The sequence below is a fragment of the Uloborus diversus genome, chromosome 1 (genome assembly GCF_026930045.1).
Source record: "Uloborus diversus isolate 005 chromosome 1, Udiv.v.3.1, whole genome shotgun sequence".
NCBI lineage: Eukaryota > Metazoa > Arthropoda > Arachnida > Araneae > Uloboridae > Uloborus > Uloborus diversus.
In genome coordinates this window covers 476,951-716,841 of record NC_072731.1, presented here as the reverse complement: position 1 = coordinate 716,841, position 239,891 = coordinate 476,951, and the positions used below count along the sequence as shown (strand labels likewise).

At 33.8% G+C, this 239,891-nt stretch overlaps 1 protein-coding gene across 1 annotated transcript; it reads left to right on the top strand.

The window, feature by feature from the left end:
• Positions 1-41,105: 41,105 nt before the first annotated feature.
• LOC129227616 (uncharacterized) lies at positions 41,106-157,115 on the top strand. The gene is made up of 26 exons (XM_054862207.1): positions 41,106-43,553; positions 43,596-43,910; positions 46,707-46,791; positions 63,103-65,075; positions 69,031-69,209; positions 75,271-75,433; positions 85,325-85,427; positions 88,193-88,383; positions 91,231-92,596; positions 95,672-95,951; positions 99,576-99,710; positions 105,628-105,830; positions 108,923-109,187; positions 112,499-112,824; positions 117,804-117,919; positions 121,925-122,015; positions 123,648-123,773; positions 127,845-127,953; positions 131,081-131,412; positions 135,479-135,645; positions 138,860-138,898; positions 141,834-141,952; positions 144,291-144,431; positions 145,541-145,697; positions 149,215-149,409; positions 156,728-157,115. The coding sequence occupies exons 1-25, from the start codon at positions 41,106-41,108 to the stop codon at positions 149,377-149,379; spliced, it is 9,594 nt and encodes a 3,197-aa protein (XP_054718182.1). The 3' UTR covers positions 149,380-149,409; positions 156,728-157,115.
• The last annotated feature ends 82,776 nt before the right edge of the window (positions 157,116-239,891 follow it).

Below are 239,891 nucleotides of genomic sequence, written 5' to 3'. Positions count from 1 at the left end.
CTATGTCACATCGCTTGTTCCGGAAGCCACGTGACGTTCGTTGTCAAGGTGAATCTGGCATGATGCCAATATGCTTCATTTCTGCAGCCAATATTTTCGTCTTACTCTAGGTTAAATTACTTTGGAATGAAGTAAAACATCCATTATCGAATTGTTAAGCCCCGAATACTCATTTTTCTTATATTTCTCCGCTCTCCTATAATATTGTGCATAATATAGTATCTCCAAACTTTTCCGCAAATGGTGAAAAATGTGAGGAAATGCTTTCGACGTGTTTCAATGAACTACTACTGCGTCGAGTGTACTGCGCCAAGATAATATCATTTAGGGTAGTTTAAGACGTGAAAGATGTTATTTGTAGCCCTTTTTACTACCTTGTACTATAGTAGAGGTACTTTCACTCACATTTCAACCTATGTTTTCATTTTAGCTTTCTCTAAATCATTATTTGTATCACCTTTCTCGATTAGTAACATTAAGGCATGCAAAACAGTTTCATGGGAGCGTTAAACTGAAACTCTGCGCAACTGCTTTTTAGTCTGAAATTAGACTATCGCATTTATAGAAAATATTGCAAATCCAGAAACCATCAGGATGCTGAAACAGCAATCACACACATACAAATCTTACTTAACCCGGGTGTAGTCACGTCTCTTTATATTACGCTAGTAATCGGGTTTCGGTCTTTTCCCCACCTTAGCGATCCGTATGACAAAAAATGATTTTGAATGATTTCTTTTACAGTTTGATTCAGCTAACAGAATAGATACTATGTGCTACGCAAATGTATGTTATGAAGAAATAAACTTATAGCTTATTTTGGAAACAAGTAACTGACGGAAATGGCCGGCATACATTTCCAAAAGCTACGGATTTTCAGAAATCTGTGTTTTTAACCTTTTTCCATTCTCAATTTGTACTTTATATACGTTGTCATATTTTATTCACTATGCAGTACAAAGTTTTCGACTACTTTTTATGTATCCGTGTGAGCGTTCGGAAGTTACTCCAGGTCAGCTACACAGATAGACTCCATTATCAATGTAACGGTTGGTGGGTAGAGTAAACTGTATGACGATGGTCAGGAAATAGACCAATATGCAAAAGGGTTAAAAACAGTAGGGAATCCTTGATTTATCAAAAACACCAACAGCTTTATATTTTCTTGAAATGCAGTAACATTGAGAATGTCAATACTTGAATACCTAGCATTTGGGGTTTAAACGTTGACGTTCAGTCTTCATTAAATCATTATTTTTTAAGGAAAGAAATAAATAGTTTAAATATTAATTGAAACAATGTCATTGTGATTGTGAATAAAGGAAAATAAGATAACGTAATAAGACGCAAAATGTGCAGGAAACTGCATACACGTGTTTCAGAGGTGACAAAGAACAATGTTTTTCAATGCAAAAAAGTAAGTTTTGGATGAACAGACAATCGGTATAACATTTCGGCATACGCGTATGCAGTTTCCTGCAAATTTTGTTCTGTATTGAGTTCATTTACTTTCTGTTATTTGTAACATGTTTTTAAAGTAAACAAATATTTACACATGTTGTAAACTAATTAGTGAAGGCACTAAGCGCTGAATACATCCCATGAATGCTTAATTGATTCACAAATAATGTAAAACGGATTTGAAATTTTCCGACGTTGTAACATTAGCTTTTGAGTTTTCTCGTAGACATGATGAAGAAAACTAATGCAGTAATTGATTAAAGAAAACACTCTGAGATCCAATTATTAACAACAAAGCTGACAAACCACTTTGGTGATCAAAAATCTAATTATTTAGTCCATTTCAGCAGATCTTGGAGCAGCAGCCTCGCTGGGCTGAAATAGAGGCATGATTGGAATTGCACGTACGCACATGCAGCATGAAATTCGATTTCATGCTTATCAGATCTCATTTGAAGTCGTTTATTGTTATCCGAGAAAACACAAGGGATCTGAGGATATAGAACTATGATTAGGCATTCAGAGTCGTTAGGAGTTGAAAGGGGTATTATTGCTGATTAGATGAGCTTAACTGAGGGGTTTAATCATTAGTGAGGAGAAGGATCGACCTTCTAGATTAACATCTGTTTTGATTGGGCGAAGGAATAAAGGGCGGTCATCATCCACCGAGTTATTGAGAGTTGGATGGATTTGTTCTAAATATGGGAGAAAATTGTAGTTCATTGCATCGTTCAGAAAGATTTCCCTTTTTAGAAAAAAAACTTAAACGTTTAGTTTTTCTCAAAAATATTGACGAAAATGTTAAAGTAAAAAAAAAAAAAGATAGATTATTAAGATTTTGATGAAATATTTAGCTGAAAGATTCGTAAGGAAATTCATAAACTTTACAGATTATTGATTGGACAATGGAAATATGGGGCGGTTATCGTCCACAAGCTATTGAGAGTTGAATGGTTTTGGTTCAAATATTGAGGAAACTATTAAAGAAAATGCTAAGGCAACTATCTAAAAACTAAATTAACTTTATTTGGATTCTACATACGAAAGGGCTTCCAAATTGCCCTTGCTATTCGAACTGCCACGAGACGACCAACATCAACAAAAATCAAACCATCGAATTCCACGAATCCACGATACATGAACAGAAAGACATCTAACTAAATTGAGCCGGGAGGTGGAAAATTTGCATATCGAAAAGCGCCCCTCTTGCGCACAGGTATACTCGAGGATTTTTATGGAGATTTTCCACAACTATGTACTATTTTATGTATAAAGATTTACTTTTTTTTTTTAACTAAACATTTCGTTTCAACCAAAAATGAGAACTAAAATTTGAAGTTGAAAAACTATTAAGATTGTTGATGACATGTTAATTTGATGAATTATTATTTAATCGTTAGCAAGGAATATCTTGGATCTTCCTGATTAAAATCTGCTTTGATTGAGCAACGAAGTAATGGGTGGTCATTGTCCACAAGCTATTGCAAGTTGAATGGTTTTGTTCTGAATATAGGAGGAAATGTGTACAGTATTTCGTGCAGAAGAATTCGCCTTTCGTTTGAAACTCAACATTCAGTTTCAATCACAAATGTTAAGTTGATTAATTATTAAGTTTCTTGATGAAATGCTAAGTTGATAAATTGTTAACATTGTTAATAAAATTTTAAGTTGAAAAACCATTATTTAATCATTAGCAAGTAAAAGCATTGACTCTCGAAATCAATATATCTACTTTGCATTGGCAATGGTATAATGGATGGTAATCTTTTACAAGCTATTGCGAGTTGAATGGTTTTTGTTTGAATAAGGGAGGATATAATTCATCAAAACATGTAATTAAAAATGCAATAAGTTGATAAATTATTAAGTTTAATGATAAAGTGTTAAGTCGATAAAAGATGCTAATGCAATTTGCAAATTCATGTGCATTTTGTAAATTCCTCTGTGCATTGTTTTACTGTGACATCACCCCTGTATTTACATATAATGGGCATCATCTGGGAAGAAAGGACAGCAATGCTCAGGCTGAGGTTGTACGGTGTTTACTACTATGCTATTGAGTACTAACTACAAATTGTTAAGAGTTTGATTATTTTGTTTGAATATGGAAAGAAATTATATATTACTTTGTACAAAAAGATTTTCAAACAAAAACATAGTTTTCAGTTCAAATCAAAAGTAATGGATTAAAACATTAAGTTGTAAAATTATTAATGTTACTGATTAAATATTAATATGAAAAAAGGTAATAATGTAATTGATTGTAAACTGCCCTTAAGTTTTAAGTTAGTAATTAAAGAACTTGATTCAATATTTTTTAGATTCTAACATTTGAAATCTAAGCGATTGATCAATGCAGTAAACAAATATAATTTGATGCCAATTATCTCTTCTAAATTTAACAATTGGTTTTAGTTTTGATTTATTAAAGATATTCCATATTTCAATATGCTGGAACATTAAGTTATATGTTATATAGAATTTTTTTTATCACAAATTCATCATGAATTCATTCATGGCATTTAGAAAATGCATATTTTTGTTTCAATATAATGACTTTCTTTAATTTTGCCAGAACTGATCCAAGATGACAGGTTAAAGAACAATTTTGCATGCCATTTGACGCTTTTTGCGTACTGCAGTTTTGCTTCGACGATTTTTTTTTTTAATTCTGAAACAGACTAGTTATGTCACTTTAAAATTAAATTTGCACAACGTTTGCCGCATGTGACCCATTTCATTGTAATTGCGTTCAAGACGTGGAGGAAGTGCTCATTTTTGATGCACCATAATGACATTTTTTAAATGCTGCAAAGGATTTATTAGGCCAAGTTCAAATTTAGCTTTGCCGCTTTTGCCCCTTTATCGCTAACTTCGTTCAAAGCTTGGAAGAAGATTGCATTTTGTTGGGTCAGAATAATTTTTTACAGGAAGACAGATTTATTATGATAGGTTGGAGCTCCGCTTTGATTGGCGTATGCCACTTTTACCCAATTTGTCGTAATTAAGTTGAACTAGATCCGTGTTTTAATTCAAGGGGTTTAAGAAAATTTTGCATTCTGTAACAGATATGTGCAACCCGATTTGGCAACATCCAAGGCACAAACAGTAAAATCATACTAAATCAAAAATGACCATAACATCCATCCCACCAATGGCAATAAACAATCCTCGATGGCTTAAAACTGGAGCTAAAGTGAGCATTAAAGGGAATGGTCAAAGTATTTTACATATTTTTTTTACACAATTTTCATTACGAAAACGCTAAGAAAACTCAAACTGAAGCCGTTCGTGTTCAGAACATCTGCTCTCGGAAGGAAATAATAGCATTCCACAGATTTCGAATTTCGTAAAAGAATTTTCTTTCTGCTCAAAGCAATGGCTTCCAAAAATAACCAAAATGGAGGAGGGATTACTTTCGAACTGTACATAGTGCGGAAGTATAAAAGTGATGAATCGATTTCCGAAGAAATATTTGACTTTTAAATGGCCTTCTACCCCATATTTGCCAGCACCGATGCGATGCAATTCGTCAGGAGGAATTTTAGGACACATTTTAGCATACTGTTATTTAAAGGTTGCTTGTAAACTGTTTCATTTTAGAGTGAGGCATTTTAAATTTTGAGTATTCAGTAAAAGTTCATCCCATGTCATTCGATCATACGTCGAGTCAAAAGTGCATTAGGATCAGCTTCTGTCACTCGTTCATTCGAACTTAACTATCAAACTTGAAGGAAGCTGTTCTGCTCTGCAAAGAAAATATTTCATAAAAGAACCTTTTGAACAGTGTACAACTTTCCCAAAATTTATTTTGCTCTTAAATAATTATCTTTAAAAAAGCTTAGTAACCTATAGCGCTAATAACTCTTATTGAGCTTAATCTAATATGTTTCAAATTCATGTAGTAAAAAAATTTTTGAGGAAATGTTTTTGGAAAAACTTTATCTTCTCCCTCTTTGAATATCATGACAACATTTAAGAAAGTTATTAGTTAAATGTGTTTACAAAATAATAACGTGATGAAATTATAACGGATAGCGAATCAATACCATTTATTCCAGGCCCCACAATGTATGCCCGTAAAAATTTTTAGGTCCAGAGATTTTCTCTTTAGAATCTTAATCTGTAGATGTTCTAATGTGAGAATATCTTGGGTAGACATGTTGAATCCTGCGCAAAATAATTTTACAAGCCATCAAAGATAGCGGTCATTTTGGTTCACTTGCTCATTACGTTTTTCGCAACGTGCGTACCTATAAATATAATTTTTGTTTTGAACTGAGCTTTTAGGGGCCTAGAAAGTCAATTAATGTAATATTTACGTCATAAAAGCCGCTCTGGCTATTTTCACAATTTTTACGTGACATATATTTGACCTTTTTTGTTTAACATTCTGGTTTTTCAGTCAAAAAAAAAAAAAAAAACCTTATGAAGGGGTTTTTTGATCAAAACAGCTCTTTCATGTGCATAAGCTACTGTATTAGAATTTGCATTCATGTTAAAATCGATGACTTTGAGTGGTGTTCTCACCTGCTCCCCCCCCCCCTTCGTTGCGCCACTTTTCAAGGTTATTTATCGTCTGCTATCAAAGTAATTGTTTCCGAGTAAAAATATTCCACAGTTACAAAAACTTTTTGTTTCATGTTTTTTTGTGATAATAACTAACTAAGCAATGGCTGATATTTCTAAACTGAGTTCAGAAAGATTTGGTGTGCAGTTAAGGACATCTAAAAACAGTTTTTACTAACGAAAATGTATTATATGGCAAAAGAAATGAAGAGAAAAATTATGTTTAACAAACAGTAACTAGACGGAAACAAGTTCGTTGAGCTGCTGAAATGCGCAAAGACGCAGTATTGAAAAACGCTGCAAGAAAATGTAGTGTGTCATTGCAGCAACCAGTGCTACAAGAAATATACGCGAGGAAAAACACTAACAAAAATGGTAGAAAAAAGTGCACAGACAAGTTATTTTGAAAGTGAAAACAAAGTTTTAGAAAAATCAGAAAGTACTGAAGGAGGTCCAAATCGCAGATCAAGATCAACGCCTCGTCCATCGTAAAAAGCCAAGATACTGCAGAAACTACCAACTGTGTAATATGTAGCTGCATTAGATCGAGATTAAAATGTGGCAGTGCAAGGCCGCTGAGAGCCAAGGCAGCCTCTGTTCAGTTTGGTCGGCGGGCCTCCCACTTATAAAACTTATAAATTTATTACTACTCCGGTTCCTAGCCAGGTCAAGGCAGCCTCTGGTCAGTTTGACGGCAGGCCTCCCACTTATAAAACTTATAAATTTATTACTACTCCGGTTCCTAGCCAGGCCAAGGCCGCCTCTGGTTAGTTTGGTCGGCGGGCCTCCCACTTATAAAACTTATAAATTTATTACTACTCCGGTTCCTAGCCAGGCCAAGGCAGCCTCTGGTCAGTTTGGTCGGCGGGCCTCCACTTATGAAACTTATAAATTTATTACTACTCCGGTTCCTAGCCAGGCCCCTAGTTTCCGACTATCAGCCCTGCAGCAATGACAGAATGAAGTATAGGATATGTGCTTCTGATCGAGCAGCAATGTTAGTAGCGACTCCAAGTTTTTTTCAAGACGAAGGTTTTTGACAGAGTAGCAGATCTTAACAGCGATACGAATGTTTCTGCTGCGAATTTATATGCACATCCAAACTGTATGAGTTCTTATATTCGAAAGTATGAGTGAGAAACCAATACGCAATTTGTGCAACATCTATCCTCAAAATTTTAACTGTTTAAAAAGGCAAATGAGATAATAAAGTCTCTTTTAAATGCTGGGCATAGATTTATTCTTTCAGAAATAAAAGAAGTGATGCTCAATTTAGATGAAAATGCATTGATTTATATTAATGAAATAAAACTACTTCTCGTAAGAATGTATAACAAATTGATTTTTTTCTGTGCTTCTGAAAGACCTTTGTCAATTACGTTACACGTGTTTAATTTTCAAGCATAAAGGTATTTGTTATTATAACGTGTTGCCTACCAATTCTTCCAAAACATAATTAATTTTATAGAGCCAAACTATTAAAAATTTAGATTCTAAGTAAGAACTTTTTTCCATCCATTATTTTTTTTCGCTCATAATTAGCCGAATTTCACATTTATTGAGAATGTTTTGAAATAAAGATTGGTTGAACTGCCATTTGATTTTGTCGAGCGAAGAAAATATTCTATTCTGGAAAATATCTCACGGTAGGATAGAACAGGATGGGAGTGGGGGCTTTAATCTATTCAATCCTTACTCGCACAAATAATGCGGAAGGAGAATTCAATTTTAAATCCATGATTCTAAAGAAGAATACGGAAAATCATTTTCCGTCCGAAGGAACGCCATATGGAAATATCAGAAAAGTTGAAGGATTGTTCCTCAACAGTGCATGTTTAAAGAATGATGAATTCTATTTTGACGAAATATTTGAATTAATGTTGACTTTAAACCGCATGTTTGCACGAGTTACCATAATACCGCAGAAGTCAATATAAATTGATTTTTTGTGTGTACTTATTAGCAAAAGAATAAACAACATAGTAAAGTTTTAATGCTTCAAGTTTAACTTTTAAGCCTCATTAGAAGCAATGGTTCATTGAGAATATATCAAATGTTCCATAGATGTATGGTTTTTATTTAGTTAGTGATTTAAAAAGGATCAAATATGGGTACTCAAAAATAAACATGTTGTTTTTTATAGCGTACTAAGAAACGTAATTGCTTTATCGTGTAAGACTTAGTATTTAAATTAGATAACTTTACTTTTATGAAGGAAATAATTATTGTGGAGCATTTAAACTTTGTAAAACTTTTTTTTTTGTGTGTAAATGTGTGCACTAAACATTATTTTCTAGCTGAGCGGGCTACTTTGTTTACAAACGCAGTGCCAAGTGACCCATGCTCATAACTCAGATCTTAATGAGAGAGGAATATTTAGTCTAAAATTTCCCATCGAAATAATAGCAGTTCCCCTACTCCGCACTTGGCGTTGTATGAGTTACATCGAATATGGGGGAGATGGAGGAAAATCCACATGTCACATGACTGAAGTTCATCATTCAGGCTGAATCATAAACAAGATAAAATTAGTGTAGAATTTCCCATCGAAATAATGACAGTACGAGTGAAAAATACTCATCTGGCGTATCGCTAAAAATTCCCATTCGAATAAGGAAAACAGTTCCTAAATAAAGTCAATTTTCACTTTTATATCTCGATTTTTGCATAGTGCCCAAGCGAAGAAAGGAATCGACTTAAGTCCCTTGTTAATAAATAATTTTAAAAACAGTTGAATTTGGCATTTTAAAAGAGATAACCGTTCCGAAATAACTGCTACAGATCCTAAAATCCTCTTTGATTAAGTACGACACTCTTCAAATGCTTCCATTATAACTAAGCAATACAACGTTAAAAAAACACAAGTTTTCAGTAAACTGTAGACAAAAGGTTCGAGTTTACAATTTACCCTCCCGGCAATACCAAAGAAGTGAGCATCGGTATTAAAAGACTTTCGACTAAGTCAACGAGACGCTTCCTTAGCATTTTGAACATGAATGTCTCTTTGCATTTTGGTCGTAAGTGTTTCCAATTTCTTGTGTAGTAGTTTTTTTAGAAGGTTTTCTGCGAATATAAATTTCAGGACCTAGGCAACGCGTATAAACAGAGAGGCTTCCGTATTTTTAAACTTTTAAGCATCTTAACCCACACTATTTTCACCAGTAGTGTTACGGCTTCTTCCTTTTACGTACAATGTTCTGCTTAATAGTTTTTCTGTTTATCGTCTGCGGTTTATATTTCTTTTTATGTATGGCAACAGCGAAGAATTGTAACGGAACAGGTGGGAGTTTGTGTATAACAACGTGGTAGTTGAATATTTTTTCTCGCCCTCCGTCGGCGGAGAACTGTATTATGTTATATTCAATAAAATATCTTCCTTTGTTTAAATACGTTTTGGAATTAGTTAATGAAGTTTAGAATTATTGATTTATGAGATTTTCTGAGTGAATTCGAAGAACAAGTAATCTATTTAAAAAGTCTCTTCAAAAACGAAAATAAACGTCTGATTAGCTAATGCGGACAAGCTGCATATTTGTATGTTTGTCAATCGGTCTGTCTGTCTGTCTCTCTATCTATATCAATATATTAAATCTTGCATAATTGCTCTTTGATCGTAATTATATGAATAGAAAATACTGCAAATTTTTTCGATACCTTCTGGGAAGTACTTTACTTGATTAGGAAGTTATAACTACAGAAAAAAATACTTCGTATCTAAAAACATAATCCGGAGTAGAAACCTTCGCGAGGTAGTTTTAACTTCAGAGGCAAAGGAAACATACAGCATTATACTTTCTTTATGCTCCCCGAAGCGTAAGGCTCCTGCAAATGAAAGAATTTTCCTTTTTTAGCTTTTCAGAGGCAAAGAAAAGTGTAAGAAAATGTGCCTCATAACTAGAAAAAACACCCAAAAATGAAACAAAGCCGTATGTGTGAATGCGCGGGAATCAAAAGAGAGAAAGCACACATTCATGCCTTCAAAAAAGTGCGTCGACAAAAAATAATACTTTTCCTTTCCCTCGGGCATGTTTCTGTCGTCTAACTCGATTTTTTTCTCTCTTGTCTCTGCCTACTTTTTAAGGAAAAATATCGCTCTGCTTTTTGAGTGACAGGTGGAAGGGCATGGAATAGAAACGCATACAGAAGCGAATAAACAAGGATTTAAAATGTTAAGCAATATTGAAAACTTTTCGGAAGTTGTATCTTTTCAAGAACTAATCTCAGTTACTACAACCTCTTTTTATATGTTTTCACCGATTTTTATAACCGAGTTATGTAAGTGCACATTCAGATTTTTTCCATGATCCTTGCTTTGGGGAATTTTTTAATAGAAGTGACTGATACTACTACACATCTGTGGTTCGCTTTCTTGTACTTCTCTTTAAGCTTATTTTGTTCATTTTGCTCTTCATCTTTACTAATAATAAAGCTGAAAATTCCTCTGTCTGTCAGGATCTCTATCTGTCTGTCAGGATCTCTGTGACGCGCATAGCGCCTAGACCGTTCGGCCGATTTTCATGAAATTTGGCACAAAGTTAGTTTGTAGCATGGGGGTGTGCACCCCGAAGCGATTTTTCGAAAATTCGATGCGGTTCTTTTTCTATTCCAATTTTAAGAACAAAACTATCATAATATGGACGAGTAAATTATGAAATTATCGTAACGGGGAACCGTAACATGGGCACAAGTCAATTGGCGAGAAAATTTACCATAAATTATTTGTAAATATACAGGCGAACCAAAAGACCTTTCAATTTTCCTATTACGGGCAAAGCCGTACGGGTACCACTAGTATATTGATAAAGGCAGAGGGCAAAGCGATGGGAGGGGATTTATTGGGTTGATCCACAGAAAAAGCCTTAAGTTAAAGTTTTATTTCCAATCCTAGAATAGAATGGTAATATAAGGACTTTCGCGACGATTATCACAACAACATTTTATTTTGTTATCCCCAAACCTCACTTCTAGCTATCCGTATGCTCTACGTGAGTGCTGTGGGTCATTAAAGAGTCTTTTAGATTTCCCAAGCACTCAATATTAATATATATTTCGATCCCTAGTACTTACTATAAAATATTAGTTAAGGAGTGTTATGAAATAATCCTCCAACCACAGATGGAAGTTTTGACTGCACTGGTCAAAAAGCTTCCTTTGCAATTCAGCGTAACAGAAATTGACCTGTCTGCAATGTATGACCATTGGCTTTTAATAAAGCAGAAAATATTAACAGGAAACACCAGGGAGTATGCTCGATTTTTTTTCGACGTTGGAAGTTAAATAATATTGCTTTTGTATTAGGTAATTTTAGGATTTTAAAAATCAGTATTTTAAAAGTTAACGTACTTTCAAAGTTGAAAGTTAAAACAACAACGAACAAAAAACAGTGGACAGAAAATAATTTGACGAAGAAGGGAAAAAAAAATAATATTAGTTGCGGAATTATTCTGCATGATGACCGTATTTAAGCATTTGAAAACGATATAATAAACTAATATAGCTCACAAATACCATATCAGAAGGAAATTGCAAAAAAAAAAAAAAAAAAAAAAAAAAAAACAGAAAAAAATGGGGGCATATGAAAAAAGCAATTCCCGGTGGAACGAGTACAACATTTTAAAAGACATCCCGAGCTTGGAAAAGACTCACCTCTCAGTAGAACATACAATATTCATTCTAATAGCTAATCTGAATTCGGTCACATAAGAATTCATTTGAAATATTTTTCAAATGAACCTGTCCTACATATTTACAAAGTCGATTAACAATTAAAGATCATGCGAACCTATCAAGCAGCATATAAACAACTCGGTCTTATATCGACATATCTTGATAAATAACCTTGTTTATACATGTAACTTTCTGACTCCGCTCCTAAACTCAGATAACTGTTTACAACTATTTTAACTTTCATGTCAACTTTTAAACCCTATTGCTTTATGGCAACATTTAAAAAAGATCTCCTTGACGACATATTGCTAAGGGAGAGTCAGCAGAAGTACTTTGATTGTCGTTCAATGTCAAGCGATATAAAAATTAAAGGCAAAATGTGAATACAGGGGACTTATGTTTGCCACCGCCGCAGGGAATCAACGAAAAATTTTTATTGAAACATGAAAACCAGAAACGCAAGTTGCGTTTTTCATCATACCCGGTGAAACTGGCAAACTCAATAAATGCAGATCAGTTGGCTCATATTCCCGGCATCCCCATGGTCCCCGTATATTTCCGTTTCCAATTTCAGTGATATCAATATCCAATGAAATTTTTTTATGCCGTTACCATCATCAAACGTAAAACTATGCGATACGTAGATCAATTTGTTTCAAACCTCATAAAAGTCAAAGAAAAAAATATTGCTTTCGATAAATTTTCAAACTAAATAGTAAATTAATTTATTTATTTAAGATAGATAGTTTTTTGTTTAACCCGAACTAGGCCGAGACGGGCCTCTAGTATACATATAAAGCTATAGCCGATGATTTTAATGCAATCTTAAAAATAAACTTCATTAAAATATGCGTGGTCATCTTGTAAGGCTAAAAGTGTGAATTTTTTAAAAACTAAATTTAAAACTGAATTTGAAGTTGAATTACTTCAAATGTCATCCTTTCAAAGTAAAAGCTTGAAAATGAACGTAGCAGTTGAAATATACATCAATAAAAATCATTACTTCGAGCATTATGTTAAATATAAATCATTAAAAATATGTATGGTGGGTGCTCCAAATAAGGCCGTGTAGACTAGGGGGGTCGATTTAAGCTTTTTTCGAAATCGAAAACGCCTGTGGTGAGAAAAGTTGTGTATCAGCTTCCAATGTTCGTGTAAAATTTTTTTTGGAAATCAAAATATATTTAGATCCCCACACCCCTTGAAGTTTCGTTAAGTATGGAAAAAAACTGACATTTAATTTATTTTTTTTTAAATTTTCTTATGTATGTTCGGTGAAATTTTTTTTTTGGTAATTAAAATATATAATACCAAATTTTAATTACCAAATTAATAATTTGGTAATTGAAATATATTTAGAACCCCTGCCATGTCCCTAAAATTTCGCCAAATATGTAAGAATGGACTTTTTTTTTTCATTTCTTATGAATTAGTGTTTTTATTGCCTGTGGTGCAAATAATTGAATGGTAAGAACTTTCGTTTGTTAACAAAATAACTATCATGTATTATATTTAAAGCCCCCGCCAGAAATTTGAAATATGCTTAATTTGTTATTTTTCTCGGTTATTTCTGCTTAGTTTTGACTGTCGGTGACAGATGGTGGCGATTGCGCAGAATATATTTGTTTTTCTTATTCTATGACATAATGAAACTATTTACAACACCCCCCCCCCTTCCCGTTTCACAAATCTGCCTGTTCTGTCTGTTACCTAATGCGGAACTTAGAAAAATGAATAAATGGCATTATTAAAGAGAGTGCTGGAATTTGCACAAGAAGTCGAAAGAGAAATTAATTCAGTGGTAGAAGCATCTTATGTGTTTGTGGAGTGACTTACGCACAACATTGGCATCTCGAAAATTACATTAATCTCGAATTAAAAAAAAAAATAATTAATCTCGAAAATAATGCCAAAATTCAAAAACAGAACAAAAAGTGTGAAATTTCTATTTACACACACACACATCCACACACACAATTTTGCAGCTTGGCAGGGAGCTAGGATGGAGTTTGATTGTAGCTACCTCCTTGAGAGGAATTCTAAGTTACGAGGCGTATCTTGAAAGTAAGTACTAATGCCGCTGCAGCGCTGCTGTCGGCGCTCAGTGCATGCGTACTTGTTTCCTCTGTTCATCGGCTACAAACTCGCGCCATTACGGTTGATTTGTCTTGAGTTTTGCGTTTACTGTGGCCGTATATAATGTTTAAAAAAATCGATCCCACCGACTGTGAAATTCGTTCTGTGATCCGGTTTTTGAATGCAAACGTAAAGGAATGCTCAGTGAAGGAATTGTGTTGCTGCATGACAATGCTCGGCCCCATACTACTCGTGACACTCAAAGACTAATTGAACAGTTCAGTTGGGAGCAGTTTAATCACCCGCCGTACAGCTCAGACTTGGCACCGTCTGATTTCCACTTGTTCCTGCACATGAAACGAGAACTTGGAGGTAGGCGCTTTGCTTGTGATGACGGCGCAAAAAACGCTGTAAATTTATGGCTCTCTTCATTGGCGGCAAGTTTCTTTGAGGCAGGTATAAATAAGCTGGTGAGCCGCTACGACAAGTGCCTCAACAATGGTGGAAACTATGTTGAAAAATAATTTAAGGTATGATCTTTCATGTAAACATTAAATAATCTTAAAAAAAACTTTTTTATAGCTTTTTTTTCAAAACGGTACTTACTTTCTGGATACGCCTCGTATTTTCCCCTAATTTTAGGAAAACAAGCGAAGAGCTGCTGTAAAACAGAGACGCAGGGGCGCATCAACGGTCCTCTGGTGTTTTCAGCTTTTACACTTTAGATTTAATTCGAAAGAATTTCGTAGCGTTAAAAAAGGGAAAAGAAGTAAAAATGACTTAAAAATAATAATAATAATAATGACAGTTTTACATTTAAAGATAAAAATAATAAAACTCTGCAAATATTACAAATTTTTCCGGGAGGGGAGGGTGGCTTAAATGTCGTACGATATCAATATATATATATATATATATATATATATATATATATATATTCATAAGCAAAGAATCTTACTAAGCAACCATTTTCACTCCAGATAATTTTTTAAAAATATGCATGAGAAATTTTAAAAAAGGAAATAAATGTAGCTTTTTTCATATTAGCGATACTTCAAGGGCCTGACCGGGGGGGGGGGTCTAAACATGTTTTGGTTGCTAAAAAAATTTTTTTACACAAATAATTGACGTCAATACCTAACTTTTGCCACCCCAGGCGATTAAAAAATTATACATAAGAAATTTTTTTAAAACATTTTAAAATGCAATTTCTACATATTTAGCGAAGCTTTAAGGGACTGGCGGGGATCTAAATATGTTACAATTTCCAAAAAAAAAAATACACGGACATTTGATGCCAATACACAAATTCTCCCTCCACAGGCGTTTTCGATTTGAAAAAAAAGTATAATTCGACCAACCAAATAACCCGTGAGCTATCTTTTTCCTCCATCCTTTTTTTTTTATTTTATTTTCATCATTATTTTTTTTTCTTTTACAAAGGATAGAAAGGATAGTAATTTGCTAGATCGTGATTTTTAGTCAACAGAGAGCCTAACTGATGAAAACGCGGTGTCAACAAGTAGTTTGTTATCAATAATTAAAAGTGTAGCAACACTTACTGATCTTATTTAACGGTCAGTTTTGTTTCTTCAGGATTCACTAGCTTACAAGTACAAAACAACTGTTAAAAGTCTAACTTATGTAGCTGACAAATTTAAAGTGACGCTGTGAAGAGTCATTTTCTAATTTGATTTGATAACCCTAGAAAAGAAGATTGTATCCCAATAAGACCATCCTTGCCATTATTATTACTCCAATTTATTAAGATCCCTAAGTTTCGAGTGGAGGATGTGATCCTGTGCTGCTTATGCTGGAACTATGAGCGCGAACTGTGCGCAGGAATCACCAAAAAAAATAAATAAATAAATAAATAAATAAAAAATTAATTTGAATTTTGACATCTTGAATTCAAATTATGTTTTTCGCAATCACGAGTGTGTGTGGGGGGGGGGATATGTGTGTTTGTGTGTATGGGATATGTGTGTGTAGGCATGTGTGTTTGTGTCTGGGTGCAGGCATGAAAGTGTGGGTAGTTTTGTGTGTGTGTGTGTAGGTTTTTGTGTGTGTATATGTGTAAGTGTCTGTATGTATTTATTTGTGTGTGTGTAGTTGTGTATGTATGCGCGTGTGTGTAGAACATGGATGCAACCTGGAGACGGCTTTCGCTATAGGAGCAGCAGCGTGAGGAGCCCGCCTGTCCACAGTGATGGTGCAGAGGGTGGCGGTAGGAAAAATCAAAGGACCTCAAAAACAGTCAAATGAAAGCAATAAGCAATCGTGATTGCTCAAAAAAAAAAAAAAAAAAAAAAAAAAAAAAACAGAGAATAACGATCTATCATTGCCTCAAATGTGGCGAATGGTTTTTCGAATTGAAGTAAATATGGAATTTTGATACTGTTTTTGTGGTTTAATGTGTTTTTATACTGACAATGAAGATTTTTTTTTTTAATTAAAAAATTATTTTTTCCCATAGCTGGTCTTGTAGGGGTCCGTGTTTCGAATAAGACCGATTCGCAATTTTTTTGGTTAAAATGATGACAAAACATTATTAAAACTTCAATTTTCACATGGAATTATCTTTTTTTTTTTTCTTATTTTTATAAGTCATTTGATGAATGTGCGAATGTTGGAGCCAATTAAAACATAAATGAACGATAGATTAGGCCCTGATCCTTAGGTTGGAATGATTTGGTGCACTTACCTTATTAAAGAACAACATTTAATTTTAACGTTATCCATATAAGTTATTTAAAAACTTCTTTTAATATGTTGCTTTACATGATTTACCGCAGCCGCCGTTCGATACAAAGTCAAGATAATCAGTCAAGAGTAATCTGTCAAAATATGCAATAAATATGGTAACTTTGAACATTAAGTAAAAGTAGAAAAGGGTGAAAAGAAATACGTTTTTTGAGTAATCACGATTGTTTATTGTTCTCTCTTGACTGTTTTGATGTGCTATGATTTTATTTTCCCGCCAGCACCCTCTGCAGCATCACCGTCTACCGGCTCCATAAGATGCTGCTCCTCTAACGAAAACCGTCTCCAGGTTGCGTTCGTATCCTACACACACGCGCATACATACACACACAAACACATACACACATACATCTACACACATAATCCTACACACATACCTAAACACTTACACACACGCATACACACAAATACCCACATATTCATGCCTGCACACAGGCACAAACCCATATGCCTACACATACATATACCATGCCCCGCCCCCACGCACACAAACACTCATACACACAACTACCCACACATTCATGCCTGCACACAGACACAAGCACACATGCCTACACACACATACACATACCCCCCACACACACATTCACACACACACAAACACACACGCATACATACACACACACTCTCGTGATTGCGAAAAACATAATTTGAATTCAAAATGACAAAATTCAAATTAATTTTCTTTTTTTTTAAGTTTAATTTTAGTTCAACGTTATTAACATTAAGAATCAGTTGAAAAGGTATGCATGATTTCAGTTTTCCAGCTTAGTTGGGATACATTTTCATGATCGTTTCTCGTCTTAATCTTTTTATCAAAGATACAGAAAAACCGTTTGCTTAATTAAACATTCAATAATTTTACAAAAAATGTCAATATAAAGTTAAATATATTTCTGGTGAAAATTTGCTGCTATCTGATTTAAGGAAACTATTGTTCATTTAGCTGCAGCGTACTTTTCCTTTTAGGTGGTTAAATATCTGTTTGCAGAATGTGATAGGAAGTTATGTCAATATTTGCTCTCGTTTCTCTCAATTACCGGGAAGCTAAATAACAGTTCATCATGAAAAAGAAAATCAATACATTAATGAAACTAGTGACATTACGATTTTTCACTGTGAGCTGATTGCATTGCTTGTTCAGGTTTGTTAATTCGCTCTATTAGATAAGTATCTAGTTAAATTAAATAAAAAATAAAACAAATTATCGCAAAAGTAACTAATAATCTGGATGTGTGTGTGTGTGTGTGTGTGTGTGAGTGGTTTTGTTCAGTATTGTCTCCAGATATTTAGTGTTTAATATTTCTAATTATAGTCAGCTATTTACGATTTGAAAACTACATTTATTAATGTAGCATTTTCAAAAGGAAATTTATATACTTTCATAGCAAAAATATTTGGTTAATATAAAGAAAATCTCTCAAACTAACGGATTTCTTAGAGAAGTTGATATAACCAATTAGATAGCATTGGTTTCTTGAGACATTTTTTTTAAACCAATTTCAGTGCTACAGGAAAGGATTAATATTTCACATTCCAAATAACTAGGTATTAATATAACTTCAGTTTTCAGTTACGTGAATTGGAATAGAAATAAGATATACATAATCACTTTACGTAAACTAGAGTAAGTTTTCATTTTTGCTGTTTGTTAACTATTTTAACTTTTCATTCTTCATTATCTCTGGATTCCTCTCTGGATAGTATTTGTTTTAAACAACTTATGCATTAATCATCTGCAAAGTGTTTGTTTCAGTATTATCCTTTTTGTCTTATAAAACACTCATTGTTTTTTTTTTGGAACACGTTCATAAAATTATACATCCAAACCTGTTCTTGTGCAGCAATTTTTTTTTTTTTTTGTGCGGTATATGAGAATTTCAATTGGATTAGGACTCAATTGACGAAATTTTTTACAAAGCGGAAAAAGTTATCTTTAAAATGGACGAAGTTATCTTTAAAACGAACTATTTTTTATGCGATTCTTTTATGCGGTTTCTGTCTACCGCACAAAAACAGCTTTTGGTGTAGTTTTTTTCGTAATATCGTAGAATATTTTGAATTCTTTCAACTTGTAATATATGTAGTACTATTAACTTGTAATATTCAACTTGCAACTTGTAACGCAACCATTTTATTTTTGTCTTTTGACATTTTTTTCATTGTTGTGGGGTAAGTTTACGTGTACGATAGATAAATGTTTAATTTTTAAGGTGTTAAAATTTTTTATTGGCTTCAGCGTAGTTTACGCTGAAATCTTTGAAAACTTATTTTTACTTTAAAGAAACAACCGTATCCTTATTTTCCAATTCACTATCCGCTGTAGTTGTAATAAATGCAGAAATTTTTAAGGCATATATTTTTTTTTCTTTGCTCTAAATCTATACGCATTTAAACCCATACTTAAAGTTTATGCGGTCTCCTGATAGCTGCTTGCTCCTTGTACTCACTCTTATTCAAAATTGTCGATTAATCGATGGCGGTCTGATTCCAATCATTTCGGTTAATATAAATTTAAATGTTATTCGATTTTTTTTTCAAGTAAAGTAATTTAGTACATTTAATACCTCAACATTTGTCTTCATTTTTACGAGGGGTATTTTGGGAGAAGATTTTTTTTTTTTAAATTGATGTATACTTATTCATGCAATTTCTTTTTCCTTTTATTGGTCAAAAAAAAAAAAAAATATATATATATATATATATATATATATATATATATATATATATTTGTACCATAGAACACGTTTTTCAGAAAAAAAAAAAAGACTTTCTCTACACTTTAACTAAACTCGAGTCTTGAGCAAAGCTCAGATTTTCTAAAAGCATAGGAATTCGCCAGAGATCATTCATTTGCTGCGCTTAAGATATTTGAAGTGAAGAGATGACGCGAATATGCATGGTTCAAACTTGAGTTAGGAACCTGAAACGCGAAAAGTTTTACTTATTAAAATCACGTTCCTCTAGTAAAGTTGAAAGAGAGAGACAGAGAGAGGGGGGAAGGGGTTTGTCACGGGAATAATTTATCTCCCTTTCCACTCCGAATTCATCGCCAAGTCGGAAATGAGGAGGGAAAATGATGTTATGCGAAAGTTATTTTATCTGCTACGTTGATTTGCTTTGTGACAGGGGACTGGTTTAAAAAGTTAATTTCTAAACAACAGTGTCAGCACTAAGAGGCAATTTCCAAGTGTTTATTCATTTTATAGCTTGCTCTTGTTAACATGTTAAAGTTGTAATTATTTTTTCTTCTTTCATTTTTATTAATGATGTATAAGTAGTAGAAATTTGCGCTTGTGATCTAATTATGTGCATCATCTAACTCAATCTGAATTAATTTTTTTGGAATTTAATTATATAGAACTTGCAGCAGAGCGTGTTTCATTGAATTTTCGTATTTGGTAATACGTTTAATAGCTGAGAAGAATAAAAAACGACCAGTAATTGTTACAAAGAGTTCCATTATGTTCGGTGACACGTTAGAACGTTGCCTTTGCTTTCCGCTTAACACTGTTAACGGAGAATGCATCTAATCAGAGAACTGAAATTCGTTTTGCCACGCACGTCGCGCAATGCTGGATTAGCCGTGTGATGATGATTTACCATTTAGGCGTTAGCCAGCCAGATCCCCAAACTTAATCCCACGTGATTTTTTTAAATAAGATTTCGTCAAATGCAGTGTTTATACACCATCATTGCCTACAACATTGCAAGAACTGTAAGATCGCATATGTGTAGCATTACGAAAAATTAACAGTGAAACACTTCAAAATGTATGTTAAAGATGTGTTTCGCGTTACGAACACACATCGAACATTTGTGAGTGGAAAAAAAAAAAACTTTCGCAGTTTATCTTTATTATATATACAGGGTCCATTATGAAAGTAATGAGCATAATGTTATTGTGACGCGACGATAGATGGCAGCACGGTAAAACCGGCTGAGAAATGTGGTGCGGGATATGCCCTTTCAATGCATCCAGTCGTCAGTTGCTTTCGAGCAGTGTGAGCGGAGATAAGTGCCTCCACTTGAAGTATGTTTTCAACTTTTGTAACATAACGCAATGGAGCGTTCGCTTGAACAATGATGCGCCATAAAGTTTTGCGTGAGGTTTGGAAAAAATGCAACCGAAACATTCCAGATGCTGCAAGAAGCCTTCAAGGACGATTGCATTTCAAGATCACAGTCTGGGAAGTGGCACAAGGCATTCAAAGAGAGCCAGGAGGAGGTCGCCGACGAACCCCGTTATGGATGTCCCCCCCCACCCCCGGTGATCCCTCACCACCTTACAGTCCCTACTTAGCTTCATGTGACTTCTTTTTGTTTCCGCGACTCAAGAGAGAGAGAGAGAGAGAAGAAAGGAAAACATTGGAGAACATCCAACACCATGTTACAACGTTCCTGAGAGGCATTCCCTTAGAAGAGTTTCAGGGTGCCTTTCAGGCGTAGCAAACACGTCTCCTCAAGTGTATTGATGCAGGAGGAATGTATTTCGAAGAATATTGAACATTTGTACAAATTACGATCAATAAATATATTTTGCCAGTAAATGCTCATTACTTTCATAAAGGACCCTGTATATATATATATAGTATATATATATATATATATATGTAATTTTATATATATATATATATATATATATATATATATATATATATATATATATATATATATATATATATATATATATATATATATATATAAAATTAAACAAGAAAGAACGAAAATTTGATCAAATCCCAAAATACCCTGGGGCCTCATCAGGGGGTTAGTTCCCAAGGAAAGGGAAAAACCATGAGATGTTTCCTTATTGCTGCTGGAAAAATCGTCTAAAAAAGAAGCACTAGTCCCACACATCTCACAAAACAAGCAACAGGTGTTACAGGCATAGGCATATTATTGCAGAGGATTTGAGAATAATTCAGGATGAATCGTTAAAAAACTTGATGGAAAAGGGTTCGAAATATCGACCGCAAAGCCACATAAATAAAAGAACGATCCAAAAAATATTTTGCAAAGAATTGGATATTTTTATACTAAAACTTGCTTATAAATACAATTGACCTACTGAAGACTTTATAGAATGGAGTAAAAATATTTTGAATGCGTTCAGTTATTGTTATAATCTTCAGGAGATTCTTAATAACAACATAATTGATAAAAAAAACTTTTAAAAAGATTTTTTAATAAAGATATGCTACTGAAGGAATATACAAATATTAACACATACATAAAAGTCACAGCAGCTGAATCCAGTTAATAGAAAAGAATACTCTCGCCTTCGATAAAATTCTAAATACACGACATCTCAATTTCAATTTTAATTTCCTTTTTATAATTGTTACATTTCATAAAAGTCCTATAAAATTCAGATTCGTTACTAGTGGAACATACTCCTACAATAATCAAGCAGGTTACATTTTTTTTTTTTTCAAAAAACTTAAAAATATCTTAGCCAAAATTGCAGAAGAAAAACGTTTCATAATTTTGAACAACCAGAAAGTTCTGGATTTCTTAAACAGTGGTATATACGATATTCATAGTATTAATACTTTTGATTTTGAAAGTCTTTTCACTAACATTCCCCACAATCTCATAATCGACGTTTCAGTTAAGATTTTTGACAAATAGGAAAAACACATCAATCTAGATAAACACTCTTGGATAAACCTAGTTAAATTTTGTATTTTTGAGAATTACTTATACAATGGTTCAAATTTCTACAGACGGATGAACGGGATCTTAATGGGTACATCTTTTCCTAGTGCATTTGCCAATATCGTTTTGCATTATTACAAATCTATTTTTTAATAAACAACAGTATAGAAGCTTTCAGATGTATAAATGACATCATCATTTTTAACAACAAGGATTTTCACAATTTATGCAAAGAAATTTACCCAAATCAACTACTGCTGAATCAGACAAATAAGGATGAGCCAGTTAATTTCCTAGATCTCAAAATTCAACTAAATAATAAAGATCCCAGCATAGTTTTGTATGATAAAAGTAATGATTTTGATTTTAAAGTATATTCTTTAATTCATATTCACAGTTGTATTAGTAAAAAAGTGTTCAAAAATATATTTATTTCACAAATTATTAGATATTAAAAAATCGGCAATAATGAAACAAATCTAAGACAGTGATTCAAAATTTAACTGCAACCCTAACTGAGAACCAATATCCGGAGCATCTTACGGAAAATTTCATTTGCAAGCTTATGGAAGGGAAGCTGTAGGTCATTTTGTTTGTTCCATGGATTTGATTGTTACATGTTCTTTACAATACTTTTTGTTTTGTGTGAGATTCTTTCAATATGCAAGAGTAAGCTATGGAAACCGATGGCAGGTCATTTCAACTCGCCGAAAGACACCTTCAACTACCGTAATCTTGCGTAAAACCGCAAGGATACGGAACGCCTTGCACAATCTACCCAAAGTCGCAAAAGTAAAACTGATCAAAGTGAATTCAGTTTCTATTTTCTAGTTACATGTTCTATCGCTGCAATGAGTAAAAAAAAAAAAAAAACATGTCTATAGATCAAATGCATCTAAAAGAAAAGTGCAGTAAACTTGTAACTGCTCAAAGATAGCCTATATAATCCAAAACTTATAAAAAAAATTTCTCAAAATTGGAGGGCGGTAGAAAATTTTGCAAACATATTTTTTTAAGCACCTTGAAATCAAAAAGAAACTCCCAAAGTACACTGAGAAGCAGAAAACTCGTTAACATTCGTTTCTCAGTGTAATGCTATACATGATAGATGAAACTGATGCAAAAGAGCTCTTTTGCTCTTATGTAGTAGTGAGTGTTTTCTGAGGTTCTTAAAGTTACAGAGAATATCAGAAAACCGAAGAGAGAAAAGATCGAGTATTGAAGAAATAGCATAAAAGATGCAAAAGTATAATTTCAAGTGATACTTGTGGAAACAAGTTTTACAAGAAAAAACGCAAAACTAGGTCAAAAATATAGAAAATTAATTTGAATTTCGACCTTTTGAATTCAAATTATGTTTTTCGCAATCACGAGTGTGTGTATGTGTACGTAGGCATGCTTGATTATGTGTGTGTATGTAGGTATGTGTGATGTGGTGTGTGTGGGGGTGTGTTTGTGTAGGGGATATGTGTATGTGTGTGTAGGCATGTGTGTTTGTGTCAGTGTGCAGGTATGAGTGTGTGGGTAGTTGTGTGTATAAGTGTTTGTGTGTGGTGGGGAATGTGTATGTGTGTGTAAGCATATGTGTTTGTGTCTGTGTGCAGGCATGAGTGTGATGAGTGTGTGTGTAGTTGTGTGTAGGTGTGTCTGTATGTGTAGGTGTCTGTATGTATGCGTGTGTGTGTATGTATGTGTTTGAGTGTGCATGTGTTTTTGTGTGTGTATGTGTTTGAGTGTGTGTTTGTGTATGTGTGTAGGTGTATGTATTTTTGTGTGTGCGTGTGTGTGTAGTTGTGTATGTATGCGTGTGTGTGTAGCATATGAATGCAACCTGGAGACGGTTTTCGCTGTAGGAGCAGCATCGTGAGAAGCCGGTCGACGGTGGTGCTGCAGAGCAGAGGGTGCTGGCGGGAAAATAAAATGATAGGACATCAAAACAGTCAAATGAGAACAATAAGCAATCGTGATTGCTCAAAAAATTTAGACTTATTTTATACAACTGATGAAGTGAAAAAATTTAATGGAAGCTCTGATATTTTCTCTCCGACTATGTTGACATGTGAAAATCTTCCTTCTTGGTTTGAAGAGTTGGATCGTGAGACACTTGTAGGAGACTTTGTTCCGATAGAATTTGCTATCAATCAGAAGGACTTTTATATTGGAAATGTTTTAACGGTAGCTGAGAACGATGTAGACTTGTGCATTACTTTTTGCGCAAAAGTAGAATCATTTTCGATTGTTTTTAGTTGACCATCCGTACCAGATATTCCATACGTTCGAATAAAAATATTTTAAGTTGATAACAGCTCCTACAAAAAGAAATGATACAAAGCGAAATCAATCTTTTTCGTGGTCTGAAAATTAAATTTTTATTTAGATGAACGATGAAACTTGAATCTTTTTTTTCATAATAATTTAATTTTGATTTTAAACGTTGAGCATATTATGTTTCACTTAACCCTGTATGATGTCTCTCTGCCCTTTGTATGCTGTCTCACTGTGCCCCGTACGCTGTCTTACTGTACCCCATGCATGTGGCACAGTGAGACAAAATTTTAACTTTCCTTTTTTTATTATATCTCAAAAACTTTAGATAGTAATAAAGATTTTTATGTCTCAAAAGTTAGTGCCCAAAAAGCAAATCCACCATTAAAATATCGCTTCTAGAATAAAAGTGTCCAGGTTTCTTGAATTTTATATTTTTCGTCTCACTGTGCCCTCCCCTCCCGTACTCCTTCTTGGTTTTACATTTTGTATGACGAGCAGTGTGATTTTGAACGTTTCCATGGAGATCCAATCTATGTACAAAAAAAAAAAAATGCATAGGTAATTAGGAAGTTTCCTTCATATTGGGTGACTTAACCATGCCTAAAATTTTTTAAATTTATTTTTGGAAAACAATTTAGATGCAACCGTTTTAAGAGTTTAATTCGAATTTTAATTGCGTGGTTAGTTTTTTAATTACATTCTTACAAGTGATTCTGAGAAGATATGAATAATCAAAGTACTCTTCTTGTATTACTTCTTGGTGAAAAACCATAAGCAATAATGGTTTGCAAAAACAGCTAGTGATATGGTTGCGTTTTGTCCATTATATTTTTAGTTTTATTTTCTCTTTAGTATGTAATAGAAAAAACAACGCAGTTTAAAAAAAATCATATACATTTCGACCTATAAGTTGAAATATAAGAAACTTTGAAGCCTTTCATCATAAATAAAATGTAAACTCAATGTCAAAATATTTCTTTTTCTTTCTTTTTTCTTTTGAAAATTTTCAGATAAATTACAAAAAAAAAAAAGAAAGAAAAGAAAGAAAAGAAAAGAAAAGAAACCGTTGTCAAACTGATTCAATTCGTATAAATTGAGATAAACCTTCCCAAAACTAAATTTCTCCTTCTAATTTATCTCTTGTTACTCCAATTACTTGATTCATCGAGAAATATTTTTCCAAAAATGTTAAAGTGATTCTTTTTCCGAGTGCTCTCAACGTATCCGATTTACCACAGCAATTATTCTGAATCGTTTTTAGTGATTGTAAGCCGTCTCAAAATGAATTAGAAAATGAGGTATTTACTTTTGTGCACCTGCTTCGACATGTTATCGGTAAAATTTGATATTTTTGGTGATGATTTAATATTTAACTGAGCAAAATACATTTTTTTTTATTTTCTTAATTTTGGATAACTGAAGAGTTTGGATAACTCTTCAGTGGAGAACTTATCTATTTTAGAACTTTTTTATACAGAAGCTAAAAGGTTTTACAAACATAGAGGACTGCGTACAAAGCGCCCTGCCTCCGGATCCACGCAGGAAAAATTTGCAGCACAAGAGCAGGAAAAAACACACAGGGCACCGGCAGGAGTCAAACAAACGACCTCCGGAGAAACTTCTACCATAGAGTCATCTTTTAAAAATAATAAAGCTGAAAGTCTCTCTGTCCGGAGGATGTCTGTAGGATGTCTGTGACGCGCATAGCGCCTAAACCGTTCGGCCGATTTTCATGAAATTTGGCACAAAGTTAGTTTGTAGCATGGGGGTGTGCACCTCGAAGCGATTTTTTGAAAATTCGATTTTGTTCTTTTTATATTCTAATTTTAAGAAACTTTTCCCGAGCAAATGATCACAACGTGGAATAGTAAATTACGAAATCATCATAACGTGGAACCGTTATGAGCCATGGGCGAGCCATTTAACATAACCAATTGGCGAGAAATTCATCCTCCATTATTTGTTAATATACAGGCGAACCAATGACCTTTTAATTTTCTACTACGGGCAAAGCCTAGCGGGTGCCACTAGTTCACAATAAAACTAAAGAAGTTGATGCAATTTGAAGCCATAGCTTTTATGGAATGCGTTTGGTTCAACCCCGTTAAAAATCCGGAAAAGGTTCTGTAAATTTCTTTTGTAAAATAAAGTGCGTACAGCGAGAGAAAACTTTGCAGCTTATATTACCACAAATTCAATTGGCTGCTGTTTTAGCTTTCATTTTGCCGTTAAGGTTAATAAGCATTTACTGCAAAAAGCACGGTAACGTAGTGCCAGTACTTCGTACCACATGTTTCTAGAATTTTTCTCTAAGGTACCAGAATTTTTATTTATGTGCAAAAGGAATAAAACTGTTCTGAGATTTTTAATTTTTAGTAGAGTAAGTCAGGGTATCACGTTTCACCAGGTAAAACACAACAGTAACTGTATATCATAATTTTAGCAAAAGGAATGTGCCGCTGTCGATGTTTTCAAGGACATTTGTGAATGAAGAAATTTACGCTTACACTAACACCATTTCTATCAAAATTTTAGAGGGAATTATAGCTTTATGACAAAGTGAAAGATAAGAGTGATACCTTTCTAACGCAGTTTAAAACATTTTCCATTTATAGAATAAACGTAGCTCTTATTACGATTTGTATCAATGTGTATTAAATTAGTTAATTTTAAGCACTCTTTGCTTATTATAACAAGTTTGGAAATGCTACCTCACGTGGGACGAACTACCTGACTATCAAGTTAATAGGCCCCAAAACTAAAAAAAAAAATAATTTGTATTTTTTGGTCATGATAGATTTCACACAGCATCTTGACTTACATTAAGAGAAGTAAGAGGTATCATCGTTTTGTTTTTGCTAAAATTTAGATTTTTTTAACTTTTTGATTTGATGGTGTATGATACCTTGACTTACACTATGCAGTGCTATTTTTTAATTTAATTCAGTACAGTTTGCAGAAAAAAAACCTTTTTTTTTTTTTTTTTGTGTGTGTGCATTAAAATTATTGCATTTCGGAGTAAAGTTCACTAGGCTGAAATAAGCAAAAAAGGGAGAAAGTGTTTTGTTATTCGAGGAAAATATTTCAGGCATTTGCATATGAGTAGAATACAAAAAGAGTTTTAAAAGAAAGATTAAAACGAACAATTCTCTTTTATTTTTCAAATTTCTCAAAAAGCAGATAAAATAATTTTAAAATTTTGCTCCAGAACCAACAAACAAGGAAGGGGGGTTCGAGCTATTTCCTTTGGAGAGGGTGATCAAGAGGGAGTTGAATCGGGCACAAGTAGGTTATGTTTAAGACTCTCACCCAGAGCCTGACTGTGATTTTTAAAAGCACCCCCTTCCTCCCACTTGTTCTATATAGGGAAGATATTTTGATGCTTGCGTTAACTCAGCCATGCAAAATTTGCTGTGCTTTACATTACAATATACAACACAATGCATTATAAAAAGTAGAAGTAATATATTAAACCATGTATTATAAGATTTTGTCAAACTTTGCCCATTACAGTAAACCGCAAATATCAAAATCATCTTTGATATTAATTTTAGTAGAATAAAAAAAAAAACAAAACTTGGCGTGGTTTTGAGATTTACGAAAGAGATTAACTTTTTAAGGGTTTTTTTTTCTAGATTTAATAGTTAGATCTCAATATAGTGCAATACGAAATAAGTTGAATTAAAATTTTGCCTACAGAATTCGTGCACTCAAATATTGTTGCCTGGGCCTGTGCCCTATATGCCCATGCCAATATTCTCTGGCCCTGATATTACCCAGTAATTTTTCAAAATTAAAATCTCCACAACTCCTTTTTAGGCTATCTTAGATCACATTAAGTGTGTTCACGACCCCGGTCACCTACCCTCCGTACCCGTTTTTGCCACTAAAATATGTATTTTTGGTTCACGCCCCAAACAGTTCTTAGCAGATGGATAACCATAATAAAAGGAAGGAGCAACGAAAGTTAAGAGAACAGTTCGCTTCAAAGTTTATTTCTTTTGGAAGATACTTAAGTTAATTTGTGTCTTTATTTTTTGCTCACTGAATCCATCTACTGTGGAAATACCCCCCACCTTAATTATCAAGCGTCGTTCAAAACATAGCTTTGACCAGAAATATCTTTAATGCTCTTATGATGTAACAAACTTCTAGTCATACGGTCACAGTGACAGTGTGCGAATGCCATCCTTGTAAAGAAATTACAGATCTACTGAATTGGCAGTCTTGTGGCGTATTAAATCCTTTCATTGCTGTCCGTTCTGCCCGTGGCCTCCCCCATGTATCTGCCGCCGACGGAAGCGGAAACAAGAAGAAGAAGACGGGCAATGAGCGCGTGACGTGCTTCCAAAAGGATGTCCCCAAAAGAATGAATCTGAAATCGTAGATATTTGAGCTTCTTCGGGCGATTAGATGACTGCGTGACAAGATTGCTAAAAAGAATGATTCTCCGCATTTTCTGACGCATTTTGCAAAGTCCCATATCTCTCTTTAAAAGAAAGAAAAGTTGTTGACATTTTTCTGTCTGAATATATTTATATGTTTGCTGAAGTCTTTCAGTTAGGTTTTGTGCCTGGAAATTCTAATGTTGAAAACAGTGACGTTATTCAGTATAAAAGTTGTGAGTCATTTCATTACTTTAAATGGAATGCAAAACAAATGTTTCACAATGGTTATGGTTATTTACTTATTCATTATTTTCCCAATCGTGGAGGTTGCTTAGCAGACATTGCGGATTTTTTTACAGATCAATGTTAATGAAGTGCAAGAAATGTACTAATGTATAGTACAACTCTGATAAGTTGAGCCACGGCCTTGACAATGTTTACTTCTTTTTCGAGGTATTAAGGAAGCATAATTGGCACCGAGTTGAATTAGTTTACTTTCATAAGTTTTGCCAAAGTATTTTAACTGAAATCCGCACCAATAATACTACTCTTCGTTAATGAACTCCCTAAAAAAGAAATTAACATCGTCAAGGACATAGCTCAACTTGGCAGAGCTATACTAAACCCGAACTGCTTTTAGTTCAAGAACTGTTTACTTTACCAGTGCAATTTGGACACTGGTATGAGATTTTTTTTTTATTTGTGTGTGGCCAATCGTCAGTTGGCAAATTTTGGTTTTTCGCTTGTAACAGTTCACTTCAGCTTGACCTTGGCCATTTCTTTTTTCTTCAGTCTCAATCAGGCTGCTATTGCCCGAATATCATATTGGCCGAATACAAGGTTTTGACTAAGTTCAAAATTTCTAGATGTGTAGAATGCGGTGTAAATATATGCAAAAATAATTTTAATTTTAGCATATCACATTATTGTCTTGCTAAGTTTTCTGAGGAGCGTGAAATTCTAAGTTAAATCACGCACCGCTGACCAATACTGGTATTTTATGTCTAGAATAATTTTCACAAACGTGGAGTCCTCGGGAAAAAAGTAATTCAAATACATTATCCTAGAAGAAAAAAGCTTTCTCCCACGCAACGTTAGGACGTTGCATTATTTCGCTCCTTGAATAATTAATACAACCCTAGGAGGAAAAGACAAAACGCTGTTTTACTGCATTTGCTCTGGAGGATTTTCATCAAGTATGATTAGTCGTTTTTTGAAATAAAAACTTTAAGAGAATATAATGAGTTTTTTGAGAAGTTTTAAGTCAGAAAAGTTCGGTGCTGCAAGAAATGTTTCGTTCATTTTTCGGTGTTCTTGAAAGAAAAGAATTACAGTAGCTTGTAGGCAGTAATTCTGCCTGTATAATATTTCTAGCTTCTTTTTTTAAGATAACGAGCTGACGTGTGCCTCACATGATTTCCTTTTACGCCATTTTAATGAAAGTAGTACCTTAGAGCAAGCAAAGATGCGAACTGAAGTAAAAAAGCCTTGTACAGTGATTAATATTCCCAATAACGGTATTTTTGACGTGATTCGATGATTAATCCGCTAAATATCGCGAAAATAGCCAAATTGAAACCCTGAAAACTAGTTTTGTTCGCCAAATTTATCCCCCACTAGACGATAAATCGCGAAGTTGGCAACAACATTTGGTGACCAAAAGCTTGGCGACATATTTCCGAGTGTTCCACAAATTATAACATCACTTGAGTTTGCGCTGAAATTAACACTGATTTCCCAACAAAAAGGTGTAAAAGACCCCTTATGGAACATCCGAATGCAACAAAAAAGGGACGTGCACAACCAGATTCCACCAGGAGCGAGGTACGTACATGCGTATGCACGCACAGACGTTACGAGAAAACTCGTGGTGATCAACTCGGGGATCGTCAAAATGGATGTTTTTGGCGTCCATACGTTTTTAGGTATATGAGCACGTACGGTCGGGCCGAAAAAAAAAAATTCATCATTCGGAGGTGAGCAAAACGGAACTTTATATCATAACATTGAGAGCAGAAACCAGTGCCTTTCTGCGGTTTAATTTGAAATCAAATGTTCTGAAAAATTCACTTTCTAACCTTGGCGACAATACAAGAATTGCTTAAAGCGAATGGCGACATCTACAAGCACATGGAAACATTAGAATATAGAAGTTAAAGATATTGCGAATCAGTTTTTCGTGAAAATAGTAATAAATAAATAAAGTCTCGAAAAATAAATAATAATAATAATAATAATAATAATAAATACACCACGTGACGTACCTTTAACGGAAGCAGATTTGTTAAAACAATATTATGAAATAAATATTTTTTTATTCCTTATTTTATTTTTAAAGCAATTACTCTTTTTAGTGATGGAATCTTGCATAACCTTTTTGATAGTTAATGAGTTTCTTTTTCACTTACTGCGTTCTTTAAAGGTTAAGCCTGACTAGAATCTGTAACATAAGGTCTGTTTTCACAAGATCTTAAAACTTGTATTTCGAGACAACGTATACCATTTTACATCACTCTATCTCACAAAAATATCTTTTTTTCTTATTATTAAAAATTTCATGGATAAAAACCAAATTCCCTTTTATTCTCTATGCAAGAACTGAACTTTGTCCGCGCTGTACTGCTGGGTTACGTTTTTTCGGAAAGAAACTCATAATTGAGCTTTCTTCAAGTATATGATCTCCCGTCACTGCCATAAATATCGAATTGATTGTCGTCGCTGAAAAGACTTAATCCCAAAAGTCATGTGGCTTTGAAATATGACTTTTACCAAACGTCATTTTTTCTCTTGGTTTACACTGGAAATGAAAGTTTTCCCCTATAATACCCACCATTGTAATTTTCTTAAATTTTCATGATAGATGATTTAATTTTTGAAACCATACTTAGAATGAAAAATTTTGAATTTAAGTTTAGCATTATTACGTTGCTAAGAGTTACTAAGTTCCTTTCCGTCATTTTCCTGCGTGTGTTGTCATTACGTCGAAGACTGCCTTAAGTTGTTTTTGTGAGTTAAAGATGGCACAAAGCTTTGACGCCTCAAATGTTTCATATGATAGATTTACTTAGTGTTTCCTTTACCTGAAAATTTAAAAAGACGAAAGAAGATGAGCAAGTTTCTTGAAAATAAGCAATGGATAATCAAATCGGGATCTTCAAAGATCCACCAGAATGTCATTTTTAAAGCTATCTATTCTCACTACTGATGTGGGGAAGGAAAGTGCAGTATTTTCGAAGTTTCAACATTTTTTTTTTTTTTTTTGTCACTTTTTCTACTTTTGCTTTATTGTACAAACTTGCTTATTTAGTTTAAGATAAAAATAAGGCAAATATGCAGATACTGCCCTTTCTCACGACTGTATAAAAAGATGTCTTTAAAGTAAAATATTCACAAAAAAATAACTATTTTCTTTTGCATTCTTCAGAAGCACAATGAGGACTTGGCAGCAACAGAAATGAAAGATCATGTGGTTTTTTCCTGTTGCTGTAAACTATTCGTACGCTTTACAGCAACGTCTGAAAAAATTCCGAAACGTTACTGATTATTTCCGAAAAATTTTCGGCATTTCTTAGGTTTTTATCCACTAACTCATAAAAATAAAATCGACCAACTCATAAAATCAAGCATCTTTGTCAAAAAGTTTCCTGAATTGCTACGAGTTTCACGAATGAGGACTTCTCAATGTTGTGAAAAATATTTTAAGCTACAAGTATAAATATTCACTGATCGTATTTAGTAAGTGTATCGGCATCTGCTCAGTTATGGCCCGTCCAGATTCACTAAGCTGTGGGGTTCGACTGTGGGCTTTAACAGGTGAGATTACTAAATTCAGAAAGATTCCACGATAATTTTAGGAAGGTTACTGATTTTTAGTGGATACCTTTTTAGTTTCTTGCAAGATATGTTAGTAGCAGAAATTGGCCGAATCAGCTGCCCATTATTTTTTCAGGAACGTTTCTGAATTATTTTTACTGTGAACATTGAGTCCTTGTTGCTTTTATGCTATTGCTATGCTTTAAAACGAAAGAGTTTTTTCTGTTTCATTCTACAGTGAGTGTGGTGCAATAATCAACTATTCTGAGTAACAATTTAACTTCTTAAGGGGACACTGAACGTTCAAAAGGAAGAAATTTTTGTCAAATTTTTGAAATGTTTATTTTTTGAATTTATTTGAATATGAGGACAATTTTGTGAGTTTTTTTTTACTTATTATAGTACAGAGAATGACTTAAAATAAGTTTCAGTGTTGTGAAATCAAAATAATTACGCAAGGGACTTTTCAAAGTTTTGTTAATTATCGTTAAGGTTATTTACATTTTTTTAAATAATTGGTCTTCTAATTAAAATTTTTTAAGGAAATTTTATAATTAAGTTTGTACTAGTGTTTAAGGTATATGGATACAATTCCATGCAAATCCATCAATAATTAAAAAAGTTTGTTTTCAAGGTCCAATGTCACAAATTATGCACAACCAATGGAGGTGCTCAGAAAGTTAGCGCAGTCTCTGTAACAAGCAAATGTTCTGCTTTTACTTTTAGTGGCTACAACTTTTTAAAAGTTATCGTTGCAGCGGAATTTGTAATATTAACTCTGTGCGCGCATTTCTAAACTGTTTTTTTTTTTAAGACATGAAGCAAATCAGAGTATCCACCAGTAATATTGAAATTTCTCTCAAGTCCACAAATTTGGAGGATTTTGAAGCAAGTGCATGCTAAAGTTTCAAAGCTGTCCTGAAGTGCCTGTGGCACAATTACCGCATTCTTAACCACATTCTTCAGATGTGATTCATCGATTTTGGGAAGCAGTACTGAGATTTTCGAGCAGTCACGAATTGCTAATTGTTTTCATTTGACTGTTGAATGATGAGTTTTCATTTTCCCCCGTCTTCCTTTGCAGCACCTCCGTCGACCGGTAAGGCCCCTTATACTAGAGGAGCCGACGCATCCGCCATTTTGGAGCAAACTTGATCCAGTGCTTCGTAGAGATAGCATTGCTGTTGATGTTTACATTTCTTTAGCATGTGTTAAATTGAATCAAATGAGTGGTTGTTCGGCTGTTAATTGTGTAAACAGCTCCAAAAAAGGATTTCAGCTCTTCAGATTTCCAGCAATTGCAGAAAGAAAAAAGATATGGATAAATAATAGCCCGCAAAGTGACTGGCAGCCTGGAAACGACGCCAACTGTTTCCACAATTTCGCCAATGTTCAGCTTCGCTCTCCGACTCTCTCGCTCCCTGTTTGGCGAACGATTGCCAATAAAGGTAGCTTTCAGTGTTGAACACTTGCTCCAAAATGGCGGATGCTTCGGCCTCTCTAGTTATACGGGTTCTATCGACCGGCACCTCCCGATGCTGCTCCTCTAGCGAACAAAGTATCCGGGTTGCGTCCATATTCTACACGCACGCGTACACACACACACACACACGCCTACATACACACACACACGCCTACATACACACACACACAACTACATACACACACATACACCTACATACACACACACGCACGCCTACACGCATGAACGCTTACACACATATACACACATACACCCACACACGAACGCCTACAGACACAAGAACGCTTACACACACACGCACGGTCATGCACGCACACACACGCGTGCATGCATACAAACGATTGCGTAAACTCACACACGCCTCACACGCTCGTGGTTGCGAAAAGCGTAATTTGAATCCAAGAAGCCAAAAATTCAATTTTTCTGTGTTACTATTTTTTCTTTACGCATTAAAATAATTGCAACACTAAGGCAACCTTTATTATGTATCGTGTGGGAAAATTACTCAATTGAGTCGACATTTTGTTTGTTAAAATTTTGGTTTTGAAACAACACACTTTGAACACTTTTACACATTTTTTTTAAAACCTATATGAGTTTCCCAACAAAATATCGAATGCTTAAAGAAGATTTTTATTCATTAAGCATCTTAAATGGCACGAATGTTTTATCAATTATTTTACATTAATTAGGATATAAAAAATAATCAGAATGGCAAAGCACTTCGTCGCCATCAAAACTTCGCTTTTTTTTTTTTTTTCAAAAGTTCTGTCTCAGTTTGCCTGTTGAATGCGTTCATGGTTCATTTGCTGGGGCAAGAAGGAAACATATATGCTATGAATCATTCTGAAATTTATAGCTCTTTTAAATGAAGCAGAGCAGAAGAAAGAAAATGAGAACATGCCCTTTTTTTACTTTTTTGAGGGAAGCGCGTAAAAAGAAAGAATTCCTGTCTGGATCATTGGGTAGCTTATGTTCCGAAAGGTAAAAATACGAAAATCGATTGAGCAATCTGACCCAGGCATGGGCGAAGGGGCTCTCTGTTTGTTGCAGCGTGGAATGTCATAAATCTTTTTCGAAATTGAAATGTTTTGTTTTTTTTTTAACTTAATGAATAAAATGGTCGATGAAAAAAGTTTCCATAACTCTTAATTATTCACAAAATCAGCAATCAATTTCTTCTATCGCAATCATACTCGTGGTATTGAGTCATAAATCGATCCAGAAGTCAGAACCGATGGGTCACGTGAGCGTTGGAACTGTCTTTGGAGTGAAAATCAGGCTCTAAGTCATCGTGGCCAGTTATTATCTCTTATATAATTAAAAACTAAGCGTATCTATGTATCTATGTATGTCCAAGCTTCTTCTCCCGAACGACAGTGAACTGACCATCGAACCAGGTATCGATGGATTCGTAATCTTCCCGTCTTCATGTTTGGCTATTCAACATAATCCTCCGATAATAATTAGCGGAGATATCAATTAAGAACTATTAATTATGAAGCTTGGATTTCCACATAAAATCCCTATTTTTCGAAGGCTTTCCTCCATTCAAATTATTATTCAGTAAATCATCTCAACTTTCCGCAACAACGCTTTTATTAAAATGTATAGCGTGAAGAAAATCATCCAGATAAAAGATCTGTTGCCATTTTTTTTTCTCGAATATGAACTAGTAAAATTCTTGTTTTTGTTTTGAGGCTTTTCCGGTAATCTGGGGATTTAAAATGTTTACTTTTTGGGGGTTTTCCGCAATCTGCCGCAAAATTTCACTGACTTTTTTTTTTTTGGTTCAAGCCTGAGTGTTGAACTCGCGTCACTTGACGTAACTTTTTTTTTTCGAGGTAAACCGTGCAAAGCAGGGCGACGCAGCTAGTTTGATGTTTAAAATGTGCAGTAATGGCTTTACTATAACTAACGACTTCAGCAATCCCATTCCACAAATTCAAACAGAAATCCATGCAATTCGCAACTCCAACAAACTACAGGGGGCGCTGCAGTCACTGTCTAATGGCGGATGAAAAAACTAAAACAAACGCACGCTGTAACGTATAAATTGCTTCTAAACTTATAAAATGAGAAAATTTTTTGTTCGCATGCATGATTTTTTGTTCTTTATTCATTTGAAAAGATTTTTCAAAGTCTTTTGGTTATTCTGACACATGTAGAAATAGATTAGAAATCAAAAAGTATTACGAAAGTAAAAAATTAATGCAGAGCACACAGTAAGTTGTTCTGAAGCAGCCATTTTCACGATGTTGAATTCGAAATTCATAAATTTTTGGTTCGCTTCGAAAGCATTTTCATTTTGTACCGTTTTTTCGATACATTAGTACATATTATGTCCAGTTTCGTGACATTTCCGGCATTTGTTGACATTTTTGTGATATTTCCGGCATTTGTTGACATTTTTGTGACATTTCCGGCATTTGTTGACATTTTTGTCACATAGTGCACATACGTGACAGACTGTCAAGAGTAACATTTAACACTAGATAATTTATTTCTATGACTATATGATTGGATATCAAAAGAAATCATCATGCATTTAATTCGTCATGGAAATGATTTAACTGATATGCGAAATCTTGTCAAGATTCATTATTCTTTCACACAATTTTAAAACCATAACCCTATGAACAGATTTTTGGCGAAACTCTTCCACCGATAATGACAGCTTTTGCAGAACAATAAAGTTAATAAAGTTAAGTTGGCGTGATATTTTAGAATAAAAATTCCAAACTTTTATTTTTATTGTTCAAATTCTTAACGTTCTTTCTAGATTTTTCAATCTGTTCTGCGATAAATATTTTCAAGAAAATTTTTTTGCATACTGACCGTTTCAGTTGGATGCTGTAGTAACAAAGGTTATTTAAATCATTTATGTGGAATTAGGTTAAGGAAAAGAGTAATTTTTCAGCATGGTCCTAGTGTCCAGTCAATGTCGTTAAGTCCGCTTTTTTTCATCGAACTGAAAAACTGATATTTATTCAAATTCACTCAGACCGAGATAAATAAAATGTGTACTCACAGTTTATATCAGATATTTTTGATGTTACGCTGTTGCGAATGACGATTCCAAATGATGAATTACGTAAATAAAAAAAAAATACACATAACAGACTTTTTTTTGCCCAAAATGAACACGTGGAACGCAATGTTTTAGTTTTCCCGGCATTTTTGTAAATATCCGCAAGGTAGCGTATTCGAGCTCTAGAGTTGCGAATAGTAGGGCAATGTAGGGCAAAGTGAATATTGAAAGTTCTGAGTTTTTTTCAAAATGAACAAATTGGAAATTGGTTTTTGGAATTACGGTACATACAGAAAGGAAATTGTGGAATAAAACTTGCCTTGAAACATTTTTATACTTTTTTGGCAGTAAATTTGCGTCTTTAAAAAAGGGGGAAATTTTTCCTTTTTTTTATGGAGCAAAATAAAAACTAAAACTTTTTTTTAATAAAATACATTCTATTTGATTACAAAAATTATTTCTGATCAAATGAATCTGTAATAAAAGGTTGAATGAATAAAAGAAAAGATAATAAAACATTAAATGAATTATTAAATAAATTAATTGAGTAATATGTGAAGAAAAATAGGAGTGAGTCAAAGAGTGAATGAAAGACAAAATTAGTGATTGAATGTTAATAAATAAATTACTAAGTGATGTAAATAAAATTTTTTCCCGACTAGAATAGACTACATGTGCTAGTACATAGTTAAAATTTTACCAGATTCAAGCCGATGACTGCAGTTTCGTGCTTATTAGCACTCAACAGCCCGGCATAGGAACTGAATGAACTGGAGGTGGAAAACCTCTTAAGGAAGCCAAGAGTGCCAAACAAACTGGTAGCTAATATACAATTAGCACTGACCAGACGAGTGACTGAAACAATAGTTCGGTTCAACTTGAAGATTGAAGGCCAGGCATGGTATATTCAGTAAAATACCGCCCTATAGCCAGGGCTAAAGCAGAAATACATGAAATACACTACTAGCTGAGCTGGCGGTGTATTTCATGTCCTCGGCTCGAAGTGACCGAGTTGGCGGTGTATTTCATGTATTTCTGCCTTAGCCCTGGCTATTGGGCAGTAACTTTCTGAATAGACCATAGCTTGCTTTCAATCTTCGAGTTGAACCGAACCATTGTTTCGGTCACTTGTCTGGTTAGTGCTAATTGTATATTAGCTACCAGTTTACAAATACAAATACAAAATACAAAAGTGACGACTAGCAACAGACTCTGGGCCCAGCTAGACTGGTCCTAGTCAATTTACAATCCCCAGTGAAGATCAATGGCCCTCTTAAAACTATCTACTCCCTTGCTCATTACCACCTCTTCCGGTAAAAAGTTCCAAGGTTCCACTACCCTGCTAAAATAATAATTTTTCCTAACATCCATATTAGCCTGAGATTCAAATAGCTTAACACAATGACCCCTTGTCCTGTTTTCAGTGCTAAACTTCAGTCCCGTAACATCTTTCATTTTAATAAATTTAAACAACTGAATCATGTCCCCTCAGTCTCTTCTTTGCTCAAGACTGTACATTTTTAGCCTTCTATGCCTGGAATCAGTCTAAGTGAGAAAGTCCATTTATTAGCCTTGTAACTCGCCTTTGTACCGTTTCCCAGTTTGTTCGTCACTCTTGGCTTTCTTAAGAGGTTTTCCACCTACAGTTAATTCACTTCCTATGCCTGGCTGTTGAGTGCTAATAAGCACGAAACTGCAGTCCTCGGCTGGAATTGACTGAGCTGGCGTTGTATTTCTTGTATTTCTGCCTTAGCCCTGGCTATAGGGTGGTGACTTACTCAAAATACCATGAATTGCCTTCAATTTTTGAGTTGAACTGAACCATTGTTTCGGTCACTCGTCTGGTCAGTGCTAATTGTTTATTAGTAACCAATTTATTTGGCACTCTTGGCTTCCTTAATAGGCTTTCCACCTCCAGCTCATTCACTTCTTATGCCGGGCTGATGAGTGCTAATAAGCACGAAATTGCAGTCCTCGGCTGGAATTGTCTGAGCAGGCGGTGTATTTCATGTAAAGATAAGATGGTAGTCGTCGATGGTATAGCAACGTGCCTATGAACTCCTTGTTTCTGGCTGAAACTGCCCTTGATTGTCAGAACATACTTTGATCAGTTGATAAATCAAACAAAATAACTGAAAAGACTACCTTTTTTATTTTCTGAGAAATTGTTTTTTATGACTTCTAGGTATAACTACTACTATAAAGCAATGCTACCTTTTATCGTTTAGGAATGTGTCTTCTATTGGCGAAAACATTACTTTTCTGTGATGGATTGATTAACAAAAATTGAATTTTGTACGCATTTTGTGCCAAATTCCTTACATTATCGTGTTCTTATGACATAACATATCAGTCTTATCATAATAACATACTACTTTAAATGAGGTCATTATAATGAACTTCGCGTGTAAAATACTATTGAAATTACTCATGAAATGTGGTAACTAATTTAATAGCGTTGTTTGGAAGCTAGAAACGAATTTTGTAGTGTAAATCTATTTTTTCATTTAAACAGCTGTTAAATTTTTTTTTTTTTTTTGCTTGTTTTCCCTTTTTTATGAGATAAAAACAACAATTACGAGAATAATAGCCTGTATCATGAGTAAATTAGTTCATTAAACATTCCGCTTCTTTATTATTTTGTAGCCATGTTTGCCATTTTTCCCCCAGGAGAAAATTTGTATCATTCACCACTTAAAGATAGTTTTTCTCTTCCTGCTTCTTCTGCAAATGAGTCGGTGCTTTAACCCCTTTCCACTCGCTCCCGTGTCTATGCCGTGCTGGGGTTTCGACCTCCATTTCTCGCTCTCGTGATAGCGCCGTGCTGGAGTGTGCAATATTAACGCGACGAAACTATTAAAACCAATTCATTTATTTTGCCCGGAATACATTTTATTTATCCCTTTATACACTAGATGACAGCAGCAGTCCATTTTAAATGTAATTGCAGAGATGAAGAAAGGAAATTTGGTTCTAACTTACCAGATTGTGACGTTTCCTCTGTATCTCAAGTTTTGAAATTTACCACAAAAAAAATTTACTTATCTTTACTTATATTACACAAAAGATTAATAAAATTATCTTTTAATGTATAAAAGACGTATTTCTTAAATTTTCGCTGCTTGCTTGGGCTTGCTTGTTGACTTTTCATAAAATTTTAATTTTTTTTTAAATTTCAATCTAAAAAATATTGAAAATGAAAAAATGAATGCACATGTTGTTCGTACACTTATTTTTATATCATTTTCTTAAAAAATAGACACTTTTATGATAGTTTTCTTGAAAATTATTCGATCGTTAAGGGGTTAAATTGCTAGTATATTTTTTTTCTACATATCATCTCATAATAACTACATGTAATTTCCATAACGGATTGCCTAATTTCATACGTAGAAGCGTTGCAAATTATGATATGTACTGCATAAAAGTAATTTTATTAGAAATTGAGTATTTTGTTTTATAGCAGACTTTTTATGTCTTATCTTTCTTGTTTTGAAATGTTGCGCTAATTTACGTCATTTGATCAGTTTCCTTAGTATTTTTATTTATTTTAAAAGACAATATGGTTTTTCTATCGAAATACGTAAATATATTTCGTAAATATATGCGTCATTTTGTTATTTAAATAAAATGATAAACATCTCATATTAAAAGTAGTTTTGCAGAATTGTCCCCTTAATCAGCTTAAAACTATCCCTCACTGGCAAATTTTCCATAATTTTTAAATATACAGCAGAAATTACTAACGTGTTTTATTTCAAAAAACACAGCTCATTTCGTTTGACAATTAACTAATAAATTTTAATGAAAATTGTGTTTAAAGGAGTCAGTTTCAAATGCAAGTGATTTGTGATCCAATAAATTTCTTTATTTTAAAAATCATTCTAATGGAAATTTTTCTCCTTTTTTCTAGAAACATGTTTGGATGTGCTTTCAGTGTGCGGAGAAATACCCTCAGTTATCCCCAAGTGTTTCAAAGCCAGACGAAAATTCCAGTAGGGAAGAAATACCAGTAGACCGGAGGCGTAGGACATCTGAGTGCTCATCACAGAGTAATGAAAGCCGCCAACAAAAAATACCGGGCCAATCGGCTCCATCTAGAAGTCGGTCCGACAGCCTTCCCTCTCAAAGACCCAGGCAGCAGCAGCAAAGACCTCATCCTCAGCAAAACGGACAGATGAGACCCGAGCAATCTCAAGGTCGCCCTCCACAGTCTTCTGATGATTCACAACCAAAGCAGATCCGACCTGAGCATCCGAATCAAAGTTCAACGAGATCGCAGCAGCAACCTAGATCCCGTTATTCATCGGAACAGCCGAGACCTCCTCATCCAATGGAACAAAACAGATTTCACCATCCTGGGGATCATCAGAGATTTCCACATCCCATGGATCAACAAAGGCCTCAACATTCTATAGATCAACAAAGGTCTCAGCATCCGACAGATCAACCTAGACCTCAACATCCAAAGGATCAACCTAGACCTCAGCATCCTATGGAGCAATCGAGATCGCATCATCCTATGGATAAACAGAGACCTCAGCATCCTATGGATAAACAGAGACCTCAACATTCTATTGATCAGCCTAGACCTCAGCATCCAATGGATCAACCGAGGCCTCAGCATCCAATGGATCAAACGAGACCACAACATCCTATGGATGAACAGAGATCTCAGCATCCTTCAGACCAACCGAGACCACAACATCCTATGGATCAACCCAGACCGCAACATCCTATGGATCAACCAAGACCGCAGCATCCTATGGATCAACCTAGACCGCAACATCCTATGGACCAACCGAGACCACAGCATCCAATGGATCAACCAAGACCTCAACATCCGTCGGCTCAGTCAAGGTCGCAGCATACAGTAGATCATGTCAGGCCGCCACATCCAATGGATCAAGTGAAGCCACCTCACACAAATGAATCCCACATGTCTCAACAGATCAAAGAATCACAAAGATTGCAACAAGCGGTTGATGAACGAAACCTTCACACAGCAGAACATCATAGGCAACGAGTTTCAGAGACACAAGATGGAAATCCTGAAATTATTAGTCAACTGACTGATCTGAGACCACAAAACCAGAAACAACAAAAGCTTGAACAGTACATAGAATCCCAAAAAGGTCAACATCCTGGATCGCAACAAAAATTTAACAAAGATTCTCAAAAAACTCAACATTCTTCAGATAAACAAGAAATTCAAAATAATCGGGAAAGTTTAAGAAATCAGCATGCAAATGATATGCACAGAAGTCAAAATACTAATGATTTTACTAAACAGCAACACCCCAATGATTATCCAAGAGATCATCCGATCTTTGATCAGCAACGGCAGCAACAACATATTGCCGAAAGGCAACAAGCAGAATTTTTGAAATCTCAAAAGCAAATTGATCAACAAAAATTACATGGAAATAACCAAAAGCTTTTAGATCACAATGGGCAACAACATTTAGTGAATAAATTAAATCAGTTTATGACGAATGACCTTCAACAAAAGAGAGAAAATAACATACAACATGATTTTCAGAACTCCTTTCAATCGCAACCTCTGTTTGAAACTGGAGAGAAGATTAGATGTAAAGAATATTCGAATAATGAACCTCCAAAACCAAGACCTCAGCATCCCATTACTCATCCTCCATCAAAGTCTCAAATAGTGGACTTACCACCAGAAAATTTGCAGGAACATCCGCAACAAATTCAGGAATACTCCCCACAACGAGATGCAAATGTTATAGATCCATATCAAAAATTTCCACAGCGAAATCAAAGGTTGCGAGAACCTCCTGATCAACAAATTATGCCTAAACCCCAACACCCGCAACAACCGCCTCAAGAATTTCTGCAAATGCAGCAAGGAAAGGCACAAGGACCAATTTATGGAAGGGAAAATACTCATGACCCGCATTTTAATCAAGAAAGAGCTATGTTAGAGCATGCCGCAAGGAATCAACAAAATCAGCAGGTTCCTCCAGGTAAACAGCAACAAGTACCAACTCATGGTTACCCCAAACCATCGAATGGACAGGTGAATCTTGAAAACTATAGAGACACTGATCAGTGTAATCAAGAAAACGTCCGACTTCCACATGCAAGACAAAGTATGAATGAATACAAGAAAAATCAAAAAGAAAAGAATGTACAGCCGAACATGGGAAACCTTGCTGATTCTTTTCCTCAAGAACATCCTCAACAGAGACACCAGCAGATGGAAGCAAACAGACAACTAATCTTACAGCCATCAAATGGCACTAGGCAGCCATCGTCGAACGAAAATTTACATAACCGTTCGCAAATGGATAACGAGAAAAACGGAATCTATGTAAGTCTTGTGGACCAAAAAATGTCCCAAGAGCAAGCAATGATGAATCAACTGTCTCAGAAACAAGTCCAGCAGAAGACACCGTTTCCAGTAAAAGATGACTTTGCTTCTCCGACTCCTCCAGCAACTTTGCCTCGCACTAAACCTCTGGAACCGCCTCCTCCCGCCGTCAGGTCAAGCCGACGAGAGAAAATGGCAGGGAACCAAACTCTTCCTAAAACTGGAACAAATCCCTTTCGATCAGACACTAATCCCTTCCGCAGAGAAAGTCTGCCACAGGAGATATTAGATGCTGGTGAATATGTCACAGTGGCTGCTAGACGAGGTAGTCTGGATGAGCGACTGAGGCATATATCTACTCAGGAACAAGCGAAACCCGCAGAATCTATGAAGGTAATAAAAGAGAAACTTCCAGTCAGTTATTAGTTTCAAGCGCACTTTATTTGAAATTTAAAAAATTTCTTCGGAAAACCCTTTTTTTTTTTAAATGGAATTGTCTGTCATCAATTTATCATAAAGATTGAGTTATTCATTTATTATTTTTTTAAATCATGAGTCTGAACTGTAGTCTGGATACAAACTCGTTTATACTCAGGAATTCTTCTTGCAAGTAATCTTACGCAAGTGTGAATCACCGATTGGAGTAACACTTTGAACATCGACTATTGAACACGTGCTTATTTATATATATATATATATATATATATATATATATACCTGCAACATGCGGCTTTAGCGGGGGATATTTACGTCTTAATGTCGGAGAATTTGGAAAGTTAGAGGGTGAAATACATTCTTTTGTTTTAAATTTTAGCTACAAGAATTCAAATAATGATTGAAAATTTGAAAAACTAAACAAACCAAAGTTGACGTGTTTCAGGATTTTTCTGAAAATACTATTAATAAGGGTATACCATTCTTTGCGATTCTATCCCGTCACAGTGAATGCGCCTGCAGCTCAAATCTGTTGTACGAAAGGCATGTTATATCCTCATATAAATAATAGCCGATGATCGAGTAACCCACGGGTTTCAACAATGAAACTTGCGCCACGGCATGATAATTTGATAATATCTTTTGGTAATGTTTAACATGCAGGGAAAGGCTTTATAGTGACAAGGCTGATCTCGATCCAGTAACTTAACTGTTTTACTGGTAAGACTATCATTTCAGTGGAATGAAGAAACGAAAAAATTGTCAACAATAACCACTACGTACTCGAGTTTCGGGTTAACCAACTGGAGTTAGGGTTAAAATTTCAACTACAAAATATCATTAAAAAGGCAATGACTTCGTTCAAATATAGAAGCAATTTTCACCCGTCATACATTGAAAGGCGACTTTCTAGTATCAATAGAAAGCTCTATTCTTCAGCTTTACTTTTCTATTTTTAATTTTCATTCTACTAAAGTTAGGAGAGAAGTTAGTCATTCGTAAAAACACAATTTTCATTTTTAATCGCACATTTTTGACAGACTTATATTTCAAACAGTTTTGAAAATAGAAATCAATATTTGATAAGATTACTTATCTTGTCATAAGTGTCCTGTAAAATTTTTTTTATTGAAATAGGAAATGATGAGGTCAAGAATGTGATTTATTTGACATGGAATTGCTCACAGGGAACTAGCCGCGCGACGGGGGAAAATTGCCAGGGATGATTTACGCAACATGTCAACTTTAGTTTGTTTTGTTTTTTCAAATTGTCAATCATTGTTTGAATTTTCGTTATTGCAATTTAAAATAAAAGAATATACTATACATGTATTATCCCAATTATCCGATATTTTGAGGTAAAATTCCGCCCGTTAAAAGTGTCTGTTGCAGATTAACAAGATCAACAACACGTGTTCAATACTTTTAAGTGTTCTATCGATGTGCAAATTTTTACTTCAATTGGTGATTTGCACTTGGCTAGGGTTACTTTTTAAATAAAGCAACGCAGTTTAATAACTTATATGTTACATGTATTTTAGAAGCACAAGAACTAATCATTGCTATTAGATAATTTTGGGTACTTCTCTTCGAACTAACTAAAAAACTTTATTCACGTGAAAAATCAACATGCATAGAATTACGTTCATCACATGCAAGGTTCAAGCCGATTTCGTTAATATCTGCAAGCGGTCTAGTTTAAACCAAATGTTTTATAAAGGCTGCTAAGGCATTCATCCTTGCAGCAATGACATTTAAATTCGACATTGATGGTTATTGTAAAAAAAAAGCAGCTATAAAAGGAGTTCTCAATGTAAACCTCTAGTCTGTTCGACACCATTCTCTGTTACATTTTGAGGATCATAGCGCCGAACACTTTCCCTTAAATCGAGATAAATTTTTCGTACGGGGAATTATTCGTACGCCCGCCATATCGAGAAGTTTTAATGTGATATTTTAAATTTTTTTAAACATTTTTTTATCTGTAATGTTCCAATTATAGGTGGTTTTTTTAAAGTTTCTATTTAACAATGATCTAGGGCTTTTTTATTTGAATAATCTGTAGTTCAAATTTTATCTCATTCGGACCAATTGAATTGATTCTAGAGACCTCTTAAATGGGTACCGTATTTCTTGCTGACCTTATACATTTATACTAAACACTAACTACCTTTCAAATATCTAAAACGTACTATTTCAGATGTATGTAAAAAATGTAATGCTTTATTTCTGAAAGCTTCTTTATTAATTCTCTTTTTTACATAGCTGATTCTTCATTTTTGAGTTAATTAAAACTCAATACATAAAGATTAAAATGTATTTTAAATGCGTCTTTATTTTCCAGAAGGTGATGATTCCTACAACAAAACTACATAAAGGCAAAACAAAAACTAACTTTTAAATCGATATTGCACTTCTCTAACTTTGCTTACTTTTGATATGCATCTAAGTACGCTTCTTCATCACAAGCTTCTATATCAGCACAGCAACAACTTTAAAGCAAAATCAAATTTATGCATTTTCATCGCTGTTCCATAACGCAAAACTACATGACTTTCTTCTTTGACAATAATACCAAAATTCACTGTACATTGGTTCATTTAAATAAAATAAAGTCAACACTGTTTGCCTTGAGGTTGTATAAACTACAAATCTGTTAGCAAAATATCAATTAAAGTTTTTTTTTTTTTTTTTTGATTGAGGAGCAATGAACAGAAACAATATGAGACAATCTTTTTCTTGTTCTTTTTGCAGATAGACATGAAGGTACTTAAAATTTCAGATGCTACTCGTAAAAATATTCGTTTTATGGACGGCAAAAATTGTGAAACTCTTGCATGTAAAATATTTGCGGGATCGAAAAACCCGCGGGATTTTGCACTCAATCCCGTGGGGTTACTCCAGCTAAATATCATACAGGATCCCGCGGGATACAGGATCGGGATTGGAAGCCCTAATTCAAACAGTGCAGTTTTTTTACACAAAAAAAAGTAATGAAATTTATACATTTTTCTCAAGTTCGAAAAATGATATGTAACTGTCCGTACTTTTTTTTACTATAAAATGCACGAAATATTACTAACGATATAAGCAACCAGTAGATGAGATACGTTTAAGTTTCTTTGAATTCTAACTGTGAACTGATGAGCGGGGTAACTCAAAACATAACGCATAAAACAATTAATCAGTCTTTACCTATACGGTCAGTGAAGCACACAGCTGAAAAAAGAACTTTAATAAGAGGTCTTAGAATCTTTAACCTTCCAAATTTTAGATTTTCTGGAAACAATATTTATTGTGTATAATTTTTGAACACTTTAATACCTTGTTTATTACCATACGCAAAAAAAGAAAAAATGATCTGAATGACCATGAAAATTCTTCCCATATTTTAGCAAATTATAAAAATTAAAAAAAAAAATCTTTTTTTTTTTTTTTAAATTCAAATTTAGGTTTAAGTTTTAAGAATAGTACGTGGCAACACTTCAAAATTGCTACCGGAATATTTCATGCATTTTATAGTAAAAAAAGAGTACGGACTGTTGGATATCATTCTTCGAACTTGAGAAAAAATGTATAAATTTCATTATTTTTTTTTCTACAATAAAATTGCACTGTTTGAATTAGGACTTACAATCCCGATCTTGAATCCCGCGGGATCCCGCATGATATTTAGCGGGAGTGATCCCACGGGATTGAGAGCAAAATCCCGCGGGCTTTTCGATCCCGCAAATATTTTACACGCAAGAGTTTCACAATTTTTGCCGTCCATAAAACGAATATTTTTACGAGTAGCATCTGAAATTTTAATTACCTTCATGTATATCTGCAAGAAGAGCAAGAAAAACTTTGTCTCATACCCAAGCAGCACAGAGGCGTTCAAAGCTCGTTCTATAACACGTTCTGAGCACACCATCCGACACGTTCAAATTACGTTCCCTCAGAACGGTCTAAAAAGCGTCTATGTGTCTCGTCGATCGATGTCGTATAGCACGTCAAAATCTGGTGTTGTACCACCGCTTTTGCACCAATTTTGAACGTGGAATATTACGTTATATTAAAGTGGTAGCATGACGTTTCATTTTGGTGTTAATAAAAAAATACTGAATTTTCTGCTTTCACAGGTAAAAAAAATTCGAAAAAAATGAAGGGTGTACCCCATAAGGGCGTTTTCCACTTACAAATTTAGTTTTCGTCAGATCTCTGCTGAATTTCGTACTGAAATCTTTTGATGATCGAAAATTCCTCATAGAAAGACACCCCCCCTCAAAGAACATTACAATGAGGATTTTTCTTTACAAAAAAATCCAGTTTATGTCGGATGTTTGACAAATTTGGCACACTCAATTTTGTCAAGTCATTTGATGATCAAGAAGTCTCATAGGGGAGTCTTCGCCCCATTTCTATGGTGTGCAGATGCCCACATACAGGACTTTTCCTTTTACAAATCGAGTTTACCAAATCTGACTCGTAGATACTTTGATGCTCAAGAAATCCCTTGAGGTTTTCGCCAATGCCGATGGGAAACAATATATAGAGGGTTTTTCCTTGTACACATTCAGTTTACGTCGGATCTTTGCCAAATTTGGCTCATAGGTCTTTTGATGCTCAATAATTCACATAGAGGGTTTTCCTTCTTACAAAAATCTAGTTTACACTGGACCTTTGACAGATTTTGCACATAGCTTTCTTTGATGCTGAAAAATCCACATAGGGGAGTTTTCGCCTCCCTATGGAGGTGGAAATTCCCCCAAAGAAGATTTGCCCTTATGCAAAATTCAGTTTATGTTGGATCGTTTAAGAGGTCCTTTTATGTTCAGGAATTCATATAGGGGAGTTTTCTTCCCACCCTGAGGGAGGAAAAACCCCATAGAGCGTTTTCCTTTTTACAAATCGAGTTTATGATATTTGCCACATTTGGCACAAAGTTCCTTTGATGCGCAAAATTTACAAAGGGGGAGGGGGAGTTTGGCCTCCCGTCATAAAGGGGTTTTCCTCTGACAATCTAGTTTACGACAGATCGTTTCCAAATTTAGTACAGAAGTGTTCTAATGCTGGAAAACTCAAGTAGAGGAGTTTTTGCCCCTCTAGTAAAATGCAAAAATATCTTATACAAAAATCCGGGTAATATCAAAGCTTAGCCAAATTTGGAAAATATAAATTTAACGTTTTGCAAAGTTTGGCACATTGAGAGGGGTCAAGGTCCTTCGACTCCTCCCGTAAATACTACCTTGAATTACAACGCTCAGATTTTGTGCACTTTTTCCTAAACGTAGTTTTTTTTAAAACTTTTGTTTACAATATCTGTTAAATGTGTACAGTTTTTGTAAATCAGGGTTTTATATTTTCTGTTCTGCAGACTTAAATAATAACACAAAATTTACAAAAATACCGATTAATTTACAGATTTTGATGAAATGAACACTTGTAGAGGCTTTACTGTCCTGAAATGCAACTACCTAGTGCGTCTTGCAGCCACACCATAATTTCGAGGTTCGACTCTTGGGTTTATTCAAGGTGTATTACAACGTAACTTCAGAAGTAATTTCCCATGAATACATGAACAGGGTTTGAAGAAAAACCGGGGTAATTTAAAAAACCTTAGCTACCCTGGATTTTTTTTATCAAGTACCCTGGTCATTGTTGAAAATTGTGGACTATCTTACAAGAAAAAAAATTAATCTTGATCACTATTTTAACATTCCTTAAACTGTACCACTTTGTTACTTTTACTTTTCATAGAGATATGAATAATTTTAAATCCTGAATTTATTTCTACTCAAATTTATTATAAAAAGCGTCAAAATTGAAGAAAAATTGAAAACCATTTAGCATTTACATAAAATACATAAAATACACCGCCAGCTAACTTTTGACGAAAATTACTGAAAACATTTAGCATTTAGGTGAAATATTATCAAAATTGATTTTTCTGAAACATGACCACACCACAAATAGAAAACAGATTCATTCATACAGAAACAAGTATGTCACATTTTGAGAAAAGCTTTCCTTTTATTCCCAAAAGGCATTTAGTAGTATTTTTTTTTCTTCAGTTTGTTCTAAAAAAAAACCTCTGACTAAGTTTTACGTTAAAAAGAGCCGCATGAACCATAACCATGAATCATATCAAGTATTTTATGATATATCCTTCCACACGAGAAGTTGGCAATACAAATTTGAACAGTATTAAAAAATATTAAAATTAGTAATTATAAAGTCGCAAAATAATTTTGCACACAATAATTCAGAATATGTGAGAAAATTTTCAGGTATGATTACAGTTTATGGAATCTGGAATAATCATTACACAGTTGGTTAATTTTATGAGATTATTGTAATCTACCTTTACACTTTGCAATCTTGCATTAGGCATCTATTAAAAAAAGAGATTCCCTGATGTACTTTATCAAATCATTTTTTCCAACAATGCAAAAAAAAAAAAAAAAAAAATGAAATAAAATAAAATCTTTGAAAGTGATTGAAATAAATTAAGTAAATTGATTAGTTTGGCTTCCCAGCAAAGAAATATTTTTTAATTAATCGCGAAATCCATATGCAGTTTTAATTCCTAAAACTTAAGAAGTTGTTCAGAAAGACAGATGCCAATTTTCGTACTTGGTATTATTTAGTTTAGATCTAATATGTAGTTTGTTTCTGAAGTAAATGTTTCAATATGTGGCAAATTTTGAAAAAAAAATCGACTTTATCGAGATAGTTTATTTTTTTCAAGTGGTCATGTTAACAAACCCACGAGTTTTTTTTTTTTTTTTTCGTGCTGAGCCCGGTTTGACGAATCCTGTACATTAATAAATTAAAATAGTTCAATAAATAAAATACATATTTTAAGGGGAGTTAGTATACCGTCAATGTTAATTTGCACATGTGTTCATGTACCTTTCTCTCAAAATCTATTAAAGATACAATTATGAATTTTTTCTGTACCTTAAGTAGACTTTTTTCTCTATACTGAAGTAAAATTTTGCAGAAAGAAAGCTTTTTTAAAAAATACTAATTAGATGTGTGGAATTGGTGGCAAAAATTTCAAACAAAACGCAATTTAGGTTCTGAGAAAAAGGAACATTTAGTTTCAAAAATAATATTTCTCGATATAACAATTTAAAGAAGAAAATCATACCTTATCAAAATATGTTTACATTTTTTTAAAGTTTATTTTAACTTACTTCTCATATGAGCACGATCAAGAAGTTTGTATCATTACAAAGGCATTGATATAGAGTATCAAAATATATAGAAATCAAAAAATCGAATTTTTGAAAGTATTTAGGGTACTGACTCCCCTTAAAGCTCTTACAATTTTCAAATGATGCTCTGTAATGGCTAAGATGTGTCTACTACATATATGGAGAAATAAATTTAAATATAAAATACAGCAACATTAGTAAAACTATCACAAATGTAAAAATTTGCTAGGGAATTTTTTTTGAAGTGCCTGCTTCTTTTTAGTTGGTCTGTGATGAATAATATTTGGATGACAAAAAAAATTTACTTTAGTTGAATCATTTTATGATTCTACTTGAAAAGGATCTCAAATTTTCCATGGACTTCCCTAGTAAAGCCATTTTACGGCATTAACTTTTTGATTGATAAAAGAATTTTATGGTCAAAACCCTGAATTTCCTCTACTCTCCCTTTTCTCTCTCTCTCTAAAATGCAAGATGTTTCTTAGTCCTCAGAAAGACTCATGTGAATTATACTCTTATATTCTTTAGTTAATTTCAAAAAGAATCACGTAATACACAAAAAATCAATGAAGTAACACATACAAGTTAATAAAAAATTTAATCACAAAATATCCTTCATTTTACATGATAAACTCTTACACATACTTTGATTTTAGGAACAACCAATAAGGAATTAAAAAAAAGGCGTTGATCGTTTTGTCCCATTAATGACCTTGGCTGTCTGAAATTAAAATACAAATAAAAAGACAAAAATTGCAGCTTATAATAAGATTAAGTGCGTAAACAATTTGAAGTAGAGTCAGAAATCACCTGACGTAAACATTCTTATTTTTTGAATGATACAAATTAAACTAAATAAGTTGGAAAAAAATGTAACCCGAAGTGTTCAAATCCAATAGTACAATACAATCGTTGATCATACCTTGGGAGCCCAGTGTGTTCATCATTTTTTAGAACTAGTCATAGAGATGCAATACATTTTTTTAACGTAAGAGATAATTTGACTTAGGATTTTCTTTAATGAAAAAAATTACATAATGATGTATGTAAAAAAAACATAAAATATGATTCTAGTTCTAATCACAGAAAAACCATGCTGCTTTTAAAGGAATTTCAAAATCCAACTCGAGTACCCATGTTAATGACTTTTGTATTTGCTATATATCGAGCAAGATCCTTTATTTGTCCAAATGGGGAAAAAAATCACTAAGAAAGTTCTATGCGTTTTCTATGATAGTACTTTTTTTTCCACCATTTCATACTGCAAAAAACATACTTTCATTATTTTAAAAATAAATTGATACTCTTTATTTCTGCATTTAGGCATCATTTTTGCGTGTATATTTGTTGTTTGATATGGAACCTGAATTGGTTAGTATTTTTAGTCTAGTGGGTAATAATTTTAAGTGTCATAACTTGATTCTACTTCTACATAGGAAAACCACTTTGTATACACATAAAACATGGCCTGCTGCTTTCAGGAGAAGATGCTAGTTGCATTACTTAAATTATCTATTTTGTGCACATCTCAGAGTAAATAATGAAGAAAGGAAAGAATCAATGTACCACACATATATTCAGAGATATTACTAGAATTATTTTCAAGATATGAAAATATTCATTGATGTTTTTCCAAAATTGTGTTTATTAAGACTTATACCAAAGGATGAAATGGAAGTTGTCAGACAAAGAAGAGATGTGCACTAATTTGTTTTTTTCATTGTAAAAAAAAAAAACACAATGTTCCTGGAAAATAACGGACAGCTAATGTATCTAATTCCTGCCGGTAACATATCCTGCGAAAAACAGAAAAGGTTTTGTACCTATCAGCATCTTCCCGAAATTAACCTGGTATTTTTTTGAAGAATTTAAAACCTTTCCAATAAACCACAGACAAACAAAGCCTTTTAACCTCTTCACTAAAAGTTTTCATGATTGGATGTAGTAATTTTCTCTTTCTGATACTATTCACTATTTTGAGGTTGTAGAAGACCCATTATGTAAATAGAAAAGCAAATGTTGTATCATTTATACTGAGAATACGTGGGGTTTAATGGGAAAATGTCATTTGATTATGACATATAATTGTTTTGATTATTTTGTATGCATCTTACTTTCATGTTTTCAAGAAACAAAATTATATGCGAGGATCACGTCTAATTTTAGTTTTTTTTTTTTTTCAAATTCATGCTATAAAGCATGTAATTTAACACGCTTGTCTTCCGATAATTTTATAATTAAGTAACGAATTATAACAAGTGTATTAATGAGTGCTTAGAGGCTTTTACCTGTTATTTATTTTGCAATACATGTACTTCCTTCAACGATTTTATTTTGTTTATTATTCGAAAGATGCAAAGATTTGTCATTGACTTAAATGTCTAGGAGTTGTAGACAATATAATTCAAAACAAATTACTAAGCTTATTTCATTTGTTACTGTTTTAATTTCTTTGTGTTCTATTTCGTATTGGGTCACTTCATGTTAAATCAACTAGGCACTCAACCACACCATTTCAGACTAACATGAAACTTTCAGAAACTTTGCTCTTTTATATCATTAAGATGCATAAGACGCATTATAAACTGAGCGTATGTACCTATCTATCTATGCATTAATCTATCTATCTCTGTCCGAGTTACTTCTCCCGAACGCCAGGAAACTGAACATCGAACCAGGTATCGATGTATTCGTAATTTTCCCGTATTTATGTTTGGCTATTCAAAATAATCCCTCGATAATAATTAGCGGAGATATCAACTGAAAACTACTAATTATAATACTTAGATTTCAACATAAAATCCCTATTTTTCGAGGGCTTTCCTCCATTCAAATTATCTGTGCTTCATCAACTTTCCGTAACAATGCTTTATTGAAATTTGTAGCATGCAGAAAATCATTGAGAAAAAAGATCTGTTGCTTTTTTTTTCTCAAACATGAACAAATATAATTCTGGGTTTTGCTTTGAGGGTTTTCCTGTGATCGAGATACTTAAAATGTTCCCTTATTTTAGGTTATTTTCCCGGAATCTGCCGCAAAATGTTACTGATTTTTTAATTTTTTTTTGTTCAAGAGTGATTGCTGAACAATGGTCACTTGACATAACTTTTATTTTCGAGGTAGACAGTGCAAAGCCAGGCGACGCAACTAATGAGTAATTGATGTTTGTTAATATGCCTTCCTGCAGTGCTTTGAAATGATAACTGAAATGATAACTCAAAGCTATGGGAGCATCAGAATTGTGTAATAGCTGACAATTACATGCACTTTAACTTGATCAGTAACTTAAATACTCTTCGATTTTTTTTTTCACATAACTCAATATTTAGAAAAAAAAAAATTCTCGTTTTTTTAAGATAATAATGTCTTTTAAAAATTTTGAAAAAAAAAAAAAAAACTTTCAGAGTGGAACCATTAAGGGGGTGATGGTGGACTCGAGTACTTTTTTCTATAGACAGTGAAATTTATGGAAGTTGCCCCCTTTACATTTGAAATCATTTGAAAAGTACCACTTTAAAAGTTTTTTTTAAATACTATTTTAGTTTTAGATTGCGTCAGCCCAAAATTTTCAGAAATTTGGGATCACAAACACCCCTGATTAGCACTAATTTTTTGAGATGAAAGACACTATCTCAAGTATTTTTGAAATTTCGTGAGAAACATATTTTCAAAAGGTTTTCAATTTACATATCGAATTAAAGAGCACGTAATTGTATTTCAAAAGGAGCTATTTTACAAGACTGAAGTTATCATAATAATGCAGTTAAACATTTGAAAGCACTGCCGACCAGCAAAACAAATGCTTTTTAACGAATTTCAAAATCATAAGTTATAAATGATTGATTTTTTTTTCAAAATTATTTACAAATTTAAGAAGTGGAAGAGAAGATTTTTGAAAGTTTCATGAAAATATTAAAAGGTCAGATTGAGGATTTTTTTGCCCCTTGATTCTACATAAATTCGATCCTATTTAAAAATGGCACAAAACATACTTTACTCGTAATTTAATACAATTTAATTCCACTTATAGTATGCCGATTGATGCAAGAGCAAGGCTGGTTTTTTTTCGTCAAAAAGACATTAAAAATTAAAAAGCCGAATCTAAAACTCGAAATAAAGACTTTAAAAAAATAAAATAAAATAAATCTGTGTTCAAACGATTCGTTACAGGGCGAATATTTTTCTTAATACAAAAAACACTGGGAGATAATTTTAACTCCTTAAGCCAACACTTCTAGTTAATTTTATTTTTCTTTCCCCATCCGTTTTCAATTCAATTAGTTGATTTTGTCCAGTCTTTTTTACTTGTTAAATCTGTGCGGGAATATTAAACGCAGAAAACTTTCAAGCACCAGGTGATGGTAATCAACAGCTGGTAGCAGCTCGCCATTTTGTTTTGCTGCGATAGAATAAACAAGCAATACGCATTCTATTTTTATAAACCGAAAACATAACCTAGCATTTATTTCAACTTGCTTTTGAAAAAAAAAATGAATAAAAACAAAAAAGCATAGTCAGGCATAAAATCTTTAACAACAGGAAATATTGCTTTAGAATAGAACAAATTGAATGCGTTATACAACGAATCTTGTTTTTATAATCTTGACCATTTTCAACGCCATAATTTTTTTACGTACTATTTTGACAAGACCTTTTATGTTGATAAAATTGATTCTTTATCGTGAATATTTTATATTGAAAAATCCTTTAAATAATTTAGACTCATTTTCTGTCTCAACATTGAAGAATACTAATTTTCTGATTTCTGTACAGTTATGTATCACATTTTACAGCAGCAACACATTTTTCATAAAAATTTTGGAGTTTTATTTTTGCAATAATAGAATCATTATGTGAGCCGTCTACTTTATTAAAAGTATAAAAACTTTAAAATAAAGCATTTTAAATACATCAAAAACTGAGATTCAGCAAAAACAAAATATATATGGATACTCTATTGCAATTTGAAATTCATAGTCGAAAACAAGAATAACTAAAACAACCACTTTTACGGAAATAAATGTAGCAATCAATTGGAATTCAGATCAGAAATGAAAATTGCACAAAGAAACGTTAGCGAAAAATATATCCGTGAAATAGCCATTGATATTGAATTATACAATTGGAACAATTAAGTTTTGCAGAATGTTCGAAGCTAAGAAAAAAACCCCAATTGAGTCAAAATTTAAATGAAATTCGATTTATAAAAAAATGAACATGTGAAAGATTTAAAAATAATTATAATTAAATTAATCACTTACTTTTGATAAAAGAATAATCCTTTGCTCGGATTGTTTTTCAGCAGTTGCTCCGAAAGTGGTTGAAGTTGGCAAGCAAAGAAAGTTTCCGTAACTATTCCACGGTAAATAGATATAGAGGGCGCTCGGATCCGGTGACAGCTGAACGTCAAATATTACGTTATTTTAACACGGGAATGACACCGTGTCATTAGAACGTTTTTTGAACGTCTAATATGACATCCCCTCAGAACTAGACTAGCACCGTGATAATTTCACTGTTGCTGTACGTCTAATTTTACGTGCAAGTAACACTTAACACCGTTATTCGACCAATAACACTATTTCTGTACCAGATTTGAACGTTCTGGTGCTACTGGGGTATGGTGAACCGAACATTTACCATTTAAAAAAAGAATAAATATAGGGCACATATTTTTCTCAGAATGAATTGGTATTCGATTTTCTCGGTTTCAACGTTCATAGGTTCAGCAATAGCAAAACTGCGTAAAAAATATAAGCCTTTTAAAAAACCCTCACTAAATACTGAAACCCAGAAAATTGGACTTTAGAAAAAATTGAGAAAGTGTATTACAGAGTGCAAAATCCGCTGGAGTAGCAAATGAATGCAATGTTAGAACGCTTCTGTAAACTTAAGCAATGTGCTCAAAACCTTTAACTTACTAAAAGTGCATAATATTTTTTTCCGATTTTTTTACTTCTGCTCTCTAATCTGTAGAAAGAGCCTTTTCATGTCTTTGTCACCATGGAGCTAATAATATAAATGTGGGTCCTACCTTGGAAATTATGTTGGACGAATTAGCTGAGCAATCTTCAACATTCGGCACGACTCTAAAAGAGGTGACAGTAACTTGGATGGACTAGATGACTCGCATGGCAGTGCAGTACGTTAAACTGCTCAAGTTTTTATTATCTTTTTAAAGTGAGAGGTTACATTAGCGAAATTGTTTAAAAACTTTTATTGAGCCTTCTTCCCAGACAGCGTTCACCCCCTGTTGTTACGAATAAAATGCATTGATGTAATAACCAACGACAATGAAACAACAAGGCTAGGTAAATTGGGTTGAGTAATAGACAAATAAAAAAGACATATTTTTGTCTGAAAGAACATGAGCAAAAACTCTTATCGTGACCCCCATTCGAAAACAAAAATCTATGTTAGAAGGTGGTGAAGTTTATGGGAATCTTTTGCTAAATGTCCACAATCATTTAATCTCAGTAAAACCAATTGCTGTGGAGCCGCATCACGCGTTTTCATCAAGCCCATTATTTTTTGCACAAAAATCTTTTCCTATTCATACGAGGGATGCTTTGTTAAAACGCATTAAACTTTTTTAAGGTACTTTGCCAACCAAACGATAGTCGCTAATTGAGATGTATCTTTGTTGTACTTAACAACTGGTGTACGGATCTTAAGATAAAGACTAATTCATGTAATGCAAAAAAGCACTATTTTTTCTTTTTTACGTGAAAATTTAACTTTTTGAAGAATTAAGTAAATCCCGAAATCAATCGGGACTGAGATTGGTGAGAGATTGAAAATCCTAGTTTGAATGTATGTTTTACCATGCATTTACAAATAGATTTTCAGCTTTGATTTAAAACTAAAATTTTAACCATACCTTCAGTAAAAAAAATAGTTACATGCATTTAAGTAATCGGTATTTGTCGTGCCGATTTAATATTTTAAGAATACTGAGACCCCTTAATCACTAGCTGCGTTGCCCGACGTTGCTCGGTCTGCCTCGAAATTATAAGTTGAGTCACCTGACACAAGATCAGATATCAGATAAATTGGAGAACAAAAATGTGTTTTTTTGTTTTGTTTTTTCGAAAACAAATGAGAAACCTGACATTGTGTTTCTAGAAAAAAAAAAAAAACCGTTAGATCTCACAAAGGTGCAATCAATAGTTTTGACCAATAGTGTAATGAGTTATGTTATTTCTCTACCTGTATTTTCGCTTTAGATTTGCATGACGAATAAAACCTACGTTTTGCGAAATGTAGACTCGTAGTAAGATGTAAATATTGGAACCCAGATTTAAAAACTGAATACTAACTACTAACTTTCCTTCAAATTTTCAGACAGGAGAAAGTGCCTACAAACAACCGTTAGAAAGACGTAAGTATCATTTTCTATTTGAAACATTCTTAATACAGATTTTCATAAATTGTTTTGCTTTCCTTTTAAAGTTATTTTCATATCCTTTGATCAGTTAAAGTTCACTTTTTCCTTATTAAATCGCTGCACATCATCATTTATTGGTAATTTTTTCTGCATTATTTTAATAGTTTTCTATATCATTGATATGCATTGGTGGTCGCAATCTTTTTATGTAGTAGTTGTTAAATTTTGTCCAGGCAAACATTTTTACTGGCGTTGTCTTAATATTTTTTCTCAAGCAGAACATACTTTGTTGCCTTATAAAAAAACTTCGATATTTGAAAAAGCAAGCACACGTGTAAGAATATTTTAGTATGTCATTTAGACACACTTTTTTCTAGTTTCGTGAATTTGTGCATTGAATGTTTCGTACAGAAAAGAAACTCCAAAATACGGTACTATCTGTTAGTAGAATATTGCAAAAAGTACCTGCAAACGTATTTTGACATTGACTACCGAAAGCTTATGGGTCATTTTCCCTAAACAGCGCAATTTGGACAGGGCAAGGAATGGCATTCACTGTGCCAGGGGAATGACACTTAGAGGAAATAATGCGTTTTACTGACGGTATTATAATTTATGTGGTAAAAGGAAACACTACTTTTATGAAATTGAAAAAGATCCAATGTCGTGGTGTCCAAAAAGTAGTTATTGTGGTTATTTGTTTCCTTTACATTTTACAGGGGAAGGATGACAGGGGAATGACAAAAATTAAAGTTAACTTATATATTGTCATAACTGCAAACAACAAATATCAATGTCACTTAAAGTAAGGGGGGAAAACTCTATACAAACAAGAGTCAATCATTCATTGAGCGATTATTACAAAATTAAATGAATTATCAAAGACAGGGTAATGACAGTCGTTAAAAATACTTATCAAGATTTAACTTGAGATCACCCGAATATACTCGACACCGTGTCTTTATTCAAAAAGAACTATTTAAGATTATTTCTATGATGAGACCAGAATTCAAAGATTAAATTATGAGTTAATACAACTGTTACCAGGTGTGAGAAACATTCATTCCATTCCTCGACAGGGGAATGACAAAAAATCAAAGGACATTTTTTACTATTTTTTTTTAGACAGTGCAAACCTTGAAAAGTTTTTATTTTTCTATTTTACAACATTGCATAACACTTGTTAAGAGGTTAAACAACAATTTCTGTACAAATATGCATGGCTTCCTGAGTCTTTAGAGCTGATTTTGCTTTAAGGTGGAGGTAGGGACACACAGGGGAATGACATTTATCATGTCAAAAATTATTTAAATGTATAATAATAATAGAGTGTTTGTTTTAACTTATTTTACAAACATAAAAACATGTTGTTAAAGCATTCTAGCGTCAGTTTTATTTCTATACTAGTTAGTTTGTTATTTTTGGAACAAGGACAAGAATTTAGCAGTTTAGAGAAAATGACCCTTATGCAATTTTAAGGATAATTCAATACTGAGATAAAACTAAGATTTTTTTCGAAAAAAAGTGAAAAATATGATAATAAGAAATTACGTTCATTATTTGTTAAATATCTACAAGCAACAAGAGAAAATAAAATATTAAAATATTATGTAACTAATGCTGTTGCAATCAAGCAACAACCAATGCACGTTTTGTAAAGACTCGATTAAAAAAGAGATTTAGCAAAGAATGGGGATGGTATTATGAGCTTGTTTTAATGTATCGCAGAAAATATTTTAAAGTGCCTGTTATCCTGAAAATGCCGGAAGCTACAGTGATTGCAAAAAAAAAAGAAAAAAAAAGAAAAGAAAAGAAAAGAAAAAGAAAAATGGTTTGCTGCATTTTTAGTCGTCCTAAATTGTTCTTTAGTTCAAGGAAAACCACCTTAGAAGTCATAAAAGAAAATTATTCTTACTTTCATATATTATTCAGACAAAGAAGTTTTGTCTTTTGCGTTTTCTTCAGTCATTTGTTCCGGTAAAAGAACCTGAAGTTGTTCTATTGCAATTGCTTTAGACTGTACAGATAGTTTTCCCATGTTCGAAAAGCTTTGGGAAACGCTCTGTTAATGCATTGCAAGAACTAAAGTAATCTTATTTACAACTTTTATCACTCATTTTGACCGCAACAGTTGAAAATGAAATTGATGGCCTTAAAATGCTCCAAATTTGTTTTTAATCGAGTTGATTTTCTGCTAAATATGTAAGCCGATTTAGTTTGACTATAACTAATTATTTTTATTGACACATAAGTAAATAATCTAATAAGGAAAATATTGTGTTGGTCTTAGAAATACCTAATCTTTAGCAGTAAATTTACATGGCGTTGTAAATTAACTGCTAATTAAATTCAACGGCATGTAAATTAACATGACGTTGAATATTGTGAAATTATTCTTCCTGTGCCAACGTTCTCATAAGAAATTAGAAGCATTCATATTTCTGATGTTTCATTAAAGTTTGCATTAATTTTCATTAAATTGTATAAAATCAATAATTAAATGAGAGACAAAAATAATGTATGAAACATATGCACATTTTCACTCCTAAAAGCATCGGTTGATTTCTAATTAAATTCCAAGTGGCAAATATTTAAAACAGTAAATTGATCATTCGCACTTCTGGGAAAAATGGTTTCTTAACTATTCAATGAAGAGGAAAGAGGAATGAAAATCCTTCCGACAGAAAAAGAGAAAACATTAAGCTGTTTTTGAGAATACAAAGAGAAATGTGGAAAGAAATGAAGAATGACCGGCGACATTTAAATATTTATATGACCAGGTTGAGATGTCCTGAAGGAGCCTGTGGTTTTAACGATTTTTTTTTCTTTTTACGCTTACAGAAAGGTTTAATTATTTTATATTTTACTCCTGTGCAGACGATGGTTTGCTGTATTTAGTTTAAATAAATTTCGTGTTTTTGTTTTATAGCGGTACTAGTGGTACCCGTACGGCTTTGCCCGTAATAGAAAAATGAAGAAAAATTAAAAGTTCTTTTGGTTCGTCTGTATATTTACAAATAATGTATGGTGAATTTTCTCGCCAATTGGCTTGTGCCCATGTTACGGTTCCACATTATGATAATTTCGTAATTTACTCGACCATCTTATGATATTTTTGTTCTTAAAATTGTTTGGAAAATTGGAATAGAAAAAGAACCATATCGAATTCTCAAAAAATCGCTTAGAGGTGCGCACCCTCATGCTGCAAACTAACTTTGTGCCAAATTTCATGAAAATCGGCCGAACGGTCTAGGTGCTATGCGCGTCACAGATATCCTTACATCCAGACATCCTCCGGACAGAAAGACTTTCAGCTTTATTATTAGGAAAGAAAATAAAAATATTTTACGAGCAGATTCATTTCTTATCTGAAAAAAAAGCATAACTCACATTATCAAGGTAAAGAACTAACGCAACTGAGCTTGATAGTTTTCTAAAAAATGTCATTTTTTAGTTATGCGTCATTAGAGAAAAGTTTTGTTTTTAAAGTAAAAATCACTACCGGTTTGCAATAAAATATTTGTCCATTATAGGTACTAAACTTATTAGGCATTGTAATTGTAGCACACGAATTATTTTATTCATTTTTTATCCTTTTATGTTCTTATTTCAAAATCTGAATAATATTAATCGCGCTAGTCTCAAGGTATTTAGCAGTGACTCTAACCAGTTATGTTCAATCAGTACAAAGTAGTTCTTTCTAAGAAAAATTATTTTGAGTTAATAAAATTCATTTTTATTAAGTAATAGATCTCCGTTACTTTTGTCTGGGTATTAAATGTGAGCACTTATTTTAACCAGACATAAAAATGCAAAATATTGTGCGAACACGATTTTCGAGTTTAGAAACTTACAAACACTTGAAAATAAAGGAAGCGTTGCTTGATTGGCGTTTTTTTTTCATTTTGGTTGACTCATGCAGCAATCGTGGTAATGGGATTTTCTATGCACAAGAAAAAGTTTTAATTCTCTTTTTCTTGCGTATTTCTTCTCAACAATTGGAATTTAGTAAAACACACGCATTTGCTACACCGTGGAAAAACTACTTTATAATTATAATTTAAAAAAAAAACCCATATCCTAAACAGTGATACAGCACTTATTTAAAATAAGAATTTGAAATTGAAGCTTAAACTTTAGAAAACAGTACCAAATTGAAGAATAATCGTATCATAATGACTTCAATAAAAATTTATCTTCCATCATCTAACTATCACAATCTGTCCTCGAATAAAAAATGATTGTGTAATGCGAGTGAAATTAAAACAAAACAATGGGACATTTAGGAAACATAGTTCATTGCTTTTGATGTAAAATACAAGGTATTTTTTGAGAAAGAATTTTTCGAGGAAGTTTTTCAATCAAAAATTCAGTGAATGAAATTTTAGTTTAAAACTTTGATTCAGCTGAGGAAATTAAAGCCATAATCATAATAAAAAATATTATTAAAATATTATAGTTAGTTGTAGAATTAGTTGTAGAAGTCTTGTATTCATTCATATATTCTTATTTACATAAATTAGGAGCTCTAGGTTTTATTTATCTTCTTATTTTGCAGATACGGAGCAACAAGATTTATTTGAGAAGTACGCAAACGGAGCTTTCGACAACAATGGGGCTGAAGCAATAACTGCTGCAAACTCGGACAGACATTTAGAAGAAGAGCAAAGGCGAAATGCCATTAACAGTGGCGTCTATTCTCCAGAAGTCAACAGCCGCCGGCAATTGCCGAGTCCTCAGAAGAGACAATCTGATCCACATTCCGATCAAAGGCAAATGCCACCTGTTCCTAAAACAAGGACGTCCGTGCCAGACACAAACCTTTATAATGAGTGCCGAAATGGAATTCCTAGAACTGTACCACTGACCTCCGTAGCTCAATGGCAGAATGAACAGACTTTGAGTCACGGTAAACAGAAGGATTCGAATGATGAGATGAATATGCTTGAGCAGGATAAACATTTCATTAATGATTTATCCCAACTCAAGCAGAATAATAACGCTCTCGGTATGTCAAAGAATGAGCAGCAGAAGCAGAGGGAAGATCTCGTGCATCCAAATATTGTAGATACGAGTGTCAAAATGGGTGGTTCTAGGGAGACCCAAAAAATTAGCGACAATTCTTCAAGGAGCATAGCACCCTCAGTACATGACCGAAACAAAATAGATCAAATGCGAGACAATGCAAATGCCGAACCAAATCGAAGGCATCCCGGAGGTCAGCAAATTTGGCCCGAAGAGAACAGAGCTTACAAGCCCATGCCACCTGAAGACAACAATCAGGACTTAGATGGCTACCAAGACGAAGAGGAAGAAGAGGACATCGACGACTATTTCCAGATGATTGAAAATGCTGTCGGCGAGCGAAAACCACAAGTCATTGTTGGAGGAAGGCGAACTGCTGACATTCAGAGACAATTATTAGCAAACGAAGCGAATAAGAAACAATCAGTAACTCCTGCTCAGGACTACTCACTGCAAAAAGGTCACGTTTCATCAACTTTACATGAGCTGGATGCTTTCAGTCAAAACCCACTATATGAGTCAAGAGGCATGTCATCGAGTAAAGCATATGGTAATATTTATGAGCAAAGGAACAGTCGTGAAAGCATAAAAGATAAGAATGATTTAAACATGTACGAGCAAGACAAAATATTATCGTCTAAAAAGGATTTTTACGGAGCAAACGACGGCTCGTGTTCTGCAAGAGATAAAAAAGTTACACAATACATAATCCAGCCAAATGAGCAAAAGTTTGGTCAGCAATCAGGTTCAGACGACTACAACAAGCAGAAACGGGAACATGAGAAACTTTTAATGCATGAATTAACTCCAGACACAAGACAACCTTCAGCCAACCACTACCTTGAAGAACACAAAACTCAACCTGTATCATACGAAGCCTTTAGTTCTGCCAAGGCTTTAAAGCAAACACAAGACACTCAGCAAGATTATCATCACGTTTCCTCCCAGCAAATAGCTCCACAAAATGCAGAAAGCAGAAGTCAACAGTATTACTACTCCCAACAAAATTCGGGTGTTCCCCATCAATCTGCAGGTCAAGTAGGTAACGATTACGATGCAGATATTGATAAAGGAAATCAATCTATTCCTCCAAAACAGCTACAGATAGATCAGAAAAAGGTCAAACCGAAACCAGACCCTCAAGATTGGTCACCCGTTTCAGATTTATCCCCGATCCTGGACGTATCGCCGTCTGTTGAAGCTGCTGAACAGGAGCTAATGGAAAAATTTCAAGAAAAGATCGTTATTCAAGACGAAGACGAGGACTACATGGATGACACTGACGATTCACGTCTGCTCAAGGCCGGAGGAATTCCCAGAGCTACAAGTGGTACAATCTCAGGGATGCTTGAAGAGTTTACAAGAGCACTGGGGCTTCCTGGAACTTCTCCTATTGATGATTCAGGAATAAAGACAGCAGTTTCACCTACATCCCTTGCTATAAGCCCCATTTCAAATGTCAGTTCTTGTGTGTCGACAGCTCCAGCTCTACAGAAGGAATACCAAGTGAGAAAATTTAAGATTTTTCAGGTAGATTCTTTATATATGTAGAAGAATTTGATACTGATTAGAAATTATGGCTTTCTTTATGCTTTTAAACAAGTTTTTTGCAACTTGTATTGGACAATTGTCAGCAAATAAGGCAAAGCATGGCATTTTAAAAAGCATGAATATCATACTTCTAGTAACTGCTGATAGTATTTTATGCCAATCGTATTTGCAACTTGTGGTGCTATTTAAATTTAAAAAACAATTATTTTGCACTGAAGTAAGCAACAGACTTAAGGGAAAATTTATAGATATTTTATATTTTGGAATGCAAAAAAATTTGAAAATTATAAAAATTTTGTTTTAATGCAAATGTTTCCTACATTTGAGTTTTGTTGAAGAAAAAATTAAGCAATGACCATCAATCAGAGTGGCTGCAAAGTTTCTTTTGAACCACTACACATTTTGAACATTAAATGCATGCGAATGAGATATATATGCACTTCATTTTTGCATGCAATGACGTTACTGATTTTATGCCATACATTTATTTGAACCTATTCTCGAAAGCAGTGTAAAAATCTCTATTTGAAGACTTTTTCTTCAAGCATTTTAACTCCAAAAAGGAAAATCAATTAAATCAGAATGAAAATCAGCAGTAACTTACAGATCTTTTGTAATTTGACTTTTTTGAGACGTAATTTTTCCAATTAAAAAAAAATAAATACAAGAAATGTTTTTAAAAGTTCGTTTTTCTTCGTTTTTCAAACTGCTGTGGAATTTTTCTTTCACCTGATTATTACACTGAAAAGCTAAAACACCTCCATAATAAATCTCTATTCAATGATAAAAATTACTCAATATGATAAATTGATTAATATTAGAAGCCTAATGATTTAGCGCTTTAAATTATACACACTATTTAATGATATTAGCTGTATAAACCCAACATTTTTCAATAGTCAATCAAATCTTACAAAACTAAAAAAACTTTCTTACATAATTTTTCCCTCCAGTTTTTTTTTTTAATAAATTGAATTGGGTATAAAACACGTTAAATGGTTTGATCTAAAATATAATATACTTTTAAAGTTACGAAAATGGTAATCAAACAGGAAGAACATTACATCTCAGAATATGCATTCATTAAAGTAGACCGGGGCACGTATACGCAGTGCCTTTTTTTCTCAAAATGAATTATAACTGGAGAGCCAACAGTCATAACAGATTTTAATGCTTCTTCCTAGCAAATATTCTCACAAGTATTTGAGTATTTTTCGAGCTTCGGTTCAGCATGCAGAAAGAATAATCGGTTTTCTACCACGTTGAGTAAATTTTGTGTGGAATATTTTGAAGCTCATTGTTAATAAATAATACTTAGTTAAGAAAAAACAAATGTATAAAAATTATCAAAATTTTATCTTTTTTTTGAGAATTGTATTTGTATGAACTAAAATGATATTAAATTTTTTTGCACGTTAAAAATAGTTATAAACTTAGCGACGGGGCAAGTTTACGCGTTGAATGTCGGAGCACCTTTACGATCGTTCTTACTGTGTCTTATTTAAACGTGTCCCTGACACTTTTTTCGCCCCAAACTGTCTCAACATTTTTAGTAGTTTCCGATTATTTAGCTCTGAAAATTACCATTTATCTTATAATTAAGTTTCACATTCGTATCTTATAGCTTACAATCATAGATTGCTGTCTTCATGCCACTTCAATCAAATACGTTATTCAGTCTGTAATAAATTTGCTTTATTTTAGCGATATTAAGACATTATGTTAAAAACACTAACAAAACCACGTTAGTTGTTAAAATAAATATGCTTAAATGTGCCTCGTGTCCGGGGCAAGTTTACGCAACCGACTTGGACTCAAAAGTAATTTTTTTAACGGTTAAAAACACAAGCTGAGCAACAACTGAATCTACCAATTTTGACTCCATTAACTGCTTCATAAAACCGCAATGTTTAAAATTTCCTACGTTAAAACATAAAAATTAGGAAAATCATTGAAAAAAATCCACGTAAACGTGTCCCGGTCTACCCTACTTAGTACGTTGGAACACTAAACTTTATCATGATATTTCATTACCTTTTTTTTATGAATAACGTTTTGCATACTAAAAAAAGATCATTAGCTTCTCACTATTAAAGTAATGGGAGATGAAATATCAGCTTTTTGTTCAGTATTGTTAACTTTAAGAAAATATTTTTATTGTTAATCAAACCAAAGATGATTAAAATTGCAGTATAACTTTATGTACCGAGCCAGTTTTAATGGTTAATAATGATTCCAATTAAATGATTTAAACTATGAATAGTTAATAACGATTTCAATAAAGTACAGCTCCAATAATTAATAGTTGATTATGAATAATTTAATTCCAGTCAAATGTAATTATAATTATTAATAGTCAGTAATGACTCCAATAAAATATAACTTCAATTATTAATAGTTAAAATTAGACTTCGTTATAAAACGAGTCTTTATTCATTCCTTTACTTTAAGATGTTGTTGAAAAAATTTTTTTTTTAATTTTTTGCACGTAAAAGTCAAGTTCAAGTACTCATTGCATGTTTAAGGACAAGTCTTTGTCAGTCAACACAATGTTCTATCTGGAACTTAATGCTTATTGCGTACAATAAGAAACCGTGTAATAATTGACTTGCAAAAGCATTAAACACTGTTTCACATTTTATTTTTCTATCGGTACTCATTAATACACACTGATATGCATTCAAGTGGAATCGTCAAAATTATCGGTTTTTAAACGTCCATTTTACTTTCATAAGTCGTATTTTAATTCCGCATATTCGCCAATATTCTGTAGGGATACTTAAGATTATGCATAAAAGTTTGCTCTTTTAGTTTGAAATTTGAACCACGAATCCAATATGGAAAATCGACAGCACATTCAATCAGCTCTTGTTGGTTCCATCAACATACTTCTTGAATATTTGTTGGGTGTAAAATATTTGCGTCGAGTTTGCGTCTGTGTACATGTAGATAATGATTAATAGGTGCATCCGGGGACGAGACAAAATATCTTATCTTTCAAAATAGTAATAATGATAATAATAATAATAATTAGTTTTTGATTTATGCATTTATAATCAAAACAGATTAATGTTTCAGATATTGAATGATTAAAAGTTGGAAAATAATTAATGGTTATACATGTGATTCTAATCATAAAAGCACAGTTCATTTCCTCCTGCGCTTTTATTTATTTATGTAGGGAAATAACAGAAAAGTAAAGCTATTTGCTTGTTGAAAGAAAATGCTTTCGACGTTTGAAAGAAAACTTTAAACGACGCATCATTCGGCCTGATTATTTTTTTCAATGATAAAGTTGATTTTACTAACTATGAAATAATATCGTCATTCCTTATGATACTACTAGTGGTACCCGCACGGCTTTGCCCGTAATAGAAAATCAAGAAAATTAAAAGGTCTTTTGGTTCGCCTGTATATTTACAAACAATGTATGGTGAATTTTCTCGCCAATTGACTTGTGCCCATGTTACGATTCCACGTAATGATAATTTCGTAATTTACTCGTCCATCTTACGATAATTTTGTTCTTAAAATTGGAATAGAAAAAGAACCACATCGAATTTTCGAAAAATCTCTTCGATGTGCACATCCCCATGCTACAAACTAACTTTGTGCCAAATTTCATGAAAATCGGCCGAACGGTCTAGGCGCTATGCGCGTCACAGAGATCCTGACAGACTTTCAGCTTTATTATTAGTAAAGATTAAAGAGCGGTGTAAAACATCGTTTTAGAATCATCGGGTTAAGACATTATGCTGAAGGACTTTTTTGAAAAATTAACCGACACTTTGCTTCCCCTGATTTCAGTTTTCTTCTTCTTTAGAGAGCATGAAAAAGTTACTTTTTGATATTTTCCTTTAATTAAAAAAAAAAACTGAAGATTTTAAAATATTTCCTTTTTTAAATTCAGGAAGGTTTTGGATCACCTCAGAAAACTACGCCTGGTGGGTCACCGCAAAAGACAGTGCCACAACCCACAACTCCTCGTCGATCTCACAGACGATTGCCACAGCCAACTGTAGAACAGATGCAGGCAGCTGTTGCTATGGCAGCACAAGGACCCAGAGAGAAATCTCCTCAACCGCCATGGTAATCTTTAATTTTTGTCTCTTCTACAATAACAATATCAAAAAGATAAAAGCAGATTGAAGCATAATATCTTATTAAAAGTGTCACTAAATAACAAAAATTAAAAATAAAATAAGAAGTTCACTAATACGTAAGTCAATATATGCATTTAAAAACATTGAAAAGAGATAGACATAGCAAAATTTTCGTTATAAGTCTATTTTATAAATTATACGATATAATTCATAGAAATGATTAAAATTATTGCTAGTTTTTTATTTGGCGCTATATTTTTCTATAAAAGACTCTAATATTATGTAGAATCATCACATAAGAATCTGTAGAACATTTTATAGAAACATCATACAGATACTTTAAAAAAAACTACAGGAAATGCTGCATAATATCTATAGAAAAATTATCAATTTTCTATTGAATACCCAAAAGATCATTTTACGGAAGTCTCATCACGCTTTTGTAGAAAGCTAAAGAATCATCTTGAATGAATTTTAATTCAAGATGATTGTTATTTTATGAATGCCTTGAATGTTATTTTAAGCCAGTGATATGAGATGGCAGAAGTACCTGTTGATCGATCTGTCGTGAGTTGGTCAAAAAACGCGAGTATTAATGACAACATCTTTGGTAGACAACACTTAAGTTTCTATACTGATGTAATAAGTGAAAATAATATTCGAAATTAATGTATCCTTATTGTAGGAGGAAAACAAGAAGGGTACAAGGGAGGGGCGATGGGGCGATCGTCCCATCGCCCCTCCCTTAAAGGAGTCTGCACCGGCAATTTTTCCGACTTCAAGTCATAAACTCAAGTGTAGGCCATTTTTAACGACGCTAAGGAAAGAAATGCAACTCAAATCTCCTCCCCAATTGTGTTTCGAATTGAAGTTCCAAAAAGGCATTTCAGCCGATTTTCGGTGATGTTAGGAGAAGGAGTTTGGAGGACTCTCCCCAGGACATTTTGCAAAATTGAAGTCTTTGAAGATGCGATTGATGACATCTCAGGTAATGTTAGGGGACAGAAGGAAATCAGTTACGTTCCTCTGGGAAGTTTTCGAAACTAAGGTTTTAAAAAGTGCAATTTTAGAAGACATTCGATGATGTTAGGGTGAGGAGGTTTTGAAACATTCTCTCGAAATTATTACGAAATTGATGTTCTAAAACGCAATTTTTGAATAACTTCTTCAACGGAAAAAGAAATAGGTGCGAAGACCTTCAGGGATAAATTTCGAAATTTTAGTTGTTTTTTATAAAAATGATGTGCTGCATAAGTAGTAGTAAATTAAAAATGAACAGCCCCTTCCTTGGAAAAATTGTAGATCCGTCCTTAAGGAAAATATGCTAAAATTACTTTTCAAAACTTTAAAACCGACGCTAGAAAGTACTAAGTATACGAGTGAGCGGTTATTGAAATCAGCTTATTACATCATTATTTCGATAAATATGATAAAGTTTTCCTGTTCTTACATCAATCTGAGAGTTTGTAAGTTCGTTACTGGTAAACTATTTCTCAACCTAGGCTGCAAAACTGCTTAAATTAAATGTATCCATTTTTTTTTTCCGAAACCGGCCTTTAAACAAAGGAAAGAAGAGAAAGATTAAATATCAAATACAATCCATATTTTTATTGAAAATACCGTCGCTGTCTAATGTTTTTTAAAATTTTGAAGTTTTTATTTCAAAGCCTTGCAAAAATACTGCATGATGGTACAAGTTTTTTTTTTTTTTTTTTTTTTCCCCTCGAAGCGCACTGCAAAATTGACGAAGTGGTACGAATATGAATTAGGAATAGTATCGACAAGAAATGAATCTTACATGGCGCCATCTATTGCCAAAATATTTTAACAAACCTTATATAAAGATTTACATCGAATATATTCTATATATGTTTTTTAAATTACTTTCCAGAGTAAAATAAGTTTTAAAAAAGTTAAAAGATAAGGTAAAATAAATGAGTAATAGAGGAAAATACCAAATCCTACTTAATGACAGAAAACAGAATAAATGTCGGGATAACATAATTTAGTTATTATAACTTATATGATCATAGTGACACGGAGGATGGAGATCACGGGGGGTCACTGTCACCTATCAATATTGTTTCATACTCGGTGACTGACGAGTGGGAAAATTTGGAGATACAGTCGAGCCCGCTTAATGGAATATCGGATAATAGAATATCCCGCTTAATGTAATAAAATTCCCATGTACTACAGCGTTGATGTGTGTTATTTTTATCCCGGATAATGAAATATCATGCTTATTAGAATAATTTTTCCTGGCAAATTGCCTATTCCATTAAGCGGGCCCGACTGTAGACAGTTATACCATACTGCAATTACTGAATATGTTTTTTTTTTTTGATAATACCTACTGTATCTACTTATTACACGTAGGTAGGTAAGCATGCACGTATTTTTTTCATTATTTTTTAAAAAAGGCATTCAGTAAATATTCGAGATTCATTTGGAAAATTGTGAATTGCTCCGGAACAAAAATTTAGATTCGGGGCCCTTTGATACCGCCCATGTCATTTATTGTTGAAACAAACAAATTCAATAATTCATAACGAGTATTTCAAGATTAAGCATTTAGGATTACTGCAGTCGTTAGAGGATCCTTCACAGAAAGGCCGTGCGATGAGCATGATCTCACACTTTGGACTCCCTTTATTATTATTTTTTTTTTACTTTCGTCAACCAGACTTTCCGACTTTGGATACCATGGCCGCGAGCGTGGAAACTCTTCTAAACCTCAATCTATAGTTGACATTAGAAATACCATTAGATTTTAAAGTTTTGAATACATTTGAAAATCATTGGTGTTTTTATTATCTCTCTCTTCCTTGCCAATGAAAGTTTAGACTCGTTAGGCATGCTCAATGATAGCAAATATTGAACATTTGAAGGGGAGAGGGATCTTTGATGCTCTGTTGCAATTTTCATAACCAAAAAGGAGAACCATACGATTTATTTCAAACTGCAGTTTTAGTTTAAACCACGACAAGAAAGAAAAAAGGAAACACCTTTCTGCTTAGAGCTAACACTATGCAACAACGTTACAAAAGCCTTAATTTGCAAAAAACTGTGTGTCTCAACTAGGGATACGCCAGTAAGCAAATAGGCCGATTACCGATTAATCGGCTGATGATAATAGGTCAATATTTAGGGGTACCCCCCCCCCGTAAGAACAAGGGCTGATACCCTTGATATCGCCTCAAAACAACCCCCTCCCCAAAAAATGTCATTGGCGCAGTTTGCGCCATGAGCCCCTCCTCCCCCCCTCCACTAGGTGGGCAATTAATGATCACAATGATTACTTTGAATGCTACCAATTTTTTTTCATTATTTCTTCTGAATAGTAATTTCGACTTCTTTGAGCCAATTTTCATGTTGTTAATAAAATTTTATTATGTTAACTAGACATGAAAATTAAAACATATAATGGTGCATTTTCAGTAAGTTTGTAATCTTTTAAAATAAAGAGGACTCTTTGAAGTAGGCAATAGTGCTGATTATTAAGAGGAAAAATTACAATTGTATCCAGATACAATTTATTCCGGAGAAATGTCTTAGAGAACGGTATCAGCCTATTTTGACTTAAGTACATCAACTCTAAAAAGGAAATTAAAAGATCGTTCACAAAACTAGCCTGGGCAGTCTGTAGTATTTAATAGCGAGGAAGAGCAGGTATTAAAGAACATCAGAAAAAATTAATCCACCCAAGACAATAAAGAGAGGAGTTTTCATTCTTTCTAATGTTAAAATAATAAGCACTTCAATTGGATTCAGCTGTAGTTAGATTATATTGCTATTTGATAAATTATGTTTGCCTAAAAATATGTTTTTATGTAAAAGCTGATTTTATATTAATTTATATAAATAATTTGCAATTTATATCAATAGTTTTCTCACTAGACTGTACGTTTGGAGTCTTCTTTCAAAATCATTGGTCCTTCTTGATATCACTACCTGTTTTACAGCTTTTCCTATTGCTGAGTTCGACCAAGTAGCCTCAGCGCGGGGCTACTTGAACCCAATTTTTAAAATAGAAAAAAAATGGAAAGAAATATATTTGTTGTTTTAAAAGGCGTAAGGTGGTAGCAGAACGTCTGGAAAGTGATAAAAACAAGGTTATCAGTGCACATTATGGGTTTAACCAAAAAATCAGTGTAAAACTCGCAAATAAATAAATAAATAAATAAATAAATAAAATAAATAAAGTTTCTGGTCCAAATAGTCCCCGTTTACGATACCTTAAGGCCATATTTTAAGAACGATTGGAATTCCTACCATACTGAACATATACTTTTTAACACTTCCGACATTAAAAACATAGAATAAAACATCGTTTTTTTTTCACCACCTGACGCACGAGTGGTTTTTAAATATTGCCTTCCTCGAATTATACTCCGTAGTATAACCTTCTAATGTCAACAAGTTCTAAGAAGTTATCCAATATTTTATCTGGGATTACAGTCAGGTCAGGTTTCTGAAACAGCCAATTTGCTAGGAAAAGCTAATCCAATAAGCAGGATGTTCCGTTATCTGGGGGTCAAATTGACAAATTGCAGCGATTCAGTACATTGAAAATTTAATACATTAGATGGCATATTCTTTTATGGCATATATTTCAGTAAGTGGGATTCACTGTATGCAATGATTGTTGCCCTTTTTATTTGTTACTAGTTGCGTCACCTGGCTTTGCACGGTCTACCTCATATATAGAAGTTATGTCAAGTGACGCGTGTTCAATAATCAGACTTAAAAAAAAAAGCCGGAAAATTTCCCGACAGATTGCGCTAAAATAACCAAACAGGCAAGAAATTTAAATCCCCGACTGCAGAAAAAGCCTTAAAACAAAAGCCAGAATTTTATTTGTTCATATTTGAGAAAAAAAAATCAACAGATATTTCTTCTCAATAAATTTCTTCACGCTACAAATTTTAATAAAATCAATGTTCAACAATGGATTACTAATTGAAGGCTTACTTAAATTTTAGTGCGAGATTCGTTAAAAACAGTTATAATTCGTGTTCTAATTACCTTGAAATACCGGAACAAATTTTGTCTGATGCACAAAAATTAGTGGTTTAAATGGATATTTTCGTCTAATTTTTGCGAGCATTTTTTTTTTGCCTTCATATTATAGGAAAACGCCATTTTCGGGTCCTAAAATTAAAATTTGAACGGTTCGGTTTTTGTTTGGCGTTTTAAAACCTCCCTACGTTCCTTCTCGGATGCCTAAGTACTTCCCTGCCAAATTTGGTCGGGATCCGACGTAAACTGTGGATTTGTATAGAGAACATACACACGCACACATATGTGCATACAGACACATTCTTTGTTTTATTTATATTTCGATTCCGAGTCACAACTGATTACAACTGTATTTATGTCGAGGACTGCATACTAAGTGCCTTGCCTCCATTATTTTTTATACCGATAGATGGCAGCACCATCACCGGATCGAACAGTTAATGAGAATTTAGAACTACAACAGGAGCTAATAGCTACTTGGTGCTAGCACCCCCAGAGGTATCGTTTCACTTGGAGGACATTGAGACCACGAGCATATTTAACGTCGCCCAGTCCCCTTTAATGACGACGGTGGATCTTCGACCATCGTGGTTCGAACTCAGGACCTTTTATTTATATAGATTACTTTTTTTGTGTATAAACCGTACTGGCAAATTGTTATTAAAAAAATATGTCGTGCCTATCTTTCCTCATATCGAAGGAAGGCTTTTGATCACGCACACAAGTTAGTCACACCTGTGCCAACAAAAAGAAAAACAGAATGTGCTTCATTTTTCAATATCTTCTCGCCATCAGAGTTTTCCCACTCATCTTCTTTTTGAGAACTCTTCTTTCCGAAACGACGCGGGTTTTCTTCTCCATTACACGTGTTTTCCCCCCTCCCGTCACCCATTCTCCCCTTTACCGAGGCGGTGAAAGACATTTCTTCCACCCCGCTCTAATACCTGTCCTCAATCAATAGCCGACCGTGCCCTGCACATTGTGTCATATATGCGCAGAGTCATTTGAATGTTCGTGTTTCGCAGTACGACCGGGGCGATGCTGTTCGGAGGGGACGCAAAACCAGCGACGGGGGGACGCCCCGTTTCGCCCATGATGCCTTGGAAAAGCCCCGACATCAGCCAATCTTTCGAACAAGCCTACAACAAGCAGCAGACCGGTGGACAGACGGAGCCAGAAAATGGGACAGTAAGTACTAAAATTTTGTTTTATATAAACTCTGGGTAGATTTTTTTCTCGCCTAAAAATATTAGATAGAAATTAAGAAATTAAAAAAAATAATTTGAACTTTGACATCATGAATTCAAATTATGTTTTTCGCAATCACGAGTGTGTGTATAGGCGTGTGTGTTTGTGTGTGGGGGGTATGTGTGTTTGTGTGTAGGGGGTATGTGTGTGCTGGCATAAGTGTGTGGGTAGTTGTGTATATGAATGTGTGTGTGGGGGGGGGGGGGTATGTGAATGTGTGTGTAGGCATATGTGTTTGTTTCTGTGTGCAGGCATGAATGTGTGGGTAGTTGTGTGTATGTGTGTGTGTGTGTTTGTGCGTGTATTTGTATGTGTGTGTGTGCGTGCGTGTGTGTGTAGTTGTGTATGTATGCACGTGTGTGTGGGACATGGATGCAACCTGGAGACGACTTTCGCTATAGGAGCAGCATCGTGAGGACCCGGTCGACGGTGATGCTGCAGGGAGTGGCGGTGGGAAAATAAAAATATAGGACATCAAAACAGTCAATTGAGAACAATAAGCAATCGTGATTGCTCAAAAAATAAAAGTTGATGCAATTTCGAACCTTAAGTAGACTTTAACAACGTTGGATTGATGTTGGTGTTCGTATCGACCTCATAACCTACAAGGACATCTGGAAGACGTTGAATAATAAGATGGTGCGAGAAATGCATGACACTTCGGAGAAAATAGTCAAATCAATTTAATAGACATGGTGTTTGTAGACAATGTATTCTTGAAAGTTTAATGTGTCTAACATTGTTTCATCGTTAACAAGTCCAGCCTCTGCTCAAATTAAATGAATGCTTTAGGTTTTTACTGTTCTAAGATTGATACGATATTTGAGCAGTCGACATTGAGAAAAAGTTACACGATTTTTTTTTTTAATTGGAGAAGGAAAAAAATATTAAGATTCATGCAATCGAATTATCTATAGCCTGTAAATAGTTAGTTTTGGGTTGAGCGGAACTTAAAGAACTACAACAAACGAATTGTTTGCATTTGACTTTTCACGTTTTGAAAACATATAAGCTAGGCTTTCTTTTTTATCAGTACACTGATACTTACACTTTTCTTCCATCTTTTTAAAAGTTAATTGAAATAATGAAACTCTTAATTTTATTATTGCAAGACAAGAAGTAAATATTTTTTTTTTTTTTTTGTTTTTGTCCTCCTATTTTTCTTACTTGTTGTAATTTTAGCTTTATTACGCTACTTTTTTTTTAAAAAATGTTAGTTTTATTTATAAAATATAGTATTATTCAAAACTATATTGGATAATAAGTGACTGACCAAAAGCATCATAAGTTCATGATAGCTGTGTACATTTTTTTTTACAAATTGGAAGTTCTTATCGTCTGCAGCTGAGCCTAGAACTTTAATTTAATTATTATAATTTTCATTGCTCGCGTGAGTGGCAACGTTAAAATTTAAGTTTCTTGATGGAACAAAAAAGATTACTGAGTAGCGATAAGTCAAGCAGCATTGCTGCATCACATTCTTTTCTTTCTAAAATATCTCGATCATTCTAAGTTATATTTATTTCTGAATTTATGTTAAATGTTACGTTCGTGTGTTGTAATAAATGTTCAATATAGTTATTGCAAGTATATTTTATTGCGAATTCACAACGAAGAGTAAGCGGCTCTACAATTCAAAAAAGGTCACGTAGCCCGCCATGCTCAACCATTTTTGGAGCCACCAGTGAGGATTTTGTTGTTTCGTTTATGATTCATGGAATCCTTTTCATAAGGTACGATATTTTAAAATCTCTTGTAATGAAAAATGCAAATGTAGGACATTGCATAGAACGTAAATAACGGACATTTAATTCATATTCGAATGCAAATTCCCATGAACATTATTATTCTAATTCATGTGTGCTATAAATGAAACTGAGTCTTTTATTCATTGAAATGGTTTATATTCTGTTCTGAATGAAGTGTATAAGAAACGTTTATCAGAAAAATCATTCTTGAATGTTGATACATTTTGTTGTAATTCTCGGAAAAGGTTCTTAACCCTGATTTACAACCGAAGATACACATTCTATTCTATTAGACTTTATTGCATGATATAGAGACATTCTATTCCATTTATTCTCATTCTATCTATCATTTTGTGATAAACCATGACTTCTAAAGCTGCATCTGCGTATGAAAAAGCAAAAAAGAAACGAGCTACTATTCGCGCGGTAACAACTAAGCTACTGAATAAAATTTCTGAGCAGTTAAATAATGAAGACGTTACTGTGGAAGATTTAAGCACATTCAAGCTGTAATTAAATAGTAAGCTAAATCAAATTCAAGTCGCTGATGCAGAAGTTGAAAACTTAATCGAAGATATGGATGAATTCGAAAATGAAATAGAAGCTAGCCAAGAATATTCAGATAAAATTCTAAATCTTCAGATCGATATTGAAAGCAGAATTGAAAAAATTAAGCTTGACTTTGAAAAAGATAATCGGTCTACATTACCATCGCGAAGTGGACCTTTTCAAACAAGTACGAGCATAAATTTGCCTAAATTCGATCTTCCAGCATTTAACGGAAATATAAGTAATTGGACTAGCTTTAAACAAATTTTCATTTCGACTATTCATAATAATTCTAATTTAAGTCAACTACAAAAATTGCAATACTTGCATGCATCAGTTACAGAAGAAGCTGCTCGACTAATAAAGGGCTTTCCTATCACAGAAAATAATTATTCTCAAGCTTGGGAAACGTTAATTAGTCGTTATGACAACAAAAGAGAGTTATCATATGCTTTAGTTTCGAAAATATTTAGCATTAAACCAGTCAAATTGATGACTTCTAAATCTCTTCGGGATATTTTGGATTCTTGCAATGAAGCAATTCGTAATCTAAAAACGTTGGGATTTGAGTTAGACAAACTTTCAGAATTAATCATTACTCAGTTTCTCGAAAAACGCTTAGATGATAATATCCGAAAACAGTGGGAGCTCACATTAGAAGATGAAGAAATTCCATCGTATAAGAAATTTATTGAATTTTTAGAAAAGCATGCCAGAAGCATGAAAACCTGCAAAGAAATCTATCCCAAAGAGGAACTTTTGAAATCCAAGAAGTCAGTTAGCTATAATTCCGTAACAAACGTAAATCGTAGAAGTTGTGTATTGTGCAATCATGCATTGTTCAAATGTTCAGAATTCAAAAATTTGAGCACTCAAGAACGGTGGAATCTAGCGAAGAAGAATAAACTTTGCTTTAACTGCTTGAGAGCTAATCACGATACTTCGAAGTGTAAAGTTACTTTTCACTGCAAAGATTGTTCTAAAAGACACCACACTCTCTTACATGATTCTTCATACAAATCGAACCTTTCAGTCGATAATTCTGCACAGAGGTCAAGTGATTCTGTTCAAGTTAATAATTCTCAGTCCAGCAGTCTAGCTTTAACTGGTCTGAATAATTCGTGCAATATTCTGCTATCTACAGCTTTAGTCAAAGTCAAGGATTCTCAAGGACATTGGCAACTGCGTAGAACTTTACTCGATTGTGGTTCTCAAACCTCATTGATGACTGAAGAATGCTGTAATAGACTTAATCTAAAAACATTTTCAACTAATCACTTAGTCATAGGAACTGGTAATCAAGTTGCTGGAAAGTCCAATTACTTAGTAAATTTAAACTTTACTCCACGGTTGAATTCAGAAACCTTTTCTACTAAAGCACTAATAGTTAAAGAACTTACTACGAAATTACCAAATTTCCTTATTTCTAGTCATAAATGGTCACACATTGAAAGTTTGCAGTTAGCAGATCCTGATTTCTACATCTCCAGAAACATAGACATAATATTAGGTGCAGATGTATTTTTTGACATAATTCAAGGTCGCAAGATAAGTGGTGGAAAAGACACACCTACTGCTATTCAATCAAAGTTAGGTTGGATTCTCTCAGGAATGGTATCGTCCAAGTTATATGAAGGTACAGAAAATACCAAATTGAGTCACCATTCCAGTGTAAAAATTGATGAAGTTCTTCAGAAATTCTGGGAATTGGAATCTATTCCTCAGAAAGAAAAAATAAGCATTCAAGACGCAAACTGTGACACGTTTTACTCAGAAACTACAACTAGAGATGACACTGGAAGATATGAAGTCAAACTGCCATTCAAGGAAGAACCAAGTCTTGGAAATTCGAGAGATCAAGCGGTTGCACGATTTCTGTCGTTGGAAAGGAAACTAATCCAAAATCCTAGCATGTATGATCAATACAAGAATTTCATGAGGGAATATTTATCCTTAAACCACATGGAATTAGTGCAAACAGAAGAGATCATAGTAGAGGATCGCAAGTGTTTTTATATGCCACACCACGGAGTAATTAGAGAACAAAGCAGCACCACAAAATTAAGAGTTGTGTTCGACGCATCAGCTAAATCATCCACAAACATCTCGCTAAATGATGTTTTGCATGCTGGACCCAAACTCCAAACTGATCTATTTTATATTCTATCAAATTTCAGAATACACTCCATAGCTCTTGCGGCTGATATCGAAAAAATGTTCCGACAAATTCTTGTCTCACATTCAGATTCTGATTTTCAGAGAATTATACGGCGAGAAAATCCCGATCAAAAGATTGAAGACTATAGATTGAAGACAGTGACTTACGGAACTGCTTGCGCACCGTATTTAGCCATAAGAACTATTAAAAAACTTGCTGAAGATGAAGAGATGAATTTTCCTAAAGCCTCAAAAGTTATCGACAAGGACTTTTACGTAGATGATCTATTAACAGGAGCCGATTCAATTCAGGAAGCTGAAAATCTCATGAGTGATTTAATTAATCTAATGAGAAGAGGTGGATTCACTCTTCGAAAATGGATATCAAATGAACATAGTATTCTTTCAAAATTACCTCCTGAACTAAAAGGAACAGAACAGTCTATAAATATTGCTGAAGATCAGTCAGTGAAACTTCTTGGCATTCAGTGGGAACCAAATCAAGACACATTTGCGATTCATTTAAATCCAGCTCAAGAAGTCACCACAAAACGGCAATTATTGTCAAGCATTGCTAGAATTTATGATCCCCTCGGTTTCATTTCACCCTCTACAGTTTTAGCTAAAATTATGATGCAGAAATTATGGTTATGCAAGTCAAAATGGGATGATCCACTCCCAGACAGTATCCTTAAAGAATGGACAAGTTTTGCTTCACAGCTTCCGATGCTTGAAAATATTCAAATGCCACGACATTTCTTCATCCAAAATTCTGCAGTAAAATGTATTCAAATTCATGGCTTTTGCGATGCTTCCCAAAAGGCTTTTGATGCTGTCCTTTACATGAGATCAGAATTTGAAGATGAGAAAGTCAAGATTAGTTTAATCGCCGCGAAAACCAGAGTCGCACCACTAAAAACAATAACGCTTCCTCGTTTGGAGCTGTGTGCAGCTGTAATGTTAAGCCAACTCTACAAGAATGTAGTTGAAAATCTTGCCATTCAAGTAGATGAGTCATTCTTTTGGACGGATTCCCAAATAGTGCTTGATTGGATAAATTCCGAACCTCATAAATGGAAATCCTTCATTTCTAATAGGATATCGCAAATTCATACTAATACTCAAGTCGATGCCTGGCATCACGTTGTAAGCAAAGAGAACCCTTGTGATTGTGCCTCAAGAGGACTCATGCCTTCAAAACTTCTTAATCATTCATTATGGTGGAAAGGTCCTTCTTGGCTTTCAGATTCGCCAATAGTTATCCCTCCACAAAACCATTCAGCTCCGGAAAAAGAAAAAATCCCAGAAGTGTCAGAGAAAACGGCAAGTTATTCTAATCAAGTAGAAGGCGAGTTAAACTTCATTCATAACTATTCTTCGCTGAGTAAACTTACTAGAGTAGTTGCGTATAGCGTACGATTTATTCAAAATGCAAAATGTGACAAAAATAATCGGAAAGTAGGTTCTCTTAAGACATCAGAATTACTTGACGCCACAACTCGCATTGTAAAGTTGGTCCAAGATTCAGAATTCAAATCGGAAATTCATGCTATTCAAACTAAAGGGAGTTTGCCAGCTAAAAGTTCCTTAATATCATTGAATCCTTTTCTTGACAAAAACGGTATTTTAAGAGTTGGCGGCAGACTTAAACACTCTAATATGTCAAATGATCAAAAACATCCAATGCTACTTCCTAAAAATCATCACCTTTCGGATTTAATTATAGATTATTATCACAAACTCTCTCTTCATGGAGGAACAGAAGTTGTACTCTCACTCATTAGACAGCGGTTTTGGCTGATATCAGGAAGAGATAAAGTCAGAAGAAATATTCAGCGTTGTCTGACATGCTTCAAGATGAAGAAGAAAATCATGTGCCAAATTATGGGAGATTTACCTAAAGATCGCGTTCTTCCTTCCAGACCATTTCTCAAAACGGGAATAGATTTTGCAGGGCCGATAATAACGAAGCCAAATCTCAAGAGAACAAGGGTTACCACAAAGTCATACATTGCTTTATTCATTTGCTTCACGACAAAAGCAGTTCATCTTGAAGTTGTGTCCGAACTAAGTACAGATTCATTCTTAGCGTGCCTCAGAAGATTTATATCGAGAAGAGGGAAACCTTCAGACATATATACTGATAACGGCTCTAACTTTAAAGGTGCAAGAAACTATTTATACAGTCAAATGGAAATTCTTAAATCAGCATCAGTTCAGGACTTTGCTTCAGAATTGTTTATTAACTGGCATTTCATCCCACCCAGTGCACCTCATTTTGGAGGTATCTGGGAGTCTAACATCAAATCAATGAAGCAACATCTTTTCAAAGTATGTAAATCAGCAGTGCTTAATTATGAAGAATTATCAACTTTAATTATTCAGATTGAAGCATGTATGAATTCAAGACCACTAACTCCTCCTAGTAGTGATCCAAACGACCTTGATCCCTTAACACCGGGTCACTTTCTGATTGGAGCACCGCTTCTAGCAATGCCTGAGTCTTATCATGCAGAAAATTCGCTATCATACACTTTAAGATTTAAGTTGATTCAAGCTCTTCGCGAAGGATTCTGGAGGCGATGGAGTGCTGAGTATCTCACACAGTTACAGCAGAGAAGTAAATGGAAGTCATTTAACCCAAATATAAAAACTGGACAACTGGTGTTGTTAAAAGAAGATCTCAAACATCCCATGAAATGGAGTTTAGGAAGAGTTATGGAAACTTTTCCTGGAGATGATGGAGCTGTAAGAGTTGTTCAGGTGAAAACTACATCAGGAACATTTAAAAGACCAATAACTAAGATTGCTCCCCTACCAACTTAGACTTAGTTTTGGACATTTGTCCAATGGGGGGGAGTATGGTAGTTCTTATCGTCTGCAGCTGAGCCTAGAACTTTAATTTAATTATTATAATTTTCATTGCTCGCGTGAGTGGCAACGTTAAAATTTAAGTTTCTTGATGGAACAAAAAAGATTACTGAGTAGCGATAAGTCAAGCAGCGTTGCTGCATCACATTCTTTTCTTTCTAAAATATCTCGATCATTCTAAGTTATATTTATTTCTGAATTTATGTTAAATGTTACGTTCGTGTGTTGTAATAAATGTTCAATATAGTTATTGCAAGTATATTTTATTGCGAATTCACAACGAAGAGTAAGCGGCTCTACAATTCAAAAAAGGTCACGTAGCCCGCCATGCTCAACCACAAATGTCTAGTGAAATTTGAAACTATGTTATTTTTATTCACATTATTATAATAATAAAGAAAATTAGAAATTGTGTGTGTGTGTGTGTTTTTTTTTTTTTTTTTAGAAACAGTATGTAGAAAACTAAATTCCATAAATAAATTGACAATCTAATGAAAAGTCTATGTATTTTCTCAGTGGGATCAAGTATCCCCCATGAAGGAATCATGTATACCTTGATGTGGAGATACATGATCCCTTTATGATTTTTTTGAAAAAATAATATTTTACCAAAACTATCTGTTTCATTTCAACTAAAAAAAATACTGTCAGATAGAGAAAAAAATTACCTTTGTTTACGCATTTTTTTTTAAACTGATAATTTGCTGCTGAGAAAAAAATTGAATACTAAAGTGGGGATCACGTATCCCCAGTCTCCCCGAGTGGCAGCTTTCATTGGATGTGATGTATGATTGACAAATAAGAGTCTTTAATAAAGTTCATCATAATTTGCACCCACTTCCTGCACCCCCGTTTGCACCCTTTATAGGGCTTACTCGAATTCAGCTTGAGTGCGTGGAGAAGGACTGAAAGCACGGTCTTTGATATCTAAAAGATCCCACAAATGTTTAGTGTTATTTAGTCGTAACAGGCCATACATGCACATGTGTCCCAGAAAAAATGAAATTGATTTTTCATGTCGCACACAATATTACAATTTTCCTGTTAGGTCAAAACAATTGTACAAAAAAAAATGTATATATAATTTTAAAAACAGCAACCCGTGCCGACTTTCACCTGAAAATGTTAACCAACACTAGACCAAATCGAAAAAAAAATATTTATTTAGAAGTTTGGAATTTTATACAGATAAAGCTTAGCTCTGTAGCTCTCTACACGTACCCCAAAACTGTTTTTCCAAATAAAAAAAGTATTTAGGTGTCCAACAAGAGGACTTAAATTTATAATTTTCTTCAAAGAAATAATTTTTTCTATACATTTTTTTAAAAATTAAGTTACATTTTAAGAAGTTATCAAGCTGAAAAATATCTAAAATAAAGTAGATAATTAGCGTTATAAATATAGATTTTGTCTCTCTTACAATATTCAAGTGGTTCACATAGTACTCAAAGATATGAATATTTCAAGTTTAGGCTAAGGTTTTCACTTTAAATGTATCATTTTTAATTACTTTTACAAATGTTAATTTGAAAATGTTTTCACCAATAATTTTTGAAGATGATATTTTATTTAAATTTATATGTAATTTCTTAAGATAAGTAAAACAATCAAATATTTTGAAGAAAATTATAAATGTTAGGCCGCCTTCTGGACACCTAAATATTTTTTAAAAATGTGACTAAATATTTTTGTGTTACATATGGGGGCTATAGGGGCAGCGTTTTATTAACATGGAATTTCGATCTTCTCTCTCTCTTTTATTTTATTTTATTTATTTTTTGATTCGGCTTAGTACTTTGTGCTTGTTTACCTTTTGAGGCTCGTTTGCACTGGTTGGCGTTGTTCAAATTAAATGAAACTCTTTTTATATAACTGTTTTGACCGGAAAGGAAAAATGTAAGCTGGTGTGCGATTTGAAAAATCGACTTTCATTTTTTTTTGGACACTCTATTGTTTATAACCTACCGCACTAGAGCTAACAATATAATTCAAAAATCCAAGGGATCTGGAAAAGTAAACAACCATAATACCCCTCGCCTCGCTTCTTTTCTCTTAAATATCGCTATTTCTTCCTATTATTGCGTTTAACATATTTTTAGGTTATTAAGGCACTATTATATAACCTTAATTATAAAATGTAAGCGGGTGTGCAACTTGAAAAATCGACTTTTATTTTTTTTGGACACCTTAATGTTTATAACCTACCGCACTAGAGCTGTCAATATAATTCAAAATTCTAAGGGATCTGGAAGAGTAAATCCCCATAATACCCCACACAGAATAAACTGTAACAATTTAAAAAAAGAAAAATAAATAAATCATGCGAGAACAGCATGCTTCCAGCCGTACTGAAAAGTACATTCACTCAATCTTTGAACTATGAGGCGTTTATGTGCAATAGGTCCACCAATTACAAGTCAAATTATCTGTACTGTTTTGAAATTATTCTTGAATTTTTTAATGATAGTGATTTTAATTATGTGTTAACAATCTTAAATGTTCTTAGGCAGTGCCGCCTAGTCCTGCTCCCAGGGCAGCTCCCAGAGGAAATGACGTTTCAAAAGGTTCCGAGTGTTTGCAGCAAGTAACGAACAGTGTCGTCCAAGAAGGTAAATTTACATTTTTTTTTCAGCAATCACGATTGCTTATTGTTCTCACTTGACTGTTTTTGGCGTCCTATTATTTTATTTTCCCACCGCCTCCCTCTGCCAGCACCACCGTCGACCGGCTCCTCACGATGCTGCTCCTATAGCGAAAACCGTCTCCAGGTTGAGTTCATATCCTACACATCACACACCGCATGCAAACATACACCTAACCACACACGCACATACAAACAAACACACACGCCTACCTCTACACACACATACACAAACACTCATACCTGTACACAGACACAAACATATACGCCTACACACACACATACACGCATACATGCACACACAAACACACACACCTAACCACACATACACACACGCCGACAGATACACATTCGTGATTCCGAAAAACATAATTTGAATTCAAAATGTCAAAATTCAAGTTAATTTTTTTATTTATTTATTTATTTTTTTGGTGTCATGTGTAAATTTTAAATGTAAATATGCCATGTTTCCCTTTCTTTATGTGTGTGCGTTGTAGAACTTTTGATTAATTTCTTGAATTTAATGCTTAAAGCGAAAACTTTCATGTTATTACTTCTACCAGACTATTTTGCCGTGCGAGCGCAAAAGTTGTATCTGCATCAGAGTCCAAATTGAGAAATTCCCGTTTAAAGCTGCGTTCCTCCATGTATTTGATTCAGTTGAAACCTTTTTAGATTAAAAAAAAAATTTCCTAGCTGCAAATTATCATAAAGGATTGTATTTGTTTAAAATATGTGACACAATGAACCACCCGGTGACAGCAACTCAATTTTGACAACAATGCAGATACAACATTTGTGCTTAGCACGGCAATATTGTGCTTGGTGTTGAGAAGAAGCTGTCACAAAACTTAATTTCAAACTCTTCTGCCAAGCTGTTAGAATGGATACATGAAACCAATATTAACTTATAACATTTATTGAAGAAAAAACATGAACTAAAATTAAAGTTGAATGAACGAACATCAGTTAGAATTTGAACATAACATAACAGAACCGACAGAACTGAACTACGTGAATTCACTGGGTATTTATACTGAACTGCTCGGTCAACAGTGTTGCCATTAAAATAACATCAAAGTTTTTCCGCAAAAGCACCATATTTGACCTTTAATGTAATATTTATGAAAAAGCTTGGTCCACAATTATTTTTAAAAAAAGAAATTTTGACTAAAAACTTGTTAATTTGCATTTTGACGAAAACGATGTGTAGTTTTTCATCAGTCAAAATTAATAGCAACCTGAAACTGTATATAACTGATACAAAGGTTATTAAATAACATTGTGCAACAAACTAACAGATGGAAAAGCTACTTTATAAATGCTTACATTAACAGCAGATTACAGCCACGTGTTTTTCGGTCAAGAAGAAACCTTGTTTTTTTGCAATGCAGAAATGTCGGGTTATATCGATGTAAAATAGACTTTTGCTGGGGATATTTCGATAATTGGGAATCTGGCGCGGTCGCCTCATTTTTGGCGTAAATAATTTTATTTTGGTAAACCTGCTGATTTATAGTATCCCTATGTAAATAGATGTTTCCGATCTCTTTATTTTGATTAGCAAAGAAAAATACCTCTCGCGCAGGTGCTTGTGCCAAAAACGACAATAAAGAAAGATCGCCAGATTCCCAGTTATCGAAATATCCGCCTTTTGCTTGTAAAGTCAGCACATTTTTTGTTAGAAGACTTTAAATCCAAAATCTCACATTTTTCTCGCATTGTAAAAAGAGGTTACACGAAACCATTTAACTCTTGTCTGCCAATTGCTTCTAACATTAAACTTCTGCCACAAGCTTAAAGCTTAATGTGGTTAACATTTGTAACGTTGTTTTTCCTATTTTATGTATGTTGCTTGTCTCCGTATTAGAAAGTCGAAAGTTTTAGGGATCTCTTTTAAAACAATCAATGCAAATTACGCTTGGATCGATCTTTTTCATTCCTATTTAAAATCATCACATTGCTTCATGATGAGTGCTGCGAAAATTAGTCTAAGCAAAGGTCAATTGAGGCAGAGAGAAGCGAAGGGAAGCAAGTGCCACATTAAAAACTTGAAGAAAACCAGTACAAATAGTAGGCAAACCTCTCCTCCGTTTAGGGTCAGAGATAGTAGCACTAGTCCTGGTAACGTGCTGCTATACAGCATGATTTAAAAGAATTTTTCACTGAAAGCCCATTTAGGACCTGGGCGGTCATTCCAAGCTCATCAGCTTGCGAGATCGAGATTTTCGCTCACGTGATCGGTTATGAAGTAGAAATGTCGCAAAGTAGTATTCTAATCTATTCGAACCTAGCCGCAAGCTATGTTCGAGTAGATTAGAATAGTATTTTGCGACATTTCTGCATCACAGCCGATCACGTGAGCGAGAATCTCGATCTCGCAAGCTGACGAGCTTGGAATAACCGCCCTAATCTTTAAACACGTTTTACTCAAAACTTGAAAATGTCAATTTAATTCTCACTACCTCAATCAGTCATTGAGTTGTACAAAGTATAACCATATTTTCCATGATATTAGACACTAATGTGCACAAGACGCAGCGTTGGTGCCATTTTTTTGGAACAAAATGTTTTCATTTAAAAATGAGATAAAACCGACTGCATTTCAAATATTGTACACGATATTTTTCTAATCATTTGCCCTCCCATAAATAATCATTTTCCATCCTATAAATAATCATTTTTCCTAATTATCCTTTCTTAAATAACATTTCGGTGTGTTTTTGCTGATAGTTCCTACTCCTCAAGCCCGAAAGCTTCGATCCGCATCTTATGGCGGTAGCCCTTCCAAACTCTCTGACGAACTGGTTGCTCGGTTGAATGGCGGAGGTTCTTCCAGTCCCCACGCAACTAGTAACGGTTTTACAGATTTTATTGCTACGACCGTGGGGTCACCGCAAACTCCTAGCACACCCAGAGATAAAGTAAGCTTGATTTTATTTACTTGTAAAGGGTGTCCCAAAATTAACGCAAGATTTGAATTTGCCACCATTTTTTCCATAAATTGTTGGCAACCGTGAAAAAAGAACAATTTGACAGTTGAGAGTTTAGGGTTAGTAAAAATGGGGTATTGTACCATACAGCTAGAGAGAGTGAAACATTTCAATTACTGCATAAGGCATTTCCTGGTCGCGTACTCTCTCATTTCGGTGATCAGAATTGGCACCCTAGATCGTGTGATTTAACATTTTTAAATTTCTTCTTATGGTGTTATTTGAATTCAAAGGTCTATGTCAACAAGCCCACAACCACCCGTGCATTACCGTGTTGCGATACCGAGCGCCAATAACAGTAACTGCTTGACCAGCCTCAACTTTCATTATTTTTGAAACAATTGTTCAATAATGAAAGCACGTCATTGTACCGTATAACGCTCCATTTTTGATTACCCTAAACTCTCAGCTGTCAAATTATTCTTTTTTCAGGGTTGCCAACCATTTATTGCAAAAATGGCGGCAAATTCAAATGTTGCGTTAATTTTGGGACACCCTTTACATTTAAAAATGGTTTGTTTGTGTGAAAGTGCGTCCTCTTGTGGTTTTTTTACACTTATTCATACTACTTGAAGAATAATGATCTAATTACGTACAATATTAGAGGAAAAAGCGTTTATGTCCCCCCCCCTCTAACACTCGAATACTTTTATTTGTTTCCCTAATTTTCCGTAAAAGTAAAAGAGAAAAAAAAACACGTGTACAAAGAATTAATGCATCTTAAAAATATTACTAGAGACAAAAACAAGATAAAAAATAAATACCTATTAAAAATTGGAAATTTGAAAATAGGTTTAGCCCCCCCCCCCCTCCCCCAATATCCTTTGAATGAATACTCGTATTCGAACAAACCATTTTTACAACCAATATACCGAAAGCACGGTTGTCAAATCCTGAGACTGCAGTTTCGTTCTTGTTATGTATTCTTGAGTCTGCCATAGAGAATAACAAAACTGGAGGCAGATGTTAAACCATTGAAGGACAAGTGCAGTTTCTGGATGTCATAAATGGGATGTCGGTACATTGACTGTAGTTCTGCCTAAGCACTATCTCAAGGGAGTATACTATTGTTTAAATATCATTTCGTTCGAAAAAGGTTGGAAAGGATACCTCATTTCCATATTTCACTATTTAAATTTGAATATTTTTTGTTAAATTTTGAACTGTTCAAAAAAAAAAAAAAAAAAAGAAAAACTTAACATTAATACCTACGAGGAAACTAGGAAAATATAGATCCTGACCTTAAAAGCGGATTTGTTTCAAACAAACTTAGTTGTAAAATGATCTTGATGAGGAACATGTGTACAAAAAAATGTTTCTTTTTATTTAATTATTTTAATTATATTTTTTCAACATAGACAATAACACGAAAAATTATTTTTTGCCCCCAAAGAATTTGCAAAATGGTCCATATTCCGAGTATATTCTGAATTTTTAGTTTCAAGAAAAAGAATAAAGTAGTGAATAAAAACCGAAATATTCCATACTCGTAGTCTTAACATTGACACAAATCAGAGATAGATAGTGCCAGAATCAAAATGAAATGAACAAAATGCGCAAACTTTTTAAACGCAAAAGTTACCAAAGCTGCAGAGTGTGAGGAAAATGACTAATTCCTCATTCTGACTTTGACTCCTAGAATTTTTGAGTCTTCGACTCCTACTCTGAATCCTAGAATTTTAGGTCCTTCGACTCCGATAGCTCATAATCAGTCTGACGCCGGTTTCTCGACTTCAATCACAGACTCCTACTCTTGATTCCGCATACTCAAAGAGAAAATGAGTCTGAGGTGTGAAATTTTAAAGTCTTCATATCTCGAACTCCGACTGTTTTATCTCAAAATCAATTCAACGCCGATTTTCCACCCTTGTTTTTTATTGCGAAAAAATGATTCTTGGATAATTTATCTCTATTTTCATTTTAAAGTGTTAATTTATTTCTTTAATGTTTAGCAACGGAAAATGCAAGTATATGTGGAGTGCTTTATTTTATTTTAAATAAAGAAGGAATTTTTCAGACGATTCTTTCAAAGCGAAAATTATTTATTTAAGATCACTTTTTGTTATTTATTTTGGAAAGCATTTTATTATCATTTTGTAATTTTCGGTGGCAATAAAATTATAGGTGTTGTTTTATTTTTCCTAGAAGAAAAAGCTACAAACCATTTTTCTTTTCGAAAAATATGTTCGTATTTTGATGATAATTTTATTTTTATTTTAATTTCATTTATTTATTTATTTATTTTTTTGAAACGATTAATTAATTGTATCAATTTTTAATAAATATAAATGAGCCTTTTTAGTTTTCATTATTTATTTAACTAATTCTTAAAGTTCTCTGTTTGGTTAATTAAGTAACTGACATGGGTTAAATATATATATATATATATATATATATATATATATATATATATATATATATATATATATATATATATATATATATATATATACTTGAATTCATGTCTACTTGTATAATTTTATGCTTTAAAACATAATAAAAACCATGAGTGACTTTTAACATTCAAAATGTTAAGATGAGCATCCATTCTGCGTGTAAGGCTAACTTTACACGTATTTTATTCCATGTGTTAAACAACTCCAACTATTACTTAGAAATGTGATTTTATTAATTGAACAAAGCATTTTTTGTAAAGCATCACAGTAGCCTCTCTTTTAAAATATCGAGAAGAAAGAAAGTTCTAGTAATTTAAAAGAATTATTTTTTTTCTTTATAGATATTTCAACATATATTTGATAATTTTTACGATTTTTATAGCAAGCGGGAGATTCTGATACTCAGAGTGAAGCAGAGAGCATCAAATCTGTTAGACTGCGCCGGAAGCTTCCCAACCTTCCACCCGATCAATGTCCCTCTCCTAGCCCCACTCGGAAGACATTGGAAAGAAGCAGAAACGGAAGCACCGAGCTTGATGATGCAGCAGAAGCAGAAACAGCTGCCCTAACTCCAGCAGCAGCCATCACAATTACAACAACTGTTACCACTGCTCTCGAAGTGTCTCGGCAGTACTCCCCAGCACCTATTCTTGGAGCACCATCACCCACGCCTCTATCGGGAAATCTTTCCCCGCTGTTGGGAAAAAGGACAGAATTATCTAGAACACCCAGCCCTGGTGGAGAAGCTTCGGGTACGAAGCTTCCCCAGTACATGCAGAGCTTGAAGAAGCAGCTTAGGGATGAATTGAAAGCGGTGACTGAAGAACGGAAAATTATGCTCGAACAGAGAGGAAAAGAACGAGGTGAAGGTGAAGGATCTCATACACCTCAACCTCTTACACCGGTACACCAGCCTCCAGCAGGCTCAAGACGAGACTTGGAAACTTTGTCTAAAAGTGGTTCCCAATCACCGTACCCTCCGCAATCGCCTCATCAGAAACAAACTCAAGCACAATTAGTTGTTCAAAACAGGTCACCTTCGCAGACGCTTTCCCAAGTGCCAACAACGCCTCAGACGCCATATCAAGCCCAAGAGAGGACAATACAACAAATTCAATCAAAACTTCAGAGTCAAACGAACGCGACGTTGCAGCAGCGAACTCCGACGCAACCGCAGCAACAGAACCTTATGTATCAAAGTCAGTTACACTTCGGCCAAAACCAGCCAACCTCATATCAAATTCAACAGTTTAACTTACATGGTGTCAATCCAGAGCAATCCATCTATCACACTCTGCCGGACACTGGTCGTAGGACACCACAACCATCTCCAGCGAGAACCCCCCTGCCTGATGCAGTGCCACCCTATTCCGGAAGCCACCGTTTTCAGGATGACGATATTACAATTATGACAACTGCTACGACGACGGTGGTGTCAGCGTCTGAACAGTGGCATGACGGTACTAAACGCTATCGCCAGCCACCGACTACAACAATTGCGCCATCTACTGCTATAATGGGCGCTAGCATAGAATCTTTGAGGCGCCTTCAGCCGAAGATGTCACCCCAACCTTCGCCAAAGAAGGGAAGACGTAGACATACGAGCGAAATTAACATTCCTCCATTCCCAGTAATGGATCAGTACCAGGAGATGGCACATACAATTTATCATGCACCAATGAGACAGCAGCGACCAACAACTCCTCAGTCCGTACAGTATTACACTCAGGTACCAGCCCAACAACCAGGTATGGCAAACTTTTTATAAAAACATGTTTACCTTACCAGAGCTATTTTTTTCTAAGTTCCGAATAGTCGCGAAATAAGCGTCACCGTAAAAATGTCGATGGATCGTCATGTGTGTTCCACAGTGTCTCTAGAATATAAGGGTATCAGGTTAAACAGTTTTCAGTTTTGAGCGTGCTGCGAGTGCGTAAACACACCTCAAACAATAGAATCCGACACGAAGTGTGAATTTCGCGATGTATACTGTCATTCAATTTATGTTTGCTTAGGTATGCAGTGCAACAGAAATTTATCAATAATTGAAAAAATTTCATGTTTGATAGCAAGAGCGGCAACTGTATTAAAACTTTGAAGAAAGATTTGCCAATGTTCATGATGCATGCTGCTCGGCCAATGCAGTTCGGATTCAGCACCTTCTGATTTCCATATTTTTTGCTCAAATGAAAATCTAGTTCTTAGGACAAAATGGTGTCCACACTAGCGTAGAGAAGAGGCTGCCAATCCAGGCAACCACCTTTTATGACGAGGGTTGAGAGAGTTCGAGAACGCTACTAATAGATCTCGAAAATCGAACCAAGACCATGCAGTAAAATAGCTAACCAGTACCTCTAAATATTGCAAACAAAAAAGCCTGCATTTCCACTGCTATTTTTATTGCACGATAAATCGGACCTTGGAGAAAAATCCAATTGCCCTCGTAAGTTATAAGTAATTAAGATTATATTAAGAGTGTGCAGATGCATACATTTTGGACATAAATTTAGTGTTGCGGTTTGTGTGATTAGATCCATTTTTTCATTAATTATAAAAACCCCAGAGAAGATTTTCTCTGAACTCAGTAGTTAGCGTTTTGCAAATCACGAATATTTTGTGGCATGCTATTCTTATGAATAATCCCTCGATACATAGTATGCTACTTTAATGCTTTGAAATCTTACTGTGGTTGGTCGAAAATCTTTTACCAGAACTTAAAAATCACACTGTAAGGCCAAAGGATTGAATAACTAAACGAAATAAACTGTTCACTCTGCCCCATCCACTTTGTCCCGCGTGTCCGTGATTAATAGTACAATTCAATTAAAAATAAATAACATTAAAAGTAATTAAAAAAAATACTCCACCGAATGTTAGGTAATTAATGTGTAAAAAGGATAACAAGAACTTTATCATTTACAATAACAAAAATAGGTTGTATTATCATATGCTTTTATCTTCAGGAACTACCTTTTCTCGACAGGAATAGACGAAAGACAAAATGGGGAACTACGCGGTTTAAATATTACCAGATAGGCGGCGCTAAAAACAGCCGTTCACCGTTTCACTTCGCCCCACGTTTCCCTACTTGAACGCGAAATATCTAAAATAAAAAATAAAGCCAGAACAATACTTCGAATTTACTGAAACATAATTGCTAACAGTTTGAACTCATTTTTACTTAAATTGACGGGTTTTTTTTCCAATGAAAACATTTTTAGTTTTCAAAAAAATCCCTTTAACTGCTGAAATAAAGTATTTGAGTTAATTTGGAACCAATGTCAACCATGTATGATAAATGTTTGAAAATCTATGTCGACATACAGGAAAATTGGCTCGCATTTTTCCCGATGAACTTTATACTACTCAATTCAAAATATAATTCATAGCTTTAAAAAAAATGCATTCCGCGATTTTCTTGGACAACTGCACTCGTCTGATACTTTTGCGCAAGTCATGTAGGTGAATGCCGGACAAAGTGAAATATTTCTTCCGTTTTTAGCGCCATCTGTGTGGTAATATTTAACCATATAATACCACATGTATCCTAGTCTAGTCAGGAAAAAGTTATCTCTGAAGATAAAAACATGCGACAAAAATTTTGCTTTAGCAATTTAAAAAAATGATACTATAATTGTAATATTTTGTAGTAGGTCAATTTTTTTTTGTCATTACAATATGGTCAAGTCTTAGTTATAAATAGTTTAATTGACGTCTGCTAATAACATTAATTGAGATAGTCTGTGAATATTCGGTGCAATATTTATTTATTTAACTATGTGCGTTGCCCGGCTTTGCACGGTGCTCCTCGTAAATAATAGTTAAATAATTTTGCGGCAGATTGCGGGAAAATAACCAAAGAGTAAACATTTTAAAACCCCCGATTGCAGGAAAAGCCTCAAAATAAAAATCAAACTTTTTTTTTGTTTATATTCGAGAAACAAATGGCAACAAATCTTTCATTTAAAGATTTTCTTCACGCTACAACTACAAATTTTAATAAAAACATTGTTACGGAAAGTTGAAATGAAGCAGTGAATAATAATTTGAATGGAGGAAAGCCTTCGAAAAATAGGGATTTTATTTTGAAATCTTAGTGTCATAATTAATAGCTTTTAATTAATATCTCCGCTAATTATTATCGGAGGATTATGTTAAATAGCCAAACATGAAGACGAATCCATCGATACCTGGTTCGATGGTCAGTTCACTGTCGTTCGGGAGAAGAAGCTTGGACATACATAGATACGTTCAGTTTTTAATTATATAAGAGACATCTTGCTTATATTTATTTTGAATATTTTGTACAATTTCGGAAGTGGATGAGAAAAGTGAAATAGTTCATTCCGCGTTAATTTATTCAATCCTTTATTTAATAGCAATTTAATTTTAGCTAACAGAAACCGTTTTAACAGAAAATATTTTATCCTTGATTTTGTAGCATATAAAAAAAATGAAAATTTTGCAACTTTCAAAAAATGCAATTTGTTTTGTAAAATACATTGTTTCCTTTTTATGTACCGTAATTTTTAAAACAAATTTCTGTCTTGTACATTTTAAAAAAAGTAAGTAATCTTAACTTTTTTACTTTGACCCACAGTCTCCTACAAGTGAAAAGTAATCCAAAGACTTATTTTACTTAATACCCTTGAGTTATAAAAATAGAAAACGAAAGGGAGATCATCCCCTCCCCCCCCCACCACGTTTTTCGTCTTGGGATTTCGTATTTAATTACATTTTTATTTATCATAGTATATAAATGTTTGTGCTCTCCTAAATATATAACGTTTTTGTAAAAACTATTTTGCTTTCACGTCTTACAGCGAGTTATAGATCGATGGAGTTTGGCTACGTTGATAGCCACGCGAGAGCTGCAGAGCTGCTGAGGACGAGTGCTAGCCGATATGGTGGCAGTCTGGGCAGCGGTCTCAGTTCCACGGAAGCTCTCTATCAAGGCAGAAGGGTTCTGAACAATAGAATGCAAGATTACGTCACTGACAATAGAATGCAAGATTACGCCACTGACAACAGAATGCAAGAGCAGCAACAAAGGCTAGTCGGTCCTGACGTGTACTTCCAGACTTTAAATAATGAAATAAACAAGTAAGTACTTTTTTAAAATTATTGTTTTGTCCATGTGTAGGTGCGTTTGAAAGAATTGTGAATAAATAAGAAATCGGTTGTAGACATCAAGACGAAAGGTATTTACTGTGGAAACTTGGAGTTTAAAAAAAGTGTTTTGTAAAAATAAGAAAAGCGATTGCATCCATTAAAATGAGCATTATTTTCAATAGACACTACGGAGTGTTCGAATGGGGTTTTCAGTAAATAAAAAAGATGATCAAGACAGAGAGTATTCGATAGGGAAACTACTGGGCGTTTGTAAAAAATGGGGGCAGCTAAATCATGGTGGTGAAAAATATTTACTATGGAGTCAATGTGCCATTGCACCCATTAAGATAAATATTATATACTATGGAAATCATGGGATCGAAAATTGTTTTGATGATAAAAGAGGGGTGATTGTACCCATTAAGATGAAATAGTATAGTGCTGGGAGACATCTCTGGAGGGAGGCTGATATCAAATTGGATTTAAGCGTTTTTGAAATGTGTATACACAATAGTACTGAAATTATCCTCCAACATTTTATATTATACTCAATCTATTAAATTATACTCAGTTCCTGTCTTACCCCTTTAAGCCTAAGCATGCCAGAGATAGACCATTAAAACCATCCGGGTTTAAGACAAATTTTATGACAAATAGCAAATTCGGTTAACAAACTCGCAAACTTGGCGCGAAATTGCACTTTTGTCGCCAAACTTGGAAAAATATCGCCCAGTCACGGGCGAAGGGGGGGGGGGGAGGCTGATCTCCCCAAGTACATCGTCGAGGAGAGTTTGTGGGCAAGCCGCCGAAAGCATAGAAGTTTCCAAATTTCACTGCTGTAGGCGGTTTTGTGATTAAGCTTCAGAAGGCGGCGAACGAGGGCTGACGAGCGAAGTGAAGTTACAGTTTAGAATAACGTAAAAGTGGGTGTGAATGGTTTGGGGGGTGAGAAGGATACACACCCTAGTTCTGACGTCATAAGTGTTCGGAGTGCACTCAGGGCTAGCCCAGTTTGAATAGGAACTATTGTGCAACCTTCTCCGGGGAATCACAATTTCGTACGTACCTTTCGCTTCTATCTTTACTCTGTACTAATAATGAAGCTGAAAGTCTCTCTGTCTGTAGGATGTCTGTGATGCGCATAGCGCCTAGACCGTTCAGCCGATTTTCATGAAATTTTGGCACAAAGTTAGTTTGTAGCATGGGGGTGTGCACCTCGAAGCGATTTTTCGAAAATTCGATGTGGTTCTTTTTCTATTCCAATTCTAAGAAAAAAAACTATCGTTAATGACGAAATTATCATAACGTGGAACCGTAACATGGGCACAAGCCAATTGGCGAGATACAAAATTATCATAACGTGGAACGGTAACATGGGTACAAACCAATTGGCGAGAAAAAATTACCATACATTATTTGTAAATATACAGGGGAACCAAAAGAACTTTTAATTTTTCTATTACGAGCAAAGCCGTGTGGGTACCACTAGTATTACAAAAAGAAATTTACGTCCAATTTTCATTCAAAAATAAAATATTTTGATGTTGCTACAGTTGCAGTGGTGTAAAGTTTACAATTTGGAGGGTGAGTGTTGTATAATAATTAGTGGAAATTTTGGAGGGTGAGTTGGGTTATCAGGGAAAAAAGTACCCAGGAAAAATTACGGGTGTAGATGCAAGTGAGTTAGAAGTTTCAACAAAGTTGAAGCGAGGTAAGTTTTGTCAGTAGCCAGAAAAAAAAAATGATAAGATTCAGTAACCATCTTCAAAAATTATGAAGAAAATAAAGCTTTTATTTTATCTCGATTTTATGTGTGAGAGAGAGGGAGAGGTGTACTTGATTCTCCAAAGTTCAATTTTAAGCGTAACTTTCATCTACAAATACCCAGTTAAACGAGCTGATGTGTGCATCACATGACTTCCTTTTACTACAATTTAATGTCATTTTCTAATTATTGGCAATTTTAATGTGATTCAATAGTTTAATCTCTAAATAACTCCAACAGTGGCCAAATTAAAACCAGATTTAAAAAAAAGCCAAATTTGTCGCCCAAAAACTAGGCGACCAAAAGACTGGCGAAATAATACCAAGTGTCCGTGAAATTATAACACCATTTGAGTTTACGTCGAAATTAACAATGATTTACCCACAAAAAGGGGCAAAAGAGCCCTTTTGGAGCATCCGAATGCAACCAAAAAGAAAGGTGCACAACTAGACCCCACTAGGAATCTAAGTAACAAATTTCAACTTTCTATGACATTCCGTTCTTGAGTTATGCGACATACATACACACATACGCACATACATACGTACATACAGATGTCACGTGAAAACTCGTTGTAATTAACTCGGGGATCGTCAAAATGGATATTTCGGGTGTCTGTACGTTCCTAGACACGTGTGGTCGGGTTGAAAAATAAACTCAACATTCATTCGGGGGTGAGCAAAATGGAAATTAAGGCCGATTTTTGAGTGAAAAATTTTTCGCGAATACAATTCTTCCTTTTTTGGAAAAAAGAAGTAAAAATAAGAGAGGTAGATTATGGTACATATCCGATGTGAAAATGTCGAAACTTATGCTGTACCATTCACACCCACAATGAGAGGGTGAGAATAGTACAAAGAAAAACTGCTCTGGAGGGAGTGTGGGTAAAGTTTCGAATTATTTCAGGGTCGGAATCGAAAGTCAAGGTCCTAAACTATAATAATAACGCAACTTCATTTTTTTTTTCAAATGAATGCTGAGTAATTACAGTCAGAAGTGTTCTAAAACTGTACCATAGTCACACGTTTCTACGGTAACTAATGTCATTTACCTGATTAAAGTGAAATTCCTAAATTTCCTATAAGAGGGTCCGGTGTCCTACACTAGGTAGTACACTGAAAATAACGGCTCGTCATGTCTTTTAATTTAACTAACCGATTGGATAATCTAAATTATTATGCCAGGATTTCGATATGAGCTAGTGGTCCGACATCTCTAATTCGAATCAGTTTTTAGTTCATAATCACTTAAGCACTTAAGCACTTTCAAATTATTCTCACTTTTTTGCCCGAGAGGGTCTTTTCCAGTTGGATATTACTTTATTCGAGACCAAAATTTAATATCGCTGTAAATAATATCTTACCTTAGCGCATCACCTTATGCAAATAATGACTGTGTATAGTTTCAGAAATTCCTAACTCTATTAGTGAAAGTCGTATTGATAAAACCCGGATTTTGCTGACTTCGTAAAACAACATAGGTACACTGTTATACATTTTGAACTAAAACTCCCCCGAGACTAATACGTCTAAGTTTCAGAGGAATTAAGAATATGAAAATTGAATTTTCTGTAATAGTTGCTTTTTTGTTATTATTATTACTCTTTATTTATTTATTTATTTATTTATTGTACTCAATTGAAATGCATACACATTATGAACTTGCAATATGGCCGTTTTTAAAACTTCACGGCTCCAAGAATGAGGCGTATTTTCAACAACCCTAAACCAGCTCTACATTAGAGTTAGCATAAATAAAATTTATCAATGTTTATTAGTGTTTTGTCTATCGAATAAAAATTCTAATACGGAAAAAACGGTAATTTTCTACGCTTTGAATTTCTTTTTCAGACTCCGCCGCTCTTCTGAAAGTCTTCATCGAGACACAATGTATGACAAATCAGCTTGGGGAATGTCTGCAGGACCTGTTCAAGGACAAATGCCAGAAACTCGAACAAGTCCTCAAACAACTGAACGCAGAAAAAGGTTCAGATTTTTCAATTTTATTTGCAAAATGAAAAGTAGTAAAGTTATTATACTTCGTACTCCATTGAACAAAAAAATGTTATCATTTCTGTTCCTTAATATTGAGGCAGCGAGAAGCAAAGGGATGTACGTGGGCGTTCTTAAAGTTTTGAGTAAAACGATAGCAAAATTCGAATCTTACGCACGCAAAGTACAAGATCCGTTTCAGGTTGACCTTCTCTCATCAGATCCTCTTTTAAGTATATCGTAGCCTTAGAGCAACTGTGAGATGTCTAATCCCAGCTGAAACAGTAAGGAATTCTACTGTTGCTTTGAGGCGACAAAAATATTACAAATAAGATTTCTAAGCCAATGATTATCAGATTGTGGTCCGAGAGCTATTCTCCTGTGGTCATCGAACAGCTTAGTAAAAACTAACCTAGAGCAACAGTGAGATATCTAATCCCAGGTGAAACAGTAAGGAATTCTACTGTTGCTTTGAGGCGACAAAAATGTTACAAATAAAATTTCTAAGCCAATGATTATCAGGCTGTGGTCCGTGAGCTCTTTTCCTGTGGTCATCGAACAGCTTAGTAAAAACTAACCTAGATCATTTTATAGTTGTAGTTCAAATTATTAGGGAAAACTTTTGGATTCATTGCATTTCACCTGATATAATTGTTCTGAAAATATAACTCATATCCAATATGGCCCGCCCAGGGTTCGGAAGAATACTAAATAGCTCTCAGAAGTGACAAGGTTGAGAACAACTGGTCTAAGCAAAGGTGGTCCAATCACAATGTTATCGTGATTTAAAGTTTCAATAACTGAGTAATTCGACAGATTATCTGCAGGCATTTTCAAAGTCAAGAAAAACATTTGCAGATATCTCTAAAAACTCTGCACATTCCTTGCAGAGTTTTGTGAAGCATGGTTTATTTCCTTCCTGAAATTTCAAGGTTTGAGCCAAATAAATCTTATTTACGGGAAATTTAGATCTTATTCTAAATTTAAATTAAAAAATACGGGAAATGTGTAGATTCCTGCAAAACTTGAAGACATATACAGAAAATCTACAAAATTACTCAATCGTTGCAACAACGATGCAATTGCATTTCACCACTTTTGCCTATACAACCCTATGCCATCGTGTTTGTAATATTTTTATTAACGATTTTATGCACAACTTATTTGGAAACTCGATGAGGGTAGGTCAAACTATGTTGGAACCTACAGGGTGTCCTGAAATAGACTGACCGTTTTCAAAAATATATAATAGGAAAACGGTTTATGATTAAAAAAAAAAAAAATTCTTGCAGAAAATTCATGTGGTGGGCAGTAAATTTTTTCCCACTGAGTTCTAAACTTCAGTTTAAAAATTTCTCAATAGATGGCGCTGCCAATAGTAAACCTGTAAGTCAAAAACGAAGAACTGAAATTCACCAATTTTCCTGCGATTGCGACATGTGATTGCAGCCGACGCCGGTCGACAGTTTGAAAAACATATTGTGTAATTTTGTTTATTAAAAACCTTTTTTGAAAATTTTGATGTGTAGTGTTCAATCTTACTTTGATTCACGGGCTTACTATCTGCAGCGCCATCTCTTAGAAAAATTGTAAACTAAAATTTGCTACTTTTTAAGCGGAAAAAATTACGGCTCACTACATGGAATTTTCTGCAAACATTATACTTTTATCATGTACCATTTTCCTGTAATAATATTTTCAAAACAGTCAGTCTTTTTCAGGATACCCTGTACATCAGAAGGCTTTTATTTGGAAGAAATCATGAAGTACAGCAGCGTTTTCCTGGGCTACTAGTATCATCCATGCTCAGAGGAGAGTTTTTCTGCAAGTCGAACTATCTACATATTTTCCATTTCTGCAGTACACTCCTGCGCTTCAATCAAAGCTTATTGCTTCTGTTCTTCATATTTCTAAAGCAAATAAGAGCGAAATCCTTATTTTTATCCAAAAATTTTGGGTCAACTAAAATGTGTTAAATTTTTTTTCTAAGTGTTAAAAAATTGAAACTCACTTTATAAAGTTTTTTTAAATCTATTTTTGCTAGGCCATAATTACAAATTTTTTCATAAATATTTTCTTGGCTAACATGCAATTTCAATCATTGGTTCAACGCAAAATGCTTTCAAAATTTTAAAAGTCTTTAGATGTTAGAGGTTAGTCTAGAGATGTTATCGCTTCTAGATACCAAGCCAGATGCATGTATAAACCAGTATTTCTCATTAAAAGCACCGTTTATACGTTTTTAAATAGACTGCATGAACATAGCGTATATAAAAAATAACGTATATTAGGTATACGTTAATGTGTATTGGACTCTGCAGTGACCAATTTTTAAAAAAACGTGTAAATGATAAAAGCGTATAAAAGAGGAACGTATAATCGGCGCTTCATTATATTTCGCATCGTCATCCTTTTTGCATACAAATAACGTCTTCTAACCTGAGCTCTCTAAGAAGCTAAAAAATGTTAATGCTTCCTATTATAATTAAATTGAGGTAGTTCTGATTTGTTCTGCCTCTTCAAAGTGCATTTACAAAAAAAAAAAAAAAAAAAAACATGAAAGAAGTAAGGCCCATCCAAAAATAAACTACTGATCATTGTCGAATGCTGAAAGTTCATTTGAAAAAAGAAAAAAAAAAAAAAAACTGATCGGCGGAAAGAATCTGGATAAACTTTGAACGCTTAGGAAAATTTGTTATCGATAAACTATTGCATTGTCTTCTGCATGTTTTATGTCTTAACGTCACTATAAAATTAAACCTTTATTAAAATAAATATCTATTAAATTTTCTTTCTTTAACTTTTCTCATAGCAACATTAACAATCCTCTTAAAATCTGTAGCCCTAGATAATGTCACGGTCGTCCACTACAAGATTATGGCTGGCAATAATTGTGGTGGCATCTTGACAAGTGTCAAGGCGGCATGTCAAAGAGTAAGCGGCGTGTGCCCCCTTGTCACGGTGCCCTGATCATCATTCTCTTTGAGGAAGGAAACGTTCCTTACAGTCTTCTTGTAAAACTTCATCTAATTTTCATTTTAGCGACTTCCATTGCTTTTGCATGCTTTCTGAGCTACGTTATATCTATGCCGCCGAAGTATATCCTGTAGCAAATTTCAGTGACGTCATGCAGTTGAGTTACAGATGACATTATTTCCAACCCCACATTTAAGCCTCAGCATGTAGAACAAAGTTGTTAGTTTGCCTGCAACTCATATTGTGTATTATAAGAAATAAAATCAGCTGACCAGAGAACCTACACGAAACGATGGGAAGATAGAAGAAACAGCATAAGAAGACATTTTCTTTTACATGAAAAATTTATAATCCCTCATGCGCCCGTTATTGAGACATAATCTTAAAGTCTGCCGAAGTTTAAAAAAAAAAAATGCAAAATTTAAAGATTTAGCTAGCAGTTGAATCTACTACACGATTTCATCTTCTGCATATCGTAGGACAACAATCTGCAAAACGTGTAGAAGATGTTTTCCATTACTCACCGAGAGTCTCTAAATTTGGCGATTTTTTAAAACATTTTAGCCGACTTTAAGACCACATATTTCGATAGGGGGGGGGCACTTGGGCAAGTAATTTATGCATTAAATGCATGTTTTACTACGTTCTTTTGTTTTCTACTCATTTAAATTTGTTTCATTATTTAATTATTTTGTCGTATGGTTTCCTATAGTTAGTATATCTTCAAAAAAATACCGAGTGCAATAGATTATCGCGTATACGACACTAACAGACCTGTTAAACTTTTGATGCGTTAATGTGTAGCATAATAGGAACATTTTGAGAAAGACACTGTAAATTAACAAAAATCGATCAACCGAAATAAAATGGTGGAAACATTACAGTTACAGAGTTACATAAATGTATGAAATAAGGTACTGCTAAACGGTGGTGCCCTATGATAATTGAACATTCAGGTTTAAGAAGGAAAAAACTCAAAAAAAAAAAAAAATTTTTTTTGAAATCGAATAATTTGTATAAGTGGTAGAGTTTTCATTCAATGACCACCCCGTTTTTTTTTTGGACTTTAGAACCCTATTTAAAGTAACAGTGCAGTAATTAAAAACAATATATGTCTATCCAAAATGCATGCAGAATTGAATAAAATTTGTAGATTTTTTTAAAAAACTTATGTAAAAATAGTAAATAACTTTTAAATTGACAATTAATTGTATTTTCGTTTTGATTACAGTATAAATTAATGTGAAAAATCAAAAGACAAAGACAAATAAAATTAAATGAATTCAATGAAAATATACAGAGTCAGTCATTCACTGATTGATCTTCATGAGGATGAGGTGTTGTAGATAAAACTACTATTAATATGAAGAATGCTTTCTTGTCGTGCGGAATGTATTTGATTAGTTTTTTGGGATCATTCAACTTTTTGCTATTGATTTGCAGATTGCATTTGGTCTGTAGGAAATATCAAAATACCTCTTCGTTTTTGCAGTAGAAATGTATTTTTCATGAGGCCATTACTAAACTCGCAAGAAGTTACGTAACCTGCACTTGAAAAAGCATACTGCAGATGTCGGTATTTCGAAAGGAAAATGTCTCAGTTTTATTTATTGATTTTGGAGGTTCTTTTTTAAATTCTTGGGTCACCAGTTCTGTTAGTTATTAAACGGTTAATCACCAGGTTTTGTACTTATTAGACGGACCTTCCATCAAACGGAATTATCAATAAGGTTGAAAAAAAAATAAGTACAGGATTCATTGCTTTCTTAAACCTTAAGGTAAATTCTAGGTGCTTGTATCTGCCTTTAGAGACTGATTTTTGTTTCTTTTTTACCACTCACACGTAGAGCCATATTCTTGGAGATAATTTAGAGTTGGGAAATTATTTTTTTTCCTTTTACAGTCTTCACTTCCTTCTTAAACCTGACGATTTAAATAATATAAGAAAACGTTTGATCTTAACTTTATTGCTCATCCAATTGTTTCTTTACAGGTTAAGCATAAAAGGGTATCCCGGTTCTAAAAATTTATATTTCCTAAACTATTATACTTAGCACTATAACTGATACATAAAACTAAAGATAAACTGTACAAGCTTTTTTTACTCGCAAGTGTTCGATGTGTGCGCCTTTCGTAACGCGACACTCATCTAAAGTACATTGTGAAGTGTTCCACTGTCCCTTTTTCGTAATGCTACACATATGCGATCTCAAAGTTCTTGCAATGTCGTAGGCAATGGAGTATAAACACTGTCTTTGAAGAAACCCCATAAAACTCACATGGGGTCAGGTTTAGGGATTTGGCTGGCCGACACATAAAGGGAAAAGTAACATCAGCTGCACGACCAATCCAGCAATGCCGAACGTCATTGGCGCAGCGTAGTAGGGTGGACAAAATAACACCCTCCAGAGGTCTTGGTAATAACATTGTTCCCAATCCTAATGCAGAAGGTAATACGCGTGTAGAGACTGTAGTGACCCCCCCCCCCCTTTAAGGAATTCCTGGCTACGCTAGTGCGGATCTTGCACGTTGAAGTTGGTGCGTACGTTCAAAAAAACTTAGGCAGTTTATCGTTATTTTTATGTATCATTAACAGTAATTAGTTTAATAGTTTATGAAATTTAAAACCAGGATATTCTTTTATGCGTACGCTGTATTTGCAGGCGTGGGATAACAAGGCTGTGTCTAACAAGGGCGAAAGTTAGTGACAAATTTTGCACATTTGTGTCTAACACAGACGTTTTTGTACCGCACGTTATTTTTTGTCTAATACCTGTCTTAGTTTCGTCCTAGTAAAATTAGATAAGGTGGCTTGTTATTGAACTAATTTACTATATAGTTCAGCCATGTCGCATTTTTCTTGTGTAAACCACGTTTTCTTGTGTAAAGCTGCTGTAGAAAAATCGATACCTCATGTTTCGCTTTGTTTTTTAAGGAAAGAAAAGAAATCCAGGAAACCTCGATCTTGGCATCCCTCGCCCTACGTGTCCGAAGACGAAGATGACCAAATGACGAGAGAAGAAAAGAAGGCGAAGATCAAAGCTGAGATTGCTCGGCGGCGGCAGCAGATCGAAGAGAACATGAGATTGCACGACGAGCTTTGCAAACTCGCAGAAAGAAGAGATCGAATGGAATCAAGTAATTTCGAAAGTTCAGCCATTACCTTATACATAATGAGTCGTTTGTCTGTGAAGAAGCGCAGTATTAGTACTGTTGAAAGATCATGCTTTTTAAATATCAGGAGTGTCCCCCCCCCTTAAGAGCAAGGGCGCGACTCACTCTCCCTAAATACCGCGTAGACCCCCCATAAGTGAGAGCCCCCCCCAAAAAGAGAAAAATACCCCTAAAAAACCCCCTCCGAAAAAAATTCAATGGCGCATTCTGCAACCCTTAGGTGAGCACCCCTGTAAATATCATGTTGGTGTATCGATGAATGTAGCCTTATTTGACAAATGTTCAGAAAAAATGTGGTACAGTGGTATCGAATTTACTTCAGAGTAAAAACTTGAAATGTTGACAGAATCCTGTTCATGAAAAAACTCAGGAAAATAATACATGTACAGGTGTCCATCGATACTACACGGTCAATTCGTACCGTGCAGTGTCGAAACCGTGCTATACGATTTTTTTATAAATTAACTGTTTATTTATTTGATTGAACTAATTAATCATGTACATAATATAAAGCAGGTCAATATGTATCGTGGTATTCGAAACCGTGTTTCGTGTTTCATCGAAACCGTGTTATAGGAGATTTTTAAATAATATGAATCAAAGCAATGCGTAACATGCTATATCGAGAACAAGACTTAAGATGTGATAGCTGAAATATCGGTTCAATAAAACATACAAACGATAACTGGCAACCAAAACATACAACAGCCCCACTTATCCAAAATAAGACTTGATGTTCATTATACAACTTAATTGCTCTTCATACCTCAAATCAACATCACTATGCGTAACAGGAAAATTTTAATCAACTTTTTTTACTGAGAATGAAACGCATATTATCAGAAAAAAGAATCTGAGCGTTTCAAGTAACAATAAATTTCGTCTCAGCAACAACAATGAAACAAAATTTGAAAAATAAATAAATAAATAAATAAATAAATAAATAAATAAATAAATAAATAAATAAATAAATAAATAAATAAATAGAATTATTCTATACATTTGACTTGTTATTTTGTTTCGGCTACACTTTTTGTTTTTATCGTTTACCAAATTTAGCTTATGTTTAATTCTAATAATATTTTCTTACAATGTATCGGAAACAAAATATTTTTCATCTTTTTATTTGCAGAATAATGATGACAAAAAATAGGTATTTATAAGTTTATATATGTAAACTAGACTTTCGAGCCGAAGACAGACACAATATTTTTGTATCAGTTTCACAAAAATAAAATAATAATAATAAAGAAATGCAGTAAACTCCCGATTATCCACAGAATTGGTGGCACAAGTGCCGCGGATTAGAAAATACGCGGATAAACAGCAAAATGACTGAAATGAGGGCCAAATAAGGTAAAAATGTCCTTCTTCAAAAACTTAGCTGTATGCCTAATACTTTCTTCAAACTGTGAAAAAAGTACAGTAAACAGTAAAAATGTTAGTATTTTTGCACAGCAGAACTTGAGATTGATAAAAAAACAAGTGTATTACGATGTAGACAGCACAAATAAATAAATAAATAAATGTATAAATAAATAAAGCAAAATCTCTTGAGTTTAAATTTAAATTTTCGACAAAAAAACAGCCATTAATATTTGCTTTTTACTGCGAAAATAATTGTTCCTGATTGTTGATTGTCTCGCTGATAATCCGCCCCGCGGATAATCGGTAGTTTACTGTAAAAAACTTTTTGGAGTTGATGGCATACTTTTTTTAAAACAGTGCAATGAACAAAAATGAAATTCTCTCTGTTATAATGTGTGTCATGTCAAAACCGTGTAGCGTCAAATTCAAGTATTGGACCATGTTCAATCGAATCCGTGTCATAATAGTCTCAAATCTTGAAGCGTGTTATATCGAAACCGTGTAGCACAAGTACCGTGTCATACGAGAGACGCGTGTGCTTTAATTTTCTTTTTCTCGCAAATATTTTACTCTTTGAGGTCCTTGTAAAATGGTTATTGATTATTTATTTCTTTCTAACGTGAAATTTTACCGATTAACATTAGATTTGTCAACGCTCACGCTGGAGTAAAGAAACTCATTTTAATTTCATCATAACATTCTACAAGTGTTACCTACAACCTTTGTGAAATTTAGAGTGTTTAGTCCTTTTTAGTTACCGCGAAGAATTTCAATGCTTTTGCTGTTTAGTGTATTTTGTGCCACGTCATTAAGGCAGATTCCATAGCACTTGTGATTGCAATAACGCTTGATATCCTAAGGATTTCATTTAGCTATACCTAAAAGGATAATTAATTCTTTACTCTGAGCAGTATCAAAAGCTGGACAGTTGTAATAAGTTGGTTTTGAGTGCAGTATACGGTTCTTGACTTTCTTTTCTCATGAATGAACAGTGAGGTTCAACGTTTTGAAAAATCAAACTGAAAATAAAAATTTCTGATAGCTGACAGTGCATGATCGAACCAGGCATAAAATGTTTCTTTATGTAATTCATGTAAAAAAAATACCAGTTATTCTCCTATGTATAAACTTTTCGTCAAACGTTTATTTGTAAACTACACTTATTTAAAATACTCTTTACTAAATACGATTATCGCCCTGGGTTAAGTTTCTCTGAGACATACCTAGGAATCAGTGACGAATACAAGGGGAGGGTCATGGGGGATGGATCATGCCCCCCCCCCCCCCGAAACGTCGACAATATTATTCGTCCGCATTATGTTCAAGCATTTGATGAATAAAATGCAAACGATTTTAGTAAACGTTTCAATTCATTACTTTTTTTAAAGTAAATATTTAAAATATTTCTTCTTATCATTGCTTATGAAATTAATTAGTAACGTTTATGCTCTACTAAGAGTCTTATTCCTTTCCGATTTGGTGCTTTTTATTGACCCACAAGCAGTTTCAGAATTGTTAATTACCAAAATCGTAAGTTCTGAGGCTTGACCCCCTAAAATGGTAGTCTGTATCCACCCCTGCTAATGATTAATAAGCGATTTTACATAACTCATTTGATATTAAAAACAAAAGGGCCCACTATGCATATATGTTTGTTTTACGGGTATTGACAGTAATTTTTTTCCCAGGTCGACCTGGTTCTGTGGTTCCTGGTTACGCACCTTCTCCGACCGGCTCGGTAGCTTATCGAACATCCGAGCAGACACTGATAGCGCCTGTACGTCAGCCGGACAGCGAAGATACAAGCAGCGTGCTGAAAGCCATCGACGAAATTTTGAGAAAGGATCTTTACAGTGGCCCCTTATCGAGGTCTGCTTGGGCTACTTACAGTCCGGCAGAAGCAAGATCTTCAGATTTTTATCAATCCGGCTACATTACGATGCCCAGGAACAGGTGATTTGGTTTTCATTGAACGCACAGTTCACATCAACTTTGGCTAGCTACAATTCCAAGTAGTCAACTAAAAGAAGTGTTAACCAATAACGTTTCCAGCTCATTTCGATTCTACAACAGCTGTCATAACTTGAGTGTACAAAAACAATTTTCAGTATATGCGTTTGCAATCTCAGATAGCTACGTAGATTTCTTGTCATAAATTCCAAATGATGATAAGAAATTACTTCGTATGCATTAGTGTTGGAAAACCATGAATTGTTTTTATCATTACTTGATGCTCATTTTCTAATTACATCTGCCTCCCATAAACAAATTAACAAATATCGGCTTGTGATAAAACATGAATTTCAATTTAAAACTTTAAAAAAAAAAAAAAAACAACGTGCCATGCAAGTTGGCTTCACGGGCCACACTTAGTCCGGGGGCTGTCTGTTAGGCACCAGTGGTATACCTCATAAGTAATGTTAAATGATCTGTAATTACACTAAATAGTAGTCATTTACATGAAATGCGCCGCCAGCTCAGCCAATTCCAGCCGAAGACTGCAGTTTCGTGCTTATTAGTACTCATCAGCCCGGCATAGGAGTGACTGAGCTTTAGGTGGAAAACCTCTTAAGGAAGCCAAGAGTGCGAAACAAACTGGTAGCTAATACAGAATTAGCTTTGATTAGACGAGTGACCGAAGCAATGGTTCGGTTCAACTCGAATATTTATGGCAAGGCAGGTATATTCAGTAAGTTACCGCACTATAACCACGGCTAAGGCAGAAATACATGAAATGCACCGCCAGCTCGGTCAATTCCAGCCGATACCTGCCTTGCCATCAATATTCGAGTTGAACCGAACCATTGCTTCGGTCACTCGTCTGGTCAGTGCTAATTCTGTATTAGCTACCAGTTTGTTTGGCACTCTTGGCTTCCTTAAGAGGTTTTCTACCTCCAGCTCAGTCACTCCTATGCCGGGCTGATGAGTGCTAATAAGCACGAAACTGCAGTCTTCGGCTGGAATTGACTGAGCTGGCGGTGCATTTCATGTATTTCTGCCTTAGCCCTGGTTATAGGGCGGTAACTAACTGAGTAGTCATTTGGTATGCTTTTTGAGCTATTTAAGACCTAAATACAAGTATACTTGTATAATTCTTTTACTCTGATTCTTAAATATCTGCTAAATACTCTCCGTATATTTTAAATGATGAAAAACGAATTTTAGATTTCATTTGGATTAAATTCACTCGTAATACATTTTACAAATTGTATGATCTCTTTATATAATCAGTAAAGTTTTCAGAATGTTTCAACAAATTTCAGACCACAAAATAATATCGTAGAAAATACTAATGATAGTGAAAAAAAGGTAATTCAAAAAACTGTAACATAAAAAAGTATAACACTATGAAACGTGTAATAGAATGGACGGTTGCATAGTGTTTAAAGACATTATTGAATGCCCAGATAACGACTGTTGTGATAATTTTCGTCAATATTTATTTTTGAGCAGAATACTACTTTTTTAACAACTGTACAATGCATTCTTTTCACAGTCTAAACATAAATTCAAATGTCAATATGCGATGGCAAATGAAAAGCTATCTCTATAATTAACAAGAATTTCCGTCAGGAACTAAACAAGCATACTTTCCCGTACACCAATATCGATTTTCTAATATCTGATAAACATTCTCAAAATTAGCTAAAATCACAAAATATTTCAAACGCAACTTTTAACCATTTTAACTTGATTTCTAGAGATAAAATAACTGTATGAATGCAACTTAACACATTCATTCTCATTTACTACACTTTTGTCAATTTTGCAGGAAAAAAAGATTGAATAAGCATATTACCTTTTCGCTTTAGAAAACTTATTCATACTCTAGAAATACAACTTTTCATTCTATCCGCTAATATGTCTCCATGGGCAACTCAATGTTGTAAATATAACTATAGAAAAATCAATTTTTTTTTCATTCATACTAGGATTTGACATTTATTTCATCTTGTTCTTCATTCTTTTTTTCATTGCTCATTTGGCTGATCAGAACATAATTCATCAGTAGAGTTAGTTTATGTTTAAATGTTTCAGATGTTATGTGGGTTACAAGTGCGAACCGATATTTTAATTGTTTAGCATATTTACTGCAGTGGTTGTTTAAATCTATCACTCATACTATGATAAATTTTATTATGTTAAAGTTATTATATTAATTTTTAAAGTTAATGTCAACTAAGCAAACAGCAGTTACATTGTTTTCATTGTGTTTACATTGTCATATGGATCATGCATCCCTCTAAACGAAGGAACCAAAAATCCCTAATATGCGATTTTTACAAACATATTTGTTTTATTATTAACAATCAGTGACACTTTACTAAAAATATGTCTCGAAAATTAAAGACTTTATATACTTTAACCTTACATTTCGGTGCATTTTTTTAAGTTGTACATAACGGATAATGTAAACTTTTCTAAAAAAAAGTTTTCCTTTACACATTCAGTTAATCATTTCTTGAGCTAAAACAAAATGGCTGAAAAAAACAAAGTGTAGCCAGTTTTTATGTACAAGTATAACTTTAACATAATTGTTAGGATTGAAATCTCTACTTAATATATTTTGGTGCATTTTTGTCTGTGGGATCATGTTTCCCCAGGGATCAAGTATCCCCATTCTCCCCTACTGGTGCTAAAAAACCCCAACGAATTCAAATCACTAATTTCCCAATTACCAAAATCTTCCCGTTTTTGTTAATAGTTGAATTTCGTTGTAGTAATTACATGAGCAATTATACGTTTAATTCAAGAATTCATAAGACAGATATAGAAGAAAGCTTTGTTATTGCCACAACATACAAGTTTTAAAGCATGCTTTAAATTTGTTCAGCTTTTATGATTTTTCAACTGCAAAATGTGGTATATATTTCATTCGTATTTAATTGTTGACTTCAGTTTTAATCTACTTGTGCTAATTTCAAAGTTCAAAGTTTAAAGTTTCAAGGGTGTCTGCCTCAAAAATTAATGCAATAGCTTAAAGAATGCCACAATGTAGAAGTTGAATGATCTGTTTGAATGAACTGTTTTAAAATGATCGAAAATTATCGCAGTGCTTTTAAGTTAGTATATGTTCCCGTCTTCTATTAGGTAACAAATAAAACATTTCTAATTAAAAAAAAAAACAACCAAGGCTTTAAAGAAAAAATAATTTAAGGGGTATTTATATGTTTATATACATCGTACGTGGTAAACTAACTCTATATGAAAGATAAAAATAACTTCTTTCTAACTTAACCAATATTCGTTCTTACTCCAAATAGGTATGAATACGATGGCAACACAGAAATCCAAGCAGCAAATTCCTGGTACGATGAGCAACCTCAGCAGCAACAGCAGCACGTCGGTTATTACCAGGAAACGAACGAGGATCCGGAAATGGACATGGACGAGAGCATTGCCCGGATAGCGTCAACGTTTCCCACGGACGAACCACCGGACATTCTTCTGTCCGCAACTCCCGGACATTTTTCTCCGGAACACGAGATGACCCCCGCCATGCCCCTGCTCCCTGACATGCCTACGAGGTCAAGAAAACTGCTGGAAAACTTAGGGAGTTCACCTATACAGCCAAGTAGGAGTGGGTCTGGTGCGTGTACAAAGATATTTTCCGCTATTTTCTAATTTAGTTATTCTCAGGTCAGGGACGGATGCAAGGAGAGGGTCATGGAGGTCATGCCCCCCCCCCCTTATCCGTCGTCAATTCGAACATTTTATCCGTCCACATTGTGTTTAGGAACTTTATGAATAACATGTTTACAATTTTAGTGTAACCTTTTCAATTAATTATTTTTGAAAGTAAATATTTGAAATGTACTACATTTCTCATTGACAATGAAATAATTTTTTAACGTTTATGACGTATTAAGCGCCTTATTCCTGTCTTATTTGATGCTTTTTATTGACGCCCAAGTAGTGTAATATATTTTTCGTAGACCCAAAACCGTAAGTTCGTTTATAGGGTTGTGGGGGGGGGGGGGGAATTCTTCAACATGAACTTATCTTTGATGCGTGTCAGTTTCTTCTTGATACTAAATATTATTTTTAACATGTGTGTTTAAAAATATCTGTTTACTAATGGTAATTATTTATGAACATTTTGAATCAAGATGGGTTATTAATTAAAATTAATTTAATTTGTTATATTGATAATTTAAAGTGAATGTTTTTCACTCTGAACACGAAAGAAAATAATTTAGTTACAATATTGGATGAAATTTATCCCTAAATTTGCAGCAAAAGTTGTTTCCATAATGCTGTTCAACGTGCTAAAGGTGTCAGCCCTCACGTACCTCTTGCATGGGGCACGTTGGTCCGATTTATAAGGCTGTTTGAAACTAATATTTAAAAAAAGTTATTGAATTGAACGTTTTCAAAACAAAAATGTATTTTATAGTGGTCTTCCCTTCATAGTAGCACGGTTATAGAGCTATAACTAAATTGAAAATATTGTCACGAATTTCAGTGAAATATTATGAGATCATGGCGTAATAGAAAAAGTCCCACAATTCTGGCACTGTGTGAATATTGTACACTGTATCACATTTTTACCAATTTTAAATGTTCCGGAGAGCAGATGTTTTGCGTGAGCTAATCTAGTAATGAAAATGATGGCATTGGAAGTATATTCATCTATCACTAAATTTACTATATGCTAAATACTTCATTCCACTGGTCTCATAACTTTGTTATTTTTTATGCTTATAACCAATTCTGCACTTGCAATTTAAAATTTGAAACAACTGCTTTTCTGAAAACAATACATTGTCATTATGTGCTTTTTTAAAGAGCTCTAATCAGAGAGAGTGTCACGCCTGTGATTCATGCCATCTCAGATTTTTTTCCAACAAATTACCAGCAGTTACTTATCTTATTAAAAGACCAAATACGATTTTTTTAATTCTCAAGCTGAGTTGTTCAGTTTTTACGACCTTCTAAAGGTTTAGGTGTGGTATCAAAAACCAAGCGTATTATTGAAGCATAGAAATTGCTATGAGCTGCAACTCTTTTCACAAACTGTTTGCATCCAAGTTTTTTTATGTTTTAAATACCAAAGGGTCTACATTTGTATAATAGCGATAAATTTATGACAACTAGTTGCCCAAAGGTCAATGAAGGTCACAAAAAAGTGGTATTTTCAACGTTTTTTTAAGCATTTTTGAGGCTCGAAAACAGCTTGCACTTTTTAGTTGCCACAGCAAAAGTAGTGTCGTTTGAAAGAGAAGTATACTTTAAAAATGTATAAATCATTCAGGCAACCTTCAGTTACATTAGATCGAAATATGGAAAATGTCTTATTTTACTGATATTCAAACTGTCATAAATTTTTGCGCGAACAACATATTGAAATGATTCTTTTGAAATTATGAAACTCTATAATGTTTCTTACCATAGCAGTAAAATCCATTGAAGAAAATGCTTTAAAAATTTTTACAATTTTTTTTAACTTAGCCTATCTCTGTAGTCTGGGTTTTTTTGCTCCTTGATACTGCTTGCCTCACTTACTGGTGTTTTAATCATACGGTTTGCAAAGTAAAGTGATATTTTAATGTTCAGTGACACATGTATGTCATTTTCAAAATTATTTAGTTTTATGTGTGGCATTAATAACATTTAGGTTAGTCTGGCGACGGTTGTCCCTTTTTTTGTTAGAGCTTATAACTTTTTATGAATTTATTAAAACACCTAACTTCGCATTTTTATATTAGGCTTTTCCCTGTCAAATTGCTTTGCCGTTTTAAAAATTTATTTATTAAAATAAAAAAATATTTATAAAAATAAACAGAAGTTGGTGAAAGGGTCAAGTCTCCTTTGTACAAGGGGACATGATTCCAGCGTGCAAGAGACTTGATTCCGGGGGAGGAGGGAGGAGTGTCCTTAGAAATGTTTTAAATGAAAATCAAACATTAATTGTTGCAACTTAGTTATTATTTACATATTTAAAAAAAGTTGAATGTCAAATGAAAAACTGAAACAAAACAAAAACGACAGCTAATAAAACTATTAGTTAACAAACTAGAGCGCTTCGCTCCCTGACCGCTCCCCAACCCCTGAAGATTGCTTCGCTATCTTATTGGTTCGCGAATATTTATATCGTCCATTACAAAGAATCATGTAAAAGAACGCATTACAATTTCGGTTTTAGCACAAAATGAAAATTCCCCTCTCCCTTCCGCAGAAAATGAAATTTAACAAGCTCATAATTAGAGCACAATCCCACTCCTACCCGAAGAAAAAAAGTAATTTGATATAAATACGTATAGCCGATTTACTAAAAAAATAGCGCTGTGAAGAGCACTCCTTTTCCGGGTTCCAAACTTACTTGTACCAACTTTCAAAGCTATAGATGCTAAGATCCCCTCTAAGCATTGCAGAAAGGAAGTTTTAAACGCTTGAAAAGACACTTTCTAATTCGTGGTCTCTAGTCTTATGTTTTGCTCTTCAGCTCCGGGTTTGAATCGAGTTTATTCTAGGACTTCTTGATAAATTAGAAACCCTTATCTCTGCTGTTGTATTAATTTAGAAAATTGGAACAAACTTTATTTGATGCAGAAACTTTCGAACGACACCGAATGTTAAGGGGTGTGGGAAATCTTTTATCCTCTTAATAGGCACTTTATGTCATGTTTAGCTTAAAAAATAAGTTACGAAAAACTGATTTGAATTAAAAAAAAGAAAAAGAAAGAAAAGAAAAGAAACAAGTGCGAGCGTTTTGCTCGAAGTAATTTTGTTCAAAATTTCAAGGTTCTAGGGGCTATGAGGTCTTCTGTACACAGATCTGGCATGGACATCCTTTCCAATTTTCTGTGAAAAATCTTTTTTTTCCTATATAGAGTCAAACCTCTGTAATAGGAAATAACTAGCATTGCTACTACTACTAACTAGTAAATATTTTTTTGTCAATACTTATTAAGTATGTAGTGAAAAAAAACCTAGTAAAAAGAATAACCAAACTAACTATTAAATCTACTACAAAGCGTATTGGAAGCTTTTTTTTCCAAAATAATTCTTCAATTTAGAAAATTAGTATGTTTTTTTTTTTTTTTTTTTTTCATTCAAACCACTAATTTTAACTGATTGTTGGTGTTAATTTTAAATATTTTTATAGTTTTTGACGTTTAAGCAGAAATTTTGTTTGGCACTATTGGTAAAATTTTTTTAATACTTGTTTTTTAGTTTTCCCTTTACTCGAATAAGGCTAATGAAAATTTATTAGTTTCGTTAGCAATTATTTTCTTTTACGGAGTCGATTTCGTTTGCAAAATATTAGTTTAACCATCTATTGTTTTTGTTTTGCTTCAGTTTTAATTTGACATGTTAAGCTTCGCTTATTTTTATGAGTAAATAATAAACCTGTCGCAATAATATATGTTTGAAATGCATTTAAAACAATTATAAGTACTCTTTTCTCCCAGAAAAATGTCTCCTCCAGACTGGAATAAAGCAGCGTTGTACAAAAGAGACTTGATTATTTTATCAACTTTTCGTTTTTCTATAATATATTTTATTCTCATTCATAAATTTTAAAAACGGAATAGCACTTGACTGGGAAAAGACGGTTCGAAAAATGCAACGTTAGATTGTTTAGTTCTATTGAAATAAAAGGTTATGGGCTCCAACAAAAAATTGAATCAACTGTTCCCTGAAGAACCTAAATGTTATTAATGTCATACATAAGACTAAATAAATTTGTAAAATTTTAAACAGGTGTCACTGAACATTAAAATATCACTTTACATAGCAAACTGTATAATTAAAACAACAGTAAGTGAGAAGAGTAGTATCAAGAAGCAAAAAAACACAGACGACAGAGATAATGTTGAATTACAGAGAGAGTTTAAATATTTTTAATCATTTTTTAAAGCATTTCGTCACAATGGATTCTACTGCTACGGTAAGACACATAATAGAGTATTATAATGGCGAAATAATTATTTTAATATGTTGTTCGCGCAAAAAGTTATGACAGTTTGTATATCGGTAAAATAAGACGTTTCCATATTTCGGCCTAATGTAACTGAAAGCACATTGAACATGCTTGAATAATTTATACATTTTTAAAAGTGTTTATACTTGTCTTTCAGACGACAACTTGCCGTGTCAACTTATCGTATAATTGTCGTGGTAAATAAAAAGTGCAAGCTGTTTTTAGACCTAAAAAATGCAAAAAAAAAACGTCATGAAGACCACTTTTTTGTGACCTTCATTGACCTTAGGGTGACTAGTTGACGCAAATGTATCGTTTATTACATAAAGTTAGACCCTTCTGTGTTTTGAACATCAAAAAATTGAATGCAAAAAGTTGGTGGAAAGAGCAGTAGCTCAAGGCAATTTTTATGTCTCAAAAATCCGCTTGATTAGAAACTGAACAACTCAACTTCATAACAAAAAATTCTAGATTTGGTCTTTTAATAAAATAAATAATAGCTGTTAAATTTTTAAAAAAAAATCTGATATGGCATGAATCACATCATAATGCTAGGTGTTACAGTTTCTACAATTCTTGCTCTTAACTCTTTATTCCTGCCTAAAAATCTACTACATATAGAATGTTGTTTCTGTTTACAGCTCAGTCATTGTATCAGGATCATCATCATCCTGAAGATGAAAATAATGATGACGATTCCTTGGGTCACCGGATGCAAGAATCCTCTTCTTTGCTCAGGGCGCAAAGGAAAGCCGGGGTACGGTAATTTCTCAAGTGCTAAAAAATTATCTTCCAAAACCCTAAAAATGTCAATCAATGTTTCCTTTGTCGTCGATTGTGTGTGCTTAAAGCTGTGTAAGTGCTAAACATTGTAATAATACATAGCTTTGAGTCGGTTTAGTTGTCAATTTTTATCTGCAATTTTTATGATTTTTGTCTGTTTCCATTCGAACAGTATTGACTCAATGTTATGTCTCCATAAAGTCAACCCACATATTCTCCTAGACTGAGAAGCATGTTTGAATATAATAGAAAATAACTATAAGGGTTTGAAGACATTTGTGCAACTACATGAGGCTCCCTTCTTTTATAACCTGTACAAGCTGCGTCACCCAGCTTTGCATGGTTTACCTCGAAAATAAAAGTTTTTCAAAGTGACGCGTGTTCAGCAATTAGGTTTAAATAATAAAAAAAATAAAATACTGTTTTCCCGTGAAAATAATGACCGCAGTCCCTAAAAATCCCCATTAAAATTTGGACAATAGTCACAAAAATTCTCGACAGAATAAGGGTTATAGTTTTCAAATAATGTCAACTCAAAAAACATCTATCTGTATAGGTAATATTGCTTCAAAAACTCATTTCATAATCAGAAAAAAATTCCAAAACCCCTCAACATTTTTGAAACTATATTAGATTTCGAAGAATATCATCAAAAAGATATTTTTTGAATAGTATAATTTTCTGTAAAGGTTACGGTTGGAATAACGACTCCAGTTCCTCAAAATTAACTGCAAATCTGAAAGTCCCGATTAAATTAAACGCAACCCGCCTTTAATACAACTAAATTCCTTTATTTCATTTTGCTGGCAGTACAAATAATAACAGAATTTTTAAAAATATGCTAAGCTCTTTCCATAAGGCACTCAAAAAGGACAATATAACTTTTCTGGGTCAGAAAGGACTATTTGAGTATTCCTGTAGTTTTCAATTATTCCAAGAAAATGACTCCACAAAAGATGAAAAGTGCGGCTCAGGTGCATGTTTCAACACTCAAATTTATGATTGAAAGCTAGATAATGATAAGAGAGAAATTCTCTGCATAACCTGAGCCCCAATTTATTTGTTTGTGGTATCATTTTCTTGGAATAATTGAAAACTACAGGAATACTTAAACTGTCCTTTCTGACCCAGAAAAATTAGTTTTAAATTTTAAGTGGATTATGAAAAGTTCATAGTTTTTTTTTTTCATTTTTTGTCTTATTTTTTCCTTTTTGGTGTAAATGTATTTCAGAAAAAATAATGTCACATACACTAAAAGTTACCTTACTTTTTCATATTTATGCTCCATACTAAAGGGAAAAAACCTATATACGTGTCTAAAACTTTAAGCAATTGGCTCTAAAAATTACTTCTTGTAATCCCCTGTAGCATATATTTGTGCGTTAATTTAATTGGAACCATTTAAGTATTAAAGGTTTCCCGAACTAATTTATGTTTCACATCACATAATTTACTCGTGATAAAGATCCTAATTTGTATCTTTACTTAGCCCCGTTGTCGGCTATTGGTATAGATCAACACCACATTAGATATAAGTATTTAGGTTGCATAGATGATGATAAAAATCTTATGAGAACAATGATAGTAAATAAATTGCATGCTTGCTTCAGAGAAGCCTTGATTCAAAGTTTTCATTATGATTACTATTAATATTGATTTTGTAAGGCAACGAATTTTTGTAACAAAGGGTTTTGTATTTTATCATTCAATGGGGGAGTTACATGATTTTTACTGTTTTCCATCCTAACCGAAATAATAATTTTATTTTAGAATTAAATTTTTTAGCGTTACGTTGTACCTTGAGATTAAACAAATCATTTAGTGAAATCCCGATGTTTCTAAGTGGTCTAGTTTCTGAGATGTAAGCAAAAGCATGCCTCAGAATTTCCGTGACAAAAGTGCCAAGTATAATAAAAGTGCTTAAAAACAAATAAATAGATAAATGGGCAAAAAATAACCAAAATCGTATTTTTTTTATAATTTCTCCATTACAGGAGAAGTCACAAAGAGAAAAAAAAGAAAATTTTATTTGTTTATACAATACAGGAAAATGGAAACAGATCATTTTTCTTCTCAATGATTTAAACTGGCTAATTAAAACTGGACTCACGGTAAACGATACATTTTCCCTTGCTTAAAACTGCTAAAACTTTTCTTCTGGTGGTTTTACAGCTTTGGTGGTTTTGAAATCCGAAGAAAATCATTCTACTTCAGGGGTAGTTTCATGGGGGAGACTGAAATCAAGACAATCATATATCTTTTTCGAGCCGAAATAGGCATTTAATGCCATTTTCGGATCTCAAGATTAAAATTCGGGCGGTTCGGCACTGCTTTGGCGCTTGAACCCCCTGCTCCCCTCCTCTACGTTCCTTCATTTATGCCTAAGTACCTCCCTGCCAAATTTGGTCGGGATCCGACGTAAATTTTTCCTTAGAACATACATACATACATATTCTTTCATTTACTTACTTTAACTACAAGTATTTTAGTATGTTCGAAATCTTTCCCAGATCGCTTTGAAACCTGATGAAGTAAATTTCAGATGTATTCTCGTTGCAGGCAATGGCCTGAAATCTGTTTTTCATTTCAGCTATGGTTTTTCCAACAACTGATTTCCTTCTTCATTTGCCCATGCATTGATTTAAACTTTTTTTTTAAATTAAATAATAGACTCCTACAGCTTTCATTAAATGGTAAAACTTTACTTCAATATAGGTTTCAACTTGCTGATGCTCGTGCCCTCTTTTAGAGTTCGCATGCCGCACTAAGACAGCTCACCTCACAGATTGAGAAAACCGCTGATGAATATGTTAGGAAATATCGACCGTTCCCATAGTTCTATTAAATTCAAAATGTGCAAATAAATGTTCTTAATAACATTAAAAGAGTCATCTGTTAATTTTAAACTGCTCATTAAAACTACTTGTTGTTCGAAGTTATTTCAATTTTTTCACTTTCCAATTAAAAAAAAATAAATAAAAAAAAATTAATTTAATATTGTTTTCTACTGAAGTCATAACTGTTCTCGTTTAAAGAAGGAAAAAAACGAAGATACAACACAATAAATTATATGGCAGCTTGCATCATTTAGAGCTAGTTCTAGATGATACAGTTTACAAAATAATTGCTTAAAATTCATTCTTTTTAGTATTGTAAATAATCACTTAATACTTAAAAGAAAGATGAAGAAAAAAGAGATAAAAACTTTAGTTTTAGAAGACTTTTTACAAGAATATTTTAGCAACTAGAAGTTTCTTCCTTGATATCCTGAATTTAAGAAAAATTTGCCTGTGCTTTCAACACTTTTCAGAAAAAAATGATTGCATTTACTTTTACAAACCATTGAATTTGGATACACTCTAAAGATGATTTTATTTTTCATTTTTCTTGTAAGAATGTAGTACAACATAAATTTAACTTCATTTAAAACCTAGATTTTTGTTTTTCATCTAAATAGCTATAAATTCGTACCAAAATTGTTGAATTTGAACCATTATTTCAAAAAAAAAAATGTCAGTTCGAACAGTAATGCCAAAATAAGAATGTCCGAAATTTAATAAAAATGACCGTTTTACAGCTGTCTATATTTCGGTCATTAATAGAAAATATGCGTTAAAAACTGATATTTGGAGTTCGAATACTATTGTCGTCTTCACATGGAATGATCATGTGTTATAAAATAACGCAAGAAAAGCGATATGCAAAAAAAAAAGAAAGAAAAAAGGTTTTATTTAATAGATTATAAATTTGAAATGCCTCTTGAACGTAGTTCCCCCAAAAGTTGGATATGCCCACATCATGGACAGTAATAAACAAAATGTTTTAAAATTTGATATTTTAGGGTTTCAGTCCCTTACGTTTTAGTGGTATTTAATTTTAATAAAAGCCCTTTCGCCGTCACCCATGGATTGATATCATTATAAAGTTAATACTCTTGCTGAAATTATAATATCTGAAATAATGTATTTGCTGCTTTCAGAGAGCCCCGGCATCCAAAGCAAGCCAAAAATATGATTTTCCTGTGAAGAGGATACTTCTCACCCGGGACCCCAAGGATCGTTCCGTCAGTGGTAAAGAGAAATCTGTTCTCTATAGCAACGCATTACTTGACAATTACTAAACGCATTCATTTAACTCATACAGGGTGTGATTCAAAATCGTGTGAGAGCAAGTGGCTTAAAACATAAAAACAGTTCAGAAAAACATAGGAGTGTGTGATCGGACACCAAAATCTAATGAACTTGAAGTAATCCCTCTGAATCTCTCACAATTGCAGTAGCGTAGAAAAAGTCTCGATTCGCCCATTCATTTTGTCATTGAATAGCATATTCTTCTTCTTGTTCATTTGCTTAACATTCTTATATTATTTTTGCCAATTTCTGCTCTCAATTGTTTCTCAATCGCATTGATGCTGAATAATTATACTGCCCAACCTGCCCGGATCATGCAAAAAATCAAACCGGGGATGTTAGTGAATAATAAAGAAATGTTTCTAAAATACAAACATCTGTATTTTATTGAAAAATATATCATCATCCTTCGCGCGCGTCCCATATTAGACGCATCAGAACATCACGAGCCTTCTTTTCACCCCTTATCATTACACACAGTTTATAAACATGCGCTCATCACTATTACAAGTAGTTGCGTCTGTTTGTTTCTGAGTGCAGTGTCTTGTTATGTATTTATGCATGCATTCAAATTAAATAAAGAATGTTAATGTAGAGAAAATATTTGGAATGTCTTTATTGATACATTAGATAGCAGTAGATGCATATTTTTAATTAATATTTAAATGTTTGGGTACACAGAAGTTTTATTTTAGGCTTTTATTTTCTAGACTAGCATACCCAATAGGGGATGCAAAATTTCGATTTTTTGGGGGGCCATGAATAGCACCAAGTATAATATTGCATTTTCTCTTGATAAACGTTTACATATTTTTCGCACTAATTATTTGATTTATCTTGACTATGACGTAATACTTTTAAACTTATGTTATCGAGTATTATTCCTCTGGCTTTCTACATAGGTCATTGTAGGCAAGTCAATCAATTCATACGTCATAATTAGGCATTCTGAACATTGAGTGATCACATGTTTCTGAATGACGAAGAATCTTTTGCTAAGGCTGAAATTTTTTTTTATATTTTTTTTAACACTCTGTACGTTCTAATTGTTTTCTGTTTTCTAAAAAAAGTGTGATAAAATTATTATTTTTGTCTTTCATGTTGTAAATGCAAAAGTAAATGTAAATTAAGGAGTCTAGTTAGTCATTACGCAGTCTCGTACCGTGAGAAAAAAGTCTTTGAGCTTTCATAATTTTGTAAAAAAAGATTTTGGGAGCAACGCTATGAAATCTTGCTTTTTACGTATCACTTGTCATACATTTAAAACTATTGCTAACGTTTTATTTATATATTTTTTATGATGTTAATGAAATTATAAAAAATGGATGCAAGTTGTTTCACAGTTATCATGCCGGACTGTGAAGAAAGTAATGATTATAGAAACTTAAAACAAGTTTTTAAACAAATTAATTCTTCAAAGATTTATACGCAATTGAAGGCGCAAAAAGAAGTTGTTAATTTATCAAAATTTAAAAATTTTGTAAAGTTTATGGTTTTGTTTTTCTTTAAATCTATGAATTTTTACTGCTTACATTGAATTATAACTTATTATTGTGTCATTTGTTTCTACAGGCAATGGGTTAGGAATGAAGGTCGTTGGAGGAAAAGAAGTGCCTGGTTCGAATGGAATGATAGGAGCTTATGTTGCTAAAATTTTTCCCGGTGGTGTCGTTGAAACTTTAGGAGAAGTTAAAGAAGGTGATTGTTATTGTTTATGTACCCAGGAGTATACCCAAACCTGTATTTATGCGGTGGATAGGGACCGCATAAAACAATTCTTTGAAACTTCACAAGTGACCATAAAAAGTTGTTTTGGGACCGCATAAAAATGTTTCAAAACAAAATTCATCAAGAATTCGTCAAAAATTCATCAAAATTCATCAAAATGTTAAAAATGTCATAAAGTTGTTTTGGGGAAGTTGGATAGGGACCGCATAAAAATTGCGTTAAACAATTCTTTGAAACTTCACAAGTGACAATAAAAAGTTGTTTTGGGACGCACAAAAATGTTTCAAATCAAAATTCATCAAAAATTCGTCAAAACTTCATCAAAACTCATCAAAATGTTAAAAATGTCATAAAGTTGTTTTGGGAAAGTTGGATAGGGACCACATAAAATTTGCATAAAACAATTCTTTGAAACTTCACAAGTGACCATAAAAAGTTGTTTTCGCGACACAGTTAAATATTTTTTTATGCGGTGGATAGGAACCGCATAAAAAAAAGTCTCGAGTAGAAAATAACCCAAAAGGTTGTCTTTAAACGAAATCAAAATTAACCAAGTGATGATCATTTTGCCGACTCCCGAAAAATTTCCCGAATAAGAAAAGTTTTGTATGGTCACAGTGACTTCCCATCGAGATGCCCCTTTCGTCACCTAAAGATATTACCTAACACTCGTTTTTTTTTAATAATTTCCGCTCGTTTTATAAATAATTTTCATGTATTGCATAAAAAAAAATAATAAAAAAAATAAACAAAAATAAAAATAAAAATCGCACAAAAACAGTTTTGGGTGTACACATTAATGTAATATAAATTCACTTTGTAACAGCTCCGAACTGGTCCTTTTGTTCCACTTAAAGTCCTCTTTTTAGTTCTAAAAAAGTGTTTAGAAGTTAAGGCTTCTTCTGGTTGCAAAATCCTGAGTTTTTCATCGGAGGGAGGGGGGGGGGGGGAGCTTTTTGAAGCTTACAAGAGGTACGACAAATATCTCATTGTTCTTGGTACTTATATAGAAAAATAATGCTTTGCCTTATCTTTAATGCCGCATTCTATTTTTTAGCTTACATACAGGGTGCGGAGAAAGTTCCAGCAATTTAATTGGATATTTCAACAGGCTGTAACTAACACATAATTCAACAAATCAACAAGTTAAAGCAATAAAAACGTTTTATTGAAACAATAGTAATAACATTAAACAAAAAAGTGATAACAATTCTTCAAAATTGGCTCCTTGGGCGCTTCAATACATTTACGGAGCCGCAGTCTGAAATTGCCGACGATGCTCGCGCACGCATCCACCGTTATCTCATTCCAGGCATTTTGCAGTGGTTGGATGACCACTCCGTAGACGGTCGGCAGTCCCTCCAGTCTCCTTGTAACGTTTCACAGCGTCATAGACTGTTTTACTCTTGAATCCAGTCGTTTGAAAAATATCGGCTGTTTTCATTCCCTTCTTGTGTAATCCAACGACAGTAACACGCACATTTTCACGATTCATAGGTCACGAACCCAATGAACTAACAAAAAACAAATGATTAAACCTCAAATACTTTTAATGCCAATAAACAATATGTGCCAAATAAATCGCCAACATACGATTTTAACGCCAAAAAAACGTTTTAAACAAAATAGGGAAGTTTTCGATTTTTCGATTTTATTTTTATATGATAGAGTAACATGTATGAACATCATAGGTGAAAAAATTTTTGCGATACAATAAGTAATTTTTTTAAAATTAATTTTTAAAGTTCAAGCTCTTGTGACGTCAAATGGCATAGGAAGTGACGTCATCCCCTCTTCCGCAAGGGGAGAAGCGAAGGTCACGCATTCGACTTCGAAGACGAAACGTAAAAGGCTTTCTCCTCGCATTTAACTCCTCGCGTTTCTGGAACATTAAACCTCTTATCCTCTCGAAAATATTCGAATATCTCATTGATGTTACTTGAGGAAGATTATTTAGATTGTGCTCCATAGTGTGTTCAAAAGGATTATTGAATTTCTAAAAAATATCAGCGCGCTCAAAATGTTCCTAGCGAAAACAGGGGATCTTCAGCGGAAGGCTGCCCATTCGCGCCCTGTGACGTAGGTTCGTCACGTTTCAGAAGCGCGCACTTTTGCGCGTGGATTTTTAAAAATTCATTAAAAATCAACCACGGTGTTTTAAAATTTGGCGATGGTGAATTTTTTAGTTTTGAGGGGCAATTAACAATATCCAATAGCCAAAATATGAACATTTAATAGGTTGCAACTTCCCTCACAGTCAACAGGGAAAGCCTATTTTACGACTCCCATTATTGAATGTGCATTTTGAACAAAAAGAAAAATGTCGCATTGAATTTACGAAATGTATGAGATGTTGGATACCTGTTCAGGGAAACTTAAGCAACATTTTTCTCGATTTTAAACTGTCCCATTCGTATTTTAAGGATTGTGTGTTAATTGTGTTTTTGTAAGAAACAGTATAACATGGTATAACCTGCATAATTCAACGAAACACTCCTAATACTTTGCATAGTTATCCAAAATGAAGAGATAAAAATATTTAAATCCATTTACAGGGATTTAGTAACGCCTTAATAAATATTTCTTCTGTTTTTATATTTTAAAATATTCAAATCAAAAGGTTTGAAGCGACAAGTAACTCACGCTTCTACGTAGATGAAAAATAAATGAATCTGAATTTTAATTCGACAGGAATGCAATATTAATTGCACTTACAATTTATTTTTAAACACGATTTTTTTAAACATCAATTTTGAAAACTCATGCATTTTTTCTAGAAAATTACTTTACAAATTACTTTGAAATTTTCCACACATTTGAATTATGTATTTATACTTGTACTGAAATGTTTTCTTTAGAACTGACGCTTTTTCCTAAACAGCTGTTTTTATGGTCAAAAACTTCGTTTTGCATTTAAAAAGTGACTATTCGTTGAAATTTAATAAGTTATAAAAAAAGCAGACTGGCCTTAAAGTTTCATTTCAGTACACTCTTAGACATCACTTAAAAACAATGAAAGTTGAAAGTTTCTATCATTCAGTTTTTGAGTTTGCTTCAAGTTCAGCAATTTAGTATTATGTGTATTCATGGTACCGACTGCCCTTGAAATGAAGGATTAGCCTCGTTTTTAGCAATCCTCACATTTAAACTATCTGTGAACAACGTCATAAGTGGCATACAAAAAAAAAAAAAAAACTATTTTCATAAAAGTAGTGCAACTTTAACGCATCAAATTAAATCTTTTAAATCTTTAAAAATTCCCTCTTTGTACTTCCCAGCATATTTTTTTATATATTTTGCAATATAGTATGCATCATTACAATGTAATGAAAACTATTTCACCAATTAAAAAAACAAGAAAAAAAAATCGTCCAAACAGCCATCCAGAATGATTGAATCTTGCAATGAGTTGTGTTTGATAATGGCTACATTATTTTTTATTTATTTTTTTTTTGTAAAAAAACATTGTCGAAAACGTTTTTCATAACCTTGCCAGAAAAATGCAGTACTGTGCCTTTTAGTATTTAGTCAAAGTCAAATATACTAAAAAATTTGGTTCAAAGTTAGACGGCGAAAATCACAATTTTACCCTGAATAACAGCACTAACCAGGTACTTCTTAAATTATCTCTATACAGAGCGATTATTCGCTATTGATGTGAAAAATATTTTCTATTCTCTAGCGGCATATGAAAAAATAAAATTTAAATAAAAAATATATAGGTTTTCAATGAAAAAAAAATAATCAAGACCAAACGCTTATATGTTTAAATAAAAGATAATAGATCTATTTAAATGGTTTGCTGTTACTGTTTTTTGACATGATATCATTTTATCCAAACTTTAAATTTCTCTGCATTCTGCATTGTGTCACGAAATTCGATTGCTTCTATCAAAAAAAAAAAAAAAAAAAACAGAGGGTATTAGCTTTTCGTTTCACTGTCTAATCTTCTTATCTTCTTACGGTGCTTAAGTGATTGTGAGATGCCTCGGTTATTTCCTTCAGTTTTAAAATATCATTACTTTTTTTTCCCAATTTTAGGGGATCAAGTTTTGGAATGGAATGGTGTTCCTCTAACGGGTAGAACGTATGAAGAGGTACAGAGAATTATTGCTTCCTCTGCGGATGAAGTAGAAATCGTTATTCGATGGTAAGAAACTTCAAACAATAAATGATGGATGCTTTGATTGATTTAGAACAGCGTTTCTTAATTTCTTTTATTAGTGGAACCTTTTTTTAATGCTCACTTTTTCGTGGAATCCATGATTTTTCGTCACCAGTTTGCAGTGGTGTAGCCAGGATTCTGTTTCGGAGGAAGCCCAGGTGCAATCCACAAACAAACTCTCACATACAATTTGTATTTGTCATTAAATAGCTAATTAATTATATTTCATTAATGATTATGCAAACTATTGATAACTGCTAGTTATTATTTGTTATTGTAAAATACCAATACATGCACTCCTATTTGTTATATTTTAAAAGGGACAAATAACATCAGAACTAATGAATGAGTTTTTGATTAAACACAGTTTTAATTCGGAAGAGTTTTTTTTACCTAAAAACAATGATATTAAAAAAACACTTAAATTTACACAGAAAAAGTTTTTAAGCCTTAAAAATAAAAATGGCTTTAATTTTCCAACAATTTTTTCGTTATTTATAAATTATGGACTTAGATGTTTCTATGTGTTAATGTTAGACAGAGTTACAACATTTAGATCCCCTTGACTAGCACCATTTCTTAAATTGGTCCTTACTCGTTAAATGTTAAAATTGTCCTCTCAAATGCTTTTAGAGATATATTTAGCGTAGCTGATATCAAGAGCAAAATGTATGAAATTGACCACAAAAAACGTAATTTTTGGTGTGCACTTCCATAAGTTTTTCAATTTTAAAATCACTTTTAAAATATCTTTAGTGATATTAGAGGTTCAGAAGCTTTTCTCGGAATTTTTCGATCGAAGTTTTTAAAACGCAATTTTAGCCTATCTTTGAAAACATTAGGTGAGAAGGAGGTGCTTTGGGATTGATTTTGGAAAAATTGTAAATCTGAAATCTTGAAGGCACAATTTCAAGCTATTTTTGATAGTAGGCTGCGAATAAAATTATTCCTATAGTGACTAACCCTGATGGGTAATAACTATCAGAATAGTATACGAAAGTAAAAGTAAATTTATTTTTAATTTTTAAAAATCGTTAATTTTATCGATTTTCTGAAGAACAAATTTGAAAGATGTGAAAAGAAAACATGCAAATCTCGTGGAACCCCTGAGAGAGCTTCGTGGAACCCTGGGGTTTCGCGGAACACAATTTAAGAAACGCTGATTTAGAAGATAATATAATTTTACTAAGCCTTGTGCCCTTATACTGCCAAGAGCAGGTAGAACTGCAAACTTTTCATTTTTTTGCATTTTTGTCAGCTATTGTACTTTAGCTTCACTGTACAAGCTTGCTTATTTGGTTTCCGCTGAAGAAACCAGCGCGAAAAAATCGCGCATTTCCCTATTTTTAGCATTGAATCCAGAACGCATTTTTTTGAATATCTCTCATTTCTGCAGATACTGCCGATTACCTGTCCGCGGCAGTATACATACCAAACAAAAAAATCATATTCCTGGTCATTTGGAAGCTGGATCCAGTCATTTCAAAATGCTTTAAGAGTTCTTCTGTATTTATATGTGTATAAGAAATAGTAATACAGGTCTTACTTCACTATGAGGAAATTGGCATACGAATACACGATACGGTATACGAATATACCGCGTGGTATACGAATAAACAATAGTTGGAAGAAGAACTGTTGCTTACGCCCCACCTCGTATAGCAGGGCTGCTGTTTCAAGATCCATTAATCCATTAAAATGAACATTTCAAACAAATAGAACAGCAAGGGACTCCCACCTTTTATCTTGGTCCCTCACTTTGCAACCGACACAATACTCTACAATATTTCCAAATTAAAGATGTCGGACTACATTGTTGTTTTAAATGTTCAATCTCCACAAATGTGACAGAAAAAATAACCACAAATGCTTCTGAATCATTTACACATTTCTTTGGCATAATTTACGAGAAATATCAAGATTAACATAGTTGTGTGAATGACAAAAATGAAACTGTGATTGAATAAACTAGATTATATAACATTTCACGAACCAATTCCTACTTTAAAACATCTGCACGAAGTGAAAACGCACCCGCACTCAAATATATAAGCACAAAAACTATTCAATTCAGATAGCATGGATCACAAACAATGAGGGCCAATCAGGCGAACTACAATGTTGCCACCGTAGTAACAGTAAACACGGGTCCTAATGCCCCGTTTGTTTCATTCAAAGCATGATATTTTTGTTCAGTTATGTGTTTTTGACAGAACGATATATAGATACATATATTGAACGAATATATAACTTACAACCTATAATTGTGTACAAAAATCGAGTGATGGAAAAACTCTAATGGCAAAAGGTAAGTCGAGGTATCACGTGCCCCTATGAAAAAAAACTTTTTCCTTTTAATTTTATAATAATAAAATAAAAAAAGATAATTTTTTCTGTGTCGCTTAGTGTTGATTCGCATGCTGTGTTAAATCTATCAACACAAAAACTACAATTTTTTTTACAGCCAAAAAGTAATAAATATAAATAAATAGATAATAATAAACATAAATAGAAAAATAAAAAATAATTCAAGTTTTTGGCATATTTCCTTGACAGTCCATAACAATTCGCCCCAATCCACCAAGTTAAATGACCCACTTTCCCAAACTTGTTACAACAAGCAAAAGTATTTAAAATTAATTAAGTTAAGCCAAATCAACCCAAATCTCAATATGAGCAGCGAAATGAAAAATCAAAATAAATTTTGTTCTAGCAAAATGAAAATGTAGGGTAAAACTGTAAAAGTTGCGTTAAAAGTCATTCTTTGTTTTATGTTTTTTTTTTTTTTTCTGGAATAAAACTGTAATTTCCTCTAAAAATTTGCTGAAAATGGCTGTAATGTATGCGTTGAACTTCTTTTTACAAATGCCCTGGAAAAAATCGATACAGTCGACTCTGATACTGAAACAGTAGAACACAGTTTCCGGTGCATTTTACGTAGCGAGGCGTGACACCCCGACTTACTCTAGTTTAAATTAGTATCAAAACAACCTTAGGAACACACAATGTTTCTTGTGCTGACATGTTGTTTACCAGTGTTATGATCTAATATTCGAAAGTATTGCTTTTTTTATTTGAAAAATGTCCACTAACGACATTGCCATTTCCCCAGTGACCTTAATATGCTGGAGACAATGAACAGACAGCGAAGGAGCAGCCCCGGGATGGGCACAAGTGGTGGACCAAGGGGCGGTCTGGAGCCACCTGACACACCAGGCAGTGGTTCAGGTCCCGGGAGGGGCTCGTCTCCTGCCCATAGCCCCTACTCGCCTGCTGGTTCATCACGGGGACACAGTCCGGCCCTCTCTAAGAGGGGCATGGGCGGCAGTGGAAACGGCGGTGGCGGGAATATGATGGGGAACAACGTACACAACGTTCTCATGGCCAACCTCAACGGAGCTTCTTCCTACGAAAACATATCGACCTCCTATCGGCAGAATTCAGGTAGCTATTTGTCTGTAAAGTTGAGCTGAATCCTAAAAATTCTTTTTAAAAACTGTAAATGACTAGTTATGGCCAGATTTAAAGTTTTTTAAAAAAGTTTTTATACGAATGTTGCAGTTCGAGTAAATGGTGAAAACTAATTCTAACGTACTTAAAATACACCTCCAGCTCAGTTATTCCATCATATGAACTGCATATTATGAACTACATCATATGAAACTGCAGTCCTCTGATGGAATAACTGAGCTGGTGGTGAATTTTAAGTATTTCTGCCTTAGCATGGCTTAGGGCGGTAACTTACTACGAAATAATTCTAATGTAGTTAAAACTTAGAAGTTGCTCTTCTCCATAGCTGTAATATTTTCTTTAATTTTCAATTAAGGTTTTCCCTATTTTATCTAAACTAAAATAGTAAGTCACTGGTCCAACTACTTATGATACCACACATTTAGTTAGGGTCAGATAAAAAGCTAATAATTGTCATGATAAATGTGTTCAAAATGTTTGCAGGGGATACCCATATACAGTATCCGCCACTAATAAAATCACTGGGTTATAAAAACAGCCGCTTTTTACAATCAAATCTGGAAGAACAGTGTCATTGCAATACCAAAACATGTTAAAACCATCCTTTAAAAAAAAAACTATCGCCGTTTTATAAAATCAAAATTTTGAAAAAAAATCATAGAGAAGCACCAAGAAGTGAAGGAATTGGTCTCGGAAGATGAGGAAATCTCTCTCTCTCTCTCTTCAATTTTAATTTCCTCTTCAATTTCTTCTTTCTTCATTTCAATTTGCGTCTTCAATGGATGTCAGAAAAGCACTTGATGATACCGATAAACTTTAGAACAAGGAAGAAAATAAAATATTAAACGATACAAAACATTTAGTAAACTCTCAAACGATATTGAATCTTTACTCTACAATTTGGTTGACCAAACTGCAGTACGCCAATATTTTAAGACCCTTGTGTTAAAAAAAAAAAACATGTTTAGTTAAAATGAGAACTGTATTTTGAAATACTTGAAACAAAAATAAAAAAACGTAATTCATTTCGTTTTCTAAAGTATTTAAACTTCAAAAACTTTTCACTTTTTTAAAGGTAGGTATGCCGGTTTATCAAATCAGCCGCTTTATAAAATCAAATGACATGAGAACGAATGTAATTTTAGTAAGTGGCGGTCACTGTAACAGAAACCTCGTGTACGGTACTGATTCAAAAAATCCAGATGTTTATAAGGAAAACACTATTACACTCAAATGGTGGCAGTTATAATATTGAAATGTTTATTTTTGTCACGTTTAAATCTTTATGAAAAAAACTGGCAGGTATGTTGCCAGCTAGGTATATTGCAATGTCTGTATTTGTCACATTTAAATCTTCAATAAATGCTGGCTCCGATTTTTTTAACTGCGGTACTGCAATGTCTATTTTTGTCACGTTTAATTCTTTGATAAAAACTGGCACAAATGTTGGCAGCAATCGATAATGCAATGTCTATTTTTGTCATGTTTATCACTTTGAAACTGGTACCAACACTACTATAATGTATTGGTATACCAGATTCTAAGTAAAGTACCATCATCTGTCATTCCTCTGTTGACTCTAAGTACAGGGCTATAATTATTATTTCTTTACTTCTACTGGAGTTCTTTCAACACTTTTATTTCTTTGTTAAAAATTTCACCATTTTCGTAATCTAAATATATTTACTTATCTTTTTAATTTTTTTAAAAATAATTTTATGTCAGATTTTGTTTATAACTATTGACAGAGCAGAGATTATTCCATTTACTTACTTAAAATCATTCGTTTGCATTCATAGTTATATTAATTGCGAGAATACTAATTGTTTTGCTGACAGCTTTCTCTTAAGTGTTACGGTTCAGATGCTTATCATTTCACCACTTGAAGAAATAAGGAATGATGAAACGGTTTCTGATAATTTTTGGAAAATCTTTTGTCAAAAGTGTTGAAATCGGATCAGAAAGTAAACGGATTTTTTTTAATCTACTTTTTCATCGTTTTTAGAAGAACATAGAACGTTTTACATACAAGAACTTATTTTCGTGACCCCTAATTTTCACGAAATTCGCAAAGCTGAAAATTTAGAGATTTTTCTACGAACAGAACCGAAAGTTTATCATACGTGGTGTTTCTGAACTCTTGAGCCAAATTTTAAGGAGCCATAGTTCACATTAAGACAAACAATATAATGACAAAAGTAAGAGACCCAAACGTTTTCCGAGGGAAATAAACGCCATTAAAGTTTAGGGTCCAAAATTTCAAATAATCATAAAAAACGGAAAAACTGGTCGATTTGCTGAAATTATCCTTTTTATCAGTATTTTCTTGAAAACAAATTTTTAAGATGTAGTTTAAAAAATGCCGATAGAGGGCGCTTTAGACTTCGGAGTAACGAGCAACTATGTTTTACCGCTATTTTTGAATAGCTTAGATTTTTGCCAATGCTTGAACTTAAACTTAAATTTTCAGCTCAAAATCAGAATCATTGGGCGTGATTAAGTTGTGCAAACTGAACTGTGTTCAGAAGTTGAAAAACACTCTGTCACAAAAAGCAAATACATTAACCCAAAAGGAAACGAGCGATCTTCACAAAATTTAAAATGGATATGGCGTATGACAAGATATGGAAATGATTAAAAATTACGAATAAAAGATTGTTTTCTTAAGAAATTGTGATAGAATAACGGTTACAAAACCGTAAGTTGTATAGCGTCTCTAACAGCTATGCAAAATAAAACACGGTGTGGTATGGAGTGAAATGGTTACCTATAACCATTGGGACTAAATCGGGATTCATCGTTGAAAATAACATGCCTAATGTCTGTCAAAACCCGGGCTAATCCAGTGCAGCGAAAATCCAATGCATCGCAATGCACTCCGGTTCGAGATACCACCTTCTTTCAGTTTACTCAGGATTGTTTTAATTGATACCATCAGTTTTTTGGAAGGTGTTAAACGGCATGGCACTAATGTTAGCGACATTGTTGATATGGTAGTGGCTGCTCTTATGATGTGCGATCTTCGTGCTCGTTTATGTTGCAAGAATGCCTTAACCGACGCAATGGAGTGATTCATTGATTTTTACCTACACTAAGCTACTACCATATCGCTTCTACCGAGGTGGATGCACGTGCAACCAACCTGCTTCTCTGAGACCTACTGCACGTCCTTTTAAAAAGTCCAACAAGTGTTTGTATACCTCTGAAAGGTGGTCCTAGTCACACTCGCGATCTTACAACTCGACAGTTTCATTTGAAGTGCCCTTTGACACTAGCTTTCACACTTTCAATCGTACGTATCTGCGCATCTCGTATGCGCATAGCGCGCTTACCCTTTCGTCACTGGCGGCGAAATTAAAATCAACTCTTACGAAACTACATTCCTGCCGATTTTGTTGGTTGCAGCTCAATTTATTCTTGATGCATACATTCTTTTGTTTTGTGACAAAGTGTAGTTCAAACGCTCTATCAGCATTTTCTAAATTACATCTTCATAATTCATCTCCAAGAAAATACTGATAAAAATAATAATTTTAGCCAAAATCGCAAACGAATCAATCAATTTTTTCGTTTTTTATGATCATTTGAAATTTTGATCCCTAAACTTAAATAGCTCCTATCTCTTTCGCACGACGTTTGTTATCCTTATTTTTGCCATTCTTATCTTTGCCATTCTATATCCTTATTTGTCCAGATGTGTAATATCCCCCCTTAAAGTTTTTCCCCAAGAGTTCACAAACGATCTGCATATACAAAGTTGAAATATTTCATTGAGGCTTAAATTTTCCCCAATTACGACGGATTTACGAAAATTAAAGCAGCGTGAAAATAAGTGCTGTTACAGCATTTAAAAATAAGTACTGATCTAAAAATAATACTTTGAACAACATTTGAATTAGTTGATATTGATTTTAATTAGTTATAAAATGTAGCAAGAAATTTTATTTTTATATTTGTTAAAAAACAACATCAAAGTGTTCTTTTTAGAAAGTTTTCGGAGTACAATGAACCATGTTTAATCTCCTTTGTTTTGTTTAAGGTTATGGACACACACAAGGCTTTGGCCTCAACAATGCGCCGATTTCTCGAAGCATAGTTAGTGTGTTTGCTCCCAACAACTTGCCTACTGACTGGCCCGACATGTACGATTCCGGGTTGTATTCTTCTCCTCAATCTCCGGATGATTTCATCGAGGAAGACATCCAGGTCTGGAAAACAGTCTTTTTACTGTTTTTCATTTACATACAATTACCACCATCATTAGTAGTGTTTGTAATTGAGAACAGAAAGTTCTGTTTGTGATTTGACTGTAAGTTCTAGCTAGAGTATAAGATGTTATGTTTGTTACTGCTAATATGTTAAAATGTTTCTATGTGTAAACTCTGAGTAAACAATGTTTTATGGAAGGGATTTTCAACCACTGGTCCTGTTGACCGACCCCCGTCAGTTATAAAATTTAACATTTCTCTGTTTGCGTAAAAAAGGGAAAAACAAGTTTTTCCATTCAAAAGAAAAAAAAGTAATTACAAATCGAATAAATTATCAGTTAGTAGAATATTTTTTGCACTGGTACCGTAGTTTTCAGATTTAGAATCTGCAATTTTGTTTTTTACAGTTGGCAACACTGCAGTACTTCCGTTTATCGTGTAGTTACTTATCAATATTCCTCTGTGGGCAGGATAATGTAATTACTTTAAAAACTTTCGGAAATTTCTGCAAAAAGTTCAATTTTTTTAGACACGCGAATTAACAATTATTTATATAGTAAAACATCGTGTATTCGTCGTTCAAGAGACTGGATTTTTTTTCTCTTTTTTTTGCTCTCTGATGTTACTGCATTAGGCTATTTGGAATTTTGCAGACCTTGCATGCTTCCCCGGTGTGGCATCCAGATTTTCACATGCCACCATTTAGGCACAAATAATTTTGCCGCCAAGTTTCCCACCAGATGGAGGCACCTGGGAACTCTCGAAGCGAAACTGCTCGATTGATTTAATTTTGGCGAGGACATTCAAAGCAAAACGAATTATAAATGGATCTTTTATATGCCTCATAATCATATGGCATGGGCTCTAACAATTTTATCTATCTCGAAAATCCATCGAATGGCCACCGTAGGGGATGGGATGGAACAGTATATAAATGAAAACGAGGTATAAACGAAATGAGTCTTTTGTTTTCATTAATTTTATCCCCAAAAATGCTACTGTACTCAAATATAACGGTTTAAAGGTTCTTATAATGATTTTCATGCAGGAATTTAAAAAAAAAAACTTTAATAGTTCAACTAGTCACAAAAGACGTACACAGGGTGTGCAATAAATCGTACAGTTATTGCACACCCTGTGTATTTACGTTTTGATGTACATTGGCAATACAAATGTAATTGAAGGGCTCGGGGTAAGAATGTGATATGCCACATGATGTGAACTTTCAGTAGGCCAATTTCCAACTTATGAAAAATTCTGCAAATATTATTTTTGGTTTTATACATTTTAAATTCTGCAACACTAAAACCAGATATGTTTTTCTCCCAATGACGTAATCCATTGTCAGGTTCATTTCAGTTTTAGTTATGAAGAACAAAAATTTTGATCGACAAGTCACTCATCTTGTGGCTTGTCACATTCCTGCCCCAAAAACCGACTCATTAAAAAAAAGTTGAATATTTTTTGTCCATGTGAAAATGACTAAAGTAGCGCTCCGGAAAAGAGTCAAAATTCTATTCAAAATTATAAAATTTCACAAAATTCTGGAATATGTTAAACGGAATATATTTTACTGTAATAATTCAGTTACATTGACATCTACTTCATTACTTGCTTCAAGATTATTATAGCAACTTGAAGTAAATCGGGGGAATAAATGTAAGGCGTTATTTCACAAATTTAAATTTTTTCTCAATTGTTTTGAGCGGCGCCTTGTATTTCGGTTCAAGTAAGTGAAGTTAAATAGCGGCATGTCTACCAGCTCTGATGAACTGCACTTTGTTGAAGTCTCCATTTAATGAATGCCTGATAAATAAGCTTTATGTGTTCTTGGACGTGAATCGAAACGCTAAAGCTAATGAAAAGTCAACTGGCACCAACAGTGCTCAATGTATTTCCAAGTTTGAAGAAACACTAACCTGGATAAATGTGCGGAAATTTAAGGAAAAATAGTATGACATGCCACACCATCCTCCTATAAGGTTAAAACAACATTGACTTCTACAATCAATTATGTGGAATTCTTAATGGTATTATTAAATAAACTTTCAGCAGGGAGAATTTCCACTCAAAAAACCAAAAGGCGGTGTTTATTTGGAGAAAAATGAAGAATTTAATGTACGTTATTTGTCAGTCAATAGCGATATGAAACCTCTGCAGCAATAGTATGACTCGCCACTATTTTAGTTATTTATTTATTTTTTTTTTACTTAGACCTGTTCTGAAGAAGTTGAACCATGATTTGAAGGTTGATAGTCTTTATCCTCAAGAATATGGATAATTTTATTAAAAAATATGTTTGACCCCAATTAATTTAAACAGTACTGTAATGTGGTTTAACTTATAAAAAAAGTTTGTGTGTGCTCTTGAACGCGCGTTGGAAACTATGCATCTAAAACTCATATTAAAAAAAAATATTTTTTGATAATAACATTATTTGTGTTTACAATAATTCCGGAAGAAAAAGAGCTTCACGTAACGTTGTTGCAATTTATAGTGTGCGGACAACACGATAACAGCATGTTTTGAACGAATAATATTAAAAAGCCTAAAATAATAAATATGTATTCTTTTGCGCATTATAATTTCATAAATAAGTTTTTCCTTAAAAAATACACATTGATGGAGCGATAATTAAAAAATGTTTAAGTATCATCAAGTTTTCCACATTGCTCGACAATGTGAAGCTTTAAAAATTTTCGATTCATAAAAATGAAAATTTAAATTATTCATAAAGTATCGAATGGGGTGGCTTTGTTCCAATTTGGGGTGAGATCGTGCCATACCCAATGTACAAATACCATAGAAGAGGTTAAATTACATCACGCGAAAGAAACAACAGTGGGTAGCATACCAAACCTCCTCTCTGTTACAAAATAGCATCTTACGTCCTATTGTTATTTTAGTCTTACTGGTAAAATCTAATCCTTCTGTCAGAAATTCAGACCTGTATCGCGGTTATATTAAAAAAATTATATATATATATATATATATATATATATATATATATATATATATATATATATATAAGGAGGTTATAATTATTAATTTTTCAAGATCATTATGAAAATTTTTAATATTGGATGAATATAATGCATTTATGTAATTAATAAAATAATTAATATAACTTGTGTAATGAATGTATAACATAAAAACATTATGCATTTAATGTATGCGAATGTAATTCTTATAATTTTCAAATATATTTTCAGAGTCGGTGGCACCCCGAAAGCAACTTAGAACAGGTTCAGGTATGTATAATTAAGATAATAACTTTTAATTTTTTCCAGAATTATTTTATAATTACTCAATTCTTCTGGACAAGGACTAGGAACTCTTTTTGTTTTTTTTTCCCACTCATTAATAAGCATCCATCTTTGCAATAAAGGTATGACGTGAATAATTTTGTTTGCAATGGTAAACATTTTTTTAAATAAACCATGAGAAACAAAAACGTTAATTTTTAACAATTTTCCTGCTTACATGTAAAGTTTAAGTAGATGTAACATCTTAAAAGAAAAAAACGAAAGGTGAAATAAAATGCATCAAAATTATTTTATTTATTTTGTATTCATGACACATTAACATACATGAAAATACAACATTGCTTAATACTTGGCTTTTAAAATATCGTAAAAAAGAAACCATTTGACAGATAACAGGCTCGACTTAGTGGCTCATTTTACTTGATTTTGTTCTATTCGGTAGAATGTCATCTTCGCATAGCAAGAAATCTTCTTCTAGGTGGGGCAAAAAAAATTCCTGTCTGTGCATGTGATCGATACACTGGTCGTATTCTATTCGGTCGAATTTCGTTACAGTTGAATGAACTCCGTAATTAATGGACTCAAACCAAAAGTATTTCAGACACGGCTTTGCTAAATTTATATCCTCATGAAGTTCAAAACATTTAGAGCTGATAAAAGATCTTGATTGTTTTGAAAATGATTGTTTTATTTATGCTGATTTGTCTTTCCATTTATTATTTCTGCACGAAGTTAATATTTTTACTGCTTTGGAAATGTTTTGTTAATTTTTATATTTCTTAAACATTCGGTTGTCTTCGCACGTTCACTTAATAATGTATTAAGTTCTTATTTGTAAACTAGAGGCATTGCCCGGCTTTGGATGGTCTAGCTTGAAAATAAAAAATGTGTCAAGTAACGCATGTTCAACAATAAGGCTTAAATAAAAGAAAAAAAGAAAAGCATGCAAAACTTTCCTTCCAAACAATGACGATATTAAAATACTTTTAAGAAATTAAAATGAGAAAGATGGATTCAAAAAAAGTAATAGTGGAAAATAAAATGGTTAACAACTTGAATTGATATGAGATTTTTCGAACTTCATTTAAAAAGTCATGTAACGTTTTTTCCTTTGAAGATTGAAGCTTAGTTTTACGACCATAGGTCGAGATAGATCTGGAGTAATAAATGTCGTTTTTTTTCCAATCGTGTCAAAAAGAAAACTGTTTGAAAATTCCGTCACTTTTTATTGATATATTTAATGAAGAAAGTAGTGCCTAAATGTCAGCTAAGCCTAAAAAAAGTTCGAGCTAAAAACACAAATAACTTCCGTCGTAGTTAAGTTAGAGCATTGAAACAAATTGTGTAGAACTCGGAAAAATTTACCCTTTCCAACAATATATAAAATTAATATATGCAAGTTTTTCACCCCTATATTCGGAAAGTTATGTGAAAATTGGGCCCAAATTATAATCAAAAAAGTGCATCGGATTTTTTTTTCAACTTGTCTGCAAACCTTTCCGGTGCTAAATAAAAGATACTATAAATATTTCAACGAAATCGGCCAGGTAATTCTCGAGTTATATGCTTTCAAATACACAGACACTTTTGGAAGACTTCATTTTATACTATGTAGAGACAAATTATTTATTGGTAAAAGTAATTTAATTCAATTAAAATGAGTTGAAAAATATCATAACATTTCACGAACTTTTAAAAGCAATATTTTTTGTATTCTTGATGTGTTATTATAATGAATATTATTGTTACTCTTCTTTAAAATTTTGATTGAATTACCGACTTTCAAAATGCACTTTTCAGTCAAATCGAATATAACGCTTAAGTGAAAAATCATTGTCACAACCCAAAAATATAAACTTTTAAGACATAGAAAATTAATTAATTTTGTTGAAACAATGAGTAATGATGCAGTATGCAGTCAACAATAGGGGAGAAGGTTGTACCTTAGGACACTCCTAATTTCTGAGAATCGGTTAGCAGCCATGTTTTTTGTAATCTCTAATAGTAACCTTCACCACGAAATGGTGTCATTATTAAAAGAATTAAAATGATGATTTGGAGAGCGAAAGATTATTTCATGACTCCAAAGTAAATATTTCATTCATTTTTGTTGAATTTTCTCTCTTTGTATTTGTAAAACTAATCAACTGAATTTGCTTTTGTTATATAGGAGAAGTACATAAAATATTTTGGACCACCATATATTTACCACCATTTTGGTCTACTTAAACCACGTAGTGATTGTACCTCAGGAGACAATATCAGGAGATTATACCTCAGGAGGAATATGGAAAAACGTTTTAATCCAATGCAGTCTTTTAAACACATTTAGTGTTAGATAAAAATTCATTATTTATGAATCATTATTCATAATTCATAAAGTAATCCATTGTCATGAAAAAAGTTTTTTTTGTTTGTTTTTTGGTGCAAAATTGGTTTTAGTATATGGCTGAATCCTGGGTTATTATGAGTGTCCCATGGTACAACAGGATGTGTCCCAAGGTACTGTGGGATATTGTACCTTGGGACAGTTTGGAACTCTTACATTCAATAACTGACAATATTTTATTTTCAAACTGTTTGAAATTAAGAAAAAATATATTGCAGAGAAATATGTTGGGGTATTTTAATGTGACTTTTAGATTTTAAATTCGATCTAAATAATTGTCGCTAAAAATTAAAATGCGAAAAGTATCCTAAGGTACAACACTCTCCCCTACTTTAGTGATAAACATTTCGGTCTCTTTGCACTCATGGCGTTTTTAGACTAATTTTTTTTTCGTTTTGTAACATTGTTTTTTCAAAGCTTTGACTTTTTAAACATAGATAAAATTTGATTTCATAGCTAGTTTGCGCTTTGATGATGTAATTTTCAACGAAAAATGTTTATCAGTTACAAATCCCAGAATTTCTATCTTAGTTTCAGGTATGTTGCGGTCCAAGAACGGCCATTGTGTATGTTCCAATCATTCCGATGAGACCTTTAATTAAGAGCGCACCACCTGCCATTCTAGACAGAAGTAGTTTTACAAGAAGAAGGTAAGTATTTCAAATAGTTAAAAAGACCGTCTTTCGGAACATTTTATTCCTACTTTCAAAAGAAAAAAAAATGGTTTATAACGTGGTTTGAAATTTCGGATTAAAACATTCCATTTCGGTTTAGATTTAACTTTTTTTTTTCGGATTCCAGTAATTATAGTTCGCAGATACATTAAATCAAATACAATAAAAGAAAAGAAAAAGAACAGCATGCAAAATTTCCCTTCCGAAGAATGATGATATTAAAACACTTTTAAGAAATTAAAATGAGAAAGATGGATTCAAAAAGCGTAATAGTGGAAAATAAAATGGTTAACAATTTGAATGGATATGAGATTTTTCGAACTTCATTTAAAAAGTCTTGTAACTTTTTTTCCTTTGAAGATTGAAGCTTTCAAATAGATTAAAAAAACCGTCTTTCGGAACATTTTATTCCTACTTAAAAAAAAAGAGGTTTATAACGTGGTTTGAAATTTCGGATTACAACATTCCATTTCGGTTTAGATTTAACTTTTTTTTTGATTCCAGTAATTCTAGTTCGCAGATACATTAAAGTTTCTCTGTGAAATATTTTATATGACATTGAACGTTAAATTTTTGAATTAATAAAGTAAGTTGAGACTTATAATTTTTCACCTTTACATCTTAAGAACGTCTAAAAAGAATCAATCCATGACAGCAATGCTTTTAGAAAATAGTCTGTGTTTTTTAAAACAATGCACAGTAAGTCATGTAAATAAAGAGGATTGTGGGGCAAAGTAAAATAGCGGGGCAAAATGAAAAGGTGAAATATTTACTTTGCATTTAGCGCCACCTATCTGGTAATAATTTAAATTAATAGTAGCACAAGTAATATATTCCAGTCAAGAGAAAAATACCACCGAAGGTTAAAACATATAAAAATACAGTCAATTTCCAAAAATAGATACTCATTATGTAATATTTTGTTGCAAGTCAAAAATTATTTTTGTTATTATAAAACGATGAAGTTTTTGTTATTAACATTTTAAATATTCATTGAAAACTTTTAATACTCCGTGACATATTTATTTAGTTAATATTAAGCTCAAAGCTCATTTGTATTTTCCATATTTTCTACAATCAGTCAAGTACATGCGAGGCAAAATGGATGGGGAAAATTGAAAAAGTTTATTTTGTTTGTTCACTACTCACGAAATCACCCATGCATTCATTTGTTTATTCATTCCTTTGCATTCTTCCTACATTAGTAATTCATTCCCTTATTTTCTTATTAATTCACTCTTTTTCTTGTTTATTTATTGTTCTTCATATATTAATTAATCAATTAATTTAATTTTGACTTTTTTTTAACTATCTTTTCATTTACTTTTTAAACATTTTTTTTACTGATTTATTTGATCAAAGTTATATCCTAGTTTTAAATGGAAAAGATTTCATGAGAAAAAATATTTATTTTTCACTTTGCCCCATGAAAAAAGAAAAAATGAAAATTTTCCACTTTTTGTGAAGGCACAAATTAACTGCCAAAAATAAAAATATGCTGCTCTAATGCAAGGTTTTTTTTTTTTTTTTTATAAAATAGAGTGTTCCTTCTTTATGTACTGTAATTTTCAAGATAAATTTCTAATTTGCTTATTTTGAAAAACCTCAGCTATTTCAACTCACCTCAACCATTTCACTTTGCCCCACATTCCCCTAAAATGTATTTACGTTACAATTCTCAAGTAGAATCTATTTTGCAGGCTTAAAGTTCTTTAAATAAAAGTTTCGTATTTTGTCTGGATTTTAAGCCATCATCAACACTACAGTGCTAATAACTAGACGGCAATATACACGGCAATACACAATTTCTTTTTGCTATTAGAAGTTGCTTCTCGAAAAATTTTTTTTTCGGTCCACCGTATTGCACGTGTCATTAATGAACCTCAATTAATACCTATAATGTTAATTACAAAAACAGTTTAGTTTTATCTTTTTTTTTTCTTTTTGATAAAACACAAATATCACTATATGTTCAGCAAGTTTTCAAACTAACTTGTATTATTTCATACCTTGATATTTAAATGCATTGCTTATTCGACTGAAAATAACTATATCAATTGACATAGATAAGATATTGCTGTACAAATGGCGCAAACTGTGAAAATGTTTTACGATTTGCCCCGTTACTTCACTTTACCCTACTTTCCCCTACTTTAAAAAGTGATGTTTTAGACCAATTTACTAGAGGATATAAGCATTTGCAGCAACACATTGGTATAACAATCAAAATTTGGACAACTTCTCTATTTGGAGCAATTGTTAAAAAAAGAATTGAACATGCTATGTTTTGATTCGGTGTTACTAAACTTTTCAGTGTCGACCACATAGATGAGTACGAACCTCTGCTGAAGAATGGTTGGAGGACGGAAGAACGGTCTCTGGGAATCTACGACCTTCTCAGGCCGCGAAATTCCTTGGGAAAAATGAGCCTTTACCTAAACAATCTCAAAGGCAAGTAAAAATCAGAATTTTCTTAAATAACCTCTGAAGTCAGAAAAATGAATCTTTGCTTTAATAACCTCAAGTCAAGAAGACAAGAGCCTTTACCCAACTAACCTCAACGGCAAGTAAGCGAATATTTGCCGAAATTACCTCAATGGCAATTGCAAATAAGCGTTGCATAAATAACCTTAAAAAGAAGTAAAAATAAGTATTTCCGAAAATAACCTATGAAGTCAGTAAAAATTAATCTTTGCTTTACTGACTTTAAAGTCAAGAAGAAATGAGCCTTTACCCAACTAATCACAACGGCAAGTAAAACGAACCTTTACCGAAATTACCTCAATGGCAATTACAAGTAAGGGTTGCATAAATAACCTTAAAGGCAAGTAAAAATCAGTGTTTTCGAAAATAACCTCTGAAGATAGTAATAAGGAATATGTGCTTTAATAACCTAAAAGTTAAGAAGAAATGAGCCTTCGCCCGACTAACTCCTGAAGCAAGTAAAAATGAACCTTTACCTAAACAAGCTTAAAAGTAAAGACACATGAACATTTGGGCTTTTTGGGAACTTTTTGAACTTAGTCTTTCTTTTAAATCAAAATTGTCGTCATTTTCAAAAAAGGTTTCATTCTAGTTGATTATTAAAATTAAAATGGTTGCTTTTGTAACGGGGGATTGACTTTAAAGCATTACATCTACGAAAAGACTAAAAAGTTTTTTTTGCATTTGACAATGTGTTTAAGGATTACCAAGGACCCTTTAATCAGTGCAAATGATTTTATGGATGAAAAGGCATCGACCAAATACGTTTTAGGCTCTGACAAAATTTGTTCTTTCAACAAAATTTGTTCTGTTTTATGCTCTCTCAATTTAATTCTATCTGCTTCAAAACATCTTTAGTTTTGTCTCAAGCTCAAGTATTTGAGTTAGAAAAATTTTGTTAAACAAAACTTCTTCTTTTTAGGATTTTTCTCTGCGAATTTCTGCAAATAGTTGACACGTTTCTAGGCAATCGTTTAAAATTAAATGTCAGTGGAAAAGCATTTGATGCGTAGTTTATAGATGATTTTGTAAACTATTATGCACTATTTTAATATTTCTTTTTTTTTGCCTTTCAGAGAGAGTTGAGGTGTACGAAATGAATAAAAAGAATGGGATGAGTCGAATGTCGGAAGAGATCCAGGAAGAACCACGTGAGAGACCTCGAGCGCCGTCGGATCTTCCAGGCCTTAGGCCTGTATTTGTAAATGACTGGAAGCGACCGAAAAAGGTTCTTAAAGCATTGTTTTTACAAAAAAAAAATCTATAATGCAACGTACTATTGCTGCACATTTCTTAAGACATTCTTTCGACACAAAGCTCCGTTTTTAATGTAATTTATTGAGGTAAAAATGTTCTTAAGGCATTTTTTTAAAACTTAAAGCTTTATTTACTATAATGTATTAATTAAACATTGTTCTTGAGCTATTCTAACTTAAAACTGTATTTAATCAAATTAGTAAATGTATTCACTATTAGTGCCCTCGTAGGATTATTATCCTCATCGATGGCCAATAATCTATAACGGGGCCATGTAAAGGGGCATACTAGGTTCTTAGTATGTTGTAAAACATAAACAAGTTTGAGAAACTTTTGATATTTAAATGGTTCTAATTTAATAAGAACGCAAATAAATCCTAGAGAGGAACAATGATTAATTTTTAGCGCCAATTGCTTAAACTTTTAGTCACGTCTTTTTTTTTTTTAATTTTTTTTAGTATGGAGCATTTATATGAAAAAAGAAGTGAAGTTTCGTGATGGTAGCATAATTCTATTTCTGAAATACATTTACACTAACAAGAATAAAATAACAGATTAAAAAAAATAAATACTAAGCACTTTTCATAATGCACTCAAAAGAACAAAAGAACTTTTTTGGTTCAGAAAGGACAATTTCTCAGTACATAGTCCTGTAGTTTTCAATTATTCCAAAAAAATGACACCACAAACGAATAAAAGGGCGGCTCAAGAGATTTCAGACCACGCTTTCTCATTAAGAAAAATGCGCATGTTTCAACACTCCAATTTTTGATAAGATAATATAATGATAAGAAATTCTTTCCTTGACTTCAGCCACTTTTCATCGTTTGTGGTGTCATTTTCCTGGAATAATTATTGAAAACTACAGGAATACTTAAATTGTCCATTCTGCCCCAGGAAAGTTACTTTATCTTTTTGACTGCATTATGAAAAGTGCTTAGTTTTTTTTGTTTTTGTTTTTGTTTTTTTTTTCTTTAGAAAATTCTGTGCATTTTTTTTTTCTTTTACACAATTTTGGAGTTTAGATATTCACGATTTTGAGGAAAGTTTTTACCCAATAAAATACAATTTAAAAAACAAAGACAAAACCTGTCAATTAAGAAAATGAAAAAGAGAAATACCATGAACAATTTGTTTTTTTTTTCCTCAAATATTCTGCCGAGATAAGTGAGAACTAAACTCAAATTAGTGATTTGTTCGATATGTTAGATTTTCTTATTTATAATATGTGTCTCTTACGTCATTTAAATACTGAACGGAAAGAATATATTATATTTGTTCCGAATACTTAATTGCATGCTTGAAATACGTGATAAAAATGTGAAAGATATTGAAAAATATTACGTTTCCAATCACTTGCATTACCATTAAGCCTCTGTCATGCAAAATACATCAATTGGAAACGAAACAAACAAATGTAAAGTCATACTTAAGCTTTACGATATAACTTACGCCTTTTCTTGCATGGCGTTCAGGAGCTAATACGGTTAAGTGCAGAGAAAAAAATGTAGAAAAGTGAAAAATTTTGATACGATGCAACATAAAGTGAAAACTCCGTTAGCTTTTTCAGTTTCAGGTTTCTTATTTGAAAACAAAAATAATATAAAATACTTTTTTGCTGCGCTCTAAGAATTGAAATATGTATTGTTAGGTGATCAAAATTTTAGAATCAGAGATTATCATGAAAAACATTTAACATGAATAGCAAAGAATGTCCTTTTTTCGAATTGCTTTGGAAGACGTCGTTTACCACTATTGTACAGGTATAGTTTCATTTTCAATAAGCTATGGAAAACAGTAGGGCTCTTAAATTCAAATAGCCTAAACAAAAATTTCAGATGGCATTCTCAATAGAAGAGCGCTTTGGACTTCAATGCACTTCTTACAGTAGCGTAATGAAGAGCCGAATGCGTTATATTGATGTAACTGTGATGAATTGCCTAGAGGACGTGTATTGAAGCTGTAGAGGCCCTATTTTCTAACAAAGTGAAACTCTTTCAACTTGAAAAAGTTCTGAGAATAAAGAGAAGTTGTTGGCTGATAAATCAGGTGCATGGAGGTCGATTATTTGTCAAAAAAGTACATTTTTAAGAAAAATGTAACTTGGTCCATTTTCAGGTAGTTTTTACCGAATTTTGTGCAGTAGACGAATGTGACTTATTCAAGCCATAATACACTTTAAAACATTTCAAGTGCTTTTTGTCCAATCTTCAAAAATTCAAGAGAAAAAAAATGCTTCTTCTTCAAGGAGCATCCGTGTCGTTCGAAATTATAAAACAATTTTGGTTTCGCCATTGTGTCAAAATATGCTTCAAGTACAGAGTGTCCATAAATACACAACTTTAAAGTTGTCTAGCGGGGAAACTATTGCACAGAAGTTAACGAAAGTTTGTGTGCAAGATAGTAAACAGATGGGAATTTTTTAAACGAAAAAAACCCATCAAAATATTGCCACCAGAGAACGTTTTTAATGGAATACATTACTTACAGGCCCTCAAACCTTGATTCGTGCCACTTTTAGCTTTTGAAACATTTTGTAAATTGTGATGACCCGAGAACTTTACCTGATCTTAAGTGCTGCATTCCACGACACGTTCGTGGCATTCCCCAAAGCTTACTGTAGTCAACTGTAGAACATGCTACCTCGTAATTCCAGAAGACAGACGAATTTGATAGCCCCCATGTTGAAATTGTTCTGATGAAAGATTTGTTTCACAGCTATCGAAAATGTATAACAAGTGTATAATTCATAAAATGTCTCCTCTGGTGGCGAAATGTTGAACTAGTTTTTTATTTGCTTATACAAATTGCCACTTTTTCAATATGTTGTGCATATAATTTGGTTAATTTCTGAGCAATAGTTTCGCGTCTATAGTTAGGGCAAACCTAACCTGGCAACATTGTGAAGGCTAAGCGGATCCTAATTGCTCCATTATGATTCTGCCTGGTTAGGTTTATCCCAATATGGACAATTTTTTAATAGGGTCATTCAGTTATGGACACCATTTACATAGAGAATGCTTAGCATCACTGATGGTACAACTGTACTGAGGTCAAGTTCCAGCCTTGAAAATTCCTTGATACGCTTTGTACACTCTTATTTGTTCCTCTTACTCAATGCGTAGGATGACTGTGGCTCACATCTGACTTAGTTAAAACGAATTAGATTATATAAAACGGCCTATTAAATCTGTACCTCAGAGCCAGAACAACGTAAGTCACATAAATGCTACTACAGGATAGAGAGGGAAAACGTTTTTCCGTCGCAAGCACAAGATGGGAAGTGTGCTCTTTTAACACTAGTAAAAAATTACAAAAGATTTTTTTAGAACTACGTTCAGATGGTTTCATGATGCGGAATAATATTTTAAGTACAATGCACTAATAAATGGAAAATCGCAATTTGTGAAGTCAGGCTCAGAGGTACAGAAATATGCTTGTAGTTTTAATACTATGTTCTTCTTGTGAGATAATCTAATAAGCATCACTTTTTACAGGGCAAAGTTGAAGAAAATGACGATAATAATAACAGTAAAAGCAACAGCAACCAGAACGGAGGAACCGACAAGCAAAGGAAGCCACACGTGGGATACAGTCCTGAAGCTACCCCATACAACATTCTTCCAAAAGGATGTAGGGGGTCTTTCTGCGTCATTCTCTAACAGTCTCATTTTAACCCTCAATTCCGAATGGTACTTGAATACTTGATTTATAATACCATGCATGGATGACAATGTTTTGTTCATAAATAGTCGCAGGCAGAATTTTATATTTTACATTTCCTACGTCATTCGTTCATAATCTTGAGAACAATTTATTGTCCCTAAAATGCAGCATTAGTGTGAAATGTCTGGTTTTTGAAAGTAAAAGAACATGAAAAAATATGCAAGTTACGATACCTGCAGCATGTGTAGTTTCAAAACGTGCTGATAAGTTCTGCTGGGCTGTACACTAGTACTTCATGAAAAAACATTTCGTTTTAAATATATATATATATATATATATATATATATATATTATAAGACTGTACATCAAACATTGGAAATATAGTCGAGTGCATTTTTTACTTGTCACACTTTGTACTAAAGCTTTTTTTCCGATTCTTGCGTGTTTCTTAGTGTAAATAACTGGTTTGTGTTTATAAAATAACGAATATTTAAAGCATTTTAAAAAACAAAACTTGGTTACAGATCTTTACGGTGTAAATGAAGTTCATTTAAATAGTTTTTTTAAAGTATTCAAATATTTTGAGTGTTGTTTTATCAAAGCTTGAGCTACTTTTCTGACTTGTTGGTCTATACACTTGTTAACAATAGAAGCGAATAGGGTTAAGCAGCTCAAGGTGGATCACTTAATCTACCAATTACGCAAAAAAAATTTTTAATCTACAATGTACAAATTATTCAATGGTGTTGTCATAACTGTCGATGAATAAGCTACAAAAAGGTTTTGCTAAGAGCCTGCATAAGAGGAATGGAACAATATGTTCTGTAGCACTGCAGAAATACTTCTGCATTGCCCGCGTTCTACAATAGGCAAACTGGACAGTAGTCATTACTAGCAGAATCAATCATTTTTTAAAATTTTTTGAAAGAGCTTTTTGATGATACAAGTTATTTCTTCTTGATCATTAATGAAACGAACAGACAAATTTAGCTTAAAATAGTTACTCATTTACAGAAAAATCTCAACGAATATAATTCTTGTTCAACAAGTATATTTACTTATTTTAGAAGAATCTAAGAAGTTTCTAAACGTGTCCTTGGATCTTTAAGTAATTATAATATAGATAACAAAAATAACCCACCGATATACAAACGAAAAAAAACATATTGTATTCTTTAACAAACTTTGCTGCAATTTATGCATGGAGAATAGTGCAGTGAGAGGGTTTCTAGAACAGTAAACGGGTTTTTTAAACTAGATTTCGACTCAAGATGTAGTGTGTTATATCGAGACAAAAACCAGAAAGATGTCCCTTCCAATTATGTAAATCAAATTAGATGTCGGGAATGAATCTCAGATAAAGATTAAGGGAAACACTCAAAACATCAAAAGAATTTATGAATGTTACTATCATTTGCGTTCCAGCCCTGATTAACAGCACCATTTTTCTAAACGTTAATTGTGTGTTAAAGCTTTAGATGACCATTAACCCTTTCGTGGCCCAAAAAAATTCTTTCGGCCGCAGAAGCCAGGCCTGTCATTTCAAAATTTTATTTTTAGAAAAAAAACGACAAAATACGTACAAAAATGACTAATTTCATTATGTTTATAGTACCTGGACCTGGTCCCTTAAGTGACGAAACTGCTTGTATCTTGGTCTTATTTTTTTTTTTTTTACGGTGTTTGTCAATTTATTGAAAGAGTCTATTTATGAAATAAGTAAATGCCTTTGTAAAGAAATGTTGAAGATAATTTCACCGTACAAAATGGCTTCATAGAGTATATTACACCACTCAAATTTTTAGGAAGTTTTTTTTTCTTTTTTCGGATTGTGGTCCTTTAGAATTTGAAACGTAGGTGTGAGCCCCTGCTCTGGGGGGGTGGATGTGCTGTCCCTCCCCCTGTTGTTCCCTGTGCATTTGTGCATAGTGAAGTTTATCGAAAGAGTGTCACAATATTAAACAAGAGTGGATACTGGTTCTATTTTTGGAGTGGGTCTCTATCGGAAAAGAAGGTGGCTAACGGCAATTTTGGGCTCAAATATGGGTATAGAACAGCCTTTCTTAATTTGTTTGATTAGTGGAGTCCTTTCGAATGTCGATTTTTTTCGTGGAATCCATGTTTTTTCCTCAATAGTATAGTTTGCATGCAACATTCTAGAAATGCATGAAATACACCGCCAGCTCAATCATTTCCAGCCGAGGATTGCAGTTTCGTTCTTATTAGCACTCATCAGCCCGGCATAGGAAAGTGACTGAGCTGGAGATGGAAAACCTCATAAGGAAGCCAAGAGTGCGAAACAAACTGGTAGTTAATATAGAATTAGCAGACCAGACGAGTGACCGAAGCAATGGTTCGGTTCAACTCGAAGATTGAACGCGAGGCAAGGTATATACAGTAAATTACTGCCCAATTAGCCAGGGCTAAAGCAGAAATACATGAAATACACCACAAGCTCAGTCATTTCCAGCCGAGGACTACAGTATCGTGCTTATTAGCACTCATCAGCCCGGCATAGGAAAGTGACTGAGTTGGAGATGGAAAACCTCATAAGGAAGCCCTAATTCTATATTAGCTACCAGTTTGTTTCGCACTCTTGGCTTCCTTAAGAGGTTTTCCATCTCCAGCTCAGTCACTTTAATATGCCGGGCTGATGAGTGCTAATAAGCACGATACTGCAGTCCTCGGCTGGAAATGACTGAGCTGGCGGTGTATTTCTTGTATTTCTGCTTTAACCCTGGCTAATTGGGTGATAATTTACTGGATATATTCTAGAAATGGTTTGTAAAAAAAATACTTTTTTTGTTTAAAACAAAATACTTTTTTTATTTAAAAAAATACTTTTTGACTTAAAAAAGTAATTTTAAAATTTTCACAAATTTCTGTAAAGAACTATCTACAACTCATTTCAAACAAAACTTTAGAGTTTTTTTTATTTTAATGACATGAGCGGCTTCTAGTATGGCAGATATACATACATGGGGCTTTTAGTGTGGCAGATACATCTTTAATATCAGGCGTGATGGATGAAAGTTGCATTCACATATGAGGTTCACCAGAAAGTCTCTAGTGATATTTAGTTTTCTTCGACAGATAAGTTGACAACATAAATGCATTTGCAAAAAAGTAGAAGTGCCAGCGAGGAATTTCGTGACACTTGGGAACATTGATAAAATTGCTCCAGTCCAGAATTTGACTGAATGGCGTCATTTCAAATTTCTTGTCCAAAAAAGGAACAAGCACTATTTCAATAAAAGAGTCACATTCAAGAGCTGACATAATTGAGGGCCATACATTGACAATAAGTGGCTTTTTTAATCCACAATTGATTTCTCTCAAACCTTATATTTTGAGTGACTAATTTAAACGTTTTGAAAATAAGAAAAAAGGCAAGTTTCGTGAAACCCTTGAGGGATCTCCGTGTAACCTTGGTGTTCCGCGGAACACAATTTAAGAAACACTGGTCTATAGGGAGATGTTTTAGAAACATAGGTTCCTAGAATACTGATTCAGGCAATATTTGGTCAGTTTAGGGGGTGGGAGTGTTATAACTCTCATGTGTCAAGACTTCTCTTAAAAAATGCAATTCAACAATTGAGACATTTTTTTTTTTTGAGCAATCACGCTTAATTTTGCTTACTGAGCAATTTTGCTTATTGTTCTCACTTGACTGTTTTGATGTGCTATCATTTTATTTTCCGCAGCATAAGGTATAATGTATTCTTATAAGCATAATGTATTCTTTAACAAATTACTAGACAATTTTTGTTTGCTGCAATTTATGCACGGAGAATAGTGCAGTGAGAGAGTTTCTAGAACAGCAAAAGGATTTTTAAAACTAGATTTCGACTCAAGATGTAGTGTGTTAGACCGAGACAAAAACCAGAAAGATGCCCCTTTCAGTTATGTAGATCTCAGGAATGAATCTCCGGTAAAGATTAAGGGAAACACCCAAAACATCAAGATAATTTATGAATGTTACTATCATTTGCGCTCCAGCCCTGATTAACAGCACCATTTTTCTAAAAAATAATTGTGTGTTAAAGCTTTGCATGAGCATTAATCCTTCGTAGGCCAAAATAAATTCTTTCGGCCGCTGAAGCCAGGCCTGTCATTTCAAAATTTCATTTTTAGGGAAAAAAACGACAAAATACGTACAAAAATGACTAATTTCATTACATTTTTAAAACCCGGATCTGGTCACCCAAGTGACGGAACTGCTTGCAGCTTAAACGAAAAATTATCATATAAGCTTTGTGCTACAATATGATTAAGGTGAAAAAACAACGCAAATAAAGCACAAATATTCGAGAAAATGCAGCATATAGCTATTTCAAGGCTACAATGGAGCCTCTTCATCAATGGAGCCTCTTCATCAATATTGATGAAGAGGCTCCATTGTAGCCTTGAAATAGCTATATGCTGCATTTTCTCGAATATTTGTGCTTTATTTACGTTGTTTTTTTCACCTTAATCTGCTTGCAGCTTGTTCTTACTTTTTTACGAATTTTGTCAATTTATTGAAAGATTCTATTTATGAAATAAATAAATGCCTTTGTGAAGAAATGTTAAAGATACTTTCAACGTACAAAATGGCTTCATGGCGTAGACTGCACCACTCAAATTTTTAGGAGGTTTTTTTTTTTCGGATGGTGGCTCTCATTCTTTGTAGAATTCAATAAGTAGGTGTGAGCCATTGCTCTTGGGGGGTGGATGTGCTGGGCCCCCTGTTGTGCTCTGTCCATTTGCGCATAGTGAAGTTTATCAAAAGAGTATTATAAACAAGGACGGATATGGGTTCTGTTTTTGGAGTGGATCTCTATCGGAAAAGGAGGTGTCTAATGGCAATTTTGGGATCAAATATGGGTCTACGGCAGCGTTTCTTAATTTGTTTGATTAGTGGAGTCCTTTCGAATGTCTTTTTTTTTTCTCGTGGAACCCATGTATTTTCCTCAATAGTATAGTTTGCATGCAACATTCTAGAAATGGTTTGTTTAAAAGAAATACTTTTTTTTGTTTAAAAAATACTTTTCGACTTAAAAAATAATTTTAAAATTTTCACAAATTTCTCTAAAGATCTATCTACAACTCATTTCAAACAAATCTTTAGAGTTTTTTATTTTAATGACACGAGCGGCTTCTAGTATGGCAGATACACATACATGGTGCTTTTAGTATGGAAGATACATCCTTAATATCAGGCTTAATGGATGAAAGTTGCATTCACATATGAGGTTCACCAGTAAATCTCTGGTGATATTTAGTTTTCTTCGACAGATAAGTTGAGAACATACATGCATTTGGAAATACAGTCGAACCTCCGTATATCGAACTTCCACGTATCGAAATTTTCTGTATATCGAAATCCCAGCAAATTTCTATGTTCATTATATAGAAAAATTGTTTCTATATATCGAAAAAATCTCTATGTATCGAAATTTTTTTCGAGACATTCGTAGATTTTTTTTTCCTCTTTAGACTGTTTATCTCATGAAAAAGGAAGGTTGGAGGAGAAAATTACGTTCACATTAAAGGTTGCTACGAAACACATAAGAAATCTGGGGTTGAAGGGTGTATAGTTAAGTCGTTGTTCCGTTCTGAAGTTCTTAAATTCCCTCAAGTTTATTTCAAATCTTAGCTGTAATCAGTAACACTGTAAAATCAGTTTCAAATTATCCCTTTTGTTTGTTGAATACCATTTCTAGTCTTCTTAGCTTCAGTAAAAATCATTCAAGTTAAGTAGATAGATTTTTTACTTTTCTCTCGATCACATCGAAACACTCGATCTCGAAAACGAAAATCCACTAACGTTGCGATCAAGTTGAATTGCCGAAAACTATGAAGATGTATGGTTGTCGTAAAAATGTAATTTCTGTTAATTTTGTAATCATTAACTTTCATTTAATCCGATACTCGTATAAATTATAAATTGGATTTCATACATGAAAATTAGCTTTTATTTTAATATGTTTTAGGATACTTTTATGATAAAATAAGATCGTTTCCGTATATCGAGATTTCTATATATCGAATTTTTTCCCAGCAATTTGCTACTTCGATATATGGAGGTCCGACTGTAGTAGAACTGCCAGCAGGGAATTTTGACACTTGATAACATTGATAAAATTGCTCCAGTCCAGAATTTGACTGAATGGCATCATTTCAAATTTCTTGTCCAAAGAAGGAACAAGCACTATTTCAATAAAAGAGTCACATTCAAGAGCTGACATAATTGAGGGCCATACATTGACAATAAGTGGCTTTTTTAATCCACAATTGATTTCTCTCAAATCTTATATTTTGAGTGACTAATTTGAACGTTTTGAAAATAAGAAAAAAGGCAAGTTTCGTGAAACCCTTGAGGGATCTCCGTGTAACCTTGGTGTTCCGCGGAACACAATTTAAGAAACACTGGTCTATAGGGAGATGTTTTAGAAACATAGGCTCCCAGAATACCGATCCAGGCAATATTTGGCCAGTTTAGGGGGTGGGAGTGTTATAACTCTCATGTGTCAAGATTTCTTTTAAAAAATGCAATTCAACAATTGAGACATTTTTTTTTTTTTTTGAGCAATCACGCTTAATTTTGCTTACTGAGCAATTTTGCTTATTGTTCTCACTTGACTGTTTTGATGTGCTATCATTTTATTTTCCGCAAGTACCCTCTGCAGCACCACCGTCGACCGGCTCCTCACGATGCTGCTCCTCTAGCGAAAACCGACTCCAGGTGGCGTCCATATCCTGCACCCACACGCATACATAGACAACTACACACACACAAACACACACACACATACATACACCTACGCACATACACAAACACACACTCAAACACATACACACACACATACGTATATACCTACACACACATACACAAACACACACTCAAACACATACACACACACGCATACATACAGACACCTACACATACGCCTACACACGCATACATACAGACACCTACACATACGCCTACACACACATACACATTCCCCTCCCCCACACACAAACACTCATACACACAACTACCCACACACTCATACCTGCACGCAGACACAAACACACATGCCTACACATACACATACTCACGTCTACATACACACACATGCCTACACATACACACGCCTACATACACACACACACACACACACACACACACACACACTCATACACACAACTACCCACACACTCATACCTGCACGCAGACACAAACACACATGCCTACACGCACACATACTCACGCCTACATACACACACACACACACACACACACACACTCGTGATTGCGAAAAACATAATTTGAATTCAAAATGTCATAATTCAAATTATTATTATTTTTTTTTACAGATGTGCTTGGATCTGCCACTTCCAAAGGTTCCCTGCACTTTCCCGCCGTAAGCGTGCCTATTTCGTCTGAAAGTGTACATATAGGACAGATGGCTCGAATTATTTGTGCTATTCTCGTGGCCGAGTCTGTATCTAGGCAACTCTCAGTTCCTGTACAAAAACATTTCGTAGTGTTGTAATCAGTTCGTCGTGTCCTCATAGCGGCTTCAACCCCTTTTAGTCGATGTCGTCACTGAACGCGTGAATGAAAGCGATATGACATTTGTGTTTGCTGCTGCCATCTATGTACAGGACGTGGAAACGGAAACAGATTATGGTTCGATTATTCTATCGTTTTGTGATAATTTCGACAATTTTATTCTTGAGCATTGTAAATGTACATTCCCCAGATGATACTTTCCGGTGAATATTAATACTTAATTTGTGTATTACTTCATTTACATATCAGTACAGTTGAAAAGTAAAGAGTAATTTTGTAAAAAATAACTAGAAAAATTTGCCTTTATTGAAGAAATTACATATCCATTTAAAAATAGCTATGATTTAGAAATTATTTTTTTCAATTTCAGTTCAAATTATGAAACATTTGTTTAATGTTTCACCATTATATTTCCAAGCTCTGTTAAAGTAGTTGGAAATTTATTTTATTTGTACATATACATTCAAATCTATTATCGAAGAGAAAGAAAAATTAAATTAAACGTAGATAATAATATTTTTTTGCTCAGAGTTAAGTTCATACAACATCTTTTCGCACGCACATTTATGCAAAAGTGAGAAACACTGTAAATAAAATATTGAGCACAATGATTAAACTTGTCTTTAAAAGTATTGAATCAAAAAATCTTTCTTTGTACAGTATAAATTTTATACTTTATTGTCGTAAAAGGTACGGAAACTAATTAAAGAAGAAATTCAGAAAGAGTTTTCAGCATAATACATTTAATGGATTTGAATTACTTCAGAAAAAAAATGTTTTAGCTTTCATTTACCTAAAGTACAAATTTTAAAATTGTTAAAAGTATTATGATCAATATTAATGTAAGTTCAATAGGATTTGTAAAATTCGGTTGAGTGATACTTTTTTTAATGTAGACAACTATTTCGAAGGCTTCAAGCAAAAAAACTTGATTAAATATTATATTTACAGTGACAAATACGATTTTCCATTTTTGTCAACGTGTTTTCTTGTGAATAATAAAAAAAAGAATACTGCGGGAACAGTAAAATTGTGTGTTATAAACCATATTTTATGTAGAAATATCTCGTGCGGAACGTAAGCCAGTATTCTTGCATAAAAAAGCTCAATTTTGCAATGGATTGCATGCAATAATTATTGAATTATTGAATAGATAAATAACAAAATGGTTATAAAATTAAACTAAAAATTTGCTTTTTGAATCTTAAAACAAAGAACTGCAAAATAAGGGCTAAACCTGTGCTGTAGTTACATCCATTTCACGCTCTCTTGCACTAAAGAGTTATTTAAGAAAATGCTGCTGTAAATTCACTCGTTATCGCAATAATATTACACAAAAAGAGCGTTTTTGTTTTTGGAAATAAAAATAAAAACAGGAGAGCCCATGAGTTCAATAAAATGGACAGTTTTGTAAAACTGTCCATTAAATATTTGAAATGATGAGAAAAATGATGAAGCTATATGTTTATGCAGACGCATTGAAACCAGGGTTGGCCGGATTGGACCCAATTGGGTTAGACCCAATGGGTTTTTTTTGAAAAAACCCATTTAAAAAAACTCATTATTTAGCCCACTTTTGGGTTTTTTTAATTTTCCGAGAAGTTTTTTAAAAAATTAATTAATTTAAATACTTTCACAATTTAAACTTCTTTTTTATTTGTTCTTCACCACAGCCAATGGACATAAAAAATTAATTTTGAACTTTAATAGTATTTGTTAACTCTTAACAGCACTAAAAAAATACTTCAAAGATTTTAAATAATTATATTTAACTTTTTTCTTTAACAGGTCAATAAATAACCCAAATTATCTTGACTAAATCCTGTCACGTCTCATTTTCTTAATATTTGTAGATTGTACAGATGAAACTACTCTAGCTAAAAGGCTTTCATGTGAATTATTTTCTGCAAACCAACAAGTCACAAATCTCGAATAAACAAAGTATATTTTTTAGAAATTGACAGGTTTCACAAACGGTCATACAGAAAATGGAATAGGATGTACAGTATTTTCATTATCTTACGAAAAAGTTTAATATTTCTTACTCTGTACACATAAATAGAAAAGCAGGCAACATAAAATTCAAAGAAATGTCTTGATTAAGCTTGAATTCAGTAAAAAGGGATTTAAACTACTTGAGGTTCTACAGTAGTTTTGAATTACAAAATGAAATACAAAAAAGTAAAATCCAAAAAAATAAAAGTAGTAATTACAAACGAACAATAGATTTTATCACTCGAGAAGTAACTTTGCCTTAACTGTTGGTAATCATGGAAACTAAAAAATATGAAACTTCACCATTCCCCCTTGGGTTTCGTCGTCTTTTTCTCTTTTCTTCAGAAAACGCTTAATTTTCCAGCTTTTTTTACCAAGACAATTTTTTTGCTTTGTCCATATACTTACTCTACAACATGCTACAAGTACCCCACATTTTCCCTAAAAAAAGACAAAAAAACCCAACTTTAGTTGGGTTTTATTTAAAAAAAACCCCAAAAAACCCCGGGTCCATGGGCTTTTTTAAAAAAACCCGGGTTTTTGCCAACCCTAATTGAAACATGTGATACCTCGATCATGGTTGCTATGAGTGAGGTATTCTATGAGTAGTGAAAAAAATAATTAATTATGGTAACTGCTTTTGGATACTTGACAGCTAAGGTTATGACCAAACTTAATTTATTTGGAGCATTCAATGAAATCTACTAACATTATTTCATTAAGGCATTACATGCAATGTATATGTGATTTTCAGTGGCGCACAAAGGAATTTTCCAAGGGGAGGGTCCAAGGTCGAAACCCTCATTCTCATATCTTACCCCAATTCGCCATCAATTTCAAATATATTGACTTAATTTTATCGATTCCTGAGAACGAAAAACAGTAAAAATAAACTATTGAGTAAAAAATTAGCATTATTTAATGAAATATACTTGAGTAAAAAAACCAGAAAGCAAATAATTTACGATTTTATTTTTCTCATTATTTAAAAACGGATGCAAGTTCAGAAAATCTCATTTTAATCTGTAATTACAAAACTTAGCACATGAATATTACAGGGTATTTATAATCCTGCTTGTTATAGGAAAAGTACACAACACTTTCAAAAATCTTTTAACATGAGGATTTTCTTTTTTCACTTATTAGAACTGAATTAATTGTCACCTTTGTTTGAAATTCATTTTACGTATTAAATATATAGAATCGTAATCAATCGGGAAAAAAAGCAAGACCTATGGGAGAAGTCCGGACCCCCTGGACCCCTCCCTTGTGTGCGCCACTAGTGATTTTCTTTTCATGTTTTGTGTTGTTTGTAAAAATGGTTCAAGCATAACTGTGTGTTAATTCTTATTTCTATTCAGTTAATTATAAGTTATATTTTATCAGTCAATGAATACTATTAATATAAATCTTACGTAATTTTGAATAAAAAGGAAAACAATGTTCAAGTATCAGTATCAGCCCAATGTCAAAATTATAAAAAAAAAGTGTTTGATAAAGCATGCTAGCGTGAATTGACACCTATTGCGAGGCAAAATGTTTCTGCCGGAATATACTACTCTTGCTCTAAATATAAGTTATTACCTGTTTCAAGTGACGCCAAACAGCAACGAATGGGTCACTAACTGAAAAAAAAAAAAAAAAAATCGAATGAAGTCAACACGAGGCCGTTTTAATTAAATTATGATCAGCGAACGACATGCGTTGAGACCGGTACGGAGGAATTTTTGTCTCTGCTGTAGAATTCGCCATAATATTAGTCTCAACACAAGCATTTGCGATTAAAAAAGAAATACATTTTAATATCAGAAATTATTAAAAATGTATTTTAGCCATTTATTACAACGCTCAGTGCGATTCGGTTAATTGGCAGGGATTTTATCATACTCGGTGGAAGGGGGAGGAATGCGATGTGTTGTATCGTTTTGTACGCTGAGATGAATTTTTCCTTCATTTTGCTCAATTTTGTGTAGTACATAGATAAATAAATGTTTTATCTGATTTTAGCTCCACGCTAAAAATTATTAAGGTTTTTCTAAAACTGTAAAAAGCTGCAGTGTGAAGTAATAATATGTATTGTATTTGCCGCTGAGCTTTTTCCATTCTATGTTTGAAAATTTATTCTTTTGAGCATACATATTAATCCATCAACGTTCTACCATATTTGAAGCAAAATAACAGTAAAGCTAAATTCGTGTAAAGTCCGCTTGATGATATATTTGTTCAAGAAAGCAATTCTGCTGTCCACATTTTCGTTCGAAGAACTTATTTTTGACATCTGTTTGGTTGGAGCTCCACAAACGGGAGAAAAAAAATCGTAAAACCGACAAACTGTTGATGACTAATATGCTTTTAAGCGAAAATAACACTTAACTGTAATTTTCTCTTTCGTAAAGCAGAATTGAAGATAATACCTTTTAGTCAGAAGAATTGTAAAGATGTAACTAGCAAAGCGTTTTATGTAGGTTAACGCTTCTTTTAAGGGTGACCGATAAGATATTTTGCTGCCTTTTCGAATAAAGAGCCGCGTTTGACAGAAAGGCAATCTCTATGTGACGGATTTTCTATTTTTAGAAATTCTGTCTAAACGCAAAACACCGTCAATAGTCCACTCACAGACAGTGATGCAGACGGTGGCAGTTCAGTGAAAAATCTTTTTTTTAAGGGCCTGGCAGTCACCATACATTTTATCAATAGAGGCGGAATCTTTACGATAAACTAAACAGGTAAAATATAGTGTAAATTTAAGATGAGTCGCTATTCTTAATAATAATTATTTACTTATTTTACATCTATTTAAATTATGATTTTTAAAATGTGACAGACTTTACGAACAGTAACATATTGTTTTAACAATACATACGTAGCAGTCGGGAATTTAATTTTGAGAAGTTGTTTTTGCACTGTTAAAAATTTTCCGGAAAATTTACAGTAATTGTTACTGGCATCCATGTTGCCAGTAACTATTACCGTAAAACTCAAATGTTACTGCAAAATTTTACGGTTTCATCGGTAGACCAGAGCAACCAATTGGAGCTTGGATCGCTTATTTTTCCGGCATAAATTACCGTAAAAATCAGCCATGCGTTAAGTCCGCCATTTTACAGAAACAATTACCAGAAAATCTTCCTGAATTTTTAACAGTGTGTTCTTTTGTAGGAATGTTAAATGCGTGTGATTAAAACAAGAAATGATTAATATTGGTATCCTATTTCGTATCCATGCTCCATGACTCGTTTGCTTTTAGTACTTGATTCAACTTAAAGCAATCTTTTTTGTAATTAAGTTATTAAACACTACACGAGCTTGAGATAGTTCGGCAGCTGTTTTGATTGCAATGTGAGCTAAACTTAAAGTTGCTTAATTTTTATTGTCTTAGCCTACGATTTCGATGTAATTTAGACAATAATTTTGATTTTTATGCCAAAGTAAAATACTTTTACATCATTTTATAGAAAATGTAAGCAAACTATTGGTGTGTTTAGTATGAGTGTGCAGTATATCATGTTTGGTACCTGCACTGTCAGTTATATCTCATAGTTTAAAGTAATGACATTGTGTTAATTCTGTTATGTTTTGTACACCTAAAGGCAGCAGCAGGAAGGTATTTTATGAATATATTTTTCCACTTATGTTTTCCTCCCTGCTTCTTTGTACATATGAATATGCGACATCGTTTTTGAATTGTTCAGGGGGACATTAGCGATCGAAACTAGATGTTTGCGCGTGTTTTTTCAGAGGTGCTCAGCTGCCTGATTGCAGACGTCGATTAGGCCCCGTCGCGGACCAATTAGAAGTCTAAACATATCACTTATCGTACGTTTCTGTTTTGTACTGTGCTAGAGTAGATTGTTGCGAACATTGCTTCGAGGTCAAATGGGGTCGTGAGGATCCTCCTGGTCCTCTTTGAGTAACTAATTAGTTATGCAAGGAGGATCACCAGGTTTTTGTGAATCTGCGTAGATCTGGTCAAAGTCTTTGTTTATCTGGAGAGTCTGATGGCCCTCCTTGGAAAGCTTGGTGTCCTCTTGAAATAGCCATGCTTTTTTGATAACAGAGACCATGATGGTCCACCAATCAGACAAAGTGGTTTCGCTCTGTCTGAGGCTCTTTTTGAGTGGAAACTGTATCTAAATTATTATACAACTTGAGGTATATGGTCCTTCTCACTTGGATAGTATACAAACATATTTAGTAGCTCTTGTTCCATATCGCAGAAGATCTCGAGTTAAACTAGGTTCTTAGATGATGCACCTCTAATTTGGAGCTTTTTGTCCACAGAAGGGTTCGTCTTTCAATGTGCCTGGACGAAAAAGATATATCATCAGTTCTTCCTTCATTTTGTGCGAATGAGGTCGACAGCGAAACCCTAGAAGGCCAAACTGCAATCAATTTCGTTCGCAAAAGGATGATTACGTTGTGCAAGAATGACCACCTCTGAATGTTTGTTTGGTATTATTGATTGGGTATAAGACTCAAACATTCATGTCTTGGAAGAAACTGTTGCAACTGCAAGCTTATGTGAATCCAAAGTGTAAATGGATCAAAGTCTGTAATTTAATTAGCATAATCATTAATTTTTTATTATGTTTCATAATTACCAAAGAGTTGATATGTTTAGACAAACCCATCAAATGTAAAAATGCACGAATGAACGTGAGTTAGATATGTGTATAGCTAAGAGGTGAATGTATGGTATGTACTTATAATTGTTTAAAAAAAAAGCTGCTAAAATCCTTAAAATTTATTAAAACTGTTTTCTGTAGATACATGATTGAATCTAAACGCTGACCTTATTTTTTAAAAAATTAGTATGTATGAAGTCAGCAAAAAATGATTATTTACTTTAATATTTGTAGAAAAGTGTAAAAACACATATATATATCAAATATTAATAATATTGATTATACGTTAGTGGAAAATGTGTCATTTTTTCTGAGGTTGTAATCATACGTCAGTTGAGCTTTTATATTCTTGTGAGAAGTAAAAAAAAAAAAAAAATAGAAGGAATGTTTTAAATACCTCGACACTTTTCATCTACTATCTATAAATCTTGTAAGTACAATTGTGTACATTTCAAAATGTTTATGTTGAAACTGGCAAAGCAAAAGTATGACCGAGTCGTGGTACAGACTGTTTCATTACGTTCGTCAAATGGAAAATGTTTGTAAATAGAATTATTTCAAAGATATTTATATGAAATTCTATATTTCAAGTTGTTCACACAAAGGACTGATGTTCGCGATGAGATCGCGGTGGGAGATTTAGAAGAAAGAATTGAAAAAGACGTTTTTTAAACGGAAATCTTTTTTTAATTTATAAATTTATACATTGGTTTAATTCGCTGTTTTCATATCTATTGATAGAGAGTTTTTACATGAATTTTTAACTTTGAAAACTTTTTGCTCAGACTAATTTTCTTGGATTTTATACATGTTAGTTTAAATTAAAAAAAAAAACTACTAGATTTTAATAATTATAGAAAAACGCACCATAGGTTAACAGAGCTGCTCACCTGTTCTAAACAAGAAATCTTTAGACTTATTTCAGTTACACTGAAACCTCGATTATCCGAACACTTAATAAAAAACCACCAGTAAATTTTAAAAAAAAAGTAAAAAGGCACAAATTTGCAGGAAGTTGCATAGACACGTTTTTAGGTTACAAGATAACCCTTTTTTAATGCGAAAGATGTGAACTGATGGAATACATGACATCCGACAAAACGCCTTTATTGGCTGTCTCTGCGTTCATAAGTTTATTGTGGGTTGCTTGCATTTAAAAGCGCATTTCTTATGCATTTTAAAAGAAGTTCCTTATACAGTCGAGTCCGTTTAATAGAATATCGGTTAAAAGATCATGCAATTTCCTGCAAATTTATGCCCCCCCCCCTCTTTTACGTGTTTTTTTTATTTTTCTTTCATTTTCAAACATAAATGCATGTATTAAATTCTGTATGTCAGAGCCAGAATGACGTGAGTCCAAAAATTGCGATCATCCGTTTATTAGTGTGTTGTATGAAGAAGCCTATTCCCCGCATCGAGCAATGTAAACGTAGTTCTTAAAAGAAATCCTTTTCAATTTTTTACCAGGATTAAAACAGCACGCGTCCCTTCATTTGCATGTGCCAGAAAAAAGTTTTTCTTCTCTCCTGAAAAAATTATCCTAACGTGGCTTACGTTCACCTGGCTCTAAGGTACAGAATTTTCAACTGTAAATTCTTGTAACACCAAATGATTCTAGATTTTGAAATTATGTTAAATTAGAAAGCAGTGTAACTTGAAAGTAAAGTATCAATCTCCTAAGAAGTTTTTCAAACTTATTTAGGTTTAAAATAAAATAAAAGAAAATAAAGTTAGCGTTCTTAATATCACAATAAATAATACAGTTTGAACTATAATATTCGTATTAACGTTACGATGCATTATCTAACTTCTAGCACATTTATTGATAAAATATGTTTTTATTGCGAAATGTATCTGTCTGAATTCATACAGGGTTTAAGTTTCAGCGGTCCTTATACAGCCACTTCTAATAAGTTCTTTTTATCCGGAACATTCGATTTTCCGAAAGAGTTTCACTTCGTCCCGATGTCTCTGATTAATCGAGGTTTTACTGTACTTTCCTGTCAGGAAAAAATCCTTCAATGCGTTAAATTTATTAGTTGTTTCAGAAAAACTATTGCAACACTATAGGAAAACTATCATAGATTTCTGTAGCACAAAGGAAGGTTTCGTGCACTTCACTTGGAAGAGACCCGCGTCAGTGAAATGAAATTTTTTAACAAATGTGGAAAAAATAAGAAATCGCGCAGTGACCGACCGACGAAAATTTTTAACAGATGTAAAGAAGGAAACTGCAATATCAACCTGGATGCTTATAACAGATTTAATAACAACAATACAGCTTGTGATAATGCATCTGTACTTTGGAACAACAACAACTAACGCCTGTGCCGTCAATTTTGCCAAACGTGGCCATTGAGCTCTCAATTGTTTCTGGTTCTTTCTAACTTTCCCACCCTGTTCGGCATAATGTTGAACACTCAAAGAGATGAGTGTGTCACGTTACATTGGAAATATATTTAAACTGCTCTAAGTATGCTGACTTACAAGTGGTTGCTTATTTTAGCTAATAATAAAAAATATTATTTTTGAAGAACAAAGATTACATGACTTAGGAAAAGTTTGCAACTATACTAGGGCGCTGCATCACCTTTGTTGTTGTTGTTTTACCGAAAAATCTTCCACCCGGTGGACAGATTTCTGAAGGAAATCAAAGTTGGTAAAATCCAACATTGTTTGTTGTTGTTGTAACCAGGCACAGAAATGGTGTAAGAAAATTAAACACAAAATTAATTTACAAAAAGCAAAACCGAGTTTGAAATTTTAGCAATAAATTGCTCGCGGAAGTACAAGCTGAAAAAAAATAACAAAACAGAAAAAGTTAATTTTCTGTAATATTATGCTGCCTTGGGTTTCATTGATTTTCCTCAAGCGTTTGATGCTTTAGTTTTGTTATTTTTTATGATTTAAAACTTGAATTACTTAACAAAACTCGTGAACTATCACACTGAAAGCGAAGTGGGAGAAATATTACAAATTGTGTTCTTATTGCTTTTCGAAACGTTATATTACATTTTAAATTAAAACAATGCGAAGGAATGCATTAACTTACTAGCAATTTAATCTTTAAGATAATATTTCATTGGAAAAATCAGTAAAATGTATCAGATAACAAGTTTTTACTCATTTGAAAGGAACGTGACACCCACTTCTTATTTCGAATTTAAAAATAAAAATTGATTAAGTTTCAGATAAAGTTTCGTTAAACAAAAAGTTGGATATTTGATTAAATAGCAAATTCCAATTGTATTTTGAAAAATGCAATAAAGTTTTAGTTGTAATACCCCTTAACTATTATAATTAAAATTAATTTTTGAAATTTAGCTTCTGAATTACTTTTATACTTATGATGCAATATGAACTATATTAAGGGTGTAAAAAACATACGATAGAATACAGGACAAAATACCACGAAAAAGTGTTAGTGGTTGCATACTAAGACTTATAATCACGCATGAAAAAAAATGTTTTTGTAATTAAATCGAAACATATATAAATAACAGTATTACTGATTCGTTAAAATGTATAAATAAAAGTAAAAATAGTTGAATTCAAAATAAGTCTTGTTTCTTCAGTTGAACTAGACAAAATATTCGAAATAATGAGGGAATGGCGCTGTAAAACGAAACTTATTGCATGCATTTTATTATCTCATATGATATTGAATTAAATTGCAAACGAAGTTTAAAAAAATCAGCAAATGCTCAGTGCAAAAATAAATAAATAAATAAATAAATAAATAAATAAAAAAATTAATTAATTAATTAAAATAAATAAATAAATTATTAAATTAAAAAAAATATTTTTTTACTGTTGAAATGCATTTTCGTGTGTATTTACACTGCTATACAATGAAAATCGGTTTTTCCTTCTTGTAATTAAATTTATCTGCGTAATGTTCTCATGCAATATATTGTAAAGTTTGAAAGAAACAAAATTAAGATTTTAAGAGTAGTTCCACCAATGCGAAGCAGCACTAGTTGAAGTATTTCCTGCGCTGATTTTTTATCTGGGTTTGGCTGTACTTGAAGATTTTTCTGATAGTTTCACGATCAACCAAAATATGCGTATATTTCTTGGTGTATTTCTTTCAGTTTTTCAGGAATTGGAGAATAAAATATATTATGTGATACTTTATATATTTTTAAGCAAGAGCAGAAGAAAAGCAAAATGAAGACAAAAATCTTCAGAAAACAAAACTATCATGAAGCTAAAAACATTTTTTGCTCTACCATATTTCATTTTGTATAAGACCACCCGCTTTAAAAAATAATTAATGGGAATGAAGCAGACGATCTTAAAACATGTTTTTAAAATTTTGCTTTCAAACGGTGTAAACCATCAACATCGCTCCACGTCATAATGGGCATGTGTCAGATAAGGACATTTAGAAGTTGCCATTTTTTAAGTTAGGATATCGCTTAGTGAAGCGCTTCCAAAGTTTTCGAATCTTTTGTGTTTTAATATGAAAACGCAAAAGATATACAATATTTATTAATTGTAATCAAACGACGTTTTAAGAGAGGTGATCCTTATAACAGGTGCTGCTCTACTTAATAATCTATCAGTAAAAAAAAAAAAAATGTTTGAAATCTACAGAAGGGGGGTCCGCTGACCTCTTGTGTAATTCCGATAGTTTTCTAAATATGCAATTCTTTTTTAAATGCGTGCAATAATATTATAACTTTTCTAGATATACCAATGGTTTGTAAATCTTGTTTGATATTATTAGAGTAAAAAGGAGATATTTGTAAGTAGAGAATACTTGTAATCAATGCACTGTGGAACAGCAATGAAAGATTACATAACAGAAATGTGAAACGTTTGTTACCCTTTTAATAATGGCTTTGGAGTTATTCATAGGCATCCGGGTATGGTACTCACGGTCGAGCTTAAAAACCCATAAATAAACAGAGCCGTAAATGTACAGCCAAAGTTAACGGACTCCTTGTTGCCTTGCGCCGTGAGACAGACCGAGCGCCGTGGAGATTTCTGTTTTTAGGGCCTATTAGAGAATTTTTGTTTTTCATTTGTTTAAAAATAAATTGTAATTAACATATCATTTAAACGATATAGCGCAAGATTGTGATACCAAATTGAGAGATACCTCGTAAAGAACTTGGGACGTGATTTCCAGCTCCCACTATCAGCCAATGTGCGTGGTTTGTGACGTTTCAGCCAATAACCAGCGCTGAAAATGTAAACATATGACATTGAGGATGCGCCTATCAACGGCTGGTAAGGACATGTGAAAACAGTCCTGAAGAACTTCGTTAATACTAGTTAGAATAATCCTGTTAGATTGCATTTATTGATTTTCGAGATATTTACCATCAGTTGCGTGATTTTAAAGTGTGTTGTCGCTGTAGAGTATTTATTAATAAATTTTATGCTGCGTATCGAATTGTTTTGAGCGTGTATTAATTGTCAAATGAATAAATCACGGTAAAATTTTACAGTCAGAAACCAGAAGCAATATGCCTAACACAATCATTACTGTATAATTTAACTCTTTGAGGAGCAGTGCCTTTATTTGAGTTTACTAAGCTTTTTCCTTTTGGCCAAATAGAACAGTGGCCCTTATCTGATTCCACCTGTTCTCAAAAAAGAAAAAAATTATGGTCGGTACCTCAAAGAGTTAAAAGGCCATTCAATCAGTTACTAGACAATCATTTATTTTGGGATAAAGTTTTAAAACTTTAAATTTCTACTTAATTTTATAAATTTGGTTTATTTAAAACAAAATCACGATGTATCCATTTTTACTTGCGTTTTGCTTTGCTTAATGTTTTACTTGACGTAACTAAGATATTTTGTTTTGGTTTTCTTTGCAAGTTCTTCATTTTACAACCGTATTGGTATTTGCTGTATAATTATTAAGTTTGAAATAAATATCATCAGAAACTTAGGGATATCGAAAACGAGAACTTGAGCATGAAACGACATGCCAGCTGCCTACAATCTTTTATTATTATTATTGTTATTATTATTATTATTATTATTATTATTATTATTTTCTCACAGACAACCTTTAAATTTTAATCAATATTACCGTTTGTCATGTTGCCTGGCAAAAGCTTTTTATGTACAGAATTTTTCCTCATCTGTATGCCGTGGAAATTGTTATTTTAATTTTCCTTTTTGATTTTTCCTTTTTTTACTGGAACATAAATCATGATTTTCACGAAAACATATTCTCAAGCGATTTTCTCATACGTATTAAAAAATCGCATAAATAGGAAAAAATATATATGTATTTACTGCAGGATAAAAATGAAAGGAAAAAAAATGTATATATACTGCACTTTTTCTAACAAGATAAAAGAAGATTTAATAACATGGTATTTCTTTCGTGCTTCAGTAAAATGATACTCGTATAAATTACAGCCTTGTTATTTTTAAGTGACATGAATAAGGAAAATATTTGATCTTTTATCCTAACAAAACCTTCTTTTCAACGAATGTATTTCTAGAAAGAAATAGCTTAGGGAGTTGCGTTGTTTTTCCTGCTTTCACAAAAATTACATTTAATGAGTTCAGTAATTGTTTTATAGAAAATGCAAGTTCATTTTATTAGGAAACTGGGTAAATATTCATTTTTTAAGGCCTGTTTATAGCCGCTGGTACATCTCTTTGTTATTTTTTAACCTTAAAATAATGCAATGGTTTTTATTACATAGTTTATCAACAAGTTAGAAACGACTTTAGTGAAAACATGCAGAAGAATTTTACCGTGATTTCATTTGTTCAATTGTTGAAGATAAATTATGTATATGATCCCACTAGTGAAATAACTGGTTCACTCTTAATTATTTGCAATGTGATTTGAGGAATATCTCTACTGAAAATGCTGCAGGTCAAATAAGACTTTTTATAAAGTTGGATAGTTGCAGTAACACTTGTTTTTCTTCTTGTGTATAAAAGAAAGATCATTTATTTTCTTTCGTTGCTCGTTTCCAAAATAACATAAAAATGTTCGTTCTCGATTTTTTTTTACGTTATTCACATTGGTATATTTTGCAGAAGCTTGTTTTAGAAAACTTTTCAAAGTAATGGACCTACTTTGAAATCGTACAATTCGGAAATTGAATAATAATTACATAAAAAAACAATACTTATACTATTCTTGGATTTGGTTTAAAAAAATCAAAATGCTAAAAAGATTCCGTTAAACCAAGAACTTGGTCTTGCAAAATCTTTGCCTGTTTTATGAATTTCTATTCACTGGTAAAGATATTTGACATAAAAAAAAAATTTGAAATAAAATTCAATTTAAATGTTACGAATAAATATATCGAAACATTCTCGAGCAAAATATAATATTATTTATTTAGATGCATTTCGGAAGTTTTCCTATGTGTCTATTAACCACTTAAATTCTAATCATAGACTGATTCAATTATATCCAATTTAACGGACAATTTATGTATTTTAAATAAAAAGCGTTTGTTCAATGGAATCGTTTTTCTTTTAGAACAAAGGAATTGATATATTTTTGTAGTTTTTGCCCTCTTAACCTCTACCTATTATTTGGCAGAAACGTACTACGACAATTTCAATTCTCACTTGAGTGCACACTAATTACCTGAGCTAAATTTAATTGAAAACTTTCCCTCAAGATAGAGGCTCTATAAGATGAAAACTTTGATTTTCATCAAAACAGGCAACCAAATCACAATCACTAGCGCTTGAAATTAAAAGTACTTTCAAGCGCAGATACTCTTGTTGATATTGGGGGTGCTTGAATGATCTTTTAAGTCTACAAGTGCAATTACAAGTACCGTAAAACTAAATGTGATACTTATTTCCGAACATTCCACGATCCCAGCAGCTACATACACAGTCGACATATAAAAAAAAAATTTGTCATCCAACCCACTGATATTTTGAAAACGGGCAACGAGAGTTCAAGTGCATAATTTTTGAGTCCGCATCAGACTAAGAACTGCGGAAGTATAAGTTGTTCTTCTGTTCCGTGTTTCTTAGTGAAATGCATATTTTAAGTTGTTATTCGATGAAATTGCGTGTTTCTTAGTGAAATGCATGTCTCTATTCCACAACGGGATGCCAGATACTACTAAGCCATTTCGATGTTTTGTTAGATTATAATTGATGTGAGAACCACCGTGTAACCGATTTCCAATTTATATTATCTAAGTATAATTGTAAGATATTGTTCTATTAAAAGATAAAAATTGTTGATTCCTGTATAGTCACTTGTATTTACTCTTCACAAACAGTTTGTCTTGCACATCTCTAAACCAATCGCTTGGAAAATTAACTTGAGGTACTTTTGCAAAACCATATAAAACGACAACCACGTTATTTTGACAAAGTCTTGATTGACAAATTCTGTTAATATAATAGTGAAATCAATATTGTTATGATAAATATACTCTACAACAATAACGACGTCTGCAATAGCCTTTTATTTCATGAGTCGTTGTTGACTTTCTGACGTCTCCGAGATGCCATACACTTCACGTGCAAGCTACAGATTCCTGGAACTTCTCTCGAGACGTCATTTATTTCAAATGCCGCTGTAGACTCTGACTCCTTGATTTTCCTTGGCATCATTGCATGTCAGTGAGCTAAAATCCTTGTGAAATATAATGGATGTATCAAATGCCAATGGATATCATAATGATGACAATTTGAGGTGCAATGAATTTCACACGAATTGCAATGAAATTTCTTTCAAAGTTTAGCGAAATGCAACCGAATATTACAAGGTTGATTCCTTGCTTTAAGCGAATTGCTTTTAAGAGAAATTTATAGTTTCAACTTTGGGAATATTCGCAAATCCAGATGTAATTACCTTCTATGCTTTTTGTTGTTGTCGCGTGACAAAAGCAAGGTAATGGGAAAAAAAAGGCTGGCAAAAGCATGGAGCACAGCCCTGTTCGCCTCTTCTTTTTCCCTCAAAAGGGTGGCTTTGCAGCAGTTGGACTTAATTTGGAAGAGGGTCGAGGCAATAGAGATATAATTAAAGGAATCTCTCGGATCCAGCTGTGGTACCCGGCGGTGGTAGATTCTGATGGGTCCATGAGGATCAGGGTTGCCAGATTTAAGAACAGTAAATACGGGACAGGTTTCTAGGAGTGAAGGGGGGTGGGCATTTTTGAGGTTGCAGGCAAAAACAGGGTATTTTCAAGGGGTTATTTCTGACGTAGAAAGTCTCTTCATGATAAATCTATAAAATTCAATCACAACAAAGCATTAAACCTTACAAAATGTCGACGATCAAAGTATAAAAATCGTTTTCATTGTGATTGACGACGCATACGCATGGATATTCCAACATTAGTCAGTGAGCAAAGAGGAAGCAATCATTTGGCTCCTCATGATCTGCCGCCAAAACAAAAACCAAAATAAAACCAAAATAATTTTTGTGTTTGCTGTCACAAAATTTTCTTATTGCTCTTTATTTCACATTTTTTGTTTTACTTTATTTTTTCCCCTTAAAATAATGTCTCGTTTTGTAAAATATTGTTATTAGCTAGATTACGGGACTTTAGCCGTCCCGTATGAAAGTTCCCCGGGACGCGGGACAATTTTTCAAAATACGGGACTGTCCCTTGAAATCCGGGACGTCTGGCAACCCTGATGAGGATAGATCTTCATCTTTCCCGTCATGGGCCCTGTCCGCATTCTGCGGACGGCTGTTGTCACGAGCACTCTATAGGTTATTAGTTTCGTGTTGGCAGCAGTGTGTTCCCTGCAAAAAAAAAAAAAAGCGTTGCCGAAATGAATCAAATGTATTCGAATGCTCTTTTCGCCGTCGATGCTGGATTTTGTTAAGACTCTCTTTTTGCTCAATTTTTATTTGCATTTACACTACATAGAAAGGAAACAGTAAAACCTATTTTTTCTACCTATTTCTAAAATAAGTAGATACTCATGGCTCAGAAAGAAAGGGGTCCGAATGAAGGGGAAAAGATTTTTTTGTACACCTTTTGATTAAAGTAGGAGGGGCCAGTGGATCCTGACGGGGGAGGGGAGTCTTAATAGAAATGTGACCCAAGGGTTTAAAATACCTAGAAAAAAATATTTACCATCGATTGGCATATTTATATTCGTTTACACCTCGCAACTTAAATAACAAACTACATTATTTAATAAGGTGAACAAATGTAAGATTCCTCTAGTACTTTCAAAAAAAAAAAAAAAAGAAAAAACTTAATTTGAATATTGAATTCCTTTTATATATTTTTTCTATCACATGATTCTAAATTATATATTCTATAATTTAATGTTTTCAAGAAGAAATGCCTAGTATACCAATAACTGATGCTTTCTCCATCATTATGGCTCTGAAAAAAACATTTCCACATAGCATTTTTATGACAAACCCTCCTTCGAAACTCGCATTTACTTCTTTAATTCTTAGATAGAGCGCCCCCGTCGATCTTTGAATCCATAAGCCACTAAGAAATGACAGAAACTCTTAGAAAGGCAACGGCTCAATAAACCACAGCTGGTTTAGATGAAGATTAATGATACTGTTTTGACATTACCATTATTTACATTATCTCAAGTTTCGCATTGCATTTTATTTACGTATTTCAGCAAAATTGCCTTAAAATACATTCACTCATGGTGTTTTGTATGCTTGTGTTTGAAATCGAAAATTCTCTTCGCTTCGATTTTTAGTTCGAAACAAAATATGCCCACGTTCAAAGAGTTGCATGCAATACCATTGTCTGGTTCTTGTTTCAGACATGCAACAATATGTAATTTGACCCACTTTTTTTGAGGTTTCAAGGAAGTTAACTTTACCATTAAATAGGGAAATAAAACATTTAATTGAAGTAATGCAGTCTTGTACACATTTTTATAACTTTTAAAATGTATACCTGCTCCTGAACGTAGGGATTGTCTCCCCTACATCCTCCATTATTTTGGAATGTAACGTCCCCAGGAAACGTTGGGGGCTCTATTTACAAAAAGTGGGACGTGATGGGAGGACGGCGGGATAGAGGTCATATTTGGATTAAGGAGATCATTTAACGTAAGAATTAGCCAGAATAGTGTCAGAAGCGTTTTGAAGGTTTTGTTTTTTTTTTTCTTTTTGCCGCTCAGTGTGTTTTCTGAGGCTCATTTCATATCATCGTACGTGATTGACATACCAGAACCAACATCGTCCTCCACTAACAGGGCTTCTAACACCTTTGGCAGTGCAGCAGAAGTCTCTGAGACTTGAATGCCTTTCGATAATCCAAATATTTTTCCCAGTAGGCCTTTCACTTCGTCGCATATGAATTACCCCAACTGGGACCATTTTTAAAAGTAGGACCAAAGCTTAGGAACCAGAAAAGGGGTCCTATTGTTTTAGTTGAGCCTATAAAATATACTTTAGTTAATTATTTGTAATTGTCTTATTTTAAAAGTGATTTAAGAGAAATAAAACATTCAAATTAAGTATACTTCTTGATATCACTTTCAATGCTCGTAAATAAGCCCCACTTGATGCATAAATTTGCATCGGTTAAAAACACAAACTGAGCAACAACTGAATATACAAATTTTGACTTCATAAAACTACAATGCCAAACATTTTCTAAGTTAACATATAAAATTAGAAAATGCATTGAAAACATTCCGCGTAAATGTGCCCCGGTCTACCCTACCCGATGACCAGGAGACCCTATATCCCTGAAGGAGGCCCCTACAGTCCTGAAACTTACCTTCCTAAACTTACAGCCCAAAATTTGAACGTTCCCCGTGGAACTGCACCTCAAAGCCCGAATTCTACATTTCGAATTATTTTTTAATTAATGAATTAAATTAAATTTCACATAATTTTGCCTAATTAGGGGTAACCCCCCCTTAAAACTATATGTTGTTCGAAAGGATTTTCGTTTCTAAACAAGGAGATGTTTGTTCCATTCATCTCTATTATTTAGAGCAGAAGATATAAGCGATTCTAATTGAGACAATTTTCAAGGCTAAACTTTGATTAATTTTAGACTGAGTTTTCTGCGGTGACGTCATCTTCGGAAGACGGTCGGTAAGAGCGGATTTAAGTTCGGCACTAAAATTTTGCTTTCATTGTCATTTTCAACTAATAAAATTTTAAAAAGTAAAATACATTTTTTAATCAAAATTTGTGATTAAAAAAAAATAAAATTGGATCTATTTCTGGGCGCGTCACATAAACCCCCCGTATAAATAGCAACCCATGAGACGTTGCCACAGGAGAATTAGAAAAAATTGTATTTACATATACACAATAATGTACAAGGGGTATTAATCGAAATTCTCGAATTTCGATCTTTCGCGGTAGCAAATATATACATATAATATTTATTAACTAAATTGCTAATACAGATGAATACGGATAAGGATCATTCTTCAAAAAGTGTAACTTTTCAGTTACACGCCTTTTACAGTAAAAACTTTAAGGAACACCTATTCAAACAATGGTTTTTAATTACATCAAAAATATATCCATTTAACCTGCCTACAATTTTTTAATTATGATTTTAATTTTAATATATTTTTAGTTCACAACATGTGAATTCACCTCTCCGTGGCACGTCACACACCTGGTGTGGCTGTTTATGTTGCAAAAATAACTCGCTTAATTTAAAGTTCATATTTATTTATTTATTTATTTATTATTTCTTTTACAAGTGTCTCAAATACTAATTGTTTAAGTATTTTTAACTTTTTAATATTGTGTTTTGTTTCGTTTTAGTACGATAAGGAATTACGTCGCAGAATAAATTCTCACCTCCGTTACCCAAAGACAAAATGCTATTTCTCATTAACAAATGGTAGTAATGACATCATATTTTAGTTCCCATGACACGAGAAGGTCCCCATGTTTATTTCCTGGAATAAGGATATTGTAAAATTTTTATTCAAAAACAAGAAGACAGATTTTCTTTTAAACACCAAGTGTGGTTACTGGAAATTCTCACCTTCGTGAACTTGAATGTGAAGGATGTAAACTAATGTAAAAAAAGAAGTGCACCTGTTTTCATATAGTTAACCTATGCAGATTGTTGCAACGAAGAAAAAATTTATTTCCCTGAAAAATGTATTCATGTGGCCTATATTAATGGAAAATTCCTCACCTCCGTGAATCTCAATTCAATGACAGACATTATCTGTGTCATTACTTCTGAAGTGAAAATAAGTGTTAGAGGGGAAATACCATCAATTTTAGACAGTCTACCAAATTTATAAATTACCAGTATATTCTTAAATTTACTAATTTGGAAATATAATAATACTATACTATTTTTAACACGGAATAGAACTAAAAGGAAAACCAAGATTTTAGCTGTACTTTAATTAAGATATTTTAATGTTCGATTGACACAAATCATTAAAACAACTCATTGTTTGCATAATTAACAAAATTAATACTTTGATATTAAATTAGCCTCTATTTTCAAACATTGTTTTTTTTTCCTGAACAAGGTATTTATTTTTTTATTTTTATTTTTATTTATGAGTAAAATAATTAGAATTCAGCTGGATCCAGTTTGTTAGCTTTCTCAGCTTAAATGAGCTGAAGTTTGCCTCCAGTTCGGTTATTACCAACTCCAGCAAGATGAGTCCACAACAAGGACGAAACTACATTCCCTGGATAGAATAACCAGGATGTAGATATACCGCATATAATGCTTAACTTTTTACGAAAAGTTCAACACAATTACACTGGCTGCTTCTATCCATTTTTCTTGCTCTTCCTGCGGTAGCATTTTCATTTCTTTCCAAGAAGAAGGTTTATCAGTCAAGTACATTTCCCTTTTAAACTTCCAAACTTTATAATCCGTGCCGTTAAGTTTCACGAAGGTTACTTTTTCTTCCGCTATTTGACAAACACTATAGTAAAAATTTTACTATTTATCTGTAGAGAATTACGCCTGGGACCGAAACCTGTTAAATTACTCAGCAGAGTTCAGCAATATTCTCATAAAATTTTATTTTGACTAACATTAAACAATGGCAAAATAACCAACATATTAAACATATAACATAACTACGGAACACGACACATCAAAACATGGAATAAACCGTTAAACCAAATCTAGAAGAAGCGTCTGTTAAATCGTTGTTTCCTGAACTGAACAAAAAGTTAAGAGCTTTTAACTGCAATGTAATGTAATGTCCGCAGTTGAAATTGGCAAGAAACATTAGTTGCAACTGTAACTGAATCGCCTTTTTCATTGCAAGTTAGTAAGTTTACTTCCTTTGGGGAACTAAAATTTGGTTTAATGTTCTTAAAGTTTGTGTTCGATTCGAAGTTCATCTAAAGACAGAAGATCTTGCTGAATTTGTGTTTCAACTTTTGTCTGTGCTACTATTTTCTTGTTCTCCGAAATATGGATTGTTTTAGAGTGGCAGCTTGTATCATCAAAGTTATAACTGCTGATACTGATCACTCATCTGGTGGAATCATACTGATCACTGGAACCATACTGATTCCCTTATCACTCAAAGGAAAATACGAAATCATATAGGAAATTTGCTGTGAGTGATATTTTTTTTCTTATTTTTATTCTACTTACCTAGAAAGTATTTAGAATTGAATTAAATGTACTTTTCTCAAATATGCTGTTTAGAGATGGGTTAAATTTGGCGCGTAGCAAAGTTTTAGAACGTAATCAGTAAATATTTGATCTCTCTATTTTTATACATGATATTTAGTATGATAAAGTATCTGGAAAACAATGGTTTTCAGTTCGTATTAATAATTTAGTGTATATTTAATTGCCCATTTATACATTTCAGACATGTTCATCACAAATATGGAGTAAACTGGGACACATATCTCACAAACGTCAGTTTGTCCTTTTCTTTATAAATTATGTTTATTAGGATTGGGAGTAATGTGTAACGATTGAATAAACCAGTACTCTGGGTGATATAACACACAGATCTTGCATTTTCGTTGCTTAGGCAACAGAGTAGCTGGGAATTTCTAGAACAAGATTCGTACTATTCGGGGCAGACATCCGTTATTGACGTATCAAGTCCTGGTAACAGAAGCGGCACAAACCAGGGAAAAATAGAAATAAAGCATTGGAGAAAATTAAGGTTTTTGTCGATTCAATTTTTAATTTAGTTATTATCAAATGCTATAATACATGCAAGGCATTGATGAGGTCATATTTACTGGTTGTTTTTGAGATCTAAACTATCGTGTATACTTAAAGTTCCAAATTATGTCGTATAAGTTATGATACTTTAATTATGCGTCACTATTGACTGCTAAAAAAGTCACCCGTCATGGTTAGAAATATTTGTCAAACGTTGATTAAAAAAATAAATTCATTATTGTCATAATGGCTTGCACTTAAAACGGACCGCCACGTTATTTTTATTCAATGTCTGGTCAGCAAAGCAGTTGCTTCTAGGATCTAGTTTTGCCTTGTTAAAACAATCACTTCTCTGCGTTTCAAACACTGCCAAAAATTTTTATCTAATTAAAAAATAATATTGAATAAGCTTTTGTTCAATTTTTATTGTAGGTGGCTTTCAGCGTGTTACTCGATCAGTGATTTTTGCTGTTATACAGTGTTGGTTAAAAATAATTGCATCACCCTCACATTTTCACAACAATGAGATTATGTGAGAAGTTTTGGTCGACCGATTAACGCTGAATGTATGTGAAATTCTGCAAAACTTATATAATAAACATTTAACAGCAGGAATCCGATAATTGTTCAGGTAGATCGGGGTTGTTTTCGGGTCAAAGCAAACTGCTGACCTCATGCTCATTTTTCCATTTCTGAACCCGTGTGTGAGTTTAGAGAAAAAAATTGCTTAACCTCAAGTCAATTTAAGTTTAATGGCAGGATAAAGATTTTTAAGTTGTTACTTACCAGTTTTGCCCTATGGCACGGAGCAGAATCATCCTGGAAAATGGCGTTTGGGACTGAAGTAAAGTGATTCCGGATAGTACAAAGCAATTTCTCCAAAATGCCAATATACATCTGAGAGTTTACTGTTCCTTGCACAAAGTGAAGCCCACAAACTTTTTGATCAGAAATACATCACCAAATCATCTGGAATACGTGATCCTTGTGTGTTGAAAGCAGTCGGGATGATATTCCTCTCCTTTGCGGCGTGGGTGATGCATTTTTTTTTTACCACCACTGTATACATGAGAATATCCATATCGTTTATAAAACACCACACACCAATTATGTAAATTACTTTGAACACGTTTTGTGGCAATAAAGTTCTTTACATTTGGATTTTTCTAATGAATGCACTGACCATTTTTTTTTCGACAATTTAAAAATTATTTATTTAAGTTGGCATTTTATAAAGTACATTTACTCATTATTTAAATTAGGTTTTAGCAACAGAGAAAACACAAACATTTTTTAACATGATCTATTAATTTTAATTCTTTTTTTGTCTTTTTAAAAGCGCTTGAAGAATTGTTTTTGATAGAAAAAAAATAGCTGCTTTGTTTAGAATGTGCTGCTACTTTATTTGTCCGTTTATTTTTTGCGCATTTTTTCTTCAAATGAGCAAGGCATATTTTATTTCTAGAAATCAGGTTAAAATGTTAAAAAGTTACTTTTGAAATAATGTGATATTTAGGCTAATTTTGAGAATATTGATCAAATACTAGAAAGTCGATATTGGTATACGGAAAAGCAGCCTCGTTTAGTTCTGGACGTAACTCCTTGTTAAACTTTTTTTTTTTTTGGTATTACCATGTTTTTTTCGGTGAACAGGCGGTATTTTTTTATTTAAAACTCATGTTAATATTGTCATATTTCTTACACAACGAAAGTAATTGCGTGTTGTTTGCTTATTATAATCATTAGTAAACGCTTTCAAGATGGGGGAGAGTGCTAAGACATTTTAGTCGAACCTGATTGAGTAACTAAACATTTATTGAAAATGACATTTAACAAAATCTCGTTACGGAAATAACGATTATTTATTTTACGAAAATGTCCATCCTGATTAATAAGAAAACATCATGATAATAGCAATGATTAGTTGAAAATCCAAATACGTGATATAATTCAGTAGGTAGCAGTCATTAAATAAAAAAAGTATATATCAGTGAGTAATAGTAGTTTTGAACTAGCAATAAAGCGTAACAAGTGCCTTTACTGTGAGCTTAACAGTTTAAAATCATGTCAAATATCGGGAAAAAAAAAGAAAAAAAAGATTGTATTACGTGTATTGCTGAAAGCGGAGGGATTTTCTGAAGAACCGAACCTTGTTTCGTTCTTCTCTTCAAAACACATCCTAGGCAGGCTAGTTCTTAGAATAAAAATCAGCAAAAAACTGCGCTTATTTTAAATCTTATCAATTTTGTCAATTTTTAGGAGCAAAAGTATGTTGCCTACTGTTACTGGGTTTTTCCAAGAAAAAAATGCTTGAAATCATGCAGTAGGCACGCATGTTAAAGTTTGTTGATCTGTTTAAGGAGCATCTACAAAATAATCAGATTCAAAAACCCTCTTTCGTGCACTTTCAACGCGAGAAGTTCCTTCCGGTAACGCTTATCCGAAGCAAAGCTGCCTATTAGAGTAGGATTTATATGCGATTCAAATTTCGAAGAACTCTGGAACGTCTTTCGAACGAAAAATATTTTTGCTGGAATCTAGAATTAAATTATTTTAGTTTTGAACATTTTTCCTTTCTTTTAACGTTATGCTTACGATAAATAAAGCTTCTTTTTTTGCAGAATTTCATTAGTTATTTTCGAGTTTTTACAAAAAAAAAAAAAGCTTAATATCTAGATACTGTAATTAGTTTTTTTTTTTTTCATTTTTTAAACTAATTGATCCTTATAATGCGGGGAACGCAAAAAAAAAAAAAAGTAAATGCATATAAAGGTTGTTCATAATATGCTAGTTTGCCATGTTAGTTAATCTATAACAGTTAGTTTACTAATGACTGATAGTAGTTTTGTGGAAGAGAGAGACAATAAAATCCTTGAGATGCAATTGAATCTTTTCCAGCAATGAAAAATCTTGCGTCCCAAACTTGCTGCTCGCGAGTCGAATATGGTATGTGATTCTGGGTAGTTAATAGTGACTAATGAGCTTTAATATTGTCATGACCAACCCAAGTTTCCCAATATTACAAGGACCCCATTAAAACAAAAATCTTTCAAAACTTCACAAGAAGCTATAAAAAATAGTTTTCCCAATATAGTTTAAAAAAAATTGCATTCGTTGGATAGGGATCGCATAAAAAAAGTCCGCTGTAAAAAATAATCCAAAAATTTACGAAATAACTAAGAATAACTTCTTACAATTGAATTAAGTCACAGCAGGTTCTCGGAATCTCACAAGACCTTTTATAAAATGGTTTGTAAAATTCGCACGCAACATTTTAAAAAGTTTTATTCGCATGTGTTCTTATTTCACACATGCACAACGTATAACCATTATCCCTCGTAGTTTGACAACACGCGAACTTTCTTGTGGCAAACTGGTTCAAAATCACTTTCGTCATTCAGGGGCGCCCCGAACTCACATTTTTGGGAGGACAGAAAGTCTCAGTTTGCCGAATGGTACTCCAAATTTCGCCGAATAATGATAATTTTGCCGAAAGAAACTAAAAATTTGGCCAAATGATGACAATTTTGCCGAAAAGAAATCCAAATTTTGCCGAATGGCTCCAAATTTCACCAAATGATGATAATTCTGCCGAATGCGCCTCCAAATTTTTGCAGAATGATTGTAATTTTGGCGAATAGAAATCCAAATTTTGCCGAATAGTTTGCCAAATGCCTTATCAATGGCATTATTTCTGAGGTGAAAATAAATGATGGAGGGGAAATACATCAATAATAGGCATTCTACCAAAATTAGAAATTGCCAGTTTATCCTCAAACTTACTAAATACTATTTTTTAACATACATTTAAAACTACTAATTAATCCGCACTTTTATTAAGAGAGCTTAATATTATATTCCCACTAATCATTTAAATAGCTGATTGTTTGCACGATTAACAAAATTACTACTTTGATATTAAATCGGCCTCGATTTTTAAATATTAAAAGTTTTTATATTTCCTTGAACAAGGCATTTTTCTTTTTTTTTTCTTTTTTTTTAATTTATGAGTAAAATAATTGGAACTTAGCTGGGCCATTGTTTATGGTTATTTCTAGTAGGTAACACTTTCATGTAAGAATGAAAAAAAAAAACACAAAAGGTCTGGAAATTGAAAAATATTTGCGTATGACCCATATATTCTACTATTCTAAAAATATAGCTTGTTTAGGAGACCCCTTTTCAACTCTTTGAAGTTGCACACTAAGTTCTGCATCCCTTCTGATATAGCTTTGTGTTTGACCCTCGGACGAGGGAGGTACTTTGTCCCTTCTAATTTACAACGGTTTTCAGAAGATCTTCTTCGGAAACTGGTTTTCATTAGAAAAACTATGCCAGTTAGCCCCCACACCTCCTCGTCTCCTGACTTCTCAGGGATGTTAAGAAACCAGTTAGGGCCCTTAAAAATCAGTGGTGTCTCGAAGACGTCGATCTACATTGGCACTTGAAATTAATGATGCGTCGAAACACGGTCATGATACAATGGCACTAGAAATTAAGGACGTCTTTGAGATGATCAGTTTGCAATGACACTACATTTTTGCAATGGTCAGTAAAAATATTTTAACTGAGAGTGGCTTTATAAAAATTTCGAGGATGGATGTCCCAGTCCAGTGCGCTCAGATTTGTCGTCGTTAGGTCCCTAAATCAAGTGAACTACAACAGGGGATGTATTAGGCATAAACTAGTGCCAGACTACGAGGAGGCTGCCCTCACTACGTCCCCTCCTCCGAAAATCAGAATTAAGGTAGCTAAGATACCAACATGGATGGAGAATTCGAAAAATATTTCCACGCTTTTTCGTCTTTACACCATTCTTAAACCAAGAAACCGGGAATTTAAAGTTACTTTTATCCTTTTAATTATTGAAACACGCATGTAATGCTGCCACAAAAATTCTTAAAGGGCGTAGTCACTTGCTTTGCTCGCTGGACATGGTCTTGTGTCGCCAATGTGCAATTCAAACTTCGACGGGACAATGTAGTTATCAGCTTTGATTTCGAACCTCTACATTGCGTTTTTTTAGAAATAAAAAAAATTAAGTAGCAAAGCATAAACTTTTCTGTGGCTTTTAAATTTGAGAGAACTTGTCCAAAATGGGTGCTAGAGTAGACCGACTAGTGGACGAACACTTAAGCGGTATTCGATTTTCAAAAAAATTATAGCATCGATCGAAACACGTCAGTAAAAACAGCTTTTATATGATCTTAAAAACTGAGCGTATCTATGTATGTATCTATCTATGTCCGAGTTATTTCTCCCGAAAGCCAGTGAACTGACCGTCGAACCAGATATCGATAGATATCGCAATATTTAATTATCCGATAATAATTAGCGGATAGATCAATTAAAAACTATTAATTTTGATATTTAGATTTTGACATAAAATCAATTTTTCGTAACAATGCTTTTATTAAAATTTGTGGCGTGAAGAAAATCATTGAGCCGAAAGATTTGTTGCCATTTTTTTCTCGAATATGAACCAGTAAAATTCTGGCTTTTGTTTTAAATGCTTTTCCTGTAATCGGGGAATTTTAAATTTTCCCCTTTTTGTTATTTTTCCGCAATCTGCCGCAAAATTTTACTCTTTTTTTTTTTGTTCAACCCTGATTATTGAACACGCGTCATTTGAGATTACTTTTATTTTCGAGGCAGACCGTCCAAAGCCGGGCGATGCAGCTAGTTTTTGATGATATGCGCTATTATTTTTAAAAAACCTGATGTGGACACCACTTTCCTTCCGTTTACATCTATCATATATACTGATGTCCAAAAGTTAAGCATAATTCATAAAAGGCGAGAAAAATCTCGTAAATTTTCGTAAAATTATATAAAATTACTTATGGAGATTTAATGGTTGAAGAAGAACATAATGCTTATGCAAAATATTATAGTTGATGGCGTCACGCACGAAACAGGTGCGCATGTCGGAACGTGGATAAAACGGTTCACATGCACGAGCCCTTTTGAGAGAATTCAGGAGCGTTTCATGCAGTTGCTTGTGCCAAGGAACATTGGTATTCCTGAAACAGGATAAATAATGGCGAAGTGAAGGATTGTTGGAATGCTAGAATCTGGACGAGCACAAACCGAAGTGTCTTGTATTCTTAATGTGCCTCATTGTGTAATCTAAAGACTGTGGCAAAAGTTTCAAAATAGGGAAGATGTTAAGATAAATATATACCTTTGTGTGTGTGTGCTGAGCAGTAAAGTCAACATAAACAACGTCAAAAAACCACAAATTTGCAGATTACTGCATACACGTGTTTCGGTGTTTTGGGAAACGCCTTTTTCAATGCAAAAAGTAAAGAGCTTATGGATGAAAAGACTTCCGACAAAAGCCAAGAACAGATAAGCATACAGTTTAAAAGATAAAAATACCGGATTAGCCAAACACTAATGAGAAAATCATAAATCAATAAGAAACCAATAGGAATGCAAACAAAGGCCAGGAGCTTTCTCTGAGGTACAGAAAAATCCGAAACAAAGAATCCAATTGGACAAAGATTAAGCCAAAGTTTAAACAAAAAGACAATGTCAATAAACGTGAACCGCAAGAAAGGAAAAGCAGCATGGAAGAAAAAACGCACAAGAAATGAAATAAAAACAAGATTTTCAAAAAGAGGAAAAAATAAAGATAAAAAGAAGGAAAGTGGGGGGGGGGGGGGGAGGGAAATGTCAACACTGACAAAAATAGATAAAAATAAAAATAAACAAAGCAAGATAGATAAAAAATGAATGGAAAAATGGACAGGGAAAGGAGTGTTAAAGACATGCGAGCCAGACCTTGGAAAAATACGGTACTGCTTTAAGATCATTAACTAAGCTAAAACTGTTCCTCAATATATGGAAAGATTCCCAAAAGTCAAGATCTGATGAATTGGGGCATTTTTTGTTTTGGTTTTGCTTTTTATTATGTCTCAAATCAATAGGTTTTGCGAACTTCGTATTAAGAAATTTCGTTTTTTGAACCATTTAAATTTTCTTCAAGATTGTAGACGCAAGAAAATTATTCCGAAGTTTGTTTCTTTGAAGTGTAATTTACCACGTTCTGTCAAAATTGATAAAGTAATCTTTCGGTCGGAATTGGCTTTACTCAGAGCTTCGATCCAGGAAACAAGGAAGCGTTTGTCGTTTATTGAACGTGAACTTTATGATTTACATCTTCTGGTTTCGAATTCCATTTCCGATTTTGACGTCATTGACAGAAATTCTTGGTCCCCCTACGTTCCTCTGATAAACATCAAAATGTTTTGAAAAAGAAATTAGCTATGCTCTGTAAAACTTCTTATGTGGTTCCTCCTGATAATTTACCCGCAGTTAATAAAAATGCGGTTGTCAATCTCTCTAGCGTTCCTTTAAGTTGTTCCCAATTGAACGCTCTTAAGTGTAATGATAATTTTGCTGTGGTTAGTAAACCTTCTTTTTCTAAGCTTATTGCTCCCATTGAGAAAGCTTTTAAATTTTGTGCTTTATCTTCAACTCAGAAACTTCCATTCAACATCTTATAGCTTCTAATGTTGACTTCAATTCTAAAAATTCTAAACCTGTTTTTGCCAATACTGTTAGTCGTTGTGTAAGGAATTTAGTTTCTAATTCAGATTTGGTTGTTACTAAAGCGGGCAATGGTGGCCAAATTGTAGTCCTTGGCAAATCATCCTATATTGATAAAACTAATGATTTCATTTCTTCTGGTCCATATCTCGAAATTTCTCAAGACCCTAGTCATTAAGAGTTAAAAACTATTTCATCTGCTGTCAAGTCTGCTCAGTCTATTTCTTCAAATGTGAACCACTCTGTGGTTCCATGTATTTCTAATTGTGCTATATTTTATCCTTTACCCAAGGTGCATAAATCTGGTATTCCTTTCGGGTCGATTGTTTCCAACATTGCATCGGCTTCGTATAAACTTGCAAAATATTTAGTCTCTGTGTTTTCTCCTCTTAGGTGTAACAATTTATTTACCATTAAAAACTCTGTTGATTTTGTTAAAAATTTCATAGATTCGTTCCAAATACTTCTTTTGTGACTTCTTTTGATGTTAATTCTTTATTTACGAACGTTCCCGTCGAAAGTTCATTGTTATGCCTTCGTAGAAGACTTTCTGAATTTCATTTCACCAATACGGAAATTGAAGATTTAATTTTCCTCACTCGTACCTGTCTTAAGCAATGTTTTTTTTGTTTTGAATGGGAAATTGTATAGTATGCTAGATGGTTTGGCTATGGGAAACCCTCTTAGCTCCATTCTTAGTGATAATTACATTCATTATTTTGAGGTTAAGCTGTTCTAAAAATTGCAGTTTCAATTTTATGTTCGGTATGTTGATGATTGTTTTGCTCTAATGAACCAGAATCAGTTTGATAGTGATGAGGTTTTATCTATTTTAAACTCCATTGATCCTCGTATTCAGTTTTCGTGTGAGAAAGAACGGAATAATTGCATTTCATTTCTTGATGTACTTGTTTCTCGTATTGAAATTGGTTTTGAAACTACTGTTTATCGCAAACCTTTTGCTGTTGCTTTACCTCCTCATAGACTATCGGCTCATCCTCCGAATCAAAAATATTCTGCTTTCAATTCTTCTGTGTATCACGCATTTAATATTTGTTCTTCATTGGAATTTCTTAAAGTGGAACGTAATCATCTTAAAGCTGTGGCAATTGATAGAGACTATCCACCAACCTTGATTGATTCCATTTATAGAAAACTTTCAAATAAATCCCAAACTAATGTTCGTAACCGAACCTTCATCACAAAAAATTTGGTTGTTTTGCCATTCTTTCCATCTGTTAGTTATCAGGTCGCTAAGATTCTAAAAAATTTCCAAATCCATGTGGTGGATCCTGTTAATAAACATTCATTCTCTTCCCTTAAAGATTCTACTCACCTTCTTAATTGTTGTGGAATTTATAAAATTAATTGTAGTTGTAAACTTGCCTATATTGGACAGACGCGGCGTGCTTTAAAATTTCGCTTGAAAGAGCATCAAAATGATGTGAAAAAACAACAATTAGATAAGTCTAGTATTTCTCAACATTGTTGGGATTCGAACATTCTTTTGATTTTAACTCTTATCAGATTACCCAAAAATGCCCTGATTCATCAGATCTTGACTTTTGGGAATCTTTCCATATTTTGAGGAACAGTTCTAGCTTAGTTAATGATCTTAAAGCAGTACCGTATTTTTCCAAAGTCTGGCTCGCATATCTTTAACACTGTAATTTCCCCATCCATTTTCCCCATTCATTTTTATCTATCTTGCCTTGTTTATTTTTATTTTTATCTTTTTTGTCAGTGTTGACATCCACCCCCCTTTCCTTCTATTTATCTTCATTTTTTTCCTTTTTTTTTGAAAATCTTGTTTTTATTTCATTTCTTGTGTGTTTTTTTCTTCCATGCTGCTTCTCTTTTCGTGCGGTTCAAGGTTATTGACATTGTCTTTTTGTTTAAACTTTGGCTTAATCTTTCTCCAATTGGATTCTTTCTTTCGGATTTTTGTGTACCTCAGAAAGAGCTCCTGGCCTTTGTTTGCATTCCTATCGGTTTCTAATTGATTTATGATTTTCTCATTAGTGTTTGGCTAATCCGGTATTTTTATCTTTTAAGCTGTGTGCTTATCTGTTCTTGGCTTTTGTCGGAAGTCTTTTCATCCATAAGCTCTTTACTTTTTGCATTGAAAAAGGCGTTCCCCGAAACTCCGAAACACGTGTATGCAGTAATCTGCAAATTTGTGCTTTTTTGACGTTGTTTATGTTTACTTTAAGGAAGATGTTACCCGACGGCCAGTGCCAGGTTGACCAAGAGTCACAACCGCTCGCCAAGATCAATTTCTGGCAATTCTGCGTTACGTCATATATACAGCTGTGCCAAAAATTGGGTTCCGCACTGAGCGCCGCAGCAGGAATAACAATTTCGAGGAAAACGGTTTACAGGAGACTCCATCATGTCAGTCTGTATGCCAGAAGTCCAGCAGTTTGCATTCCTCTCACGTCAGCGCATAAAAGCGCTCGTTTGAACTGGAGCTTTTATCCTTTTTTACTCCAGATCTAACTTGACCTATGGTCGAAAAAAATAAGCTTTTATCTCGAAAGGAAAAAAAGTTATAAGTCTTTTTAAATCAAGTTTAAGAAATCTCGATTAAATTCAAATTGTGAACCATTTTCTTTCGCATTTTAATTCATTAAACTTATTTTATTTTGTGTTTCCATGGAAGGGAAATCATGATGTTTTTTTATATTTATTTTTTACGCCTGATTGTCGAATATACGTCACTTGACACAATTTTTATTTTCAAGGTAGACCGCGCAAAGCCGGGTAACGAAGCTAGTTGTTAATAAATTTAAGTAATTTCAAGGCTGAACCTATGAAACACATACTTGTAGGCGTTTTTAAAATCCTTTTTTTCCACTGCACTTGTTTAAAATTGCTTTTAAAAGTAAACATACAATCCATCAGAATTGAAAAAAAATAAAATAATGGTAAATATAAGCTGTTCCTTTTACGCGCAATAGATTTATATTAAATAGAAAATCAATGTCGTTTGTTTTCAATGGGTAACTAATTCAACATTGTGTTTTCTTTCAAAATAAACCATAATCGACAGTTTCTTCGATTATTGTTTTCGTTTTTGCAGATATATTTCAAAAACAGTTGTTCTAGATCATACAAATAAAAATAAGTAATTTTAGTACATGCGTTAAATTGAATAAACGTCCCCGTTAGCGTTTAAATGTTCTAAAGCTTTCATACAATTTGAAGACAGGCTTTTGTAGTCACATCTTCAAATTTTCTCTAAGTAATGTTTCACTTAAGCAGAATTTTGCCCGTTTTCCAGCTCAGAGACAGATCTCAAATGACGCCCAAGTAAAAGGTTGCTAACTAAACAGCTAAATTGAAAAATCTTCAAAGAAAGACAGCTTAGGTAAAAACAGGCAGGATTTCGCCTGCAGCCTGAAGAAATATGTTTCATTCCATGTTCGGCGAAAATTGCTTATTTGGTGAAATTTTTATTCAACTTTTTTTATTTTTAAAACTCTTTTAAAATTTCTGCTGAGTCAATTTCGAAAAAAAAAAAAAGGGCTCATGAGTGAAATATTCACTTTCAGGGCAATGTATAAACTACTAACATTATCATTATTTTCCTATAGATTGAACAAGGACCGTAAAAAATTGTCCTATAAGTGAAAAAATAGCATAAAAAAGAGGTTGTTTATAAGTGAAAGTCCACTGTTATGAATCTCACTGCGTGGTTAGGGAAAAAAAATACAAAAAATAAATTAATTTGAATTTTGACATCTTGAATTCAAATTATGTTTTTCGCAATCACGAGTATGTGTATGTAGGCGTATGTGTTTGTGAGTGGGGGGTTTGTGTGTAGGGGTATGTGTATGTGTGTGTAGGCATGTGTGTTTGTGTCTGTGTGCTGGCATCAGTGTATGGGTAGTTGTGTGTATGAATGCGTGTGTGGGGGGGGATATGTGTGTGTAGGCATATATGTTTGTGTCTGTGTGCAGGCATGAATGTGTGGGTAGTTGTGTGTATGTGTATGTAGGTGTATGAGTGTGTAGGTGTATCTGTGTGTGTGTGTGTGTGTGCGTGTGTGTGTGTGTGTAGTTGTGTATGTATGCGCGTGTGTGTAGGACATGGATGCCACCTGGAGACGGCTTTCGCTATAGGAGCAGCATCGTGAGGAGCCGGTCGACGGTGATGGTGCGGAGGGTGGCGGTGAGAAAATAAAATGAGAGGACGCCAAAAACAGTCAAATGAAAGCAATAAGCAATCGTGATTGCTCAAAAAAAAAAAAAACTCCGAAAGTGCTTCTTACACCAGTTATTCGGATTCTTAGGCAAACCCTTAGTTTCAAATATTAACACCCTTTTCTAAGATAGCTCACTCCTTTTTGGAAATTCCCGCCCCCTTTTTTCTCTTTTTTTTCTGCAGTTTCAGTGGCATTATGTTTATTTTGAGAAGATGGGAGATTATATTAACCATCAACCTTCTTTTGCCGGACTAGAGAGGTAAAACATTTGACAGCATAGACATTTCTACCAATAGAGTGGAGACTTTTGTGAGGGTATTCCCTCCTTAAACACTTTTAAAATCATCAAAAGTAATTTTTTTTCATTACTTTCAAATTTCAAAACTTTTTCACTTAATTTTCTGCGTGGTTAACTGGGATAAAACGGAAGAGAGTTATTTTGCATAAGTATAATTAAGAGTGGTATAAGGAGTATTTTGAGGCGTTTCTATTGCCACGTGTTAGTTTTTGTTATAGGGTCTCATTTCATAAGTCATTGCAAGAATAACAATTCCCCCGTATCAGGTTTTTGTCATAAGGCATTGCAAAAGTAACCAATCTTTGGTCTTTGGTTGAGTAGGGTCTTGTTTCACACGTCATTGCATCAGTAACTGTTTACCATCATCCTATCTAACTTCATAAGGCGTTGCAGAAATAACGGATTGTTGAGCAGCATAGGGTCTCACTTCATAAATCATTGCAGAAGTAACGGATTATATGGCAAGATACGTTTTCACTTCATAATTCATTGTGCTAGTAACTATTCACCCTTATCAGATCTTGTTTAATAAGGCAATGCAGAAATTTATTATTCTAATCATTTCTTGCGCACAATTCAAGACATAGCACTTTTTTATCTTCTTGGATTTTTCAATTTTGTCATTAGAGAAATAACTACGAATAGTTTTTCTTTAGCTAAAACAACTTATTGCTCTTTAGCATCAAAAATTTCGCATCAAAATTTTCAAAGAAATAATGAATTATTGGATATGGTTAAAGACAGTATATTTGGAAGCATTTTAGAGAAAAATAATTTTTGTGATTTATCCAGTCTTGTTTTTAAGCCCCCGTTTGCTCACAAATCCCTGGGATGATTTTTTTTTTCAATTTTTTAAAAGAAAGATGAAGTAAACTGACAAACTTAAAATTCAGAAATTTTCTCGTTTTTTTCGTTATCCCTTACTGCAGTAGTACCCAAACTATGACTTGGAGGCCAAATCTGGCTCACAAAGCTCATTCATGTGGCCCGTTGCTATGTTGATTGTAACAAACCGAAAAATATATTCTACTAGTGGTACCCGCACGGCTTTGCCCGTAGCAGAAAATTAAAAGGTCATTTGGTTCGCCTGTATATATGGATAATAAATTTCTCGCTAATTTGCTATGTTCAGTGGCTCGCCCATCGTCACATATGGTACTTTGCTCGTCCACGTTTTGGTAATTTGCTAGTCTACGTTATGGCAATTTGTTCGTCCACGTTATGATAATTTGCTCGGTAAAATGTTCTTAATATTCGAATAAAAAAAGAACGAAATCGAATTTTTAAAAAATCCTTTCTAGGTGCACAGCTCCATGCTACAAACTAATTTTGTGCCAAATGTTATGAAAATAGGCCGAACGGTCTAGGCACTATGCGCGTCACAGAGGTACAGACAGAGAGTGATCCACAGACAGAGAACCTTTCAGCTTTATTATTTGTAAAGATAACCTTTGAAAGCAACAGATAGCCTTTATTCGGTACTACGAGTGAATGTTGGAATTTTGGAGCCAAATAGTTAGAAATTTAATTCTAAGAAACTGGTGGAAACTTTGCATCATTTAAATAAGCATGTAGTAACGATAACAGTTCTTGATTTGTAGTTTTTCTTAAATTTTCCGCTTTTTCTCGTGTTATCTATAAAAAATAATTATACATTTTAATAAGTGCTCTGGCTAACGGGATTCATCTTAGTGTGAGGCGCGACCATCGGTGAACAAGAGGCTGCGCACCACTGCCCAATTCCATTGCAAAAAAACATTACATTAAAAACAAGGAATCATTTTCGTCATTTTTTGCACAAAATGTTACTGAGGTGGATAAGAGGGTGAACGGACCAAGTTATGCATGAGAAATGTCAACATAAGTTTCGCGATGATTCGTTGGATAACAAACAAATCGCAATCGAAGTTTTTCAGTCTCTGCGGTTTTTTAATTGCTTACATTACTACGTTTGACGAAGTAGTTCTCAACACTGTCAAAAATGAAACGCTCAATTTTGACGATTCGGCAATCCTCGAGCACTATTTCGTAATTTTCGACGATCCTTTCGTCACCGAATCACGTGATATTTGACGAAGCCAGAAATCTCAAATTTTTCACGAAATTATTTCGTCCCGATTTCGTCACATTGCAGTGCATCCTGGGAGTTTTCGTTTCAATCTTGTACTTGCGCGTTAAATTATCTTACCTCAATAATTCTAAAGGATTCATAAAAAAGGTTAGTATTTATTGAAATTTGCATGTGCAATGTGCCTTCTTTTATGTATTGTTACATTTTTGTTTAGTGTTGTGTTTGCAGTTGTATTTAAAACACAAAAATTGAAAACGAACGGTTCGATTAGGTTTAGAATTATGTGTGTGTTAACTTTGAGTCGCTTCCACGTTAGGCTTAGATAGCGTTGTTTTTTTTTATTTGCAAAAGAAAATGTTGGTTCGTTGACATTTGTTTCCAAAAGCGTACTTCCTTTATTTCGTTAAAAAAATTACAAACATGACTAAAGAGTTTGTACGAATTTAAACTTACAAAAAAAAAAAACCCTCACGTAGCTTAACTAACACAGATGATAAATACAGCGCTTTTATAAAAGGCATAGAACTTTGAAGTTTTTACTTTCAACATGGAATATAGTACATGGTTATGTGTTTTCATTCTTCTCCATGAATTTTACAAAAATAATTCTGTTAAACGAAGTGTATTTTTTAGTTTAATAGTTCAAATTTGTTTCATTCTGCATTTTTATTTTCTTAAACAAATACTATATACCAATCCCCCAATATGCTTACCAGCTTACCCACGTTGTTTATAATAATCTCCTTTCCCTGCGGCAGATGTTTCTAGCAATAAGTGCTTATGTTCATTATTTGTGCAGCCTTTTTTTTTTTTACTTGCATAAACATGAAGTAAAGTAAATATCAATTTGATAAAATCATTTTAAGATAGAGAAAATATTAATTTCCATAAAGAACTCTATCTTTGTTCTTGATATTTCAGCAGAATATTTCCAATATTTTTTCAATTTTTCCGCAAATTAAAATAAATTATTGAAGTGAAGTTTTAATGTTAACCTCGATTTAAAAAGAAAAAAAAGAAAAATTAATTTGAATTTTGACATCTTGAATTCAAATTACGTTTTTCGCAATTACGAGTGTGTGTGTTTATGTGGGTGGGGGGTATGTGTGTTTGTGTGTAGGGGGTATTTGTATGTGTGTAGGCATGTGTGTTTGTGTCTGCGTGCAGGTATGAGTGTGTGGGTAGTTGTGTGTATGAGTGTTTGTGTGTGTGTGTGGGGGGGGGGGGAGAATGTGTACGTGCATGGGCATATGTGTTTGTTTCTGTGTGCAGGCATGAGTGTGTGGGTAGTTGTGTGTAGGTATGCGTGTGTGTATGTATTTGAGTATGTGCTTGTGTGTGTATGTGTTTGTGTACGTGCGTGTATGTATGCGTGTAAGTGTAGGATATTGACGCAACCTGGAGACGGTTTTCGCTAGAGGAGCAGCATCGTGAGGCCGGCCGGTCGACGTGACGGTGGTGCTGCAGAGGATGCTGGCGAGAAAATAAAATGATAGGACCTCAAAACAGTCAAAAAAGAAAAGATAGTATAGCATATTTGAAAATTGTAATAACAATAATAAGCATTTTTTGTTGTTTATTTTCCCACTTCATGCACTAAATTTATAAGTTTTTCTAAGTCAATTTGTGTTACACGATTTGTCATAATTATGAATTTTTCCATTATACATAGTTTCTACAGCTAAAATAAATGCAGCATTAGATTTATTGCCATATTTGCCGCCTCAAAATATTGTCAACAAAAAGTGAGAAATCCCGGTCTACATTAAATGGACACTGGACGTTCAAGAAGAAGAAATTTTGGGCATTTTCGAAATTTTTATTTTTTGAATTTATTTGAATATGAGGACAATTTTTTGAGTTTTGTTTTATTTATTATAGTATTGAGAAGGACTTAAAATAAGTTTCAGTGTTGTGAAATCAAAATAATTACGCAAGGGACTTTTCAAAGTTTTGTTAATTATCGTTAAGGTTATTAACATTTTTTTAAATAATTGGTCTTCTAATTAAAATTTTTTACCGAAATTTTATAATTAAGCTTGTACCAGTGTTTAAAGTATATGGTTAAAATTTCATTCAAATCCATTAATAATTAAAAAGGTTTGTTTTCAAGATCCAGTGTCCCCTTAAATCAGACTAAGAAGCATTTTATAGATGAACTTCCAATAAATCCAAATCTTTTAGTTGGAGTTGTGATTTGCTGAATATAAAGTAAAATGTCTGAAAATTTAACCGAACTTCAGTTGAAAAATTGAAAGGATAATGAAAATATATGAAAAATTAAAAGGATAATGAAAATATACGATAAGCTTTATATATGTAACAAGCTTTGCTCACCACACCACCACACTAGTCCCTATTTTCATTATATACCTTTGAAAAAAAATCCATTGATATCAGTCAATTAGTTCTCAAGACACAAACAAACAAGAAAATGCACTTTGTTATTGGGTTTCCCCTATCTTTGGCAACTCGTCTCCCTTGGCGTTTTTTATTTACTGCGTGAAAATTGCATATTTTAAAAATCAAATATGCTTAGTTAAAAGGTGATACTCCCTTCGTCTCCGTCCCAAACTAGTAAGTAGAGCTATGTTTGAATATTTTTGTACTAGTGATTGACTCTGATGATTTTATGATTTTGTTCGAATATTTTTTAAAGATTTCAAGGTACTATACTATCAATTAACAACTTTACTTGGCAACATTCCCTCTTAAAATCATTACCAGCTGAGTTAAAAAAATCCGAAGTACACACGCCCTTAAGCTACGCCCCATTTTGTAAGTACTCTACTCCCAGTATAGCAGAAAAATCAGTTTTTTTTCCTACTAAATCCCTATCCATCAGTTAGAAGATAGCTTTATGTAATTACTAGTTAACTTATGAAAGGGAGCGTGGCTTCGAGTGTTGGAGCCCTGAGTTTTTGATTCTATTTTGATAGTGGTTTAAGGAGGTAAAGCTCGGTAAGTAAATGTTGTTTATTGATAACATAGCACAATAAAATCTCTGAAATAAGTGCAAATAAAATCATAATCACCAGTTTCAGTACTACTTAATTCATAAGTACTTTATTGGAACTAATTTGGTTAGGGGGGGGGGGGTACTTCAGAAAACATTCGTGAAGAAAACGGAACACGAAAATCGGGAAAAAAAAACGGTGTATTTTGGCTATCGGTTAAAATAAAAAATAAATTAAAAAAAAAAAAAACAATCACAAATCAACAATTTTTGCACCCTTGATTTTTTATAGCTCAAAAAATGAAAATTTACGACTTGATGTGCAAAAGAATTAACTCGTTTAATGGCTAAATAATGCTGATTCTCGATAAATTGAAGAAACTCTAATTCTAGAATTTTATTCAGAAATTAATTTCAGAAACTGAGAGTCTAGCTGCCTAAATAAAAATTTTGTTCATCCGCTGTAAAAATAACTTATTCTTCCAATCTGCTTGAAAAAAAAAACTGACAACATCAAAATAAAAATATATTTTGAAAAATATGAAAATTAAATCAGATGCTTTTCAAAGTCACAAGCGAATCGTAGCTTTTTAACTTAAGAAAAAGAACTGAGATTTTAAAAGTAATCGTGAAAAACATGTTTTATTTCAGAAATAAACTGCTGAATTTAATCGTAAAACTTTCCTGGAAAAAAGATCCATGTGCATGAGGGCATACACCCATGGACTTAAACCTTTACTTATTATGCATATATACTCTTTTTAAAACTTTTTTAGGATGGATCCAACATCACGGAAATAATCGGAACAAGGACAGACTAAGACTTTTTCATAATTATAACAATATTCTAAATGTTTGTATATTATACATTGATTTCATGTTACACATGTTTGGAAATAAAAATCAAAACTTAGGGGTAAAAAGTAAAGTTATATTTTTATAATTATTTAACAAACATTACACTAAATTCATTTTACCAAAAGATTTATTTCACATCTGCATTTTTTAAAGATTTATATTTTCACATACCTTTTGCAATTTTGGCAGATAATTGTTCATGCAATAATAAAGTTCCTGTACTAAACATAAATTTGGCCAATTAAACATCCTACATACAAGCAAAATTAATAAAACAAATAATTAATGGAAAACAAAAAAAGGTAAGGTTTTTCTTAAGATTATCTAATTTTATTTTCTGTATCTAATTTTAGAACAAATATGTACTAACTTAAAGTTGTCCATTTTATTGTACTTTTTCTTTGAAATTTGTGGTATAAGTTGGATAAAAATCTTTGTTTTTTTTCTGGAATTTTTTTCATGCGATGCAATGAAGAAGAAACTTCTCAGCAATTTTCTCCCCAGCATATATCGATCTAACTGTGCTTAAAAGTGGCACATGATTTATTTTTCCAGAACCCAATGTCTGCTGAGGAAGTAGCACTTTTATATTTCCAGTAGGGGCAATGGCGATGTAGGAATTTCTACATCGTGATGCATCGCCATCCTTACATAGCGATGTAGTTCAAACAACTTGAAATATTCTTTCCGCTTTAGGGGCACCCCCCTCCCCAATTAGGGGTGTTTTCCTTACAAAAATCCAGGCTTTTATCAGATCTTTTTCTAATTTGGCGCATAGGTTCTTTAATCACATGGGGTAGTACCCCATATGAATACTGCACCATGGGAAACTATCCTATGTGGATTTCCAGCATTAAAGGACATCTGGGCCGAATCTGGAAAAGATTCGACGAAAACTGGATTTTTATAAGGAAAACTCCTATGGGGTTTGCCACACATTGCGGGACGAAAACTACACTATGAGAATTCCCAAACATCAAAAGACAAATGTACCAAATTTGGAACAGATCAGACAAAAACTGGGTTCTTATAAGACCCCTCCCCCACACACACGTGGTTTCCCACTCCATAGCGGGACACAAACGGGAATTCCCGAGCGTCAAAGGACATCTGTGGCATTTTTGGAAAATACATGATAAAACTGGTTTTTTGTAAGAAAACCCCTCATTTGGCGGTTGTCGCCCATAGCGGGGCGAAAACTACCCTATGAGAATTCCTGAGCATCAATAAACGAACCTCTATGCCAAATTTTGGAAAGATTCAACAAAAAATGAATTTTTTTCAAGGAAAACCCCCCATCGGGGTTGCCCCCCCCCCCCACCCATACATTGACGAAAGCTAACCTCCGTGAATTCCTGAGCATCAAAGAACCGCTATGGCAAATTTAGAAAAGATCGGACAAAAACTTTTTTTTATATAAGGAGAACTCCCAATGCGGGGTTGCTCCCCCCCTCAAGGAGGGTTGAAAACTACCATGTGTGAATTCCCGAGCATCAGAGGACCTATGTTCCAAAATTTGGAAAAGATATGATAAAAACTGGTTCTTTATAAGAACCCCCCCCCCGTATGGGGATTGCCCCCCATAGCGGAAAGAAAACCACCCTATGAGAATTTTCCTGAGCATCAAATAACGAAACTCTGCCAAATTCGGAAAGATCCAACAAAAACTGGATTTTTTGTAGGAAAACTACCATAGGAGTTGCCCCCCCCCCCCCATAGAAGGCCGAAAACTACCCTGCGTAAATCCCCGTGCATCAAAGAGCCTATGTGTCAAATTTTGGAAAGATCCGACAAAAATTGGATTTTTTTTCAAGGAACCCCCTCTTCCGCCCTCCCCTTATAAAGTGATGAAAACTACCCTGCGTGATTCTTGATAATCTAAGAACCTCTGTGGCAAATTTAAAAAAGATCGGACAAAAACTTTTTTTTAATACGGAGAACCCCCAATGCGGGGTTGTCTGTCCCCCCCCCCGCCCCCCCCATAGAGGGACATAAACGACCTTGTGTGAATTCCCGAGCCTAAAATAACGAACCTCTGTGCCAACTTTGGAAAATATCCGACAAAATTAGATTTTTTGAAGGAAACCCCCCCCCATTATGGGGGGTTTAATTAGATACCATGTGGAGTTTAATCTGCAATGATTTGTTTTACCTTTTTTAAGAGGTGTTTGTTTGCATTTTTACATAAATACAAATTTGCTTGACATATTTTATGTGCCTCTTTTTTTAACAATTACTTGTCTTCTTTTTTTGATGGGGGGGGGGGAGACTGCAGGCCCGTTGTTTCAATTTTTTCCCAAATATGACAAAGAGTCTGTACTCCATAAAATTTTTACAGAAAACCAACTAAAACAACGGCCAGTAATGAGTAAAAACATGAATGTTCAAAAATCAGGACAGGAGGGGAGGGGGGTCAATTGACCCCCTGACCCCGTAAATGACGGGCCTGTGAAAGTAACTATACGCAATAAAGTGGGAAACTACGGTGGTAAGATTCTGAATTTAGGATTTGATCACACGCACACAAATCTTATAAAATACAGTCGAACCTCGTTATAACGAACTTAAAGGGACCATTAAAATCGATTATTATAAAATGTGGTTCGCTTTATCCAAAAAACAATAAACAATAAGACAAGGATTGCAAAAAAGTTCATTTCAGCAATTATTTGTTTTAAGCGTGTTCGAATTAACGAGGTTCGACTGTATTCTCAAAAAAAAAAAAAAAAAAAAAAAAAAAACTAATGTACTCAAAGAGAGAAAAAAAAAGGAAATAAATTTTCTTAAAAATTTACGAAATTAACGTTTTCATATATGACGAAATTAATTTGACGAAACTAATGCTCTCAAAACTACGAAAATGATTGTTAATTTGACGAAACTAGAAAGAAGAAATATTTCGTTACATTTGACGAAATTCGCATCCTCAAACCACTAACAAAAGCAGTTTCTTCAATTTGACGAAATGTTCGCTCGGAGCATATCCCTGGAAGTGGTTTCGTCAAAAACGAAGAAAATTTCGTCAAATTTGAAAGTCCATTTCTGAGAGTGAACCCAGGACACTACAAATACTACCTGCAAAGAAGCCCTCGGGGCTCGTTGTTTTGTGCAATGTTGCAAATAGATCCCCAAGATTAGTCACTGTTTCAAAGGTTTTAAACCAAAGCCAAATATTCAGAAATTGGTTTTTGGAAATCGGATGCAATTAATAAAACTAAGGTTCGCCCAGCAGTCGAAATTTGACCATATTCATTTCTGAATACAGTAGAACCTCTCAATAAGGGACACTAAGGGGATCAGACATTTTGTCCCTTAAATAGAGGTGGTGTCCCTTATTTGGAGGTGGATGAATTGATGCATGCCGTGTACTTAGTAGTATAATACCACAATAAACATTAAAGTAAGACAATTAACCCCTTATGATTAAATACAGAAAATGTTTCTTATATGGAAAAAAAATTCATAATGTTACAAATCCTGTAAATAGTAATTATTATAGTAACGTAACCTGTAAATAGTTTCCCGTAATGAATATACAACCTCTTAACATATGGCTAAATTATACAACCCCCTATTCTTTTTTTTCTTATTTCATTCACTGATTTTATCAATGAAAGTGTAGTTGTAGAACGTTGTAGCATTTTCTGGAATCTTTGAGATTTCTCTTTTCGGTGTGTATATAAACGGTTACGCTGGATAAAGACTTAGTTTCGATTGAGAATTTGTACTGAGAGTGTGTATTAGCTCTGTTTATAGCGAGGCATTTCGCTGTGTTGTTTTCGTATTAGGAAGTAAATACGTGTGTAAACGTTGAGTTTACGGTGTTGTGTGATAATTGCTTAATTGCTGATGAATAATTTAGCAGTTGTTGACGCTCTTTCCTGTACATAGTGTAAATAAATTTCCTGTATTTTTTTTAATCAAGAACTGTGTCATCCTTTCAAGAAAGTTGGAAGCCGCACCGAATCCGTTACAATTTGGCGCCCAACGTGGGGCTTCTTCTGGACTTTCTTGGAGTAAGTGTGACTTTGGACATTTTTTCATAAAGACTGTTGGAATTTATAGACTTTGTTTTTATGGTGATTACTCGCGCAATGGATGATAAATTAAAACAACTTCTGGAAGCAATTAATGCCGTGAAAAGTGACTTGACTGCAAGTTTTACAGCTAATCAAGAACAATTAAAAAATGATATGGCGGCTAATCAAAACCAATTGAAAAGTGATTTAACGGTGCTGAAAAATGACCTAGTTTCTAACCAAGAGGAAATTAAAAACGATCTTACTTCGGTAAAGACTGTGATGGAAAATAAATTTAATGAGATGGAACATCGAGTTGATGTTATTGAAGGAAAGTTTGAGGCAGTTGAAGGCCGATTCATCGCAGTGGAAAATAAAATCGAAGAGAAATTTGAAGTAAAATTAAGTACCGTTGAAGGCCGATGCAATGCTGTAGAAAATAAACTGGAAGAAGAAGATAGAAGATTTCATCTATTTAAAGAAGAGATCTTTAAGGACGTGGAAAGGAGATTGGCGACCGCGGAAAGCAGCTCTGTACAGTTTGGCGCTTCCACATCGGTTGCTCGACCGTCCATTAAACTTGCCACATTTGATGGGAAAACTTCGTGGCAGGTTTACAAAACTCAATTCATGATAGTGGCGGAAGCGAACGGATGGGACTCTGCTACCAAGGCCTGTCATCTTGCAGCATCCCTGAGAGGTGACGCAGCGGACATTCTCCAGACCCTTCCGGACAGCCAGCGCCTGGATTTCGCCGCCCTCACATCTACGTTGGAGCTTCGCTTCGGTGAGAAGTGCCAGAAAGATTTCAGCCGACTCCAGTTGAAGTCCCGTTTCCAGAAAACCGGGGAAACCCTGCAAGAGCTAGCGGCGGACGTCGAGAGACTGTCTCATCTTGCTTTTTGCGACTGTCCTGTGGATGTTCGAGACAACCTGGCACTCAACTACTACATCTACGGGGTTCGAGATCCGGAAATCCAGAAAGCTCTACGGATGGCGGATGTCAAAGACCTGAATTCTGCTGTTGTGTATGCGATGAGATACGAGGCCGCCCAAGAAGCAACCCGTGTGGATCGCCATCTAATCCGGACTCAGGAAGCTGATGAGTCTGATTCCAGGTCGTCCCACCTCGCTGAACTTGAGAGACAACTCGGTGACTTGACAAGACATCTGAGCAACATAACAGCCCAAAAGAAACAAGAGTGGAACACAGTGGAAAAGTGCTGGAAATGCGGTAGTGAAGGACACCTGCGAATTAGTTGTCCGGCTCGCCAAGCTACGCGAGGGAAGGAAATCACCACCACCAGAGCTCTGTAGATTTCCTCTTCTAGTAGTGGCAGTAATGGACTGTTTGTTTACGCATATGTAAACGGGTTTCCCTGCAGACTGATTGTTGACACTGGAGCCAATGTGACAATCATTAGGACAGATGTGGCTCGTGAATTTGGATTGAAACTGTTGTGGACATCGCCACGCGTAAGTCTCCAGACTGTGACAGGCGACAAAATTGAGATTGAGGGTGAAGTGGACTTGGAAATAGTGTTTGGGAATGCCACCTACCATCATACGGCATTCGTTGCGGATATCACGGACCCCTTCATTCTCGAATTGGACTTTTTAAAGAAATACGACTTCACCCTTGACTTTAAGACTAATGAACTGCACTCGATGAGAGAAGACATAGCCATCTTAAACGTTGAAAATGATGTAAAATCCGCTCATCAAATAATAGCCCAAACAGATTTATGGATTCCCTCAAGGTCAGAATCATTAATACCTGGCTCCATTGAAGAAAGCAATAGTTTTCGATTTGGACTCATTGAATACCCTAACCTAAGCAATAGCCTAAAGGGAGTGCTGGTGGCATCTACGCTTGTGGACCTTTCTAAGGATGTAATTCCTGTGAGAGTCGCCAACGTGAGTGAAAGGCCAAGGAATATCCGAAAAGGTGAAGTGTTGGCAACTTATACTCCAGTAAACTGCATCATTAGAAGAATCAATTCCCCCGAGACTGTGTCTTCCGAGTCCTTGACATCGAAGTTAATTGGGAGTGCGTCATTATCGAAAGATCAAAGAACTGCTGCGGAACAATTGGTGGACGACTTCAAGCATCTGTTTTCCTCTACATCGGAGGATGTTGGCCGTACGAATTTAACGCAGCATAGGATTTACACTGGAGAACACCCCCCTATTAAACAGCATCCAAGACGACTACCGTTCGCTAAGAAGGAAGAGGTTGAAGCCCTCCTGAAAGAGATGAAGGAGAATGATGTAATCGAACCGTCATCCAGTCCTTGGGCCTCTCCCATCGTCTTGGTTCGAAAGAAAGATGGCTCCACCAGATTTTGTGTCGATTACCGACGGCTAAATGAAATCACCAAGAAAGAAAGTTACCCTCTTCCACGGATAGACGACACCTTGGACACTCTTTCCGGACACAAGTGGTTTTCGACCCTGGACTTGAAGAGCGGCTACTGGCAGGTTGAGATACACCCTGAGGAGCGAGAGAAGACAGCGTTTACAACTGGACAAGGCTTATGGCAGTTTAAAGTGATGCCCTTCGGCCTCTGCAATGCACCAGCTACGTTCGAGCGTCTTATGGAGACAGTGTTAAGAGGACTCTCTTACGAATCCTGTCTGGTCTACTTAGACGATATCATCATCGTGGGACGCAGCTTCGAAGAACATCTGGCAAATCTTAGGAAGGTGCTGCAAAAGCTTAAGGAAGCCAATCTGAAGTTAAGCCCGTCCAAATGTAATTTGTTCCGCCGGGAAGGGAACTACCTTGGTCACATCATCTCTTCTGAGGGTGTACAAACCGATCCAGAGAAGGTATCTGCGGTCAGGAGTTGGAGTCGTCCCGAAAACATCCATCAGTTGCGAAGTTTCCTGGGGCTCTGCACGTACTACAGGAAGTTTGTGAAGGGTTTTTCCAACATTGCACGACCTTTGCATAAGGTGACGGAGAGCAAGCAAAAGTTTGAATGGTCCAAAGAATGCGAAGATGCATTTCTACGACTGAAGGAGGCTTTAACATCAACGCCTATCCTCGCCTATCCTCAGACTGAAAAATCCTTCATCCTGGACACTGATGCGAGCAACGAGGGAATTGGAGCTGTTTTATCCCAAGAAATTAACGGCAATGAACATGTCATCGCTTACTGGAGCAAATGCTTATCAAAGTAGGAGCGAAATTACTGCGTCACCAGAAAGGAGTTACTGGCCATCGTGAAAGCTGTAGAACACTTCCATCATTTCCTCTACGGCCGAAAATTTCTGCTTCGGACAGATCATGCCTCGTTAGCTTGGCTTTTGAACTTCAAGAATCCAGAAGGCCAGATAGCCAGGTGGATACAGCGGCTCCAGGAATATGACATGGAGATCAAGCACCGAAAAGGGTTATCTCACGGTAATGCTGACGCTTTATCGAGGAGACCCTGTCCTGAGAACTGCCACTATTGTTCCCGAATCGAGAAACAGTATGGAACGACTAGCCCTACCGCCTATCAGGTGACAGTGACTCCAATATCATCAGAACCTGATCCATGGAGTGACGACCAAGTTCGAAAAGATCAACTTGAAGATCCCGACATAAAACCAATTTTGGAGATCATGGAAAGTGACAGTCGGCGCCCTAGCTGGCAGGACGTTTCCATCTTCAGCCCTGCAACAAAAAGATACTGGGCTTTATTGAACTCACTCCATTTACGGAACGGCGTACTGTACCGAAAATGGGAATCTGATGACGGCAAAACGTCTAGGTGGCAGTTACTTCTTCCCCGATCAAGGATTTCAGATGTTCTGAAAGAAATACATAGTAGTGCGACTGGAGGACATTTTGGTGATTTGAAAACCCTCAATAAAGTTCGGGAGCGCTTCTTCTGGAGCAAGGCGAAGGATGACGTGGAGAAGTGGTGCCATTCTTGTGACGCCTGTGCTGCTCGTAAAGGACCGAAGAAGAAAAGCAGAGGGAAGCTACATCTGTACAACGTTGGAGCTCCTTTCGAACGAATTGGGATCGACATCCTGGGTCCTCTACCAAGAACTGCTGATTGGAACAAATACATTCTTGTTTTCATCGACTACTTCACCAAATGGCAAGAAGCGTATCCCATTCCAGATCAAGAAGCTACCACCGTAGCAGAGACTCTAGTTCAACACTGGATCTCGAGATTTGGAACACCTTTGCAGATTCATTCCGATCAAGGGAGGAATTTCATCTCTGCTGTGTTTAAGGGCCTATGTCAAATTTTCGGAATTGAGAAAACTAGGACAACACCACTACACCCACAATCGGACGGCATGGTGGAGAGATTTAACCGCACAATCCTGAATAATCTCTCGCTTATGGTATCCAGAAATCAACAGGATTGGGACAAGAAGCTACCTTTGTTCCTGTTGGCCTACCGCAGTGCTGTCCACGAGACTACCGGATATGCCCCATCTCAGATGCTCTTCGGACGAGAGCTTCGGCTACCTTGTGATCTCGTCTTCGGTCGTCCTCCGGATGCGCCTGCATCGCCTGAGGAGTACATCCAGGATCTCCAGGCCCGGTTGGAAGACGTTCATAACTTCGCACGAGAGCGAATCAACATCGCGGCGGAGAAGATGAAGACCCGATACGACACAAGGTCTACTGGACATGAATTCAACGAAGGCGAAAAGGTTTGGTTATGGAATCCCATCCGACGGAAAGGTCTGTCACCCAAATTGCAGTCGCATTGGGATGGACCCTACAAAGTCCTTAATCGACTAAATGACGTCGTAGTGAGGATCCAAAAATCACCTAATGCAAAGCCTAGGGTTGTACATTATGATCGGTTAGCCCCATACTATGGCCATAGTTCATGAGTATTACGTAAACAACCATGGTTGATAACATAAAAGTTGTAGATAATTTTTGCTTTTAATGTTTAGTAATATTTCTTGTTATTATTGTGTTTTCTGTATCTGTTAGTTATTAATTAATGTGTACATTTGTAAACTTGTGATAGAAGTTTGGCACCCTTTCTGGGGATTGTACTGCCCGGGACGTGCAGTCCTTAGGAAGGGGGCAATGTTACAAATCCTGTAAATAGTAATTATTATATTAACGTAACCTGTAAATAGTTTCCCGTAATGAATATACAACCTCTTAACACATGGCTAAATTATACAACCCCCTATTCTTTTTTTTCTTATTTCATTCACTGATTTTATCAATGAAAGTGTAGTTGTAGAACGTTGTAGCATTTTCTGGAATCTTTGAGATTTCTCTTTTCGGTGTGTATATAAACGGTTACGCTGGATAAAGAGTTAGTTTCGATTGAGAATTTGTACTGAGAGTGTGTATTAACTCTGTTTATAGCGAGGCATTTCGCTGTGTTGTTTTCGTATTTGGAAGTAAATACGTGTGTAAACGTTGAGTTTACGGTGTTGTGTGATAATTGCTTAATTGCTGATGAATAATTTAGCAGTTGTTGACGCTCTTTCCTGTACATAGTGTAAATAAATTTCCTGTATTTTTTTAAATCAAGAACTGTGTCACCGCACCGAATCCGTTACAATAATTATTCAAATTTCTAAGTTTATATTATTTTATTCATTAAAATTTAATCCAATTTTGTAACGGCGAAGTTTTGTAGCATACAGAAATAATTTTGAAGTAATTCATTACATATATTTGCTTTATGTTATGTAAATTACAATGTAATACTATGTAAATTAAAATTAATGTTCAAATTTTAAGTTTTTTATCCAAAGGTTTTAAGTTGCTGTGCATTCTCAGTCGGCCCTGAACCTACTTAAATAATTAAATAAGTTTTTGAGGTGGGCAAAACATGCATATTAATTTCAGCAAGTTTTTTTTTTTTTTTTTTTTTGAGCAATCACGATTGCTTATTGTTCTCACTTGACCGTCCTTGATGTTCCGGTTCCTTTTTCAGCTTGGACCAGGCCTGCAGCACCACCGTCCACCGGCGGCGGCGCGGCTGGTCCTGAGCACTGTCCCCGGAATCCACTTTTGCTGGGCGGTGGCGTCCATGTCCTACACACGCATGCCTGCACACAGACACAAACACATGCCTACATACGCCTACACACACACGAACGCCTGCACACACACACGCACGCCTACACACACGCACACGAACGCCTACACACTCACACACGAACACCTACACGCACACGCACGTACACAACACTCACTCACACACATGCATACATACACTTACGCACCCACGCACCCACACACATGCGCCTATACAAACAAACACGCTCGTGATTGCGAAAAACATAATTTGAATTCAAGATGCTAAAAATTCAATTTTTTTTTTTTTTTTTACAATACATTACTTATTTCCTTCACATACTTACGTTTAAGTCAAACTTAACTCAAATTATATTTTTGGAGGAAAACTGAAACTTGAATTCCAGTAAATTCACTGTTTCTTATGCACTTATAAATTATTTTTTGGCTTTGTGACTGTCCCTTAAACAGAGTGTCCTTTAATTAGAGGTAAATACATGGAAGTCCCTATTCAAAGGGACTGGGACCAGAAAACATGTCCCTTAAATAGAGGTGTCCCTTATTTGGAGGTGTCCCTTGATAGAGGTTCTACTGTATTTTAGTTTTTTTTTATTTTTATGGTTAGGGGCTGTAAATAGCTTATGTCACACTTTTTTTCGACAAATTTGATCCCCGTCCTCCTCAAAAGGACGATGTCACTTTCTCTCCACTGTATGTCTCTCTTGTTATTTCTTTCCTCCCACCTGTCACAAACTGTTACAATTTCAAGAACCCCACCTTAAAGCGTGACTTCATTCTTGGACAGCACCCTGCTTTGTGTTAATACTGTGCAAATAGAAATTTCCCTACTATTTACTTACGCATGCAAAGAAAAAAAAAACAATTCTCGCTCAGATATTGGTGCCAAAATTTTGACGCCAATGGATAAAGATCGCCAATTTTCCAATAGTGGAAATCTTCCCGAATGAAATGGTACCGCAAAACTCAGTTTATATTTAAAACTTCTGTATTTAAAATCTTCTAAAAAAAAGTCGACTATCATCGATTAAGTTACCTCGATCTTTGACAGTAAAATTTCAAACAGTCAAATGACCCAACCTTACTTTCTGCATTAAAAATTATTCAATCGAAAACATTGGACGTGAACTCGATCTTTGACAGTAAAATTTCAAACAGTCAAATGACCCAACCTTACTTTCTGCATTAAAAATTATTCAATCGAAAACACTGGACGTTGCAATAACACACTGGTGGACAAAATTAAGAGACGGAAAGCATTTTCCAAATATCTCGAGAAATACTTTATGAAAATTAATTAAATTTCGTATGGATATACCTTACATTATGACAATAATGTGTGCAAAGCAAAAGTTTAAGTGCCATTCCTTGGCAAGAGTTATTGCCAACAGTCCAATCTGGACAGAACTTCATGATGAAAAATGGCAATGAAAGTGTTGCTTGTATGGTATGTGGTCGCCTCTAGTATAGTGTGTGGTCACCTCTGACAGATAAGCAGCATGCACAACGAGTTTGCATGGCGGTTAATAAGATAGTGCATGAGTTCTTATTTAAAATCCTCCCACTCTTCCACCAGAGCAGTTTTTACTCCGGAATGGTTCTGGGTGGGGGTTGGCGTATCGCAATAGCCCTCTCAAGAGCATCCCGAGCATGTTCAATTAGGTTAAGGACAATAAATTTGGCTGGCTAACCCATTCAATGAATATCTTCGCTTTCTAGATACTCCTCAACCAGGATAGCCATTTGTGGTAGGGCATTGTGCGTCCATAAAAACGAGTTCCAGGTCAAAAGCACCCCTGAAAAGACGCACATAGTGTTGTAGGATCCCCTTCCTGTACCTCTGGGCATTCATGGAACCAGTATCAAACTCATGGAGTTGTGTGCAGGTATCTTGCATGATCCCTGTCCAAACCATTACGCATCCAGCAGCAGAATGGTCCCTTTCCATAATGTTACTGGAATGGTATCTGGTCCCATGTTCCCTCCATATGAATATTCGCCGAGAATCAGGTTGTAGACTGAATCTGGACTCATCTGTGAAAAGAACATTTGCCCATTGGAGCAGTGTCCAGTGTTGGTGCTGTCTGCACCATTTTACATGCTCTCTTTTGTGGGTGGGAGTGAGTGGGATGCCAATGACGGGCTTCCTGCCATACAAACCTCTTTCTCTAAACCTCATGGCAACTGTCTTCCTTAAAACTAATGTTCCTGCGTCAGCAGCGAGATCCTTAGACAGTTGTGGTGCTGTTGACGTCCTTTAGCGTTTCGCTGTGAGTAACAAACACTGGTCTTTATTGGGCATTGCTGCTCTCGGATGACCTTGTCCCGGTCTTCTGGACACTGTACTACTGTTTTTAAACTGACTCCACAAATTCGAAGTGATGCCTGGAGTTACACCCAATTCCTTAGCAGCCTGAACTTATCACTGTCCTACCTCATGTCTACCCATTATTCTCCACCTCAAACCTTCGTGTAAACAATGATGTTCACTCATTTCACCTAAAAAACAACAAAAAATAACAATATTATTCAAGAAATACAATTCAAATCTTTACCGTGTTGGAATGTCATGAGCCGAGCAGCTGGCCGCAGACTTTTATGCCTCCTGCTGCCTTAGCAAGAAACGTCCACAAGAATACGCAAATTCATCCCTGCGACACCAGCGCTATAGTGTCATTCTGTGGCAACCAACTGTCCAGGGCGGTCATTCCAAGCTCGTCAGCTTGAGAGATCGAGATTCTCGCTTACGTAATCGGTTGCGATGTAAAAATGTCACAAAGTGCTATTCTAATCTACTCGAACTTAGCTTGCAGCTAGATTCGAGTACATTATAATGCTATTTTGAGACATTTCTACGTCACAACTGATCACGTGAGCGAAAATCTCGATCTCGCAAGCTGGCGAGCTTGGAATGACCACCCAGGTTTTGCGTGATATTTTCCGAGAAATGTGTGAAAATGCCATACATCTCTTTATTTTATCCACCAGTGTAGTACAATTTAAGAAAGTTTGTCTTTGTGATTATTTTATGGTTAAGGGCTGTGTAAAACTTATGTCACACTTTTTTTTTTGACATATTTGACCCCCATCCCCCTTAAAAGGGTGATGTCACTTTTCTCTCCACTGTATGTCTCTCTTGTTATTTCTTTCCTCCCACCTGTCACAAACTGTTACAATTTTATGAACCCCACCCTAAAGCGTGACTTCATTCTTGAATGACATTCTGCCTTGTGAAAATACTGTGCAAATAGATATTTCCCTACTATTTGTTTACGTATGCAAAGGAAAAACAGTTCTCGCTCTGGCATTGGCGCCAAAAATTTAACGCCGATGGAAAAAGATCACGAAATTCGCAAAATGGTCGATTTTTTACTGTATGAAATGATACCGCAAAACTCAGTTAATACGTAGCACCTCTGTATAAATAAATTTCATTTCTTTACATTTAAGTGAGAAATGGCAACACATATTATTATCCAGCAATTTATTCATGCTATGTAACCTGAAAAGCAAATAAAATGAATTTTGGCTTTCTTGTAATTGCTTTTATCTTTTTTTCTAGTCAATTTTTCGGATTAGCGTTTTTAAACCGTAAAATGGGGTTAAACGTGTTTAAAAGTATTTTTATAATCTTCCCAACCATACCACACTCGAAGCACTGAAATGCATTTTTCGTGTAGAAAGAGCGGTTTAAAAAATCAGCTAAAACTAAATTTTTCACGCTTCCAACAAAGAGTTTCAACGATGACAAAGAGTCAAACTTAAAAATTATGAGTTTCGCTCACCAAAAAACGCTTACAACTTTTTCATTAGTGGGTTTAGGATATTGGAACTTGGGTGCCCTGACAATTTCTTATCTTCGATTATTTTTTAAAGATTTTTCCTACCATTTAAAATTCGAAAAAATGAACCGCCCATTCGCGTAGAAAAACCCATTTAGGGTGAAAATGCGTTTTTTATTAATATCTCCGTTAGTTAGCGTCTGTTTAAAAAAAATATTAATGACACTAAAACTCGGCAATAGCTACTGACAAAAAATGAACGAAGAAAATCGGTTCACAAATAGAGGAGAAAATGGCACCGAAAGGAAACGGTTTGCCTATTAATATACAGTGGCTCCCAAAAGTGTTCGTACACCTACGACTTTCAATGAAATAGGCCCTTATCCATTGGTTAGAATTAATATTTCGGAATAGGTATTTTATTATAAGATCTATGATCTGTTTTTAACAAAATTGCATGAAAATTTTTAATAAAACATTAAAACTTAATTTTTAAAAAATCAGAAACCAAAAAGTGCTGGAAAATTTATCTCACAAAAGTCTTCATACACTTTGAAAAAATGTCAAAAAATTAGTAAATAATCTATTTTTTTACTAAGTTATTATTTAGTAGGATATCATGCAGTAACAACAACAGCCTTTAAACGTCTGGGAATAGATTTCATTGTTTTTTCTTTCTTTTTTTGTGCAATTTCTGAGTAAGTGTTCAGCCGCGCTACGAGTCTTACTGTTTCTAGTTCGCTTTTTGTTTCAATGGTGTATTTTGGTAATCTAGCCACCAGATATCTCCAAATATGTTCCATTAAGTTTAAATCTTGCGATTGAGGAGATATTTCTAAGCTCAAGGACAAATTTTGAGGCGCCAAACGCGAATCGTTAGTTCTTATCGTTATCTTGATAAAAAACAAAGTTGTTTCCGATTACTAAATTTTGGGGTAATAGTTTCAAATTGCTTCTTAAAATATTTAAATGAACAGCTTAATTCATTATTTCATCAAAAAATTCCAAATTTCTGATTCCTGATGCTGAGATGCACCCTCACACAAGAACACCTTCACCGTCCTGATTAACCGATCCAACTAAGTTCTTAAAATTAAATTCCTCATTTTTTTCTGTCATTTACAATTATACAACAATTTAACCCAAAATGTTGAATTTATTTTCGTCTATGAGTAAGACGTTGTTCCAAAACGTTTTGACCTTATTTGTCATTGATTTTACGACGGAAAGTGTAAGCTTACTGTTTTTCGTACGAACAAAAAAAATTCTGCGGGAAGCGGTCCTATTTAATCTAGCTAATCAGAGAACTTAGCGAACAATTTTAGGTAAAAATTAAACGTAAAATGTTTCATTCAATTCTGCAGAAACTTTTTCAGTTCTGAAATGTGTATTTTTCATATTTTTTTTTAAACTGTAAACCTCCAATCACTCTTTGTTAACTTTGCCAGTTGACCTTTTCTTACCTTGTTTTCGATCCGATTCTTGACTTTAAAGCATTTTATCAAGCCCTTCACCATAGAATGGTATAAATTAACCAATTTAGAGACATTTCAAACCAATTTACGGCTACTGTGAGGGAAAAAAATCAAATTTCGAATCGTGTTTGTTGTTTTTTACGCATACCTGCCATTTTAAAATATTAAGCAAAATATTAGGGAATGAATACACAAAAAATTAAAGGCAAATGACTTTACAGTATCATTACAATGCAAAAATAATAAAAAAAAACACATATGATAATTCTAATTATGAATTTATTTGAAACTATTTCAGTGTACGATGACTTTTGTGGCGTATTTTTTCTCTGACTCTTCGTTTTTTGACAAATTTCAAAAATAAAATCTGGCAATATTCTAAAAAAAACTACTGGGTTTTATTCAGAATGACATAAGAATGGTGTGAAAAAAAATTGGACTTTATATTCGAATTCAGTTTTGAGTTATTTTGGTTTTACTACAAAATTTCAAGGTGTACGAACACTTTTGGGAGCCACTGTATAAAGATAAGCATCAAATAATAACAACGTTTCTTGGTTTGCAAATTTCATTCCTTTTTCGTGTTTTTCCTGCTTTGTATTTTTTTTTTTTTTTCAAATTTTAAAACTGTATGATCTAGTTACCGAGAATATGAACTGCGGTTCCAGGGCAAAAAGGAAAAAAGTTTGACAACACTGCTTCAGGTAATTTGGTTTTTTACAAACTTTATTTCAGCTTCTTTTCAAATCTTGCATGCATTTTCAGCTCTAGCAAATTACTTTTATTTCTGTGTAATTTTTTTCTATTAATTAAGAACTTCCAAAAGTTGTACATAAGAAACTAAAATTTTTTTTTAGATACAGTTTGACAATTTCTTTTCCTAGTTAGTACGTTTCTATATTTTTGTGCAGAAACAAAAGATCTGTAAGCTTTTAGGGCAAGAAAACCATTTTTTACTAAATACCCTTTGGCAAATAGCTAAAAGCCAAGCATCTGCTTATGACAAAATAAATGCTTTTACTAAGCAAACTTTCTTTTAAAGCAAAACTATCGTGAAAATTTCTAAACGAATTCTTGAAAAAAAAAAACTAAATATGTGTTAAGGTAATATTTTCTATTGTCCGCAACAATTAATTTTGTTGTTCACATTAAAAAATGTTTGCAATTAAATGAGTGTTTTGTTATCTTGAATCAGAAACTGATTATTTGTTACTGAGAGATTATTTTTTTAAATTTGATGCTTATTTCAGAATATATTTTCAAAAAATCGGCTGGCGAAAAAAATAATTAAAAACTTTAAAGTACATTGTTTAAGTTCATTCATCGTGAATTTGTGTTTCAGGCTACATATTTTTTTTCTGCAGATGCATATTATTTGTTTAAAAGTAAGTAAATATCCGTCATTACTTAAAATACACCACCAGCTCAGTTATTCCATCCGAGGACTGCAATTTCGTGCTTTTTAGCACTCATCAGCCCGGAATAGGAACCACCATTGCTCTCGGTCGCTCTCGGATGGAATAACTGAGCTGGAGGCGTATTTTAAGTATTTCTACCTTAGCCCTGGCTTAGGGCGGTAACTTACTACAAAATACCAAGCTTTGCCATTAATCTTTGAGTTGAACCGCACCATTGCTCTCGGTCGCTCATCTGGTTTGCTAATTCTGCATTAGCTACCAGTTTGTTTGGCTCTCTAGGCTCCCTTAAGAGGTTTTTCGCCTCCAGCTCATGTGGTTCCTATTCCGGGCTGATGAGTGCTAAAAAGCACGAAACTGCAGTCCTCGGATGGAATAACTGAACTGGTGGTGTATTTTAAGTATTTCTGCCTTAGCCCAGGCTTAGGGCGGTAACTTACTACAAAAAAAATCCGTCATTAGGTTTTATTAAAAAAGTAATTTAAATCAATTGAAACATGTATACAAATATCAACAACAGACATACCGCACCTGAAAATAATCATAATTTTACTAAAAATTTCATTTAACAGTTTGAACTGTCTGTAATAGTGAAAAATATTGTTGGAAAAGTGAAGCAGCGCAGACCAAACTGCCAGCCTAGCTGGCACACAACAGCAACAACAACAACAGTGAAAATATTATTTTCAGCATTTTCTTACATTCGTCATTTATTATTGCTAAACTAAAGAAAATGTCACAGTCAGGCAGGATGAAAATTTGCGTACAGTTGCGTATAGGGTGACATAGTAATGATGATTGGGTATTTTTCGTCAGAGTTCGTGAGTTCAAATCTGGCTTCAGTCTGTATCTTTTCAAGATGCGAAAAAGTCTTATACGCCGATTCTTTATTATGCGGCGAGAAAAACATATTTTTAACAACTATTTGGCTTGAACCATTTTTGCTAAATGGAACTCTTCGTGCATTTTCACATGTGAGTGACCAGGAGTCAATTCTGCTGTCATGTCGTCGCTGTCGTCAACCCGTATTCTTTCGCTCATTTTTCTCCTATTAGAGGTTAGAATAGCTTGCTGACCATTCGCTAGCGTTTAAAGAGCTTATCGGGAAGTGTAAAAAGAACTGGTGACCATCTCTCGTTGCGCGAGGTGGGTCTGCGTTCTTTAGTAAAATATGCTTTTTCTTTCAAACTCTAAACAACTCCGACTTAACAATTACGTGGCATTCGGCTACATTTCAGCTACGTGCTCAAACAACACCAAGTAGCTCTAGGCCCATTTTATGTTTTAAATAGTTATAAGTACTATTACGAAAGGCATAAAAGTGTTAATTGGTGAAGAAATATTCAATTGTGAACTTGATACGTGCCGTTATATATTCTTCAACTCGTAAACTATGGCTAAGTCATAAGCTGTAAAAGTTTCCTCCCACAGCCGGGGAAAATGAACTTTTTCACATCGCTCCTGGTCAAATTGTATATAAAACATTGAAAATAAAAGTTACCTATGAATTAAATAAGTACTGCACTGGACATCGGTAGACATTCAACAATATATAAAATGTTACCGTAAAGTGGGGCTACTTGGATCCGAAATTTCATACTTTTTGCGATTTTTACACTGAATGCATTGTTAGACCTGTAATGTAAACTGATGACCTTGTTTTTACCTTTTTCAGATGTTCTGCTACCACCTAAAGCCTTTTTTAAGCAACAATTTTAACTCTTTGTATTTTTTTGTATTTTTAAAAATTGGGTTCAAGTAGCTCCAAGCTGGGGATACTTAGTCCCACTCAGTAAATCCATTAGAAAAGCAGTAAAACAGGTGGTGGTATCAAAAAGGACCAATCATTTTGAAAAATAAACTCAAGACATACATTCTAGTGAGTAAACTATTTAAATAAATTGCAAATTATTTATATAAATTAATATAAATTCAACTTATACGTAAAAATACATTCTTAGGCGAGCATAATTTCTCAAATAGAAATATAATTCAACTACAGCTAAAACCAATTGAAATGCTCATTATTTAAACATTAGAAATAATGAAAACCCCTCAATTAATGGCTTGGGTGGATTTTTTTCTCTGATATTATTTAATACCTGCTCTTCCTAGCTACTAAATACTACAGGATGCCCAGGCTTGTTTTGTGAACGATCTTTTAATTTCCTTTTTAGAGTTGATATACTAAAGTCGAAATGGGCCGATGCCACTCTCTAAGACATTTCTCCGGAATTAGTTGAATTTGGACACAATTGCAATTTTTCCTCTGAATAATCCGCATTATTTCCTACTTCAATTGGTTCTCTCTTACTTTCGGACCTTTTTTTTATCTCCAGCTTCCCCAAAAGCGGATGTAAATGGTAACTAAATTCTTTATTTTAAAAGATTACAAACCTTACTTAACAAAATTTGATGATGAAATGTGGTTTGGGGCTGTTTGAATGCTAGTTTCAAGTAGCCGCATTTTAAGGCAATCAGTGCACTTTTAATAACTTATACTAGTTAGTGTGTTAATTATATAGCTATAACCTTAAAACACTTATTTTATTAAGAAATATAATGCAAACATAAAACTATATTGACCTTGATGATATCAGATGTTTCCATGAACTTACTTGTGCATGTTTACAGACAAAAAAAAAAAAAAAAAAAAAACTGTTTGGACAACTTGCAATCATAACCTCAATCAGAAAAAGGCATGTATCTAGGTCTACCTATTACTGCTACCTGTCATGGAGAAAGTTTTATAAGTCTATGCATCTATTAAACTAAAAGTCTTACCAGTAAAACAGTTAGGTTACCGGATACAGTTCAGCCTTGTTAAATTAAAGCATTGCCCTGCATGTCAAACATTACCAAAAAATATTATCAGCTTATTATGCCACTGTGCGAGTTTCATTGTTGATGACGTCAAAGCACATCGTTACTCTATCAGTGAATTCGCTATTATATATTTGAGGATAATAGGCGAAAATCTGTAGGTTAATCTGAGAGAACCTTGCCGCAGAGTGTAAAGGAATATGTATATTTAATATTTCGTTAAATTAACACCTTCCTAAAAAGTTAGAAATACTGAATTGTCTCAAAACGTTTACTTAAGCAATGCGGATTTCCGAGTCTTAAAATAAAAAAAATGTGTATGTGTCTCAGTCGTTCTGCTGTCGTATTTTGTTAGTTAAAAAAATATTTCATTTTACTAATGCACTTCTTTAAGAAATTTGGCTTACAGAAATAGTTATAGCATATAGTCTTACATCAATAAACGTAGTTAGTGTTGAACTTTTAAAACGTTTGCAAAATGTTACGAACTCTAACCATCCAAGTCCAAAATAAAGTCTATTTAGGAGGGTTCTACATTCCAGTTAGAACTAGAAACCTGGTGTTTTCCTAGATATACAGGATATTCAAATTGCCCTTGGCACATTTTAAAAATCCATATAAAAGCAAGAAATCGTCATAAGAATACACGGTTTGCACCATAAGACTTCAAATGTTCAAGATTTTTTTATTACATCGAAAAGAGTAAGGGAAAAAGAAAAGTGTAATTTGATAATATCAATATGATTTGTGACTTATAACAAAACATTACAATTTGAGTATCGAGTTTAAATATTGCTTGTATTATCATACGCTTTGATTTTCTATTTTTTCTTGACTGGAATGAACTAAAAATGTAACTGCATAATGAAAATACTACTAGGTAAGAGGCGCTAAAAGCGAAGTAATTACTTCACCATTTCACTTTGCAACACATTCCCCTACATGAAAAAGAGCAATGTATTTTGTAATAAAACTTGCATTAAAACATTTATTTATTTATTGGCAGTAAATCTATATCTTTAAAGAAAACGGCAACTAAAAAATAAAGTACTCTTCTAGTGAAATATTTTCTTTTTAATTAAGAGCATTATTTTTAATAGAGTGGGTGAAGGTATAAATAAATAATGAAACAATCACAAACAAATATGTGAATAATTCAATGAGAGAAAATGAGTTAGCGAATAAAATAGTAAACTAATAAGGAAATAAGGGAATGAAAGAATAAATAGGTGAATTATTAAATGAAGGAATGTAAATGAATTTAATAAGTAAAGGCATATGTAAATGGTTTAATAAATGATTGGAAAATAAAATCACATAATGAGATATTGACAGAAAAACTGCAACCACAGTGATAAGGCTCAGAATGAAACATCACAAAAGTATGAAAATTTCTCCTGATGGAACTAAAATTATCAAAACTGCAATTATTGCCAAGATATCGAACTTAAACCCAAGCAGGTCTTAGATTTCCCAGCTGCTGCAATGCATAATCTAACAAGAAGTTCCTTCTAGAACTATAAGAGCCTATTTTCCCGTATACTCATACTACTTTCTAGTACATGATCAATATTCTCAAAAAACGCTAAAATCGCAAATAGTTTGTGTGTGAAAATATTTTCGTGCTAAAATATTTGTATTCAACTGAACAGTATACCGTCCAGATCAGGAGATGGCAGATCAGAATTTATAAAAATAGCCCAACTGCTTCTTTAAAGAAGCCGAAAATAGCCAAGCTGTATTAAAACTGGGATCCAATTGATATACCTTAAAAAATTGCAACCACTTTTTTTTTTGGATAATTAATGTCCCAATGTTTTTATATACCTACTGTTAATATAAGTACTTTAAAATCGATCAATATATTTTTTACCTTTTAAATGTTTATAATCTATGCTGACAGAATCAAGGGGTGTCAACGAGGGAGGATCCATGCACCGTTGAAATATTTTCCAGGGCTTAGTTTGTGAATGTTTTTGATCTCATTTAGGGGGACTTTCGTTCCGTTGGTGTGGTGTACTCGTAGCATTTAAGGGGGTGCCATCTCTCTTGAGGAGCATGGGCACCTTTGAGCCCATCTGTACCTATTCCGAAAGAAACTGGGAGTATGAATCGTTATATGTATGAAACTTCCAATTTCAGTTATGAAATTGTTTGACAACTGACTGAACATCAGTGTTTCAGACACCATTTTAATTTGGGACTGAGAGTATGATACTTTAATTTGATTATTTCCGCTTACAGTTTTAAGACGTACCTTTTTTCAAAGTAAAATGTAGATCTATGCATATATGTTTGGCTAATGATTTTGAATTGTTTCTAGCTAAGTGTAATAAAAAAAGTCAAATTGGCTATTATTAGCCAAACCTGGTAACCCTGAAAACCGCTATAACGTTTCATGATAATAAAGTTTTTATTTTAAGCGTTTTGGTGTTTAACGTATTTCCCTGTATCTATATCATTAACCTAATTTTATGATTGTAATAAAATATTCCGCTTAAAAACCTCGTAATTCTCTAATTTATACCATGTATAGAGTTAAAAATTTGTAACAACCAATAATCTTCAACCCCCGAAATAAAAAAAGCTCGCTCTCATGTATTCTTTGTTCGCTAAACATTCCTTCGAGTTATCAAAGGAGGAACATTATTCGAATAGCGTGACATATAATAGCTAATGGTTAAACACAGGTTAATTAAGATGGATTCTTATCCTCCAAATGTTTGTCTTAACGCTGATGCCCTGCATCAAAAAGCTAGTTAATGGACAAAATGGCTGCCCTACGTAAGTAATACCTCATTACAGGAAAGTCGTTCTTTCAACTGGAAGAAGAAGTACAGTATTGATGTAATCAAAGATTCCATTTCCTTCTATGTTAATCTACTCATTCAGGATGTTTTTTTTTTTTTTGCAAAATTTTCAAATACTATTTTATTTCTTCCTTGTTTACCAGGAAGTTTCCAATTCAAGTATTAAAATAGATGTTGAGCAAAAATTGCGGACATTTAAACTTAAAATTATTGCCTTGAACATAGTAAAAACAAGTAAGGGACATAAAATTGAAACAATGATTTTTTACTTCCTTTTACAAAAAAAAAGTATTGTATTCGCGAAAAAAATTTCACTCAGAAATCGGCCTTAATTTCTATTTTGCTCACCCCCGAATGAATGTTGGTTTTTTTTTCGACTCGACCACACGTGGATATATGCCTAGGAACGTACAGATACCCGAAATATCCATTTTGACGATCCCCGAGTTAATTACAACGAGTTTTCTCGTGACGTCTATATAGTTTAAACATTCTGTTAAAAAAACAGGTTTTGTATAGAAATTAATTTGGCTACTAAACTTATTTTTGTCGGTAGCAAAATTAATTACAGGTAATAAACTTTGCAATAATTCCCATCAAACATTTTTATGTTGACTCATATTGATATAAGGAGGACAAGGGTGTAAATGACCAATGAATTCTTAAAGAGTTCCAAAAAAAAAGAGCTTCTGTACATTTTTGATGAATACTTTTTCGTTTTTTTTTTTTTTTTTTTTTTTTTTTTGAAGTCTCATTGTAATTCTTATTATTTTTAAAGATTATTTACAACAGAATAAAAAAATTAAAAGAGAAATTTATAAATAAAAGTTAAGAACGACAGATGCATTGTATTTTGAAACACATTACAATGCATTTAAAATTCTTAAAATTGAAAAAGCATATTATCCGAATACCAAATTCATGCGTAATAAAAACTGTGTTCAATATCATATTTTGTCGTTGAATAGAATTCAGGGATAAAAATAGATAGGAGGTCGTAGAATAAGTTATTTTATTCTACATCCCTAACCCCTGAAATTGCGTATAAGAATGAACGCCCGCATTTTTTTGTTTATCTTATAAGTGCAAAAACCGGAGAAAAGAAAAGGAATTTTCTGCGTTACAGACCCTAATTTTAAAGAAAATAAAATTGTAGAATTGTTTTTGTTGACATTGACAAGAAGTAGATCGTTATTGAAAAATCTCTTGAGTTGAGGAAGAAAGCAATTGTTCCGATTACAAAACAAAATTTTGATTAGTTCATTTGTATTTCAGTTTTTGGAATTAATTCTTTTTTTGTTACCCTTTCTGCCTTCTTCTCTATTGTTCTCCCCTCCCGGTATTTTAAGGAGGTCTTCTTGTAGTCGTTATGTTTCAGTCAGTTCCAAATATTTGATTTTATTTGCTGAAACCTTTAAAATTAGAGAAGATATGTTTTTAACAGAGAATAAGGAAGAAAGTCATACAAATGAGTTACAACAAAAATCCCTCCACCGCCAATTGAAACTCATTACGTTAAAAATGTAATTAAGTACACATTAATACAATTGTTTTCAAATATTTTCTAATTTTAAATATACTGCATTTGAAATACAAATTCTTACTTCAGAAGCAAATATTTTACGCTTTGATCGTTGATAAAAAAATAATTGTAATTATAATAAAACTAAAAATTTTAAATGAAAAACAATTAATTGAGGTTTCGAAAAATATGACACCACCGGGGATTGAACAGCTGACCAGAGTTATGGGTTGCGTCATTTCGCCACTCGGCTACCCAGATAACGTTACACGAGCTAAGTAAAATTCATACGCTGTTAGTCATGCGCTGTACAGCTAATTAACTTTTCGTATGCAGTAAATAAGCTGTTTAAACTTGCTAAATCATTTCATCTTCAAATTTGTTGATGGAAAATTAAAATGTACATATTTGTTTCTCATTTTACTATCATCATTTTTTGAAGCTTATATCTAAGAGCATGTTCAGAAAAACTTCGTCGACTTTTTGCTACAGGAAATCACTTTTTTAGTATAATAAGTGTTTTACTGTTCTTCTTTCTTTAAAATATTTTCTTCTTCGTATTTCTTCTTTTTACGGAATCTAGGCTACCGTAAAAAAAAAAAATAGTTTACCTCGGGAGCCCATTAGTTTTGTAATAACTTGAGTTCAATTGAATCATTTTTAATAAACTTTATTTTTAGAAGAGGCAATATTTAGCCCACATAACTGTGAATTATAAGCCCAAAGGAACACTGCATGTATTAAACACAATAATAATTAAACACTTTATGAAAAAATTTAAGAACATTTTAAAATCGGCATAAAACACCGTAGAATACGCTACGATACTAGTAGCGAAAATGAAAACATTGGAGGAAAACTGCACAATGACGTCAAACCAACCACGTTACGTTTAGCGTCACGGGATATTTCTTCCATTTTTCTCTTATTTTAAAATTAAATATTAATTAAGAGAAAGCTTTTTTTTCACACGCAAAATCACGTTTTCATAAACAGCGAATAATAATGTATCGAAATTACATTAAATATTGCGTTTTCCTGACATGTGCAAATAGCTCAATGAGCTATGGGATAGCCGGAATGTGTGGGAAATAGCATTCATTCCTTTCATTCAAGGATACAGTAGGAATGGGTCTTCCTCTTACAATAGGTCTTGGGTAAAGGATTTGAAAGTCACATTTGAGGTTAGTATTTGGAACTCATAACACAAAATGAAGCCCTAGTACAAGCACTCAGGCTAAAAGCGGATACCCGAATACCCCAAATGAGTCAAAAGTGACAGGGAACAATTTTGAAAAATATGATGAATGTCAGAAAATGTTGACTCCCTCATTGTTCGTTTCGAGGAATTCTTGGATATTCAAAATGTTCCAGAAAAGAATGGGCAAAAAGGCTTTTATCAAGTTTGTCATCAAAATTATACAATTTACTGAAGAATCTTTTGTCATACGATAACCCTGGGGAAAAGGACTTCGAAACGTTGAAGGACACATTATGAAATCATCTCCATCCGAAGCCATTAACTATTACTAGCCGTTACATATTTTTAAACCGCAAGCAAAACAAGAATGAGCCGATTAAAACCTACATCGCAGAACTTCGCTCATTAGCAATTCCCTGTATGTATAAACAAGATGTTTTAAACATTGTACTTCGAGATATTTTTGCTAGCGAATTAAGAGATCATTCAATATTTGATAGATTATTTAGTAAGTTATCGCCCTACAGCCTGGGCTAAGGCAGAAATGCATGAAATACACCACCAGCTCAGTCAATTCTAGCCGAGGACTGCAGTTTCGTGCTTGTAAACACGCATCAGCACGAAACTGCAGTCTTCGGCTGGAATTGACTGAGCTGGCGGTGTATTTCATGTAGTAGATAGAATGTTTGAGGAAAATAACCTCGAATTGAATCAAACTTTACAAATTGTTTAATCGATGGAAAAATCTCATAAATCAACCGCAGAATTAATTGGTAGGCAAACGGGAATTCATAACAATAATGCCAGAAGGGAAAAAAGCCAACATCAGAAAAAAAGTACTCTCAAGATAAAACTAAAAGAAAATCATCGCATTGTAATGGGACGAGTCATTCTAAAGATGAAGGTAGGTTCAAAACTTACAAATGCAAATTTTAGGGTAAAATTGGCCATTTAGGAAAAGCATGCTTTTCTGCCAGAGCAAATAAAGTTAATAAACCTGTTAAGCAAAAACAGGTGGATATAGAAGCTTTTTCTGAGGTGTAAGGTACTGATTCTGTGCCTACTTACACCATTCAATCTGAGGTGCACTGCCCGAACACGGAAACCTATAATAGTAAAAGTTCGAATAGAAGGCCATTGAGACTTTTTTGACGCCGATACAGGTGAAACCGTTTCAATAATGCCGTTGAAGAATTTCCAAAAAATATCAAGTAAGAAAACTTAGCCTTCGGAATTGATTTTTAAAACGTACAAAGGGGATAGAATTGTTCCAATTTGTTATGTAACGGTTAATGTTACATGTGATAAGATTACAATTGCATTAAACTTGTATATCAATATGGAAAATTTCGATACAATTTTTGGTCTCTAATGGTTGTATAAAATTAAACTTGATTGGAATTGAATAAATAATCGCAAAGTTGAAACAAATGTTAGTCTTTCTAAATTGTTAGACGAATACTAAGAGTTATTGAATGATGATTAAGGAGAAATTAAAAAATACGAATGCAAATTATAGCTAAAACCTGACGCTAGTCCTGGATTCCGCACAGCTAGGCCCATGCCCTTTACACTGAAAAATAGGGTTGGCGAGGAAATAGAACACTTGGAATGCGAAAATATAATCGACAAAGTAGGGTCTGGTGGGGTAAACTGGTCATAAAATCCTAGGTTTTCAACTTAGCAGGATAATAAATACAATAAATTCTCTAAACACTTCAACTTTTTTGTTGTTAATTTACATTGCAATATTATAGAACACGGTACATTGAATTTCAGGGAAAAAAATATCGATTTAAGTAGTTTTATAACACTTTCATTTCCCTTAGTATTTATGACCACTTTACCCCATGGGGTGGGGTAAAGTGGTCATAGCTTGGGGTAAAGTGGTCATAGTTAAAAATAGGTGCAAAACCGTTACAAAAACCCTAACTTTTGCATAATTCGGTTATTTTTATAGTTACAAGTATATGTACGAGTAAATGCGGGTATACATGAGTATACTATACGCGTCGCGTAGACATAAGTAAACATGTTCATATATGAATAGATACATGTATACATCAGATACATGCATGCACGTGCCGACTTAAGTATATATGTGTATACACGAGTATATAAGCATGTATACGTGATTACCTACAGGAGTGTATACATGTCTACACAAGTATATACGAGTCACGTGTATATGCAAGTATATACGTATATAAACGAGCATCATATGCGTGTTTGCACTTTTATCTCGAGTACATTCGTGCATACCTGAGTATATACGTGTATAGTCGACGTGTATACGCATATATAAGTGTACATACATACTTATACGGGTATACACGAGTTAATCCGTGGATATATCTAGTGCGTGATTGGCACGTGTCTACTCACGTATATATATATATATATATATATATATATATATATATATATATATATATATATATATATATATATATATATATATGGAAGCACGAGTATATACGTATGTTTACGTGTAAACACGGTTATATACCTGTTAGACGTATATACGTGCATTTACGTGTATACACCAGTACATGTATCCATAGATATCCCACGAGTATATCCGCTAATATACATGTATGCTTACAGAAAGAATCCAAGATCTTGGGCAAAGTCTAAGTGGTGTGAAAGGGGAAGATAAGAAGCAAAAAATCCTAAGGAACTTATGGTCGCTGACGAACTACATGCACACAAGGTCAGAAACTGATGTTAGAAAAACAGGTCACAAATTTGTTACACAAAGATGATTTTACCCGACATTTTAGTTTTTAAGAAATATTTAGAGCAGTTATTAAACGTTACGACCTTCAGTAGCTCTAATACAACCATCGCAACAAAGGCACAGCGACTGATGAAAGTTTTTCAAAAGTCTCGTAATTGCAACAAAGTGATTGCGATGCATGTATAAGAGCTGCCGGCCGCAAATTTCATCAATCACTTTAAAATTTTCTTAAAAACTAAAATGTTGTGTAAAAATAGTCTTTGTGTAATAAATTTGTCACCCGTTTTGCATCCATCAGTTTCTGGCTTTGCGTGCATGTAGCGCGTCAGCGTTGAGTTTGTGTCCATATGTTTCTTACGATTCTTGCTTCTTATCCTCCCGTCTAACACCTTTTAATAATTTGTCCAAGAGTTTGGACTTAACCTGAATACATGTATATCACATGCTTTTATGTAAGTGTCAACTCGAGTACGTTCACGTATATACGTGTCTCCTTAAGTATATAAGTGTTCGTATATACACGAGCATAAGCGGGTACGTACGTGAACAGTCAAATGTATATCTGTATAGATAAAAAATACTTGCATATGCCAAATGCGTGTTTATTGGTGCATTTAAGTGAATACGGAGATATACTTGCATACACGAATATATGCGTATGCATACGCATGTACTCGTATATTTAACCCTGTATATTGTAAAAACAATACATATTAAGTAAAATTAATACTTAATTTGTATCTGCCTTATACTCAAAGATTAAGTGACTTGAGTGAACAATATTCGTTTAAGCCTAATATTATGACCACTTTACCCCATCTTACTTAAATTGTTCTAAAAAATTATTCAAAATGGATTCAGCTAACTGCTAATGAGTAAGAGTTCTTGAGACATGTAGGAAGCTTCTTGCGCAGTCAATCTGTTCATAATTCTAACAAACAAAATTTCCCAAGGAAGTTAAAAATGGTGTTTAGATTTTAAAAAGTTTCATATTTACATAAAATATTTTTTTTTACCAAATAAAATTTTACCAGTTGTAAAATTTTGTATTCAAAATGTAGTTTCTAAATGCACTACCCTAAAATAAAATTTTCACATTCATTCGAACATTAATTTCCAATCTATAGCCATTTATTTGAATTATGACCACTTTACCCCATTGACCACTTTCCCCCACCAGACCCTACATCTTTCAAAACGGGCAACACCGATCGTACCGGTTTTTAAATCAAATGGTAAAGTTAGGTTTTGTGCAGATTACTCCGTAACATTAAATAAGAACTTAAAAGTGCAACAGCACCCGCTTCCTAGAATGGAAGACATTTTCGCATCACTGAGTGATGACAAGGTGTTTTCCAAGGTTGATTTATCTCAGACATATTTGCAAATGAAAATGCACCCTGAAAGTCAAAAATTATTGATAATAAACACGCATAAGGACTCTACCTGCGTAAAAGATTGATGAATGGGGGCGCTCCGGCCATCCGGCAGAAACATATTGAAAGTGTTTCTCAGGATTTAAAGGGAGTTGAAATATTTTTTGACGATGCTAGAATTGAAGCTCCACACGTTGAAACTCATTTAGTAAGATTATAAGATTTTATTGAAGGTCGTCGCGTTCATGGGTTAAAAATTAACAAAGAAAAAAGTAAATTCTTTCAAAAATAAATATAATTTTCAGACCCGGAACTTCCACCTTTATTGGCAACTGATGTGTCACTAGTTGGACTGGTAGCAGGATGGTTCAGAACGTCCGTTTGCTTTTGCGTCTAAAATTCTTTCTTCAGCGGAACAACAGTATTCTCATCTTGACAAGGAAACCTTAGCTATAGTCTGGGATGTAAAGACATTTTTCGTAAAAGTGAAAAATACCAAGTTTACGCTAGTTACATATCATTAGCCGTTATTGGCAATTTTTGCCTCAAAGAAAGGGTTACTAGTATTAGCTGCTACAGGTCTATTGCATTATGCGTTGACTCCTCAATCATTTCAACTTGACATTATTTATCGTCAAACTAAAGAACATGACAGTGCAGACTTTCTTTTGCGTTTACTTACGATTCAGAACAATTGGCTATACATGATGATATTTATATCTTCTAGCTACATCAAATTGAAACGCTGAGGGTGACAGCAAAAGATTTAACCAGCAAAAAAAAAAAAAGAAAGAAACACGGAAAGGGATGAAGAACTCAGTCCATTATTACGAATCCTGAAAAATGAAGGTGAACCGAAGGGAGATGGAGTACAACCTGCAAGATGGTTGAATAATGTATGTACCACGTTTATGCATTCCGAAGCTGTATATATGGAAATAAGTTTAAATGAACTGCATCACGGAAACTTAGGTGTTGTAAAAATGAAAGAAATCGCAAGATCATACGTGTTTTGGCAGGGTATTGACAAGGGCATTTGAAAAGTTGCGAAAGAAAGTGTAGATTGTGAGGTTAAAAAAACTGAAAGTAAAAGTACATCATTGGGATTACCCTAGCGCCCCAATGGATAGAATGCATGTTGATTTCCCAGGCACTATATTTGACCATATGTTTTTAATAATAGTTGAAACACACTCATAATGGCTAGAAGTATACCCCATGAGAACTAGAACTACGTTCAAAACTGTCGAATTTTTACAAGATTTCTTTGCTCGCTATGGACTGCCGATCATTTTGGTAAGTGAAAATGGTCCACAATTTACGTCACAGGAATTTCAAGCATTTCTGACAATCAGTAGCATAAAACACAAACCCACAGATCCATTCAAACCATCTAGTAACGGTCAGGTAGAAAAGGGATGTGTTTAAAGTAAAACAGTCTCTGAGAACTATGAAAAATTACTCGGGAACTCTTAGACAAAAGCTGAGTACCGTCCTTATGCAATGTAGGAAGGCTCCCAACATGACGACATTACAAAGACCTGCAATGCTTATGATGAATAGAGAAATTCATACAAGGATTGACCTGGTTAAACCAGATCTAAAGAGTTCGTAAGGGAACTTATGAATTTTCAGATAGAGGATTCAATGTATGAGATATGGTTGCAGTTAGAAACTATCGTGAAGACGATTGAAAATGGCGATTTGGAACTGGAAAGACGATCAATTACACTACACAGTCAACTCTAGCTAAGTCACATCGACCAGATGCGTGACGGGAGAGACATTGAAGACGTCGTCTGGGTGCGCCAACCTTCCTTTGGGGAAAAATCCCGTGACGTACGTCCCGAAAGCGGTCCAGCTGACAACGACAACAGCAATATTTAAGGAGAGCAATCCATGCCTTCAAATGAGACTGATGTCCGGCCAGGGACCCACACATTAAGGGGTAAACTCCCAGCTGGGCTGGCGCCCAGCACGGGGACCTTCCCCGGCGCAATAAGTACCAAGCGCGTCCGTAGTATGATACGACTATCGACCGCCGCACTCAGCCGTGCGGGGGGCCCGCTACGCGGACCCCCCGGGCGGTGGAACCTAAGGCCTACGGCTAAGAGGTGGGGTGCGTGCGGAGAAAAGTTACCAAGTTGCCAGGAGAACCAACAGCTGCACTTGTTCAAGTTCGACGTTCCACCCGCATGAGGAAAGCACCAGATACACTGTGCTACTATAGATTAAAAAGGGAAGAATATGGTATATTGAACTCCACTATCATAATCGTAGAGACGTCATAGCCACTGACGTCTCGACGATTACGATGACATCCTCTCAGAACACAGCAGATCGAAACGGACTACGGAAATGTGAGCATGGGCGACACACTGTCATGTATAGTATTATGTCTATCGTAAATGTGGTAATTAGAATAGTCTAGACTTCTAATTAGAAGTCTAGTATTATAATGCGCGAATGATCAATTACCATTTACATTACCAGCGAACATAGTGTCCATAAAAGGAACCATAACATATTTAGTAATATTTTAACCATGTAGTGGTACATAAAGTCTATTCCAGTTAAAAAAGAATTACCTCTGCTTCTGCAAATTAAATATATTGATACAAGCAATTTTCAGAAATTGATACTCGTATTATAATAATTTGTTGTAAGTCAAAAATTATTATTATTATTATTAAATCATGAAGTTCTTGTTATTATCTCATTTTAAATATTAACCGAGACCTATTAATATTCGGTGCAGAATTTGTCTAATATTCAGCTTATTTGTATTGTAAATGCTTTGTAGAGTTATTCTGTCTTTTATTTACTCCTTTATTTGATCAAAAATTTCTTTAATAATATAATATAAAATATTTCATTAGAAAAATATAGATTTTTTTAAAACTTTTCCCGATGAAAAAAGTAATTAAAAATTTTCCGTCTTTTTTTAGCAGTACAAATTTACTATCGAAAATGAAAAATAATGTTTCAATGCAATTTATATTATAAATATATTGTTCTTTCTTCATGTACTGTAATTTTCAGAACTCATTTATAAATTATTCACTTTGAAAAGGGTAATTTATGTTAAACATTTCACTTTCCCCACATTTCCCTACGTCATACAACTAAAAAAAGCATTGCTTTGGACCGTTGAAATTTCTGATGAAGGGCAGGCACAACGTCTGGTAAAGCCCGTATCTTTCGGTTGTAATTGGAAGCTTGAAAATGGCACATTTTTTGGTGGAAAATCAATGCTTATTTTTATGTCTTTGTTCGAAACAAAATATCTCGATCTCCTTACCATAGATGTAGCGTTAACTTGATGCACAACAAGAAACTAGTTTAATGGGAGAATATTCTGAATGAAATTTAATTAAGAAAATGCTTACTGTAAAATTTTCGAAACAGGCAACTGCACATTTCAATCTACAAGCACAGGGTGAATGTTTTAGTTTATGTGAAGCAAATAACTTCAGTCCGCTTTCGAGATTCGCCAGTCCTCCGGTATTCACTGTCGGTCTCTACAGTTTTAAGCATCTAAACTGCTTGTGTATGTCTCGCTTAACTGTGCCTCCACAAACCTCATCGCAAAGAATGAAATGCCCTTTGGTTAATGGGAACCAGGATTCATTTGCTAACAGAACTAGTATGTTGTGGCCATCACGAAACTTTCTTCTATATTTTTCTTTTTTTCCTGATCCCTCCCCATGCTTAACGAGGAAGCAATATTCCCAACAAAAACGAAATTACACATGCAAAAACTTGACGACCATCCCAATGTCTGAATTATTGCAAAAGCAAAGCAAAGAGCGAAAATTGAAAGTTATTTTAAAAGCCTTGCTTGAATTAATTACAAATATTTTATTTGTTAACAAATATAAGATGGCAACAGTTAAAAATTTTAAATCATTGAGATAATATTTCTGATCATTTCCATACAATTAAAATCACGAGAAATACGCAGACGACAATCTATTACGATTTATCTTTCTTATTGTTGCATTAATAAAACTATTTTTATTCGCTAAAAAATAATGATAATAAAAATAAATCAGCACCTCTTGGCGCGATTGGCGCCAAAGTTGAACCAAAGCCTGTTTACATATAGATTCACATATATTCCAAATTTCAACCAGAACGTAGCATTACTTCTTGAGATAGGGCACTCACAATGGAAAAAAAGAACGGGCGATTGCGCTACCCCCTTTTTAGCTGTTGACACCAAAATAAAATCAGCTCTTATACCCACTAAGGGGTACTTGCCGATAAATTTTTCTTTCATTCCGTTCATTATTTCTTGAGATACAGCAGGCACAATTGACGACGAAAAACGTTCTATAGCTCAACCCCCGTTTTAGTTATTGCCACCAAAATTGAATCAGCACCTGTTCTTGTTAATGGCAACATATGGACCAAATTTTGTTTGATTCCGCCAGTTACTTCCTGAGGAATAGCAATCACGCGTAACTCAAAAAAACGTCCCATTGCTCCACCCCCCTTGGAGGAATTCGCGCCAAAAACCAATGGGCACAAGTTCACATAGGGGCACATACGTGTACCAAGTTTCGTTCGATTTCATGCGGTAGTTTTTGCTGTAGCGCGGCCACAAAAAACTGGTCACACACAGACGTGACACACACACACACATACACATACACACACAGAGACAGACAGACATTTTCCAAAAATAGTCGAAATGGACTCAGCACACATCAAAACGTTCGAATCCGTCAAAATTCGAAATTCGAAAATTTGCACGAATCCAATACTTTCTTCTATGTATTAGATATAGAAGAAAGTAAAAATCAAGAAGTCATTCGCAATTATTCTAAGGTAGTCTTGGCTACAATGCACAAAACTTTACCTTGATTTACCGAAGTGGTACGAGATGATTTAAGGTTAAAGCATCGACATTGTCCTTTTATCTATCCCACATTATACTTCTAACCCCTACGTAGGTAGGAGAACGTGAGGTAAAGTGAAATTATGATGCATCATTTTCTCTGTTTTTAGAGAACCGATCTGATGGTATTTTAATTATATAGTGACATCTGTTGTCTATACCAGTCAGGAAAAAAATAACTCTGAAGATCAAAGCATATGATAGTACAAACAATTTTCGTTCTCAACATTCATACTCATAATGTAATTTTTTTATTTTAAGTCGAAACTTATGTTTTTAATTTATTTCATGTTAAGCGTATTTTAATTTAAATGTTTTGTGCAAATAGTCGAACGCAGACGGGGCAAAGTAAAAGAGTTTACTCGATCATTTATAAAATACTTTACGTATTCATTTATTAATTATTCGTTCGCATAGCTTAATTTTAAAATCCATTTATTTATTCATTCATTCTCTGTATTATTCACTAATTTATTTTTACTTCTTTTTACAAAAAAGGAAATATTCGCAAAAAAATTTTCACTCAAAATTCGGCATTAATTTCCATTTTGCTCTCCCCCGAATTAACGTTGAGTTTTTTTCTTCAACCCGACCACACGTGGATAAGTACCTAAGAACGTATAGACACCCGAAATATCCATTTTGACATTCCCCGAGTTAATTGCAACGACTTTTTTTGTGACGTCCGTATGTACGTATGTATGTATGTGCGAATGTGCGTATGTGTGTCGCATAACTCAAAAACGGTATGTCCTTGGAAGTTGAAATTTGGTATATAGACTCCTAATGGAGTCTAGTTTTGCACCTCCCCTTTTGGTTGCATTCGGGTTTTTCCAAAGGGGTCTTTTGCCCCTTTTTGGGAGGAAATCATTGTTACTTTCGATGTAAACTCAAGTGGTGTTATACTTTATGCAAACACTTGGCAATATATCTCCAAGATTTTGGTCACCAAGTTGGCGACAAATTTGGCGATTTTTTTTTAATTTTTTAATCTGGTTTTAATTTCGCCATTGTTGATGATATTTATAGAGTTAACTATTTAATCACATTAAAATTGCCAATAACGGGGAAATAACTTTAAATTGGTGTAAAAGGAAGTCATGTGATGTACACATCAGCTCGTTTTTTCTAATATAATAACTAAGCCCATGACATAGGAGCGGGCGCTTACTGCGTGTCTTCCCGCATGTGGAGAAGAGGAAGTACAGCGAAGGCTGAAAAATTGCAAGGAGTAAAACAAAGGATTCCCAAACGGCTGCGGGCATTTTTGGCCCGCAAAGATTTCCCTTCTCCGCGTGTGCAGGAACAAATGCAGAGCGAAGGAAAAAAGGCATTATAACGTTGACAAAATTTCAAGTGCTGACACACGAGTGAACATTTGCAACCGGCGATAAACAAATGCATTTTTTTGCTTCATTTTGACTTCCTCGTTTCTTAATCATTCTTATTCTATTTCATTTATATATTGCTCTTTTTATTAGCTGAAAGGTACTATATCGCAGAAGTTTCCCTTTTAATTGATATTTAATAATTAATAACTTTAAAGGGAAAAAAATAAAAATATTTTACTTTTAATTAAACTCCGATACTTTTCGACAATTTTAAAAAAGTTCAGCAATTTCAGTTAAGAATTATGTCGAACCTGTTTATCTAGAACTTGCCCATCTCAAAAACCACTCTACGTCGAAGCTTTTAAAGTTCCCTGCATTTATTTATAGCACAAATTAAACACTTTTTCCTCACGTTTTTCTCGAACAAATTTTTCCGAACACCACTTTATTTTTAAATCCGGCTACATTAACATTAGTTTCGGATTTTCCTAAAAGCTAAAAAAGCTGTAGCTTATTAGTTGGGTTCCTTGTAGCTTTATTTAAATTTAAAAGCTTCTAACGAATAAGAAGGGAGGGAAGGGGGCATATGCACCAAATCCAAGTGCTTCCGACATTAAAATGTTAAAATCATGGCTCTCACGTTTCTTAAACATACTGCGGGAAATTTATTTTTGTAACTCGCATATTAAGTATCTCGCCTTTTATTTAATAACGAATTCAGTGCATTGGAAGCTCTTTTGCTTCTGCCCTTTTATCTGGTTTCTACTGGATAATGTCAACGAGAAAAAAATATGTATAACACTACCTCTATTTTTTTCGATTTCTGCAATACTTGTAACTGAAAGAAAACTGTTGCAATGTGAAATCTGTAGTGTATTATTTTTTTTGAGCAACCACGATTGCTTATTGTTCTCATTTGACTGTTTTGAATTCCTATCATTTTATTTTCCCACCAGCACCCTTTGCTTAGCACCATCGTCGCATCGCCCGGTCTCACGATGCTGCTCCTCTTGCGAAAACCGTCTCCAGGTTGCGTCCATATCCTACACACACACGCATACACACACACGCCTACACACACTAATGCCTGCGCACACATACACACACTCATGCCTGCGCACAGACACAAACACACACACATACACATACTCATGCCTGCACACAGACACAAACACATATGCCTGCATACACACACACGAACGTCTACACACACACACACACACGCGTACACACACACCACTGCATACACAACACGCACACACATGCATACATACACATATACACGCACCCACATACATGCGCCTACACAAACACACATGCGCATTCATACACACACAAGCTCGTGATTGCGAAAAACATAATTTGAATTCAAGATGCCAAAAATTCAAATTAATATATATTTTTTTTATTTGAAATGAGTTTTCTTACACAAAATCAGAATGACTCTGTGAAACTATACAATCAAGTATTGAAATATCAGAGGCTGAACAGTGCAAATGAAGTGCTTTAAATCATTTTAACCGAAAAGAGCTCTGTATAATATAGGAAATTCCATGAAAATGTCAACCTGAGCACCAAAATTTCAATATTAACAAAACTATAAGTATTGTATATCATTTAAAAGCTTGAAATATATATTTTTAAAGTGTGCCAAGTTAATTTTTAATTTATTTTTCGTATTGAAAACAAGCTGTAGCAGATGTCTATGTCGTCTCCAGAATTTTTGGGGAAAATTTGGTCTGTAGTAATCAACCTTTTTCCTAAAAAAAAATTCTAACTGAAAGGAAAAAATGTTAGTGTATTTTGTTATACATATAATGTAGTTTTATACTGGAAGTTTGTACCAAAAAGTATCTTTATAGTGTGTCGTTCAAAAGCAATCTTAAAATCACTTTATAAATGTCAGTCGCAGTTACCATAAAAAATCAACTTTTTCCTCTCAGCATGAAAATTATTGGTGGAAATATTCCAAAATTCATATTCTCTTCCTATATCAGGAGTATTTAAATGCTAAATAAGTAGAATTGGAAATTTACAACCGGAACATCGAAAATTCCTTGGTAATTGACTGTCACACTTGATGCGGTAACTGTCTGACATTCTTTTTAACTTTAAGATGGCTGCAATGTACTTTTTTCAATACTTCTGAAAACGGAACTATTTTATTTTTAGACTTTTTAGTGATGTCAAACAACCCAATTCTTTTAGTTTTTTTTAAGAAGGATAACATATTTTATTGATTTTGTTCATTTTTAATTCTTACATGATTTAGTAATGCTTGGGCTTAAATTTTAAAATAATTTCCTAATATTCGAAAAATACATCAATTCAAAACAGAAGAGGAAAGCACTGTACAGTCAATACAGCCAAAAGACAAATTTACTACATCACTACTTTCACGGGAGGGGGGGGGGGGAGAAATTCAGAAATATGGGACGTGATTGCTAGTAAAGAACATGTCTATGGAGTTTTTTGTGATCTACAATATTTTGTAATAAGAGTGATAGATGATAATAGGGAAACGACTGAGGTGAAATTCTTGAAAAAAGGACTTGTTCAATCATATGAATGGCTAAGATGATGTAAAGGAAATAGAAATAGTTTGTTTTTGAGAGTTTAGTAATTTTACAATTATAACATCCATTTTAAAATACCTATGGGGGAAAAAAGAGATTTTCAAATCCTCTAGCAATTAAAAAAAAAAAAAAAAACTATGATTGAAGAGAAAAACAGAACAGAAAAAAATAAAATCCTTATATATTATTTCGTAGCCTGTTTTTTGTTTCTACGCGAGATCTTCCTCAATTCTTGATCGATTTCTTTGATTTACACTTTATTTTAAAGCTTATCGTGAAGGCTACTGACGAAAAATAGACCCACGGTCTAAAAATTGTTTTTTTTTCTGTCGAAAAAACCTGTTTTAAAGAACCAGAATGAGGTTTTCGGTTAAATTTATAACTTTAACTTGCACTATGACCGACAGAGCTGAATAGCTTGATCGGCAGAGCGTTCGACTGGTATCCAGGAGAATGAGTGTTCGGGCCACGTCCGGATAATCTGCATCAAAAAATTAGGGAAATATCGCGTACTACATGAACACTTTATAACAATGAATAACACATATGAGGGAATAGAATAAATGAGATGGAAATGCTCCTTGCTGTTACGAGAACTTGAAGCAAAATGGAGTTAAATTGATTCTAAACTAAAAGGCTTTTTTTTTTTTTTTTTGAAGCTTTGACTCCGTTCAGAAAATTAAAGCATAATGTGATCGAACATATAAGTATCAGGTCTAAGATTTCGGACTACAATGGAATTGTTTTTTGTTCAGAAAAATAATAAATCGTATATTGAAATATAGATTCTTCTAATGAGTTTTTGACTCTTTGTACAAATAAAAAAATTAATACTATCTCAATTTGAAGGGTAAAATAAATTTGTTTTCTTCTTTTTGCAAAAAAATGAATAGTTTATCACATTTTTACTACATTCGAAAAGCTATGCCTTAAAAAGAACTTAGTTCAAATTATTTTGTACTTTAACCGTGCTGTTAAATAATGAGCACGTGCTGCCATCTAAGCCATAACGGTTCAAGCAGCCTGCGATAAAAAATTGTAAAAATTTTCAAAAAAAAAAAAACATTTCTCTTCATTATCTTATATGTTATTTCTGTGGATTATTTTTCTGTCAGTATGCGGGAACTTTCTTATCTCTTGAAGAAATTCTTCCCTCATTTTAAAACTTATCAGGCCAGTTAATGACGAAAAATAGACTTACGGTCTAAAAATCAAGTTTTCCGAAATGCTCCTTGCTGTTGCAAAACCTTGATGCAGCCTGTAGTTCTTATGCATTTTTTAAAGCAAAATTCTAATACAATTTTCCAAATTTTTGCGTCGCTTTCGGCAAGAAAAAAAATAATAAAATTAACCTGTGTGTGTGTGTGTGTGTTTTTTTAATTTAGCTTAAAAGCACTGAACTTAGTTGTTCGGTTAAATTGATAAGTTTTTTTCGGCAGAGCGGTCGGCTATAAAATATGAACTTCGAACAAGCTCGTGCTGTCCGACATAATAGCAAATTTACATTAATATTACGCATTACATGTACCCATAACCTACAACAGATAACACACGTAATAAAGTAAATGCAGTGGAATGCTATTTGGTGTTTCGACTCCTTTATGCAGGCTACAATTAACATTCAGATAAGTTGACTGCTAATCGAAGGATGTTCTTCCTTTTTTTAAAGCTTTGACTTCGTCCAGACCACTAAGCATAATGTAAGCATAAAAAAGTATTAGATTTATCTCAAGGGAATCCTTTTTGTGCAGAGAAACATTTTCATTGTATGCTGAAATGTAGATTTTTTCTAATAGCAGTGTTCGACCTTTTGTACAAGTGAAAAAATACTACACCAAATTAAAACTACGATTTTCACCCAGTAATCCTTTAATTATTTATTCGAATACGATATAAAACATTAAAATTATTATCAACTTCATTAGTAAGAAATCATTTTCTACTCCTCTGCTTTCGACTGAAAAAAAAAAAAAAAATATCTACATTTTGTCTACGTTCGAAAAATTACACTTAAAAAACGGACTCAGTTCGACTGGTTTTGATTTTGAATTTTAAGTGTTCGATTAAAAGAAAAATATGAGCGGGCATTTAAGCCATAACGGTTAAAGCAGCCTGCTAGGGGAAATTGTTCAATATTCAAAAACAAAAACACTTATTTTCAATCGAATTTATTACTTCTCTCGAATGTTTGTTTCAATCGCTAGTGAGATCTTCCTCATTCTTTAATCAAATTCCATGTTTAACAAATAATTTTAAATCGTATCATGCTGGCTAATGACAAAACATAGACGCATGATCTTTTTTTTTCGGCAAAAAGATTTTTTGCTGTTTTGTTTACGCATTCCTTCAATGAATAGCATTCGAAAAGGAACGCGCAATTGCTAGGTTTGTTGGAGTGTCGTGCTGTTAATCAGAATGGCGCCAGTTCGAATCCGTGGCAATAAATATCTCTTTAATGTCTTTTTTTTTTGTCAGATGCTCTAATGGGTAGGACTGTATTTGCCACAACCTGTTTTTTCATATGCAAAATTACTGCTTTTTCACGAGTCACACAGCCACACTTTTAATGATATTTATGCTTGCATTGAAAATAGGTACACCCAAAAGGTGAGTGATGATCAAATTATCACAACGTTCTATTTAACGAGGTTTTGTTACCGATGTCTTCAAATTACATGCCTTCTTTTGTGCTTTTACTTTTTCCGTTTACTTTTTTCGGTTCTTCTTCATAATGTCCTTTCTTTGCATTTTTGAAGAGCAAAATGCCTTATGAAACGATTCGATGCACAGTGCGGAGTACCGCACGGGTCGACTAGTCTTATTTTAATTGCGTTTCTTTTGCGTAGAGTTTTATTTACGAATTTTAAGGTTGTTAGACATTCGGTCAAACACATTTACGGATGCTACCAAAAAAAAAAAAAAAACGAAGCGCTGCGGAGTTGCAAGCGTCTACAGTTTCTGTCATTTTATATGTTACAGCTAAGGTACACTGAGGGTGTAGACTACTTGATCAAAATACTAGGTCGCACAAAATTGCTATTTTGATGTTGAAATTCTATTTTATATACGTTTTGTATCGTCCTTGCTTGTAAACATCATAATTAACATATTAAAACTATATTTTGTATAATATAGTATAAAAAATTATACAAAATATTAAAACTATATTTTGTATAATTTTCTATATGGTCCAATCATTTTGGGGGTCCTCATAGGCTGAGGGACCTTTGGTTTAGCCCTAATGGCAAGGAAAGTTCTGTTTTTGTGCACACTTATTTGTTTGTTTTACTGCATAATTCTGAATTTTTTATATTAGGATATACATGAAATTCAGAAATGTCAGTCAGTTAGCTCACCAGGGTGTTCTAATTACTGTAATTTTGTTATTTTAGAAATATTTTTGAAATCAAATGCCATATGCTAAAAGTTTATTCATTATTCCTTGACCCCAATTTAAATTTATGAATAATTCCTTTTGCTTTCAGAGGAGAATCTTTTATTCAATCTATACTACTTTTCCCGTACGTTACACTCATGTCAATCAGTCATGCTTTTTACAATTTTTTTAAAAATGATATAAATTGAATTTTAAAAATTCAATTATACCATTAAATTCAGCTTAAAGAAATTAATAAACTAGGAGAGAAAAAAATTAATAGATATTTTGTATTACATGTTTGTAATATCGGTCAGTTACCAACTTGTCGTAAATAATGCAAATATTTATTTTAGCTATACAGTGGCCACGGCTCATATGAACCACGTTTGTTCTAAACAGCTTTGATTCCATAAAGCGGCTGATTCAATAAAGCTGGATTCTGAAAAATTATCATATAAACTTTGTGCTACAATATGATTAAAGTGAAAAAATCAACGTAAATAAAGCACAATTTTTTTTTCTTCAAAATTTGTGCTTTTTTACGTTGGTATTTTCATTTTAATCAAAGCTGGATTCTGTTGTTTTTGACAATGTGATTTATTAAAGCGGTTGATTCAATTAACCACTGATTCAACTAACCGGCGTTCACTGTATTAGGTTTAACAAATGTATTTTCATTGCTTAGCTTTTATGTAAACTTATTTATAAGTTTTGCTGCTTAATTTTGAACATTTGCATTAGTATATTTAGAAAATTTCAGAAATGTCAGTCAGTTACCTGGATGTCACTCAGTTACCAAGCCGTTCTAATTACTGTAATTCTTTATTGTAGCAATATTTTCCAACTCAAATGCCATAGGCCGAAAGTTTATTCATTGTTCTTTGATCCTGATCTGAATTCAATAAAAATTCCTTTTACTTTGCGAAAAATCTCTCAGTATTTTATTCAGAAAGGTACTGAATATACCTGCCTTGTCTTTAATATTCGAGTTGAACCGAACCATTGTTTCGGTCACTCGTCTGTTCAGCGCTAATTCTGTATTAGCTACCAGTTTTTTTGGTACTCTTGGCTTCCTTCAGAGGTTTTCCACCTCCAGCTTAGTCACTCCTACGTCGGACTGATGAGTGCTAATAAGCACGAAACTGCAGTCCTCGGCTGGAATCGACTGATCTGGCGTTGTATTTCATGTCGTCTGCATTACTTTGAAGTTTTTTAAACCCTTTTTTTTCTGTCTTGTGAAGGTAAATACTTTTGAATTTGTTTTTTAAGATTTTTGCATTAAAATAAACGGACCTTTCAAAATAATCTTTCATCTTTTTATCTTAAAATGTAAAATAACACGTGCGGGATTAGTTTGACGTTATTTATTACGGATTTGGCTTTATGTTAACTCAGCACGGTCTAAACCTCATCTTTAAATCTTTCAGACTTTCTTGAAGTTTAGTACAAGTGTGATGCCGTTATATAGTGTTGCGGGACAATGAAATGCTGTTAAGTTTATCATACTGATTCTTCATTTACGGAGCTTTAAAATCATCAACTTCCAAACACTAATCATTTATAAAGCTGATTAGATACAGATTTCATGGAACGTTTAGAGTACATTCATTTTTCCACAATAACACGAGTTAATTTAACTACCGGAATTCATAACTTATATAATTACTATTAATTTATTTTAACTTTACAGCTAAATGTAACGTGTGGAATTTTTTGTGTCGCTTCCTCTTTCTCCTACTGCTGTTACTTGATACTTTGAAAATCTAACCAGTTCAAAAACCTATAAAATGATTATTAAAGTGGTGTAATTTTTGGGAAATCAACCAGTTTAGAAACTTCCAAAAATATTTTTAATGTCTTCTGGTTTTAACAGAAATTTAAACAATTTAAAATGGAAAAAAAGAGCAAAAAGCCTGAATTTTAACAAGAAATGTATAGCGTTTTAAACATAAAAGCAAAGCTCGGGAT

What these genes read in the sequence shown, in the direction of transcription:
- LOC129227616 (XM_054862207.1), top strand. Translation starts at nt 41,106, where the DNA reads ATGTGCTTTCAGTGTGCGGAGAAATACCCTCAGTTATCCCCAAGTGTT. An exon ending in GCCAAGTAGGAGTGGGTCTG is followed by an intron (nt 112,825 to 117,803) that starts GTGCGTGTACAA and finishes TTCTGTTTACAG; the next exon opens with CTCAGTCATTGTATCAGGAT. An exon ending in CTAAACAATCTCAAAGGCAA is followed by an intron (nt 144,432 to 145,540) that starts GTAAAAATCAGA and finishes CCTTTCAGAGAG; the next exon opens with AGTTGAGGTGTACGAAATGA.